At 44.0% G+C, this 288,358-nt stretch overlaps 1 protein-coding gene and 1 long non-coding RNA gene across 12 annotated transcripts; one reads left to right on the plus strand and one right to left on the minus strand.

Moving 5' to 3' along the window:
* Nucleotides 1-8,845: 8,845 nt before the first annotated feature.
* On the minus strand, nucleotides 8,846-12,695 carry LOC119976531. Its single transcript, XR_005462937.1, has 2 exons — nucleotides 11,660-12,695; nucleotides 8,846-9,493 (listed from the first exon to the last, which is right to left on the minus strand). It is a non-coding gene; the product is annotated as an uncharacterized LOC119976531 (long non-coding RNA).
* opa1 (OPA1 mitochondrial dynamin like GTPase) lies at nucleotides 11,759-141,932 on the plus strand. Of its 11 annotated transcripts, none has more exons than XR_005462936.1 (33): nucleotides 11,768-11,901; nucleotides 21,759-21,854; nucleotides 24,977-25,289; nucleotides 26,527-26,623; nucleotides 27,556-27,660; nucleotides 31,058-31,111; nucleotides 34,561-34,637; nucleotides 37,312-37,422; nucleotides 39,546-39,599; nucleotides 40,970-41,074; nucleotides 43,821-43,907; nucleotides 44,076-44,189; nucleotides 47,655-47,735; nucleotides 48,877-48,951; nucleotides 49,362-49,433; nucleotides 54,371-54,470; nucleotides 56,371-56,501; nucleotides 59,970-60,042; nucleotides 60,277-60,349; nucleotides 67,997-68,112; nucleotides 73,785-73,849; nucleotides 73,929-74,005; nucleotides 87,174-87,339; nucleotides 88,443-88,595; nucleotides 89,608-89,716; nucleotides 93,542-93,621; nucleotides 102,536-102,676; nucleotides 111,932-112,048; nucleotides 113,403-113,496; nucleotides 116,366-116,476; nucleotides 139,189-139,270; nucleotides 140,979-141,033; nucleotides 141,490-141,932. XR_005462936.1 is itself a non-coding variant. In XM_038817085.1 (33 exons), exons 4-32 carry the CDS (start codon nucleotides 25,014-25,016, stop codon nucleotides 139,251-139,253), a joined length of 2,979 nt encoding a protein of 992 aa, XP_038673013.1. In that variant the 5' UTR covers nucleotides 11,768-11,901; nucleotides 21,759-21,854; nucleotides 23,667-23,804; nucleotides 24,977-25,013; the 3' UTR covers nucleotides 139,254-139,270; nucleotides 141,064-141,932. The 11 variants fall into 11 exon arrangements, 9 of the variants coding, with proteins under 9 accessions (XP_038673011.1, XP_038673013.1, XP_038673009.1 ...); XR_005462935.1 differs by having other exon boundaries at nucleotides 139,189-139,266; XM_038817085.1 differs by lacking the exon at nucleotides 140,979-141,033 and adding an exon at nucleotides 23,667-23,804 and having other exon boundaries at nucleotides 141,064-141,932.
* The last annotated feature ends 146,426 nt before the right edge of the window (nucleotides 141,933-288,358 follow it).

A 288,358-nucleotide genomic window follows, 5' to 3' on the forward strand; every position in this document is an offset into this window, starting at 1 on the left:
TTTTCATAGTAACTTCATTGCAGTGTTAATGTAAGGCTGCTTGTGACAATAAAGCTTATTATTATAATTTTCTGCTTGAATGCCGGGAGAAGGAACACTGTGTTATAGTTTGATTTTCCGAAGTGCAGTCGGGGGATGGATCGGTAGGCACCCTTGATTTTTGTGTTGCAATGGCAAAGGATGTTGGTGCCTCTGGTGGGACAGGTGATGTGTTGGTGGAATTTTGGCATTACGCTCGAGGTTGGTCTGGTTGAAGTCCCCGGCCACGATGAACAAGGTCTCTGGGTGTTCTTCATAGCTCTGTACAATTCGTCCAGTGGCTTCTTCACTTCAGCCTAGCGTGGGATGTAGACTGCAGGGATGATGGCAGAAATGATCTCCCATGGAAGGTAATATGGGCAGCACTTCACAGTCAGGTATTCCAGGTCTGGGGAGCAGTAGTTCACCAGAGTCGCCACGTCCGACACCAGGAGGAGCTGATGAGGAGGCAAACCCCTCCACCCTTCACTTCACCTCATGATGCCGTGCAGTCCATTCGGTGTATTGAGAAGCCGTCAGGTTGTATGGCACAATCCGATGAGGCAGGAATGAGCCATGTCTGCATGAAACAGAGATGCTTGATTGGACTTGACATGCTCCCTTTTCTCTGGAGGGGTCATAATGCCTTGGGTGGTAGGATGAGGGTTTCTAGATGGTTCAGAGAAAATATTGTTATTTCATTTCAGGAATCCAGAGAGCTCTTGTCTCTGTCTTGCTGCCAGGTCTCTATCACTACAACTCCTGGACTGCCATCAACTGCATTGGACTGGTTAGGTGGATTGGCCATGCTAAATTTCCCTTACTGTCTAAAGATAGCAGGTCAGATGGGGTCACAGATGTAAAGTGGGATGTGGTCCTCGGTAGGGTTAGTGCTGATTTGATGGGCTGAATGGCCTCCTTCTGCACTGCAGGGACTCTATGGATTCTATGAACATGGATTTGTTTCACTCGAGAAGACTCCTTGCCAAAATAATGGTTTCTCTTTTGTTTTGTCCATTCCCACGTGTTCCCAGGAGATGACTGTGGGCCAAATGCATCGAAAGAGTTTGGGCACCATCAACCATTCAGTTATCACATTAGCTGTTTTCTGCATTTGAGACAGAAAACTGTTTTTCATCACAAAGTGGGGATATGCAAAGAATTACAAGGCCTCCCATCCACGACATTCACATTATTCCCAGCATGCTGAAATGTGGGGTTTTCTCGGTGTGAAATTTGAAATCTTCCTCTGTATTGGGTTCAGGCTGGTGTGAAGACACCATTCCCATCTAAATCTTCAAGTGTGTCCTCAATATTTGCTCCTCTATCCTCATTTTCCTCTGTGGTGTCCTCAACATTTGCTCTTTTCTCTTCATTGTCTTTCCCCCATGCAGATTTGCACTATGGATGTAGGTGCTGGTGCTTCTTCTGAGACCCCTGTCAATGAGCTACCTTTCACTTCCTCCTTATCTTCAGCTCTAGTTCATTTCCAGAGTTTCTGGAGGAATGAACAGTCTCACCCTCGGATAAGTCCGTTGTTTCACCAGTCCCATTGTTCCACTTTCATGGGATTGGACGTGGCTGGTTGAGCATTTATTGCCCATCTCTGAGGGCATTTAAGAATCAACGATTTAAGAATTCGCGACAAGTCACAAATAGGTAAGAATTCAGCCAAGGATGAAAGCTTTCCCTCCCTAACCAGATGAATTTTTATGACAATGGATAATGGTTTCAAATCAAATTCAAATTTCACCATCTGCTATGGTGGGATTTGAACCCGGCTCTCCAGAGCATTGCCCTAGGTCTCTGAATCATAAGCCCAATGACAATACCACTGTGCCACAACATCCCTTCCTCGAGCTGTATGTGCAAACTCCACATAGGCAGTGACCCGGGGCTGGGACTGAGCCCAGTTCCTTGATGGCGTGAGGCAGCAGTGCTAACCACTGCGCCACCATGTCGTCCTTAGAGGCCATGATGAGATCAGTCATGAACGTATTGAATGGTGCAGCAGGCTCGAGAGGTTAAATTACCTACTCCTGCTCCAGTTCTTATGTTCTAAGAAATAACTAATTTATCTAATTCCACCTTCCAGCTCTTTGTCTGTAGCCCTGTAGGTAACAACACGTCAAGCACAAATCTGGTGTCCTTGATTAATAAGGGGATTTCTTGATTAATAAGGGGATCAGGGGTTATGGGGAGAAGGCAGTAGAATGGGATCAGGAACATATCAGGCATGATTGAGTGGCGGAGTGAACTCGATGTTCCTATAGCTTATGGCATATGCAGATTTGGCTGTCTTTCTCAATCAATCCCCTTCTTGGTTCCAATGGCTTCTGGTGCCCTCTACTGGTATGGTGGGCGGCACGGTAGCACAATGGCTGGCACTGTTGCTTCACTGTGCCAGGGACCCTAGTTTGATTCCCGGCTTGGGCCACTGTCTGTGCAGAGTCTGCACGTTCTCCCCGTGTCTGCATGGGTTTCCTCCGGATGCTCCGCTTTCCTCCCCCAAGTCCCGAAAGACATGCTTTAGATGAATTGGACATTCTGAATTCTCCCTCAGTGTACCCAAACAGGCGCTGGAATGTGGCATCTAGGGGATTTTCACAGTAACTTCATTGCAGTGTTAATGTAAGCCTACTTGTGTCATTAATAAAGATTATTATTACTGAGGCCCCAAATCCTCTGGCTCCTTCTCTTCGCTCGAACTGCGGGACATGGAGGGCTGTCTTCTTTCCATTTTCCTGTTGGGCTTTCTTTTCGCTAATAGTCCTTTCAGGTCTGTCTGGATTTTTTCAGGAGCGCAGATGCAGCATAATATCTTCCTACAAGGTCGACCAGGTCTTCTGCTTTGCCTGTGTTGCTTTGGCTGATTTTTAAAAATTCATGCAAGGGATGAGTATTGAACTATGTATCAGTACGCACCATAGATGTTGTGATCTGAGAAATACATTTGATGAATTCAATAAAGCTCCGGCATCTGTGATGATGTCGACCTTCGGGGTGCACAACATAACATGGAGGCAAGGATGGCTGTGAGCAAAACGCAAATATTTGAAATGGATGTATTGCAGAAATAGATTGCGAAAAATCAACCTGAATTATTGCCAGAAAGAAAACGGAATGAATTGCACAAAAGCACAATAGCTGCCTCCTCAACAATGAAGGCACAGGTACAGCTTCCTAACATCTCTCCTGAACGGTCTAGCCCTAATTTTTATACTGTGCCCCCTCTGGACATCCAGTGGCGGCTATGAGGTGAATGGTTGCATGTAAGATAGCTCCCACCTTGGGATTTGGTTTTTGGCCCCTTTTGTCAGTTGAACAGGTGTTGTTTGGGAAGGAAAGTGTTGTATTTGAGAGTTTTGGTTCCTCCTCAGGTGTGTGATGTCCGGAGGTTATAATATGAGGAACAAGTCGAATAAAGGGTCCTCGTCTGACTTGGAAGACCCTCATGTCAGGAGGGGAGAAAATGGCGGAGGGCCCTGTGTTGTTGTTGCCCTCTCAGTGGACAACTGAGAGGCTGGTGGAATTTCTAATGGAGGAGTTTAAGAAACAGGTGGAGATGGTGGAAAACATCTCCACCCTATCCCCGTAACCCAGTAACTCCATTTAATCTTTTTTTGGACACTAAGGCAATTTATTATACCTCAATCCACATAACCTGCACAATGTTCGACTGTGGAAGGAAACCGGAACACCCGGAGGAAACCCTTGCAGACACAGGAAGAACATGCAGACTCTGCACAGACTGTGAGATGGCGTGGCACCCATTGATGTAACTATGGACAAGGTGGAACAACGGCTGGAGGTACAGGATGCGAAGACTGGGAAGTTGGAGGAAACGGCCACAAAGTATAGTGATTGGATTGTCTCTCCAGCATTGTTGCTGGGGGGACAGATGACCTGGAGAATTGCTCCAGGAGACAGAATGTGAGGATTGTTGGGCTGTTGGAAAGCATAAAAAGTTTGAGTGCCATGGATCATGTGGCAAAGATGTTTGGGAAGTTGGCAGGGGAGGGCGTCTTCGCGAACCCTCCCGAAGTGGGCCGGGCATACCGGTCGTTGAGACAGAAGCGTGGGGATCTGCCACTGCCGGTTATAGTCTGACCCCACAGATACTTGGAAAAGATCCTGAGGTGAGTGAAGGACACCCGAGGATGTAGATGGGAGGGCCTTCCGTCAGAATTTATCAGGACGTTGGGCAGAACTGGCAAAAAAGTGCGCAGGGTTTAACAAGGTCAAGACAGCTCTTTACAAGAGCAATGCATTTTGGAGTGGTGTACCCAGCTTGCTTTTGGGTCTTTTATAAGGATATGGGGAGTCCACACCGAGTAAAATAAAGAAACAGTTTTATTTACAACAGGATGTATAAACTGTCTGGTTGATCCCTACTGGGTTCCTGCTCTGGCCAGTGCCTTCTATGCAACAGTTAATAGAGATCCCCTGCCCTAGCAGGGCAGCTTGTACTCTGTGAGGACCATGGGGAAGATAATCATTCCTACCCCGTAGGTCCCATGTGGGCTATTACAGGGTCACGTTTAGAGACAGGGATGATTGGTGGTGGTGGTGGGGGGGGGGGGGGGGGGGGGGGGTCACCTTGCTAGCAGTTATGCTAGTTAACCAGAGCGAAATGGGGGAGATACGTCTGGTTACCTTGTGGGGGGAGGGGGCGGGGTGATGTTTTTTGTTCATTAAGGTACTAAGCCTAGATTGGTTTGGTTTTCAATGGTCCAGGGGTGTGGGGTTGGGAGGGATTTAGGTGTTGAGTGGGATGTTGGAAGTGACTCACCCGATGAGGTGGCAGACGGGCTCTTGGGAGATAGTCCAGGTTAAAAGCTCGGGGTGGGGGAGGGGGTTTATTGCTGCTCCAGAGAAGGTCAGTAAGGTGTTTGAGACCTTTTACCGGGGTAATACAAGTCTGAGCCTCCAGAGGAAGACTTGACTGTGGCACAGTTTCTGGATGATTGGTCTTCCCGGTTGTGGAAAGAGAAAGAAGGCAGGAACTGAGTGTACCTCTCGGGTTGGAGGAAAGTATCAAGTGTATTCGTTCAATGCAGTTGGGGAAGACACGGGCCTGAACAAATTCCCTGTGGAATTTCATAAACAGTTCACGGCTGTGTTGTGGCCACACCTGTTCCTCGGAGGGTTGGGGGGGGGGGGGGGGGGGGGGGCTGTTACCAGCCATACTGGTGCAAGCGTGATCTCCTTGATCTTGAAAAAGGACAAAGATGCCATTGAGTGTGGGCCATATAGGCCCACCTGTCTGCTAAATGCTGATGCAAAACTGTTGGCTGAGGTGCTGCCAACTGATTTGGAGGGGTGCCTGCCAGGGGTAATTTCTGCGGATCAGACAGGTTTTATAAGGGCCGACAGTATTGGCCAACATTAGGAGGCTCCTGAATGTGGTGCTGTCGCCCTCGTCAGCAGTTGATCCAGAGATAGTCATCTCCATGGACGAGGAAAAAAACATTTGACCGGGTGGAGTGTTTTGTTTTGTTGAGATATTGGGACAGTTTGGCTTTGGGACTAAATTCATTTTGTGAGTTACGCTTTTGTAGAGGGCACCCACTGCGAGTGTCCGTACCAATGGACTGAGTTCAGGGCACTTTTGGTTATATAGGGGAACAAGGCTGTTTCCGTTTGCTTTAGCGATTGAGCTATTGTCATCGCACTTAGGCCGTTGACCGGGTGGAAGGGTACAGAGAGGGAAAGTGGGGAGCATATGGCTTCCCTGTGTGTGGACAATTTGTTGCTGTAGGTCACAGACTCTCACTCTAATGTGGGGAAGATAATGGAGGTGCTTAGGAAGTTTGGCTCCTTCTCAGGATATAGATTGAATGTGTGAAAGAGCGAGGTTTTTCTGGTGAACCCTTTGGGGTAGGCAGTTGATCTGGAGAGGCTACTGTTTTGGCTGACCAGGACTAGTTTTAGGTACTTGGGAATATGGTTGGCATGACTGGGCCTTGTTACATAAGTTGAACCTGACCAGTGTTCGAGAGGTTGAAGAGTCTTGAAGAGGTGGGATGCCTTCCAGTTGTCTTTGGCGGGAAGGGTTCAGAGAATGAAGAACAATAATTTTGATGTTCTTGTTTGTATTTCAATGTCTCCCAGTCTTTCTTTCTAAATCTTTCTTTAGTAGGGTCAACAAGTTAATTTCGACTTTTGTTGGGCGGTAAATCCTCCCTGTGGATTCGAAGGACTTTCTTGCAAGGGATAGACAGTCGGGGAGGTGGTTGGCATGTCCTAATTTGACGTATTATTACTGTGGGATGGTTTAAGGATCCGGGGTCAGTATGGGGGCAGGTGGAGGCGGTTTCTTGTATAGGTTTGAGTTTGAGGGAATTTGGTACTGCTCCTCTTCCATTCTCTTTGGCTAGGTTCTCTTCAAGCCCGAGGTAATAGCTTCTCTGATAATATGGAATCAATTCTGACAGCACTTTAAATTAGGGTCTATGTCGCCACTGGTGCTAATCTGTGGGAACCACAGGTTTGTACTGGCTGGGGTGGATTCGACGTATGAGGTCTGGGAGATGGAGGAGGTTGAGGGCTTTGGAGATTTGTTCATGGAGGATAGGTTTGCCGGCCTAGAGCGACTGGCGGAGAAGTTTCAACTCCCAGGAGGGAATGTTTTTTAGGTATTTGCAGGTGCGAAACTGTGTGTAAGGAACTCCCTTTGTTTTCTTCGTTTCCAGGGTCTTCACTTATTAATAGAGTGTTATCTCTTGATGAGAATGGGGAAGGGAAGATATCAGACATTTTTGGGAAGATGATGGCAATGGAAAAGACTTCGCTGGAGAAAGTAAAGGGAGCTACAGTTGGGTTTGGTTTTCGAGGAGGGATCGAGGTTCTGGGTCATTTCAATTTCACCTCTTCGTGTACAAGGTTGAGTTTGATACAGTTTAAAGTGGTACAAAGGGCACACTTGACCAGCGTACGTATGAGGAGTGCAGAGGAGAGATGTTAGCTTTGTTCGAGGCAGCCGGCGAACCACTCGCATATGTTTTGGCGCTGTGCCCAAAGGTGACGATCTTTGGAGTTTCAGGCATGCAGGGGCTGAAGGGGGGCCTTCGCCTCTTCAATAGCTCGGGGGAGAGTCTTGCTCACATGGAGGGTATTGGTGCCACCTAAGGCTTCGGCTTGGCTGGGGGATACTGAAATTCCTATATTTAGAAAAGATCAAGTATGCCATAAGGGGATCGGACGAGGGGTTTTGCTCTACGTGGCTGCCATTTATTACCTTATTTAAAGAGCTGGTTGTCGTCAGCAAAAGGGAAGGTTGGTTAGGAGGGGAGGAATTGGGGGGGGGGAGGAGGATTCTGGGAAAATTCGGGTTAGGTGGGGCTAGCTTGTGGGAATAATTTTTGTTAAAATTGTGAAAATTTATTTCACTATTTTGTATGTTACAATTGAAATTTCTTTTTGAATAAAATTTTAAAAAGTAAATCTCCAACCAGTGGAAATAGTTTATCTTTATCTACCCTGTCTTCCTCTGTTAATATCTTAGATACTTTGATCAGATCACCCTTAACCTTCTAAAATCTAGCGAAAACAGGTCTAATTTGTGTAATCTCTCCTTGTAATTTAACCCCTGTAGTCCATTTTTGTAAATCTACGCTGCACTCCCTCAAAGGCCAAAGCACCCTTCCTAAGGTGTGGTACCAGAGTACTCCAAGTGGGGTCTAACCAGGATTTTGTATAGCTGCAGCATAATTTCTGTATATTCCAAACTTCTAGATATAAAGACTAGCTTTAAAATAGCCGCTTTGATTATTTTCTGCATTTGTTTGGGGCATTTTATGGATCTATGCACCAAAACCCCCCAAATGTCTTTGGACATCCGCAGTACCTAATCTCTTTCCATTTAGAAAGTACTCTACTCTATCCTTTTTGGTCCAAAATGGATAACCTCACACTTGCTTACATTAAATTCTGCCACAATTCTGCCCATTTACCTAGTCTGTCAATATCTCCTTACAACTTTATGCAATCATCTAGGCTGTCTACAGTAACATCTAACTTTGTATCATCAGCACATTTGGATATATGACTTTCTATGCCATTGTCCAAGTCATTAATTAATAATGTGAATAACTGAGGCCCCAACACAGATCCCTGTGGTACACCACTAGTCACCTTCTGCCCATTAGAATAATTAGTAATTATCCCTACTCTCTGTCGTTGTCACTCAACCAATTTCTTAACCATGTCAATAATTTATCTCAATTCCATAGTCTTCCACCTTCATTAACAGTTTCTTATGTGGGACTTTATCAAATGCCTTCTAGAAGTCCATATAAATAACATCCATAGACATTCTGCTGTCTACTTCCATAGTCACCTGTTCAAAAAATTCAATAAGTTTACTCAGCCGTGATCTTCTCTTCACATATCCATGCTGGCTCTCCCTGATTGACCAGAATTTTTCAAGGTGTTCAGTTACCCCATCCATGATTATGGAGTCCAGCAATTTCCCCACCACAGATGTTAAGCTAACTGGTCTGTAATTCCCTGGTATCCCCCTTTCACCCTCCTTAAAAAGTGGAGCTGCATGTGCAATTTTCTAATCCAGAGGGACTACACCTAAATCTAGGGAACTCTGAAAGATTACAGTTTGGGTACTGACATTATTATCTTCATTATTTGCCTTAAAAAATGCAACACTGCAGCCCCAAAACTTCTCTGCTTTGCTTCACTGTTCGCAGAAACACAGAAAGGTGTTTTTCATTTTTAAGTTGCCCCTTTTGTAAGTGGTGGCACATATTCCCCAACCCTTAAATTTGGATATTCCAACCCTCTATGAATAACTTGCACAGCAAACTCAAGATAAATAAAAGGGTTGGTTTATTTCACACACACACATAAAACATTGGAAAGGAGTTTCATATGAGAGATAAGGGAAAGGAAAGCGTATAGGTCCAGACAACAATAAAAATACAAGTTTGGGTTTATGTGAGCTTTTCATTTATTCATTCATGGGCTGTAGGCATCGCTGACTGGGCCAGCATTTATTGCCCATCCCAGAGGGCATTTAAAGCTCAACCACACAGCTGTGGATCTGGAGTCACATGTTGCCAGACCAGGTAAGGACGACATTCGTCAGATGGGTTTCTACGGCAATCAGCAATGGTTTCATGGTCATCATTAGACTTTTAATTCTATGGTGGGATTCGAACCCGGGTCTCCAGAGCATGACTCTGGGTCTCTGGATTACTAGTCCAGCGGCAAGACCACTATGCTACTGTCTCCCCATGTTAAGTGAGTCCAGAATCAAAAGTTTAATGGAATATTTCTTCAGGGGTAGGTTGGTTAACTGTTGCAGGATGATCATCTTTCCAGAAGGGAGGACTTCCACAAGGGCAAAGGCATGTAGAGTTGAATTAGTCTTGAAGGCACCAGTCCTAATGTTCCAGAAGTCCACAATGGAGATGAGGGCCAGGCAATTGTGCCTGGACAGAGCTCTTTCTGCTATTACCTGTTTGATGATAAGATGCTAGATAGTGACAGGCTGCTTGCTTGGAGTTAGCATTAACTTCGGAAGTCATACAGTGACTGTAGATAAGATCCACCAACCTATTAATTAAATTGAATTACTGCTCAAGTCTCGGTCAAGTCACAGTGTGGTTTTTATTTGATAAATGAGGGCCCTGGTTGAAACCAGGGTGTTTGAGAGCAGGTTAACGGTTGGGCCATTAACACCACATGTTAGGAGTCACAAACAGCTATCTTTGTCCTTAAGAGACACAGTGGGCTGGATTCTCCGTCGGCGGGATCCTCCGCTTCGCCGGCAACGCACTCACGCCCGCAGATTTCATGACGGCGGGGGGTGCCCACAATGGGAAATCCCATTGGCTGGCTGTCGGTGGGACTGCGCCACACCAGAAAACGGGAACAGCGGGACGGAGAATCCCGTCCAGTGTCTCTGGTGGCCAGAATTCTCCTTTAGAAATGCAAAGAAGCATTGTGCAGCTCAGGGAAGGGACATTAGCACCTTTAAAAAAAAAGATAATGGGACTCAGCTGTTTTGTCTGAAGGTTAGAAATTCCTCTGGTATTAGTAATGGCTAGTCGGTGGGGGGGGGGGGGGGGGGGGGGGGGGGGGGACCTTGTCCATTTAAAAAAATAAAAATAATAATTTTACGGTTGATGTAGATATGTGTTAATATTTTTCCTTCACATCAAAACCAGGGCAATTGGAACAGTTATATTGATATAAAGCTGCATTATATTTTTAAAGAAAAAGAAGTTACATTATTGTATTATTCCAATATAATTTAGGAATATGCTCATGTATATGGATACGTAAGTATCCAGAGTGCCATTACTGCACTACTACCTATGCATTGCATTAAATGCATCAGTCTGCAGCACATGCTGTGATTTGAGAAATATGTTCAATGAAGCTCCAGCAAGTGAGTGTAAAAGTGTGATTACTTTGAACTTCTGGGAACAAGCCATAACAACAGCTAAACACATGCAGAGTGAAAATACATGGGAAAGGCCAACACAAAAAGATTGAAAAGAGGAGAAAACTGACAAACTAAAATCCTGCCAAATGAGTGTCCTACCACTCCTCTGTGCCTCTGCCTCACAGCGCCAGGAACCTGGGTTCAATCCCGGCCTCAGGTGAGTGTCTTTGTGGAGTTTACATGTTCTCCCTGTGTATGCATGGGTTTCCTCCAGTTTCCTCCCACAGTCCAAAGATGTGCAGGTTAGGTGGATTGGCCATAATAAATTGTCTCTTAGTGTCCAGGGATGTGTAGGTTAGGTTAAGGGGTTGTAAGAATAGGGTGGGGAAGTGGGCTTGGGTGGAGTGCTCTTTCAGAGGGTCATTGAAAACTCGATGGGTCGAATGGCTTCCTTCTGCACTGTAAGGATTCTATGACAGTGATCTGTTTAAAAGTATGATGTGGCGATGCCAGTTGGTGTTGGACTGGGCTGGGCACACTAAGACTCACCTGGTGAAGGAGCTGTGCTCCGAAAGCTAACAATTCCAAATAAACCTGTTGGACTTTAACCTGGTGTTGTAAAACTTCTTCCTGTGTTTAAAGGTGCACAGTGGAACATTAACCCATCAATCTGCCCCTTCCTCCAGCACATTCACTGTGCATCACAAACAACATTGCTATTCCCAAGCAGTAAAAAAAAAAGAGCTTATAAATTAATATCCAAAGATACTAAAATCAATATTCAGACCCAGAGAACGGCAGAGTGCTCAGACAAGAAGACAAGATTCTTGAAGCTTCTCGTAGTGCAGGACAACAATGTCACAGGATTCATGGCACAGAGGTTACAAAACCGAAGTTACAAATATTTTTTTAATTAACTTTCACCCTCAAATAATCAATAATAAGCTACTGTGCGCCTCACTTATCTGACAAAAATAATTCACCTGAGGAAGGAGCAGTGCTCCAAAAGCCATGATTCGAAACAAAAATGTTGGACTTTAACCTGGTGTTGTAAGACTCCTTACTGTGCCCACCCCAGTCCAACGCCGGCATCTCCACATCATGAAAAAAATAAGTACCTAGATATTAAAATAGATTCCTTTAAATAAATTAAAGCATATTTCACTTTTAACATTTGCATATCATGGCAGGGAAGGAAGGATAAGGGTCACTGGGTTTCTACATTTCTCTCACATTATAGGCGATTACAAGTTCTGCTGTTTAAATCAGAAACCCAGTGAAAGGTTGCAGGAGGATTTCCTCAGCTCTGGGCAGTTTCTCCACAGCCGGCAGGGAGAAGGACTCTGAGCTCCGGGCGGACCCTTTATCCAGGAGGTGGGTTGGCAACCCGGACTTTGTCCCGGGGCCGGAAGTGTTGGGCTGGTCCTTGCGAATGAGACTCCGGGTGGATTCGGTTTCACGGGCGGCCCGTGTTGGTAAGCAGCAGCTCGGCGACAGCGTGTCCCTCGGCTGAAGGACGAGTGAGGCTCTCCCCGCTCCCTCCAAACCGGGGAGGAGTTCCCGCTCAGGAACTAGTAGGCCGAAAGCTGGGCCCTGCCAGGCCTCCCTCCCGGGGCAGAGAGCCTGCGGGGCCCAGCCACAACCCGAGCCGCCCTTCCTACTGGCGGTTGAGCCGGCGAGCCTCCGGCCTCTTCCCCTGATGCTAGCAGCCGCTGGCTACCCCTCTTCAGCCCGGGAAAAAGTCCATTTGTCCAAAGCCTCCCCTCTTCCTCCTGCTCGCCACTCGCTTCTCCCTGTGACACCGTTTCTATTCAGAGGAGGGAACTGAAACCCCAGTCTTGTCATGTCCTTGCAGAATGCCCGGACCCTGCCTTTCCAGCAAGGACATAATTTAACGTGAATTGCACTTCTCTTAACCTCTGGTTCTGCGATCATTTGTCGCCCTTTTTTGGTACTAGCCCCTCTAGTCTGAGGTCATACAAGACAGTAAAGGTTACAGCCTTGTGGTTTATGTTCGTATGGAATGGCGGTCAGGAACAAATAGCTACATTCTTCAGACTAGCCATCCAAAATATACCCATCCCTTTCATCTTCTCAAATAGATTCATCTTCTCAAATAGATCTCAAACGCTCAAGTTTTGTGCGTTCGTTCCAATAATCCTTACGTAATACCTTGTAGTACACCTGCATAATTTTGACGTCTTATCATCTTCCTTATTCGTAATATTTTGAATCTGATAACATCTTGCTCTGTTTCTGTTATATTCTGCTCGCTTTAGGTCTTGATAAGTGTGTTTAACTGGTTTTGTGACAACTCTTAATTAGAGACTACACCTTTTTTCCATTATATGTTTGTTCTTCCATGATCTGTTTTATGAGCATCTGAGGCACACAACAATCCCACAAGGTTCAGGATATGTGTGTAAATTGACAGCACTTCTCATCAGTGTTACCATGTGCCTCCAAATCAACTTGACTGTCTCTTCCACTTCTCACTCCCAATATCAATGATTGGAAGTTTTTTGCCATGAGTCAACTTGTTCAATTTGGATGGGCCATTTATTTACATTCATCCTATAAAAACAGGTTATTATCAATTAAGGTTTCTAAATCGATCAACTACTGTCTCTAAAATAGTATACATGCCATACAAGAAAAGGTTTTTTCTGTTAAATTAACTGTGATGCTTTCTGATCTGGAGGAAAGAATAAGGGTTATTAATGTTGCATTGGGCTAACCAGTAAAATAGTTTTAAAAAATAACCATAAAACCCCTACAGTGTACAGTGAGGCCATTCAGCACATCTAGTCTCCACTGACCCTCTGAATGAGCACCCTATCTGTGCTCCTGCACCCTATCCCTGTAACCCCACTTAACCTGCACATCCCTGGACACACACAGGCAATTTTATCATGGCTAATTGACCTCTAACCTGCACATCTTTGGACTGTGGGAGGAAACCAGAGCACCTGGAGGAAACCCATGAAGACATGGGGAGAAAGTCCAAACACCACACACACAGTTATCCAAGGGTGGAATTGAACCCTGGTGCTGTGAGGCAGGAGTGTTAACCATTGTGCCCCCGTACTGCCATAGAACCAGATAAATCAAGTACATTGCACTAAAAAAAAACTAAACTTGTAACATCAACTTTTTAAAAATGCTGTATATTAAATTTTACACTTCACAGTGTGAAAAATAATTGGATAATAAAAATGATACTTCGAGGATGGTTGTCAGATTGTCAAATTACTGATAGTTGTAGAATGTGAAGCCCTGTTGATACTAAGGAATCAGATATATTGTGTGGTCAAGTTGTTTATTATGTAGACAAATGTGGCTGCAGATTTATACTTAAGGCCCCATAAACAATGGAGTAAATTACATTTTAAAATTCTGTAGAGGCTTTGGAGTTCAATCCCTCCTGCAATGTTTGAAGATGTCATCAATGACATTTTCAGTATAATGTTGAGGATTCACTGTATTGTCCTTTACAATTTGTTTTCACAGCATGTCTAATTAAAAGTCTGTTATTGTTTTTGTGTTTCCCTTCTTGCATACATGATCTTTGAGAAATAGGTAGTGCTGTGGTTAAACAGTAGCCTTTCAAATCCAGTCCAGTTGATGCGATACAAGCATCTTTTGTGAAATAAGCTTAGACTGTCCCAATTTTTAATTAATTAATAATCTTTATTGTCACAAGTAGACTTACATTAACACTGCAATGAAGTTACTGTGAAAAGCACCTAGTCGCCACACTCCGGCGCCTGTTCGGCTACACAGAGGTAGAATACAGAATGTCCAAATTACCTAATAGCATGTCTTTTAGGACTTGTGGGAGGAAACCGGAGAACCCGGAGGAAACCCACACAGACATGGGGAGGACGTGCACAGAGTGACCCAAACCGGGAATCGAACCTGGGACTCTGGCGTTGTGAAGCCATAGTGCTAACCACTATGCTACCATGCTGATTAGCAGTTACACCAACAGTGGCGATGTTGGGGGCGGCGGTTGGTCTGGGGGTAGGGATCTGTGGCCGAGACATTTTGTTAAGAGAGAGAAGAGGAAGACTTTGATCTGGATTGGCTGTACCTAATTTGGGATTGCTTGATGTTGATACTGGATTCTGGGAAAGGTTCCCCAGCAAATAACATTTGATTTTTTATTAAATAGTGATCTTGACAGATTGATAATCATATAAATTTGTAGCATGACAGGTTCATCATCTGTGCTAGCTCTTGAGCAGTTATGCTTTGTCCTGTGGGGGAAATGATTTGATATATGACTTGAAACCGCATTGACAATTAATGGGCTTATTTCTCACTGCAATTAAAGGTACCATAAAATGTAACTTCATTGATCAGATCTTTCTTTATTTTTAGGCACTTTAAATATTTCTCTCAGATTGAAATTCCTTCTTAGTTGTGATTTTGGTTGCATGGATAATAACGATTTCTTTAATTGAGTGAGAGTTACTGTCAGCTTTGACTTTAGATTTGGAAATGGAGTTGCCTTTTGTGAAAATATTGTGGTTGGGGAAGTGGAATTCAACTTAGGACAAGGGATTGTTATCTGAACATTTTGTACTCCTTCAGAATTCTATGCACTTGAAAAAAATTGATAATTGTTTGCAGTAAAATATGGAATAAGCAGGGCTGTTTTTCAACATAGCTCTTTTAAAAATTGTTCATGGAACATGGGTGTCACTGGCTGGGCCAGCATTTATTGCCCATCCCTAACTCTCTTGAATTGAGTAGCTTGCCAGGCCATTTCAGAGGGCATTTAAGAGTCAACCATATAGCTTTGGGTCTGGAGTTACATGTAGGCCAGACGAGGTCAGGGCAGCAGATTTCCTTCCTTGAAGGACATTAGTGAAACAGATGTTTTTTTCCAACAATCGACAATGGTTTCATAGTTTTCATTAGACCTTCAAATACAGTGTTTTTTAATTGAATTCACATTTCACCAGGATTCAAGCCCTGGTCCCTGGAGGATTATCCTGGGTCTCTGAAATACTAGTCCAGTGACAGTACCACTATGCCACTGCCTTCCCCCTATAACTTGTGAAAACAAGTTGGTATTAGTTGTAAAACCAAGGTTAAAGTGTGAAGCTAGTTTGATAGCTCAAGGCTTTTCAATATTTTGAAACTGAAACAGCAAGGATAAAGAAACCTCCAGTCATTAAAGTAGCATTTTATATAATCTGTAAAATGAGGTGAGATTTCTGCTTACACAACTAATGAGCTAAAAAAATGAAGGAATAAGAGAGGGAAAAGAAACAAAGGAACTGATGGACCTATCAGGAGGATTAACGCAAACAATTCTCTAAATGATCTGTAAAGACAAGGAGGTGCAGTCAGAAAAATAATGAAGGTAAAGTTCATATTTGAAATGCAGAACAAAGGAGATAACCCAAGTAAAATACTATGAGGAATATAGTGAAGTGGTTCTCTATTATTTTTGCAACATCAATTAGGCCTACAATACTCCAAGATATCTACAATTTTCCAATTCTGGCCTCTTCCACTTACCTGATTTTCGTTTTGCACCATCAGTGGTCATGCATTCAACTTTTAGGTCCTAAACTCTGGAAATTCCTCCCTAAACATTTCCACCTTTTTGATCATCTGTCCTAATATTTTACGGTGGCCCAGTGTCTGATAGTCCTTCTGTGAAGCACTTCGGGCCATTTTGCTACATTAAAACTGCTACATATATGCAAGTTGCTGTGATAACACTTACTTTATAAAGTAAGATGTTGCAGACCACTTTTACGACATAAAAAAGTGGATTGTACAGAAAAGGACAGAAATTGGAGAGTTGGCTTAAAAGATCTGTAAAAGCTTTTTAGGGGGCATTTTTAAAGTTGATTTATTGTCACGTGTACTGAGGTACAGTGAAAAGCATTGTTCTACATACAATCCAGGCAGATCGTTCCCTCCATGAAAAATCATAGGGCATACGATAAATTCACAATATAAATACATAGACACTGACATTGGGTACTACTCAGTGGCGAAGATGTATGGAGAGATCAGTTCAATCCATAAGAGGGTCATTCAGGAATATGGTAACAGCGGAGAAGAAGCTGTTTTTGTAACTGTTAGTGTGTATTCTCAGACGTTTGTATCTCCTGCCTGATAGAAGAGGCTGGAAGAGAGATTAAGCCAGGTGGGAGGGTTCTTTGATTATCCTGTCACTTTCCCAAGGCAGCAGGAAGTGTAGTCAGAGTCAATGGATGGGAGGCGGTTTTGCGTGATGGATTGGCCTGTGTTCACGACTCTGTAGTTTCTTACGGTCTTGATGCGAGCAGTTGCCGTGCCAGGCTATGATGCATCGAGATGGGATGCTTTCTATGGTGCATCTGTAAAAATTGGTAAGAGTCAATATGGACATGGTGAATTTTCTTAGTTTCCTGAGGAATTAGAGGTGCTGTTGTGCTTTCTTGGTTGTAGTGTCGATGTGGGTGGACCAGGACAGTTGGTGATGTGCATATCTAGGAATTTGATACTGTCAATCATCTCCACCTCGGCACCATTGATGCAGCCAGGGTGTGTACGATACTTTGCTTTCTGAAGTCAATAACCAGCTCTTTAGTTTTGCTCACATTGAGGAAGAGATTGTTATCTTAAACCACTCCAGTACACTACTGTACTCTGACTCCTGTACTTTGACTCATCGTTTTTCGATATCTGACCCGCCACGGTCATGACGTCAGCAAACTTGTAGATGGAGTTGGAGCCACATTTTGCCAAACAGTCATGTGAGTTAGTAGGGGGCTAGGTATACAGATTTGTGGGGCCCCAGTATTGAGGACTATCGTGGAGGGGTGTTGTGATTGTGGTCTATGGGTCAGGAAGTTGAGGATCAATTTGCGGAGGGAGGAGTCAAGTCTTCGGATGTAGGTGGCGCCGGCAAGGCCAGCAATTGTTGCCCATCCCTAATTGCCCCAAGTGCAGCTTTATTAATCGAGCTAAAAATAGATATCTCAAAAAACATTTTTAATCAGTTCACCATCTGCGAGTAACCTGATTTAAATAATTGGAAATAACTTTAAAAAAATATATACAGAACCATTTCCAGGTTCCAATGGCGTACAACGTCAGTTATTGTGTAAACGTAACATTTAAAAGCTTTTAAAATTTGCCAAATAATGCCCTTGCACCTAAGAAAAATGCTTCTTTTTAAGAACCTTCATTTTAAGAAGGCTTATGAATATATGCAATTAGTGGAATCTCGCTGTGGGCATTAATTTGATTTGTGGTTCGACCAGTTTTGTGAGCAGGGCCACCTTCCAACACTGTTTTCCAAACTGGTTCAAACGGTTACATAAATTTGTGCTGAATCTAATTTTGTGTGCTTGAAATTCCTCTATCTTTTGTGTAGTTTTATTGGTTATGAGAGAATTACAGTAGAAATACTAGCACAAGCAGCAGGATCTCCATGCCTATTAGTTTCTATTTTTGTTGCCTTGGTATTGCCCTCTGATAGGCTTACACAAACCTGGGGCAGGTGGGAATTCAAGGAGGAAATTTGTATTGGACCCTATGCCAGTCCTGCATGTCAGTGCGATCGGATTTGCATAAGGAGCAAGTGCTTTATTTGTCTTCTTCCCATCTCTTTCCCTAATTCTTCCTATTTTTCCTGCTACTTAAATGACTCGATAGAGATGTTTAACTGATGTATATTTTATTTTAATATTTTTGTGATTATGTTTTCTGTGTAGTTAAAGGAAACTTTATATGCGAAAGTATGAAAGATTATTATATTTGGAGAAGTTGAGTTTAAAGAGGTGTTTAAGGGCAGTGGAACCTGAGACATAAGGGGGAAAGATATTTCAGGAAAGGAATGCTTAACTGACTTGTGTTACTGTGGGGGAAAGCCCTGAAGACTATGTGGGTTGCTGGGAAGCAGTGAAAGTTTGGAATTTAAAAAAATGTTTATTCCTTTCTCAGAGTTACAGTGCAGAGTGGAGAGGGCAAGCCTTTAATCCATCTTGCTTCCTCGAAAAGCAAATTCAAATGGAATCCAATTCATGTTCTCCATAAGAGAAACATTCTGGATCCAAGCTGACAAGAGCAGGCATGACACCTGGTCTCATGCCTGATCTTAGCCAGAAGGCCGAGAATTGGAGGCAGCCATCCAGTGTTACACCAGGAGAGTCTTTGTTTTAGGAACAGTTTATTTCTGAACCTCCTTTTGGAATTCCGTACCAGAGTGGAAGTGCCTGAAAAGTTGCGAGATGTATCTGTATTAAAATGAAGCAATTCCTTGTTTTGGGTAATATTTAAATATTTGTTTTATGGTTAAAATCTATAAGACACTGTTGCCAGAAAGATAGTTTAATTGTGAACTTTTGACTAAGCATGTTTTTTGGGAGTTGTTCTGTCATTCTGTTTTAACTGTATAACTTTTACCTTGTGTATTAAAGTATTTTTTGTTTTTAATCTTTTTTATAATTTTAATGGTGTTACTGGACTTCTATGCTTTTGAAGTCGCTCTTCACACTTTACAAAAAAAAGGTTTATGATTAATGAGACAGACTTCACTTTGGGGTTTGACTTTCTCAGCACCAACATTATCTGTGGTCATTACAATCTAGGTAGCATCAATAGAAAGAACCTGTTCCTGTTGGTGAATGGTTGAGAGCCAGAGGACACCTATTGAAAGTGAATTCCGTAAGAGCTAACAATCTGATCTGGAATTCACTGCTTGAAGGCTGGTGGAGGAAGATTCTGTGATATTTTCAAAAGGGATTTGGATAAGCACCGGAAAAGGGGGAAAAAAATTAGGACCATGATGAAAGGGCTGGGTTTGGGAACTAATCAATTTGTTCTTGCAGAGACAGGTCAATCGACCAAATGGCTCCCTGTGCTGTAACAACTTTATTATTCTTCTCTATGAAAAACTTTCATCCCTTGCATTCATGCTTAGTTTATAATTACTGTTGAAGCTGTGGTTGATAGTGATCAACCAGGGATGTTTTTGTCATAGTCACGTTACAATGTTCAAAGAGATTCAATTCAGCATATCCTGGAAAGAAAGACTTGTATTTATAGATCATGACCAACGGGCACCTCAAAGCTCTTTACAGCCAATGAAGTACTTGAATGTGTGGTCACTGTTGTGATGCAGGTCCTGAATGGCGGCAACACCTGAAGACTAGAATTGTTGACCACCACCACTGGCTCTGGTGCAAATATCAGCTCATCAGAGACAATCTCAATTCTTAGTTCACATTTGTAATTAAATAAGCTATATAAAATGGTTTAATTTTTGCTGCATTCTAACCCTGCTGTTGTTGTTTGTAAATGTTATGTTTGGTCATCACAAAGGTTTGTTTTATTTGTTGGCATGTCAGTGCCACTGGTAAGACCATCATTTATTGCTCATTCCTAATTGCCAAGCTCACTGTCATCTTCTTGAGTGCAGTTGGGAATGGGCAGAAAATGCTGTTGCCGTTCTCATACTAAAACAAATATCATGATAGACAAGCATATATTTCTGGTTTTATAGTTCTATAGGAAGTACAGTTAAAATAATGCACCTGTCTCAATTCTTTTTATTGGGGTTAGACTTTTTTTTAACCTAGTTGTCATGTAATAGAACATAGAACATAGAACAGTACAGCACAGAACAGGCCCTTCGGCCCTCAATGTTGTGCCGAGCCATGATCACCCTACTCAAACCCACGTATCCACCCTATACCCGTAACCCAACAACCCCCCCCTTAACCTTACTTTTATTAGGACACTACGGGCAATTTAGCATGGCCAATCCACCTAACCCGCACATCTTTGGACTGTGGGAGGAAACCGGAGCACCCGGAGAAAACCCACGCACACAGGGGGAGGACGTGCAGACTCCACACAGACAGTGACCCAGGGAATCGAACCTGGGACCCTGGAGCTGTGAAGCATTTATGCTAACCACCATGCTACCCTGCTGCCTGAAACTAATGTCAATCTAGTTTCTTGGATGGGTTATGATTGTATGAGGCAGGCGTGGGGTGGTAGCAGAGAGGAGTTTTCCAGATTCCTTTTCCCTTTTTGGCCTCGAGTATTTTCTGTGTGTTTTTTAGGTGATAGCTTTGTTTCTGGTGGATGTGAAGTGCCTAATAAGTATAGCCTTGACATCATGAATGTAGGGCTTGCTGGATCAGCTGGACTTTTCCATCATGTCATTTCCATGTGTTCATATGTGGTGATGGTGATAGACTCTGGCTATCGTACCCCGGGAACAGGTGTAAAACACATTCGTGTTTCAGAGAGTCGTGAATACCGCCCAGTCCATCACACAAACCTACCTCCCATCCATTGATTCCATCTACACCTCCTGCTGCCGGGGGAAAGCAGGCAGCATAATCAAGGATCCCTCCCACCCGGCTTACTCACTTTTCCAACTTCTTCCATCGGGCAGGAGATTCAGAAGTCTGAGAACACGGACGAACAGACTCAAAAACAGCTTCTTCCCCACTGTCACCAGACTCCTAAATGACCCTTTTATGGACTGTCCTCATTAACACTACACCCTTGTCTGCTTCATCCGATGCCAATGCTTATGTAGTACATTGTATATATTGTGTTGCCCTATTATGTATTCTCATGTATTTTCTTGAATTCTGTTCAATTCCCTTTTCTTCCCATGTACTGAATGATCTGTTGAGCTGCTTGCAGAAAAATACTTTTCACTGTACCTCGGTACACGTGACAATAAACAAATCCAATCCAATCGTAATTATACATCTTTTTCTCATTCAAAAAATGTGAATGTTCGATATGTTAGTCCTGACTATACATTACTTTGTCCTGACTATACATTACCTTGAGACTGAGTAAGGGAAATGGAAGACCGAAACTGTGAAAAATTATTCCAGCTATTTGCTGACTTTCTGCTACTTTTCGGTTTAGTATTGGTAGCTTAAAAAATAAATTCAGCAACTTGCACGTTCACTATTCTGTTGCTTACTTGTCCTTTTAATGCCATTCAATTGAATCAGGCTGGTTTTGATTTGTTGATCCTGCCCTCCACATTAAAGTTAAATTTCTAACTTTAATGCTGCATCTTCAAATTTCTTTGGCAAATTACTGGTTATTCAGTTATATTAGGCAGTATCTGGAGGGCAGCTTTGTGCAGCACTGATATTGTGCTTTATGATGCAATCAAATTCTTTTCTCAAAGACTTGCATCACAAAGCATGACCTCCAAATTATCAATATGGCTTTATTAATTTGGGCAACAGTGTTTTATTATCTTTGAATGTAAACCCAGTGTTCCTAATGGGTATTGTGTTGACGATGAACATTTTTTTTTATTTTTCTACTGTGGCAGTGCTCACGATACACTTTCAAATAAAAATGGAAATGTTACCTTGTTCTCTAGACCTGGATGAATTGGAATGAGATAATTTTGTTAACCATTCTCTAGGTAAGGATTTGAGACTTAATACATTAAACTGTATATGGAGTATTACTCTTATTTATTACGGTTGAAAGAAGAGATTGCATATTTTTTGTCTCAAGATGGTATAATATTTGCAAGTAAAGTAGTATACACCAAATGAGCTGTTTTCCTCTAATTTTGGCTCTACTTTTGTTTTCTTATGAACTTGATTATCTTCCTATACCAGTTAACTTAATTTAACTTTGTTTTGTAAAAGCAGAATTATTTAGGAAAGTTAAGTAATTGCGTAAGAGTCCTTCCTGTCTCTTCCATTTGTTCCTATTTATTATTTTGGTCATGAACCCATAATTATGATGTACCTCTAAGCAAAAGACTCAAAATTGAAACAGTCTGCTTGCCAGGAGACTGTGTCCCCAAGTTTTGTATTTGGAGAGGAGAAGACAGACTCCTCGGCAGTGACTGGATCTTAGGAACCAGGTTTGGAGGAAGTCAGATCGATTGGTTAACTGGCAACCGGCAGGTTGGTCCGAGACAGTATTCTGCCTGACAATGATCTGTGATTGGTTCCTGCATGTTGCTTTCTGAGACAATTGGGCAGAAGCATTTTGACCTTGGAAGTTAAAGAAACTCTCTCCCCTGCTTAGTGAAGTGAAAGAACTGCTTTATTGTTCTGAAAGCAGTGAGTACTCGGCACACCCTTTGCTCTGAACCTGAAATGATGTTGAGTCTGCAGAGAAGTTAAACAACCTTGCCAGAGAAAACCATCTCAAGCCTAGAAGGAAGAAGTATCAAAACGAAAGCTGAACTTCAGAAAGACACTAACGAGAAACCACCCAGTGCATCAATGAACCTTATTCTTGTATTTTTATTTATATTTGATTTCCCTTTCCACCACCCTTTCCCCTCTGTTGTTTCTGTGTGAGTATGCAGAGAGTGGGGGAACGGGGTGGGGTTTGGGAAAGGGATATTCAATAGTCAGTTTTCTGTCTGTTTAATTACAATAAAAGGTTGGGTGTGTTAAAAGTTACAAACCTGGTGACTGCCATTTATTCTGCATGGTAGCACAGTGGTTAGCACAGTTGCTTCACAGCCCCAGGGTCCCAGGTTTAATTCCCGGCTTGGGTCACTGTCTGTGCGGAGCCTGCACGTTCACCCCCTGTCTGCGTGGGTTTCCCCTGAGTGCCCCAGTTTCCTTCCACAGTCCAAAGATGTGCAGGTTAGGTGGATTGGCCATGATAAATTGCCCTTGGTGTCCAAAAAGATTAGGTGGGGTTACGGGTGTGGGCTTAAGTAGGGTGCTATTTCCAAGGGCCGGTGTAGACTTGATGGGCCGAATGGCCTCCGTCTGCACTGTAAATGCTATGTTTCAACCAAGAACCTTGGGTAGTTTAAATAAAATCCTATTTCACCTGTGTTGCAACTCTGGGTCAAGTGTGGATGGAATTGACTGCACGCTAGCCCGGGGCTGTGCACTAGCCCAGGGGATTGTGACAATTGATGTAATTGAGAGTTTTTGTAAAAGATTACTGATTAATTTGAAAACCTTTAGTGGATAGTACTATTAAATGAAAATCAGAACTAAATACAAGTAATCTGAGACTTAGCAAGAAGGAAGCTCATTGCAGCTATGAAATTGTTCAAAAACATAATTTTGTTTTAGTGCATTTTTGAAATATATACAAGCTGTTAATTATTTTATGTTGCTATCAATCAGTATTTGAAACAGGAGCTGAACTTTATTTTTAAGAAGTAATTTTAATTGCATGCTATTATGAAAATATAAGATATTGACCAAATGTTGCTGTTACTTGACATTTAACACCATTTGCCCTGCAGATTATACTTTTTGTTTGTCAAGTTGTTGAAGCTGTGATGTTATCTGCTCGCACAGAGGGAAGTAATATATTTCCTCAACCAGTTGGATTGGATTGAGAAATAAACAGCACAAGGACTAAGAAGGAAGTGTAGATTAGAGTGAGTGAATTTAAATTCAAATTAGGTATGGGAAGAGAGAGAGAGGAAATAAAGACTAGATAAGCGGGAGTGTAAAAAAAGTGGCAAAACTACACTTGACATTTTTAAAAATCACCAGTAATAACTGGTACCTGAAGGAATGAGACAACAACATCAGAGAGGTTGATTTAAAACAGTAGCTGCACTTCAGATGGTGGCGAGGCTTAATTTATTATTGTGAGTTTAGTTCCCATCTGCCGTATAAAGAGAGCTCCTTCATGCCATTCCCTGTTTTTAATCATTTGGCAGTTAACAAAATGGTGCTTCTGCACAGCTAACAACAGAGCAAAGCATCTTGGACAATACTTTTGGATATCTACATCTAACCACATATTTCACCTCCCCATCCCCAAAGTGGCTGTACCATTTATCCATGAATAACTGTGAGCATATTAACAAATCCTAGTTATGTTGACTTTTGAATGATTGTTGCCTCTGTGCCAATGTCCATTGCTCCAGCTGGCTGATTATTCGGATTCACAAAAGCAGACTTAAGAATAGTAAGTAAATGCAATAATTAGGGTGTTCTGTTGTGTTGCTGGTAAAATCTAAAGATGACCATTCTACCTGCAAAGCATTGTCATTACAAAAGAGGCTATACTTATTAGAAAAAGTAATTTGGGCCATCACAGTTTACTTCTCCATGAAATGCCATCACTTATCATTGCATTTTGTTTTCTGTGTTTTGACTCAAAAATGAAAGGAATTAGTAATTGAAAGCATTGCTAATATTAATATTTCGACCCATTGTCCTGCAGAATGTACATTTGTGCAGTTGAATTGGATTGTTGACAGTTATGGTAATAATGTGTCCTTAAACTTGAAAAGATTTTGCTTAAGTGCTTCAGTTTTAAAGTTATTTTGACAATATATTCCATCTACTATCTGTACCAACTTGTGTAACCTTTGCCCATTTTGGTAGCTCATCACTGCTCGTTGGTGGGCAACTGGAATGATCGATCTTGCAACAATTAATACTTACTTTCCCCTCGGTGCTTATACTTGATCACCAGCCTATGCTAACCAAAAATATTTTACTGCAGTGTGAAAATCTTTACTTCTCCTTATTGTGGTGAACCCAATATATTTACATAACACTAATACTTGTTTTTCTCTGTTTCATTCTACTGTAGCTTGCTGGCAAACACACTGAAGCAATATTGTGTTAAAATGAAGTTCCCTACACAGAGATTGTACTCGCTGTCCCGAACTGTTCACCACCTGAATACCCCACGAATTAATCCTCACAGACCGCACTGGAATTCTACAGCTCGGCCATACTCCACTTTCAAAAGATTTCCATTGAGGACAGCAAAACCACTTCCTTGGAAAGCTGAATACTATCCCCATAGAAATTTCATTCTTGCTAGGTTGGCAACGCGACTGCTAAAAATTCGTTACCTTGTACTGGGATCAGCAGTGGGAGGTGGTTACACAGCAAAGAAGGTATATCAGAAACGTACACTTGACAAGTGCTATGGTGACAAAATAAAAAATGATGAATGGAAATAATAAAATTATGGATTATTGTAGTAATCTACCGTGCGGTTTAAGTGTAGTCTCGTATACACTTCAAAACTCAGTAGAATTTAAGTTACACTTCTCGGAAGCGAAATAAAAATCTTTTACTGTGTCTATTGATTATGATTGAGAGACTAAGATCATCTTGTGGTTACAAATCAAATGTTCTCAATGAAGCCCTTGCCAACAAAATACTTTAAGAGAAATAATTGGCTTAATGGTTTACAACAGATTTAACTTTCAAATACAGTAATGGTTCTTGCTCAAAACAAAACAGCTTGCGCAAAGTTGAAGAGTTAGAGTGGAAATATGAAAATACAAAATAAGGATAGCGAGTAGTCAGGTAAAAGATATCGAGTGATCCTAGATGAAAAATGGCTGCCCGGACCGGAATGTTTAAGGAGAATGCTATCAGTCTGACTCTGTCTGTCCCTACCCCTGCAATGTGCTGATTGGCTTGGATGGGTCTCAAATGCATTTGGTTGGATGGTTAGTTGTCAATCATCAATGTGCAACATTATCTTGTTGAACTTTTAAAATTAACATAAATGGTGCATGTGGTATTCTTAAATGTGTGTTGGAATGCAAACTCTGCTCTTATCATTAAACTGGTATGTACTGAACTCTGCGATTCTGTTCATTTGAACAATGGACTATAATGTCAATTTGACATTCAGTATAATGTTGTATTTGCTTCTAGTTAGACTGTAGATGTTTCAAATCCATACTTTAGTTATTGCAAGCTGTGTTTTTGTAATCTAAGTTATGCTTGAAGTTTTTTGAGGAAATTCATTTTAAAATGGATTTTAAACGGCTTTAGTATTTACATTAAAATGGCTAAATCAATGACCCTTTTACCTATCAGAAATAACTGGTTCCCTTCAGCGTATCAGGAGGAATGTCTGTGAATATGCTTCCCAATTCAAAGGCATGATAGAATTTAAAGATTCAACTGAAAACTGAAACATCCACCAATTGATTGCATAAAAATATCTAAATTATTTGATAATTCATTATTGCAATTAAAAATGTTACTTCTCCTTAATGGTTTGTTAGTTTATGTTTTTGCCTGATCTACTCAGTATTTACACCATTTGTGTTTTTAGTTCTGATTTCGAGCATCTGCAGTATTTTGCTTTTACCATGCATCTTCTTTTGTTAGACATATGACCAATGGAAGGAAATGATGCCGGATCTAACAGCGTACAAATGGATAATTCCAGATTTTATCTGGGACCTCGATGAACGTATTAACTTTGGTAAGCTGATTTTGGTTGCAGATATATATTCAAAAGTGTTAGAGCTGTAATATTTATTCAAAATATAAACTAATTGTTCCGATTGTCGTGCTGTAGCTTTCGTTTTTAAATAAGCCAGTTCTTGTTCTGTTCCTTTGATGGATAGAAAAGTGTAATTTAACAACGATCTGCATTTTGCAGTGATGATAATGGTGCCAGTGTTTGCACGTACGCAATTGAATGAGAGCCCAGAAATTGATGTCTGGCTTCCTCAAGCATCACATTTTTGTAGTATCCCTAAAATGCAAGCAGTTAGAAGTAATTGGATTGACAATAACTTTCAATCTTGGATTTGTGACCTTGAAAACTCTTGAAAACCCTTGAAAAATTACTTTTTTGAATCAGGTGCAACTGGGGTTTAACAACGTGCTAAGTTCATAATTACTGCCATGAAAGAGCAGTTGTATAATTTTATAATTTGTTGAATGCAAATATCTCCATTTTGATAAGAAATTCCACAAATGTTTTGCAAGTTTGTTTAAAGCTTCTACCTGAGTCCCATGGTTGTGTCCCGATCATTTATTTAATTATCTATAAAATTTAAAAGTTAAACTTGAAGGGATTCAGAAGTTTTTACCTCCTGGTTTGCTGTCTGAGAATGCTTCAGTTTGATTGGCTGCTTATTGATGACATCACTTGCTGGATATTTAGCTGTGGATATTTAGTGCTCGAGTACATTCAAGTTTGAGATTGTTGGATTTTTGGACATTAAGGGAATCAAGGGATATGGTGATAGGCTGGTAAAGTGGAGTTGAATCAGAAGATCAGCCATGGTTTCGCAGGACCCATGTGACCTCCTGTTGCCCTCAATTCTTATGTTCTTACATTGCAACTGCTTCTGGCTGAAGAGAATAGTGAATACAGATCTAAAATGTGCACATTTATTTTTTTAGAAAAGATTCGGGAAATCTTCTCTGATGCAGAACTTGCTAAGTTACTACCTGATTTTGAGAAGGTTGGAGAAAGCCTGAATCATCTCAAAAGCCTACTATCGCCAGGTTGGTATCTGCTTGAGGAATGTTATGAGAGCTATATGAAGAGGTTTTGAAGGTATTTAGTCCATCGTGATGCTTCATGTAGTATTTCTTACACGTTTTACTGAGGGAACCTGCTGATTTGCTGCAAATCATAGTTGTTATTTGGAGAGTGACAAGTCAATAGTAAGCAACTATTTATGAAGCTCAAACCTTTGGAAAATGTTACACAAGCAGGTGCAAGGTACTATTGGGAAACCTAACTGATCTTTGCAGAATACAAGCAATTGTAACCAAAGTACCAACTGAGTACACATCCTCATTACAAAAACACTGCAAAGTGCAACATGTGGAGCAACAATTACAATGTGAATCATCTTTCAAAAAATAAAACCATAAGATTTTGATATCTTTCTGGATAATTATCATGAATGATCATGTAATCGAGTAGGATGTGAAACCTTCCATATCAACCTACTCATATTTATTCACAGGATAAATAGGTGACATTCCATATTGAATTGAGATAATTGCTTAAAAACTTCAAATTTAACTTTCTTTTCTGAGCAACATTATTTGAAACAACTCCTGTTCTTGCATTGATCTGATCTCTTCAGAGAACATACTGTTTGATACATAATGAGGGGGTAAAAAAGCTTCAGATTATTTCAGGTTAAAGCTCAAAACGTGACATGATTTACCTGTCCAAAATATTAAACAAAATGTTGAGTAGAGTACAGGAACGAATGAACAGTGCTCTTCTAAATACATTTGTAAACTTATTTTAAGTAGTGGATAAATAATAAATAATCTTAATTGTCACAAGTAGGCTTACATTAACACTGCATTGAAGTTACTGTGAAAAGTGCCGAGTCGCCACATTCTGGCGCCTGTTCGGGTACACAAAGGGAGAATTCAGAATTCTTGGCTTGTACGGGAATTGAACCCATGCTGCTGACCTTGTTCTGCAACACAAACCAGCTGTCTCGCCCACTGAGCTGCTCGTTTATGTAGATGACCACTGCATCTTATTTATGGCACCCGTCCTTCCTTGCTACCATTTCACTAAACTGCTGACCACGGGTTTCCTGTTTTATTTCCAATGTTCATTGACTATGTAAATGGTGTCCTTTTGTCAGATACTGCCACCCTCCCTTCAAAACCATTTCCTCACCCTGCTTCCCAGAAAGAGGGGCTTCACACACAACATTGCAACTAAATTGTCTCCAGGAATTACTTGTTTCCGCCCTGTGCTATTACCTTCAAATGGGTCCCAAGAGTCGATCCTGGCCTCTTCCTCATCTATCTGCTGCCGTGGCTATATTGTCTGACGACATGGGGTCAGGTTTCATATATAATCTCTCTCTCCTCCATTTCTCTCAACTGCTTTGTGTTGTTGGACAGTCCTACATGCAGTCTCGAATGAACTGTAGATTGCATGCATTAAACATTGGAAAAACTACAGCCAATGACTTTGCTTCGCAATAAATGCTGTGTCTTTGCCACTGATGATATTTCTTCTTCCTGTGCTCTCAGATTGAACCAGACGGTTTGCAACTTTGGCATCCAATTTCATGCCAAACTGAGCTTTCAACATCGTGGGCGGGATTCCCCCCTACCCAGCGGGGCGGGCGGTCCCGGCGCCGAGGTGTGGCGTGAACCACCCTGGCGTCGGGCCATCCGGAAGGTGTGGAATCCTCCGCACCTTCAGGGGCTAGGCCGGCGCCGGTGGGGTTTGCGCCGCGCCAACCGGCGTGGAAGGGGCTTGGCGCTGCGCCAACTGCCGCTGAAGGGCCTCCGCCGGCCGGTGCGAGTTGGCGCATGCACGGGAGCGGCAGCATGTGCTGCAGTCATCCCAGTGCATGCGCAGGGAGGTTCGTCTCCGCACCGGCCATGGCGGAGGTCCACAGCAGCCGGTGCGGAGGGAAAGAGTGCCCCCACGGCACAGGCCCGCCCGCGGATTGGCGGGGGTCAGAGAATCCCGCCCCATATCTTCTTCATTGCAAAGAATATTCCCACCTCTCTAATATTGGCCAAGCCTCATTTTCCTTGGTTCACCTGCTGCTGCAGCTCTCATCAGTGCCCTTGACACTTCGAGATGTAACTATTCCCAAACTCTCCTGGCTGCCCCCCCACCCCCCAAATGCACGATGCTTTGTAAATTTTAGCTCACCACAAGCCCTGCTGCCCTTGCCCTACCCTCCACCAAATCCTGTACCTGTATTATACTTGCTTTGTCCCCCAAATCCTCCAATATAATATTTATTTGTCAGTATTTAAATCCCTATACTGTGCTTCCCTCCTACCTCTGTAGCTTCCTCCAACCACCAAACTCCTTGCTCATGGTTCACCATTCGTCTCTGTCTTTCCTGCTATTACCCCACCATTGAAAGCCATGTCGGCCTACTCCTGCTCCTAGTTCATATGTTCTGGAGTTCTGTCCCTGACACACTCTGCCACTGCAACCACCCTCTCCTCATTAAGACTCTTCATAAATCTATGAGCAAGACCATAAAACGTCTTATGATCAAATTTCTGGTCACCGACCCTTGCTTGGCAACTATTTTTGTCTGATTGGGCTTCCATAATGTGGCATAGGGTGTTTCCTGGATTAATGCTTCCATATAAATGCAAATTGCTAATATATAATTTCATTTATTGCTGAGTCAGTTGACTCGGTGAATCAACAGATGTCAGATGTGGCAGTGCTGAGCTTAGGTTTTGCCTGTCTGGTTGATTTTCTTTTTGGAAAAAGTAAAATAGACGGAGGTTTAAAAATGGCTAAAATTAACATTTTCAAAATTTGTGCACTATAGATTAAGTTTTCACAACAGGGAATAACTCCTTTAACCATGATTAAAAGCAGTGTAACTTCATACAGGATGTGTCCTGAATTTTCTACTATTTTGTACCTGCATATCTGATTAGCTGTAGTCTTGTCCCAAAATAACTGAAGTCCAATGATGCATATGGTCAGGTGAAATAATATGGTGAAGGACTCAAAGTAATAACATTGCCTTTAAGTGTATCTTTGTTCAGAGAGATTTCCCTTAAACTTCAGTTTTGTAGTGCTACTGTGAGGGAGAATTGATATTGGACACTGGAAAGAATGAGAATCTAAAGTAAATGCTACAAAAATATTAGTTTCATAAAATCTATTAAAAGACATGCGGATATTTTTTCTTTTAAGGTGATAACATTAGAATACCAAAGAAATGGCTGATATCATTTTTAACCACACAAAAAGAAATCTGTTCTGTACCAATTGTAGAAAATGATCAAGTGCAGTATTTCAGATTTTGGGGATGAGTTGTATGGAGTGGCGTACTCATTTTCATGTGTTCTCAGTCAACTTATGCACTGGGCAGAGTAGTTAAAGATGTGACATATTTGTGTTTCTCATTTTGCTGCCTTTTCACAGGTGAAAATCTGTATAATGAAGTCAAAGGAGTCTCTGATCTGCTTCTGTTGTTAGGTGTGTGAATTACTTTTGTTGTCATTAACCCACCTACTTACAGTTTTAAAAAATCCCTAATACTTTTTTTCTTATCCACATTTATATACATATATACATCATTTGAAATTGTTTGTTTTATGCTTACATTATACCTTGAAATTGGTGACTAAATTTGAGATTACTAAAACTTTCATTTAGCCACTTAAAATGTTTTTCTTTGGGTGATTGCAAGGCACAACATTGTAAGTAACTTGCCATTTCCAAGTGAAACTCAACTACTTGAGCTGAACCTTTCATATTTTGAATACTGGAATATGGCTTGCATTTTCTACGTATAGCGGCATTAGAATTAAACCCCAGAAGAAAAAAAACTAAAGTTCTTTCAACATGAATAAACTAGGTTTTCTTACACTTAACAACAGATTATTTTTATATTTTCCAAAATGATCTGCTTTATGTAAATGTATTCCTTAGTAACTCCTTCCCATAAAATATTTTGAAGTTTCCTGAAAGGCCTGAGAGTAATTTTATGCTCATTCACCTCCTTTGACTTCAGTAGATTCTTTGGCATGTTGTATGTAAAACTAAAGTAGCAATTTATAAGAATGAAGTTCAATTATGAACTAAGTATAATAATTTTTTTAGCATTAGAATATGTTCAGCGTCATCCTGTACCACTGGGATGTAGACATGTCACCAGAGGGATAAACCAGAATGTCAGTGGCCAATAGAATATGTAGCCGAGTGAAGATGAGTGTTGCTAAGCAATAATGTTGAGGAAAATTCATCATTTTATCTTGGAGAATGAATTATGTTTCAAAAGCTTGCAGCAAAGTCTCCATATTGTCAGCTCTCTTTGCAGTTTATTATATTGAATTTACAATGCAGAACCATTATTTTAGCCGCTAGGTAATTGACCCTTTTCCCTTCCATAGATTTATGTCTTGTAATAGCCTTTGGAGAAACATTTTTCAATATTAGCGAAGTAAAAGTTTCAGCCATTTCAAATACCGTACATTTCAGTGGTAAAATTCCAACATAAACAAATGGCTTTAAGCAATTTAGGACTCTGCAGATTAGACAAACAATGTCAGGACAGTGTGTTTTGCTTGCGGTGTGTGTTTCAGAGCTTTTTTGATTCCTATTCTGTTTGTAGAATATCATGCAGTCCATATTTTGTTGCAATTGACTGCTGGACAGAAAAAATAACTTCACTTTTGTACAGCCAGACATAAAAATGTTCACTTTTACAGCCAGACATTTCTAAGAGTAAAGAGGAAGAGAAAAGTATTGTGCCAAATATAAGCTTTTCATCAGGCTTTAGTATCTGCAAATATTATCGTCACCAATTAAAATTGAAATTTACATATATTTGAAAATAACACTTGTATTCTTTGAAAATTGTTGTGAGTTATGTTGCCAACCAAAAGACTGTAGCGTGCGATTAGCTACATTCCAACTCAATTATCCCTCTTCGCAATGTTACTTATTTCCTTGACAAATAACTGACTGCAAAAAATTTCCATGAAAACTGTCATAAAAGAAAGGCAATACATCATCATATTAAAAAATATTGCAACCACTCGTACATGCATGTTAGCCAATAGGTCCATGTTCCCCATTCCACTTGATAGATGTAACCGAGTGACTTCATTGCTGCATTCTATGTAGGTAACGCATATAGGAATACAAGTAAAATAGATGCAGATACTTTAATGTGAGAGTTCTAATAAGCTAAATGTTAATTTAATTGTGGGAAATATTTCCTACTTTTTCAATGTTTGGAGCATGAATAAATAATGTATTCTTCTAACTTCCTTATGAAATAAAGCCTAGGTATCCACCACTAACAGAATTATTTTATTCTTTGCTATAGTCCGCTGGTTTCACAACACAATGTGTGTCTTATAGTATCAATAAACTTTTGGATAATATTTTATATAAGCTGCTTGATTACTCATGATATTGCTCAGGCAGAACATTTAAAAAAAAATAAAATTGAAGTCCAGCTGCTAATATCTCTGCAAGGGATTGCTCTCAAATTGTATCCAAGCAAACACGAAGAGCTTGATCAGACCCAGGATTTCTGTGTAGTTGAAATTTCAGTTACAATTTTTAAATGCTTTAAGTTGTCTCGATTTAGTGAGATTTTCAGTTTTAATATGAAATGTGCTGCTTGCTGTGTTTGTTTTGAAATGCTGTGGAGTAACCCAAGTGCCTCCTGTTGTCACATGATTGAAGTCCAAGACAAAGCAACTCCATTGATTGCCATTCCATTCATCACCTTGAACCTTCACGTCCTCCACTACTGGCATACTGCTCTCGTATGTACTACCTGACATTTATTTTAAAAGACAATTTAGCATGGCCAATCCACCTAACCTTCACATCTTTGGGTTGCAGGGGAGAGACCCACGCAGATATGGGGAGAATATGCAAATTCCACACGGGCAGTGACCCGGGATCGACCCCGCGTCCGTGACTCCGTGAGGCTAATGCGCTACCGTGCCGCCCCTGTACAATCTGACATATCCACTGCAGCAACACCCCAAGGCTTCTTCAACAGAATCCCCCGGACCTGGGACCTCTACCACTTAGTAAGACGAGGGTAGCAGATGCATGGGAACACCACCACCTGCAGGTTTCCCACCAAGTCGCACACCATCCTAGCTTGGAAATATGTCACTGTTCCTTTACTGTTGCTGGGGGTCAATATCTCAGAACTCCCATCACCACTTTCGTAGTCCCTTCACCACATGGACTCCAGCAGTACAAAAGGCAGCTCAGCGCCACCTTTTCAAAGGCAGTTAAGGACGGATGATAAATGCCGGCATTACCACTGTCACCCACATCCTGTGAATGAATTATAAAAAAGCATAATTGGTATGGAGCAATCAAAGTGATTTGGAATGTTGTCTCTGTTATTAATAATTATTGGGATAATCCTATATTATATAGAATGCTTAATTGTATAGATGTTTTCTGGTCAGTATTACAATATGTTAATGAGGCCAGAAGCTTCAGTTTTTGCAGCTATTTAACTTTAATGGCTGTGGGCACGGTTTCCCAGGACGTGGAGAACCCGACAGCTGAAGGGAGGCAAGAACAATCAGATGCAGCAGATAGGTGTGGGCTAGGTGGAGCAGGCAGACTACTTTGCCTTGGCTGTCCAAGTTAATGTACCATGATCTGCTTTGTCTCTCCCCTGTGATGTCTCACGTTCTTGCTTTCTTTTTCTCTTCCATGTTCCCCCCGCCCTCCCACCTTCCCACAATCTCTCCCATCTATCCAACATTGTGACTCCTCCATCACACTTTGGGGATCACTATTCCAATAATATTGCTGTTTGAATCTTTACTCGCTGCTGTTTTGCCTCCTTTAAACGTAATTATCTGTTTTGGTATTCAACATCCAAATTGGTTCATTGTGTCGGAAAAGTTAGTCCACTGTTATGTGGTTTATTGCAGATTCTGCAGAAAATTCAACTGCTATGAAAGCATCTGATACTCAAGGTTTTGACAACAATGGGAAACAGTATAAGAAGGCAAGTTTCTAGTTAGAAACTAGTTGATTTCTTCAATTATTCACCTAAGTATAGAATGATCAGAGTTTGCATTTTGATCACCTTAAAAATAGAGTAACTGAGAACAAGTAAAATCATCAATTGTTACAAACTTTGTGGAAGTTAAGCGTGGGATGAGGAATGTGGCCAAATTTGATTTTATTCCAGTCGAATAAATGGTTGAGCACATATTCAACTTGTGTTGCTCAAATTGTACTAATTAAACTTTTCTGCTCGACAGATGAGTTTTTTTTTACAGAATGCCAGATTTCGTAACCTGCTTAGAACACCAAATAAGGAAATTTTAAAAATTATGTTTTGTGTTTTACCACTTCTATCTTCCTAAAACGAGAACTTAAAAATGAAGTCTGTCATTTTTCAATAATAATATGATTAATCTGTATTTAAACATTAAATTGAAATGCAAATCAAATTCAGACGGTGATACATTACAACAATGATTGAAAGGTACTGATAAATGACAAATTTTCCTATGAATGTTGCACATATCAAATTTGTGACATGGCTAGTTAGAGGAAATTGATACTTTTCCCCTACTTTGCGAACAATAGCTAACCTTTATATATTTCGGAAATCTAGCCTGATGTCCCACTGTTAAGCTTATAGAGAATGTTAATAGTGGGATAACCCAAAGTGGCTGTCAGTTAGCAACAGGGCTCAACAATATTTAAAAGATTACGTGGATAGTAAAGCTCCGATGTAGCAGGTGAAGGAATCATAAGAGTAGCATTGTGAGCCACAGAATTTGTACGGTGCTGAAGGACGAGAGGAAGAATAGTAACTCGAGCTAAGTGTGAAGGGTAGAGCTGTGGAGGAAGAAACTTTTGACAAGAAGCTAAAATGCACTGGGCAATTATACTGGGAAGTGTCATTTCTTTTTAGAACTCTTTAATTATGGGTGTGTTTATTTGGAGAAGTGTATATACTAGGACAATGCAGAAAGCAATATGGTTGCTGGTATGTTTTTCTACTTATTTGTTTTTTACGAAGGACACATATGCAGTGTACTATGCATATTATATAGTTTGAGTTGCATAGGTAGGTTTAAATGTTAGTTAATATTTTTCAATTTTTATGTAATCTAAACAAAACTGAAAAAATGCAATTTTCAAGTATGTTACATTGTGCAGATATTTTATAGGGCAAATAACCTGCCAAGATATGCTGCTGATTGGACTACAACCTTTTGCAAAATTATTAATGATATTCTATCAATAACGTCCAGTTTTTCCAGTTAATAGCTGAAAGAATGACCTTACAAGATTTAATGTTTAGACCTTTTACTGTAACAAATTATTAAGAAAAATTATTCACAAAACATTATTTTTGTTTTGTAGGCAATTTTTTTGTTTTGTAGGCAATGTTTACTTTTAATTACATAAATTGACATTCTCCTTGTATACTCATCACCCAACGCACTGTTCATGGAATTAAAATCCTTTTAGCAAACCATTCATAGTTCTTCCCAGATTCCAATAAGTTCAAATATTTCCCCACTTTGAGTGACGGTCTTCATGCACTTACGTTTTCAGAGGGATCCTTGAAACCACCAATAGCTGTACTACCTGCTACAATGATTCTTCCCCTTGGCCGTGTCAGAACAAATCTCCTGAAACTTACACAAGGCTGCAAGATGCACTTCTTTGACTGGAGACTGTTTTTGTTTCTCATCTGGCTGTGGTACTCACAAAGGTCGAGCAACCTTTCTTCTCTACTAACTGCACTCAACCTCCTGTTTTCCTCCCCTGCCCAAAAACCTGGAGCCAAAGCATCTATACTGGTTTGCATTTCTGTCCCTGACCTTTTTGTCCCAGGTGTGTGTATTTAGTAAGTTCCTTATCTTGGGCCTCATTCCAACTGCAACTGAACCAGGCTTGCTATCAAGCAGCATTTGGAACACGTCACATGACCCCTCTTTATTTTACCTATGATCAAAAATGCAATGGTTAGCACTGTTGCCTCACAGCACCAGGGACCCACGTTCAATTCCAGCCTTTGTTGACTGTGTAGAGTTTGCACATTCTCCTGTGTCTGTGTGAGTCACTCCTTCCCACTCCCCCCCCCCCCCCCCCCCCCCCCCCCCCGCCCCGTCCAAGGATGTGCAGGTTAGGTGAATTTGCCATGCTAAAATTGCCCTTTGAATGTGCAAGTTAATGGGCCTATGTGGGGATGCTCATTCAAAGGGTCAGTGCAGACTCAATAGACCGAATGGGCTCCCTCTGCATTGTAGGGTTCCTATGATGCAGGTTAAGACAGACCTTCAATTTTATAATTTTAGTAATTATTATATTGTTTCCCACTGTTAGAATTGTTCAGTGTTCATTGTGGTGTTATCTAAGGTAAACAAAGTTTTTACTGTAACTGCATTACTTAAATTATGTAAGATGGAAGTATTGTAACAGTTTAGGTATAACTTTCAGGGAGCTCTTTTGTCTGAGCCTAAATATTGGTATATTATAAACTGGATTTGCTAAGCTCATTTACCCCTTACTAATGGGTACCAAATGCAGCAGTCCTTTGCTCATTAAGCACTACATGCTTTCCCATTCCTTCTAAGTGTTCATTTGTCTTTTATGTTGTGTTTTTTTTATTTTCCTCCCTAATGCTTTCCCTTACCCATTGAAAACTCATGAAGGGTGTGCTTGGGGAGCTCATTGTAATCCAGCAGCAAATCCAGGAGCATGAAGAAGCAGCACGCAGGGTTGCCGAACAGTTAAACTCTGGCTCCTCTCAACAGAAACGAAAGGTGATAGATTGAACCATCATTTGAGATAACCAAAGCTTGATTCCTTGGCAGTGATTTTCATTCAGGGATATTGTGCATATTTGAAATGCTCATTAGTTTTGCATATTAAAGGAAATACTGTTAAAAAAATTCATTGAGAAATGGCTATCTGTGAACAACAACCCAGGAGACCTTTTAATATACATTGGAAATGAGCTGTTATGAATATGTGCAAACAATTTTACTAATTATTTAGTTATTTGTGGATTGTGTGCATGAAATTTATGACCCATTTTCACAAATTACCTGCACTCAATTGCGTTATTTTGTACAGACTCCTAACATATTTTAATTAGCCTTTATACATGTTGAATTTGTGGATACAGTTCCAGCTCATCCACCAAGGTTTGAAATGGCCCAGAAGTTGCAACTCGTGTCTTTGATTGCAAAAATGATTGAGAATTTAGTTACTGTAATGTGAAACATCGTTTCACTCGGAAACTGATTCCTTTTGGAGCAAGAGTTGGAAAATGCATTATTTTGAAACGTAGTTTAAGTTTGTTCAACTATTTTGACCATTGCAGCTTAATGGTTTGACCTAATTAGTTTGCATCTATATAACGGAATAGAAAGATATTCTGACAGGGTTAGGTAAAAGAAGATTGGGAGGATCCTGGAGTGAAGTATAGACACCCACAGAGACTTGCTGGTTGCACTGAGAGGCCTGTTTCTGGCAGCAGACTCTAATTCTACCTGGTTTGATTTATTGATCCATTTTTTATAGTTATCTTTATCTCTACATATTTAGAAATGGTCTGAATGATAAAGTACTGAATTATTTGATTTGTAAAATGGAAATATATACATGCTTCACCACTCCCATGATATTTTTTGTAGGGCAATCTTTTTAATTTTATTATGAAGGACGATGGAACAAAGATGTTAAAAATCTTGTTATCCTTTTATGCAGACATGTTTCAATACAGTTTAAGTAAAGCTCATGAACTGACATCCAACTGTCGTGAGTTTGTTGATAGGTAGAAATAATTTCTAGTTCTGCATGCTGTAGAATTTTAGGCCTGGGTTGCATTGCATTGTTGTTACTTAGTACCGTACCTGACCGACAGTCCAAAAGTACAGACCAGTTTCTAACCCTCTATGCTACCTGTTAATTCAGCAAACATTAGTGTAAAAACACACGTGACAGGGATTGATATAGTGCATCTCTTAACAACTAATTTGACTTTTGCACAGTTACTGACAGGTCATCTAGAGGCTGATTGTTACTTTTGAGAAGAATTGCACTTCTGAAAATTTCAACCTCCTGTATTTTAACCAGTTTTTCATCGTTGTCAAATTCTAACCTCATGATGTATCAGATATGTATTTGTCACAAGTCTAATTCAGATTAATCAGGAAAAATGTTTATAATCTTTCTGACAAAATGCAAGCACAGATTTAATTGTGCAAAAAAACATGGGGGTAGATTTTGAAATTCCCATTTGGGCATAAAGGTGGCATGGCGAACTGGATTCCCATTTATCTTCATGACCATTGAAACAGTGGAAATAAAAATTGAGCGGTTTCTACACCAGGCAGCTAATCCACAATGCCAGTTAAATGCTAGTACCGCAAGTTATATAATTATTGCTATTCAATTAATTGTTTACTAACAGTTAAATATTCACTGAAATTTTGCAATGTATAAATAATGTATCATTATGAGCAAACTTATAACAAACTCATAGTACATATCTCTCAGTGTAAAACATTTTTCTTAGATCTAAAGTTCAGAGGGGAACCTGGGTCACAATGAAATTAACCCCTGCTACCTCTGTGGTAACATCCACAAATTTGTAATAAGGACGTTTAATTGTAGCGCCATATTTTACAGAAGTAATAAATGAGATTTAAATATGTGGTGTTTGTAATAAAGTTTGATTATAATTTTGAGATTTTGAGTGCAATTTTGGTAGATTTGTGATGTGGTATAGTTGAATTTGCTGCTAGGATATTAAATGAAACAAAAATATTGTTTGTCAGTTGAATTTTCTTTTCTGTAGTGTCGAAATTACCATGCTTAAGAACATTTTTCCAACAGTTTTCATTTGGTTGCATGTTTAATTACCCTCACTGTTTTTCAGGTATCGGACAAGGACAAAGCTGAACAGTTGCAAGAAGAGCTTCTCCGCACACAGGTAATGAATGTGAATATTTAACTCGAAATATACTTCTAGTTTTGAATAACATGCATACTCTGCTGTAATACAAATAATTTCACTCTAACTTCAAATCTTTTGTAATGCTGGTGACGACATTATCCTAGTTATACCTGCGACACCATTGACATACTTATCTAAAATGTCAGGGGTATTGCACCATTTTCAGAGTCATTATATACTCGGCTTGAGGCTGGATCCAAGAATGTTTTGAGGAAAAGGATAGAGAAAGCTTTCAATAAATATTAGCACAAGTATGTTCCAGAAGCAGTTATTTGTTTAAGACCATCTATAGCTGTTAGGCCATGAGAGTTATTAATTGATTGGTGATAAAACCTTGCCTTGCTCTTGAGGACATGCCAGATTATGTTCCAGATTTAACAAGCAAACATCAATAATTCCACAAGGTTTAATACTTCCAAACTAGTGATGTAAAAGCTGGAAGGGAGAACATGAAGCAGAGTTTATTATCATTGAGAAAGGATCATATTAGTTTCTTAGTAAAGTTGAATTTTCAAGACATCCATTGGCCTGGAAATTGCTGGAGTGTTGCGTATCATGACAAGAGGTTTGAATTGGATTTTTACGTCCTCCTTCAGATTGGATGTTTGTACTGTAAGTTGCTGAAAATGTGAATTGCTAATGGGGAGGCAATAGGGCACCTGCAATTTCATGAACATTGGGTCCAAATGGTTGATTTCCTGAACCAATGACATTTAAACATAAGGAAAGAAAAACTGTGGGACAGGATACCGGTGGATTTTTGGTGAATTATGGATGCTGCTTGCTCTGTTGTGATGTAACCTGTTGGAGCTGCTTGTTAGTGGTTGGATGTAATTTAATCTGCTGGACTAGAGTAATTATTCTGCTTGGTGAAGCTGACCATGATACAATGTAACCTCTATCTCTGATGCTTTCAAGGTGCCGATGTATGATTTTTGACCTGTGCTACACACCATTTTAGCAAATATCCAATAGCAGTAAACAAAACAGTAAACTACATACGATCAAAAACAACTCTACGTTTTGTCTTACCATGCTACCAAGAAATGGCTAAATTGCACAGGTGTGAATGATTACTAAAATCACATGATCAGTAACAGTATCTGTTACTCGTTTTTGTAATGAATTAAAAATATAATTAGCCACATACGGATTCCCGTTTTGTCTTAATGGCTAGTGGTTAATGTATTGGACAGCTCTGGTCCAGTGAAATTAAAGAAGAAACTTTAATTTCAGTTTCATCGTGCATTTACCAAAAAGGTATATTTTGGTTTTAAAGTTTAACCGGAATTTATGGTTTGCTTAACAGAACAGTATTTATCATTTTCTCTATTTCCTTTTTATAGCTGAAATATCAGCGAATTCTTGAACGTCTAGAGAAAGAAAATAAAGAGCTACGAAAGCAAGCTCTTCAGAAAGATGACAAAGGCATTCACTTACGGAAAATGAAGGTGAAGATGTGTTTTCAGTTCTGGGAATAGAAGTATTTAGAAAATAAAACATTTTACCACTATTCCAAAAGCTTGACTTGTAGTCAATATCTGAACAGTTCATTATGAGAGTGTCCCATTTGTAACAATAGTTTTGGAATCCTGCTGTCCAACACTTTTCATACGGTGTTTAGATTGCAAGTAAATACAAGTCTAGTTTACTCATTGTTCAGAGGGCGATGGTGTGTTTGAAATGCCACAATGTGAAGCCATCAGCAGGATGTTCAAGGCTGCAGCTAGATAATGGAAACTTAGTGTTAAGATCAGTCTTTTGTGGCGATAGTTGTGGAAGATTTTGGTTTGCTTGTATAGCCAAGCATGAAGCATTCTTTATCCATACATTTCTTTCCTCTTGGTCTCTGAACGTGATATTTGGGATTAGGTTAAATTTGCCAACATTTTTATATTGTTGCTCTTTCTTCATTTGTTTTCCGTCGGTGGAATATTGAGAGGGTGACTACATCGCAAAGTTTTGATACTGTATTCACTTTATTTCCTCATTCTTCAAATCACATGGGTTTCAGTGGATATTTTTATAAATGGCCAGAAAAGCAGCATGATACACTCCAGAGTGGAAGAGAATGATGTAGTGAAATGAAAGAATTGGGGAGCTCAGGCTCATTTTCATTTGGTTCCATTTGTATCCTCACTAAGCACCTTCTCTCTACCAGCTCAGCCCAAGGTGCTGCTTTTCCTATTCCATAGCCACTGTTCCTCTGGCCAATATTAAAATGTTTCCCCTTGGATGCATCCTGATTAGTACCTCCACCAGATGGATGGTGATCCAGCTTATTCCTGTTGAAATAGTCACCGCTAGTTCTTGTAGCTGATAGCAGATGCAAAGCTGCTCAGTGTAATGACAGAATCACAAGTTTATATAGATGAAAATATGACATTAAATTTTAAACATTTGTTTTAGGTCTTTTATTCCCTTTACTGTAGTGTGAACTCTGCACAGTTTATTAATTAATTTCAATTTTTTCATGTTGCGTTTGGTTATAGTGCCATCATCTTATACCTGTGTTCTCTGGTTCTCAGCCCTTCACCAAAGCAAACTATTTCTCTCCATCTACTCTGTCTAGACCCCTCGTGATTTTGAACATATTTCTCAAATCTCCTTTCAACAATCTCTAAGGAGAGCTAACCTAACGTTGCCAGTCTATTCTCATAACTTAAGTTCCTCACCCCGAAACCATTCTCATAAATCTTTTCTGCACCCTCTCCCAAATTCTTCACATCTTTCCAGAGTGGGACACACTACCCTAGTTAAAGCTGAATCAATGTTTTGTAAAGGTTCATCACAACTTCCTTGTTTTGTATTCTATGCCTCGATAATAAAGCCCAAGATCCCATATAGCTTTAAAACCACTTCCTCAAACTGCACTGCTACGGTTTACAATTTGTACGCATACACGCCTCCCCCCCCCCCCCCCCCCCCATTCCCCCAGGTGTCTCTATTCCTGCACCCCCTTTAGAATTGTAGCCTTAGTCTCTCCTTGTTCTTCCAAAATATACCACTTCACACTTGCCTATTAAATTTCATCCACCAGCCTGTCTAGGTCCTCTGCAGTCTATCGCTATCCTTCTCACAGTTTGCAATGCTTCAGACCTTTGTGTCATCTGCCAATTTTGACATTATGCCCTGTACACCCAAGTCCAAGTCATTAATATATATGAAGAACATCAATGGTCCTTGTACTGACCCTTGAGATCTTAACACTAAGTTTACCACTTCTTTCTGTTTCCTTTCAAATGGCCAAATTTGTACTCATACTGACACTGTTCCTTTTAATAACGTCTGCAACTTTACTGGCAAGGTTTGTTTTGTGGCACTTTATCACATGCCTTTTGGAAATCCATATACACAACATCCACTGCATTACCCTCGCCGGACATCTGCTACCTCATCAAAAAATTCAGTCATGTTAGTTAAACATGATTTGTCTGTAAGAGACCTATGTTGAGTTTCTTTTGTGAGGGCCACGAAGAATCCAGCACGAGTTGTAGAATAGAAAGAAATAACATTTATTTACAATAACATATATTATATAAAACAGCAGCAATAACTCCCTTGCTGCTCACTCCTCTCCAGCTGGTTCCATACTGGTCAGCTCTATTTATGCAGGGACTCTGCTAATGATTTCTCTGCCCCTCTCATTGGGGATGCGCATACTCCCCAAGGATTGTGGGATTGCCATTAGTCCCCAGCCAGTGGTAAGCAGGCAGGTTATAACCGTTTCCTTAATTAATTCACCATTGTCCAGACATCCAGTTTGGCTGAATTCTAGGATATTGCCATTGGTTATATGAGCACGTTGGCTGAAAGTTAAATAATATATTTTTGAAAGTACTGAGTTGAAAAGTTATTCAACTGTCTCAGCTAACTTTTTTTTTTCCACTTAAAAAAAAAAATTTTGTGTACCCAATTCATTTTTTTCCAATTAAGGGGCAATTTAGCGTGTTCAATCCACCTATCTTGCACATCTTTGGGTTGTGGGGGCGAAACCCACGCAAACAAGGGGAGAACGTGCAAACTCCACACGGACAGTGACCCAGAGCCGGGATCGAACCTGGGACCTCAGCGCCATGAGGCAGCAGGGCTAACCCACGGCGCTGCTTGTCTCGCTAACTTTTATGATGATTTCTAATGTGCGGTACAGTATTAGATTATTTTGTGCATTAAATGGAAGAACTCTTCTTTTTCTAGAAGTCCCTGATTGACTTGTATTCTGAAGTATTGGACATTCTATCGGACTATGATTCCAACTACAACACTCAGGACCATCTACCAAGGGTGAGCAGAAAATTGTTGTTTTTAATTATGTAACCAGTATCCTAGAACAAATGAGAGTTGGTTGTGCACAGCATGTTCGACACTGAGAAATGTAGTTTTGTTTGCAAATGATTTTCATGTCCACTTCTACATTTTTGCTTTTAATTAGTGCAAGTTACTTTCTTCTAGGTAGTTGTAGTTGGAGATCAAAGTGCTGGCAAGACCAGTGTTCTGGAAATGATTGCTCAAGCTAGAATATTTCCTCGAGGATCTGGTGAAATGATGACTCGTTCACCTGTCAAGGTAAGGAGATAGAACATATTAAGGGAGATCTATAGAATATGGGAGTAAGCATGAGAAAGTCTCTGTACTTAACCTTGAATAAGTAGCATTTGCTTTGACGTTTTTGTAAATTATTCTATTTCTCAAGCTGATTTGTACAGCTTTCATTTGAACTATTTCAGAAGCATGAATCATTGGTGGGCCACTTAAAACATAGTGACATACTTCTCCTTATTTGGTAATGCATGGTGCAATGCCTTGTATTCAGCCTAACCAAACTGCTGTCTTTTTTTAAAACAGAACCACCATTCCCTTTGAAATCTTGCTGTTGTGCTCAGACAATTTTTTTCAATCTTTCAATTTTTTTGCATGGCCACACGGTATTTATCACAGATCCACGGCTGCGTGGCACCTACTCGGCTGCAGAGTGACCATGCACGTCCATAGGGCGCAATTCTCCTTCGTTAATTTTTGGAGATTTGTTCAGGGAGTTTAACTATGCCGGCTACTTCCCCATTGCCACTCTGGCACCCAGACAGTTCTCCTGCTGGCTTGGCAGTGCCATCCGGGCACCTTGCAAAGGTGTACACATTCCAGAGGGAAGGCCAGGGAGCCTTCCTGTACTTGCCCTGACCACCCTGGGGTTTCTGATGGCCCAGGAGATCCTCTGGCTGCCGTTCCGCCTGGTCCACATGTGGACCAGCATTGATCAGCGCCCGGCTGCAGCCTCCCTGGTGAGGTTGGTGAATCAAAGGAGGCCGTTGGACCCTGCGCAGATAGGTTGTAAGTAGGTTTACCATCTTCTTCCCCGAGCGTATTTCGGTCCCGTCCATTTGGGGCGGGGCCGACCGACTCCTCACGGGACTTCGGAGAATCCCGGAAGACACTGAGCCTAGCGGGAGGCTCGCTGAAGGGCTTTCTCGGCATTCACCATCCGCGTTACGTTCAAGTGAGAGCACAATGTGGCCAGAGAATCACGCCATTGTTTAGCAGGAAAGCTGGCCAGAACTGTAAAAGTGATGTTGTTGCTCGTTTTACTGGAGTGTATTAACACGCCTCCGTTTAAAGGCCGTGTGCTTAACACTACTATGGCTCTGTGTATGTAATTATGCTCAGGAGTCGCCAGGTGCCGTATTTAGACACCTCACAAGTATATCAAGGTCAGGTTCAAAGTAATAAATCTGTACACCGATTAGTAAGTCCAAACGATTGATATTTATTATAACAAATATAATAAATACACATGCATACGCTAAAGAGACTAACTTACTTCTAATACTAAACAACTAAAATACTTATCTAGACAGGAACAGGCAAGGTCAGGGGACAAGGCCTTCGTCCCGTTCTTGGTCTGCAACTCTCAGGTACTTAAAGTTGTCAGGATCTAGCAAGGTCTGGATCACGTAGCGATCGTTGTATTGGCACTTACAGTTCGATGGCTGATGGCTCAACGGCTGGTGATGGAACTGGAGTCAGGATGCGATGTAGCAGCAAAGCAGAGCCGGAGCAACAAAACAGTCAGAGCCGGAGCAAAACAGACCGAACCATGTGCGGGGTCTACTTTTATAGGTCTTAGAAGTCCGTGCCCCCTTGGGGCGGGCCTTTTACCTGCCATGTATCGATTGGGCCTTTCCCAATCGATATCTTCTAAACCCCCCAATCTGAGGGTCGTTCCTCGATGGGTGGGGCGGTCCCTATGGTTCTTTGTGTTGGTTACTGTGGTGCCGTTCTGTCTGGACGTCTACTCAAAAGTATCCATTGATACTTAAATGTTTTTATTGTGCGGGATCTGGATCACCTCATTACTATGTAGATCTGTTGCCATTTACACCTTTGGCTGAAACTCTGCACCTGGCCAAAAACTGGTTTCTGTACGTGCAGAATGCTAATTAGTCTTCTGCAAACTGCTTGTCCTTGCTAAGACTGTTTTTCCCTGCAGCCTTAGCAGTTCTCCATTTTGTAGCCCAGTGTCCATCTTGGATGGCTACAATGTGAAGGATTCGAACCAGAAGCTATGGTTATTTGCGATGTGAACTTTAAAAAAAAATTACAGCAAACATTTGAGTTGAAGCATTTCCAGTTTTCAATACACAGTAAATATTAAGTCAGTGAATCATGCTTTTTAATTTCTGTTTTGTGCCAATTAAATGAGGGAGATGTTAGTGCTAAGAAGAGAGGCATTATATATTTAAAATAATAGAAATGAATCCTTAAATTGGGTATACTGTATACGGTTCCGTAATGAGATGGACATTGCTGAATCTCTCAAACCAAAATGTTTATATGTTTGGTTGGGCTCATCTCAGTTCAGGTAGCGGTGTGGATGCTACAGTTGTTACAGTATTCAGTAAGAGATGTGGGGGGCTGGTGGGGATTCATCAGTGCTTCTGTTATGGCCACTCTAGCAACCTCTGCTAGATATTGAATATTGGCAAGAGGCCTTCACAGTACTACAGCTATCTAGTGCACACGCAAATCACATGGGAAGAAGGAGCAGCTGACTTGGAGACCAGTGGGGTGCCTGCTGTTTATGACATTGTGCACCTGCAAGGAGTCTACATTTTCAGTAGAAATGAGTAGTGGAGAAAATTGGTAGTTTCAATAACAGATTTCTCTGGGTGTTGCTAAAGATGAGTCAGATGTTTGACTACTGAACAGGAATTTGCTCAATTGTGTTATGGCAAAGGACTTTGCACATGAGTTAAAACATTTGGAAAGAAGCTTGTATGAGAGGGCTAGGTCTGAATTACTTGTCTTAATTACTGTAAACAGATAAATCGGTTTATTTCCCTCTCCTGCTGCAGCCACTTTGATTAATAAGTCTTTGCATTAGTTGTCATGGCTTTTACTTTCCTGTGTAGTATTTGCCTTTCATAGCAAGGGTTAAGAATTTTTTAAAAAACTCGAGGTCAAACGAATTTTCATTCTTTTTTCTTTTCTATATATGTCTGTATCAGTACTTTTGTGTTATGAGATTCTCTTCAATAAGTATCCAAATTCGGAACTTTTGTTCAAAGCTTTGAATTATGTAAAAGTACAACCCCTTCATAGTTTCCACTTTTTTAATATTACTCAACTTCTGCCGTATGTTTTTGATTCTGCGATAAGCACATATAAAAGAAATTATATATACAAAATATATTATGAAATATAACTAACTGGTACCAAATTTCAGAGTATGAAGTTTTATTTGTCACATATGTAACATGCTGAACTGGTTAAATATATAGCCCTTTGAATATGGTAACTTTTTTTCGGATTCTTATAGCTCAAAGTAAAAATAGTTGAGCTAATGTTGCAGCATTGTTATTGATCAGAATTGTTTTAAAATATATTTTGATTACTACTTCAAATAAGCAAACCTTTAATAAACAAATTACATAAAATGGAAGGCATTTCTTTTGTGATTGTATACTAGTGTTGATGTATTTTTGCAAAAATTACCCCTATTCATTGAATCTTTTCTGTGGATTTGAATTCATTCAGGTGACGTTGAGTGAAGGACCTCACCATATGGCAATGTTTAAAGACAGCTCACGAGAATTTGACCTTACCAAAGATGAAGATGTAAGCTATTATGTTTATGTCACCTAATTAAGATTTGTGTGTAATCACTTCACTGCAAATAGTGCAGATGCTGGAAATACTCAGTAGGTCAGACAACATCTGTAGAAAGAGAAATAGAAGTAATGTTTAGGTCGATAACCTTTTGTCAGAACAGTGCTAACATTTTTAAATTTGTTATTTCCTAGTTTGGAGCTTACCTCCTATTATTAACTGCTTAAAACCTTTTAGACTAATTTCGGCCCCTCCTACAACACTGAAATGACAGTAATCAGCCACAAATAGTACTATTTATGCTGGGGCTGTGCTTTGTTCCCATTTTTTGTCTTCCTCAACCACTCTGCAAGCTTTTCAATTAACCGCATTATCATTACTCAATGCTCCATAAGATTGTCCTCACTTAATTCTGAACTATTCAGTCATTGCTGGCGTATCCCTAACAATTATTGCTCTTCCCACCCTTGCACACGCATCTTGGGAGTTCCTCAAAGATCCATCTTTGGCCCTTTCATCATCTTCCCCAGACAGTGCTGCACTATCTCGGTACTACACTGGAGTGTGAGCACAGAAATCTATGTTGAAATTCCAATGCAGCACTGAGGGAGCTCTTTTGGTTGAGACATTAACCATGGTCCCATCAACTTCTCACTGCTGTTGAAGCGCTGAGGCCCCAGGTTCGAACCGGGCTCGGCCTTGGGTCACTGTCCGTGTGGAGTTTACACATTCTCCCCATGTCTGCGTGGATTTCACCCCCACAACCCAAAGATGTGCAGTTTAGGTGGATTAGCCATGCTAAATTGCCCCTTAATTGGAAAAAAATAATTCAGGTACTGTAAATTTTTTAAAAATCCAATGTTGTTGGTGTTGCCTCCATAACCTTACGCAATAGAAATCTCTGATCTTGAAATCTGCCAGACAAGAGCTGCTATTTCAGGGTCTGATCCGTTGCAAATCAATGTCAGAATTCACTGCTCATCAGTTTCAGCTGTGTAATGAATTCCTGTAACAAATCCTGAACCTCTAAATTCTACTTTTCCTATGCCTGTGGGAACGCTAATGATCTAATTGTCCAAATATATTGAGTAGCTGTGGTTTTACTTGCACCTTTGATAATTTTTGTCTATTTCTGTTTCTGTTTCTGCAGCTGGCAGCATTGCGCAATGAAATAGAAATCAGAATGAGAAATAGTGTAAAGGAAGGGCAAACGGTCAGTGCTGAGGTAAGGATAATTGCTTGCAATTATTTGCACTTGTAAAAATGTTCGTTGAATACTCGGTTAAAATGGAATTATATTGCCTAGATTTTGAATGAAACAGGACAATAAATAAAACTAGCTTTCAACGTAAAGTCTCTGTAAACAGTAATTTCTTTGGATATGTACGGTATGTACGGGGCTGTTTAGCACACTGGGCTAAATCGCTGGCTTCGAAAGCAGACCAAGCAGGCCAGCAGCACGGTTCGATTCCCGTAACAGCCTCCCCGAACAGGCGCCGGAATGTGGCGACTAGGGGCTTTTCACAGTAACTTCATTGAAGTCTACTCATGACAATAAGCGATTTTCATTTCATTTCATTTCATTTCATGTTTTATCAATTTCGTAGTTGTTGATGTTGTTTTTATGATTCGCAGACCATCTCATTAAACGTGAAGGGTCCAGGTCTGCAGCGAATGGTACTGGTCGATCTTCCTGGTGTTATCAGTGTGAGTATCAGAAAACAATTCTTTGTTCTGTAAACGAGAACTGATGCATCTAAGATCAAGGGACATCCAGTAGAATTTCCTTCTTGTGAGCTAATTACATCTATCGCTGTTAGAAAAAACGATCATAATGAATAAATATTGTAACTACATTGAATGTCAAATGAAACATGAAGTATTTGGATCAAAACTTTGACGATATTTTGCACTCTTTCCCATGTGGTAGCTTGTTGATATGATCACCCTCTCCCTGTGTCTGGGTGGGTTTCCTCCCACAAGTCCCGAAATGTGCTGTTAGGTAATTTGGACATTCTGAATTCTCCCTCTGTGTACCCGAACAGGCGCCGGAATGTGGCGACTAGGGGCTTTTCCCTTCATTGCAGTGTTGATGTAAGCCTACTTGTGACAATAAAGATCATTATTATTATGTGCCCCGTGATGATTGGATTAGATTTGTTTATTTTTTTTTAATAAACAATTTTATTGAGGTAGTTTTTGGCTTTATAAACAGTTACAGACATCATCAGAAAGGAAGCAAAAAAGGCAAAAATGTGCAAACATCCACGTACTTTCAATACTTCCACCGTAACATATTGCACAAGCCCGCTCCCCTCCCACCGGTACTACCCGCCATATTTTCCCTCCTACTCTACTCTAACCCCCCCCCCCCCCCCCTGCTGACGCTCACTCTCCCGCAAAGAAGTCAATAAATGGTTGCCACCTCCGGGTGAACCCCTGCACAGAACCCCTCAAGGCGAACTTGATTTTTTCCATCCCCAGGAAACTCGACATGTCCGCAAGCCACCACTCAGTCTTCGGGGGCTTTGAGTCCCTCCACGCCAATAATATTCGTCGCCGGGCTATCAGGGAAGCAAAGGCCAGCACATCGGCCTCTTTCTTCCCCTGGATGCCCGGGTCTTCCGAAACCCCAAAAATTGCCACCCCTGGGCTCATCACCACCCTTGTTTTTAGCACCTGGGACATGACCCCCGCAAATCCCTCCCAGTACCCCCTCAGCTCAGGGCATGCCCAGAACATGTGAACATGGTTCGCTGGTCCTCCCGCGCACCTAGCGCATTTGTCCTCTATCCCGAAAAATTTGCTCATCCGAGCCACCGTCATATGGGCCCGGTGAACGACCTTAAATTGGATCAGCCCGAGCCTAGCACATGTCGCGGTCGAGTTTACCCTACTCAGGGCCTCTGCCCACAGCCCATCCTCCATTTCCCCGCCTATCTCCTTCTCCCATTTAAGTTTCAGTTCCTCTGTCTGGGACCCTTCCTCCCTCATGAGCACCTTATAAATACCCGAGACTCTACCCTCCCCTTCATCCCTCCCAGAGACTATTCTGTCTAGGATCCCCATTGGCGGGAGGCGCGGGAAAGATGGGACCTGTCTACGAACAAAGTCCCGCAACTGTAGGAATCTAAAATCATTTCCCCTTACCACCCCAAATTTCTCCTCCAAGCTCCTCAAACTCGCGAAGCTCCCTTCCAGGAACATATCACCCACCCTTCCCGCCCCTGCTCGCCGCCATACTCGGAACCCCCCATCCATACTGCCGGGGGCAAACCGATGGTTGTCGCAGATTGGCGCCCAGACAGACTCCCCCATCTCCCCCCACCACTGGCCCCATATCCGCAGGGTCGCCACCACTACCGGGCTGGTGGTGTACTTGGCCGGCGGCAGCGGTAGAGGAGCCGTGACCAGGACTTCCAAACTGGAGCCCCTGCACGAAGCCGCCTCCACCCGCTCCCAAATAGACCCCGTACCCACCATCCACTTCCTTATCATAGCGATGTTGGCCGCCCAGTAATAATTGACCAGACTCGGCAAAGCCAGCCCTCCCTCGCTGCGGTTCCTCTCCAACATCGCCTTCTTCACCCGCGGAGACTTTCCCGCCCAGACAAAGCTCATGATCAGCCCGTTAACTCTTTTGAAGAAGGACTGTGGGATAAAGATCGGGAGGCACTGAAAAATAAACAAAAATCGAGGGAGGATTGTCATCTTTACAGTCTGCACCCTCCCTGCCAGCGACAGCGGGAGTGCATCCCATCTCCGAAACTCTCCCTTCATTTGCTCCACCACCCTGGCCAAATTTAACTTATGCAGCCTGCCCCAGTCTCGTGCCACCTGGATTCCCAAATACCGGAAATTTTCCTCAACCAGCCTAAACGGTAGCCCTCTCAATCTGTTCTCCTGGCCCCTTGCCTGGACCACAAACATTTCACTCTTGACCGTATTTAATTTGTATCCTGAGAACTGGCTGAACTCCCTCAGCATTCCCAGTATAGTTCCCATCCCGGCCACTGGGTCCGACACGTACAGGAGCAGGTCGTCTGCATAAAGAGAAACCCTGTGTTCAACCCCGCCCCTCACCATCCCCTTCCAACCCTCTGCGGCTCTCAGCGCCATCGCCAGCGGCTCTATGGCCAGCGCAAACAGCAGCGGGGAGAGCGGGCAGCCCTGCCTGGTCCCTCGGTACAACCTAAAGTACTCCGACACTTCTCTGTTGGTCCTGACGCTGGCCCTCGGGGCCTGATATAATAATTTGATCCAATCCCTCCCCGAACCCAAACCGTCCGAGCACCTCCCATAGATAGTCCCACTCCACCCGGTCAAAGGCCTTCTCGGCGTCCATTGCCACCACTACCTCCACCTCTCTACCCGCCGGGGGCATCATTATCACGTTGAGCAATCTCCTCAGATTGGCCGCCAGCTGCCGACCTTTCACGAACCCCGTTTGATCCTCCCCAATCACCTCCGGTACACAGTCCTCCATTCTCCCCGCCAGTACCTTTGCCAGGAGCTTGGCGTCTACATTAATCAGGGAGATTGGCCTGTAGGACCCGCACACCTCCGGGTCTTTACCCCGCTTCAATATCAGAGATATGGTGGCTTGTGACATTGTCGGCGGCAGGGTCCCTCTGTCCCTTGCCTCATTGAAAACCCGCGCCAAGACCGGGCCCACCAGCTCGGAGAACTTCCTATAAAACTCTACTGGGTATCCATCCGGCCCCGGGGACTTCCCCGACTGCATGGCCTTTAGGCCCCCAATACCTCCTCTACTCTAATCGGGGCGCCCAGCTCTTCCACTCGCCCCCCCCCAACTGTTGGGAATGTTAACCCGTCCAGAAACCGTTTCATCCCCTCCAGTTCTTCCGGTGGCTCCGAAGTATACAGCTTACGATAGAAATCCCGGAATACCCTATTCAATTCTGCCGGATCCTCCACTTTGCGCCCCCCCTCGTCCCTCACTCTACCTATTTCCCTGGCCGCCTCCCTCCTCCTGAGTTGCTGCGCTAACAGTCTGCTAGCCTTTTCCCCATACTCGTACACCACTCCCCTCGCCTTCCTAAGCTGTTCCACGGCCCTGCTCGTGGATAGTGCCCCCAGTTCCGCCTGTAGCCTCCGCCTTTCCCTGAGTAAAACCTCCCCCGGGGACTCCGCGTGCTCTTCATCTATCCGGCCCATTTCCCTGACCAATCTATCCATCTCTGCCCGGTCTGCCTTGGCTTTGTGGGCCCCAATTGAAATCAGCTCCCCCCGCACTACTGCCTTTAGCGCCTCCCACACGGTCGCCGCTGAGACCTCCCCAGTGTCATTCACCTGCAGGTAATTTTTTATACATTTCCGAAGCCTCTCGCAGATCCCCTCCTCCGACAGCAGTCCCACATCTAGCCTCCATTGCGGGCGTTGATAACTCGCTCCCCCGAACTGCAGGTCCACCCAATGCGGGGCATGGTCTGAAATGGTAATTGCTGAGTATTCAGTGTTCTTTACCTCCCCCATACAGTCCCTGCTTATTACAAAGAAATCTATCCTGGAATATACTTTATGGACGTGCGAGTAAAACGAGTAGCCCCTTCCTGTTGGCTGTCCCTCTCTCCAGGGGTCCACTGCCCCCATTTGCCCCATAAACCCTTTCAGCTCCCTTGCCATTGCTGAGAGTCTACCCGTTCTGGGACACGACCGATCCAAAGTCGGGTCAAGGACCATGTTAAAGTCCCCTCCCATTATTAGCCTGCGAGAATCCAAGTCCGGGATCTTCCCCAGCACTCTTTTAATAAAGTCCACGTCATCCCAGTTCGGGGCATATATATTCACCAGCACCACCCTTCTCCCCTCCAGTCTGCCCCGTACCATCAGGTATCTGCCCCCCCTGTCTGCAGATATGCCCTCTGCCTCAAATTGCACGCGCTTGTTGATCATGATTGCCACCCCTCTGGACTTCGAGTCCAAGTAGATTTGTTTATTGTCACGTGTACCGAGGTACAGTGAAAAGTATTTTTCTGCAAGCAACTCAACAGATCATTAAGTACATGGGAAGAAAAGGGAATAAAAGAAAATACGTAATAGGGCAACACAAGGTATGCAATGTAACTGCATAAGCACCGGCATCGGATGAAGGATACAGGGTGTAGTTAGTGAGGTCAGTCCAGAAGAGGGTCATTTGGGAGTCTGGTAACAGCGGGGAAGAAGCTGTTTTTGAGTCTGTTCGTACATGTTCTCGGACTTCTGTATCTCCTGCCCGATGGAAGAAGTTGGAAGAATGAGTAAGCGTGGTGGGAGGGGTCTTTGATTACGCTGCCTGCTTTTCCCAGGCAGTGGGGATTTGCAATGTACAGAAGAGAAGCTACTAGCATTTGGAAGTGCTGCCTGTTGCCATTGAAAGAATTTGAAAAAGTGTTGGACCTTGTTTTTTGTGTCAACAGTTCTCCTTTGACTAATGTGCCGCATGTTGTTCGCATAAAGATTATTGTTTATCGCAAGTACTGTAAATGTATTGTTTGAATTTTCACTTGAAGATATCATTAACGATAACATTTGTTGAAAATGTTCATTGTTATGCAGAGCCTGGACCTTTTTATAGGATGATGGCAAGAATGTTTTCTGTTATGTTACTAAACTTTATGGGGTTTTATCTCTCTATGTTAAAGACTGTAACATCAGGAATGGCCTCTGACACCAAGGACATCATTTTTAGCATAAGCAGGGCTTACATGCAGAACCCTAATGCCATTATTCTTTGTATACAAGGTAAGAATTTAAAATTAATGTACTGAGAAAATTGGCTGGTGAGAAACTTAAATGCTCAGTATACTTTTGCAATAAAGATAACTTTATTATTATTATCGCGACGTAACATATTGAAGCAAAGGGGCGCTGACCGAATTTTCCATTTTAATTTTCAGTACCTATGTAAATTATGCTTTAATGATATATACACATTGCAAAATTATGGTTAACATCAAAATTGCATATTTGTATAGCGCATCCTGTGGCTATCAGATAAATTGCAGCCAACATTCTCTGCCAGCAAAAGTTAACCTTTAGTTTCTGTATTCTGATTATGATTGAGGAGAACTTATTGCTCTCTTTAAATCTGATCCACCTAAGAAGACAGGATGTGTTTGTTGTTTCATCTGACGAATGTATCCATACAGCATTTCCACATTACTGCACTGAAATATGAGCGGAAATTACATGCTCATGTCGTTGTGTTGGATTTGAACTCGCTGCGTTTCACGCATGGGTGATAGTTCTACCAGTGGAACCAAGTTGAAAATTGTTGCAATCAGAAGTTTATACCTTCATTTTGCCTTGCTAAACTAACTTAGCCCAATTCTAAAAATTAACCCTAATTTCAATATAAACAAATTACTGCAGATGCTAGAATCTGAATCAAAAACAGAAAATACTGGAGAATCTCAGCAGGTCTGTCAGCAGTTGTGAAGAGAGAAGGGAGCTAATGTTTCGAGCCTGGGTGACTCTTTGTCAAAGATTTTTCAAAGCATGATTTAGATATGTTGTTTGCTGGAATTTAGGTACGATTTCCACCATATTCCTTGAATTATATAAATTATCACATGCTGAACCAAATATATTTACAGATTTTAAAAAAAAATCATGTTATAAAGAGTAAGCACATGAGGAAATTTTAATGTAGTGCACTTAATTTCACATTTTATATGTGTAGGATCTATTATTTTTCAAATCAGAAACGAGGGTCTGTTGGTAGTGCGAGATTGAGTTTTATTGTAAAAATCAAATTAGTACACTTCAAAAAAGAAAAGAAGCAAAAGCCCAGCAGGGCATAAGGAAGAAAACAACTGGAGGAGAACAAAGACGAAGAGAGGGAAGAGATGGTCAACACTTGTGCCAGTAACCTTGTATCTATGTTTTATACTATCCCCCTATTGGTTTACAAGTTTTAAATTGTGACTTCTGAATACTGGTCTCTACCATCACTCACATTGATATCTAATTTACTGGCTGTACTCCCTTTGCAGTCTAACTGAGAGGCTGGTATAAGGTTTCATTGGCAAGCTGACCTTGACTCAGAGAACAGTACAGCTTGTATTTCAGCTGAAATTACAATATTTTTAAAACTTGAATTGTGACTATTCCCTACACTGTGTGACCACTTAGAATAAATTCTCGAGCAGACGGACATACGATTAGTAACAGAAGTCAGTCACTCAGCCCCTCAAGCCTGTTCCACCATTCAATAAGATCATGGCTGATCTGATTGTAACCAGCACCACGTCTGATAACCTTTCACCTCCTTATTAATCAAGAATCGATTGAGCTCTGCCTTAAAAATATTCAAAGACTCTGCTTCTGCCTTTTGAGGAAGAGAGTTCCAGAGACTCGCAACCCTCGGAGAACATATTCCCCTAGTCTCTGTCTTAAATGAGTGACCCCTTATTTTAAAAAAAGTAACCCCTGGTCCTAGATTCTCTTGACGAGCGGCAGCATCTGCTCCACATCCAGCCTGTCAATACCCCTCAAGATCTTAAAGGTATCAATCAAGTCGCCTCTTACTCTTCTAAACTCGAGTGCATATGATAAAGTTTAAGATATTTGAATGAGCAGCACATTTTTTACAAATTGCATATTTTCCTGACTTGCTATGGATTTTCTGTTCTGTTTTCAGATGGCTCAGTAGATGCTGAACGCAGTATTGTAACTGATTTGGTTAGCCAGATGGACCCACAAGGCAGAAGGACCATTTTTGTGTTGACTAAAGTGGATCTAGCAGAGAAAAACCTGGCTAGTCCCAGTAGGGTAAGGGCCTTGCAACTTTGAGTAGTTTCAAAGTATATTTGAAACAAGCTTCTGTGGTATTTTGTTAAACAAGCGATATGTTTTATACCTTGCGAATAGCAGATAAATTCATAATGTTCCTGAATATAATTTATTCATTGCTTTAAGCAACGTGAAATGTTCACTGTTTGGTTGCCCTTGTAGCCTATTTCATTGTTCTTATTACAATAATCCAGTTCAAAATCCAAAGCAGTGAATTACAGTCGAGTTAAAAATAACATCTGAACAAAGCAAGTGTGCTGGGATGTATGACGTCTTACGGACAGGAGGGGAGGGACGCGTTAGTTTAACCAGCCATTATTTCTCCCCTTGTCTCCCATCCAAAAACAGAAAGGTGATGCTTCCCCCTTTCTAAAGCAGTGGTGTATTTTTCAACCCCTCTGTTTTGGTGTGATTCAATTGTCTATTAATCCTGCGGCAAACTCAAGATAGGATGAACTCTTAAGTTTATTGCACATGTTCAAACACGGGAGAAGCAACATAGCCTCATGTTCACTTGTGCATTAAAAGAGTGATAGAGAAAGATCTAAAGGGCAGCAAGGTGGCACAGTGGTTAGCATTGCTGCCTCCAACGCTGAGGACCTGAGTTCAAATCCTGGCCCTGGGTCACTGTCCGTGTGGAGTTTGCAAGTTCTTCCCATGTTTGCGTGGGTTTCACCCCCACAACCCAAAGATGTGCAGGATAGGTAGATTGGCCACGTTAATTTGTCCCTTAATTGGAAAAAAAAATTGGGTACTCTAATTTGTTTTTAAAAGGAAGATTTATAGGGCAAAGACCATAGAGAAAAAGATTTCACGTGAGTCTACAATCAATGTCCAGTGAGGTATCCTTTCACAGACATCTGCAGGTTGAAAACTGATGCTGTATAATTCTCTTTTCCAGGAGAGTTGACGTCACATGAGGAGATAGGCACACAGAGGTGAATCAGTCTTGTACACGATAGTACAGAAGTTCTAGGAGAAAGGGTAGAAGGGGCTAGGTATTCAATCTGAGCAGAGTCCCTTCTCTGCTGCTGTTTGTAGATGGTAAAATGGCCATTGAGGTTTCAGTACAGAAAGGCAATGTAACTCGTTCCTGGCTTATGAAATGCAGACAGCCTTTGTATAAATCTCTTTGAATTTGGTCTCAATGGCTCAGTGGGCTGTTTGTGTCGCTCAAAGAAATGAGTCGCAAGTTTGTCTGCTACTTCCATGATAGCTCCTTTTGTTCAGGGCCACAGACAGAAATAGCTTCAGCAATTTGTCCAGTTTTTAAAATATTAGAAATTAACCAAGAGGAAGTGTATATAGATATATTATAAAAATATATAGTGAGAGACCTTGGTGCCCTGACACTAGCTTCTCATTTATTCTAAGATGCTGGGTACACTATTCACTGGACCTCTAACTCTAAACCAACTAGACATGGTGTACACCTTTATAATATGTCCCTAACTACCTGTTAAACACATTCTAGATAACTAGGTTGAAGACAACATAATTCACAATTAATATGTTCCACATACTCCTATTATAGCTATGGGTGGATGAGATTAATTGGAGATAAGGTGAGGTCTGAGTAACTGTTCTTGACACCAAGGCAGCATTTGACCAAATATGGATTAAGAAACCCTAGTTAGTGGGAATCATGTGGGGGGGGGCGGAGTCCTCACTGGTTGTTGTCATGCCTCGCGCAAAGGATGGTGGTTGTGGTTGTTAGAGGCCGAATATCACTGCAGATATTCTTCAAGGTACTATCCTCAGGTCTGGACATCATAAGGTCTGAAATGAGGATCTTTGCCGATGATTACATGGTGTTCATTTAAGTTCCATTTCCAACTCCTCAAATAAAGCAGTTTTGGTCAAGTGCAGCAGGACCTGGACAACATCCAAACTTGAGCTGCAAGTGGCAAGTAACATGCATGCCACACAATTGCAAAATAATAACCATCACAATTGAAAAGGTTTAACCACGTCCCTTGACATCCTGCGATATTGACATTGCTGAATCTCTTGCCATTGACATCTTGACTGTCACTCTTGAACAGAATCTTAAATGGATCAGTTACATAAATATGTGGCTGCAAGAATTAGTCAAGAGGCTGGTAATTCTGTTGAAAGTGACTCGTCAACTGATTTCCTGAAGCTTTTCCACAGACACAAGTCAGAATTGTGATGGAATACACTTGCCTGGAAGCGTGCAGATCTAACACTTATCAAGCTGGGCACCATCCAGGCAGGACAAATTTGTACTCTTGATCGGCATCTCATCCACCACTTTACATACTCACTGCCTGTTCTACTGGTGGTACATCATGCGTACTCTCTACAAGCTACCCTACAGCAATTCGCCAAGGCTTCTTCAACAACACCCTTAAATTAGAAGGGCAAGTGCAGTGGGTGCCTGGAAACATCTCAACCTGCAAGTTCACCTCCAAGCCACACATCAGCCGAGCTTGGAAATGTATCGCAATTGGCTCATCATCACTCGGCCAAAATCCTGGAATTCCCTCCCTAACAGCGCTGGGAGTATCTTCACCACATGGACTGCAGTGGTTCAAGGCGATAGCTCACCACTACCTCTTCAGAAGTATCAAGGGGTTGACAATAAATGTTGGCCTTGAAAGAAATTAATTTCAAATGTGAATATAATCAAAGGCAACTTAGTGAATCCTAAGGGAATGAATAAAGATTGAGGTAGTTTTTTAAAAATCAGATACTTTTAAGCAGGACATTGGAGTCAACATGGCCATTGCTCTGAAACCTTCCAGTGTTCAGTGAAAAACCAGCAGTCTTGTCTATCCATCTGAAAGTGATTTTCTCGAGGCAAACCACACTCCAGACTTGACACAACTCACAAATTTACAACTCACAAATTTAAAACCTATCACATTTTGGGCAGCACGGTAGCATGGTGGTTAGCATAAATGCTTCACAGCTCCAGGGTCCCAGGTTCGATTCCCGGCTGGGTCACTGTCTGTGCGGAGTCTGCACGTCCTCCCCGTGTGTGCGTGGGTTTCCTCCGGGTGCTCCGGTTTCCTCCCACAGTCCAAAGATGTGCAGGTTAGGTGGATTGGCCAGGCTAAATTGCCCTTAGTATCCTAAAAATAAGGTTAATGGGGGTTGTTGGGTTACTGGTATAGGGTGGATACGTGGGCTTGAGTAGGGTGATCATTGCTCGGCACAACATCGAGGGCCGAAGGGCCTGTTCTGTGCTGTACTGTTCTATGTTCTATCTCTCAAAGTTGAACTGTGCATTTGCTATCTTGGTATTAGCTGTCTTGTGACTTTTTCTTCAGACATGCACTCTTCCAATTGATATTTAAATTCCATTTTAAGTCTATCATTATGCTATATGTAATAGACTATTACATCAATGTATGTTCACTGATTATTTAATACTCAACTTGATATTCAAGTTATCTGAAATGTTTATATTGTAAACTCCAGATTCAACAGATTGTGGAAGGCAGGTTGTTCCCAATGAAGGCTTTGGGTTACTTTGCAGTTGTTACGGGAAGAGGTAAGCAAGGCACATCGCAATTCCATTGCTTAGTTTTAAAAACATCTCGAACGTTAGTCCGAATTCAGTTATGCCACTAAATGCATCTTTTGTCAGAAAAACGTGCTGCTCAAATGCTTTCAGAAATTAGAACATGAGCAAACAATTTTTTTGCACAAAGAAGTAATAACATGTAGTTGTATTAAAATATAAATTTATATTAAAATGCTTGTATATGTTTTGTACTTTAACCAGGCAACACCAATGAAGGTATTGATTCCATAAAGGATTATGAAGGAGATTTCTTTCAAAATTCAAAATTGTTGAAGTAAGTTTTTAAATTTTTAGAATTTTGATTTGACCGTTTGGATGACTTTGGCAAAAAGTACAAAGTTAAAACTTGGTGTTACACCATTGAAGGTATAACATGCACACTGCTACATGGAGGAAAATTCTTCTTCAGTTTCGGGTATCTAAACAGAATGGCTAACAATGCGATTCAGTCTTTTAACAAAGACATTCTATAACAAAAGCGATCAGGTTTGAGTGTATTTGGGTATCATATGGGTCTTCTTTGGTGTGGCTCAGAGGCTAGTCTTGCCGTCTGCATCAATGTCTCCAAAGTGGATGGTCGATAGCTTTAAGTTCCTGGGGGTCACCATCACCAACAGTCTGTCCTGGTCCAGTCACGTTGATGCATAAGTCAAGAAAGCCCAACAGCGTCTCTACTTCTTACGGAAGCTAAAGAAATTCGGCATGTCTTCATCGACTCTCTCAAACTTCTACAGATGTGCCATAGAGTGTATCCTATCCGGCTACATCACAGCTTGGTATGGCAACTGCTCAGCCCAAGATCGCAAGAAACTGCAGAGTGTGGTGAACTCAGCCCAACGCATCACACAAGCACATTGATTCTGTCTACACCTTCCGCTGCCTCAGGTTTTGCCTTCTTCCAGATCCTTCCATCAGGCAGAAGATACAGAAGTCTGAAGACCCGCACATCTAGACATAGGAACAGCTTCGTCACCACAGCTACTAGACTACTCAATGACTCTCCCTCGGATTGATCTGTTCCCAGTAAGAACACTATTCACAACGTCCTGTGCTGTTCTTGCTCATGTATTTGCTTTGTTTGGCCCCTTGTTTCGCACTAGGACCAATCGCTGTTTGTCGATGTACCATTTGTCAATGTACTCGGTTGATTTTTTTTCCTAAATAAATTTAGAGTACCCAATTCATTTTTCCAATTAAGGAACAATTTAGCATGGCCAGTCCACCTATCCTGCACATCTTTGGGTTGTGGGGGGCGAAACCTAAGCAAACACGGGGAGAATGTGCAGACTCCACACGGACAGTGACCCAGAGTCGAGATCGAACGAGGTCTACTATGTAGGTACTGTGTACGTTCCCTTGGCCGCAGAAAAATACTTTTCACTGTACTTCGGTACATGTGACAATCAATATGACTCTCAGTCTCGTATGTGCACTGCAGTGATGCTAGCTGCCACTCAAATCCAAAGTCTGAGCTCGAACTCCTCCAAAATCCTGAGCTCAAGCTGCTCCAGCCAATAGCACTTCCTGGCAATGTGATCAACCAAGAATAGGGGCACCCTGGCATTTCCACATGACACAGGATGTGCATTTCACGGGACTGTCAAGCTCTGCTATGCGTCTATTCGACTAGCATAACTTAACAGAAATAACTAAAGATTTATTAACAACTTGTTTCAAAAAATATGACTGCTGAGTTTTTACTCTTTTGCTTCCTCCCAAATCTGTTACTTTGCTCCTCTGCTTCCAAGCTCCTCCAAATCTGTTTCCTTACCTCTCCAATCTAATATTATATGTTATGTAGGCCTTAAAGAGATGGCCCTTTCTCCAACTTCTCACTTCTAAAGTGTATGGCATATTGCATTTCTAAATTTCTAAACTAGTGCCATATCATGTTTCTCTTGTGAGAATTGTCAAAAGGTACCCAATGTCTCTAAAAAGCTTTGTAGGGTGCTGAGTGCTGCAGCAACAAAAAGCAAAAAGCTCAAAACCATCCAGAACAAAGCAGCCTGCTTGATCGCCACTTTATCTACCACCTTGAACATTAGTTCCCCCAACTATCATCTACAACATGCATTGCCACAACTCACCAACTCTGCTGTGACAGAACCTCCCGACCTGCTACCTCTTATCAACCAGAATATCAAGGACAGTAGCCAAATGGGAACGCCACCTGAAAGTTCTCCAAACCACACAGATTGAAACTATATTGTGGTTCCCTCGCTGTCATTGTCAAAATCCTGGAACATTCTTCCTTATAGTGAGTATACCGACACAAGATAGATGGGCAGCAGAGTCACACAGCGGTTAGCACTGTTGCTACACAGCGCCAGGAACCCGAGTCCGATTCCCTGCTTGGGTCACTAACTGTGTGGAATTTGCATGTTCTCCCTGTGCCTGCGTGGGTTTCCTCCGGATGCTCCGGTTTCCTCCCACAAGTCCCGAAAATGTGCTGTTGGTTGATTTGGACGTTCTGAATTCTCCCTCAGTATACCTGAACAGGCGCCATGGTGTGGCGAATCGGGGATTTTTACAGTAACTTCATTGCAGTGTTACTGTAAGCCTACTTGTGACACTAATTATAAATTTCAAGAAGGTGGTTCATCACCGTGGACTGATGGTCAACTAGGATGTGCAATGCGCGCACACCCTAAGGACCAATAAATAAGTACAATGAATGTAATCTGGAATGCTATACAATAATTGGAATAAAATTTATTTTAATACAGTATTTAAAGAATTTGAGTTAGTTATTTTCAGCTTTAGTTACATTATTTGAAAAATTCAACTGACTTTTCATTATAATTTTACAGCATTAATAAAGAGACTGAAAGTCCTAATATGCCCTTATAGTCTGTCAGTTATAAAATGGTTCTTGTCCACAGTTTTAGGGGGATTTGAGTTAAATTTTGATCTTTTTCACTGACTGATATAATTATTGATAAGTATAGGTTAACAGTGCATGAATTGTAAATTGTGTTATTTATATGTCGAAAGATATAGCTGGAGTGAAAGCATGTTTCAATCATGCCAGGCTTCACTCTGGGATCTAACCAAGATCAGCTGTGATCATGACATTTGATTAATGAAGTCTTCACTGTATCTCTAATATATTGCAATTTCTTACAGACAGGTTGCTTATGACTTTGTAAATGGAGGAATTATATTGCAAGTATTGTCGTTTTGTGACCAGTGCATTTAGAGAGTTTATGAAAGCTATATGCTGGAGAAAGTACTTTTATAAATTTATTTAAACACAAGATGGAGCTATACCCTAATGTAGTGACAACAGCTTTATTCATTCCAGAGATTTGAACATTCAAGCCATGTCAAATGTTTGTAGCAGTTTGTTTGATAACTTCCTGGAAGAAAGGTCCTCTTTGAGTGAAGTAGAGGAGCATATCCAAATTATAGATGACGATATTAGCAGAAATCCTGGCAAAGTTGTTTCTTTCCAAAGACCCTTTTGGAAATTCAGGGTTTCTTCCTCTACTTACCTTTCTGCAGATCCAACGAAGCAGTCCAAAGACAGAGTGGTAGCAAGCTATGATTCAACCTCTTACTGTTTCCCTGATATGGTTATGATTTTGTAATTGAGGCCCAAGCTGATTCATGTTCAAAAGTACACAGCTGATTAGTTAAGAGTTCAGGGTCCTTCCTGCCATATGGTAGTCTATTATTGTTAAATATTAATGCTGTTGAGTTGGTGTCTCATTTTAAACTCGCCTTTCATTGTCAGCAGTAATGTGTGCCTTTATTTTGTTTCTCTTTAAGTTGGTGTTCAAAACAAAAAATAGGAGCGGAAGTACGTCATTTGACCCTGCTCTGCCATTCAATGTGATTATGGCTGATCCTCTATCCCAACACCAGACTCCCGCTTTCTCCCCGTTTCCCTTGATGCCTTTAGAAAACTATATATTTCTTTCATGACCTTCAAAATCTCCTGTGATAGAGAATTCCGCAGGTTCACTATCCCCGTGAAGATATTTCTCCCTATCTCAGTCCTAAATGGCTTTCCCTGTATTCTGAGACTCTGAACCCTTGTTCTATACCCTCCAGCCAGAGGAAACAATATCCCTGCATCGAGTCTGTCCAGTCCTATCTGAATTTGATTTGTTTTATGCATTTTGATGATTTCATAGAACATAGAGAAATACAGCACAGAACAGGCCCTTCGGCCCATGATGTTGTGCCGAACATTTGTCCTAGTTTAATCAGTGTCCAAAATTCTATGATAATCTAAGGGCAATTTATCATGGCCAATCCACCCACCCTGCACATCTTTGGACTGTGGGAGGAAACCGGAGCACCCGGAGGAAACCCACGCACGCACTGGGAGGATGTGCAGACTGCACACAGACAGTGACCCAAGCCGGAATGGAACCTGGGACCCTGGAGCTGTGAAGCAATTGTGCTATCCACAATGCTACCATGCTGCCCTTAAGAACAAATTAATCTACACTCCATTATTCTACCATAATCCATGTACCTATCCAATAGCCGCTTGAAGGTCCCTAATGTTTCCGACTCAACTACTTCCACAGGCAGTGCATCCCATGCCCCCACTACTCTCTGGGTAAAGAACCTACCTCTGACATCCCCCCTATATCTTCCACCATTCACCTTAAATTTATGTCCCCTTGTAATGGTTTGTTCCACCTGGGGAAAAAGTCTCTGACTGTCTACTCTATCTATTCCCCATATCATCTTATGAACCTTTATCAAGTCGTCCCTCATCCTTCTCCGTTCTAATGAGAAAAGGCCTAGCACCCTCAACCTTTCCTCGTAAGACCTACTCTCTATTCCAGGCAACATCCTGGTAAATCTCCTTTGCACCTTTTCCAAAGCTTCCACATCCTTCCTAAAATGAGGCGACCAGAACTGCACACAGTACTCCAAATGTGGCCGTACCAAGGTTTTGTCCAGCTGCATCATCACCTCACGGCTCTTAAACTCAATCCCTCTGCTAATGAACGCTAGTACACCATAGGCCTTCTTCACAGCTCTATCCACTTGAGTGGCAACTTTCAAAGATCTATGAACATAGACCCCAAGATCTCTCTGCTCCTCTACATTGCCAAGAACCCTACCGTTAACCCTGCATTCCGCATTCATATTTGTCCTTCCAAAATGGCCAACCTCACACTTGTCAGGGTTAAACTCCATCTGCCACTTCTCACCCCATTTCATGCCCCTTTTCAACAATGGTAATGTCACTCAGCTAGTAATCCAGAGATAAAGGCCAACACTCCTGGGACACAGGCTCAAATTTCACCATAGCAGCTCAATTAATAAAATATGAAATTTAAAGTTAGTCTCAGTAATGATGACCATGATACTTTCATTGATTGCTGTCAAAACCCATTTGGTTTACTAATGTACACTAAGGGAGAATGGCGATAAATGAAGCCCAATGGTCCCATTGAAGAAGAAGGAAAATATTTTAAAATGTGAAGAACGTCGCGCCATAGCTTTGATTACCCATGCTTCCAAAGTAATGTTAAAGATCCTAGCAAATAATTTGGAAGTCAAAGCAAGCCATTACATTGGCTGTGCTCAATTTGATTTCAAGAAAGTTTGTGAAACAAGAGAGGCTATTGCAATTATGAATATTAATCTTGGAAAGCATAGAATGCCAGCAAGAGGTGTTATACCTGCTTTGTGGATCGTGAGAAGGTTTTCAATTGGGTGAGCTGACAAGAGCTGTTCAAAGTGCTGGAGGCAATCAGTTAATTGGAGAGATAAAAGAATGATTGTAGCTCTATAATTGCAGCTCTATAAATGGAACAGATTGTTTCAACCTAGCCTGAATTTGATGAAACCGGGAACAAGGCTATCTACCATGGCTGTTTAACAGCCACATGGAATCCATGATAAAAGGAGCACTAAAGAAGTACAAAAAGGTTTCAAAGTCAGAGAACATTTGGTAAAGCTAGTGATGTTTGCAGGTGATCAGGCCATGATGGCTAGCGCTGCAAAAAGTAAAGCTGCTAATGGATCGAATGAATGAAGTAGTGAAATCTTAAAGAATGAAACTTAATGTAAAAAAGATGAAAGCTGTGAATATTAGAAGAAATATTGATGGAAAAACAGTGGGCACAATAATTGGTCAACAGTTGGAACATGTATCACAGTTTAAGTACATATGAGGTGTCTTGACAGGAGACAGTTACAGCCATAAATAACTGGAGCGTGAACAGCAATGGTAAAGAGTGCGTTCACCAAACGTAAAGATCTGAATAAATAAATTACCAAGACAGTGATTTGGAGCGTCTTTGTGCGCAGGGCTGAAAGGTGGACCTTGAGAGATTCAAAAGTTTTCAAATGTGGTTCTGCAGAAAGATAGAATGTGCCAGCGGAAAGAACACAAGAGCAGTGAAGACGTTCTCATGATTGTGGAGGAGGACAGATCATTCGGAAATATCACCAAGAAAATACATCAAGGTTGAATTGGCCATAGTCTAAGGAATGCAGACTTGTTGAAAAATGTGATTGAAGGAAGTTTAGAGGGCTATGCGCCAAGAGAAAGAAAGAGAATGACGATGACGGACAACCTGAAGTTGAAAATGGGAGGCTAAAGAGGAAAGCCGCAAGACCATGAGGCTTGGAGATATGCACAGAGGACCTGCCCTTGGGCAGACCATTACTAATGTATCAGATTTTTAAATGGCATAGAATATTTTTGTACTTTTTAATAAGCTGGATGATTGAACACAGAAAGCTTTGTCTCCCAATTAAGTTTCTGAGTAGTAATCTCCGAGTAGAAATTATTTTGCCCACTGTGGAGTACAACCTCTCTCTCCATAGTGTCAGATTCCACTTGTCTAATTCCGGAGAGCTTAGGCAGGGTTGGCGTGGAGCTCCAAATATGTGCATGGCTATCAATGGATATAGCCAGCTGAAACTTTGCAGTGTGGCATTACCAGGCACTGGTCAGCTTCTAGTCACTTGGTACCCTGTCCATCGGGCTATTGACTTGCTGGATTTCTGAAGCAGTGGGAAGAATCTGTGCGACTAAGTGGCAGGTTGCATCAGTCGGGCAAACTAATCAATCGTCAATAGCGCTCTGGAGTAATGTGGACCGGTCCCACTTAAGTACTCAATCAACAGATTCGCGAGAGGTCCTGAACATTTGTCATTGAGTGTGACATCTTTATCTACCTTATTCCTAAAGAGACCTTATTTATCTCCCTCAAGTAGGATAGTTTATTCTTACCCTGAAAGATTTTGCTCTATATATCTGCAAATATGAATGGCAACAGAACAATTTGAAAGATGTAGTGTTACACCAAATACTTTAGTGTACTTCAGTGGATTTATGGCTCCCATTCAGTGTCAGCTGTAAAAACATGTTTACTCAGTGCTTTCATGGTTAAAATGCTTATGGCTTCCTTGGAAACCTTGGTAAAGGCATTGTCTTGTGGTTTTTTAGGTAAATGAAGGCAGTACTGTACAACCTTTTATATGTTTTATATAAATATCAGCAATTCTCTGTCGCGCTCAATACAAGTTCTTTTCCTTTTCCTCCCAGTTGAGGGTGTTCATTGTAATGTATAGACATTGTCCTCACCCATTGTGGAGCGAGAGTGGGTTGACTTGTCTAAACGCTTCTCATGATGGCTATCAATACTCTTTCGCAGTTGGCTTGTCTTTCCTGAAGCATTCTGCTGATTTATTTTACTCCCCTCGCTGACCTGGTTGGGAGCTGACAGAACTCCGCCATGATGAATGGGGAATTTGTCTTTGAGATGAGGATTTAAACTGACCTCTCATATAAAGTGAACACTGGACAATGGCAGCTACCATGCTACTTAACGATGAGCAATAAAAATGTTTTTGGTAAATCATTTGGGATCTATTTATCATGCCTTTTACATACATGCTATGGTGTATGAGAGTAATTTTGAGTTTCTTTACATTAAAGGACAGGGATGCTGAAAGCACATCAAGTGACAACTAAAAACCTGAGCCTAGCAGTTTCGGACTGTTTCTGGAAAATGGTGCGTGAGTCTGTGGAACAACAGGCCGATGCGTTTAAAGGTAATTGTAAATTATTATAACATTCTGGTTTTTAACCAAATTCACGTGAAAACTGAATCTCAATTTGAGTTAATATTTGAAACACAAATCATACTTCTATATAATTATGTGAAAAGTTGACTTTTTAGGTGTATTATCAAAGGGAAGCTAAAACGTTCTTTTGGCATTTAAACTATATCTTGGAAGGCATAGGTACAATTCCAGTGAAAATGTTTATAAATAACCAGAAAATGAAGAGTTGCTTTAATTTATTTGCATTGTAATTTTGGGAGATAGAAATAGAAGTCTGAAAAATCAGATTATGTTTTTGATTTATGGGCAGCACTAGTTTCTGCACAATGAGAGTTCGAATTTATTAATGATCACCTTTCTTCATTACGTTATTTTGCATGATCCCAGTAGTAAAAAGCTGGAGGAGTTGTTGATACCTGTTTGCTTTTTATTTTGATCTGCCTGTTGTGTCTGCGTTGGCTCTCTGCAAGAACAATTCACTCCCATGCCTTCTCCTCAAAACCACACATTTTTTCTCTGTTCAGATCTTATCCAATTCTGTTTTGAAAACCATAGTTCAATCTGCCTCCACCACACTCTCGCATGTATGGGCTGGATTAATCGAGTCTTCAGCCAACAAAGTTGACCATAGCAGTTAGATTTATTTTTCGAACTGAAAATCAAGTAAATGAGAAACTTGTAAAAATTCATGTTAAAATAAACATGTTTGTAATATGTCATGTTCCTGTACCTTGCTTGAACTTTAATTAGTCAGGGTGACAACGTGCATGGCCAGGATCAATTATTAATATAATTGTTGACCTATTATGTCCATGCTAGCTCTCCTAAGGAGCAATTCACATCCTGACACTTCCCTGCCCTTTCCCCATATCCCTGCAGATATTCAGAAAACTTACAGCACAACATAGAACATACAGTGCAGAAGGAGGCCATTTGGCCCATCAGGTCTGCACCGACCCACTTAAGCTCTCACTTCCACCCTATCCCCGTAACCCAATAAGCCCGCCTAACGTTTAGGACACTGAGGGCAATTTAGCATGGCCAATCCACCTAACCTGCACATCATTGGACTGTGGGAGGAAACTGGAGCACCAGGAGGAAACCCACGCAGACACGGGGAGAACGTGCAGACTCCGCACTCAGTGATCCAGCGGGGAATGGAATCTGGGATCCTGGCGCTGTGAAGCCACAGTGCTAGTCACTTGTGCTGCCCGCAAAAGGAGATTATCCTGCCCATTGAGTTATGTGCTGGCTGAAAAACAAGCCACCCAGCCGGATCCCATTTTTCAGTATTTGGCCTGCAGTCCTGGAAGTTAGGGGACCTTGGGTGCTTATCCAGACACCTTTTACATGAGGTGAGGTTTTCTGTCTCTACTACCTTTTCAGGCAGTGAGTTCCAGACCATTTTGTCTAAGCGTCTAAGCTGACACTCCACTGTTGGGTTCCTGCCTTGCTGAAGGTGCTGTCTATTTGTCAGATTGAACTCTCAGATTCCCTGTTCTATTGTTTCGGCAATCCAGAGATTTGAGTTCCGAGGCAGAGTGCTCTTTCGGTGGGCCGATGCAGACTTGCAGGGCCTCCTCCTGTGCTGTTGGAATTTTATGGAAAGGCAGATGTGTGGTTAAATCTGGAATCTGGTGGAGTTGTGGTCGCGAGTTCTGGAATTTGAGGCAACAGTGGAGAGAGCAGTCAGATTTGGAAATGTGCCACGGATTTTGGAGATCCTATGTAGGAAAAATGGGTCTTTGTAATATATGGAGTGAAATGTCGGGGAAGCGAATTGAGTTATTAATGCCCTTTTAGGTTTATAATTGTGTGGGACTCAGTGAAGAGTTGTTGTCGCTCCTCTTAGTCAAATATTTCTATAGTATGGTGCAGATTGCTTGATATCCATAAAAGATTTGCTTTCCTCCTGTGCTCGTGAAGAGAGAATGTATGGGCCTACCATTTAAAATAAGGTGGAGAAAAACAGTGCACTAAATGTATATAATGAACTTCAAATAGATGACTGGAATGTGTGCGTTGATATAATAACATAAGTGTATGCACATAATATGGAGATGATGTTTGAGAGATGTGGAGACCAGTTTTGCAGTTTGGACAAATTAGGATCAGCCATTCATTTTAGCTGCTTAACATTTTAGAAGTTTGAAGGTTGTTGGGAAAAGTAATTGAGACATGGTCTGATGAAACTAACGTATGATACAGCAAAATCAGCCTTCTATAATATAGAGAAAGTTAATGAAAAATGTACAAAAGGACTTGTATTTTTAACTGTGGGTCCATGTATTTGTCCATCATATCCGTGCATAGGATTTTAATTTCATAATTGAGTCATGGTCAAAAATGAGAAGGGTATGTAAGAAGCAATTACACTTTGTGAAAAATGAAACATTCTCCAAATTCAATAACTTCTGATCTAACAGATCCCAAGGAGAGTTGCTTTTCAGTGGTCAATAGTGTTTGTGGTAAGCTAAGCGTTGTTATGCGTCTGTTCCTGTAATGCTGCCTCTACAAAAAGCTTACAATCTAACAAGCTCACTTGAGTGGTGGACTAGCTGTGAGGATAAGGTCATGATTTACCCCATTGGCTTTGGTAAATAATCTGGTCTGTGAAAAAGAAAAATTAGAATGTTAAGTGCTGAATAAAGAGCTTAAAATTGAGCACATTGAAAGGATCTAAAATAATATTTCTAAAATGCAAATGTTATACAGCCATTTTCCCCGAAGCATAGTAAATGTGGAGCAGACTAAATATGGCAGAGCATATTCCAGATTATGTTGATCAATTTTCCTACCATAAATTTGATATCTAGCAGTGCATAGGCGTGCATGATTAGATACATCTATTGTCAACAGAACAGGCGTCACAAGCTATGCCAAGTCACTGAGATGCACTTTAAGGATAAATATATTATACAGGCCTCCCAGACACTTGTTTCTTGGCAGTGGGAGGCAGCACACCGTTCGCTCACAGCGGGATTCTCTATTCCCGTCTCTGTCAATGGAAAACCCACGGGCGGGGGTGCACTGCTGCAGGGACCAGAGAATCTTGCCACCAGCGAGCGGTCGGACAATTCAGGCCACATTCCTTACTGGTAACTTTATTGTGCATCAAATTGTATTATTAGCTTTATATAAAATAATTGTGTTTTTTAGGCCTTGTGTTTCAATGTGCTTCATATTTCATGAATTATTTTCAAATGAAGTAACTGAATATGATATCCACTTAAATGCCAAATCAATCCATTTGTGATGATATCGATTGAGGAAGACGTATTAACTTCGATTAAGAAAGAGCATCCTAATATTCTGTGAAGAGCACCATGAGATCTGTAATGTTTACTTGGCCACAGATTTAACCTCTGACTTTGCTACTCAATTCCTATCTGCAGTGAAATAACAACCTAGTTTATGTGGTCAAGTCTTGGACGAGCTCTGACCCTGAGGCCGGGAGTGCTGCTTACTTTGTCTTTTATTCATTCATGGGATGTGTGCGTCACCAGGTCAGGACCACATATTTCCTTCCCTAAAGGACATTAGTGAGCCAGACATTTAATTCCAGATTTTTATTGGATTCAAATTTCATCATCTACCATGGTGGGATTCGAACCCGGGTTCCCAGAGCATGACTCTGGGTCTCTGGATTACTAGTTAAGCAACAATACCACTACGCCGCTGCCTCCTCTACTGAGCCAAACTGAAATGCTAATAATGGCCGGATATGTAGTAATCCAGATTTGTTTATTAGTTTTCTGAAGGGCCCCACTCAGCAAAGAAAATTCATGGTTGACAATACTCTTTTGATCAGAAAGCTGATACCATGTTATCGTATTTTTATAGTCACATGGAAATACAGAAGTTGAATGTTTCTTTTTTTTTTAAAAAGACATGCTGTTGAAGAATTTTGTCTTGCACTCATCAGGACAGAATTGCAAGAATATTATATCTCAAAGGGAAAATCAATTTATACTGCACGAGAAGAGGCTTTGGTTGATTGGTTGGCAAAAAGACCCTGATTGGTAGAGGCATTGCCATGGAGAATGCACCAGGCAACAGTTAACTACAAAGCAATTGTTATCCAATTGCAGAACCACATCTAATGTTGGACACTATGTTCCGGGTTTTACAAGCGTAGGCTAGTTGAGTGCAGTCAGTACTTTGTCTGTTGTAAGCAGCTGAGGCATGATGGACTGAAAATCCTTTTGGCTTGACACTAGTTTCACCTGTTGCTCAAAGTTTTGAGGCACCTTATTCCTCCAGGGTAGTCTGAAGTAGACTGGGTACTTTTCAGGATCAAAAGTGGTGGCCTTAGGCTTATTTGTTAGTTTGCGCAAACAGATTGGGATAGCCATTATACTGCAGGATAGCTTTAATGTGCACTATTTTGGCATCACGTTTGCATGGTGGGCAAATGGTTTGGCCCATATTTTCAAGGATGCCGGTAAGGCCAATCTTTTATGGAATCCGAATGAATATGTTAATGAATGAAAGTGGGCTTGCAGTAGACTAGTAGAGAACATTATGGCAAATTTCTCAACCAGCACATTGAAGAAATTGAGCTTGTTTGCTCCATTCAAAGCTGAATTTGAGCACAAGATGGAGCCCAGTAAGGTGTATAAGGAAATTATTACATACAGCTACAGATTCTAATATGGCAAACCTATCATCTATGTATTGGAAATATGCAAGATGTAGCTGTTTCAGGATCATTCCATCAAATACACTTTTTCTCATGGAAATCGATGTTAACAAGAATTAAGCCTTGGGAATCCAATGGCAACATCATCTATTTGGGAATATATGAAGCATTAAAACTGAGCTCAACTCTGCGAGAAGGTGAGTTTGGATACAGGTTTGGATAATGATGATACATCTAGATTGCATAGTATAGTCATATAGTGCATATATCTATGGTCTCCTTGAGTGTTACATGACAACACTCACATGACACTGGTTCATTCCCCATGGCAATGGCAGGTGACTAATCAGAGTCAACTAGCCTTTGAATTTAAACAAAAGATTGGTAGTTAACTGTTCCCTGGTGCATTCTCCATGGCAATGCTTCCACCAATCAGAGTTCACTTGTTAACCAATCAGCACCCTCTTCTCATGCAGTGTAAATTGTTGTTCCCTTTGAGATTTGATAATGTGATCCTTCACCATCATGTATGTCTCTTTTTCAGCAATGTTTCCTTTTAGAGTTGTATGACAGCAGCGGCAATTATGATTACATCAGGAGGGCAACCAAAAAAATTAAACAAGTTGGAATGCAGCTATGCTTTCCATTGACTCTTTGAATAACAGTAGTTTCCAAATTTTGGAAGGCTATCAGATGAAAGTCAGAAAATGTAATCGATTGCAGATAATTGTTCTCGCACTCATATAATTTTAAAATATTTCCAGTACCACAACAAATTCTAAGAATCATGCAGTTCAGCAAGAGTGAGGATCCTATCAGCCTTTTCAGGACTTTACACAGCAATCCCAGAGTGGAAAATAACCTTATTTCTTGCACGAGTTAGTTTTGGCTCCTGCTTTAACATGTTAAAGTAACCACTGTTTACAGTGGGGCACTTCGCAGTTCAGATAATTTTATCACCTTTGACTTCGAATTTTTATTATGTATTACAACTAAGTCATTAATTTTCTTATTTCAGCCACTCGATTCAACCTTGAGACCGAATGGAAGAACAACTATCCTCGGCTGAGAGAACTGGACAGGGTAACTTTCAATTCTCTGTGAATTACTATGGTATGTATAATTAAGTAATTCTTTCTAAAACATGATTTTTTTTTAATAGAATGAACTGTATGAAAAAGCGAAGAATGAGATTCTGGACGAAGTGATCAGCTTAAGCCAGGTTACTCCAAAACACTGGTAATGTTTTATTTCAGAACGATAAAGTGTATGTTTTTTTTAAAGAAGTGCAATCCAATTGGAATGTTAATTCTTACTATGAATTTAAGTAATCTTAGCCTGCAACTATCAGTATTAGACGGTTACCTGTAGAACGGCGCTCAATGCTGTCTCCATTGATGCAGGTTGCAGTAAAGTCAGCAACAAAGTGTCACTCTTGTAACCAATTTTTAATTTTAGGAGAGCGTAAGCAGGAGCTTCTACTTTCTTCAAGCCTTAAAATATTTAAAAAACAGGTTAATCGTGTTCCTAAAGTGGAGATCTCAACACCACCATGTTGAAGTGCATTCAAGAATCAGATTGGGAAATGGGGCAGAATTTTATGGTTCCCCTACTGCCCTGGTGCCTTGGGTGGACTTCCCATTGCTCTCTTGCATACCCCTCCATGCCCGCAATATTATTTGACTCAGGCAAGGTTGAGGACAGCCTACCAATTATTGGCCACTTAAGGGTCACTTCCCATTCAATTTCAGAGGCGAGGCGGGAAGACAGCCAGGTCATTCTGCTCGGGTTGCAGGCAGGAAGTGGTGCGGAAGGTTTCTCTCAAAGTTCCCCTTTCTACATTGGGCTACTCGCATCAAGACTCTCCTTTGCGCATTAAATGGCTGTGGGGTTGCTGTGATCCCAACTTCAGTTGGCAGGGCCATTAGAAAATCCTGCCCATGAATTCTGAATTACCGTGCATCACGGCTTCTACACCAGTGCATGCCTGGAGCTACTCTGAAACAATGCAAAGTTTGGAGCATAACTGCATTCTCAGTATGACAAAGCACAGAGGAGGAAATTGCATTCTCAAAGGCTTTTACATCTTGAAGAAATCAAAACTATAATTTAAAACTAATATTACAGAATTATTTATATTTAAGCCAAAATCTTGTGAAAATTATTTGCTGTAAACTTAAATTATTTTAGGTGAGACATGTGAGAAGTGGCGAATGAGGTCATTGATTTCCTCTTTTGATCCAGTAGTACGCTCAAATACTCCTACACCTTACAAAATACAAGGGAAAAGATTCCCCCTCACCCTACAATCTGTGTTAACCCTAAATGTTAAAGACCACCTATGATACAAAAGGTCCATTCATAATATTCAGTCGACCTTCAACTGAAACAATTTTTGTGTCAAACACATGCTATCCTTCATATTTTCGACCAGCTCAATGTTCAAATTGTCGCTTGGTATTCAGAACTTGATTATTGCTGAAAAAAAATTGGTATCCTTGCATCTGTGCTGCTGAGTGCAAGGCAAAAATCTTTGACACATGTGTCTTTTTCAGCAATGTTCAAATACTGAAAAAAAGCAAAATTATTTGCCCACCAAGTTAGCCCAGAATACTTTCCTTGAACATGTACTTTTTGTGAGTGATATTGTCACTTTACACATGGAATGAAAAATCACAAAATACCTCTCCTGTTTCTCTTAAAATCTAAAAGATAATGCTTACATTTATAATGATACCGTATCATGTTTTTAAAAAATTAAATCTCTCTAAGTACGTCATACACTGACTATTTTTAGCATCCTTAATGTATCAATGATTACTTGCTGTTATTGTTTGAGGGATGATTGGTGACCAGTACCTGGGAGAACATCCTGTTCTTTGTTTATATCTAAATATCCACGTCAGTGGAGAAATTTAGTGTCCCACAAGAAGATCAGTATTATATCTCTGATAATCCAACTTTCCCCCAGTGGTGCAGCAGTGTCTTAGGTTAGCTCAGTACTGGTGTAGTGTTTATAGAGAAAGAACATCCAATTAGTCCAAAATTATGTTTTGTTTTCTAAATTTGATTGCATTTATTTTTCCAATTAAGGGGCAATCTAGTGTGGCCAATCCACCTGCCCTGCACATCTTTGGGTTGTGGGGGTGAGATCCACGCAGACATGGGATATTGTGCAAACTCCACATGGACAATGACCTGAAGGTCCCTGACGCCGTGAGGCAGCAGTGCTAACCACTGTGCTGCCCCTAGAATCATGGTTGGTACATTGATGTCCATTAGAATTCTGTACTAATTTGATTTGAAATGCTAAACTGAACACAGGATCTCGAGGTAAAATAATTTTGTTCCAGCCAAAACTATTTTCCAACCAAAACCAATCACATTAGCATGAACATGGAATTCAACAAATGAATTGGTACAGCAAGTTTGAGCTCTAAAAATCAATGTAGTTTATATAATTGCAGTTTACTCCTGAAAATATATATTTTTAAAATTTAAATTAAATGCCCAGCAATTTTTTTTAAGCAGCATAAATAATGCAACAAAATGAGAAGTTGGAACTTGAAAGTTAAATTATTTTGATTTAAGCAACTTTAAATTAAGAGCAGATAGTATTTGGATGTAATTGTACTTTAACACAAGTAAGGATGTTAACCCATACTAGTTAGACTACGCAAAAATATTTTCCAAAATATTTGCGCAGTTGAGTACCACAAGATATCAGGAGAGGATGGCGCAGTGGTTAGCACTGCTGCATCACGGCGCCGAGGACCTGCGTTCAATCCCGGCCCTGGGTCACTGTCCGTGTGGAGTTTGCGCATTCGCCCCGTGTCTGCGTGGGTCTCATCACCACAAGAAAACAAAGATGTTCAGGGTAGGTGAATTAGCCACGCTAAATTGCCCCTTAATTGGAAAAAAATTGGATACTTTAAATTTTTTTTAAAAGATGATATCAGGAGACATGCTCCATGTTCAGCTGTGATAGTTTCCTCATTTTGTGACAGGTGGCTTCACTTTACTGTTTCTTACATAAGAACTAGGAGCAGGAGTAGGCCACCTGGCCCCTTGAGCCTGCTCCGCCATTCAATGAGATCATGGCTGATCTTTTGTGGACTCAGCTTTACTTTCCGGCCCGAACACCATAACCCTTAATCCCTTTATTCTTCAAAAAACTATCTATCTTTACCTTAAAAACATTTAATGAAGGAGCCTCAACTGCTTCACTGGGCAAGGAATTCCATAGATTCACAACCCTTTGGGTGAAGAAGTTCCTCCTAAACGCAGTCCTAAATCTACTTCCCCTTATTTTGAGGCTATGCCTCCTAGTTCTGCTTTCACCCACCAGTGGAAACAACCTGCCCGCATCTATCCTATCTATTCCCTTCATAATTTTATATGTTTCTATAAAATCCCCCCCCCCCCGCATCCTTCTAAATTCCAACGAGTACAGTCTCAGTCTACTCAACCTCTCCTCGTAATCCAACCCCTTCAGCTCTGAGATTAATCTAGTGAATCTCCTCTGCACACCCTCCAGTGCCAGTATGTCCTTTCTCAAGTAAGGAGACCAAACTGAACACAATACTCCAGGTGTGGCCTCACTAACACCGTATACAATTGCAGCATAACCTCCCTAGTCTTAAACTCCATCCCTCTAGCAATGAAGGACACAATTCAATTTGCCTTCTTAATCACCTGTTGTACCTGTAAACCAACTTTCTGTGACTCATGCACTAGCACACCCTGGTCTCTCTGCACAGCAGCATGCTTTAATATTTTATCATTTAAATAATCCTGTTTGCTGTTATTCCTACCAAAATGGATAACCTCACATTTGTCAACATTGTAATCCATCTGCCAGACCCTAGCCCATTGACTTAACCTATCCAAATCCCTCTGCAGACTTCCAGTATCCTCTGCACTTTTCGCTTTACCACTTATCTTAGTGTCATCTGCAAACTTGGATACATTGCCCTTGGTCCCCAACTCCAAATCATCTATGTAAACTGTGAACAATTGTGGGCCCAACACTGATTCCCTGAGGGACACCACTAGCTACTGATTGCCAACCAGAGAAACACCCATTAATCCCCACTCTTTGCTTTCTATTAATTAACCAATCCTCTATCCATGCTACTACTTTACCCTTAATGCCATACATCTTTATCTTATGCAGCAACCTTTTGTGTGGCACCTTGTCAAAAGCTTTCTGGAAATCCAGATATACCACATCCATTGGCTCCCCGTTATCTACTGCACTGGTAATGTCCTCAAAAAATTCCACTAAATTAGTTAGGCACGACTTGCCCTTTATGAACCCATGCTGCATCTGCTCAGTGGGTCAATTTCTATCCAGATGCCTCGCTATTTCTTCCTTGATGATAGATTCCAGCATCTTCCCTACTACTGAAGTTAAGCTCACTGGCCTATAATTTTCTGCTCTCTGCCTACCTCCTTTTTTAAACAGTGGTGTCACGTTTGCTAATTTCCAATCCACCGGGACCACCCCAGAGTCTAGTGAATTTTGGTAAATTATCACTAGTGCATTTGCAATTTCCCTAGCCATCTCTTTTAGCATTCTGGGATGCATTCCATCAGGGCCAGGAGACTTGTCCACCTTTAGCCCCATTAGCTTGTCCATCACTACCTCCTTAGTGATAACAATTCTCTCAAGGTCCTCACCTGTCATAGCCTCATTTCTATCAGTCACTGACATGTTATTTGTGTCTTCCACTGTGAAGACTGACCCAAAAAACCTGTTCAGTTCCTCAGCCATTTCCTCATCTCCCATTATTAAAACTCCCTTCTCATCCTCTAAAGGACCAATATTTACCGTAGCCACTCTTTTTTTGTTTTATATATTTGTAGAAACATTTACTGTCTGTTTTTATATTGTGAGCAAGTTTACTCTCATAATCTATCTTACTCTTCTTTATAGCTTTTTTAGTAGCTTTCTGTTGCCCCCTAAAGATTTCCCAGTCCTCTAGTCTCCCACTAATCTTTGCCACTTTGCATGCTTTTTCCTTCAATTTGATACTCTCCCTTATTTCCTTAGATATCCACGGTAGATTTTCCCTCTTTCTACCGTGCTTCCTTTTTGTTGGTATAAATCTTTGCTGAGCACTGTGAAAAATCGCTTGGAAGGTTCTCTACTGTTCCTCAACTGTTCCACCATAAAGTCTTTGCTCCCAGTCTACCTTAGCTAGTTCTTCTCTCGTCCCATTGTAATCTCATTTGTTTAAGCACAAAACACTAATATTTGATTTTACTTTCTCACCCTCCATCTGTATTTTAAGTTCCACCATATTGTGATCACTCCTTCCGAGAGGATCCCTAACTATGAGATCATGAATCAATCCTGTCTCATTACACAGGACAAGATCTAGGACCGCTTGTTCCCTCGTAGGTTCCATTACATACTGTTCTAGGAAACTATCGCGGATACATTCTATAAACTCCTCCTCAAGGTTGCCTTGACCGACCTGGTTAAACCAATCGACATGTAGATTAAAATCCCCCATGATAACTGCTGTACCATTTCTACATGCATCAGTTATTTCTTTGTTTATTGCCTGCCCCACCAATATTTGCTATTTGTATTCTCTTTTGTACTTTTGAAATGTCGGGACAAAAGGTTATGTAATCCAGCATGTTTTTTCCGCTACTGTTAGAACCAGCATACAGTTTCCCCAGAAAACTACTTCAAAGTAGTTCATCTTTAGTTCTGTAAATCTAGTCCATAAAATAAGTAATGCATCACATTAAAAGTTGAAGGGTTAAACACCAGCTTAATTCCTAATGGTCCTATTGATTAGTAGTATGGAATGAAACATTTTGAGCAGCTTGTAAAGGATTTATATTTGTCCCTTAAGTAAGTGCTTGGTTGCTCTGGGAATCTATGATAGATTAATAACTTTCAAGAAATGAGAAGGAAATAAATCAGTGTTACTGAATCAATTTGATGATGAATTGTGCAGTGCTTGCTATTGTGTTTGGCATCTTGTTAGTATATTCACTAACTGGCCAGTGTTTATGTTGGTATGAATTGAATGCAATGGTATTTTACCCATGGGTCTAAAAATGTAAAAAAGAAAATCAATATTGGCCTGTCAACGCAGTTGAATTTTTGATGGTGGCAGACATCGGTTTTTAGCATTTGTCAGTAGCTGAGACAATTGCCGAATCACTAATGACGATAATATGCTATGGTCAAAGAAATGCATCGAAAGGTGAGTCATAAAGATATTTTAATGTGGGATAAAGCAAAATTTTAATAAACAAATGACTTGAGTTTTTCTAAATGGAAATGTTTTAAAGTATTTCACTCAACACTTGCACAGATAATCCTTTCTTGTTTGGACCAAATGTGAGCAGTGAACCCGGCTTTTCCTGCTACTGTATTCAGTGATCGGCATTGTTCCATATGTGAGAGATGATGGGAATGCAGTCTCGGCACTTTGATGCACTCAAGTGAACACTTTGTTTGACGGCTGAACGGAACAGGCGGAACAGCACAAGCAAAGTCTGTCACACTAAGTTCTTCTTTAGTGGTGCTGTGGGATGATTACGCCCATCTTGTGACCGGATTGGCATCAGGTTTGGAGATTCTGAAACCACATGTCATGTTGGTGACCTCCTGCCCACAGCTGGTATCGCCATTTAGATTGATCATCAGCTTGTTTCTCACTTGTGATTTCCATTGAGGGCTTTCATGTCTCTTTTGAAAACATCCTTCAATCAGAGAATTGGGCATCCTGCTTTTCTCTTGGCAGGGGCTGTTTTCCTGTATAGCATATCATGAGGATATGCTCAATTTTCATAATATGCAACGTCCAACCCAGCAAAACGTCCTTTGCTTAATTAGCATTAGGATGCTTGGGTGGTGAGCGTATGGAATTCTTTACCACAGAAAGCAGTTGAGGCCAAAACATTGCATGTTTTCAAGAAGGAGTTAGATACAGCTCTTGGGACTAAAGTTACAAAGGATATTGGGGGAAAGTGGGAGCAGTTGGTTGACCAGCTGTAACCATACCGAAGAGCGGAGCAGGCTCGATGGGCCACCTGGCCTGCTCCGGTTTCTATTTTCTATGTTAGTACTATAAAAGGTTTGGATAACTTAGATGTAGCAAAAAGGGTGCTGGGGGGCGACATCAATCCGCTATTACTTGCTGATGAGAGACCCCTGCTAGAAACTGCAAGCATTGTTTGAGGACTTTTGTGAAGGCCACGAAGAATCCAGCACGAGTTGTAGGATAGAAAGAAATAACATTTTATTTACAATAACAGACACACACACACACACACACACACACACACACACACAAGGGGCTGGTTTAGCTCACTGGGCTAAATCGCTGGCTTTTAAAAGCAGGCCAGCAGCACGGTTCGATTCCCGTGCCAGCCTCCTCGGACAGGCGCCAGAATGTGGCGACTAGGGGCTTTTCACAGTAACTTTATTGAAGCCTACTCGTGACAATAAGCGATTTTTATTTCATTTCATTTCACACACAACAGCAGCAGTAACTCCCTTGCTGCTCACTCCGCTCTAGCTGGTTCCATACTGGCCAGCTCTATTTATGCAGGGAATCTGCTAATGATTTCTCCGCCCCACCTCATTGGGGAAGCTCATACTCCTTAAGGATTGTGGGATTGCCATTAATCCCTAGCCAGTGGTAAGTAGGCAGATTATAACAACCCCCCCCACCCCCCCCCCCCAAAGTCGAAGGAATCTACCGAAGACCATGGCGAAGGAGGGCGTCGGACTCGTTTTGCTGCGGGCCGGACACCATTTGCACGAGGCGCTGGATCGGGTGGTGTATAATGAGACTGAGAACATCGCTTCTGTGATGAAAGGTGTAACGGTTGTACATCCACGGCCCGTGGGCCCCCCACCTAAGGCATCCTCTGTCTCCATCTCGGAGTTGGAGTCCGCTGCCTCCGTCATCTCGGCGTCTCGATCTCCACGCGGTTCTGCAACGACCTGCGCAGGCTTTGAGTGTGGCATCAGAGGAAGATTGTGAGGAATACTCTCCACTGTGTCTGGTCTCTGTGGCTGTAGAAATGAGCTCCAGGGGCAGGGAATCTTTGGAAGAAATGGTCTTCTGGACCGAACGTGGTCTACATGCTTGTGCTGGAGACGACCCTGGACTTGCACCTGGTAAGAAATAGGACCCGTTCGGCGAAAGATAACGGCAGGGACCCACTGGGCACCACCAGCAAAATTTCGAACTAACACTGGGTCACCTAGCACAAACTGCCAAATCGACCGATGCCGAGAAAGGCCTTGTCCCTGCCGTTCTTGAGTGCGGCGTACTTTTGTGCCACTGTCCGGGAATACCATGCTAAGGCGGGTGCGAAGTCTCCGGCCCATTAGGAGTTCTGCGGAAGATACCCCAGTCACCGCATGTGGAGTGGCCCTGTATGAAAACAAAAAAACGAGCCAGTCTCGTGTCCATAGACCCGGAAGACTGCTTCTTTAGGACCCGTTTAAATAGCTGCACTGCACGCTCCGCCAACCCATTAGAAGCTGGGTGATATGGAGTGGTGCGAATATGGCGTATGCCGTTCATCTTCATGAACCTCGCAAACTCCTCACTTGTGAACGGAGTGCCGTTGTCTGTGACCAGCACCTCGGGGAGGCGATGCGTGCTGAAAGACAAACGCATCTACTCGATTGTTGCGCAGGATGTTGTGCCTATCATCTTAAGCACCTCTAACCATTTAGACTGGCATCGATTAATAGAAGGAATGTGGATCCTTGAAATCCGCATGCAATGCGCCCAAGGCTGCCCTGGCAATTCCCAGTGACGTAGGGGTGCGGCCGGCGGAAGCTTCTGATACTCCTGGCAAATAGAGCAGTTTTGGACCACCTTCCCAATGTCGGTGTCGAGGCCTGGCCACCAGACATAACTCCGGGCCAACGTTTTCATTTTGGTCACACCCGCATGCCCATTGTGTAAGTCTCTCAGTATCAGCTCCTGCCCTTTTTCCGGGACAATCATACGCGTCCCCCACAAGAGGATACTGTCTTCCATGCTAAATTCTGACAGGTTGGAGGAAAAAGCCTGCAACTCGCCTGGGAGCTCTCTATGCTGCCCACCACACAGGACTATGTGCCGAACCTTTGACGGGGCTGGCTCCATCTGGGTCCACTCACGGATCTGTGATGCCGTGACAGGCAAGGAGTCCATAAAATTTAGTGTTACAACCACCTCACCTGTTGTGGGGGTCGACATGGGGCCGGTCGATTAAAGGCAATCGGCTCAGTGTGTCGGCATTCGCTATTTGGGTTCCTGGTTCATGCTCCAGAGATTACCCGTAGGCAGTGAGTAACAAAGCCCAGCGCTGGATCCCTGCGGGAGCAATGGCCGGTATTGGCTTACCTTCTCAGAAAAATCCCAGCAGAGGCTCATGATCAGTCACGACAGTGAAATGGCAGTCATACACATACTGGTAGAAGTGTTTCACCGCAAAGACCACCGCCTGGTCCTCCTTCTGGATCTGCGCGTACTTGTTCGCTGCAGTCAATGTGCGGGAGGCGGAAGCTATCAGCCGCTCGGCCCCGTTCTCCATCATGTGGGACACGACATCCCCAGTACTATACAGGGATCCATCACGCATGATAAGCAGACTTTCTAGGATCATAGTGGGTTAGTAACCCAGACAACGACAATTGTTATTTTACCCGCCGGAAAGCGGTTTCTTACGGCTGACCCCAAACCTAGGTGTGATTCTTCTTTAGCAGAAGGTGCAACGGGGCCAGCGTGGTTGCCAGATTGGGGAGGAACTTCCCTTAATAGTTTACGAGGCCGAGAAAAGAACGAAGATGCGAAGTGGCAGTCGGGGCAGGGGCCTGTTGAATTGTGCACACCTTCTCTGCCACGGGGTGCAAACCTTCGCGGGCCACCGATAACCCAGGTAGACAACTTCCTTCACCTGAAAGACGCACTTTGTATGACGTAAATGGGCTCCAGCCTCTGAAAAGCGTCTACGGACAGTCTCCAAATTTTCTAAATGTTCCTGCTCCGACCTCCCTATAATCAAAACGTCATCACAGTAGACAGCAACACGCAGTAAACCTATCAAGATGCCCTCCATGACGCGGTGAAAAATAGTGCAGGCAGGGGATACCCCAAAGGCCAACCGTGTATATTCATACAGGCCCCGGTGTGTATTAATAATTATGTGTGGCCGGGAGGCAGGGTCCAGCTCCAACTGTAGGTAGGCGTGTCTCATATCTAATTGCGTGAATGAGAGTCCGCCTGCAAGCTTGGCGTAGAGATCTTTTATGCGAGGCATTGGATATCGGTCGAGCCGGGAAGCCATATTCACTAAGTTTATAGTCGCCGCACAAGCGAACTGTGGCATTCTGGCTTCATTAGAGGTACAATTAGCACTGCCCAGTCAGCGAAACGGACGGGCCTGATAATACCCAAGGGCTCCAAACGAGTGAGCTCCCCTTCTACTTTCTTGAGCAAGGCGTAAGGCACCGGGCGTGCACGGAAATAGCGCGGCGTGGCTCCTGGTTCGACTTGGATACATGCTACGGCCCCTTTTTATTTTCCCCAAACCAGGCAGAATACATCTGGGTACTGTCCTTGTACCTTCGTCTATCCTTCAGAACCTGTTTGGAGGATGTGCTGCCACTGCAGCTGCAAATGGTGCAACGAGTCCCGACCCAACAGGCTAAGCCCGCACCACGATAAGTGGGAAACGCCCCTCCTGTCGTCCATAAACAACAGGGGTCATCGTAGTTTTTGCAATGTCCAATGGTTCTCCCGTGTAAGTGGCCAACCTGGCCTGTGTGCTGGTTAATGTAAGGGTCTCTATATACCCTATTTGATGCGGTCGAATGTCATCTGGGCGATCATGGAGACTGCTGCGTCAGTGTCCAACTCCATCTCAAGCGGGTGACCATTGACCAGTACTGTCACCTTAATGGGGGCCACACGGGGAGCTGCCACACAATGCAGCTGCAGGCAGTCATCCTCCGTCTCCACGTCCTCGGGAGTAGTTGCCGCAGGTTAATCCAAATGGAAGGTACGGCCACTGGGCTGGCCCCAGTTTCTGTCGGAACGACGGTGCCTCTGGCGCCCCCAGGACCAGCGACGGCGTTTGCGCCCACAAGTCTGACACGGACATGGCTCCTCATCCATTGGTTCTGGAGAAGGGTCCCTTCGGGGAGGAACGTCCGGCAGCCACTGGCGTCGATCTGGATGCCGCCCCGCCCAAGGTATCGTAGGGGTGCGGGGAGACGCTTTTGGACGGAAGGGGTTGCGCCCCAAGATGTGCACCTCCATTCCCGGAGCTCCTGTACTCCCCGTTCTGCGCTCTCTCGGGACAATACTATTTCAATGGCCTGTTGAAAAGTCAATGTTGGCTAAGCTAGCTACTTTTTCTGGGTGGCCGCATTGTTAATACGGCAAATCAAACGATCGCGTAACATTCCTGACAAGGTCTCGCCATAGTCACAGTACTCCGCAATCCTGCGTAGCCGGGATAGAAACTCTACAAGGGATTCTCCTGGGGTCCTCTCAGCAGTATTGAACTGGTAACGCTGGACTATGGTGGACGGGGTTGGATTAAAATGGTGCCCCACTAAGGTCACAAGTTCATCAAACGTCTTGGTGTCCGGCGCAGCTGGGTACGTAAGGCTCCTAATCACCCCAAACGTATGCGGGCCACAGGCAGGGAGCAAAATGACCACCTGGCGCTAGTTTTCAGTGATGTGGTTTGCCCGGAAATAGTAACGCATCCGTTGTGCATACTGGTTCCAGCTTTCCAGCGCAGCATTAATGACATCCAAACGTCCAACAGAGGCATGGTGTAACAGAAAAAAAACTTCCAACCTGTATCCAACAAAAATCCAGGGAGGTGGCTTCAGCAGCGTAGACAGCTATCCACTTTATCCCATTCTCGTCAGTTTTGTGAGGGCCACGAATAATCCAGCGCGTGTTGTAGGATAGAATTAAATAACATTTATTTACAATAACATATACAACAGCAGCAGTAACTCCCTTGCTGCTCACTCCTCTCTAGCTGCTTCCATACTGGCCAGCTCTATTTATGCAGGGAATCTGCTAATGATTTCTCCACCCGCCTCCTTGGGGAAGCTCGCACTCCCTAAGGATTGTGGGATTGCTATTAGTCCCCAGCTAGTGGTAAGCAGGCAGGTTATAACAAGAACCAAAGCTGATTTGGCTGTGAACTACCAAATGTTGGTTAGCCTGCCAATACTCATTGTCAGCACTCAAATGGATATGATGGTTGTTTACGCAGTCAAAAAGAAGCAGCTTTGTGCTTTTAAATCCATATTCAAGCAAGAATTGAACCAGACTGTTGGCATATTTCACTTCGAGACAAGCTCCTGTTGATATAGCCACACCATATTGTTTTATGAATATATAATATATCCATAATAAAATTGGCATTTCTATCTCTTTAACATTTCAAGCCAGCCCTGTCTCAGTTCATCAGTTTCTGAAATCATCATCCATGCCTTTGTTATGTCCAACGCATTTCAGGCAGGCCTTCCACATTCTACCCTCTAAACTTGAGTCCATCTGAAACTCTGCTGCTGTGCCCTTACTCACGCAAAGTCCTTTTCATGCATCACCCCTGTGCTCACTTACCTATATGGAATTCCAATTGAACAACACCTTGGTTTTGTAATTCTTGCAAATTTTCAAATTCCTCCATAGCCTCGTTCTTCCCTATTTCTGTAATCTCCTGCAACCCCGGTACATCTTTGTTTATTGATGCATGTTTAAAGCTTTATCCATCTTTTTTGTACTGTTTTCTGAAATTTGTGCCTGGTAATTTTGAGAGAACATGACACCTCTATGCAAATCGGTCTGTGATAATCTTGCAGTTATCCCTTGCACCAAAATATTATCTTGCCACTTGCTTTAAAAGTCCACAGCTAAAATCAGGAAACACTTGCCTGTTATATGCCATTTTAAGTTTTTAATAACTGCTTTCTTTCGAGGTTTTCTTGCAATATGGGTACTGTTAAGTTTTGGTCTTGTGTGAAATCCATGTGAATTAATAGTAAATTGCCCGTGACAATTGCCATAGCCTGTTGATTTTTCTTTATTCCAGCCAGAGTTAGAAGAAAGACCTTAGAGATTTGCTCCACTCAGCCACCTTACCGACGGTCAATGCCTACATTATATTTTGACAGTCGACAAAGTAAAACGAAATGAGAAATGTTGATGTTTAAAATTGCACAAGTTAACAAAAGTGTGACCAAATATTGTGACACCAGGAAGTAAGGTTTCTGTACAGTAAATGCAACATGTTTTGATGTCTAGATGTATTCCGTTGATCTACCCATGTCTTACCGTTAATCTGTTGTACTGTAAAGAACGTATTGACTTATTTGAATTCTTTGTAAATTTTCTTTTAGGGAAGAGATTCTACAACGAAAACTGTGGGAAAGAGTCTCTACACATGTGATCGAGAACATTTACCTTCCTGCTGCACAGTCTGTGAATTCAGGCACATTCAATACCACAGTGGACATCAAGCTCAAACAATGGACTGATAAACAACTGCCTCACAAAGCAGTAGAGGTTTGAATCAGCTTGCAAGTGTGCACTCATTCTTGTGTTGTTTACCTCCATTTTAAGTTGAACTAGTGACTGTTTTGGGGGATGATACTGAAGCTTAACGACTAATAATATAAGAAAGCTGAAGGAAATCCAGTTCGCTTCTGCGCAATTTGGCCTCAAGCTAGAATTTTTCATCACCTCAATCTAAAATCGCAGAGCATGTCATGTACAGTGAATTATTTTTCACTAACGTAGTCTTAGCTATTTGCCATTTCTCTCTTACTTCCTATTATTTCAACCTGTAACTGTGCTTTTCGTCTTTGTTCCTGAGCCCTATTTCTGTGCCAGTCCTGGTAACATTGATGACAAACTTAAAAGAGAAATTGGCTTTCCTGTGAATCTGTACAGTGTGTATTGTCCTTCTCAGTGAAACACTCCTGCCTACTCTCAGTGCCTAGCCATTTCCTCTTAACAAGAATTATTGATAGAAATAGCTTTTACTGGAGCTAAAACCAGTTTTGTACCATTGGTGTTCTTGTTAAGACTGCTCACTTAGAATGGAGCACATTTCTGTTTTTATAGCTCAGCATCACCATGCAGTATGCCTAGCAATTGAACAATCGGTACCCTAAATAGCCCATGTTTGGAAAGGTTGAAGGAAACATGTTTGTCAATTGAGAAATCTTTTCGTTTCCCAGCAGAACAGCTGTTGGCTTCCCCAGGCCAATGCATGAGACCAGCGATTGGCAGCCTGAAAATTGGGAGTTATAAGTTTAATAATTGAATTCAATAAAGCTCAAAAGATTGGGGCTTAATTTTAAGCATCCAGTGGAGAGTTTTACAAAATGAGCAGAGTGTTTTTTTTAATGTTTATTAACTGCAGTTTAAATGCTTATTCCAATATCTCCCACATTTTTCTTAATTTTGAGAATTTTGTTTAAAATATGTACAAAATAGAAATGTTTACTCTGCTTGGGGATCTAGCATGTTATGTGCAATTAATGTTAGTGGCATTAAATCAAGTGTGGGATGTATAAATGCAAGTTTATGAATAACCAACCCAAATTCAATGATTTTGCTAAGATTTTGTTCTTAGTATTTTCCTTGTACATTCTTGTGGGCAGGTTGCTTGGGAAACCTTGGAGGATGAATTTGCTCGATTTATGTCAGAGCACAAAGGGAAGGACCATGATGATATCTTTGATAAACTAAAACACGCTGTTAAAGACGAAAGTATAAAACGTCACAGATGGAATGAGCAAGCTGAAGACAGCCTGGTACAATATCACCTGATTTTGTAATAATTATTATGATTTCGGAAAAGATTCTGAATTAAGTTGTTGTAGTTAAGGAATTTCTAACTATTATGGCACTGCAAGTATAATTTAGCAGTTTATGTACTTTTTTCAACTTGTAATCCATACTTGTATCAAAAATATTCCTATATATTCTAACAGCAATATAAGACTAAGAAACTGCTGCTCTTTCAAAACTTGCTGCTTTGCCTCCTTTCATACGGAGACACTTTGGATCATAAGGCTTTAAAGCTCTTTTAATATCAACATTAAGTGTGCTGCGTAATCTCATTTGTTATTTTGTGTCATTGAGAATGTAAGTGTCCCAAAATATATTTTTAGTTAAGGCAAAAGCACTATGAGGCAGTTTCTTAAGCAGGAAAGTTGCACTGCCAAACACCAATTTGAGTACCGTTTAAGTATCACCGTCTGCAATTGTTGAGTTTTGTTGATGCTTAGTTGTGCTGCTGGAGTTTACACCTCATGGTACCTGAATACTATACCCTGGCAATCAGTACGAATCAGATCCTTACCAGGAAACCTTTTTTTCACTTTATAAGGAACAATATCACTAAGCGGGGATAATCCAAGGATTGCAGTCCCCTGGCTGGAGGAAAGTAGAAAATTAAGTTAAAGAAGAAGTTTGCAAAACTTTCAGCTGTTAAAGTGGTTCAATTTGCCATGCGTTTAAAAATTCAATAGCAATCCTTTTCTATATATCAGATGCAATATTTAAAATTTTCAGCAGTGGGATGTGTTCTAGGTTTAATTTGGAGAGACGGCATCAGATTTTCGCAACCACAGAATGTGTTTGTGTAGGTACATTTTATAGACACAATTTATAAATTGTACATATTTTTACACTTGAAAGAATGGGCTTTGGACTCCATGAGATATCTGCCAAATATTGAAAGTGTAAGCATGCTTAAAAGGAATATGATTTGATTTGCTTTCTGTTCCCTATTATTTAATTACTAACTTTGTGGTTCTGTAGCGAGTCATCCAGCACAATGCATTAGAAGATCGTTCCATATCTGACAAACAGCAATGGGATGCAGCTATCTATTTCCTGGAAGAAACGTTGCAAACACGTCTTCGAGATAGTATGTTTCCAGAATTTCCTGTGATTTTAGTTTCTTACATTAGTAATTGCCTCATGGTTTTAAAAGCCAGGATATATTTTTCTTGATTGTCTTTATGATCTATGGCAGGCCTCTCTAATTAAAGTTAAGCTACATCTCTTTTATAGCTGCAATTAGTAACCTCTGTAATGCTTCTAACTTTGTAATTTTGTTTTGAACGCTTTGTTCACATTTCACGCAGACCTGACGCTATTTTATTGACTTGTTGATCATTATCTTTTTTTCCTGGTTTTCTTCTTTAATGCTTTAATACTCGTATATCATAACCTGTTTCTTTCCATTTCCCTTCTATTTATTTCAGCAAAGCATGTTGCTTTTATTCCAATAGGCTCATTAATTCTTCTGCCTATAATCAAATCTGAACCATCCCTTTGGCATGTTGATTTAAATTCTCTCTCACTGCATTGTTTACCCTATTTTTTTAAAAAATAATTTTATTGAAAAATTTTGAATTTGTACAACAATAACGCACTTTAGTAAAATGCCAAAAATAACAATAATATTAACAATCATAAACATTCGCCCCACCCCCATGCACAACACAGCATTTTAACAACGACGCAAATTAACACAATATAAAGTTACAGAATAGAAACTACAATAAGGAACACACACACCCCCCCCCCCCCCCCCCCCCCCCCCCCCCCCCCCAACTCCCGGGTTGCTGCTGCTATTGACCAAGATACCTATCTTTGCACCAGGAAGTCCAGAAAAGGCTGCCATCGTTTATAGAACCCTTGTATTGATCCTCTCAGGGCAAATTTGACCCTTTCCAGTTTTATAAATCCCGCCATGTCACTGATCCAGGTCTCCACACTTGGGGGCCTTGCATCCTTCCACTGTAGCAGAATCCTTCGACGGGCTACTAGGGACGCAAAGGCCAGGACACCGGCCTCTTTCGCCTCCTGCACTCCCGGCTCTACTGCAACTCCAAAAATCGCGAGTCCCCACCCTGGTTTGACCCTGGAACCAACCACCCTCGACACCGTCCCCGCCACCCCCTTCCAGAATTCTTCCAGTGCTGGGCATGCCCAGAACATATGGGCGTGGTTCGCTGGACTCCCCGAATATCTGGTGCACCTATCCTCACACCCAAAGAACCTACTCATCCTAGTCCCGGACATGTGGGCCCGGTGCAGCACCTTAAATTGGATGAGACTAAGCCTCGCACATGAGGAGGAAGAGTTGACTCTCTCCAAGGCATCCGCCGAAGTCCCGTCCTCTATCTGCTCCCCGAGTTCCTCCTCCCATTTAGCCTTCAGCTCCTCCACTGACGACTCCTCCACCTCCTGCATTACCTTATAGATGTCAGACACCTTCCCCTCTCCGACCCACACCCCCGAAAGCACTCTGTCCATCGTCCCCTGCGAGGGCAGCAAAGGGAATCCCTCTACCTGTCGCCTAGCAAACGCCTTTACCTGCAAGTATCTGAACATGTTCCCATGGGGAAGGCCAAATTTATCTTCCAGTTCCCCCAGGCCCGCAAACCTCCCGCCAATAAACAGGTCCCTCAATTTGCTGATGCCCGTCCTTTGCCACCCACTAAATCCCCCATCCTTGTTCCCCGGGATGAACCGATGGTTGCCACCCAGTGGAGCCTCCACTGTCCCCAGATTCTTAGGGTCGCCGCCACCACCGGGCTCGTGGTAAATCTCTTAGGGGAGAGCGGCAACGGCGCCGTTACCATGGCACCCAGGCTCGTACCTCTACATGACGCCATCTCCATTCTTTTTCACGCCGCCCCTCCACCCTCCATCACCCATTTACACACCATTGACACATTGGCCGCCCAATAGTACCCCAGAAGGTTGGGCAGCGCCAACCCGCCTCTATCCCTCCCTCGCTCCAGGAACACCCTCTTCACTCTCGGAGTCCCATGTGCCACACAAAGCTCAGAATACTCTAGTCACTCTCCTAAAGAAGGCCCTGGGGATAAAGATGGGCAGGCACTGAAAGAGGAACAAGAACCTCAGAAGCACCGTCATTTTGACGGACTGTACCCTCCCCGCCAACGATAATGGCAGCATGTCCCACCTCTTGAACTCCTCCTCCATCTGATCTACAAGTCTGGTGAAATTATGCTGGTGAAGAGTCCCCCAATCCCTGGCCACCTGCACCCCCAGGTACCTAAAGCTCTCCCCTGTCCGCCTAAGCGGGAGCCTACCAATTCCTTCCTCCTGGTCTCCAGGGTGCACCACAAACACCTCACTCTTGCCTAAATTTAATTTAAAAACTGAAAAGGTCCCAAACTCAGCTAGCAACTCCATCACCCCCAGCATCCCTCCCACCGGGTCCGCCACATACAGTAACAGGTCATCAGCATACAACGACACCCTATGTTCCTCTCCACCTCGCACCAAGCCTCTCCACCTCTCTGAATCCCACAACGCCATCGCCAGCGGCTCGATTGCCAGTGCAAACAACAAGGGGGACAGGGGGCAACCCTGCCTGGTCCCTCGGTAAAGCCGGAAGTACTCCGACCTCCTCCTATTCGTGGCCACGCACGCCATCGGGGCCTCATGTAGCAGCCTTACCCATCTAATGAACCCTTCACCAAATCCAAACCTCCCCAACACCTCCCATAAGTACCCTCACTCCACTCTATCGAAGGCCTTCTCTGCATCCAGCGCCACCACTATCTCTGCCTCTCCCTCAATCGCTGGCATCATGATGACATTCAACAATCTCTGCACATTCGTGTTCAGCTGCCTTCCCTTCACAAAACCTGTCTGGTCCTCGTGCACAACCCCTGGCACACAGTCCTCTATCCTGGTGGCCAGGATTTTTGCCAGCACCTTAGCATCCACTTTGAGGAGAGATATGGGCCTGTATGAACCACACTGCTGGGGGTCCTTGTCCCTCTTTAAAATTAACGAGATCAGCGCCCACGACATCGTCGGGGGCAAAGTCCCCCCTTCCCATTGTTTACCCTATTGACAAGAACTTTGGACTTTGTGTTCAGCTAATGACCATTTCTTCGGTATAGCCTCTTGTTCCAAAGATTGCTCCAATGACGAAAGAATGTGAATGTTTTCCTCCTTCACCAATCCTGATTTTCTGTTTTCATGTGAGCTTGGAGGAGATCCGAACCAGTAAACAGAAACAACATCATTCCCATTGTTCTGTGGCAGTAAAAGACCAATGCAAAACCCACTACACCCATTTAGAACCTATTGGTGCATCTTTCAAATGCAGGAAGCTATTACAATGACAGTAACTTCAGTACTGAAAATTTTATTTATATTTTAAAATAAATTTTAGAGTACCCAATTCAGTTTTCCAATTAAGGGGCGATTTAGTGTGGCCAATTCACTTACCGTGCACATCTTTGGGTCGTGGGTGCGAAACCCATGCAAACACGGGGGGAATGTGCAAACTCCACACGCATTGTGACCAAGTGTCGGGTTCGAACCTGGGACCTGGGCGCCACTGTGCTGCCCCATCAATACTAAAAATTAAAGAAAATTGATTTTTCTGAATGATTCATAAAATCTGCCCAATTTATTGTGTTCAGTCAATTCTTGAGAAGGGGAACTGAAGAGATAAATATTAATTAAGGAAAGTTCTTCCGGGGTCATGCACCAGCTATGCTCGAAAAGGAAGAGGAACAATTTGGTTTCTGCTCGTGCAGCTTAAATTTAAGAAAGGACAGAGGAGAATGACTTCATGTTTTTTTGTTATGTTAAAAAACACAATTTAGGCTATGCACAAGAAAACATCTGACCACAATGAGAATAGTTAAGCACGAGAGAGATTCTAATCAAGTATTTCTCATTATGTTAATAGCTGAGTCTGTCATTCATGATATGGTGGGACCAAATTGGCAAGAAAGGTGGTTCTCCTGGAAATCACGATCTCCAGATCAGGTGAGATGGAAAGACATTTGATATGTATAGTATATGTGAATTCCCCATTCTCCTGAAAGATGAAATAATTTACATAAGGGCTAACTGAGCAGAAAGCGAGGAAAGACTTGTCACCGGATTTAGTTAAAAAGGATTTGGAAGTAAATAAATATTTAGAAGTCATCTCAATATTGCCTTACAATTACGAACTTTGTAAAAGTTACTGAGCTTGAAGAGTGACGACAAGTATTTTTTCTTTGCCCAAGCCCCAAAAATCCAAAATTGTTGAACTTACCTACTTGGTATATTTTTGGAAAAAGAGAAAGGTGAAATTAATTTGACGGGCAGAGTTTTGGAAAATTCTAAATTTGGTGGTGAAAAGGCCTTTGTTAAGATCCCGACTAATGTTAATACCGGATCAGTCAGATTGCAATGTGAAACCTGGTGTGATAGATCCTACATTTTATTTAGAAACCAACATGGAAATTAGTGTAAAAAATCACAGGTGTCTGCTGCTGAACTTTAACACACAGAATAAAGTAATTATTAGAAGAAGAAAAATTAACAATATTACACCAGATACAAATATTGGAAAGATCACAATCCAATCCACATATCCTGGACATCTTTGGGTTGTGGGGGCGAAACCCACGCAAACACGGAGAGCATGTGCAAACTCCACATGGACAATGACCCAGAGGCGGGACCGAACCTGGGACCTCGGCGCCGTGAGGCAGCAGTGCTATCCACTGCGCCACGTGCTGCCCTCGCAAAAGTGTAGTTTTCATAACACTATAATAACTTAAGGTGTTATTAAGTTATTCGGGGGCCAGTTTAGCTCAGTTGACTAGACAGCTGGTTTATAATGCAGAGTGAGACCAACAGCTTGAGTGCAATTTCTGTACCGGCTGAGATTATTCCATGAAGGCCCGCCTTCTCAACCTTGCCCCTTGCCTGAGGTGTGGTGATCGTCAGGTCAAATCATCACCAGTAGGCTCTCCCCTTCAAAGGGAAAAGCAGCCTATGGCCATCTGGGACTTTGGCGCCTTTACTACTTCATGTTAATAACTTAAGTTAAAATTTGAAAGTATAAAAAATTTGTGATTTGTGCAAATCTCACTGACCTAGAGTTCCTTGAGCATTCAAAGCAAACTCTCTTGCAGGATTGAATAAAGCTGAAATTATTCAAGCTTAAAGTTTACAAACCATGTGGAATTGCAGATGATGTTGTGCGGCATATGAAGGTGAAAGGGTGTTTGGAACAGGCATTCTAAGTGTTATCACACAAACAAACATTGAGAAAGAGGGTTGGAAGCAAATTGCCATGCCGATGGACAAAGGCGTCGGAAGGAAGGGCAGGGTCCATTGATGACATTGCTAAATAAATACTTGTTCTGAGCATACTCGGATTGGTGGGGTGACAGTTACCAAGAATATCACAGCACCTTTTTTTAAAAAATGTTGCTTTGCAGAAACAAGAGATGAATGGTGCAGTGCAGTGTTAGTGAGAGTTGTGGGCAGCAGCTTCTGTAACTAAATGTGAGTACCAAATAGTGTGTTGCCTTGAAGCTGCCAGTGCAGATGCTTTTTGGAAAAGGAGTGGCATGAGCAAAGAAGTAATAATTCATGCCAGAACAAATGGCTGGGAAAGAATAAGGTTTGGATGCTGCCGAAAGTGTTTCAGAAATTACGATGTGAAATAAGGAGGGAGGATGTCAAAGGTGGTGCATCTCGGGATTGCTACCAATGCCATCTGCTGGACAATTAAGGAACAAGCAAGTAAATCCAATGCTGGAGTTGTGAACTGGATTTTGAAGTCACTGGCAAAGTTTGTGCTGATCTTCACACCTACATTTACCTACAGAATATCTGTGGGCTTTTGCACTGCCATTTGCCATTATCAGACAATTACAGCAACGCCACACCCTCGACAGGTATCTGGGACCTGTGTGAAAAGGGGAAGCAACAGTGTGTCCCCTCAGTCGGTTGGATTGAAGAATCCTTACTGGGGCATGGAGAGTCTAAAAAGGAATTGTAGTTTTGATCATTTAATTAAATGCAAACCAGATGCAGAAAGCAAAATAGAGAGGAAAAGAAAAGTGACTGCACAGCACAGTGGTTAGCACAGTTGCTTCACAGTTCCAGGGTCCCAGGTTCGATTCCCGGCTTGGGTCACTGTCTGTGCGGAGTCTGCACGTTCTCCCCGTGCGGCGTGGGTTTCCTCCGGGTGCTCCGGTTTCCTCCCACAGTCCAAAGATGTGCGAGTTAGGTGGATTGGGCTACTGCGTTACAGGGATAGGGTGGAGGTGTGGGCTTGTGGAGGGTGCTCTTTCCAAGGGCTAGTGCAGACTCGATGGGCCGAATGGCATCCTTCTGCACTGTAAGTGCTATGTGAGAGAAAAAACTAAAAGTAAAATAAAATAATTATAATTTATACTTTTGAAATTTCTCAGCAATAATTAAAAGTTGGAAAAATAAATTTGCAGTGCAGTATTAAGGTAATCTCATCACTTACACTTGAATGGACAAGCCCTAATTTTTGTGACCTGCTTAAAGGATATCTTGGATAAGTACTACAAATTTACTCACTTTAACTCTTTGAATGCTACATCTCTCAGTAAGGCACTTTTTTTCACTCATTCACAAGATAGGGGTGTCACTTGTAGGGCCACATTCAGTGCCCATCCCTAATTGCTCTAGCGGAGGTGCTGGTGAGATCTTGTTGAACCACTACATACCGCATGATGAAGATACTACTACCATAGGGCTGTTAGGTAGGGAATTCCAGGATTTTGACACGGTAAAGATGAAGAGACCGTGATATATTTCCAGGTCAGAATGGTGTGTGACTCAGCAAACTTACAGCAATTGGTATTCACATGCATCTATTACCCTTGCTGTTTGAGATGGCACAGGTCGTGGGTTTGTGAGGTGCTGTTGGAGGATGCTTGGTGAGTTGCTATAGCACATCTTATGAACTGTGCACACAGCAGAAACTGTGCTTCGGTAGGAGAGGCAGAGAATGTTCATGGCGGTGGCTGGAATGCCAATCAAGTGGATGCTTTCTCCTGAATATTGTTAAACGTCTCAGTGTTGTTGTAGCTGCACTAATTCAGGCAAGTGAAGAGCATTCCATTTGTAAATGGTTGAAAGACTTTGGGAGTCAGGAAGCGTGTCACTTGCTGCAGAATTCCCAGTCTCTGACCTGCTTTTGTAGCCACCATATTTATATGGCTGGTCCAGTTACATTTCTCGTCAGCGGCAACACCCAGAGTGCTGATGGTGGGGGATTCAGTGTTGGCAATGCTGTTGAATATCAAGGTTGGGGGTTAGACAATTATTTGTTGCAAGTGATCACTGCCTGGCACTTTTGTGACATGAATGTTACTTGCTACTTATTAGTCCAAGCCTGAATGATGTCCAGGTCTTGTTGCAGGTGGTCACTGACTGTTTCATTCGCTGAGGAGTTAGGAATGGAACAGAATACTGTGCAGTCATCAAACATCAACACTTCTGATATTATGATACATGGAGGGGGGTTTGCTTTCATTTTCCTTGATGCCATGCTTGGCCAATTCCTGCCCAGATGTTGTGAACAATCAGCGTTCAAACTCAGTTCTTTTGTTCATATTTGAATCAAAGTTGTAAAGAGATCAAGAGTCAACTGAGCATTGGTGAACAAGTTATTGGCACGGATGTGCTGCTTGACAACACTGCCATTGACAGCTTCCATTGCTTTACATGATTAAAGTAGCCTGATGGAATAATAGTTGGATTTGTCTTGCTTTTTGTTGAGAGGGCAATATTCCAATTTATGAGGCAGATATCTGTATTACAGCTGTACTGGAGCAGCTTGAATAAACAGAGCTAGTTTTAGAGATCAGGTCTTTAGCACAACAGCTGGGATACTGTTAGGGCCCCTAGCCTTTGCCATATTTAGTAGGCTCAGCTGTTTCTTGATATCACATGGAGTAACTCAAATTGGCCTCTGTGATGATGCAGCCCTTGGGAGGAGGCTAAGATGGATCATCCACTTAGCACATCTGGCTGAAGATAGTTGTATACGCTTTAACCTTGTCTTTTTTGTTGAGCGATGAGGACGTCATCATTGAGGACGTTCATCGCAGTTCATCATGTTATTTAATTGTCCACCACTACTTACAACAATGTGGATATGGCAAGACTGCAGAGCTTTGATCAGATCTGTTCATTGTGGAATTGGCTGTCTATCGCATGTGCTTCTGTTCAGCTTGTGTGTAGTCCTGTGTAGCTTCAGGTTGGCACCTGGCACTGTTCCTGGCTTTGGTCTCCTCACTCTTCATTGAACCAGAGTTGGTCCTTGGGAATAATGGTAGAGTGAGGGATATGCCAAGTCATGAGAGTACAGTCAAATGTGAATCTGCTGCTGCACAGCGCATCTTGAATGCTCAGTTTTAAGCTGATGTGTATTCTGAATTTGATGCATTTAGCATATTATCAGTGTCACACAACATGATGGAAGATGTCCCTGTAGTGTGAAGATTGGACTTTTCTTCACGAGGACTATGCAGTTGTCATTCTTTAACAGGTGCATCTGTGACAGGTGAGGATGAAGCCAAGTAGGTTTTACCCTTGTATTCCCTTGCCCCAATACAGGCCCAGTGTGGCAGCTATGTTATCCAACTCTGTCACTGTCAGTGCTACCGAGCCATTCTTGGTGATGATATGGTGAAATCCCCATGCAGATGATATTCTTCCAGTTGGTGGTCATCAGCTGAGGGAGAGCGATAGGTGATGGTCAGATTTCATTGCCTATGTTTGACCCAATGTTTGATTGTTTTGACTTCAATGTTTAAGACTTAGGATGATAGAATCTCTCAGTGCCGAAGGAGACCATTTGGCCCATCAAGCCCGCACCGACCCTTCGCATGAACGCTCTTTGTCCACTCCTCTATTTCTGTAACCTGTACCTCCTGAGACGAAAAGGGGCAATTTATCATGGGGAAACTTTGGACTGTGGGAGGAAGCCAGAGCACACCAAAGAAGCCATGCAGACTTGGGGAGAACATACAAACTCCTCACTGAGAGTGACCCAAGGCCAGAATTGAACCCGGGTCCCTGGCGCTGAGGTAGTGGTGCTAACCACTATGCCACCCATGGACATCTAGGTCCGTTCTCTTCCAACGATATACCATTGTGACACCACTTCTGGTGACTGTCTTGCTGATGGGACCGTACATACCAGATTTGGGCGTGTGCACAAATTGGATACAGTTCAGCTCCGGTGGGAGAACATTGTCTCCCAAAAGGAGAATCCTGTCCATTGTGTTTAAACTTAAATAGGCCAAGGGATTTGACTGGGATAAGGATGATGTAGTAATGAGAGGAGCCAGATCTGTAGCAGTCAGTTTCAAATTAGTTTCTGTGAGCTGAACAGCAGCTGTTGCAAGGCTGTCCGATTCAGCATACGCTGACAGACCAGGATCTGCAGGTTGTTTACTGAAAGGATCTCTCTCTTCAAGCAGTCTTTTAAAATAACTCTTTATCCAGAGGCCAGCAAGTAATCCTGTGTTTGCTAACTTTATTTAATAATGGTTTTTGACCTGTGGTGGGTTTTACTTGATTGGAGGTAAAGGAGGTGTCAGTTGGGAGTTAGTGTTTCATTTTATTGTTAAGCATTCTTTAAATGGTAATTGTAAGCTATATTTCTGTGGTGTTGGGGTAGCTTAATACTGTGTTAATAATACAGTTTGTTTTAATATCACATATCCCTATTTGTGAGTGGAATCACTCCTGGAGTAAAGTATCATTTCCTCACAGTTTTACAAATAAAATAAAAAGTGATTGGGTTCCTGACGGTATCCTAGCAAATGTTGGGGGTCTGGTCTGAGAGTGCTGGCAGCCTCACTATTATTGTGATTGCAAAATTCAAGCTATGGTATAGGTCACAGGGTTTTGATCCTTTAGTGTTTGACCAGATGCTGTATTGACAGGATGATTTGACACCTAAACAGGACTAGAACCAATATCTTCATCGGGAGGTTAATGACAATGGTGGGAGGAGATTCAAACCAATATGACAGAAGTATGGCAAAGCAAACAGCAGAAGAAGAAGGAATCCATGCTTTTATGTAATGCCTTTAACAAACACAGGATGTCCCAAAATGCTTTACAGCCAATGATGTACTTTTGAACTGTGGTCGCTGCTGTAAGTGTAGGAAATGTGACAGCCAATTTGTGCACAGCAAACACCCACACAACAGCCGGATAATCCATATTTATGGTGTTTAATGAGGGGTAAATATTGGCCTGTTGAGGATGCTGCTGTTAATTGTCTTACTCTTCTTTGAAGTAGTGCTATTGGGTCTATTATGTCTACTAAGAGGACAGGTGGGAACTCTCTTTAATGTCTATTCCAAAAGGCTGCAATTAAGTCATAGAGGTTTACAGGACGTGTGTTCTACTTGATTTGTTTTGTGCTTAAATCCTCGAATTGAACCCACAATCTTCCAATTCAGGTGAGATTACTACCAATTGAGTCACAGCTAGCATACTGGTGGAAGGAACTAGTGCACCAAAATTTGGTGAATGGGGGAATTAAATCAACTTTGGAAATTTTTCAAGAGAACCGCACAGCATTTCCAGGCCAAGTAATTACAATCTAACCAAAAGCAATATAGACATGGATTTTTCTTTTTAGAGACTAAGTTTTCCCACTGCTACTGGTCCTGCTCAGAGCGTCAGCAGACTTTTGGTTCCTTGTAAGGTAAATTGATACATGGCAGGGAGCCAACTTGATTCTGATGAAGCACCGCTATCAGGCTCTCTGCAGCTATCTGCCGGCCCCCCCGCCACAAAACTAATCCTGTTCCCCCCATGACAACCCCCACTGATGCCCCCATCACCAGAGCACATCCGTTAAGCTCTGACCCTCTTAACTCCTGCGTGGTCCACCACGCCAGGGCCACACTTAGGCAACCTTACACCAAAGCACGCCTGGTGGATTTCCCGCTGTGGAGTTTGGAGTTTTGGGCGTCAACCCATTAATCTTATGTGTGCTAATGAGGAATTACCATTTCCCCATCAGTCCGGGGTGGGAGGATCACTGAGGCTGGCAACGGAGCATGGCAACGGGTTCAAACAATTTTTACGCCCATGCGCCATTTTTTGCTCACTGGGGTGCCTGATTCGGTGTCAGGCAACAGAGAATTCTCGCCATAAACTACATAAGAAAGCAATGAGGCTTTTTATAAGTGAGAATAGCTCCACCAGATGAACAGAAATTGTTCAAGAAGGTGGCTCACCACTACCTTCTCGAGGACAATTGGGAATGGACACCAAATGCTGGCCTTGCCAGAGACACCCAGCTCCCATGAAATTAAAAAAAGATTAATAAAATGATAGTTAAGGCAAGTCGAGCTTCAGAAAAATCTGTAGCTAGCAAGTGGTTAGAGTGTGTCATTTTCTATGAAGCAGAATGTAGAATCTTAATAAATTAGTTGTTTGAAAAAGTGGACTAGAAAAGGATATGGAGAGAAAGCATGAGGATGTATCAGGCCAAGCGGCTAGTGGCAAAAATAACAACAGATTTGATAGGCCAAATGACTTGGTTCTGAAAAAGTCCTGAGTTGCCTTATTGAGGGGATGGAACATGGAGCAAAATGACTTGCATTGCACCATAAAACGTTGGGCATCCCATGAAGTACTTTATACAGTTTTGGTCATTTGAAAAGACAGCTGCTACTTTCATTAAGTACAGAATGGAAAAAAGAAGATGATTTCAGATATCAAGAACAGTTATGCTCCGCAAAATATTACGTAATTAATAAGAAACTTTGCTACATTTAGTCACAGGAATCTGCTAAATAGTTGCTAATTTGGGTCCAAGTGGCTCTGAAGAAGAGTCACAGACTCAAAACATAACTATTCCTCGATCCACAAATGCCGCTGGGCCGGCTGAACTTTTCCAGCATTTTGCGTTTATATTTGGACCCTGGGCAGCACGATGGCGCAGTGGGTAAGCCCTGTTGCCTCATGGCGCCGAGGTCCCAGGTTCGATCCCGGCTCTGGATCACTGTCCGTGTGGAGTTTGCACATTCTCCCCGTGTTTACGTGGGTTTCGCCCCGACAACCCAAAGATGTGCAGGCTAGGTGGATTGGCCACAATAAATTGCCCCTTAATTGGAAAAATGAATTGGGTACTCTAAATTAAAAATGTATATATTTGGATCCAAGTAGATGGCTTTCTTGGTGACGTGCTCAAGCCCATGAATCAATCTAATCTCTTCCTGACTAGGGCAAAGTAACTAGCAGCTGCTTTATATTTCTAGAATTTGCAGCAGTCTGTGTGTCTTTGGACTTCTTTGAGTTACTCTCTTCTTCTGGCATATACAGGGAGCTGTTAAATTGGATTTGTGACATTTAAAAAACAAAAAGGTTGGATCATAATATGGATCATTTTATTGTAGTACTGAGTTTCTAAAGAGAATGTGTCGGCCCATTCTCCTCCTTGATACTCACTTGTGAATTTATGAAAAACAGCAGTGATCAACTTGCTAACACCACACTCTACTAAGTGCCTGATTCCCTTATTTAAAGAAGGCCAGCACTCACTGAATGTATTACAGTTGACTAAATTTGCAAAGTGTTATTCCAAAACCTACAGGGTCAAATTCACGAGGCGGTTGACTTTACTTTAGAGTTACAGAATGTAACTGTTATTTTATTTCACCTTTATTTAGCCAGGTAAGTCAATTGAGAACCAATTCTCATTCACATTAATGACTCAAGAGGTTAACAGTCGATGACCTAGCAGTTGGATTATGTAGTATTAAATAAACTGCAATCAATGCTACACTGTAATGTAAGTTGTCGACTAAGTCAGAGATGCAAGTTCTTAATTGATATATATTTCTATACTTCAGTGACAAATAATAGCATGCCTCTTTTCCTCTAGCATGTTCGAAATGAAACCAAAAGCGAACTGGAAAGGCTGTTAAAAATCAATGAAGAACATACAGCTTATCTTGCTAACGATGAAGTTACAACAGTCCGTAAAAACCTGGAGGCTAAAAGTGTAGATGTGGACACCATTCTGGTATGTGAGAGTCGCCAAGTTAACTTCTTAAAATATTGCACATAATTTTTGAATCAAAGAAAATACGAATGAATTGTTTTGTTACTTGTTGCATGACATGCCAATTGTTATTTAGATAATTGAGTTATTATGAGGTTGTATCCTTTTTTGAATTGATGGTGATAATTTGAAAGAGCATGCGTTCATGAAACATGGAAAATCGGAGCGGGTGGAGGCTATTCGGCCCTTCGAGCTTGCTTTGCCATTTATTATGATCATGGCTGATCATCCAACTTAATATCCTGATCCCAGGTATGTCCCATATCCTTTGATTTCCCCCTTGCCCAAAGTGCTGTATCTAATTGCTTCTTAAAATAATACAATGTTTTGGCTTCAACTACTTCCTACGGTAATTAATTACACAGGCTGACCACTCTGGGTGAAGAAATCTCTCCTCCTGTCTGTCCTAAATGGTCTACCTATATCCTTAGATTGTCATCCCTGGTTCTGGACACCCCCAGCTTCAGGAACATCCATCTTGCATCTACCCTGTCTAATCCTATTAGAATTTTATAGGTTTCTATGAGATCCCCCCTCATTCTTCTGAGCTCCAGCGAATCCTAACTAACTCAATCTCTCCTCATACATCAGTCTCGTAATCCCAGGAATCAGTCTGGTAAATCTTTGTTGCACTCCCACTAGAGCAAGAACATCCTTCCTCGGATAAGGAGACCAAAACTGCACACACTATTCCAGGTATGGTCTCACCAAGGCCCAATATAATTGCAGCAAGACACCCCTGTTCCTGTACTCGGATCCTCTCGCTATGAAGGCCAATATACCATTCACTTTCTTTACCGCCTGCTGCATCTGCATGCTCACCTTCAGCGACTGGTATACAAGGACACCCAAGTCTCATTGCACATTCCCCACTCCTAATTTATGGGCATTCGAATAATAGTCTGCCTTCCTGTTTTTGCTACCACAAGTGGATAACCTCGCATTTATCCAAATTATGCCGCATCTATCATTTACTTGCCCACTCACTCAACTTGTACAAATCAAACTGAAGGATTTCTGCATCCTGACAACTCACCCTCCCACCCAACTGTGTGTCATCTGCAAATGTGGAGATATTGCAGTCTGTTCCCTCATCTAAATCATTCATTTATATTGGGAATAGCTGGGGTCACAGCACTGATCCCCGGCAGTATCCCACTCGTCACTCTCTGCCATTTGGAAAAAGACCCTTTAATTCCTATTCTGTGTTTCCTGTCTGCCAACCAGTTTTCTATCCGTCTCAATACACTACCCTCAATCCCATGTGCTTTAAGTTTACCCGTTAATCTCTTATGTGGGACTTTGTCAAAAACTTCTGAAAGTCCACATAAACCACAACCCTTTTCTTCCCCACACCAACCCTACGAGTTACATCCTCGAAGAATTCCAGTAGATTTGTCAAGCATGATTTGCCCATCATAAATCCATGCTGACTCAGTCTGATCCTGTCACTGTTTTCGAAGTGATCTGCTATAAAATCTTTGATAATGGATTCTAGAATTTTCCCCACCACCGATGTCAGGCTTACTTCTCTATAATTTTCTGTTTCCTCTCAACCCCCCTTTTTAAACAGTGGAATCACATTAGCTACCGTCCAATCTACAGGAGCTGTTTTCCAGAATCTATAGAATCTTGGAAGGCAACCACCAATGCATCAACTATTTCTAGAGCCACTTAAGTACTCAAGGATGTAACTTATCAAGCCTGGGGATTTATCAGCCTTCAATCCCATTAATTTCCCCAACATTTCTTCATCAATATTGATTTCCTTCAGTTCCTCCTTCTCATCATTAATATGCATTCTCTGATATTTCTGGTATTTTATTTGTGTCCTCATTTGTGAAGACAGAACCAAAAAGTATGTATTTAGTTGCTCAGCCTTTCTTTGTCCCCCATTATATATTCCCCTGTTTCTGACAGTAAGGAACGTATGTTTGTCTTCAATCTTTTTCTCTTCATGAATCTATAGAAACTTTTACAGTCAGTTTTATGTTCCCTGCAAGCTTATTCTCGTACACTATTTTCCCCTCAATCAATCGCTTGGTCCTCCTTTTCTTAATTCTAAACTGCTCCCAATCCTCAGACCGTTGTTTTTCTTGGCCAATTTATATGTCTCCTTGGATTGAATTTCTCTTGTAAACCATGGATCAGCCACCTTTCCCGCTTTAGTTTTGTTCCAGACAGAAATAACCAATTGTTTCAGTTCCCCCATGCGTTTCTTGAATGTTTGCCATTATCTATCCACAGTAATCCCTTCAACTAACATTTCCCAATCGATTATAGTCAACTCGCGCCTCATATCATCTTAGTTTCCTTTATGGGCGGCACGGTGGCGCAGTGGTTAGCATTTCTGCTTACGGCCCTGAGGACCCGGGTTCGATCCCGGCCCCGGGTCACTGTCTTTGTGAGTTTGCACATTCTGGGTTTCACCCCCACAACCCAAAGATGTGTAGGATTGGCCAACTACATTGCCCCTTAATTGGGGAGGGGGGGAAGACTCTAAATTTATGAAAACAATTGTCATATTCCTTTATTAAGATTGAAGACCCTAGTCTCAGAATCAACCACGTCACTCTCTATCTTGATGAAAATTCGGTCATATTATGGTCGTTCAACCCCAAAGGGTCTCGCACAACAAGATTGCCAATGATTCCGTTCTCATTACACAGTACCCAGTCTAGGATGACCTGTTCTCTCGTTGGTTCCTCAACGTATTGATCCTGAAAACCATTCCGTATACACTCCAGGAATTCCTCCTCTATTGTATTGTGATTAATTTGATTTGCCCAATGTATATGCAGATTAAAATCATCCATAATTACAGATGTTCCTTCATCCAAAGCATCTGTAATTTCCTGTTTAATGTCATTCCCAATATCACCACAACAGTTTGATGGTCTATCTACAATGCCCATTAACGTTATTTGCTCCTTGGTGTTTCTCAGCTCGGCCCATACAGATTCCACATTGTTGGAGCTAAAATCTTTCCTCACTGTTGCATTAATCTCCTCTTTAACCAGCAATGCAACTCCACCACCTTTTCCTTTTTCTCTGTCCTTCCAAAATACTGAATACCCGTGGATGTTCAGTTCCTATCCGTGACCGCCCTGCAGCCATGTCTCCGTAATCCCAATTAAATCATACCCGTTTTCATCTATTTGCACGTCATCTATTTTATTGCGAGTGCTCTACGCGTTAAAGCACAAAGCCTTTAGGCTTGTCTTTTTAAACATTACTTAGCCCACTCCCAATATTTTTCATTGTGGCCCTGTTTGAATCTGGCTCTTGGTTTTTCTGCCTATCACTTTCTTTTTCCCCTTTCTGTCTTTTGTTTTTGTCCTTGTTCCCTCCTCTTCTGACTCCTTGCATAGGTTCCCATCTCCCTGCCCTTTTATTTTAAACCCTCCCCAGCCACTCTAGTCAATACTCCCCCTAGGGCATCAGTCCTGATCCTGTCCAGGTGAAACCCGTCCAGTTTGTACTGGTCCCACCTCCCCAGAACTGGTCCCAATGCCCCAGGATCTGAAATCCTCCTCCTCACACTATCTCTTTAGCCACGTATTTCTCCGATATATCCTGCTATTTCTACTGTGACCAGCACGTGACACTGGTGGTAATCCTGAGATCACTATCTTTGAGACCCGACTTCTCAATTTTCTTCCTAACTTTAGATATTTTACTTTTAGGACCCCATCCTTTTTTTTAACCTATGGTGTTTGTACCACGACCATTAGATGTTTGCCCTCCCACTCCAGAAGGTGCTGTAACTTTCCGAGACGTACCTGACCTTAGCACCAGGGAGGCAACATAACATCCTGGAGTCTCATTTGCGGCCACAGAAATACCCATCTATTCACCTTACAGTTGAATCCCCTAAAACTATTGCATTTCCACACTTTTTACTCCTCCCCTCTGCAGCAGAACCAACCCCGATGCAACAAATTTGGCTGTTGCTGTTTTCCCCTGAGATGTCATTCCCCTCAACAGTATCCAAAGCGGTATATCTGTTTTGCAGGTGAATAACAACAGGAGATTCCTTCTCTGCCTGCCTATCTGTCTTGTTTCGCCTGGTGGTCACCCATTCTTTCCCTGCCTGTGGAGTCTGAGCCCATGGTGTGACCACCTCTATATACGCCCATCCACAACACAAACTGCCTTGCGGATGCTCCACAGTGTCGCCAGTTACCACTGCAGCTCAAAGTCTTGTTTCTGAAGATAAAATAAGGGTCAGTGTTGGTATCTGGCAGGTTAACCTTTGTAAGTTAGAGAATCCACACTTGGAAGAAAAGAAGGACCCCAGTTTAATGGTCCAATCATTAGAAATAAGGCGCTTGAATTATCCCAGGGCATAAGTAATAAAGAGGGGTGGTGCTGATGCTACTGGTGATAATAGTGGTGATGAAGGTGGTGCAGAAGGAGCCACTCCTTTGCATTCCAGAGAATTTCCAGCCAGTACAGGATTGTTTCATCGCTTGAAAAAGAGTTTTGGTCTGCATAATATGAAGTTGGCTGGGTAGATATGCAAACCAATACTTTGACCACCGTCTGTGATTGCTGGAGGGAATTCAACATTCTTAGAACAGTAGGGCTAATTAAGGACTCATGGGATGAGGTTAGAGAATCAACTATAAATGTCTGCTTGGCGAAATGTTTGGCCTGAGGCTGTGAATGCTTTCATAGGGTCCCTTAGTGTGGATGCTGAAGTAACCAAGCTATTTGAGTTGGCAAAACAAGTTGGAGGGGAGACTTAAGATCTGACCACAGATGAAGAAGAGGAGTTGCTTCCATCTCATCAAGAGGAACTTTCTACAGAAGACTTGGTGGAGCTGATGAAATTAAGTTAATTTAAACAGTAGCAGGGAGCAGAACCTCAAAGCAAATTTTATGCCAAGGTGATGTCAGACATGATGAGATCAACTGGAAGAAAACAGATGACAGACAATGATGCAAACGTGGAAAGAAGCATTCCTTTTGTAGAATGATTGATAATGTTATTGCTCCTATGGAGAAAATTGACGAGCAAAAAACTAAGCAGTCAAAATACAGTATTTTTTAATCCATGTCTTCATCAACCACTTCACTCACTCCCCCCCCCCCCCCCCCCCCCCCCCCCCCACCTCCACTCGGAAGTAACCTTCTGTAAGTGTGACAAATTTTACATGGTTCTTGTTTTATTTGTATGTTAATTTTTTCCAGTAAATTTATTAAAAACATAGTTTTTATTTTCTTTGATCCATACCAAATTTTAAAATGAATGGAATTTATCCAACTCCCATTTTAAAGCATATTCATAATGTTGCCATTTGTGAGGTTCCGAGGAAGTGTAACTCCTGTGAGCAGTGAAACTTTATTGTACGGAATAAATGCAAGTTATGTCTACTGAGAGAAAGAACTGTGTGGAAATCTTTTTCGTAAGCTGGATATGATGGGATGTTCTTAAACTTAGAAATTTATGGATGGTGAGGAGTTTGTTAAGTGTGTCCAAGAAGGTTTTTTGGAATAATATGCGGTTAGTCCGATTAGTAAGGGGGCTATATTGGACCTAGTACTAGGGAACGAGCCCAGCTAGGTCATCAAATTTGCAGTGGGAGAATATGTGGTGAACAGTGACCACAATTCCCTGAGCTTTTGGATACTCATGGAAAAGGATGAGTGTTGTCCTAGGGTTAAGGTGCTAAATTGGGGGAAGGCTAACTACAACTAGATTAGGCAGGATTTGGATGCTTTTGTTTCGGAGATGCTGTTTGAGGGTAAATCCACATTTGGCATGTGAGAGTCTTTTAAGGAGCAGTTGATGGAAGTGCAGGACAGGCATGTGTCGATAAAAAGGAAGGACAGGAAAGGCACGATTCAGGAACCATGGATGACCAGGGAAATTGAGAATCTTGTCAAAAAGAAAAAAGATGCATACTTGTGGTACAGGCAACTAAAATCAGATGAAGCACTTGAGGAATACAAAAAAAATAGAAAAGTGTTCAAGCATTGAGTTAGGAGGGCAAAAAGAGGTCACAAAATGTCCTTGGCACAAATCCCCAGGGCCAGGTGGCATCTATCCCAGATTACTGAGGGAGACAAGAGATGAAATTGCTGGGCCTCTAACAGAAATCTTTGTAAGAAGTCTTACAACAACAGGTTAAAGTCCAACAGGTTTGTTTTGGAATCACCAGCTTTCGGAGCACTACTCCTTCCTCAGTTGAATGAAGAGGTGGGTTCCAGAAACATATATATATATATATATATATATATATAAATAGGTAAAGTCAAAGATGCAAGGCGATACTTTGAATGCAAGTCAGAGTCTTTGCAGGTAAATAAGTCCACAGGTCCTGACAGCAATTGGAGAGACTCTTTGGACCCACAGTGAAGAATCACTGAAACGACTACACGATGACATCAATAAGTTCCATCTCACCATGGACTACGCTCCAGAATCGGTTGCATTCTTGAACACACTCATCCCAATCAAGGACGATCACCTCAGCACTTTGCTTTACCGCAAGCCCACGGATAACCTCACGATGCTCCAGCTTCCACCTTAAACACATTAAAGAAGCCATCCCTTCTGGACAAGCCCTCCATATTCACAGGATCTGCTCGGACGAGGAGGAGCGTAATAGACATCTGCAGATGCAGAAAGGTGTCCCCGTATGAACGGGATATGGCGCTCGACTCATCGATCGACAGTTCCAACGCGCCACAGCAAAAACCACGCCAACCTCCTCAGAAGACAAATATGGGACACAACCGACAGAGTACCCTTCGTCGCTCAGCACTTCCCCGGAGTGGAGAAACCACGACATCTTCTTTGCAGCCTTCAACATGTCATCAATGAAGACGAACATCTTGCCATGGTCATCCCCACACCCCACTACTTGCCTTCAAACAACCGCGCAACCTCAAACAAACCATTGTTTACAGCAAACTACCCAGCCTTCAGAACAGCGACCACGACACTACACAACCCTGCCATGGCAATCTCTACAAGACTTGCCAGATCATCGACATGGGTACCACCAGTACACATGAGAACACCACCCACCAGGTATGTGGTACATACTCGTGCGACTCAGCCAACGTTGTCTACCTCATACACTGCAGGAAAGGATGTCCTGAAGCGTGGTACATTGGCAAGACTATGCAGGCGCTGCCGCAATGGATGAACGGACATCACGCAACAATCGCCAGGCAGGAATGTTCCTTTTCAGTTTGGGAACGCTTCAGCAGTCAAGGGCATTCAGCCTCTGGTCTTCGGGTAAGCGTTATCCAAGGCGGCCTTCAGGACGCGTGACAACGCAGAATCGCCGTGCAGAAACTTATCGCCAAGTTCCGCACACATGAGTACGGCCTCAACCGGGACCTTGAATGCATGTCGCATTACATTCACTCCCTACCATCTGGCCTGAGCTTGCGAAATCCTACCAACTGTCCTGGCTTGAGACAATTCACACCTCTTTAACCTGTGATTATCCCTCTCTCCAGTTGCTCCGTCTGGACCTGTAGATTTAATTACCTGCAAAGAATCACATTCAAAGTATCGTCTTACATCTTTGACTTTGTATATATGTTTCTGGAACCCATTTCTTCATTCACCTGAGGAAGGAGCAGTGCTCCAAAAGCTATTGATTCGAAACAAACCTGTTGGACTTTAACCTGGTGCAAGACTTCTTGCTGTGCTCACCCCAGTCCAATGCCGGCATCTCCACATAGTTGGCCGCAGGTGAGATCCCAGAGGATTGGAAGATAGCCAATATTGTACGATTATTTAAGAAGGATTGAAAGGATAATCTGGGTAATTATAGGCCAGTGAGCTTGACATCAGTGATAGTGAAATTGTTGGAGAAGATTCTCAGAGATAGGATCCATGCACATTTGGAAGTGAATGGTCTTATTAGCGACAGACAGCATGGTTTTGTACGAGGGAGCTCATGTCGCACTAATTTATTTGAATTTTTTGAGGAGGTGACAAAAATGATTGATGAGGGAAGGGCTGTGGATGTTGTCTACATGGACGTTAGTAAAGCATTTGATAAGGTCCCTCATGGCAGGCTGGTGCAAAAGATTAAATCACATGAAATCAGGGGTGAACTAGTTGGATGGATTCAGAACTGGCTTGGCCATAGAAGATAGAGGGTAGCAGTGGAAGGGTGTTTTTCTGAATGGAGGTCTGTAACTAGTGGTGTTCCACAGGGATCAGTACTGGGACCTCTGCTCTTCGTAATATATTTAAATGACGCAGCGGGTCTGATTAGCCAGTTTGCGGATGATATTAAGATTGCAGGAGTTGCGGATAGTGATGAAGATTGTCAGAGAATATAACCGGATATAGATAGGCTGAAAAATTGGGCAGAGAAATGGCAGATGGAATTTAACCTGGACAAATGCAAAGTGATACCTTTTGGTAGATCCAATTCAGGTGGGAGGTATAAAATAAATGGCTGAACCATCAGGAGCATAGAGACACAGAGATCTGGGCATGTAGGTCCACAGATTCTTAAAAGTGGCAGCACAGGTGGAAATGGTGGTAAAGAAAGCATATGGCATGTTGCCTTCATAGGACGGGGTATTGTGTATAAAAGCTCGAAAATTGTTAGTTATATAGAACGTTGGTTAGACAACATTTGGAATATTGTGTCCAATTCTGGTCACTGCCCTACCAGAAGGACGTGGAGACTTTTGAGAGAGTACAGAAAAGGTTTTTTAGGATGTTGCCTGGTATGGAGGGTATTAGCTATGAGGAGAGATTCAGTGAACTGGGATTGTTCTTCTTAGAGCGACTTGAGGCTGAGGGGCGACCTGAAAGAAGTTTACAAAATTATTAGGGGTATAGATAGGTTGAACTGTTGGAGGCTTTTTCCCAGGGCAGAAATTACAATTACAAGGGGACACAAGTTCAAGTTGAGGGGGGGGGGGAAGGTTCAGTGGAGATGGCCACCGAGGGTGGTGATGGCCTGGAATGCACTGCCAAGTGAGGTGATTGAGGCAGATACGTTAGCGACCTTTAAGCCTTATCTGGATAGGCACATGAACAGACGGGGTATAGAAAGATACAGGTGATTGGTCTAGATTGGACACGTGATTGGCGCAGGCTTGGAGGGCCGAAGGGCCTGTTCCTGTGCTGTATTGTTCTTATTACAGTCCCTGAAGAACCATGTTGTCTTGTTAGAATATGTTACTGACTTCAATAAATACCTTGACTTAAATTGTCCTTTTCTCTAGATTAAAGACACTTGGCACCAAGTTTACCGAAAACACTTCTTAAAGAAATCACTGAACCATTGTAATCTTTGCAGAAGAGGTTTCCACTATTACCAAAGGCATTTTGTAGATTCTGAGGTATGAAAAGATACGATATAAAAGAAGTACCTAATGTCCTTAAAACAGTCATTTTTATCTTTCTGTAAATTCTCACTATCTCTATTATATATTGCTTCTCATATGCTGTTTTTTAAAATAGCCGCAATGACAGTGGATCCATCTTTAGTACCAAACGTAACAAAATAAAAGATTCAATAGAAAACGAAAACTTCGCAACACTAACTTATATGGTTTAAAATATATATATTTTTTAAAAATATATGATATATAGCCATATAATACTGTGTTTTGCAGGACATTCCCATACTTACATTCAAAATCTTCAGAAAATATTTAATTATGATACTCTCAGGACAGATTGTTCTAATTTCAACTGCAGCATAGTCCTCAATGCGAATAGAAGGCAGAACTGTTTGAAATGTTCATAAAATCCATTGAATACTGAGATGTCCACTATAATGTGGCAGAAATATATTCGTGTTTCAAAAGGTGACAAAATACTCCAGTATATGCAATGATGTAAGCAGTTCAAAACAAACACAGATCTAAATTCAAAGGTCTGCTTTTTAGAACAAATCTTGCTTTGTGCATAAAATTTGCTGGAAAGCAGGGCATGTAGCAGAGTTTAATTTACTCTCATGTCCCTGCAGTTATCTCAATTCTTCAGTAATTTCTTAATTAATATTGGGCTGTAACTTCCAGGCTCCACACCGTCGGATTTGGGGTAACCCCCAAAGATGGCCTGGGGAATCCCACTTGGAAGTTCTCAGGGAAGGGTTTGCATGGCAGTTGCCCAGATGTGCTAATTTCCTCTGGGCAATTGTGCTGTGCTGTGAACCATCTGAAAAAGCGACTGAAATTGCTAACTTTGGATTTTTCCGCCAGGGTTACGCTAATAGTTATTCAGAAAATGTTTGAAGAAATAAAACCTCAAAACTTCTTGGTAACTATTTTAAAGACCCAAACCAATCCCCACACACATACTGCGAGGAGGTTAAATTTTTTTAACTCTTGCCGCCTACATTTAAATTTGCCATCTACTTACCTAGATGCAGCAAACAAGTATAACTTACTCACAAATAGAGACTGAAAAAACAACCATAATTTAAGAAGCCGGTGTGGGAAATGGATGTTTACACTGGTGCAAATAGGTATTCTGTTATGAATTTGGGGCAGAGTTATAAGACCGTTGCTCTACATTAGCAACATTGTACCTAATCTGCTTGATATTTGACTGACTGTGAATGGTAGGAATGTTGTTTCATTCTTCAGTATTAAGATCCCTAACTGTAATCACAATTGAAATAAAAGCACGTGATTAAAGGATTGTCAAAATATTGTCTCCTTTCTCATCCTCTCCCCTGCTCCACAGCTGGAATGCAATAATGTTATCCTGTTCTGGCGCATTCAACGAATGCTAGCTATTACAGCAAACACACTCCGACAACAGCTAATAAATACTGAAGGTGAGTTAAGATCCTGTTTCTGATGAAACCTGCATCGGTAACAGCAATAACCTATTTTTATGTCAAACCTTTACTATATGGCTTTTCTCACTGGAGCGAAGAAGGCAGAGAGGTGACTTGATAGAGGTGTACAAGGTGATGAGCGGCATGGATAGAGTGGATAGCCAGAGACTTTTCCCCAGGGTGGAAATGGCTGTCACGAGGGGACATAATTTTAAGGTGATTGGAGGAAAGTATAGGGGAGATGTCAGAGGTAGGTTCTTTACACAGAGAGTGTGGAATGCACTGCCAGCAGAGATGGTGGAATCAGAGTCATTAGGGACATTTAAGCGACTCTTAGACAGGCACATGGACAGCAGTAAATTGAAGGGGTGTCGATTAGGTTGATCTTAGATTCGGATAAATGGTCGGCGCAACATCATGTGCTGAAGGGCCTGTACTATGCTGTACTGTTGTATCTATGTTCTATAATAAAATGGTCCAAGGCACTTAATGGCAAGCCATGTAAAATTTGAGGTCAGATGAATAAAAGCTTTGTCAAAGAAGCATGTTTTAAGGAACATCTTGAGGAGAAAAAGAGAGGCATAGATGATTAGGAAGGAAATTCTGGAGCTTAGGACATGACAACTGAAGGAATGTCCCCCAGTGGTAGAGCAATTGAAATCTGGGATTCTAAAGAGACCAGAATAGAAAAGCCTAAATATTTCAGAGGGTTGTGGGCCTGATGGACATTATAGAGATAGGGAGGGCCAAAGCCATGGAGGAATTAAAAAATCAGGGTGAGAATTTCAAAATCGAGATGATGTGTAGCTGGGATCTAATATAGACCAACAAACGGAGGTGCAGGGTGCATAGGACTTGGTGCAGTGGGTGGAGTTTTGGGTGACCTTAGCTTTACGGGGGGGGGGGCAAAACTTGGGCGATTGGCCAGGACTGTAGCACTGAAATAGCTGAGTCTGGAGGTAACAACGGCATGAATGAGGAATTAAACAGTAGGTAAGCCATGGTGGGCAACATTATGGAGATGGAAATTGGCAGTTTTCATGATGGTGTGAATATGTGGTAGGAAGCTCATCTGGTGGTGCATTTCACGGCATTGTTACAAACAGTCTGATTCAGCCGCAGACATTTGCATGGAGAGAGATCGAGTCTGCAGCTAGGGAATGGAGTTGTATTGAGAGTGAAGACAATGGCTTTGGTCTTTCCAATATGTAATTGGAGGACATTTCTGCTCAACTTGTAATCAATGTCACTGCTTGTCCTATTTTATTTGAAAATTTAATCGAAAAGGATTTAAGTTTCAAGTTGGACACCAATTATTCTTCATCTGAGTAACGTCGATTTACTATCATGATTGGACTTGTTGCTCTATAATAATGTTGGTGAACCACAAGCCTTTCCTAATATCGATCAAATGACCACACAACAGTTAGTTAGTTCAAGATGGTTTATTTACATACACAAGAGTTATCTCGACATGCAAGCACAATATCTACCACCAGTTAAACTACACCTATCAGCTCAATAATGTATACTTAACTTCAGGGCGAACGGCATTGTGCAAATGGATAAGGCCTTTATCTGGATTTCACTTGGCTGGTTTGAAGAAAGTGGCTCTGTCTCTGCTGGGCTCATCCGTCAGGTAGCGATCGTTGGTCGTGAACTTGGCTGGCTGTTCCTGCTACGATTGGGTTGGTACAGGCCGGATCCAAAAGAGACAGAACACGTGGCTGTGCTCTCTTTTATCCCTCTGGGATTTTGCGCTCTTTGGGGCAGTCCTTAACCTTGGACCCAATAGTTCGACAGGGCTCTGATCATTGTCTTCGATTTCGGCCAATAAAGGGGTGGCTGCCTTGGTAGCTGGGCGGGTCCTTAACGGTCATTGACCTTGGCAGTTGGGCTTTCTGATAAAGGGAGTGGCGCCGATCAGTCTGTGGCTGTACTGGTTGCTTGATTGGAGTTCTATTGTCCTGGGAAAATGGGCCATTAAAATGCAAACGAGCGGGGGTTTCGATCAGGTCTGGTTACCTGTGTTTCAGATACACCTAGGCTCTGTATCTGTCTGAGTCCTGGGTTGGCTATAATTCCCATGGTCCTTTGCAGGTGGCCATCTTAGATGGCTACAGACTCCACAAGTTTTTATTTGTGTTCTATCCTCTGAAGAGTAGTAGTGGAAATTAATTGGAGTTGTGTTCCATGCAACCTTAGAAATGTGATCACACAAGTGAATAGATACTTTGATAAGTGTTGATAGATTAATTTTTATCTCAAGATTTGTGGTTTGGCACAGACTCTTTGTTGCTACCATGTGAATTGGGTGTTTAAAAAAATGAACTGCCAACAAAAGCTCAATCTGGTATGAGTACTTTGAGTGGCTCTGATAGGTTTTCATCCTCTTGCCATAGTTTTATTATAGGTTCTAACTGAGTATGAAAACAAAGTAACCGGGAAAAGGGGCTATTGATTTCGACAACTTTTGCTCTTAATTTTAATCATGGAATTTTGTGCATATAGAATGTACTGCTTTTAAAGAAATTTAAAGCATCATGTGGAGTGTGAAAGATTTTTTTTCTGAAAAGCCTGTTGTGAAGTGTGAAGATTGCATGACAAGCTACTACTAGTCATGCAATGTTAGATAATAGTTTATCTCTCCAATACATGACAACTATTTATAGTAAGATGAGCACCTTGCACATCTGGCATTAGTGAGCAGCAAGCCTAAAACCACTCAAAGTAATCCATTGGTAGCATCAACAGTAACTATTTAATGGCTACAAAAGTTGCACATTTTAATTCTTAAGTAAGTGACAAAAATTACCATTCATCAAGAGCTTAAAACCTTAACTGTTCTGTTTTCCATCAATACCAGTGAGACGTCTTGAAAAGAATGTTAAAGAAGTGTTGGAGGACTTTGCTGAAGACAATGCTAAAAAAGTTCAGCTGTTGACAGGAAGGAGAGTTCAACTAGCAGAGGACCTCAGTGAGTAATGCTTTACATTTGTGTGCTGTCTGCCTATAGTGTGGCATTAATTCAAGATGATCTCAAACTGATTGAAATATTTTCACGAACCTGACTCAAGTCTAACTAATGTGGTAAATGAAACATTTTACAAATAAACTTCTGATTTGCCTGTAAGCGCATGATAAGGATGCGAGACTTGCAACTGGCAGTTCACAATTTACATTACATGGAGTTCACAATTTGGAGTGGAGTTCACAATTTACATTACATATTTTACTGAGATCAACTGTGGATCCCATGAAGATATTGCATTTGCATCTTAAATGTAAGCAGTAATCAAGTCAGGCATGTTTGTCAAAAAGGAGTTTCAAATAGATAATGATATGAACTTACATTTTGATTTGTTTTTCTTATAAATAAATTATGGCTATTAACCATTTTGTTATAAATTTACATATTAGTTGAAATAATTTGTTTGTCTTTAAATATCTTTTTTATTGATTTAAGTTAACATATGTGTTTCTAAAAGTCGTACCTGTCCTTGTGTTCACTCATCACTGTCTGCTTTCCCATGATTCAATGGCATATAGAATCCCTATAGTGCTGAAGGAGCCCATTCAGCCCATCGAGCCTTACTGACCCTCTCCAAAGTAGCACCCCACCCAGGCCCATGCTCTCTCTCCCTAACCTAACCATTTTGGACACCAAGAGACAATTTAACTTGGCCAATCCACAATCTTTTGGGTTGTGGGAGGAAACAGGGGCAGCATGGTGGTTAGCATAAATGCTTCACAGCTCCAGGGTCCCAGGTTCGATTCCCGGCTGGGTCACTGTCTGTGCGGAGTCTGCACGTCCTCCCCGTGTGTGCGTGGGTTTCCTCCGGGTGCCTCCCACAATCCAAAGATGTGCGGGTTAGGTGGATTGGCCATGCTAAATTGCCCGTAGTGTCCTAATAAAGTAAGGTTAAGGGGGGGTTATTGGGTTACGGGTATAGGGTGGATACGTGGGTTTGAGTAGGGCGATCATGGCTCGGCACAACATCGAGGGCCGAAGGGCCTGTTCTGTGCTGTACTGTTCTATGTTCTATGTACTCGGAGGAAACCCACACAGACACGCGGAGAATATGCAAACTCCACACAGACAGTCACCCAAGGCTGGAATTGAGCCCAGGTCCCTGACGTTGTGAGGCTGCAGTGCTAGCCACTGCCACTCTGCCGCCCGTATGATCTGCTGTGGAAGGGCAGTGACTGATGCTCTGCTGTACCCATTTCATCTCGATGGTATTTTGCATTGCATTCTGAAAGCTAATACAGTAGTAGCACTTGGTAAAGGTGCGGAAAGAGATTAAGTGAGAGGAAAAAGAGACAAAGGAAAACGTTCAAAGAAAATGTTTCATTTTACCTTTTTAATATGTCCAAGAATAATTGAAGCCATAAAGAATGTCCCTATACATTAATAAAACTTAATTTTCAGTGCCAGACAGGCAAATTGGCATTATTGAACACTTATCACAATCCTAGAATGATTTCTTGACAATTAATCCAGGCTTAATTAAAAATTTGCAAACATTAAATAGCTGCAAAACAGACTCCCCTCATTACTTCAGACCACTTCTAATTTTGTGGCGAGCTTAGTCCATATGTCCTTGCCTGAAGTTACTGTAACATTTGAGCGTAAATAACGACAAATGCCAATAGTTGTGTTATAATATTGACATCATGTTATGGACCAACACTCAAATATGGGTTTCTTCTGGAAGGCTTGGCTGGTTTATTAATCAAATAATATTTTATAATGTTTTGGCTTATCGTAAGCAGCATTAGTGCATAACACTATAGCTGCAGTGTTTGATATTTAGTATCTTCACAACTAGCTTTAATGTCATAGATGAGGAAAGCAATCTGTAGTTCTGTCTCTGGTCAATAAGTGGCAGCATTTATTACATTTAAAATGATTCAGTCTGTCATCATATAATTGTATTGAACATGCATTTTCCTGGAATGAAATTAATAATGTTTAGCTCTGTTGCTAAGGGATGTTCTAATTCCTGGGTAACTCTAATTGGTACATACGAAAATCCAATTATAGCTTTGTTGTATACTTTAGCATGTTTGGTTGCCACCAATGAAATGACTGAACTGGGCAATTAATAGAACAATTCTTAAGGCATCTGTTAATTGCTACTTTTGACCATTCTCTGTGCTTGGTGATCTATATTAGCTCCCAGTGAAGCAACACCACATTTTTTAAATTTGCATCCTTGTTTGCAAGTTCCGCCATTGCCTTGCCCTTCCTTATCTCAGTTTTTCTCCAGCTTTCAGGGACATCTGTCCTTCTCTGATTCTGGCATTGTGAGCATCCCCAATTTTAATTGCTCCATCATTGGTTGTCTTGGTGCCAAGGCCCCAAACTCTAAAATTCCTGCCTTATACCTTGCCTCCTTCATACCTCTTTCCGCCTTTTGAGATGCTTCTTAAAATCAAGCTTTTGGTCGTCTGCACTTGTGTCACATATGTGCCTTGCTGTCAAATTGTGTTTGATAGTGCTCCGGTGAAGTGCCTTGGAATGTTTTGCTGAGTTATTAAGGGTACTGTGTAAATACAATTTTTTTCCTCTATTACTGTGGCCAGTTTCTGCTACTTAGGGCATCAGTGATATTTACTCAGGGCATCTTCTTTGGACATGATGATAAACTGCCAAGCTTTGCCATACTATTTGGTCCAGTGCTTCACTAAGTAGCCAGAATATCTTAACACCAAACTGTCAAACACCTACCTACCAACCAACCGACTCGAGAACAGCTCTTCCCTACTGCCATCAGACTTTTGAATGGACCTACCTCTTATTAAGTTGATCCTTTCTCTACACCCTGCTATAACTAGTATTATATTCTGCAGTCTCCCCTTCCTTATGTACGGTATACGTTGTCTGTACAGCATGCAAGAAACAATACTTTTCACTGTATACTAATACATGTGACAATAAATCAAATCAAAAAATGGACTAACTGGGATTTTACTATTAAAGTGGATCATTAAATAAGAGACACTGATAAATCTCTTGTGTGCTATGTCACTGTTCTGTAGATTTAAAGAGAAACCATTTTATGACATGGGGAACACAATGGATTAAAAGTCTGATAGACTTTACTGTTGATTATGTTGACACTGAATATAATGGCCTGTGTAATATAATACAACATGTTTTCTTGGCTTTACTGATTTCAGGTACCATTGTTAATTTGTTAGCTGTAATTGTTCCTGTTGATAATGGCATTATATCGGGTGGGTTTGTTCAGACATTTTTACATACCATGTAAGGGAGTACAGCTGTTTGTGTTTTTTACTATTCAATGTGCTATTGCCTTTAGGGAAGCTGTAATTTTCTTTTAAAAAGCACCAATAGTAGTTCTCGTGAATTGAGTCTTGAAGCCTGTGAGGTAAATCCTTTTTGTGTTTAGAAATTCATTCATATAATTAGGAACCTTTGGACAGCACGGTGGCGAAGTGGTTAGCACTGCTGCCTCAGCAACAAGGAACGTGACTGTTTAAGTTTTCATTTCTCTTACATCAGACCGAATGTTATCCTTCAGGGGAATGTTGTCAATTTGGTATTTTCATCACATTTTGCAGCAAGGTGCCAATGTAACTTCCACTAAAATATAATGAAGATTTTGTGTTTACCCGTCCCCAGGTTGGTGTCAACAAAGATTTATTTATCTTTTTTACGAGGACATGTCTTTTTCCAAATCAGAATGTATTTGCCTATTAAAGCTGTGAGCAATAAGGAGGCAATCAAACAAAGTTTTCATGAGTCAAAGAAAGAGCATATTTATTAACCGCTAAACCCAAGAAAGATAATTTAAAAACACAAATTTTAAAACACAATGTCGAGTATTCGGCCCTCAAACGGTCACTCACATTCACACAAACACACACACACACACACACACACAAACACTTATCAGAAATAAGGGAAGTTAGAATCCAACTTTTTAGAAACTGGTCAAATAAGATACGATTAAGTGTCCTCTAATTGTCTTTGTGCCGTAAATTTTAAACATTGTGGCAGATATATGTTAGCTGTTTTCTTGGATGTGGATGATGTTGCAATTATTCCAAGATATTTGTTTGGAGGTAGGTTTCTAGTAGAGTTGGCTTTTCGAACTGGGCGACATGCTTTTTCCAAAAGAGAGAGGGGGAGAGAACGAACAGCCCTCAGTTTATTTCATTGCTGCACACTTTCTTGACATCACCTGTGTCACTTTCTCTTGTGGTTGGCAGCTTTGCCTTGGAATATTTCACCCGTTTTCTGGATTAATAAGAAGTTTTGGATGGATCTGTCTGTGGCAGCCATTGTTCCAACATCCATTATCTTACATTTTTATTGTCTCTTCGTTAGGCAGTTACTAGTTTTGATGGGTGTCTTATAAGAAATGTCTCTCTCTTCACACTCCTCTGAGGGTAATTTGTTTGTTTCTCACCTACACATTGGAATGTGGCCTTGCATTTTTAAGCAGTTTGCTCTGTTCCAGTTCAAACTGCAAAATTTCTAGTCAGTTAAAAGCTGAAAAATTATATTTTCAAAACTAAGGGACATAGCTTGTAACTAATAAAGTGCTCTAACCTGTCAGCCCATTTACTCCAGTACTCGAGCTCAACAACGAGGACCACAGAGAAATTTTGATCAAACTTCATCCTGGATAGGGCAGCACGGTGGTGCAGTGGGTTAGCCCTGCAGTGGGTTAGCCCTGCAGCATCACGGCGCCGAGGTCCCAGGTTCGATCCCAGCTCTGGGTCACTGTCCGTGTGGAGTTCGCACATTCTCCCTGTGTTTGCGTGGATTTCGCCCCCACAAACCAAAAATGTGCAGAGTAGGTGGATTGGCCACGCTAAATTGCCCCTTAATTGGAAAACATGAATTGGGTACTCTAAATTTAAAATAAAACAAGCTTCATCCTGAATGCTGCTATTCATTGATTAGACTAGTAGCTTGTGTGGAATAGTGTAGATACACAGAATAGCATCTCTGCATTGAGGGGAAATGTAAAGACAGTAGCTTCCCCAATTGCCTTCAGAATTGTTTGATTTTAGTTTTCGCAGGAGCTTGACTATCTCTGAAGTCCATTCAGAATTAGAAAAACAATGTACTTCATATTTATGTCTTCCTGGCGGAGGATCGGAGAATCCTGCCCATGGAGTCTACCTGATATTGTAGCCAAAATTATTTTCCCTCAGGCAACATCACCTACCATTAACTGACATTTTATTTCATGGAGACCTGTGGGAACCTCTGTGCAAATTGACCGTTGAATTTGGTTACCTAACAATAATAATAATAATAATATTGTCACTCTGGTTCAAGTAATTCATTATAGTTGGAACACTTGGGAATGTTTCTGTGAGATGCACTTAATCACTGTATCTACTTCAGAGTGAATTTTATTAGAAAGACACCTTTTAGTGCACTGATTCACTGTACTAAAGGGTTTGAGAACAGGAGAGTTCTGAAAATGGCCTCCATCTCTCAAAATGTTATTTGGCACTGAAGAGTCCTTATGGATGGACGAAGTGCAAGGTATGAGTGAGGAAATGCTCGAGGGGGAAAATCAGAAAATAGCCCTCTCTTTTTCAGAACATTAGCACATTTTAAAGCACACAGCTTGTAGGAGTTTTTCTATTTTAAGGAAGTTTAGCCATTTTTCTGCATGTTCAGGCTTGTTTCTTTTTGCATCTGTGGTTCTTGTGCTGATAATGTTACTGCATCTTGGCAACTTTGCTGCAGCAACTCTCATTCAAGTTGTAAAGAAACCACAAAGAAAAGTCACGGCCTCCATCTTGCTGAGGATTTGGAAATAATTCTGAAAGGAGAAATTAAACCACTCTTTCTTTAATGTCAGCTGTGTTGTTGGTTTTCTAATCTTATCAATAAATAGGAAATCATTGTTTCTGCACTGCTGTATGTGGTGCTGGGCTTACAATGACAGTCTTTTTAGGTTGGTGATAATGTTGGCATGTCTGGACTTGGTGATGGTTGGAGTCTCATAGCTAGGCAGTGGTTGCTACCCACAGAAAATACACAAGACATTCAACTGCACATCATAAAAGGAACAGTTAGCTTGAACAAAGGATTATTTTTGTTTGCATGCTCATGATAAACTAGCCTAGCCCAGCCACTTAGTACTGCTTGATTTTAAAGGAGACACAAACATTGCAGCCTGAGAGTCATCAAAATAAGACTTGAAATATAGACTTAAAACAGTTCATTATTGTTATTTCAAAACTGTACTGCAAAACGTATAACGTTTGCTTATGTTCAATTAAACCTTCTTGTCCTGCACATTCTCCCTGTGTCTGCGTGGGTTTCACCCCCACAACCCAAAAATGTGCAGAGTAGGTGGATTGGCCACGCTAAATTGCCCCTTAATTGGAAAAAATAATTGGCTAATCTAAATTTAAAAAAAACAAAAAAAACCTTCTTGTCCTGAGTTCATGACTTAATATTATTTGATTCAAGATTCCTCGGTTTGCGCTAAATTAAAACTATAGTTTCTTTTAATTGAAGAAATGATTGTCAATAGCAGTATGATTAAATAAGCTTTTCTTACAACCTGGCTTCAAATGATCTGCCAGTGTGGATTTCTTGCACGCGGTGGCAACCGAGTTACCCTTTGATATAGGATCGGGGAGGTGGAGAGCAGCACGTCAGGCCTCCTGCCTCTGTTTACTGCTTGTTGCATCACATCACACAGGCAGCAATTGTTTTCCTGTCGCTTTTATGTCCCTCACTGTGTGCTCCCTAACGTGGTAGTTTAAGGAACATGCCCAGGCTTGTTCATTCTCTTTCTGTTTAGGTTGCATTTCCATTAAAACTATTAGAAGTGTTTAGATTTTAAAGACTCTTGGCAACAGCCATTGTTGATAATTTTAAGGAAACGGTTATTAATAAAAGACTGCTCATGTAGGAAACCCAGAATGAGGTGTAGCGGCAGTTATCTTTCAGAGTGCTTAATATTCTTTGTATCCTTCAGCACGCAAACCTCCCACAGGAAGCAGGTTGCAAAGGGCTGTTGTGCCAAATATTAAGACAAAGAAATGAAGCATACAGCCTAAATAAGTCTTTATTAATTCCACCTGCACTCTTTAAAGCCAGAAATGTCAGCAAGGAACCAGGATAGCAAGTCAAATATTCAAAGATTTGTGATATTGACTAAAAAGCAGCAACAACTGTCTGTGAAACTTGCTTAGTTTACAGAAATTGCCATCAGTTTATTATTAGCGTTAACAGCATTCTGTTTCCACTTCTCTGCTTGCAAGTCTGACTTTTCACCCATTCATTTTAACATCAGAAATTTGCAGACTAATGAGTACAAATTTGGAAAAGTCTGAATAATAGGAATGTTATATTGGGCAATATTTAATTGACCTGATATGTGATTCAGTTTGATTATAGAAGTTAAATGGAAATACCAGTTTCCTCCATAAACAATGACCGTAGAAAAAGCTTGCCTCATGAAAAGATTATTCTTATATTAAAGACCTTCATTCTAGTTTTGTCAAAAGTAAGTGATTTTTGTTTAGGACGGAACCTATACAACATTTCCTGAAAGAATTTAGCTTAAAAATAGTTACAGATTTTGTAAATTTTCCATCTTTTCCTGACGTTGCTGTTCCCAGGTGTAATACGATACTACTTTTAAACGTTCGCTCATTATGCTTGACTGTAGGCAGTGAGTGCTGGCAGGCCATTCAACAGTGAAGAAGACAGTCAGATGTGATCCTGTCCTCGCATCATGCAGTGTCCATGTGCATGCACTTTCCAACAGAGTTGGGCATTAAGAAGGGGAGCCGTGACATTTCTTTTCTCCGCTGCAATTTTTTTACCCAGCAGCGATTATTAGCTGAGATCAATTAAAATAACATGCCAGCTCATTTTCTAACAGCCACAGGTCAATGGAAAAACTACTGATAATTTAGAACAAATTTGCGTGAAGTTGGCAGTCTTGTTTTCTTCACAGGAAATGGCAATATCCACACTCATATTTGCAGGCACTACTATTCTGAGATGGACGTTGAAAGACAACTGGGATAGAAAAAATGTAACTATTTCCCATGTCTGATCTATACTGTAACTTCCTTAAATACTAAATACTTCCTAATACTGAGTACCAAATGTATTCCATAGGTGTAGAATTGGATCCTAGATTAATTCCATGTATGTATCTTAATTATCTTGAGCACTGCTTCATAAAGCTTGCAATGAGGCGGCGCAGTGGATAGTGCTGCTGCCTCAGCGCTGAGGTCCCAGTTTTGATCCCGGCTTTGGGTCACTGTTCGTGTGGAGTTTGGACATTCTCCCCGCGTTTGCTTGTGTTTCGCCCCCACAACCAAAAGATGTGCAGGGTAGGTGAATTGGCCATGCTAAATTGTCCCTTCAGTGGAAAAAATTAATTGGGTATTCTAAATTTGTTTTTTTTTTAAATAATAAAACTTACAATGTTCAGCATTTAATGGGATGGGGAGGGGAAGAGGGGGCAGGTTCCATGGCGTGGGGTAGGCTCCATTTTTATTTTTTTACATCAAGGCTACCTTTTTCTTATAAAAGTCGAATTTGCTGGTAGGTCGGGGTGCGGGGCAGACAGCCAGTAGGCTACTCTCCGCTTTCCCGTCCAAGTTGACAATTCTGCATAATTTGCTGATATTTTGTTGATGCATTTACAAGGTTATCAAAAGTTAAGCAATGAGAATTTCCATTTCAGTAGTTGACGCCTAAAGATTTTTTCTGACATGCAAATGGATTAACTTCAGCTGCTAAATAATCAGTGAATTACAAACTCAGAACGCTGAATTTTGAATTGAGTAACGGATACTTTGGAGCAAGTTACAAGACCAATTTAATCTAGTGGATCTGAATTTCCACCTTTACTTCTCATTAAACATATACTCTTGTGTTTTGCACAACAATGGAGACTCCTAAATGTGGTAGTTAATTGATCCAAATAACACAAAGCTGAGTTACCTGAACAGCAGGAGCTGGGCCTATTAAAACCTGATTTCATCCCTTTCCTTGGATCGTAGAAAATCACATTAAAAGTGGGAGCAGATGTATCATTTGATCGCTCCTTTCACCGAAAATGGCAGGTGATATCATTTCTTGGAATGCATACCTGTTCTGCCTAGTACCCCAATGCTATGTTTGTGCTAGAGCCTGACCCTGGCAGAAATTGTACAGGCAGTTTGTTGCAATTGGAAAAGAACTGAGATTTTCTTTTAAAGAATTTTTGGAGATGAGATATTTGGCTGCCTTAATTGTACCACTTCAGAGTGACTGTTGCTCTTAGTCCCCCACAGCCTAACCATCATTATAGACCTAAATCAAGTGGCAATAGATTAGAATGTTCAAAACAAAGAATGAAATGAAAATCTGCAACATCCCAGATTTTCCTGAGGAATTCTTAGCCTGTTTTACAACTGTACTACTGAAGAGTAATACTGAGAATGATAAATTAATTTGGAATCAGCAGGGTGATGATCAGTGCAAAATAGTATCTTGATTCGAGACAGTGCATCATTTTTTTCATATTATTGAGGAAATGCAGTCAACTCGTGGGATCCAAGTGCTACTACTGCAGTAGAGGCAAGTTATTTATTGTTTAAAAATGTGGAAGCCCACGTTAATTCTGAACAAGTGCATCACACAGTAACTAACAATAATTTGGATGGAGATCTGAATCGTGCTTGAAGAGCAACTGGAAATAGCAGAAATGAAAACAGTTGCCATGACTAGAATTGAGGCCTGGTGTATGATTGTTATCCGCAAAAGAATACTGTTTTATCACATAAAAATTTTAATAAAAGATGAAAATCCGTTTTATCCACTAGTTAATCCAGCAGAGAAACAGAAATGAAGTACTTGGAGTTGTAATAGCCTGTGTTTTAACTTGGGGAAAAATATGTCTCATTTGTATTGCAGCCTGAGAAGACACTTTTTGTAAATAAGGACAAAATAATTTTCTAAAATTTTTCATGGCAGCTGATGTCTTAGAAACACTCGCCTTCCCTAGCGGGTAGTGGTTTACTCATCTTGGGTTGCTGAAGATGAAGGATTTTATGTCAAAACCTTGAAGTAATTGATGAGGAGCCTGCCTTGGAATTGCAGGCCAGAAACAGAACATCACAGAGCCAGGCTCACTCTTTAGAACCCAGTCACATCATTTAAAGTCATGGTTGGAGAGAAATGATGAATTGTTACATGACTAAAAGCCTATTTACTAGCCATTAATCTGAAACTGGACTGCTGGTTTCCAAAGCTTTGATGCCTTTGGCCCCATGCAGAACTTGTAACTTTTTAGAAGATGCGGAGGATACCAGTGCAGAGATCAAGTGACCTGACTTGATGTAAACTTTTAAAAAGTCACAGTTTGCGATAGTACAGGATCTTTGAACTGAATGTTAACTGATGAATGAGTTCAGTTTAGCTTAGCAACAGAATGGGAAATAACCAATGGAAAATGGAATCTGACCAGTAAATAAAACAAATTACCCACTAATATTTACCCAGTAAATCACATGCAAGCATTCCAAAATGCATCAGGAAATTAATTCATTTTTTAGATTACAGAAACTGTTAATTTTACAGGCAACCATTTGGCAGCAGCAGTTTTCTGCCCAAAAAAAGTAGAATGGATGAGTAATTTATTGATTTGTTTGTGTCAGTTTAAGCAGCATCAAAACTAAGAGATGGTTCACAATGCCATCATGTTAGTGTATTTACCAATAGGCACCCAAAGTGTTTGGACAAGCAAACTTTTCAGTTTGATCAGTAACTGCTTTGTTTCAAATTGTATTTGATGTGAGTCGTTGTACAAAATTTGCAGTATTCTTGAACCGATCTGTGATTTACCATTTGCATGAATGCTCCATTTAATAAAAGAAGTTAAAGGCTTAATTTCTTCCCTATATTTGTCTAAATTTTGCAACGCATCTTTGAGCACTGAAAAGACTAAACTTCTTACTTATTTTTCTTGTTCATTATTTTAAATGCTGGATTATGGAACAGTGGACCTCTTTGCCCTGATATGCTCCCCTTTTTTGTTAGCCAATCTGGGCTGTCATTCGAAACTCCAGTTCTAAGCAATATATCGTCTCCCTTTGGCATGTGCATACGCATCTGGGTTTTTAAAAATTCTATCTTTAATTTAGTTACTCCCAAGTAATTGCTGCCCGAAGATTGGAGATCATTATTTTTTATTTTGATGCAGCTGAGATGTTATTTTGCTCTCATTTTAACCACTCAGTTTTGGTTTGTTGAAATATTTTTTGCTTCATAGCACCTTTTTCCAATCAGATATCCCATGTTCATTTACTCTTCCATCTCTCCTCCTGCAAATGAGCTGTGTGGTACGGCCATTCAGCGTAAACATTAAAACAGTGAAACGGTCCAGGATATTAAAGTTCAATCTGATAAACAATGCCACAGTTTGTGTTTGGTTCCCTCCAAACAGTGATTGTTACCTTTTGATTTATTACAGTTGCACCAACGCATTTCTTTGAGTTGCACTTCCAGTCAAAGATTTGACAAATGGAGATTTATGCTATTTGACAGCAGGATGGGAACCACGTTCCCTTTTGTAACAGCCAAGAGGAAAAAAAGGGCTTTTCCAGCTTCCAGCAATGTGTTTGTAGTCTTGACCCCTTTCATATGCTGGGAATGTACAGCCAGGAGATAAATAGCACCTCCCTTGTGTTTTCTTGACCTGCTGACTGTCCATTCACTTCCCATCTGTTTTTCAGCCCACAAGGAATGGGTTGATATAAATCTTTCCTCTCGGGAGATAAATGATGTTCTGGATCTTAAAGGGCAGCACATTGGGTGGTTTCTCTTTTAAAAGCTCACTCGTTTTCTTCTGGGCCACATCTACTTGAAAGCTCTGCCTTATGAAGTAAGGTGTTAGAAGCAAAGAGAAAACAGTGGGTATCTCTGAGGTTGTACATAAGCTTTTACTTCTGTAAAGGACTCTTTGTCAACACCAGTAAATCATAACCTTGTTCACTTTGCAATGCAACTATTAGATAAATTGAAGAGGAAGAAACTGAAGTAAGAACTGAACATATTTTCAGCATTGAAAGATGTGTTTGCAGTCAACATTGCACCTCATAGGGCAAGTGTATTAGTTTGCTTAAATGTTTTGAAAGCATCTTTGATTTTGATGGATTCTGAATAAAAACAGTATATAAAATTGAAATATTGTATTGATTTTGACCTCTTTATAAACATTTACGAAACAAATGACTATTACCACTGTAGCTTTAAAAAAAATCACCTTGCATAGAAAAAATATTACCTGGACAAAATAGACTCCAAAATAAAAGGAAAAATTAATTTTGTCAGAATTCAAAATTCCCAATACAGAAGTGGCATGGTGTGCTGTAGTTTTGCATTAACTCAGCAGATAAATTGCTCTAATTGCTTGTTGTTTTTTTAAAATGCTGTATTTTGGGAATTAATTTGTTCGTTTTACTCAGAAATTAGTTCATACTAATTTAGAGTACATGATTGGTGTACTTTCTGAGGCTGTCTGTTTTGTTATTATTTGTTGCACGCTGGAACTCAAATATAATTTTCAGGTTACATGGGATTAGATCCCTTGTATAACGGATGTAATTCGGGCGTTATTTTTAATTTCTGTTCCATCTTTGGGCGGGATTTTCCACAGCCCCCCATGGCGTGTCTTGTGGCGGCTGAGGCCATTGGCCAGTGAGGGATCTTCCGGTCCTGCTGCCGTCAATGGGGTTTCCCGTTGTTTGCACCGGCCACAGCAGGGAAGATCCCGCCTTTAATTTTTATAGCATACTTTGATTTTGCATTAAGAGCCAAATAGCAAGATTAATTGCAGTTTACTGAGGAAGGAAGTAGATTGAATGAAGCAGGGAGACACAAAACGTAGCACTGCAATGTCACCATTGGTGGGGTTTCTCTCTGTCCTCTCTCCCTCCCTCCCTTTTCTGTTTGAACTTTCAGCTGAAAGGTGATTGGCCTGCAGCAAAAGAAACCATTAACCACTGTAGACTATGTTTGGGATAGAGTTTGTGATAAACTACAGCCCTCAGTGGCCCCCTCTCATCCCCTCTCCTAATCGTGTGTTTATCTGCCCTCTGTCACTTCCCTATCTCTTCCTCTCTGTTTCTTCACCTGCCTACCACTCATCCTTTCAATTGCCAACTAAACACACCTATCTTCCCTCCCCTTTAACTGGCTTTTACTCACTCATCCTTAAATCTTCCATCCACACTCTGAACTTAAATTTAAAAATGTTTATTCAGTTTATTTTATAGCTTTTTCCAAACGATTTTGAGAAACATCTTAGCAGTAACTACTGAAAAGCTAAATAAATGTATTTATTTTATTCATAAAGTTTGTAAAAACGCATTTTAAATCAGACTTTACAGAAAGTGCAATAAAGTGCGACCATAGAGCCTGTGCCTCAATACAATTACAGTACATGTAATACTTACTATATACATTCCATGTTAAGCATACAACCCTAGGGATTCCATGCAATTTTGAACCTCTCGTATACTATGGCTGGAAGGCTTTAGTGGCCTTTTCCCTTTGTCCTTGTGTGACACCTGCTCCCAGCTTGCACCCCTCGGCATACAGTCCTGGACCGTGGGATGTGTGAGTCTGCAAAACTCGGTCATGGGCAATTATTTTCACTGGAAGACCAACAAACCTTTACACACCAAAGAGCATCTTTCAGCAAGTTGATGATCCTCCAGTAGCAGTTGCTGTTTGTCTCGATGTGCGTCCTTGTGAACAAGTCATAGAGCAGAGTCCTGCATCATGGAACTGCTTAGGATGCACCTCAACAAAACCTTACTGCATCTCTTTGCAGACTTTTTTTGCAAAGATATATTCCAGAAGGAGGTGAGCAATGGCCTCTCTCTCTCTCTCTCTCTCTCTACCCAGCTGCTTCGACGGCAATGTGCGGTGACTCTAAGACTTTGGATGTGCACGAAAGATCTGAAGGGGAGTGTCCTTCTCGTCACTAGCCAGGCTACATCTTGGTGTTTGTTTGGAAGTCCTGGAATAGAAAAAGAATACCCTATCATGGATCTCACTGGGAAATGATGCATCCTGGAAGTTAGTATACTATACCAGCTCAGGCCTCAAGAGGTCACATTCAACTCAAAGGCATCAATCTAGGAAAAAAAATGAAGACCTGGCTTTTGAGGGAAGCTCATGTCCTCAAGTAAATTTTTATTGGGACGCAAGTCAAATAAATAGAATACTTATTGTGAAATATCTTGTTTCTATTTTGTTCAAGTCCTTTTGGGCATTGGAAATTATTTTTTCAGAAATGCGGTTGTTCACAGATGACTGCACTATGTTCAGTACCATTCACGACTCCTCAGATAATGAAGCACTCCAAATAAAGTAAGACCTGGACAATATCCAGGCTTGGGCTGACAAATGCCTAGTTACGTTCGCGCCACACAAGTGCCAGGCAATGACCATCTCCTACATGAGAGGATCTAACCCTTGACATTCAATGGCATTTCCATCGCTGAATCTCCCACAATCAACATCCTGGAGTTTACCATTGATCAGAAACTGAACTGGACTAGCCGTATTAATACTGTGGCTACCAGAGCAGGTAAAGGGCAAGGAATCCTACGGCGAGTAACTCACCTCCTGCCTGCCCCGCCCCCAACCCACAAGCCTGTCCACCATCTACGAGGCTCAAGTCAGGAGTATAATGGAATACTCCCACTTGTCTGGATGAGTGTAGCTCCAAGATACTCAACATCTTCCAGGGCAAAGCAGCCCACTTGATTGCTACCCCTTCCACAAATATTCAATCTGTCCTCCACTGGCACACAGCAGCAGCCATGCGCACCATCTACAATATGCGCTACAGTAACTCATCAATGTTCCTTAGGCAACACCTTCCAAACCCATGACCGCAACCATTTAAAAGGACAAAAGCAGCAGATACTTGCAAACCCTACCAACTGCAGGTTCACCATAAGTCACTCACCACCCTGACTTGGAAATATATTGTTCCTTCACTGACACTGGGTCAAAATCATGGAACTCTCTCCCTAACAGCACAGTGGGTGTTCCTGCACCTCGGTGACTGTAGCGGTCAAGAAGGCAACTCACCACCACCTTCTGAAGGGCAACTCGGGATGGGTAATAAATGTTGACCTAACCAGCAAGGTCCACATCCCGTAACTGAAGTTAAAAAATAAACAATTTTTATAAGCTCACAGATTAGAAAAACGTCTATTTCTAGTTTGGCTCTAAAATAACTAGCAACAGCACTAGTAATTTCCTAATAGGTAAAGCCCATCATGAAAGATAGCAGATTTGTCTAAAATTTAGATAAAACTTTACTCTAAGAAGCCCACCTCAGGGTGGACAGAGTTTGGGTGTCTAATGCCCCATTCGCCCCGTTTCTGTGTGGGTTTGTCCAGGTGCTCCCGTTTCCTCCCACAGTCCAAAGATGTGCAGGTTAAATGGATTAGCCATGCTAAATTGACCCTTGGTGTCCAAAAGGTTAGATGGGGGAGTGGGCTAGGTAGGGTGCTCTTTTGGAAGGGTCGGTGCAGAATCGATGGGCCAAATGTCCTCTTTCTGCACTATGGGCATCCTCCTGATGGCGTGGGGCATGAATCCCGATGCCACTGCCAGCAGGAGACCGCAGCTTTGGAAGGGCGCCTGTCTGTTTTTTTTTCCCCCGATGCTAGATTCTCTGCCATATCGGGAACTCCGCTACTGATGGCTCGCAGCAGATAATCCAGCCAAGGTCTTTTTTTCTTTAAAGTGAAGTCTTCAACTTTCCATTTTAAGCATTTTTATGTGCCTTTCACTATGTAGTGGGTTTGAGACATTGAAAATGAAATATTAGGCTTGAAGACTAATCTCTGATCAATTCTGACAGGGAACAAGGTGCCAGCTGAGCATTTCACACTTTGTACCAGGTAAACCTTAGAGAAGGAAGGAACTGACCCCTAACATGAGGTGATACTTTTTAGCTCAGCAGCTCAAGCCATATCTGTCATGGCCATTTCTAGGCAAAATTAATTGCAAAAATCCTTCAGAAAAATAAGAGGATATTTTCATAGAATGGTTACAACACAGAGGCCATTTAGTTAATTATCTCTTGTGAGTCATGGAGCTCAATTCAATCAATTGGGAACAAAGTCCCATAGCAAGCATGTTTAGTGTTGAACGGCGTTCACCCGAGGTCTCCGAGGCAAAAGGGATGAATCCCAAAGCCTCGGGTGCTTCGGGAGACTAACTGTCTCGCCCTAATATGTAGATTTGCCAAAAAGTGATCTCACCCACAATGGGTGGGATTCACATCGCAACATCTCGCGAGATCGCACTGGATTTTGTGAGACATTGCGAGCAGGGTCTCCCGTCTTTTATCGGCCACACTGCGCCGCGCAAGCTGCTTTTCAGGTGCAGTGTGGTCATTGGATCGTGCCCATAAGAGTTCTTACAGCATGGAAAGAGGCCTTTTGGCCCATTGTGCCTGCACTGGCCATCAAACACCTATCTAATCCCATTTTCCAGCTTGGCCTGTAGTCTTGTATGCTGTAGCATTTCAAGTGCTCATCTAAATATTTCTAAATATTGTGCAGGTTCCCGCCTATACCACCCATTCAGACAGTGAGTTCCAGATTCCTACCACCCTCTGGATGAAAAAGCTTTTCCTCTCATCCCCACTAAACCTCCTGCTCCTTAACTTAAATCTATATCCTCTGATTATTGACCCCTCCACGAAGGGGAAAAGTACCTTCCTATCCACTATGTAGGAGCAATTCACTTAGTGCCACTCCTCTGCCTAGTTCCCAAAACCCAGCAATTGTTTCCTTTTTTCTGAAAATGATCCACGTTCCTTTTAAAATCCACGATTGAAATTGCCTCCACCACAGTCTCTGGCCGTGCATTCCAGATCCTAACCATTGGCTGCATGAAAAGTTTTATTCCTCATGTCACCATTGCTTTTGCCAATTGGAATAAATGTGTGCCCTCTGATTTTGCATCCTTCCACTAATGGAAGCAGTTTTACTATGCATAGGACACTTGCCAAATATCAGATATATCTAGAATTTTTGATAGGATTTCAGTTTGTCAGGGCTATTTTTTTGTATAGGTAGAGATGTGTCACACGATTCTTTCTGAAAAGCCTAGGAATGTTATCATTTGTTGTGAAGGGAGTTGATTGCAGAAGTAGGGAAGTTATGCTTCAGTCGTGCCGAACAATGTTGAGGCCACATCTGTGTTGTGTACAGTATTGTTCTCTTTATTTAAGGGAAGATGTAAATGCGTTAGAAGCTGGTCAGAGAAGTTTTACTAGACTAATACCAGGAATGGGTGGGTTGTCTTATGAGGGAAGGTTGGAGAGGTTTGGTTTGTATTCGTTGCAGTTCAGAGAATAAGAAGTGATTGATTAAAACCTTTTAAGATCCGAAAGGGCATTGAGAGGCAGTTTCCTCATGTTCGAAAATCTAGAACTAGGGGTCACTGTTTAAAAATAAGGAGTCACTCATTTAAGACAATTTTTTTCTGAGGTTCGAGTCCCTGGAACTCTCAAACCTCAAAAGGCAATGGGAGCAGAGTCTGAATATATGTAAAGCAGAACTAGATAGATTCTTGGTTAACAAGGGGGTGAAAGGTTATGAGTTGGCATGAATATGGAGTTGAAGTTACAATCAGATCAGCCATGGTGTTATGAATTACAGAGCAGGCTCGAGGGGCCGAGTGGCTCCTTCTAATTCATATGTTTATATGGATGGCTGCCTGCAAAATTGACTGTCTCATTCATCCAGCTTCTCATTCAACCCTTCTTCAGCAGCACAAGCACCAATGACCATTGCTGTCTCTGAGCCTATACTGAGTTCACAAAACTGCATTTGGAAATACTGGAATATCATTAATATCTGCAATTTCCTTAAAATAAATCGGGGAACAGTAATCCCGTACCAGCCTCCCCGGACAGGCGATGTGGCGACTAGAGGCTTTTCACAGTAACTTCATTGAAGCCTACTCGTGACAATAAGCGATTTTCATTTTTTCATTTTCTACCAGCAAAAATAAAGATCAACACTTGAGAATTAGGCTACTCCCAAAGCTAGTGGTTTTGAGACCATTTAAAATTATTTTTGATACTCCACCTACACAGGAGAACCTTAACATTGACTACTCCATCTACGTAGCAAAACCTTAACATTAACTAAATTTTCGCTCAAAATGTTTCTAAAATCACATTATTTCAGAGAAAATCATGATCCTGTCAACAGTTTGTAAAAAAAAACCACTATTAAATATTGACAGATTACTTGCCTTTATTAATAAACTTGAAGGCTGCCCAATATTTTGTCGTCCTCCTCGAGTTCTCTAAGGCAGGTCCTCGGCGATTATTAGCCTAAACACAGCAAAGTGTGTAAACGATAGATCAAGGAGGTAAGCTCCCAGTCTGTCTCAGATGGAATGAGGATCGAATCCTGTGAATTCGATCCACACACCAGCCATCTTGCCAACTGAACTAGCTCTGCCCCCCCCCCCCCCCCCCCCCCCCCCCCCACCACCACCACCACCACCACCACTCTGGTTTAGAAATTGGTTGTTGCTTTCTTTGGGCGGCACAGTAGCACAGTGGTTAGCACTGATGCTTCACAGCGCCAGGGTCCTGGGTTCGATTCCCGGCTGGGTCAGTCACTGTCTGTGCGGAGTCTACGCGTTCTCCCTGTGTCTGCGTGGGTTCCCACCGGCTGCTCCGGATTCCTACCACAAGTCCAGAAAGACGTGCTGTTAGGTAATTTGGTCATTCTGAATTCTCCCTCTGTGTCCCTGAACAGGCGTCGTCGGACTGTGGCGACTTGGGGCTTTTCACGGTAACTTCATTGCAGTGTTAATGTAAGCCTACTTGTGACAATAAAGATTATTATTATGAAATAGTTGGGAAAATGTTGAATTTAAAATATTGGTGGAGTATTGCAATCAGAATCGCTTGTGCCTTAAATGCATAAAACAAAGTATGCGATTTCTCCCCATCACTTCCTTCTGTACGATTTACATCCACAACAAAATCTATTTGGGGGCCCTCTTTAACTAAAATTTATTTTGTTCTTCAACTGCTTTTTGTGAAAATGTAGTGTAAAAATATAAACATTTTGATGTTAATGGTTCAAAGGCAATTGAAGACTACTTCAGGCTGTTAAAGATAACTTGCAGTTTAGGTCTCGTTCACCTGTAAGATCCCAGTGGACACATAACTTTCAGGAAAGAATCTCACTTTGTGCTGGAATAATATTGTATCTGTAACATTTCATCCCTGATAGACAAATTTCAAAGCGAATAAGATTCTTGTATATGAACTGAATATCATGAACGGGAGTGAAAATGCTAAATGTTTAATAAATGTAACAATTTGTTTTGGTGTACTTTACAAAGGTTTTGTAAAATAGCAAGTTCTAATTCAAGGGAGTAGACACAGCACAAAGTCTCCTGAAAAATGCTATTACTTGGTTTCAGATAACCTCAGTTTAACAATTATAGACTGAATCAAATGTAAGACTGAAAACAAGTATATTCTCCAGGTACAAAAATGTTAGCTATTATTGAAGCGGCATCTAATGGATTTGAAAGCCTTGAAAAGCATCAAAATGCTGGATGAGGTATAAAGATCTTCACTCAAAATTTGGGAAAGCATTGGAAAGACCAAAGATTAACACTGGCAACAAAATGGAAGAGAACATGTGAATAAGAGAACTTTCAGGCAGTTACAGAGTCAGCTACAATGAATGTTGAGACTAGAGGACTGGAGTGTACCCAGGATGAAGACAAGATAATCTATCACTGGGAACTTCTTAATTATACCAGGCATGGTACTGCCCAAATTTCTGATTCACTCGCCTGGCAAACAATGCTTATTGTGGACATAAAGTTGGAAAGTTGCCCCTTCTGTTCATGAAATTTGCATTGGACTCATTTGGAGAAGTGTAGAAAGCTAGCAACAAAAACATTGACATGAGAATAGGAGAGGAATTTGAAGTAGGTAACTGTCGAGCAGTCAGAACTATACTGGCAGACAATGGAATGGGATAGGAGCTAGCTTGGTAAATATATGCTGCAATATTAATTGTCGATGTTTCATCATTTCGATATTAGCCTTCACTGTTTAGTATCATATTTATGTGGCTGCAAACCGCACTGTTTTAAAGTATGATTAATTTCTGAACATTTGTGCAGAATATGAGAGTGCAGTTTCCCTTTTCTCACTCAATTGCTTTGGAGGGTAGTCAGGGGCTCTTTCATCTGTTGAGTTTCATTGCTGCCCAAAGTATTTACAAACTCTGATTACAGTCCAATTAGATACCTTACAATTACCCCGAGCCATGCACCAGAAGATTAGAGATGAGAAAATTAAGTGTGGAGATGAGGAGAATAGCACTGAATCAGATTCTCACAATATTTGAAAGCAGTCATGTCCACATAATGTGCATGAAGGAGATTCTGCTGTATGGGTTAGGGGATTATGAGAATATTCATGGTCAGATCAGAAAAATAATGAATTAAGGCATGGGATAGCTCATCTCTTAAGCAAATACACTTCAAAAGACTGCCGGAATAGTATTAAGGAAAGATGGGTCAAAGGTTAGTTAGAGGCTTGTATGGATCATAGTTTAATGTTTGGGCATGTGAAGGTTGTTCTGAACTTTGTTGCCTTTATTCTAAGGGATTCAAAGTTTTCTCAAACATTATATCTGTAAAGTTTTTACAGTTCACCTTGCCTCATTCCCAAAGGTTGCATTTCCGATCAGACTTTTGGATTTAAATTCATTATGAGTGATTTTTGCGAATAACAGATCAAAAAGACTAGAATAGCTTTAGAGGCAAAAGTTTGTGTTTTATTGTTAGAAAAGTTTAATTTTAAGCAATTATCCATGGTTCCATATGTAGGCCACAGATCAATCTGATATCAGATTAACAACATATAGTTGTTATTAACATATATTAACATACATATAGTTAAAGCATAAAGAATGGTAGTCATTTTTGGAACTATCCATGCTGTGGATATTCCGTTATTCTCCAGCAGATAAGTCTGAAAGTTGAATATGGAAATAGCATTCTTGTCATATGCAGACTAAAGCAAAATTCATCGCTTGTGAAATTTGTTTTATTGCATAAATGTTCAAATTTAGAAAATCGGTCTAGTTTAATTCACTGAAATAATTGGAATCGAAGCATTTTTTTGATTTTAAACTGGTTAGAAACAATTTGATCAGTTATTTTGTATACTTCTGCAAACAACAATTGATATAATCTCTATTTTACTTGTGATTCTGTAAAGATGCCAGATGGCACTGTTATTACAGCTGTGCAGAATGGATGTGGGCTACAGCAAGTGGCAACAATGGCACATACAATGAATGAGTTAATGCTTAGAGTGTAGAAGATACATTTCAGGATCTGACCAAAGAACCATGTAGCTTGTCAAAGGATTTCAGGTGGAATGTAAATAACCTTTTCAGCCCACACAGGCTAAAATCTTCACATGTTCTAACTATATAATGTACACAAAGGAATTCCTATTATTTGTCTGAACTATGCCGTAAAATAATATTAAGTAGCAGTAAATATCTGTGATCAATTAAACTTAATCATGATTTGACTTTTTCCACTTAATGTATTTTAAATAATTATGCAAAAAATAACCAAAACCAACTTTCTACTTGACACATACTTGACAGCATCAAACCATTTGGCTTGATAAATTACTAATTCCAGATCAGTGTTTAAATTGCCTGTTTGTATGTTATTTTTAAGAAACTTAAACATATTAGACTCGGGTTACAAGATGGTGCTGTTAAAGTGTCCCAGGAAGATGCAGTTCTGTCACAACAGAATTTTTGTATTGGTTTAGTTGACAATTGCTCCACACTTAGTGCCTCAATTCATAAAGGTGCTCTGATCAGAAAGCTAGATTGTTGATGAAAATTTCACATATATTAGTTATCAACACTGAATAATCTAAATCTTAGTTTCAAACTTTCCACACAAGTTATGAAGATGCACTCCAGGTAGCCTTGGGCTTTCAAGAGATTTGTTACATTTCTCAAAAAATCACTCAATTGGATGCTGCTCTCGTGTTTCTGAGCACCATCTAAAAACGATTCCCTCCTTCAAAACTTCAGAATCTGAAAAAAGATCTTGTGCTTGCTTCAGGGATGGTCAATCTTATGAAATTTAGGTTTTTGAAGATGACTAATTGTCTTTTGTGGTTTATGAGATGTTTTTCCCTCAACCAGCTTCAATGGCAAAATCCTGAATCAGCGTGATAGCCGTGATGAGGTGTTTACTTTGATGATGCAATATGCATTTGAAAGAAAGGTAATTGGGAAAACATTTGATGCTTACTTGGATCAGGACAGTATATTTGGAATAAATTGAAAGTTGGAAAGTGTTTCTTGAATCGAGAAAGCTTTGACCCGAAGTCAACTGTAGCAAACGTTAAATTTAAAATAAAGTTCAGAGCATCTTAAGTGATCTAAGTGAAAATATATGTATCTCAAAAGTGAACTGCAGGTCTGTAATTAGGCATACGTCTTCTATGGTTGATTTCTTATGGTACTTTGATTTTAATTGGATATTTATTATGAATTAATGTGTGTTGAGAGTGCAGGTAATGTCAAACTTCTTTTATATTTCAGAAAGAGTTCGTGAGATTCAAGAGAAGCTAGAAGTATTCATTGAAGCTCTTCATCAAGAAAAATAACAATGTCTCTGGTGTATGTATGTGTTCTTATCATCTAAAATGGATTTAGCTTAAATTTATTGAACATTTACACAAACTTTTAGAAATATTTTAGGAGCTCTCCTGGTCGCTAAAATATTTATTTAATGAGTAGCTGAAGCATACTGACCAAAAAAGCCCTAGGTTGAATCGCAACAGGAGAGATGATGCACTAAAATTAGGATCAGCGCCCTTCTGTCAAGACAAAATACTAATTGGAGTTTCCACTCCAAATCACTATCTGCCTGCTGATCATTGATAGAAGTAAACAGACCTATTCACTGGGTGAACATCCAGTTGGTTGGGATGCCTCTAACCCTCCAACCCTGGGGACATCTTCCTGTTGCTATCAAAATTCTCATGTGAGTAATTGCCACCTTTCTAAGGCATGGAAAGGCATTTGCGTAACTCCACCCAGCAAAGAGTCAACACAAGTCATGTGCCAGGAAAGGGCGATCATGAGAAAAACTGACAGACAAAATTAACAAGGAAAAAAAATTGTTGTGGAAACTTTGGGCTAAATGTGCCCTATTTATACTCAAACTCACCGCATTGGACCTAATCCAGCTATGTTTAAATGATTTGCAATGTATTAACTCCTTACTAGTTTAGGTAAGAGTGCAGCATTAAAAGTTATTTATGAAAATTACTTCGTATGTAAATGCATATTCCGAATCAGCATTTTGCAATTTACAGTGTTAGCTACAAAGTTTGGTACAATTTAATTATAGTTACTTACGAGTTGAGGTTTCTCCCTCCCTCCTCCACTCTTCCTTCAGTTTTAATCAACTGTTTCCTCTTTTTCCTAAAAATACATTATTGGCTTGTTGATGTATGGTTGCATGGGTGCCATACACCCTCTGGCACTTTGAGCAAGTGATAATTCTTCTTGTGAGAGGCTAAATGGTGAATGCTGGCAGACTTAAATTACAAGGAGAACAACAGAGTTTGTTCCTACACTTTCTCAGCATCTACACTTTTAGACTAGGTCACTAAATAGTGATTCAGAGTACAAATCTAGTTGATTTTTCTGCTACCAGAAACCGGATTTCGAAGATTAATGATTAATCGGAGATGGAATTGTGGTGTCCCTATCACCACTCCTGGTCTAACATAAGCTCATTCAGAACGAATTGGGATCAAACCTGGGCCCCTCTCACTGCTATAAACAGCTAAGCCACCTGGGGGAAGCTGAAGATATTTTTATACTTATTCATGGCATGCGATTCCTGGGTGATAAACTATTGCTGACAAATTTCTGATTATTATCACCACATTTCACCTACACTCATATTACCGATTAGCATAGTCATGGAATAGTACATAATATTCCAGAGCACACAATGTGGACATTATCAGGGAGTTATAAGCTGTGCATTGTAAGGTAAGAATATTATATGATGAAAAGAAAATCTTCTACAATAGTTCATTGTGGAAATAGAAACTCCGATTGAATCTTATTGGCATATGAGTTGTTTTTATTGATCAGATTTTGTCTATTTGATTTGGAAAATATATCTTTTGCTACTCTGTAGTTAATGATTCTGTTATAAACATGATTGTGAATTTTATGAACAGTTATTTCCAATTGCTTTTTCATATTGGATGAATGAATAAATGTCAAATAATGTCAGAAAAGTTTATTTTACAGCCAGTCTGTATTTGCTATTTTTTTTAACATTACAAGAAATATTTAACTTTTTCCAGAACTGTTGGAACCATTTTAACTATTATCGAGTTTTCAAGTAAAACTTGACTTGAGGTAATTAAAGCTAATGTTTTTTTTCCTTAGTACGAATTAGTTCACCACACATCCCTAGACATGAAGCTTTATGTCACGCGAGATGTTGCTTGAATCAGGAACCATTGTCTGAAGTGCTGCAGAGACTCAAAAAATACCGATTAAACACACCTCAGAAGACACCACACCACAAATTGTGTGCATTGATTGAAAGAGCATTTAAATTCTCCATACATTCTACTCTTCGAGTTGGCAATTCATGAGCAATGTTTCCTTGCATTTTTTAACAATTTCATTGCAAACGCTTCAGCTAATCACGTTTTCTATTGTAATGTGCAATGTCCTGAAACACATTAAAATGTTGATTTATTTTTGAAGTGTCCAAAGCAAGACTAAACACTGCTGTGTAAGTGATAGCTGATGAATTGTCTGTCAACCGTGTAACACTTTCCAATTCAAATATTTTAAATGTTTTAGCTCCTATCCAGCTCAATGAGAAGTAAAGAACTGCTGTCTGAAACTACATTCATCGGGAATTATACCGACTACTTCTCTCACCCACTTCATAAGTGCAGTCGGTTCCACATATTGTTTCACAAGAAAAGACTGAACCTCTCTGATGCCTGGGAGAAAAATATAATGCAAAATTAAAGTTCTTGGAGGACAAATTTCTTTCTGGGGTAAAATAGCAGTCATATCCAGTATGTTTTCCATTTGGATCTTTTGATATTGGGTCTGTACTTCTGCAGCAGAATCCTTGGAGTTTGTGCATATGCTTATATAAATGGAAAAAATATTATCATAGTTTGTGATTCTTTCTTTGCAAGTGTCCAGGCCGTGCTTAATGTAATTAGTGAGGTGTCATGTATTTATTGAATGCCGTTATATTTAAATAAAACGGAGTGCAATTTTGGAAACAAGAGTCCTTAATTCTGAAATAGTTGGTGTATGACGCAACTGAAACTGGTTCAAAAATGTTAGTTTTTCAATTTTGGGCTTTTGCAAGTTCTGAGGTTTGTTGATGGCCACTCAATTGTACCAAACCATTATGAAAATCTATAATGGGAATAAAAATGGATGACTATTGGCATGGGTATTGGGCACAACAAAGGCACAACCAGCCGAGTGAACCCTGCAACGTCCTCCGCATTAACATCTGGGAATTTTAAAATCAGAATTGGGAGAGCTGTAGGCCAGTCAAATAGCAGCCTGATACAGTCATGTTCATAGAATCGTACCTCAAGTCAAGACACTTTTATCACCATCTCTAGTAGTGCCCTGTCTCATTGGCAGGACAGGCCCAGGAGAGGAGACAGCACAGCAATAGATAATCAGGAGGGTGACCCTGGAAGTCCTCATTATTCACTCCAATCCCATGTAATCTGATAACATCGAATCAAAGGGCAGCACGGTGGCACAGTGATTAACACTGCCCATTCAAGTCCCTGGTTCGATCCCGGCTCTGGGTCACTGTCCGTGTGGAGTTTGCACATTCTCCCTGTGTTTGCGTGGGTTTCGCCCCCACAACCCAAAAGATGTGCAAGGTTGGTGAATTGACCACACAAATTGCCCCTTAATTGGAAAAAACAAATTGGGTACTCTAAATTTAAAAAAAAATAGAATCAAACAAAAATATTCTGTTGATTACAACTTAATACATCCCTCAGTTTATGAATCAGCACTGTTCCATATTGAATATCACTTGGAAGAAACACTGTGTGGAAAGGCCACAGAGTGTACAACAGGTGAAGAGATTGAATGTCTGTTACCAAGAGTGACACGGTAGCACTGGTACTGCCCAAGAGGTGATTTTTTTTTCTCCCTATCACATTCGCTGCCAGAATGTGATAGGGAGAAAAAGTAGTTAACCTCATCATCACCAACCGATCTGTCCATGAAAGTATCGGCTGAAGTGACCACTGCATAGTCCTTGTCGAGACAAAATCCTATCTTCACACATGCATTGTCTTATAGACCTCAATTCTAATGTCAACCAATATTTCCATTTCTCTGGTTCCTTTAGTATCCCAATCAAAGTCTTGAATGTACTCAATGACTGAGCATCCACAGCTCTGAAAAATTCTAAAGATTCCCAATCCTTTTGAGAGAAGAAATTTCTCATAGTCTTTGTCCTAAACGGCAGGTGCCTTATTCAGAGATGGTGGTCCCGTGTTTTGAATTCTTCATCCTCATTGACAGGGTGCACCAAACTCTCAAACATTGCATTCAGGTTCCAACTATTTTTGACTTCATTTCACCTTTGGTTCTTTTGCTAACTACCAGCTGTGTTCTGTCGTTCTCTATCCTTCTGCCAATTAGAACAAATTCTCTCTGTCTAGATACCTTTAAACACCTCTATAAAACCTGTCAACTTTCTCTTCTATAAGGGAAACAACCTCACATTCTCAAATCTACCCTGTGATCATTCTTGTAATTTAATTCGGGACCATCTCTAAAGCTTTTGCATCCTCACGAAAGTTAGGTGCATAGAATTTGACATAGTACTCATGTTAAGGCCAGGATTCTCCATTCCAGATTCCAACTGCTCCCGCCAGGGGAGAATCAGGACTGTGTCTCACTGGCGCTACCCCTCCCCCCCATAAATAATGGGTGTCACCCCCCACATCATGCACATGTGAAGGTGGCCCGATCCAACAGCCCCTCACTTCAGTCACCCCACCGCCCAGGCCGCCCTTCACACACTCCCCATCCCCTGGCATTGCTAATGATACACTTGCCCAGCATCATGGCACTTCCTAGCCTGGCATAATGGGCTCAGAGTAGGTGAAGTGGTCAGCCATTGCTCATTTCCCCCTCTGCCGCTGCCAGGCTGCAGAGGCAGGCCCCTCCAAGGGTCCTGGGGGTTGGGTAGGCTCGGGACCCTCATCGGTTTGGGAGTCCCTTGTGTGAACTGCTGCTTCCAGCCCTGGGCAACCTGAAGATCACTCTTGACAGGGTGATCACAGACAGTTTAAAGATCATCATCCTGGTCTGACCTGTTTAAACTCTCAAGTGGCCTTCTCACTTGGAACTACTTTGCCTGAGCTGATGAACAGCCCACACATTTTAGTGAAGAATCAAGCCAGGAATGCTTTCCCTTTCCTCAGATCTGCTCCTACAGCCCTATGCTTTTGAAACAGCTTGAGTCTTCCAAAGAAAGTCCGCAATATATGAAAAGGCTTTAATTCCCCTGAGATCCTTTGAAATGCATTCATTCAATTTCATAGTGCAGCAACTTTAACTTGCCTTTGATTGACAGCTTAATGGTTTAACCACAGCTGCCAGGATATTAGTTTATTTATCTTTCCTTTCACTCTTTAATGCAGCTGAAGTATCTGTCTATGTGGAGACTGCACGTTCTCCTGTGTGTGTGGGTTTCCTCCAGGTGCTCCGGTTTCCTCCCACAAGTCCCGAAAGACGTGCTGTTGGGTGAATTGGACATTCTGAATTCTCCTCAGTGTACCCGAACAGTGCCGTAGTGTGGCAACTAGGGGTTTTTCACAGTAACTTCATTGTAGTGTTAATGAAAGCCTACTTGTGACAATAATAAAAAAGATAAAGTACCACAATGTTTATAAACATTCTTGTTATGATTGATAGATGCTGACAACTTCCACAATGCTAAGTGCTTTCTGTGGTCAGAAAAGAGGAAGTGAAACACTTAGCTGCTTTGAAATGGTCAGCAGCTGTCAATCAATTTTTCTAATTGCCCTGATACCACCACCAATGATTCATTACAGCATTTTCCTTACTACAGATGTTAGGGGAACTGGCCTGTAAATCCCTGTTTTCTTTCTCCCTCCCTTCAAAGATGGTATGTTTGCTACCTATTAATCCATGGGGATGCAGAGTATTATATTCAACATCTCATTATCCATGCTAGGAACTCTTCCCCATAGGGTTGTTAATTCCTTAAGGTGCATATTATGAATTAATTCTTTAAATATTTGCTATTGCTTATCTACTGTCATATCTTTTAATCTTATTTTCCAATTTACTGTAGCCAACTCGCCCCTCATACTTATTTTTATTTTGCTTTGTTCAGATATTTTTAGACTTAACGAAACCAAGTTCAATCTCATTATAAAATTCTATCATTTAATGAGCACTTTCCCATAGGGCAGCACGGTAGCACAAGTGGATAGCACTGTGGCTTCACAGCGCCAGGGTCCCAGGTTCAATTCCCCGCTGGGTCATTGGCTGTGCGGAGTCTGCATATTCTCCCTGTGTCTCGGTGGGTTTCCTCTGGGTGCTCCGGTTTCCTCCCACAATTCAAACACTTGCAGGTTAGGTAGATTGGCCATGATAAATTGCCCTTAGTGACCAAAAAGGTTAGGAGGGGTTATTGGGTTACAGGGATGGGATGGAATTGAGGGCTTAAGTGGGTCGGTGCAGACTCGATGGGCCGAATGGCCTCCTTCTGCACTGTATGTTCTATGTTCTGTTCTATGTTTACTTCAAGCTTGTTAATTAACTAGAAGATAGGAGCAGGAGGAGGCCATTCAGCCCTTCGAGCCTGCTCCGCCACTCATTATGATCATGGCTGATAATCAAATTCAATATCCTGATGATCCCACCTCCACCCCCCACATCCCTTGATCCCTTTAGCCCAAAGAGCAATATCTAATTCATTCTTGAAATTACACACCATTTTGGCCTCAACTACTTTTCGTGGTAGTAAATTCCACAAATTCACCACTTTTTGATGAAGAAATTTCTCCTCACCTCAGTCCTAAAAGGTTTATCCCTTGTCCTCAAACTATGACCCCTACTTCTAGACTCCCCCCACCATCAGGAACATTCTTTTTGAATCTACCCAGTCTAATCCCATTAGAGTTTTGTAGGTTTCTCTGAGATCCCCTCTCATTCTTCTAAACTCCAATGAATATAATCCTAACTGACTTAATCTCTCCTCATATGACAGTCCTGCCATCCCAAGAATCAGCCTGGTAAACCTTTGCTGCACTCCCTCTATAGCAAGAACACCCTTCTTCAGAAACGGACACCAAAACTGCACACAATACTTCAGGTGTGGCCTTACCAGTGCCCTCTACAACTGCAGTAAATCATCCCTATTCCCATACTCAAATCTTCTTGATATGAAGGCCAATCTACTATTTGCCTTCTTTACTGCCTGCTGTACCTGCCCACTTTCAGCGACTGATGCACGATGACTCCAAGGTCTCACTGAGTATCCACCTCTCTCAATTTACACCTATTTAAATAATAATGGGCCTTCCTATTTTTGCTACTGAAGCGAATAACCTCACATTTATCCGTATTAGACTGCATCTGTCATACACATGCCCAGTCACTCAGCCTGTCCAAATCCCACTGAACATCTCTGCATCCTCCTCACAGTTCAGCCTCCCACCCTACTGTGTATCATCTGCAAATTTAGAGATACTACATTTAGTTCCCCCATCCAAATCATTAATATGTAATGTGAACAGTTGGAGGTCCTAGCACAGATCCATGTGGTACCCCACTGCCAATCAGAAAAAGACTCCTGTACCCCAACCTTTTGTTTCCTGTCTGCTAGCCAGCTTTCCATCCACCTCAGGACTCTACCCGCAATCCCGTGTGCTTTAAATCTGCATGGTAATCTACTATGTGAGACCTTATCGGAAGCCTTCTGAAAGTCTAAATAAACCACATCCACCGGTTCTCTCTGGTCAACTCTACAAGTTACATCTTCAAAGAATTGAGGTCGATTTGTCAGGCATGATTTCCCTTTTGTAAATCCATGCCGACTTTATCTCATTATGCCATGCTTTCCAAATGCTGTGCTATGAAATCCTTGATAAAGGACTTCCCTAGTAGTGATGTCACTGGTCTACAGTTCCCTGTTTTCTCTATCTCACTTTTTGAATAACGAGGTTATATTAGCGACCATTCAATCTGTAGGAACCATTCCAGAGTCAAAAGAATTTTGGAAAATGACCGCCAATGGGTCTACCATTTCTACGGCCACTTCCTTACTACTCTGGGGTGATGATTATCAGGCCCTGGAGATTTATCCGCATTCAATCACATTAATTTCCCCAAACCATTTCTTTACTAATACTAATTTCCTCCAGCTCCTCACTAAAACTTGTGTTTCTCAGAGCTACCGGTACATTATTCGTGCCTTCCTTTGTGAAGATGGAAGCAAAGTAGGAATTTAGTTCCTCGGCCATTTCTTTGTTCCCCAATATGAATTCCCCCATTTCTGACTGTAATTTAGTACATTAGTTCTTAGCAATATATTTCTCTTTACATATCTATGGAAATGTTTAGTCAGTTTTTATGTTCCCCACTAGCTTATTTTCATATTGTATTTTCCCCTTCATAATCAATCCCTTGGTTCACCTTTGCTGAATTTTAAACTGTTCCCTATACTCAGATCTGTTGCTTTTTCTTGTTAATTTGTATGTCTATTCTTTGAATCTAATACTATCTCTAATTTCCCTTGCAAGCCATGGTTTGGCCACGGTTCTCTTTCTACTCTTGCGCCAAATAGGAATAAACAACATTTGGTGTTCACCTAGGTTCTTTGAATGCCTACGATTGCCTGTCCACTATCCTTCTTGTCAGTAATGTTCCCCGGTGCATATTAGCCAACTCATGCCTCATACCATCACAATTGCCTTTATTGAGATTCAGGACCCGAGTCTCAGAATCAAACACCTCACTGTCTACCTTGATAAAGAATTATATCATATTATGGCCACGCATCCTCAAATGGTTCTCTCACAACCAGATTGCCAACTAATCCTTTCTCATTGCACAATACCCAGTCTAAGGAATCCCGTATACACTCCAGAAATTCCTCCTCGATTGTACTGTGACTAATTTGAATCACCCAATCTATATGCAGGTTAAAGTCACCCGTAATCTCAGATGTTCCTTTATCACATGCATCTCTGATTTCCTGTCTAATGTTATTCCCATCATTACTGCTGCAGTTTGGTGGTCTGTACACCACCTCTACAAATATTTTCTGCCCCATGTGTTTATTAACTCAACCCATACAGATTCCATATTGTCTGTGCTAATATCTTGCCTCAATATTGTATCAATATTTTCGTTAATCAATAATGCAACTCCACCATCTTTTCCTTTCAGCCTGTCCTTTCTAAAAACTGAATAGCCCTCAATGTTTAGTTTCCATCTTTGGTTACTTTGGAGCCATGTCTCCATAATCTCAACAAGGATGGCACAGTGGTTAGCACTGCAGCCTCACAGCGCCAGGAATCCGGGTTCAATTCCGGCCTCGGGTGACTGCAGAATTTGCACTTCCTCCCCGTATCTGCATGGGTTTCCTCCGGGTGCTCTGGTTATCTCCCACAGTCCAAAGATGTGCAGGTTAGGTGGATCGGCCATGCTAAGGTGCCCCTTAGTGTCCAAAAGTTAGGAGGTGTCACGGGGGAGGTTGGAGCGTTCTTTCAGAGGATCGATGCAGACTTGATGGGCCGAATGGCCTCCTTCTGCACTGTAGGGATTCTATATCATACCCCTGTACATCTATCTGCGCAACTAAGTAATCCATTTTATTTCAAATGCTCTGAGCATTCGGGTACAAAACCTTAAAGCTAGTCGTTTTAACATTCCTTGACCTATCCCTCCTATTTTGTAATGTCATTATCTGATACAGACCTTTTGATTTCTCTGCCTATCACTTTTCCTTTTAATCCTTGCTGTCTTTTTCTCTTGTTCTTGATTCCCCCCGCTCTGAACCTTTACATAGGTTTCCACCCCCATGCCATATTAGTTCTTTTCCAATACCAAATCTAAAATAGCCCAGCCCAGATGGTTCCTTAACAGACTAATATAGAAAGCTATCTTGAATTTATTTCATGACCTCTTCCAAGACATTGTTACTGCAAATTTGGTTTGCTCACCTATCTGATGGTTGAAGCTTCAGCGCACCTATAGCCTGCTGTGTGGCCAGGCACCCCTCCAACTTAACATGGACATTGATCCCAGGATATCATGGCAGGAGTGCCCCAGAGGAGTGCCCTAATCCTAATCATCTTCAAAGCCCCCCATCACCGGCCTTTCCTGTATCACAAGATCTGTGTTCTCCTCAGATATTGAAGCAGTCCTTGTCTGTATGCAATGAGACCTGGACAACATTCAGGCTTAGTTGCGTCACACAAGTGCCAGGCTATGGCCATCTTCAACATAAGAATGTCTGACATTCAACATTACCATAGCTGATTTCCCTTTATTTAACACCCTGGAGTCACCGTTAATTGGACCAGTCACACAAATGCTGCGGTTACACGAGCAGGTCAGAGGCTGGAAACATTGCAACAAATGGCTCACCCCCTGAAGCCCAAAGGCTTTCTGCCAATTAAAAGTCACAAGTCTGGAGTGTAATGGAGTAATCTCCCCTTGCCTGGATGAATATAGCTCTGCCAACACTAAAGAAGCTCAGCACCATCTAGGACAATGCAACCCATTTTACCATACCAACTTTAAAGTTCAGTCCCTCCACCACTGGCATACAGTGGTTGCAGCAATTTTCAAAGTTTCTTCAACAACACATACCACCTAGGACAAGAGCAGCCACTGTCATCAATTTCCCCTCAAAGGTGTTGGTCACAGATCTGTATGTATTTAGAGTCTGGTTTAGCACAGTGGGCTAAACAACTGGCTTGTAATGCAGAACAGGGCCAGCAGCGTGGGTTCAATTCCCATACCGGCCTCCCCAAACAGGTGGCGGAATGTGGCGACTAGGGGCTTTTCACAGTAACGTCATTGAAGCCTGCTTGTGACAATAAGTATTTATTATTATTTAAAATGTCTCCATAGTCTGCTGAAGTTTAACTGTACATCTTCATTTCTAAAGTGTACAGTAAAGGGTACGAGCTAGGAGATGTCCCAGTGCTTAGGTCTATGTGAGTCTCCGCTCAATGCTATACTGACCTTGGGTCTGGGTCGTGTGCCTTCTTCTATCACTGTGTGGATGGTACTGTGCTCAGTCCCTGTGCCACCATCCTGACTTGGAAATACATTGCCATTCTTTCTCTTTACTGGAACAAAATCCTGGACCTCCTTCATCCGACACCACAGGAAGGCAGCAGTTCAAGAGGGTGTTTGACACCACCTTCTCAAGGATAATTAGAGATAGACAACAAATACTGACCTTGCCAACAATGCCCAGATCCCTTGAATGAATTAACAAAACAGATTTACAGAGAACTTTCACATAATGAACCACTCGGTTTGATCATTAAATTAATTGTTATTCATCGTATGCTGTACAAGAGTTATTCATGTGAGTTATTATCTTGCAGATCTACTTTCTTGCCTATTGACATTTACATGATACAACACATCATCAATGGTACTCTCCCAAAGGTATCACAATCTGCCTTAATGCAGGCAATTTGCAAAACCTAAAATAAAATGCTGTGGATGTTGAAAATCTGAAATAAAAGCACAAAGTGTTGGAAATACTCAACAGGTCTGGCAGCATCTGTAGAGGTAGAAATTGAATGTCACAGGTTTGCAATTTTCAAAATCTCACAGAACTTAAAAAAAAAAGTTATTTTCGTTAATTTTTCCAATTACGGGGCAATTTTGCGTAGCCAATCCACCTATACTGCACATTTTTAGGTTGTGGGTGTGATGCCCACGCAGACACGGGAAGAATGTGTAAGTTCCTCACAGACAGTGACCCGGGGCTGGGATTGAACCTGGGTCCTCGGTGCCGTGAGGCAGCAGTGCTAATCACTACTCCACTGTGCCGCCCGAGAACGTTTCATTCACTTCTTAAATGATTTTATTTTGGATGTGGGAAAAGATAACAAGGCTGTCCATTCTGAGTAAACATGAGGGAATGGTGGTGAGCCTTTCTCTTGAATATCCTCGCCCTTGGTATAGAAATACATGTTCATGTCAGGATTGGTGAGTGACTTGAGAGTAATGACACTCCTGTAGCATTGTTGCTCTCGGTCTCAGCAATTAAGCTGACAGGGGAGGGAGATGGTGTTGAGGTAACCTTAATAGGTTTCTGCACTTCATTCTGTAATGCTTACATAAAGAGCTACAGGTTTTACCAGTGATGGTTGGGGTGGGCAGTGGATATTGAGTCCAGTAGCAGGAGTAGCAATGAATCAAACTTCTGTCTTGGATGGTATTGAGCTTTGTAAGTACTGTGGCTGCACTTACACAGGCAAGTCCTGAGTACCACATCACATACCATTCAACAACAAGGACTACTTTTTATGTTGAACAACACTGTTGCTAAATCAAGAAAGGCAGTTTGTAAGTTACCTTCATAAGCCAAGGGAAAGTAAGGAAGAATTGAACAATATTTTAAATATTCTTTCTGTGGCAGGTTGTCACCTGAATATGCATTAACATTGCTAGTTAGGCTTAAATGCAATCCGTTAATCAAATTATTACAGAGGTTGGGTTCAACTTCAGGTGCAGATTGTATTATTAGTGAAATACAAGAAGCCAACAGTAATTTTATTCCCTCAATGTGACCCTTTATATTCCTTCATTAATTTCACTAGATTCCTTTATATCCTTGGAAGTTTAATTGTTTTAACATCTGGAGATTTAGTTATCCAGCAATATACTGGACCTATTCAGAAGTCCAATCAGTTGAAAATTTTAAGAAGGATCGTGTTATCTATGGGAATATGTGGTGCTGATTTGCGTAGATACATACAATATTTTGTTTTCTCAAAATTATGTGGAAAATCAATAAACCATAATGAAAGAGGGCAACCACATGCAGCATGTTACCGGTGTAATTAAAACGAATAACTCTTATTGTCCTTGTTTATTCCACCAGAATTAGTCGGCAGATACATTTCTGGAGACGAGTCCAACAGATTTGAGACAAATTAGAGATGATTTGGTAAAGATTGGCCTTTTTAAACGAAACTTTTGCCCATGTGACTCTATGGGAAGTGAAGTGCCCATTCTTTGTATCTTGTCAGCTGACAGCATTCAGAAGCTGCGGAGGATGTGATAGAATATTAGCATTTCCAAAGCCCTGCAGTGACTAACAGAATACTGAACTGTTGCTCACTTGTGTACTCCTATTATGTTGAAGACACAAAGAAGCTGAGGGCTGGTAAAGACCTGTCACATCTTGCAGGCTAGTAGACAGGCCTGAAGCTTCATTGCTTTTTTGGAAGGCCTGTTCCTTATCCCTCCCCATCCCTCAAAGGCAGTGAATGATCTCTGAGGGAGGTAAATTTATTCAGTGATACAGAGCGGATGATTCTATTCTGACTTCATGCCTGTACCATTTGTTTCGTTGCTTGTTGCGGGGATGTGGCAGTTTTCAGGGTTTTGTTTCTAATGATTTCCTCACAGGTTTGGAGTTAATGGTGTCCTTGTCTGAACTCAGCAGAGCAGAAATTCCTCTGGTACAAGTTATGACATGCCCGACCACCTCGGAAGTTTAAACAAGTTGTTGGGAGTTGAGGGTGGGGGCAGTGGAGAAGTGTGAAAATATATAATCTCCACAACAGTGGAAATATTTACATTTGTGTCAGTGGATGGTCGTATGTAAATATTGTTCGGTTCAGCAATATCTACCCATCAAATAATTATTCCATTAATTTGCATTATTTTAAGTAACTGGTACTTAATTTAATGTAAAGTGAGTTCACAACATCCTTGATATTTCCTTGAATTGAAAGTTATACTTTTTTAAGATAAATTTTAGAGTACCCAATTCATTTTTTCCAATTAGGGGCAATATAGCATGGCCAATCCAGCTACCCTGCATATCTTTGGGTTGTGGGGGCAAATCCCACGCAAATACGGGAAGAATGTGCACGGACACGGACAGTGACCCAGAGCCGGGATCGAACCTGGGACCACGGCGCAGTGAGGCAGCAATGTTAACCAGTGCGCCACCGTGCTGCCCCGAGTTGAAAGTTATACTTTAGCCATGTCTAATACAGGTCATTATATCTGTACAGTAAATCCAACATTGAGCAGACCAGTGGGGGCCATACAGGAAGCACATACTCACACAAGCTGTTTTAGTGAACATATTTTTATTGGTTATATACCTCGATCCACCACAATGATCCCTGACAGAGAATGCTGCTTCTCTGCAATTTCTCAGATGTTTGTCGAATTCCATGGATTATGAAAAATCTTACTGCTGAAGAATGTAAATCTAAAACTGGTTTCATAAGACTATCTGAAAGCAGACATTCTTTGTCAATTGAGTATCGGCCAACTTTACAGGTAAGATTTTCAGCGGAACCAGAAATTCCTGCCTAAAGTTACCTGTCATTTATACACTCTCCAAATCTGTTGGGCCTGCCCTCGATGATGCCCACCTGCTGTAGCTGGGAAATTATTCAACCCACAGGGCAAAAATACTTTAACATGAACTCCATCGACTCAAGTTGGAAAAAAAATGGACAACCACAAAATAAAGTACATTTTTATTTAGGGTAGTTGTTACGATCCCCTGGGTCAATTCCAGTCCCCCTTGACCCAGAGTCGCAATATAAGTGAAGTAACTAATGATTATTTGAAAAATACCCAAAGTCTTTGGTCCTCGCCTGCCCTAAACCTATAGTCACCAGATTTGTAAATTTAAACACAATTACTTTTTATTTATAACAAAAATTAGAATGAAATATGCAGAAAATACAACTGGTTAACTATTACCTCATTTATAATTCCTCTAATTTTAACTTGCCCCACCCTCTATATATACACACACACATATACACACATGACAAATACACACAGAGGGGAAGAGAGGGGTAAAATAATAAGGATGAAAGTAAAAAGAGTCTTTGTTTCAGATGGTTGTTTCTAGCAACTTTCTTTTCTTAAATCTTTGCTTTCAGGTCAGAGGGCCAGTTTAGCTCAGTTGGCTAAACAACTGGTTCGTGCTGCAGAGTAAAGCCAGCAGTGTGGGTTCAATTCTTGTACCATCTGAGGTTATTCATGAAGGCCCACCTTTTCAACCTTGCCCTTCACCTGTGGTGTGGTGATCCTCAGGTTAAATCACCACCAGTCAGCTCTCCCCCTCAAAGCCTATGGCCATATGGGACTAAGGTGACTTTACACTTAATCTAAGGAGCAAAAGGAGAAATTCGACGACACATATAGTCCCCAAAAGCCTGTGAGGTTGAGACCAAAATGCTGGAACTTTCCCAAAGAAGGCAAAGTTGCAAATTATTATAACACTCTAACTCCAGATACCATTTCCTAAGAGGGCTTTGACAACCACAGACTCCCATTTTATTGGCCCATGATTATGCTTGGCAAAGTACTGCAGTGGTCTGCTGTTGCCTTCTGCTGTTTGGCTGACCACGAAACTCTCCAGTTTTAACTCCCATATTGGAAGGGTTTACAGACTGATAACAAACCTGTTTGTACACATTATGGAACACCTTCCATGGCCATCAAGTCCTGAACTGGGACTTGAACCCAGAATTTCTCGCCTAGAGGTAGGGATGCTACCACTGCACCACAACACCTCTCTGATCATAATGTTGGATGTTCTAATAATGTGATCACTAAAGTTTTAAAACATGTTTATTAACAGATTAATACAACAGTGGAAAATATTGTCAAACAAAATGCCCAGAGGCTACATCCAATTACCAGAGTCATAATGCAGTTGAGATAAATGTTGTATTGTGAGTAAAAATTCAATATTCCCTTTGGCCAGAATAATGGTTCACCTAAACCCTTATACAATAAACTTGAGTGATAGGAATTCAACACATCCAGCATTACTCCAAAAGCTACAATTTATTTTATCAGATTTCAGCTGAAGCCGAACTTCATAATGGTGGATCAAAGAATCAGATTTCTGCTTAGCCTTTCCACCACTGAACTGTTACCACATAAATTTAGCCCCTATCCAACAGCACTGTGCAGGAACAGTTAATGAGTTAAAATTTAAACCTGATAATAGCTTTGCAGCACCACAAAGCTATTTTTACTAGAACTCACAGCGAGGTCTGCCTGGTTGCAAACTCACCAGAGAAACCTGGCAGGAAGTAGGATAGTGACAAGGATAATTTAAGATTTTTAATTCTTGGAATTATTCATTTGGTCTCCCCAGCCACAAACTTTCCTCTTTCTCCTCAGATCCATCAGCTCTGCAACCCAACCCCAGAACCCCCCCTCCCCTCTGCCCCCCAAACTCCACCCACCCCACCCCCAAACCCTCATGCTTACAGTGGAATATAAATCTGGTATTGAGCAATGAAATAGGATTAATCACTAACTTCACAGTGAACACATCCTTAGGTAGGTGGCAATGATAATCTGATTGAATTTTACATTCAGGGGGACAGCACGGCGGCGCAGTGGGTTAGCCCTGCAGCTTCACGGCGCTAGGGTCCCAGGTTCGATCCCGGCTCTGGGTCACTGTCCGTGTGGAGTTTGCACATTCTCCCCGTGTTTGCGTGGGTTTCGCCCCTACAACTCAAAGATTTGCAGGCTAGGTGGATTGGTCACGTTAAATTACCCCTTAATTGGAAAAAATTAATTGGGTACTCTAAACTTATTAAAAAAAAGAATTTTACATTCAGTTTGAGGGAGAGAAGAGTGCATCCAAGACTAGTATTTTAAACCTAAATAATGACAACTATGAGGATCTGACATCCGTGGTTAACTAAAAAAGTTAAAGAACGAATTAAACTTAAAGTAAAAGCATATGTTTGCACAAAGATGAGTGGAGAGTCAGAAGATTGGAAAGAATATAAAGAACATCAAAGAATGACAAAAAGATTGATAAGGAGGGAAGAAAATAGAGTACAAGCGAAAGCTAGCGAGCAATATAAAGAAGAGTAAGAGTTTCTTTAGATATTTAAATAAGAAGAGTGAACAAAGTGAACGTTGGTTTGAAAAAAGGAGAGTTATAATGGAAAGTAGGGATGTGGCGGATTAATTAAACAGATAGTTTTCATTAGTCTTCACCATAGAGGACACTAGTAATATCCCAGGAATAGCTGTAAATCAGGAAATTGAAGGGAGGGAGGAACTCAGGAAAATTAAAATCACCAGGGAAGGTTTATTGAACAAATTGTTGAGCCGTCCTCAACACTGGCCTGGAGGTCGAGAGTCACCCCATTGCCCCCCTTGGCAGTCCTTGCCCAGTGCCTCTTCCTTGTCTCACTGAAGGCTTCACAGGCTTGCACCCTACAAGGGAGAATCTAGCCCTCACCCCTTGACATTCAATGGCATTACCATCACTGAATCCCCCACAATCAACAGTCTGGAGGTTACCATTGATCAGAAATTGAAGTGGACTAGCCACATTAATACTGTGGCTACCAGAGCAGGTCAAAGGCTAAGGACCCTACGACGGATAATGCACCTCCTGACCACCCTGTCACCCCCCCCCCCCCCCCCCCCCCCCACCTCAGGGACAACTCAACACCACCTTCTGAAAGGCAACTAGGGCTGTGTAATAAATGCTGGCCTAACCAGCAAATTAGCAAATTCCACATCCCTTAAAATGAATTTTAAAAAAACATGTGAGGTCAGCCCGCCCAATGCCAGAAACCTTTGTACCTTTACTCAGTGGAAGTTCATATACTTCACAACAATTTAGGAGATCATGTGTGAACAGCTCCAAGTCTCCACCACTTCTCAATGTCTGGCAAACTGTTTTCCTGCTTTAAAGGGGAGTCCACCAATCTGAGCCCGATATTGTTATGTATTGCCTTGATTGGAAGAGATTGAAGAGGACTGAACCAAGGTGATCGAGGGAGCAGGAGCCCCTCTTTGTGGGACTTTGGAATGGGTGGAGAAATGTTTGGAGTCGCAAGTGAAGACAATCCGTGAGGTGAAAAGGACGGTATCTGACTACAGTGACCGAATCGTGTCATTGCAGGCAGAGGTGGCGATGCTGGGAGAGGCCTGTAAAGTGTTCAAGGTGAAAATAGATGATCAGGAGAATCAGTCCAGGCAGCAAAACTTGAGAATCATGGGATTGCCAGAGGGGAGTGGAGGGACCGAGTGCCATGGACTACGTGTTGAGGATGTTCTTGAAGCTGGTCGAGGAGGGGGGATCTTCGAGAAGTTTAGGAGGTGAATCAGGAACACCAGTCGCTGTGACAGAGGTCAAGACCTGGGGAGCCGCTGCGAGTGGTGATCGGCCGGATGCGTAGATTGCAAGAAAAGGAGATCACTCTGGAGTGGGTGAAATGGACACGAGACTGTACCTCAGAAAGTCAGCGGATACGGATTGGTCAGGACGTTTGGGCCAACCTGGCCAAGAGGCTGTCGGTTTTTAACAGGTGGAGCAAGGTCCGATCCGGGATGGTGTACCCAGCCAAACTCTGGGTGACCTTCAAGGGCAAAGAACATGATTATTTCACAATGTCGGAGGAGATGAGTGACATTGTCAAGTAGCATGGTTTGGGAGAGGGTTCATGGTGGGAACTTTTGGTTTTGATATGTATGTACAATGTTTGTAATTGTTTTGTTTTTGCACATGTTGGTCTTTCTTTTGTTATGGTCAATGGGGAGATGGTTCCAAGTCCTGGGTTTCTTTTTCCTGCTAGAGATGGGATGGGGGTTGAGCCTGCGTGGGGGATTTCTGAAGGGTAAAGGTGGGGAAGACAGAGTGGGGGAGGAGTGGTTTGGGCATTTTGGTTGGGGTTCTTAGTGTAGATCTCCAGGTGGGAGTTGCCATGCCAGCAGGGGATGACAGTAAATGGAAGCACTGTGGGAGAGAGGGCTGCAGTGGGTAGCCAGAGAGGGGGAATCAATTAGGCAGGAGTGGGGGAGGTCGAAGGGGGATTGGTTGGCAAGGCAGTGCGAAGGGGAGAGGAAGGAGGGGATTGGGGTGCGGCAGGGTTGGTTGGGAGGGAGCTGGGAAAGGAATGTGCTGGTGACACAGGTGACTTAGTGGCTGGGTGCAGATGACAATGGAGTGGGTGGCCATTTTAGCAGGGCCTCGATGAGGTTCTTGTTAGGTTGGGATGGTGGACCTTAATAATGGGGGGATTCAGAAACTCCCGTGGGGATAACGACATGGAGCGTGCAGGGGCTGAATGGCTGGTTAAACGGTATCAGGTGTTCGCACACTTGAAAAGCTTGAAGGCGGATGCGGTTTTCCTGCAGGAGACACATCTGCAGATGAAGGACCAGACAAGGTTAAGGTTAAGAAAAGGATAGGTGGGGCAGATGTTCCACTCGGGGTTCGATTCCAAGTTGAGGGAGATCAAAATTCTGTTTAGTAAATGGGTGGTATTTGCGGTGTTCAGTGTGGTGTGGGACCCACGAGGGGGGAGTACTCAATGATGAGCGGGCTCTTGGCTGAGGCGCCGGTTGTTCTAGAGAACATCTTTGGGCCCGACTGGAATGATACGGAATTTGTTAGGGAGATATTGACATCCATCCTGTCCCTAGATTCGTAACAACTGATAATGGAGGGGGGGGGGGGCAACTTCAACTGCGTGTTTGATCCCAGGATGGATAGATCGAGCCTCAAGTCATTGGCCAAGTTGCGAATGGCAAAAGAGCTGGGGGCATTCATGGATCAGATTGGGGGAGGGGGAGTGTCATAATATACACCAGTATATCATGGTGCAGACACACACTGATAGACACACACAGGGACAATCAACATGCACAAACACTGCAGCCAATCACCAGTTAGAATACACACACTATAAAGGCAGAGGGCACCATGGTTCCCGCTCATTCTGGGTGCTGCCTTTCAGTGGAACAAGAACTCATCCAGCCCAGCTAATACTCACACCACGTGCTGAGAGAATCAATTGGTTCGGACAAGGCTTAGGTCTCTAGTTTAAATTAGCATTATTTAGACCCGCAGTTCTCTTGTGTTAGTTAGTTAGAAGTTAGTTAATAAAATTGAGTTGAAACTTCCTCAGTGTTGGTAGTATATGTCCATCTCTCAAGTCTACACTAGCCAACACTTCAGGGAGCACCCGTGGAGTTTTATGCATCCGGGGTAGAGGGTATTTTCCTTCTTCTCCCACGTGCATCGTGTATACTCCTGAATAGATATTCTTGTGGTGACAACATCAATACTCCCGGGATTGTGGAGGCGGAATATGCAGCAGTTGTGATTTCAGATCACGGGCCATAATATGTGGGTGTGCAGTTCGAAATGGGCCAAGCCCAAAGATCCTCGTGGAGGTTCGAATCAGCGCTCTTGGTGGACAAGACGTTCTGCGAGAAGATGGCCTTGCTGATATAGGACTATGTGGAGTTCAACTAAAACGGGGAGGTCTCACCCTCCATGTTTTGGGAGAAATTGAAGGTCGTGGTCCAGGAGGTAATATCCTATAAGGACCACAGGAGCAAGGTTGAGAGGCGGAGAGACAGACGTTGGTGGAAACCATTGTGGAAGTGGACCAGCTGTACGCCGTAGCTCTGACTAGAAAGTTGTTAGCAGAGAGGAAGAAGCTACAGGGGGAGTTTGATTTAATGGTGACAGGGAAGGCAGTGGGTCAGCTTCGTCGTTCGAGAGGGTGCTTTATGAGTATGGGGAGAAGGCCAGTTGCCTGCTAACCCATCAGTTGAGGTGACAGGCAGCCACACAGGAGATTGTGCAGGTGAGGGATGGGGGAGGTAGGTTGGTGATGACGTCAGAGAAAACTAACAAGGCATTCGAGGCCTTTTACCGGGGCTGTTTAGGTCTGATTCCCGTGGTGAGTACGGGAGATGGGGCAGTTTTTAAATGGACTGGTATTCCCTGAGGTGGAGAGGAGGAAGGGTTGAATGGCGGAGCAGACTCGATGGGCCGAGTGGCCTAATTCTGCACCTATGTTTTATGTCTTATGGAGACAGGGATGCCCATCGCCCCCGCCGCTGTTTGCACTGTCTATTAAGCCTTTGGCTATTGCGCTCCGGGCATCAAGAGAGTGAAGGTCATTGAAAGGGGAGGTGGGACCATAAGGTATCATTATAGGCAGACAATCTTTGTTATATGTCTAGGTCCAGCTGGAGTGTATGGATAAAATAATGGACATATTAGGGAAGTTTGGCACCTTTTCTGAGTGTAAATTGAATGTGGCAAAGAGTGAAGTATTCCCTCAGGGGAGGACACTCAGGGGAGGAATGATAATTTGGAAGCCCTGCCATTCAAGCTGGCCATGACAAGGTTTCGGTATTTGTGAATTCAGGTGGCTTGCGACTGGGCCACGATGCATAAGTAGAACTTGGTCAGTTTGGTAAAGGGGGTAAAAGGGGATCTGAAGAGGGAGGATACCTTACAGCTGTCCTTAGCAGGGAGGGTGCAGATCATAAAGCTGAACATTCTCCCAAGGTTTTTATTTGTTTTGCAGTCTCACTTGATATTCCTTCCAAAGGCATTCTTTCTGAGGGTAGAGAAGTTAATCTCAATCTTTGTATGGGCAGGTAAGCAACCCAAGATTCAGAGTTTTTTTTTGCAGAGCGGCTTGTGGGTGGGAGGGCTGGCACTCCCAAACCTGCCATGTTATTACCCGGCGGCAAATGTGGAAAAGGTACAACGGTGGTGGAGGTTCGGGGTTCGGACTGGGTGCGGTGGAAGAGGCCTCCTGAGTGGGGGCGAGCTCACAGGTCCTGGCAACGATCCTCTTCCCATTCTCTCCAGCTCAGTATACCTTAGCCTGGTCGTAATGTTGTACCTCAAAGTATGGAAGTAGTTGAGGCGGCACTTTGGAGTGGGGAGTATGTCTGTACTGGTCCTAATATGCGGGAATCATAGGTTTGTACCAGCAGGAATAGACTCCACATATAGGAGTTGCCGTAGAGAAGGGGTAGAGTGGGTCAGGGAGCTGTCTGTGGAAGGGAGGTCCGTAAGACTGGAAGAGTTACTCATATTAGACCACCTGCCGAGGGGGAGCGAATTCAGGTACGTACAGGTGCAGGACTTTGTGCGCAAGGAGTTTCCCTCGTTTCCTCAGCTGCCGAGGCACACCCTACTGGATAGATTGTTAACTCAGGATGAACTGGGGAAAGGGAAAATTGCGGGTATTTATGGGTGGATGTTGGAAATGGAGAAAGTGCCAATGGAGGAGATAAGATGGAAATAAGAGGAGGAGCTGGGTATAGAATTTGGGCAGGGGGGGAGGGGGTGAAATTATGCACCGGGTGAATTTAACATCATCCTGTGCCGGGATGAACCTGGCACAGTTTAAAGTGGTGCATTGGGCCCATATAGGAACACAGAAACAGGAGCAGGCCATTCAGCCCATCGACCCTCAATGAGATCATGGCTGATCGGTGACCTAACTCCACATACGGAGAACGATGAGGGGCGACTTGATAGAGGTTTATAAGATGATCAGGGGAATAGATAGAGTAGACAGTCAGAGACTTTTTTCCCGGGTGGAACAAACCATTACAAGGGGACATAAATTTAAGGTGAATGGTGGAAGATATAGGGGGGAATGTCAGAGGTAGGTTCTTTACTCAGAGAGTAGTGGGGGCATGGAATGCACTGCCTGTGGAAGTAGCTGAGTCGGAAACATTAGGGACCTTCAAGAAGCTATTGGATAGGTACATGGATTACGGTAGAATGATGGGGTGTAGATTAATTTGTTCTTAATCTACGACAAAAGTTCGGCACAACATCGTGGGCCGAAGGGCCTGTTCTGTGCTGTATTTTCCTATGTTCTATTTTCTATGTTCTATACCTGCCTTTGGCCCATATCCATCAATATTTTCAGCAAATTTAGAGCTACTGATTGGTGTTCCCATGGTATTCCACCACAACAGTCACCTCTCCGAACGCGCACCCCCTCCCTCCCACATTGGCCGGACCCCATGCGATAGCGCCGTGTGTTTCAGTGAAAGTCCACCTCTGTCCAAAACTTTTCTGAAGAGCTGATGATTCACAACAAAGTCAACCCTGAGGCGATTGTAGAAACAGATTCTCACGATATAGAAAAGCATCAGGTTTACATAAGAAGAAACAAAAGGATCAGGTTAGTACTTTATGCAGTAGAGCTACTGCAGACAATGTAACAGTGAGACAGGGAGTCAATGAAGCTTTGCGCTCATATGATGAAGTCCTCCGGCATTCGATGGATCCTTCCAAAAAATTGATTATTGATCCATTGAAATTTACCATCGGGAAACAAAAAATTGGTAAATACACGGATTCATTAATAAATGACTATACAGAAGGGAGGGAAGAATTGGGGATATAGACAAGTGGCTGGGGGAGTGGGGAGACGAGCAGGTGATGAAGAGTTGGGAGGAGAGATCAATTCGGGAGTATGGAGTTTGGCACTGCGTAGGGTAAATGGGACCTCCTCTTGGGCAAGGATAAGCCTGATACAGTTTAAGGTGATGCACAGGATGCATATGAGAATGAGTGGGTTCTTTCAAGCAGTTGAGTGTGAGCGGTGTGGGCGTGGGCCAGTGAATCACGCGTACATGTTTTGGGTTGCGAAAAATTGGGAAGGTTTTGGGCGAGAGTGTTCGCGGTCTTAGCCAAGATAGTGGAGGAGGAGGTGGACCATGACACTTTGGTGGGCGATATTTGGGGTTTCAAAGAAGCCAGAGCTCATGGAGAGGAGGAAGGCCGATGTCGTGGCCTTTGCCTCTCTGATTGAACTGCGGCAGATTTTACTGGAGTGGCGGTCGGCATCGGCTTGGTTGGGAGACCTGTACGACTTCCTGTGGTTAGAGAAGATAAAGTATGAGTTAAGGGGCTCTGCTGGGGGGCTTGAAAAAAGGTGGGGGATGTTTGTGATCGTGCTTGAGGAGCTGTTCGTTGCCGAGATGGAGGGAGGGAAAGGTAAAAATGGGGGAAAATCTGTATAGTTAATTGCTGGGAAGTATGTTTCCCAGGGAGTTTATTTCCTGTAACCTGTTTTGATACATGATTGTAATAAAATATATTAAAAGAAAAATAAATGACTATAGAGGCTGACAGAAGGTTGTGTCTACGGGATCCTCAGACATGAATTATGTGATTTCATAGTAGTTGAGGTCTTAGATCACATCCTCTCAGACCTTAGAAATAAAATATAATTTAGATGGATTTAATTTACTTTTTCTGTGGCTGAAAAGGTAAAAACCGAGAGCTAGATTCATATTGGACAAAGGTGTTTGGGTGTGTGGAGATTGGTTTCAATTCCAACTGGGATTCTATTGTGCTTAGAGAGAGCTATGTGACAATCAGCTGGGGAGGATTCTGAGAAGGCATCCACAGACATTCACTTGGGGTTTCAGAAAGGAGTGTGTATTTGACCACAGTCATCTTGTGTGCATCAAAGGGACTTTATGTGTAAATGAGACCATTGTAGCTAAAAGGTACTTTGCAATTCATGTTCATCTCAAAATCTGTTTGTAATTATTAAACTGAAGGGGAGAGTAAAGGAGTATTGTATTATAATCAATTTTGTTCAATAAGTGTATTTTTTTGTTAAAATTAATTAGCGGTCTTGTGACTCTGTTCCTCCGCATTTTATAAAAATAGTAAAAGTTACGGTCTTTTGAGCCAGAGTTCCATCCTGGGATCTTCCCATCCAGTTATAACATCAACTGGGATCATAACACATGTGACTAGTTCACCTAGATATCCTCAGTGAAACTGAGAAGCAGAAAGAGGAGTTCAAACAATTAACAAATTGATGAAAAAGAACAAAGGTGTTTGCTTTGCTCTTTTTAACTGTCGTCCCTTACCACTAAAAATGTATTCTTGCCATCAGAGCTATTGATGGGAGGAAGGCAGTGAACACAACTCTAAGCTCCACAATGAACACTACAACCTAACATTGCCTCAGATGATCAGGAGAACATTAGGAAGTGGTGTGAGGAACAACAAGGAGACAGTCATACTCAGAAGTTCAACTTAAGGCACAGAGCACGATATTTGAAATTGCTGCAGCTCGGGGAGAGAGTGTGGATACAAGATCAACAGAAAAAAGGCATTCAACAGAAAGGCCTCCACAGCTGAGATCTCATAGACGTGAGATGGGCCAGGGAAACATCAGCAGGAACCGAAGAGCCTGGATACCATTGGAAAGGAAATCACTGGAATTTAGATCCATACATGTCAATAGAAAAAAGTTGAAGCTCTACAACTACTCAAATTTAAGACACCCCGATCGAATGATGAAAGAGTGCAGTTTGTCATCAACCTGAAACTGAAAACAGCAAAGTTGCTCGAGGCACCACAGAAGCCTAAGACATTGTGGGGAGATTTCGGAGGATGTATATAGTAGTGATAAAGACTTGGGGGGATTGGAGTACTGGATTAATATCAGAAGCATCTGTGCTGATGTAACTCCTGATGTAACTATGATGCAATGTTATCTGATTGAGTAACTAAGATCTGGAGAGAAGCAGAAGTCCAATCTCCAGTGGATTTACTGAGATGTATATAGATCTGTAAATAAACAAGATTTTTGTTTTACCAGAAACGGACAAAAGTAGCTTTCTTGGAGGAGGCAAATGGCACATCCTGCAAAAGACCCATCCAGAACCTGAACTCAAACCACAACAGGAAGGTGGAGGAAATCTCCTCAACAGGATTACCTCGGGCAGGAGGATCTTTTGGTTGACTGGGGCATTGGTTCCCCGTTCGTAATGCCTCCAGGGCATTACACAATTCCCCAAAGCCTCAGAGGAATTTTCATTCTTTATTCTTTGACAGGAGCTGAAAGTTGTTGACAAGGCCAGCATTTTATTGCCCATCCGTAATTGCCATTCGACTGAGTGGCTTGCTGGGCCATTTCAGAGGACAGTTAAGGTTGAATCACATTGCTGTGGGCTTGGACTCACATGTAGGCCAGGCTGGGTAAGGAGGGCAGATTTCTCTCTGCTCAAGTACATTAGTGAACCAGATGGGTTTTTTCAACAATTGATGATTAGTTCCATGGTCACCGTGACTGAGACTAGCTTTATGTTCCAGATTTATTAATTGACGTTACATTATATCAGCTGCCAAGGTGGGATTTGAACCCATGTCTTCAAGGCATTAACCTGGGCCTTTTGCATTTCTGGACAAGTGATATTATCACCTCCCCAATACGCCCATAACAGATGATTAACTAGTTGAATGGGTATGACAAGTCAGCTGGAAACACAAAATTCTGACCCAGCTACCACCATGCCCACTCCTGTTGGAGCCTAAAAGTTCATTTCCACATCACAGCAGCTGAGAAGTAACATGGGACTCGTGAGATGCTAATTGGTTAAACACTGAAATACCCGATTCCTTTGGGGGAAGGGGGTGGGGGGGTTGCAATGCTTCATATATCCTGGAAAATATAATGCTATGGCAGAGGGTAGTGTATTCGTTGTTTAGTCATCGGGTTTAGGAAATGTTTTGACGTTTGTGACATATTTTGACAATTAAATTATAAAATAATCATAGGAATTAGTTAAAAATGGAGGGAAAAAAAACTTCGCTGTTTGCATTGAGCCAACAAGTTATAGAAACCTGTCATGGAAATAATGATCAGATGTATTTTTTGTTCCTTTTGGTTTCTTATACTTGCCAGATGTTGTACACTCTGTAACTAGCTTTGTTTCATGTTTTGTCCAGTGAAGTTATTGTTCATACAAAGATAGAATAAGCGATTGATCAACTGGATTCAAATGGGTCAATGGGCTTCACTTTTACAACTTACTACTATCTGTTACAGATGTTAGAACTTGCACAAAGAAGAGTTTGCTGCTTCACAGACTATGACTTAAGGCTACTTACAAATAGCTCACTCTAAAATAGATTAACCTGCATTTAATATTACTGATCGACGAAAAATCTATACATCACGTGTGTTTTACTTTAAAGTATAAATATACAGATAATGCTCAGGTACGACAGTAGTAATATAGTGTAGTACAAATTATTTTTAGTTTAAGCAAGATTGAAGAAAAATTTTGTCAACTTCCCGCTGAGGCTGGCAGCTTGCATCTTACAATTCCATGATTTATTTTTTAATATACAACCAAGACGAAACAAAGTAAAGAAAACATCATTATAACTTAAGCTGCTTTCTTCTCAGCATCAGACCCTTTTTTTTGTGTAATTCTTTACATACAAGCCTGCAGCCTTAATTTACACAGGAGTCCAGAAAGACATAATGAGAGTTTTACTGGACACGTAATCCACAGTTAAAGAAAAAAAATGTCAATAGATTAGAGGTGAGGAAGAAGCATTAAGGGGATGCTTGTGGTAGAGGCTTCTCTTCATGTGGAGATGAGGAGTACTAAGGATGAATGGGACTCACAACTCCTCAATGAATCAGCTTCCTGATGAAAGAGTTTATGGGATACAAACAAGAGGATTATAAGAATATTCATGACCCTTTTGGGTTAGCAGGTGAGTTTGGCCTCAACAGATCATCCTTTGGGTAAACAGTGCACAAAGAGTTTGGTTACCAGGATGAAAGTGTAGCAACAGAGTTCCTGATCTACTTAAACAGGACATATGACAGATTCCTAATCATTCTAAGCTCAAACGCAGACTAAAACTTTGATGTTTGAAGTGATGTACGTAACAAAATCACATGAAGTCATGTGATATTACTCAAAGGAGAGACTTGCTTCTTTGCTGGTTCAGATGCAGTGGCCAATATCCTTTGGGAAAATATTTCAACTAAAATAACTTCCTGAAATGATGTGATTGCACTTTATTTATTTATAAAAGTAACCAGTGCTCTGAATATCTCTATAGTGGTAAACTGAATGAAATTTAGTGATCAACTTATTTTCGAGCATCGTTTGAACATTTTTGGCAGTGAAGAATGTAAATAATTTGATGCAATTGTTTAATTTTGGTTTGATTTCATTTGAGTTAGGAAATGCTGCACAAACATATCGCAGTCTGTGAATTAGTGGAACAGTTCTATAGGACAGTCTACTTTGATCACTAAAAAGGTATCTTGTGAGAGATTGCAGCACCACCGAAGTAGCAATGTGTCATACATTTTCACACAACTGATTTTGATTTTAAAGATGAGGAATCTTTGTGGCTTTGGACCAGTTGCTTCTGCTGAGTTTCACTATCATGAACGCAAATGTGGTGACACAATTAGTTCAGTTTCTATTATGGAACAGTAATAGTCTATATATATTTTCCGTAAGTACTAACCCTCCAAAGATCATTGCATTATCTTGGCATCAAAATAAAAAAAAAGGCAGGAAGACATTTTTAGATTATTCAGCGATCTTAGAATTGTCCCAGCAGCAGCAATTTGTACATCCCAGGAGAGCTTGAGACCACCCAGAAATCAATCATCTAGGATCTTATATCTCTTAAATTGTTGTCTTAAATTTAAACTATTGATGTTAAACATGTTTTAAATCTGATGCAAGATCTAAAAAAAGACATTGTCGCAAAACCTGCTGACTCTTGCCCAAAGGATCCAGGCTGCAATGGTTTTTAATTGTGCAGATATGAGTACTACAGAAAATTCCATTGCTCCTGTTTTAAAAATGTACATAGATAATATATTTTAAATATTTGTGTAATTTGGAAATCCAAAATGGGCAGTTTTTTTTTCTTCATTGTTAATTGTTTATGCTTTTATAATATGCACAAAATGTCAGTTTACTTTGTCTGAGAGGTAATGTTATAGTTTTATCGTTGGATTTGTTTCCAAGAGCCTCCCAAGGAACATTTAGCAGGTGTTGATGCCGTTGGGTAAGTGTCAGTGTTTCACTCGAGATTGGCAAATATTGAACTAGCGTCCCCAGCTGCACAACAGTGTTAAGGCTGTTGACAGCAAGCAGAAACTGCCGTTGCCTTCTTTGTCCTGGTGGAGTGCATCACGGTCTGGGTTGTGGTAAGGACAGCAAATTCGGTGTCAGTAAACATGGGATTTGTTGTTATCCGTGTAGAAAGTAGAACTTGGAATGTTTGCTCAGGCAATTTGAATCTATACCTCCCTCTCCTGACAACTATTATGTGAGTGTCATTTTACTTCAGCATACTTGAAATGTAAGATTGATTAAACTATTAATGGATCTTCATTTCAGTCAGTTATTACTGATCACTTTTTTAAAATCTTCTATCTCTTTATATTAACAGTAGGTTTTTTTCTACTTAGTTGGAGACTTTGATACACTTTTTTAGTAAGGGGAATTAGCTTATGAAGGGGATGTGTCATTTGAATCAATAAAATGATGACACTAATATAAAGATGGTGGAAAACTGTGAGGTGCACACTGCCTCGAGGTCATTAACCAGATTATTAATCAATTACTTGTGAATGACAAGAATAACTTTTAAAACACCAATCATTGGGCCATGATTTTTTTAAGGAGCTTCCCTCAGTATGTTTAAGTTAAAACACAAATTATTAAAGGCTATAGTGGCCCAACAGATGAACATGGGAAGCCAGAATGTCTCATAATTTCTGGTCTGTGATAAATTAGGTGAGGTTGCAGTTTGGGGTTTTACGACTGAGCTCAGAGGGGTGAAATTGGTTTAGCCCACTACGGTGGCATAGAAAATTGGGTGAGGTGTGAAATGGGCTGCCGATTTGCTATCGGCCATTTTGTGGCACTTCTAACGACAGTCTGTAGTTTGGTGGCTTGCTGGCTTCTGCCTGAATTCGGTGGTCCAATATTTCAGATTAAAGAAGTAGATGACTGAGCTTATTGTTCTGGGGACAGGTTGAATTCTTTTAAGAAATCTGTCTGTAGCAGGGGCATTCCTGGATGATCCCAGTCGGAAAACTGGGCTTGATGCTTATCCAGTGGGTTGAAGAGAAGGAGGGAGGCAGCAGGGACCCCCCACTTGGATCTTCTCTCTGAGTTGCATGAGCACAATTCTGCTGAGGAAACATGTGTTTAAAACATGTGACCTTCCCTCTCCAACTGCCAGTGAGATTCAAATAATGACGCTGACCATGACTTGATTAGCTCATGTCTGAAAAGCTGTCTCAGCCAGAGACACATTATCCAAGAGATGAATCTTAATGTCCCATCTCCAACAGTTGGCTACCTCAGGTGATTGCCTTGTTAATAGGACATGAGATGGGAAATCTTTACACTTCCTATTATCTTTTATGAGTTTTGCAGATAGATTGTCTCCAATCTAATGAATTGGAATGTGGAATGTATATTAATGAAAATTGGGGTAGCCATCTTCACTGAACTCTCAAGTCCTGTGTCACTGTGCTTTTAAAAATTCAATTCAGGTTTTCGGACGATGGATTAGAAATCATTATTTGTCATAAAGCACACACCTTCATGACAATTTCAACAATACCAACTCATCTTTCACCAGTGATGGCTATCATATTCCATAGGTATGACAATAAATAAAGAAATACAATAAAGCCCTTTTAAACATATTTAGAATTCTTCTTGTTATCTATAATTGTTTTTGTTTGGTTCATTCTTTAATATCTATTTGATTTTAATAGGCTTAAAAGATACTCTTCAAGTATGTAATCTTAGAAGCTGCAAATATTATTTCATCTTATTTTGTAAATTCAGCAAATGACCATAAATGATTTTTCCATCTCGTAATATGTGTGCTAAATTGAATTGCCTATTGCCATTTCCAGAGGCCCAGGGAAGGCCAAGCTTGTGCAATTCCAACTAACGCCGGCGTCAGATTCGCTGGGGTCAGGATTGACACTGGAGAGCCTGACAAGTTGGAGCTGCATATAAGCACTCCACTCTCCAGTCACTCTCATTCCAGTCAAAAAGGTGGCACCATGAAGGGTGGCATGGTGGTGCAGTGGTTAGCATCACTGCCTCATGGCATCAGGGATTCGGATTCGATCCTGGGAGGTTCCGGAACACCGCAGCACCTCTGAATCCGCCCCCCACTCCTAGCTGTCCCTTGCGCATCCGATGGGCAGCAGGCAGAGCAGGGTGGCACCATGCCCCCTGTGACACTCGGAAGACTGCCGCGTCCATCCGGACCCAGTTGCTCTAGAGGACAGCCGTCACAGGGGACCCAGGTTATAGGGGCAGAAATACAGCAGATCGCCTACACTTCTGATGTTGCATTTCGGGAGCCACCTAGAAGGAGCTTTATGACATGTAAGGTTAGAAAGATAGACACGTTGGCATGGGTGCAGCACATTGGATAGCGTTACGGGCTAAGACACAGTTATCGTATCTTTCTATCTGCAGGGTGTGGGGATGGGCAGGGCTGGTGTAGAGAGTGCGCCAGGTGGAGTGGGGGTATGTGGGAGGTACGGTGTGTGGGAGGCATGCGCTGGACGATGGCATGGGCCTGTGTGATGGACAGTTGGGAGTACCCCCAGAGGCGATCCTCGGAGGCAGTAAGGGCCTGGGCCAGAGATGCGGGGGCGCCGTATGGCAGAGTCTACCTGGTGAGTGACCCAGTACCACTCACCAATACCACTCTCCCCTGCCCCAGACCCTCACCCCCCCCTCAGAAGGACTGTGGGCCTGTGTGATGGAATGGCTAGCACGCATGCAGGGATCACCCAGGCAGACAGTGGTATATGACACCGGGCCAGGAGTCAGATGTTGTCAGACGATGCGGAGCACTAGAGCTCATCGTGGAGCAGGCCGTCATCATCCTCCACCCCATGGAACAGACCCGCTGATGTTACCGACCCAGGAACAATATTCTGTTGTGAGGCTGGTGGGAAGCTCGGAGTAGGGTGCGGTGAGGGTTTGGGTGGATGGAGTGCAAGAAGAGGCGGGGTGTCGGAGAGAGTCGGGTTGCGGTGGTGGGGCAGGATGGTTGAGTTGCCGATAGCCAGGCCCCCTAGTCACCAAAAATGGAGGCGATCAAGTAGACCCATACGCGGTTGCCCTGGGGCACCCATTCTGAGGACGCCTGTGCCAGCCCGAGCCCCTGTCCTGACCATCCTGGCCCTCCTCCGCATCCTCCTCATTGAATGAGGCATGGCATTCCTCTATCTCCTCCTCCAGTGTGTCCACTCTGCAGTGCAATGTTGTGGAGGAAGCAGCAGGCCATCATGATGCAGGAGACCTTCCAGGGCTGTGCCAGAGGGCCCCTCCAGAGCGGCCCAGGCACCTGAACCGTGCCTTCAGTACGCTGATGCACTGCACTGTATGTGTGTCATTTCAGCAGTTCTCCATATTGGTCTTAGGCCTTCAGATAGACTTCATCAGCGACGACCGGAGTGGATGACCCCCACCTCATTGGTGTCGTGCACTGACGAATGTGGCATGACAAAGGTGCCATGTCCGCTGCCTGAATAGTGGGTGCCGAAGTCCATGTTGTGCAGCCAGTAGACGCACACCAACTGCACATTCAGGGAGTAGAATCCCTTCTGACTGATGGAGGGCATCTCCTCGGGCACTGGTGTCTGCAGGGGACATGCACCCATCAATCACCCCGTGGACCTGGGGCATGCTGGCGACGGCGTCGAATCCTGCAACGCGGACAATCTGTGGCCTCGATCCACATTGAAGGTGATATATTATATAGCCTGGGCATATAGGGCATCCGTTACGATGTGGATGCACCTGTGCACAGAGGCCTGGGAGATTCCGGACAGGTCAGGGCTATGTGCCTGGAATAACCCCGTGGCATAAAGGTTCAGGGCGACAGTCACATCGATGGCCACCAGAAGCGGGTGTCCTCCCCCATTCCCCCATGGTCCCAGGAGTACCATGATTCAGCAGATTGTCACATGGTCTCGCGCAGCCGCAGTCATCGGCAACATGCCTAGTCTGACAGATCCTCGTACGACAGGCAAGCTGGTATATATGAGGCCTGATGCGATGTCCTCTTCTCACCTCCTCCTCGGCCTGTTGGTGGCTGGCTCCTGCTCTTCTGGGGCAAATACCAGTGCTGCAGGATCCTTCCCGAGCAGCTCCTGCTCGTGCAGCCTGATTTCATCCATTAGCGCTCCTAAGGCCTGGTGGATGCCAACCACTCCTAGCTGTACTCCATTTTCTGCAGGGGGTAAAGGGCACAGATGCTAGCATGATGCATACTCCCATGCCCAACCAGGTCCAAAGGGCTACATGGGGGCCCTGACGTGCATTGTAGCCCCTGCCCTGATTGTCTTCTCCCAACCCCCCCCCCCCCCCCCGAATCCTAGCCCAACCCTTCAGCCATACCCAACCCCCCCGACACCCTGCCTTCCGCATCTCTGGCCCTACCAGTGCCCATCACCGGGGAGGGGGGGTGGACTTCCAGACCTACTATCAGTTCCAGCCAGCGCTACGCCCTGCGGCCCTTGTCAGCCACCCTCCAGAGGGGTCTATTTGAGTAGTTAGTGCCCTCCTTGGGTGGTCCATGTGATATCCCGCCAGCAGGGTGGATCCTGGTTGCGGAGGGGGCACCGTGCACCACCAACCGGGACTATACCTGGTGGCAATTAAAAGCAACTTCGGGCCCAGTGGGTGTTGTAACCGCTGGGATCAGAATTAACTCCAGAGAGACTGACAGTTGGAGCTAATTTTTAAAAATAAATTTAGAGTACCCAATTATTATTTTTTTTCCAATTAAGGGGCAATTTAGCGTGGCCAATCCACCAACCTGCACATCTTTGGGTTTTGTGAGGTGAATCCCATGCAGACATGGGGAGAATGTTTAATCTCCACACGGACAGTGACCCAGGGCCGGGACTCGGACCCGGGTCAAATCCTCAGCGCCACAGTCCCAGTGCTGACCACTGCGCCACATGCCGCCCCAGATGGAGTTATATTTATGCGCTCCACTTCCCATACACTCACTGCAGCCATGTAAATGGCTCACAAAAGACCTGCCCTCCCGATTTCAGGAGTCCGAGATAGACCTACTGTTCGATGCCAGTGGGGAGATGCGGGACACCCTCTTCCCCAGGGTGGGCCACAGGCTCCAGGCCACCTTCCTGAATAGTGCCTGGAAGGTGGTGGCAGAGGCAGTCAGTGCTGCCAGCCTCACCAGGAGGAGACGGCTGGTGATCCTGAGGGTTGAGTGGTCATTGGTGAGGCCTCTGCCCTGAGAGGGGCAGAGAACCAGAAAGGTTCCAAAGGCCACGGTGCAGGTCTCCTTTGGTTCAGTTGAGCTCTGATAATCCCCTGCTTCCTCTGCAGTGGGGCAGAGCCTCTGAGGAGTGCCAAAAACTGGTGAGCTGCTGATTAGCCTGGTTACGCCCATCCCATTGATGATACTGATTGAGTCTGAGGGTTTCCAGAGGGGCGGCCTGGGTGGGCTCCCAGATGACCAGAGGCGCTCTGTGCATTCAGAGGACACAGTGAGCAGACAGCAATGTGAGCAGCTACCTTGCCCTGCAATAGATTGTGTAGCACTTGCTTGGGTGACGTAAAGCATATTCCAGGGTGTACCGATGGGAGTTTGGTAGGGGATTGGTGCATTGAGAAGCACAAGAGAAAGGTGGTGTAGTAGGTAGGAGATGTCATGTAAAGATGCATTCATTGGCGTTGTCCACCCACATGAGGTCACTTGACCTCTTGTGACACTGTTGCCACGTCCCCAGATCAAGACGTTGGAAGTTGACCTTCTTGGTCACCTGCTTCCACTCTCTCCTGGGGGTTGTCCTTGATGCCCAGCAGAATCATGATTCCTCTCCTCCTAACCACCTGCCCCATAATGATTCCATGCCACATCTGCCAGTCTGGATTTCTCTGTTAGCCCTGATGTTCAGATGACAGGAATTTCAATTGCATCCCCCAGCTCCTCTTTATGAAGCAATCTGCCTTTAAAAGAAAGAGCAGATTGCCTGTGCCATATGGTCAACAACAATACTGCCTGTGCCATATGGTCAACAACAATGCTGCCTGGCCCTCTCACTGCCGTTTAGTGCTCACCAGCAGCATTGAGAAGGAGAGTGCAATCTTAGAAGAACAGGAAGTTGTGCTGAAATCATTGTATCTCATCCACCTTGACCTGAATTGGTGTGGGCACACTGTGAATCACTGTCTCTGTGCTCAAAAATAAGGGCAGGTTAATTCATATCTTCTGTTTCTCAAGCTCCAGAGCATCAGGCATTCTCCCTTGTCGTTTTCAATTATTCAACTGTTCTGTGTTTGATTATGTGAGTCTCTTTATTATTGATGCTCATTCTGCTTGATTAGTTAAGCCTGGGGGCAGACTCAGAGAAAAGTAAGCAAAGCTGGGAATAGAGCTTGAAGCCTGAGCTAGATGTATGGAGTAGCCATTTTAAAGCACCATGAATAAAACCTGTTACACAGATGGAAACTAGTGTCGGCTCTTCGTAGCTCTGAGAGATATAAAATATAATAACCACAGCTGATAATACTAACCATTAGGAGATTCTAGAATCCAACAAACTTAAGCGGCATCACTTCAATTACCATGATATGTCTGAGTTGGTCAGTGTTGTGTATGCCTATGTCATCGGCGTTGTATATTCGGGAGGATCTAATTGATCATAAGATTCATTGGATGGTTTCCCTGTGAGAGAGGGACAACAATATATCCTTCCAGACTTTTGGGGAAGATCTTGCAGGCTGAGCTGGAACCATTCTGTTACACAAAAGGCTCCTCTAGTCAAATAAGCACCACAGGTCCCACTTAATTGAGAATTATGGCCACACCACTCGTTGGTACAATAGGTTCCCAGGCAACATGAACTAATTCACTGAGTGGTACACGAGATGTCAGACACTGCTTTTTCTTCATGGCAGTCATTTCTTAGTTATTGCTGACCCTATCCCAATAGGTGCTCCACGTTCTATTTGACACTATTTTTACTTGTAGTATTTGGCCTTGGCTCTGAATAACACTGATTTTCCACTCTTGTCTGTACTTAAGTTGCCACTTTTTTCCAGAATTATTTCAGTATCGTCTTATTAATCTTTTAAAAAAATAAATGTAATCTTTAAAAAAAATAAATTTAGAGTACCCAATTCATTTTTTTTCCAATTAAGGGGGAATTTAGCGTGGCCAATCCACCTAGCCTGCACATCTTTTGGGGTTGTGGGGGCGAAACCCACGCAAACATGGGGTGAATGTGCAAACTCCACACTGACAGTGACCCAGAGCCAGTTCATCTTATTAATCTTAATGGTCAAGCTGCGTCAGTATTTGCAATAAAACCATATATAGCAACAATTGCTTGAGATTTCCTATTTTGAAATTCTGAAATGTTCACCAATTAGCAACCACAAGAGGTCAGTGAAGAACATTAGTTTATGTAGCACACCATTATGGCTAAAAATGGTTGGCAGCATTATGAATGCAGCTGTCAATGAGAAAGGCTATATTAGAAGATAAAAGCATATTACTGGGGGTACTGGACAATGCCAGCAGGTCTGACAGGATCTGTGGAGAGAGAAGGGAGCTAACGTTTCGAGTCTGGATGACTCTTTGTGAGAGCTGACAAAGCTTCTATATTAGAAGCTTGAGGAATCGGTGTCCAAAAAATTTATGTTTATTAACTATGGCAGTTATTTTGGAGGCAATGTTTATAAAAATGCATAGAAGATTGTGTGTCAGGCAGGTTCGATTGGCGGCACTCTCACCAGGAATAACAATGTTATGGGTTCACGTTCCACCCCAGGATCCGAGCACAAAAATCAAGACTGACATTGCAGTGCAGTACTGAGGGAGTGCTGCACTGTCAGAGGGTCAGTACTGAGGGAGTGCTGCACTGTCAGAGGTTCAGTACTGAGGAGTGCTGCATTGTCAGAGGGCCAATACTGAGAGAGTGCTGCACTGTCAGAGGTTCAGTACTGAGGAGTGCTGTACTGTCAGAGGGTCAGTACTGAGGGAGCGTTGCACTGTCAGATTGTCAGTACTGAGGGAGTGCTGCCCTGTCAGAGGGCCAGTACTAAGGGAGTGTTGCACTGTCAGAGGGCCAGTACTGACGGAGTGCTGCACTGTCAGAGGGCCAGTACTGAGGGAGTGCTGCACTGTCAGAGATGCATTCTTTCAGGTGAGATGTTAAATTAAAGCCTCCATTGACTGTCCGTCTGGATGCAAAGGTTCCTATGGGACTATTTTGAAGTCGAGAAACTGAGTTATCCCTGCATCTTGGCCAATATTTATCTAGCAGTCACGTTTCCTGGTCCAAAAGTGCAATATAAATGCAAACCTTTCTTACTACAGCTCATGCCTAGTATTATAAGCTACACACAATACTTTGTTAAGCATCAACTTGCTTTTAATTCTCATTAGTGCCCGACCTTTGCAGTTCAAATTGTATTTTTAAAATGTTGTATCATTTGCAAAAGTACTTTGTTTTTCCCCCACACTCAATATCCTATGCACACTCCAGTTAATCCAAAAAATAGCAGCAACAAAAAATTTCTATCCAAAATAAAAGACGTATCTTGTACTTTATAAGAGAACAAGGAATAGAGGATAAATGATAAGGGAACAAGGAAGAGGAGAGGAAGAAGGGTGTTATAAGTACATGAAACATAAGCAAGTCACCTGTAGGAGCTTTCAATGGAAAAGAGGACGGAGTCAAGTTGAATGTGTGGTTTAGCTCAGTTGACGGCACAGCTGGTTCGTGATGCAGAGCGAGGACAACAGCACGGGTTCAACAGTACAGGCTGAGGTTATTCATGAAGGCCACGCCTTCTCAACCTTCCTCCTCGCCTGAGGTGTGGTGACCCTCAGGTTAAATCACCACCAGTCAGCTCTTCCTCTCATAGGGGAAAGCAGCCTATGGTCATCTGGAACTATGGTGACTTTACTTACTTACTGCTGTGAGAGGAATTCAGAGGATGTGGGCATAATGAATGAAAGAACAGTTGCTGATGGTGGAATTTATTCTGAAGTAAAAACATATAGTGCTGGAAAAAAACAGCTAGCCTGGCAGCATCTGTGGAGAGAGAAACATAATTAATGCTTCAAGTTCAATATGACTTATCTGCAGGACTGATGAGGGATGGAAATGCAATGAACTTTATAGTTGGGATGGAGGTAGGGCAGAATAGAAATTCAGGGGCAAGACAAATGGGGTGTTAATGGTGGCATTCAGGACAGAAGAAGTGCTAATAGTGGTATAGAGGTAAGAGAACAGAATGTGTGAATAAGAGAACAAGAAGTGAAAGCAACACTGAAAAACAAGGCCCTGTGGGAGTGGGGGGAAAGAGACGATAAAATGAACTCGAAACGTTAACCCTGTTTCTCTCTCCACAGATGCTGCCAGACCTGCTGAGTTTATCCAGCATTTTCGGCAAATGTAATACGTTGAGAATAAAGACTTAGTGAATATAACTAAGCATCAGTTATGCCACTTGGGTTTATTTACACACGGTTCTTTTCTGAGTACATTAAAGGATTTAATTTTTATTGTTATATATGTTACTTTTCAAAAAGAAATGTATGAAAGTACACAACAACAAAAAGCTGATAAGATTGTTGTCTGCATTGGATTACAAAACTCTTGAAATGGTTTAGAACATAGAACATGCAGTGCAGAAAAAGGCCATTCGGCCCATCGAGTGTACACCGACCCACTTAAGCCCTCACTTCCACCCTATCCCCGTAACCCAAAACCCCTCCTAACCTTTTTGGTCACTAAGGGCAATTTATCATGGCCAATCCACCTAACCTGCACGTCTTTGGACTGTGGGAGGAAACCGGAGCACCCGGAGGAAACCCATGCAGAAACGGGGAGAACGTGCAGACTCCGCATAGTGACCCAGAGGGGAATCGAACCTAGGACCCTGGCGCTGTGAAGCCACAGTGCTAACCACTATGCTACCATGCTGCCCTTGAATCTTAATTAAATAATTATAATTTATTTCAGCTCTGACATTGCCTCTGGTACAACAAACCAAAGGCACTGCTGCCTCACACGGATCCGGGTTCAATTCCAGCTTTGGGTGACTATCTGTGTGGAGTTTGCACGTTTTCCCAGTGTCTGCATGGATTTCCTCCGGATGCTCCACTTTCCTCCCACTGTCCAACGATGTGCAGGTTAGGTAGATTGACCATGCTAAATTGCCCCTTAGTGTCCAAAAGGTTAGGTGGGGTCACTGGGTTACAGGGATAAGGTGGAGGCGTGGGCTTAAGTAGGGTGCTCTTTACAGGGGCTTGTGCAAAATCGATGGGCCGAATGGCCTCCTTCTGCACTGTAAATTTTATGATCCCCATAAAGTAAATTTGGATTGCTGATCAATTATACCTACCCCCCCCCCCCCCCCCCCCCACCCCCCGCTGCATTATCTCTTGTTTTGTTCCATAACCATGAATCTCTTTTTAAGGCCTGGAATTGAATTGTGTCTGCCATTAATTAATTGCAGTGAGAAGTCTTACAACACCAGGTTAAAGTCCAACAGATTTGTTTCAAACACGAGCTTTCGGAGCACTGCTCCTTCCTCAGGTGAAGGAAGGAGCAGTGCTCCGAAAGCTCGTGTTTGAAACAAACCTGTTGGACTTTAACCTGGTGTTGTAAGACTTCTTACTGTGCTCACCCCAGTCCAACGCCGGCATCTCCACATCATTAATTAATTGATCAGCTGTGAATTCAGCTTCCTATTTCTCCCCATGACCTGAATGTAGAATATCATTAGCACAGTGAGATTAACATACACAGGGGTTCTCTCAATGTGGGTAAACTCAATGGGAGGCATGTGGAACTCCTTGTAAATGGTTCCATCCAGGATGGCTATATCTCTTCCACCAATTAAGGTACAGCAGACAAGCAGAAGAATCTGTGTGCAAATTCACCCCCCCCCCCCCCCCCCCCCCCCCTCCCCCCTAATCAAATGTGAATCAAGTGGCCCTACCTTAGTGCCTGAAATGCCTGCTGATGATACCTTACGGGCCCATGGACCGCAAACGTCCTGATACCCCAGCGCTACATTTAGGGGGTACCCCAGTGTCTCTGGGGAATCCTTGTAGCAGGTTCCCACATCAGGGTTCACCCGGCAATTGCCCAGAAGTGCTAACTTCCTCTGGACAATTATGCTGGGCTGGTAATCATCCGACCGAATCAATTTAAGTCGCTAACTTTGGATGGTTCTGCTGGTTTTACCCTGACAGTTATTCTGAAAGGGTTCGAGGAAAAAAAATACTTTTTACCAAAAGACCCGACCCAGCCTCCAAACACACACTCCCACCGACCTCTCAGTGTGACCCTTGTTCCCGGGGCAACCTGGTCTGACGGCTCCTCCTGGTGCGACCCAGCCCGAACCCCCCCCCCCACTCCCCCATCGGTCTGACCCTCTCCCTTCCGGTCCAATGCTGCCTCACCCCCCCGGTCTAACCTCACACCTCACCCAGAGTGACTCACCCTCTCAGGCCTGGCTTCCCCCTCCTGGATTGACTTCTCCTTTGGTCCAACTCTACCCCCTCCCCTCGACTGACATCCATCCTCCGACCCCCCTTTATCTTTTCAATCCTATCCACCCTGGTTCATGCCCACTTTGTTATGACTCCCCCACCCCGGTCCAATCCTCCCCCTCTTTTTTTTCCAGACTGCCCCCCCCTCCCACCAGACCATCGTTCCCCACTCTCCTGCACCCCCTCCACTGGTCTGCCCCAATCCCACCAGGTCAGACCCCGCCACCAGCGTCCCACCCCCCTCCACCCTCTGCTGGGGTCTGACCCCCCCCCCTTCCCGGTCCAATCTCCCCTGCCTCTCTCTGGTCCTGCCTTTGCACTTGACATATCACCAAGAAAATGAATTAGTGGAGATGCACCATTCCTTTGTCTAGCATTGCAACTGCTGCATGAGGAAACCTCAGCCTGTGTCCGTGCTCTATTCTCACATTTGTAACATGCCGGTTGGAGCACTGGTTTATTCTGTTCTTGAGCGGCGAGCTTCCAATCACTGACAGATTACACACTGAGATCACTTATTCTGGGCCTGACCCAGAATGAGTCATCACGGATGATGTACAAAACTGTGCATGATTCCAGCACTCCAATGCTTCACTGCCTCTGAGCTCTCGCGGAAAATCACCTTGTAATGAACTCCAATTGGCTTTATTGGTTGGCCAATTGGAGTATGAGCTCCCTCAATGATAGCTCATTGAGGAGGCCCATATAAGCACCTGTGTAGGCTTTGTGAGCCAGTCTTAAGTTGACTGGACTGCTAGCAGCACTGTTTGTAGCTGCTCCTGTAATATCGTTATTGTAAATAAATATTGGTGTGGTGACGGAACTCCTGCCTCCCGTGGATTACTACACACCTCTTAAATGTACTGCATTCTGATATATTCAGTTCTGTGGTGTTATTGCTTAAACGCAAGGCATTAGACTGAAATCTAGATTAATGGTGTGGTGCTATGATGTGTTTAAATTTAAAAAGGTTAAAAAGATCATGGAGTCAATTCCAGCATGAGATTCTGCAGCACAGTTGCACAGGAAACCATTTGTGCTTGCATTTGAACAAGTTACCATTACATTGGAAGTGCAAATTTATTTTAAAAGATCCATTGCTGTTCTTACTTGAACCTGTTCCGTTTTGTCTGCTGGATGCAAGATCATTTGCTCATGAATCAGTCAAGCTGACGGGCTTTCAAGTTGTGTCTGAGCTTAAAGATAAATTTCAGTCTCTATTTTGAACACAGTTATTTGGTCCTGATGTGTCGTAACGGTAACTAAATCTTTTGAAAAATGGCCTGCTTTTATTCGGAGGAACAAGTGTGGGCAAAAATGCGAATGACACTTTGCTTGGAATGTGCAGTTGCAATGACAGCAAAACTGTCACCGCTCACCATCATTAGTATGTCAACACTGTCTGGTATCTGCACATACATAGTTAAAGATGGAAATTCAGAAGTTGCTGTCAACGATGCCCTGCTACTCGATGTGAGCTGCTGCAGTCTTTGCAGGTGCTGTCCACGCAGAGTCCCTGACGTCAGCTTCTATTTTTTTCCTTTCTATTTTCAATATCAAAACCATTGAATAGGTTAAAGGTTAATAGGACTGAAAATAAAACACAGTTGTAAATATTTTATATGCACATAGTAAAGTCACTGTAGTCCCAGATGACCATAAGTTGCTTTCCCCTTTGAGGGGGGGAGAGCTGACTGGTGGTGATTTAACCTGAGGATCACCACACCTCAGGCAAGGGGTAAGGTTGAGAAGGCGGGGCCTCCATGAAAATCCTCAGCCTGTACAGGAATTGAACCCACGTTGTTGACCTCGCTCTGCATCACAAACCAGCCATCCAGCCAACTGAGCTAAACCAATTTACATTAGGAAACTGGACGAGACCCAAACAATTTTTGATTTGTAAACTGAGGAAAGGATGCTCCAGGAGTGATTTGGCTGACAAATAGGGATCTTTTATATTAAATAAACGTTATTATTGAGACAATATTAACCCCATTAATATCCAGGAAGAAAACAGCTTTTTAATTAATGGTTAAACAGTTACATAGAACATAGAACAGTACAGCACAGAACAGGCCCTTCGGCCCTTGATGTTGTGCCGAGCTTTGTCTGAAACCAAGGTCAAGCTATCCCACTCCCTGTCATTGTGGTGTGCTCCATGTGCCTATCCAATAACCGCTTGAAAGTTCCTAAAGTTTCCGACTCCACAATCACAGCAGGCAGTCCATTCCACACCCTAACCACTCTGAATAAAGAACCTATCTCGGACATCCCTCCTATATCTCCCACCCCAAACCTTATAGTTATGCCCCCTTGTAACAGCTACATCCACCGAGGAAATAGTCTCTGAACGTGCACTCTATCTATCCCCCTCATCATCTTATAAATCTCTATTAAGTTGCCTCTCATCCTCCTCCGCTCCAAAGAGAAAAGCCCTAGCTCCCTCAACTTTTCCTCATAAGATTAATCTTGCAAACCAGGCAGCATCCTGGTAAATCTCCTTTGCACCCTTTCCAATGCTTCCGCATCCTTCCTGCAGTGAGGTGACCAGAACTGCACACAATATTCCAAATGAGGGTCATGTATAGTTGCAGCATAACCCCGCGGCTCTTAAACTCAAGCCCCCTGTTAATAAACACTAACACACTATCGGCCTTCTTCACGGCTCTATCCACTTGAGTGGCAACCTTCAGAGATCTGCAGACATGAACCCCAAGACCTCTCTGTTCCTCCACATTCCTCTGAACCCTGCCATTGACCTTGTAATCCACATTCAAATTTTTCCTTCCAAAATGAATAACCTCGCACTTATCAGGATTAAACTCCATCTGCCATTTTTCAGCCCAGCTCTGCATCCAATCAATGTCTCTTTGCAGCCTACAACAGTCCTCCACCTCATCCACTACTCCACCAATCTTGGTGTCATCAGCAAATTTACTGACCCATCCTTCAGCCCCCCTCCTCCAAGTTATTGATAAAAATCACAATAGCAGAGGACCCAGCACTGATCCCTGTAGTACGCCGCTGGTAACTGGTCTCCAGTCTGAACATTTTCCATCCACAAGCACCCTCTGTCTTCTATGTGATAGCCAGTTACTTATCCAATTGGCCAAATTTCCCTCTATCCCACACCTCCTTACTTTCTTCATGAGCCGACTGTGGGGACCCTTATCAAACGCCTTACTAAAATTCATGTATACAACATTAACAGCTCTACCTTCATCTACACACTTAGTTACCTCCTCAAAGAACTCAATCAAATTTGTGAGGCAAGACTTACCCTTCACGAATCCGTGTTGACTATCCCGGATTAAGCTGCATCTTTCCAAATGGAAATGGGTTTAATTCACGTACCGACCTCAATGAACAGGCACCGGAATGTAACGACGAGGAGTTTTGACAGTACCTTCATTGAAGCCTACTTGTGACAATAAGCGATTATTATTATTATTATTATTAGACAGAAAATGGAATATCCACAAAGCCAAAGTCATGGGGCTGGATTCTGCGTTTTGCCAACGCTAAAATCATGGAACGCGATTGGGCGGACATAGATTCCAACGCCAAAACCACGGTTGGTGCTGGTTTGATGTGCCAACCCCGGCACCCCCAAAATGGCAGCGCGGGCTGAAAGTACAGTAGGCATATCATTAGCGGGCCTGGCACCCTATGCTCTGGGGCCTCTGCGATTCACCACCTCCAATGGGTCAATTTCTCAACGCCGCCATTCACTTGTGCTCTCACAAATCGTCCTGCCTGCTGAGCGAGAGAGTGGAGGTATTAAATGGCGTGGAGTGACTGTGGGCTGCTGGCCCGGACACCGGCCGTGCTGGCTGCGGCGCGGGGGGGGGGGGGGGGGGGGGGGGAATACTGCTAGGGCTGGGGAAAGGTTAGGGGGAGAGGGGGAGGGGGCAGGGCGGGCCATGCAGCCGGGGTGCCCGACCCCCCCCCCCACGGGACTGGGGCAGTGCCCAGGTAACAACCACAATCTTGTTGCACACCCGCTGACCACCCACCCTAGCCCCTGGTTCTACACAGTGGCACCAGCTGTATGGGTGCTACCTTGCACCCCCCTCCCCCTCTACAACGCTCCCCCCCACTCAGCACCGAACACCCCACCCAACCGGCAGCCACTCACCCGGGCCCACCCAGGGCCATACCCAAGGCAGCCCCCAGTGAGGGCAGTACCAGCCAACAGAGCCCCTGGCAGCAGCGACGAACATCAGGACCGGGGCACTGGTTGATAACAGGCTTGGGGTGAGGGGGATGAGGTGGATAAGGGCGAGGGGGGGTGAGGGGTGAGGATGAGACATGTGGGCATCCAAAATGGCCGCCCGCACAGATCGATGGGAAATTGGTCAATACAGACAGGTTGCAGCTTGCAATATACAAGGGCTGCAGCCCAGACCTTGTAGAAACTGAAACAGGGAAAGGCTGTTGAAAGGCCGTCCCGGGACAATGGACTCCAGGTAGAAAGTAACAATATGTGCCAAACTTAGTGGCGCAGTTTCCTTATTTGGGAAAGTCTACGTGCTTCAGACTACGTGCTGACTGGGACCCGCCCTGCCATCGAAGTGTCCACCACCAATTGGTTGTGATCGATCAGGGTGACCGAGCCCTAATCGATCTATTGGACATCCAGGGTCCGCCCAAAAGCGGGTTAAACCTGCAAGGGATAAAAGGTGCTGCGCAGCCCAACACCCACTCACTTGGCCACTGACGCCAACAATGGTCAACCAACCAAGAAGGGGACCATCCATGGCATCCACAGAGGGACCAGAGCCGGGGACACCGATGACCAGCAACAGACATCCAGCACTGCCAGACGACAGATTCCAGATGAGGCCATATCTGCTCTGCACATGCCAGTCACCTGGAAGTTAAGTTGGTCTTTCATGTGTGTCAGTTTAGAGTCCAACCTGAATGTGTGTGTGATTGACTAATATTATCTGTGTATGTATTGAACTGGTATTCTTGCGTCCAGCTTGTGTGGTCATTTATCCATCGTATACGGGTTGGAGACACACTGTGGTTCAGAAGGTACAACAAATATGGCGACCCTGGTGGGATTCAGCTGGGAGTTACAATTGTCCCACAGGACGGTAGTGGAGATTCCGCCTGAGTCCGACTTAGGTAGGCAATCGACTCACGTAATGGCCAGTATCCCAAGTTCATCGAAGGGAATATAAATGTTCCTACTCTTGAGGATTATTCACAGATCAAGCATAAACCACAGGTGTGAGCTCCATATTGGACAAATCACTGGATTTTGGAAGTGTGTACTAACTGCATGCATACCTAATAAGGGAGTATAGGGTCAACCCGGCAGATTTGCATGCAGCTTCTGAGGGATTAGGGCCGGAACACAACCACAAGCCCTACCCTCTGTCCAATCGGCCCTCGACCCCCTTGTTCCCTAATGTCAATGTGTCAGCTCGGACAACAGGTAGAGATGTAGAGGCGCGGAAGACAGGAGCAGAGAGGTGTCCCAAATGGGAGAGGGTAGTACGGGGATACATCAAAGGGAGTGATTGGTACATGTGGTCAGACTGTCAGGCACCAAGACAGGCCCTGGGACGGGAGGGCACACTTGGTGGGAGGACGTGAGCGAAGCGGACGGGAAACATCCACTGAATTATAAGTAGCCACTGGCCACACCTATGGCATCATTGAGGTGAAGAGCCATCCCCGCAGCCCCCCCCCCCCCCCCCCCCCACCCGGCAACTGCATGGCCCTAGCCAGAGCCAGTGCCCGTAATGGACATCTCTGGTAGCCACACGGAGGTGACCTGATGAATGCGATTGACGTCTCCCAGACTAACGTAGTCGACCTAGCTCAGTCCCAACGCACATACGATTCCCTAGGACAGATCCTGATTGGCGATTCCCGGCCGCCTATGAGGCGGGACAGAGGAGGACATGCTGACCATACAGGATGGATTTGTTTAAAGGGTAAGAATGATGCAGTCTCTACCCGGGACTGAAACCAGCTCATATACCAATCCCATGACAGACACGGACACCAGGGCATGGAGACCAGTATGGACCACCATTATGTTAGCCCAGAACTAAAGGAGGATGTCACTCACTACATTGAGGACTGGCTCATTTGCTCCTAGAATATTCTCTTTTAAAAAAAATAAGTTTTATTAAGATTTTCACAAAATATAAACAACAAAACAATATTAACAAAACAACCATAGTAAAAGCCAAAGAACAAAAACCAACCCCACCCCCCAGCAACTACAAAAACAAAAAAGAAAACAACAAAAAGAAAAGAGATAACACCCGCCACATCCAACAAACCCATGTACACAATTCTCCCTCCCACCGAACCAAATGCTCCCCCCCGGGTTGCTGCTGCTGCCGGCCTATTTCCCGACCGTTCCGCCAGGAAGTCCAGGAAAGGCTGCCACCGCCTAAAGACCCCTTGCACCTCTCAGGGTGAATTGCACCCTCTCCAACTTGATGAACCCCGCCATGTCATTGATCCAGGCCTCCACACTTGGGGACCTCGCATCCTTCCACTGAAGCAAAATCCTACGCCGGGCTACTAGGGACGCATAGGCCAGAACACCGGGCTCTTTCGCCTCCTGCACTCCCGGCTCCACTGCTACCCCAAATATCGTGAGTCCCCAGCCTAGCTCAACCCTAGATCCTACCACCCTTGACACCGTGCTTGCTACCCCCTTCCAAAAGTCCCCCAACGCTGGGCATGCCCAGAACATATGGGCATGGTTCGCTGGGCTCCCAGAGCACCTAGTACACTTATCTTCGCCCCGAAAGATCCTGCTCATCCTCGTCCCGGTCATATGAGCCCTATGCAGCACTTTGAACTGTATGAGGCTAAGCCTCGCACAAGAAGAGGAGTTCCAGGGCATCCGCCCACGTCCCCTCCTCAATCTCCTCACCCAGCTCCTCTTCCCATTTACCCTTCAGCTCCTCCACCAAGGCCTCATCCACCTCCTGCATAACATGGTACATGTCCGAAATCTTCCCTCCTCCAACCCACACCCCTGAGAGCACCTTGTCCCGAACCCCCGCGGGGGCAACATAGGGATCCCCGCCACTTGCCGCCTGGCAAACACCCTAACCTGCATGTACCTAAACATGTTCCCCGGGGGGAGCCCAAACTTCCCCTCTAACTCCCCCAAGCTCGCAAACCTCCCATCTACAAACAGGTCCCTCAACCTCCTAATACCTGCCCTGTGCCAGATAAGAAACCCCCCACCGATGCTCCCCGGGACAAACCGGTGGTTCTCCCGTATCGGGGACTCCATCGAGCCCCCCGCCTCCCCCCTATGCCGTCTCCATTGCCCCCAAAATTTCAGGGTAGCCACCACCACCGGGCTCGTAGTATACCTCGTTGGAGGGAGCGGCAACGGCGCCGTTACCAGCGCCTCCAGGCTCGTATTCACACAGGACGCCATCTCCATCCTCTTCCATGCTGCCCCCTCCCTGTCCATTATCCACTTACGCACCATTGCTGTGTTGGCAGCCCAGTAATACCCATACAGATTGGGCAGCGCCAGCCCCCCCTATCCCTGCCCCGCTCCAAAAACACCCTTCTCACCCTCGGGGTCCCGTGTCCCCATACAAACCCCGTGATGCTCCTGTTGACCCTCCTAAAAAAGGCCTTCGGGATAAGGATGGGGAGGCACTGGAACAGGAACAAAAACCTCGGGGGGCACCGTCATCTTGACGGACTGCACCCTACCTGCTAGCGACAGCGGTAACATATCCCACCTTTTAAACTCCTCCTCCATTTGCTCCGCCAACCTTGTGAGGTTAAGCTTGTGCAGGGCCCCCCCGCTCCTAGCCACCTAGACTCCCAGGTACCTAAAGCTCCTCCCTGCCTGCTTCAGTGGGAGCCTACCAATCCCCTCCTCCTGATCCCCCGGGTGCACAACGAACAGCTCGCTCTTACCCAGGTTGAGCTTATACCCAGAAAAGCCCCCAAATTCGCTGAGAATCCTCATCACCTCCGGCATTCCCCCCACCGGGTCCGCCACATACAGCAACAGGTCGTCCGCATAAAACGACACTCTATGCTCCTCCCCACCCCGCACCAAGCCCCTCCAGTTCCCCGACTCCCTCAGCGCCATGGCCAGGGGCTCAATTGCCAACGCAAAGAGCAAGGGGGACAGGGGACACCCCTGTCTCGTCCCCCGGTGCAGCCGAAAGTACTCCTACCTCCTCCTATTCGTGGCTACACTCGCCATCGGGGCCTCATAGAGCAGCCTCACCCAACGGACAAACCCCTCCCCAAACCCAAACCTTTCCAACACCTCCCACAGATACCCCCACTCAACCCTATCAAAGGCCTTCTCCGCATCTAATGCCACCACTATCTCCGCCTCCCCTTCCACAGCCGGCATCATAATGACATTCAGAAGCCTTCGTATGTTGGTATTCAATTGCCTTCCCTTTACAAACCCCGTCTGGTCCCCGTGAATGACCCCCGGCACAGAATCCTCCATCCTTGTAGCTAAGATCTTCGCCAACAGCTTGGTATCTACATTTAGCAGCGAGATCGTCCTATATGACCCACACTGCAGGGGGTCCTTGTCCCGCTTAAGGATCAAGGAAATTAGCGCCCGTGACATAGTTGGTGGCAAAGCCCCCCCCTCCCTTGCCTCGTTAAAGGTCCGAACCAACAGAGGGCCCAACAGGTCCGCGTACATTTTATAAAATTCGGCCGGAAACCCATCTGGCCCCGGCGTCTTCCCCGACTGCATGCTACCTATCCCTTTGACCAGCTCCTCCAGCTCAATCGGCACCCCCAGTCCCTCCACCTGCCCCGCCTCCACCTTCGGAAATCGCAGCTTGTCCAAAAAGCGCCCCATTCCCCCCCCCCCCCCTCCACCGGGGGTTCAGACCGGTACAATTCCCCATAAAAGTCCCTAAAGACCCCATTAACGTCTACCCCCCTCCGCACCACCTTCCCATCTCTATCCTTCACTCCCCCAATCTCCCTGTCCGTGTCTCACTTTCGGAGCTGGTGTGCCAGCATCCTACTCGCCTTCTCCCCGTATTCATACACCGCTCCCTGTGCTTTCCTCCACTGAGCTTCCGCCTTTCTGGTGGTCAATAGATCGAACCTGGCCTGAAGGCTACGCCGCTCCCCCAGCAATCCCTCCTCCGGAGCCTCCGCATATCTCCTGTCCACCCTCACCATCTCCCCCACCAATCTCTCCCTCTCTCTCTGCTCTCCCCTCTCCCTATGGGTTCGGATGGATATCAACTCCCCTCTAATCACCGCCTTCAATGCCTCCCAGACCGTCCCCACTCGGACCTCCCCGTTATGGTTGGCCTCAAGGTACCTCTTGATACACCCCCGAACCCTCTCGGCCACCTCCTCGTCTGCCAGCAGCCCCACCTCCAATCGCCAGAGCGGACGTTGGTCCCTCTCCTCCCCCAGCCCGAGGTCCACCCAGTGCGGGGCATGATCCGAAATGGCTATGGCAGAGTATTCGGTATCCTCCATCCTCAAAACCAGCCCCCTGCTCAGGACAAAAAAATCGATCCTGGAATAGGCCATATGCACGTGGGAGAAAAATGAGTACTCCCTGGCCCTCGGCCTCGCAAACCTCCAGGGATCTACCCCTCCCATCTGATCCATAAATCCCCTCAACACCTTAGCCGCTACCGGCCTCCTACCCGTCCGGGACTTGGATCAATCCAATGGGGGATCCAGCACCGTGTTGAAGTCCCCCCCCCCATGATCAGGCCTCCAGATCCGGAATGCGGCCCAACATACGCCGCATAAACCCCGCATCGTCCCAGTTCGGGGCACAGACATTCATCAGCACCACCCGTTCCCCCTGCAGCTTACCACTCACCATCACATACCTCCCGCCACTGTCAGCCACCACATTTGACACCTCAAACGACACCCTCTTTCCCACCAGGATCGCCACCCCCCGATTCTTCGCATCCAGCCCTGAATGAAATACTTGGCCCACCCATCCCTTCCTCAGTCGAACCTGGTTCGCCACCTTCAGGTGCGTCTCCTGGAGCATGGCCACATCCGCCTTCAGCACCTTCAAGTGCGTAAACACCTGGGCCCGTTCAGCCCCCTCACATTCCAAGTTATCAACCGGATCAGAGTGCTCCCTGCCCCCCTCCCCGCCGACTAGCCATAACCCATCCCCTGCCCGCCACTGGCCAGCGTCCCCCGCTCGGCCTGTTCCCCACGGCGGCAGCTCTCCCCCCCAAGCACCCCCCTGCATACTCCAGCTCCTTCCTGGCCATTTCAGCAGCAACCCGGTACCCCCGCCCCCCCCCCCCCCCCCAGGCTAGGACCCCTAGCCGCGCCCACCCCTCCATAGCACTCCCGTGAGCCAGCTAACTTCTGCTGACCCCGGCAACTCCCGCCACACCTCCGACCCCTCCCCACGTGGGGCTACTCATCCTCCTCCGTGCTCATCAGCAGGCCCTCCTCCCCCCCCCCCCCCCCCCCCCCCCCCCCCCCCCCGCTCTTGTGCGGGAAAATAAAAACAAGCAAAGGCCCGCACTTCTCAGCCCCGCCCCCATCACCCCACAGCGCGGGAAACAAGAGGAAAGCCCGTGCTTTCGCCATGCCCAACCCCGCCTCCTCTAGTGCAGCTCTCATTGCCGGTCCCCACCACCAGCTCCCCGCACTCCCAGTTTACCTCCCTGCCCGAACCCGTCCACCAGCCCCATACAAAAATACATCACCCCACCCACCCCGAAGCCAACACACATCCAGCATGAAACAGAGAACCCCCCCCTCCAAAAATAGACAGTTACAGTTACATACAAAATCCCCATCCCTGACACTCAGTTTGAGTCCAATTTCTCGGCCTGCACAAAGGCTCACACCTCCTCCGGGGACTCAAAATAATGGTGACGGTCCTTGTAGGTGACCCACAGATGCGCCGGCTGCAACATGCCAAACTTCACACTCTTTCTGTGGAGCACTGCCTTTGTCTGGTTGTACCCGGCCCTCCGCTTAGCCACCTCCGCACTCCAGTCCTGGTAGATCCGCACCTCCGTGTTCTCCCACTTGCTGCTCCGCTCCTTCTTGGCCCACCGAAGCACGCACTTCCGGTCAACGAACCGGTGGAACCGCACCAGCACCGCCCGTGGCGGCTCACTCGGCATGGGCCTCCTGGCAGGTATTCTGTGGGCCCCCTCCAGCTCCAGGGGCCCCTGGAAGGACCCAGCTCTCATCAGCGAGTTCAACAAAACAACCACATAGGCCGCCAGGTCCGTCCCCTCCGTGAGGCCCAGGATCCGTAAATTTTTCCGCCTCAACCGGTTCTCCATCTCCTCGAAACGCTCCTGCCACTTTTTATGGAGCGCCTCGTGCATCTCCATCTTCCCCGCGAGGGCCGAGACCTCATCCTCTCTTTCGGAGGCTTGCTGCTGAAGCCCCCGGATTGCGGCCCCCTGGGCTGTCTGAGTCTCCAGCAGCTTACCGGTGGTAGCCTTCAGCAACTCCAGCAGCTCCACCTTAAGCTCCTGAAAGCAGCGCAACAGACTCTCCTGCTGCTCCTCCGCCCACTGCCTCCACTCCTCGAGGGCTCCACCGGCCGCCATTTTGTTTTCCTTCCCCCGCTTTTCTCCTGGGACCCTGGAGCTGTGAAGCAACTGCGCTAACCACTGTGCTACCGTGCTGCCCAGTCACCTGAGCGTGATGTTAGGGTCGTTCTTGTGTGTTAGTTTAGACTGTAACTTGTGTGTGTGTGTTCACTGTGTTTGCGTGTAATAAACTATGACTGTATTAAACAACTTGTGTGGTCCACCGTTACCGGACTACAAAACACACTGTGGTTTAGAAGGTACAACAGGGGTCAATGGGGGTGTAGGCTGCGAGGAGTGTGGGGAGTTGGTGGTGAGGGGGGGGGGGGGGGGGGGGGTGAGTCGAGGGGGATGGGTGGGGTGTCCACACATGTGTCATGGGGATCCGCAACTAAGTGGGGTCCCACTTGCCCCGGGCCGCCGACCAGTGCCCTCTGCTCGGGCACGGTGAGGGGCTGCAGGTCTGGTGGTTCCCCTCCGGCCATCTCCCACTCCCGGCGGTTGTGTGCGGCCTTCTCATGGGGGGGGCCGAAACACAAACAATGACACGGTTAGAGGGTCCGACGCATGCAGCCCAGGAGCTGAGCAGAAGCAAGCATGGAGACAGCTCCGAGACTCTACTTTTTACTGTACATGTGTAAATTGTTCGAGCAGTTAATAAAGTTGTAGTAATCCACGGGAGGCAGGAGTTCCGTCACCACACCAATATTTATTTACAATAACGATAGTATAGGAGCAGCTACAAACAGTGCTGCTAGCAGTCCAGTCAACTTAAGACTGGCTCACAAAGCCTACACAGGTGTTTATATGGGCCCCCTCAATGAGCTATCATTGAGGGAGCTCATACGCCAATTGGCCAACCAATAAAACCAATTGGAGTTCATTACACCCCTCCCCCCCCAAGGTCCGAGGAATTCCTGCCAGCTGGCATTCCTCTGAGCTTCTTCCTGCTCCTCATGTCTGGGTCTGTCATCTCTGTGTCGTCCGCCGGGTCGTTCTCCGAAGTGGGCGGGGTGTACCTTATAGGTGCTCGTCTTTTCCTTGACAACCTCCTTGAAAGTTGTTCTTCCTCCTCCTTGGGGAGAGGTGTCGCGGCGGCCTCGTCGAATGTGTCCATCTCCGACTGGATGACGGGGTCTGGAGAAATTGCTCGGGGCTGGGGTGTGGGTATCCTTTCCGTCTGGGCTATCCCAGCTCGAGGCGGTCCTGCTTCGCCTGCCTCCAGGTGTGGTTCCGCTGCCCTTATTTGGTCTAGGTGCTTCTTCAGCACCTTACCTCCTATTGAAACCTCATAGGATATGGGCCCTGTTTGGGACTCTGCCGTGCCTTTGACCCACGTTGGTCCATTCCCATAATTCTTGACCCAAACCGGTGCCCCCACCTGGAAATGTCTCTGCTGCCGGTTATTATGATGCCCTCTGCGTTGGGCCTCCTGTTGTTTCTCCACTTTCCCCGTTAAATTTGGTAATAGGTGACTCAGCCTCATTCGCAGCCACCTTCCCATTAAGAGTTCAGCTGGCGGTATGCCCTTTGTGGAATGCGGTGTGGTCCTGTAATCAAACAGCCAGCGGGAGAGCTTTGTGTCTATTGACGCTGCCAGCTGCTTCTTGAGTCCCACTTTAAGTGTCTGGACCGCTCTCTCTGCCAGGCCGTTGGTCGCTGGATGGTAAGGGGCCGTTTTGATGTGACGGACTCCGTTTTCCTTCAGGAATTTTCCAAATTCCCCACTTGTGAATGCCGTTCCGTTGTCCGACACCAATACCTCCGGAAGTCCATGTGTTGCAAATGAGGCCCTGAGCTTTTCAATTGTCAATGCTGTGCTTGCCACGTTTACCTGGTGGACGTCCAACCATTTGGAGTGGGCGTCCACTATCACCAAAAACATTGAGCCCATGAAAGGGCCGGCGTGGTCAATATGCAGGCGGGTCCACGTTCTGCCTGGCCATTCCCACGGGTGCAATGGCGCTGCTGGTGGCACTCTTTGCCCCTGTTGGCACCCCTGGCACCGACGTACCAAGGCTGCTATGTCTGTGTCCAAACCTGGCCACCAAACGTAGCTTCGAGCTAGCATCTTCATTTTAGACACCCCTGGGTGTCCGTGATGTAACTCGGTTAAGATTGCCTGACGGCCCTGAGTTGGACTATTACCCGGGCTCCCCATAATAGGATACCGCCTTCTACGGTAATTTGGTCCCTTCTGCTCCAGCGGGTGCATCTGGGGCTCCACTGGTCTTTCCAGTTCCCCTGTTAGCAGTAAATGCTTCATCTTGGCTAAAACTGGGTCTTTTTGCGTCCACAACCGAATATGTTGTGCGTCTACTGGTAGGGTGTTCAAAAAATTTAGAGTCATTACTGTCTCCTCTACTTTTGGTATTTGCGGCGGAGTGTCCGGGAGGGGAAGTCTGCTCAAACCATCTGTATTTGCTACTCGCGTTCCCGGTCTGCGCTCCAGAACGTATCTATACGCCGCCAGTTGCAACGCCCAGCGTTGGATTCTAGCTGATGCAATCGGGGGTATTGACTTGTCTTCTTTTAATAACCCTAATAACGGCTTATGGTCCGTCACTAAGGTGAATTTCCGCCCGTACAGATACTGGTTAAATTTTTTTTACTGTGAATATCACTGCCAGTCCTTCCTACGATTTGGGCGTACTTCCTCTCAGCCATCGCCAAGGTCCTCGAAGCATAGGCTATTGGCCGTTCTTCCCCATTCCTTCCTCTATGGGCTAAGACGGCTCCTACCCCGTAGGGGGATGCATCACAAGTGACCACCTCCTTCCTTGGGTCATAATGCTCTAGGACATTTTCGGATGACAGCTGTTCCTTAATGTCCCTAAATGCTCGGTTTTGGTGGGCGGACCATTTCCATTCTTGCCCCTTTTTTAGTAGCTGGTGGAGGGGTTCTAGGATGGACGCCCTATTTTCCATAATAGGTTACCAATCCTATGATCGTAACTCCTGGACCGTGGTGGGAGCTGGGGCTTCTTTTATTGCCCTTACTCTGTCTTCTAATGGGTGTAAGCCTGAATCGTCTACTTTATTTCCCAGGTACGTCACTTGTGGGGCCAGAAATACACATTTTTCCCTTTTTAGCCGTACGCCTGCCTTTGCGAAACGCCTGAGCACTTCCTCCAGGTTCCTTAAGTGTTCCCTGTTTGTCCTACCCGTGATTAAGACATCGTCCAACTAAATCTCCACCTGCGGTAGTCCCTGCAGAATATTTTCCATCGTACGCTGGAATATAGCGCAGGCTGATGACACTCCGAATGGTAGCCTCGTATAACGAAAAAGGCCCTTCAGGGTGTTGATCGTAGCAAACTTCTGGGAATCTTTGTCCAGTTTTAACTGCAGGTAGGCGTGGCTCATGTCCAGTTTCGTGAACAAAAGCCCACCTGCCAATTTGGCATATAGGTCGTCTATTTTCGGGATTGGGTATTTGTCCAGCAGTGCGTATTTGTTTACCGTCTGTTTGAAATCTCCATAGAGACGTATCGAGCCGTCTGGCTTCAAAATTGGTACCACCGGCGCTGCCCATTCCGAGAACTGTACTGGTCTGATAATGCCATCGCGCCGTAACCTTTCCATTTCGTCATCTACTTTCTTCCTTAATGCAAAAGGTACCGGCCTGGCCTTACAAAATTTCGGAAGGGCTTCTGGGTCCACGTGCAAAGTTGCTTTGGTGCCTATGATTTCCCCCAAACCTTCCTGGAAGACCTCCGGGTATTTTTGGAGTACTCCACTCAACTGCCCGCTTCCACTCTGGAAAATTTTCATCCAATCTAATTTCAGGTCTTTCAGCCAGTTTCGTCAAATTAAGCTCGGTCCGGAGCCTTCTACTATCGCCAACGGTTATCTGAGCAATTGTTTCTCATATTCCACGGGTACATGAGTCGTGCCTAGAACTTCCAGGTGTTCCCCCGTGTAGGTTTTAAGTTTCGTCGATGTTTTTGTTAGGGTTAGTGGCTGGAGTCCATCTTTGATTTTTCTAAATGCTGCCACTCCCATTACTGATACGGCCGCACCCGTGTCTATTTCCATTATTGTCGGCCGCCCGTTCACCCGTGGGGTAATCTTAATGGGTTCTGCTTTCTTCGTTGCAATATTATATAATTGTTCCCCTTCGGAGGAGGATGGGGCGTCTAGGTTGTGTACTTCCCTGAGTCCCCACCTGCTATTCCTCTTTTGCCACCTCCTTCTAGGGTTTCTGTCGCTGTTATCCCACTCTGTCTGGTGCCAGAAACGGTCCTTCTCTGTTGGGGGAGCCTCAGCCGGTACTTCCCTCTGTCTCCAGTTAGTCCTGCAGATGTGGGGCAGTTCTGTGGTTTTCCTTTTTCCCTCTATTCCTCAGGTTTTTCCTGAGAGCGGCTATCTGGTAGCCGGACCCGTTGTGTTAGTCCCTCTCACAGGTATCTACCTCCATTGGCGTGCCCTGTAGTTCCTGCGCCACACTTGCTGCCTTTTCTAGGGACAGTGCGAGCTGTAACACCTGCCTGCAGTCTAGCTCCGTTTCCGCCAACAGGCGTTTCTGTAATGTGAGGTCGTTTATACCACACACCACTAACCGGTCCCGAAGCATTTCATTTAGCGTTGGGCCGAACTCACATTTTTCCGCCAGCCTTCTCAGGTGGGTCAAGAAATTTGTGACTGACTCCCTGTCTTCCCGCTTCGCTGTGTAGAATCTGTACCTACGAAAATGAGGGGTGGTTTTTGGTCGTAGTGCTCTTTCACCAATTCCGTTAATTCTTGGAAAGTTTTCGTGTCCGGCGCATCGGGATAAGTCAGACTACGTATAATGGCAAAAGCTGAGGGTCCGCACGCCAACAGCAGGATAAGCCGTCTCCTTTCGTCCGTCAGTATATCATTTGCCCGGAAGAAGTAACACATTCTCTCCACATACTGGGACCAGTCCTCAATAGTCGGGTCGAATGCCTCTAACCTCCCAAAAAACAGCATTTTTAAAATGGCAAGGCTTACCCTCCGAGTGCGGCAGCTGGTCTCCGCAAAATTCTTAGTTTACCTCGTCGCCACTGTAGTAATCCACGGGAGGCAGGAGTCCCGTCACCACACCAATATTTATTTCCAATAACGATAGTACAGGAGCAGCTACAAACAGTGCTGCTAGTAGTCCAGTCAACTTAATACTGCTCACAAAGCCTACACAGGTGCTTATATGGGCCCCCTCAATGAGCTATCATTGAGGGAGCTCATACTCCAATTGGCCAACCAATAAAGCCAATTGGAGTTCATTACAAAAGTCATGCAGTTAATCTATAGATAACAATGGGGCCTACTTTAAGACATATCAATCTGAACTAACATCCATCCAACCTGGTGTCAGCAATAGGATAGAAACCCGGACCCTCGCTAAAATGCAGAGGCAAAACATAATGCTCGAAGACTGAGAAAAATTCTACAAAGCATTTTGACATGAAAAGAAGCTCCTAAAGAAGTAGAAGTGCAGATGGAAAATTGTGGGAAAAAAATGCTCCAGAGAAAATCCTGGAAGCTGAAGGTAGCGATTTAAAATTCTTTACTACAGAAAAACACTCCGTTGAATCTCTTTTTCTCAGAATGCAGAGATGACAGCACCTGCAAGGGTGAACAAAACCTTTTAAAATTCCATGCTGCAGCAAGTCCTGAGAACTATTTTCAGTAATTTAAGGTCAGAAATGCCATTTGAAAGAAACCCATTGCTAAAACCCAATACCCGAGTCGGAGCCTGACATGTCCAAGCTTACCCAAAAATGAAGAAAAATAATTCATTTTCAATTGAGAATGTTGCGGCTATCCTTCTCAGTAAAAGTAGAAGCAAGCATGAGCTACGATTCAACCAATTCAAGAGTCTAAAAATTAGAATGCTGAACCAAGGGAGTCCACAAACAGTCAATCCAAGTAGCCATTGTGCAGAGCTTTCCAAAACCAGCAAGCATGCAAATCTCTTTGACTCCGAGTGACCGGCCCGCCATCTTGAAATCCAGAAAAAGTTCCAGAGAAAATTTTAAAACTGGAGGTGGAACAGAAACCCAATCGAGTTCAAAAGCTTAGAGGAACAAATTGCTGGCCAAAACTGTTAGTTTTGACGTTCAGCAGGGATAATAAGTTTTTTTAAAAGGCCCTGTCAACACAATGAGAGTGTCCCGAAACCCACAATCATGCCATGAAGAGCAGAAAAAGGCAGTAACTACACAGTCATTCTGTGAGCAACAACGTTTAAAGCAGTTGCTGCAAAATATATGAAATGACCATGGATCAAAAATTCAATTTACCAAATCAGATTGAATTTATCCAAACGACAAACCCAATGGGAAATGTGGCATGCTTGAAAAGAGAATTCTTAAATTACTGAAGTATAAAAGGTCTGAGTAAAGAAATTCAGAAAAAGTTCAAATTAATAATCCTGATGAATCTGTAACCAGCCTCAATGAATTCTTAACATAATTTGATAAATATTTTAACCTTCAAATTGTGGACCTGTGGAGAGCTAGAAAAGAGGGATATAAAATCCCCAGTAAAATGACAAAGGTCAAAGGACAGTACCTAAACTAACCACATGAGGGGGGCAGAGAGGCAGGGAACTTTCCAAAAGTCCCAAAGGTACACCTTTTTGGAGACCCCGTCATATTTCCAGAACTCTACCTGCAGTTGTCAGTGAATGACAAGGACAAAGGCCTGCGTCAGGCTGAGCAACAAAAGCAGAAGAAAAACCAGAAAATGTTTGTATCAAAGCTGACGTGGAAGATTTGAAGTGCAAGCTTGAAACCGCACAATAAACAGTCTTCAATGAACCAAACTGTTTGAGATCTGAACAAACTAATTTCTGAGATGTTATTAAAGTACGAGGACGAGATAATACACCTCAATTGAAGTGGGAGTTGAGAAAACTCAACTGATGTAGAGCCAGGCACCACAGCAGGCAAGAAAGGTACTTAAAGAAGTTGCAGTCTTGAAAGGTTCTTTGAGGAACCAATACATGCTCCTGGAAAAAGACAAGCATTGAAAAAAATAAGTTGAATGCCCCTTCAGGAAAAGCTGTTGGAACTGTCAGTAGTGACAAAGCAATGCACTGAAACACAGAGCTGAGCAAGAAAACAAACAGTTGGAAGAACAACTAATTGTCCTTCAAGATTAAGTTCAAACTGGTACATAACACTTCGGTAATATGATGGGAAGACTACCTTCAGCAACAGAATGGTGGAACAGCAGAATAAACTCAATGACACTCTGTTAAATTACAAGAAAACTCAAGATGAAGTAACTATGCTTTGCAACACAGCAGAAAACCGGATGAAGGACCTTCACATGCTACAGATTTCCCTCAGGTCAGAGATTGTTCCTCTGGAAAATTATGAAATTAGATAAAATTAATTTATTGCATTCTATCAACTGGTTCTTTAGCTCTTTCAGAGAAGGCTAAGGAATGATTTTTATTCCTGGAGAAAGACAATAAGTAAAGAAAAAAGAGACTACATCACTGAAGAAAACGGTTACATCTTGGATAAACTTTACATTTTCAAAGAGATACAAAGAGATGAAAATCAAGAGCTGAGAATATCAAACAGCTAGAAGATTTCACTAAAGATGTTTGAGGTGACTCAAAGAAAATTACAGTTTATGAGTTTGAAGGAAGGCACAGAGGAATTATACTTTCCCAAGGAAAAACTGTCCAGTGTCATAAGACCATAAGACATAGAAGCAGAATTAGGCCACTCAGCCCATCGAGTCTGCTCCGCCATTCAATCATGGCTGATAGTTTTCTCAACCGCATTCTCCTGCCTTCTCCCCATAACGCCTGATCCCTTTATTAATCAAGAACCTATCTATCTCTGTCTTAAAGACACTCAGTGATTTGGCCTCCACAGCCTTCTGCGGCAAAGAGTTCCACAGATTCAACACCCTCTGGCTGAAGAAATTCCTCCTCATCTCCGTTTTAAAGGATCGTCCCTTTAGTCTGAGACTGTGTCCTCTGCTTCTAGGTTACCTTACAAATGGAAACATCCTCTCCACGTCCACTCTATCCAGGCCTCGCAGTATCCTGTAAGTAGCAATAAGATCCCCCCTCATCCTTCTAAACTCCAATGAGTACAGACCCAGAGCCCTCAACTGTTCCTCATACAACAAGCTGCTTATTCCAGGGATCATTCTTGTGAACCTCCTATGGACCCTTTCCAAGGCCAGCATATCTTTCCTTAGATACAAGGCCCGGAACTGCTCACAATACTCCAAATGGGGTCTGACAAGAGCCTTATACAGCATCAGAAGTACATTTTTGGTTTTGTATTCCAACCGTCTTGACATAAATACTAACATTGCATTTGTCTTCCTAACTGCCGACTGAACCTGCATGTTAACGTGAAGAGAATCGTGAACAAGGACTCCCAAGTCCCTTTGTGCTTCTGATTTCCTAAGCATTTTCCCATTTAGAAAATAGTCTATGCCTAAATTCCTCCTTCCAAAGTGCATAACCTCACACTTTTCCACATTGTATTTCATCTGCCACTTCATTGCCCACTCTGCTAGCTTGTCGAAATCCTTCTGCAGCCCCCTTGTTTCCACAATACTACCTGTCCTTCTACAGATCTTTGTATCATTTGCAAACTTAGCAACAGTGCCTTCAGTTCCTTTTTCCAGATCATTAATGTATATTGTAAAAAGTTGTGGTCCCAGCACAGACCCCTGAGGCACACCACTAGTCACCGGCTTCCATCCTGAAAAAGACCCCTTTATCCCCACTCTCTGCCTTCTGCCAGTCAGCCAATCCTCTATCCATGCCAGGATTGTACCCTTAACACCATGGGCTCTTAACGTATTTAACAATCTCTAATGCGGCACCTTGTCAAAGGCTTCCAGGAAATCTAAATAAATCACATCCACTGGTTCTCCTTCCTTGTTACCTCCTCAAAGAACTCAAACAGATTTGTCAGACATGACCTCCCTTTTACAAAGCTGTGCTATTATAGGCCGGTTTTTAAAATATCCTATTTTACCATGCACTTCCAAGTACTCCATGATCTCGGGGTGGCATGCGGCGCAGTGGTTAGCACTGGGACAGCGGCGCTGAGGACTCAGTTTCGAATCCCGGCGCTGGATCATTGTCCGTGTGGAGTTTGCACATTCTACCCATGTCTGCGTGAGTTTCATCCCCCACAACCCAAAGATGTGCACGTTAGGTGGATTGGCCACGCTAAATTGCTCCTTAATTCGAAAAAAATAACAATAATCGGGTACTCTAAATTTATTTTTAAAAAAAGAAAAAAAAAACGTACTCTGCAATCTCATCTTTAATAACGGACTTTAAAATCTTACCAATGACTGAAGTCAGGCTAACCGGACTATAATTTCCCATCTTCAGCCTCCCTCTCTTCTTAACCAGTGGTGTTACATTAGCCACTTTCCAATCCTTTGGGGCCCTTCCTGCCTCCAGTGATTTCTGAAAGGTCACCACCAATGTCTCCACAATCTCCTCAGCTATCTCTTTTAGAACCCTGGGGTGTAGACCATCCGATCCAAGTGACTTATCCACCTTCAGACCTTTCAGTTTCCCCAGAACCTTTTCCTTAGTGATGGCCACTGCACTCAACTCTGGCCCCCTGATTCTCCTGGAGCTCAAGCATCCCACTGATGTCTTCCACCGTGAAGACCGATGCAAAGTAACTATTGAGTTCAGCTGCCATTGCTTTTATTACTTCTCCAGCCATGTTTCACAGTGGTCCAGTGTCTATTTGTGCCTCTCTCTTACCTTTTATTTAGAACAGTACAGCACAGAACAGGCCCTTCGGCCCTCGATGTTGTGTCGAGCAATGATCACCCCACTCAAACCCACATATTCACCCCATACCCTTAACCCAACAACCCACGCACACACGGGGAGGACGTGCAGACTCCACACAGACAGTGACCCAGCCGGGAATCGAACCTGGGACCCTGGAGCTGTGAAGCATTTATGCTAACCACCATGCTACCGTGCTGCCCAGCTCTTGAAAACAGCTCTTCCTGCCTTCTTTTATGTTACTAGCTAGCTTGCACTCATATTTCATCTTCTCTCCCCTTATTGCTTTTTTAGTTGTCCTCTGCTCGCTTTTAAAGACTTCCTAATCCTCTGGCTTCTCACTATTCCTTGCCACTTTGTATCCTTTTTCTTTTGCTTTTATGTGTCCTTGACTTCCCTCGTCAACCATCGATGTTTTGTCCTCCCCTGAGCATGTTTCCTCCTCCTTGGGATGAATTTCTGCTGTTCCTCCCGAATAACCCCCAAAGACTCCTGCCATTTCTGTTCCACTGTCTTCCCTGCTGGGCTCCTTTTCCAATCAACTCTGGCCAGCTCCTCCCTCATGTCTTTGTAGTTACCCTTATTTAATTGTAAAACCGTTACATCTGATTCCAGCTTCTCCCTCTCAAACTGCAGGGTGAATTTTATCATATTGTGGTCACTGCTCCCTAAGGGTTCCTTCACCTTAAGATCTCGAATCAAGTCTGCCTCATTACACATCGTGAAATCCAAAATTGCTGGTTCCCTGGTGGGCTCTACACAAGCAGCTCCAAAAAACATCTCTTAAACATTCCACAAATTCCTTTTCTTGGGATCCACTACCAACCTGATTTTCCCAGTCCATCTGCATGTTGAAGTCCCCCATGATTTTTGTGATATTGCCTTTTTTACATGCTGTCTCTATCTCCTGATTTACTTTCTGCCCCACATCCTGACTACTGCTAGGGGGCCTCTACGTAACTCCCATCAGGGTCTTTTTACCTTTGCGATTCATCAACTCTACCCACAGAGATTCTATGCCTTCTGATCCTATATCGCTCCTTGCTATCGATTTAACTTCATTCCTTGCTAACAATGCAACCCCACCCCCTTTGCCCACCGCATGTCCTTTCGATAGGACACATATCCTTGAATGTTTAGATCCCACCCCTGATCCCCTTGCAGCCACATGTCGAGAATCAACTTTCATATATGAAAGAAGAGTTTGGTCAGGAAAAAATGAGAACAGATGAGAATACTGGAGCACCACTCACAGGAAAAGGAACACTTGAAAGAAGACCTGAAATACTTAAACGATGAACTGATACAAGTTAATTCATAATGTTATGGGCCAGGGTTTAGAGAACCCCAAAGTGTATCATGGAGTTCACCTGACCCACAACCTTTAATAGACTGTGGTATGGGGAGCACACGGCTCACTCTACAGGTGTGGTACAGCAGAAATGGAAAAGTTTTTTTTAAAGCAAAACAATGTTTATTCTATGAACTCAAGTTAACCTTTTTAAAACATACAGGGAACATCTTAGCAACCATTAATTAAAATACAACCCCTAAAGAGTACAACACTATGTAATCCTTAAGCTGTCCTTTTAACATCCATAAGACTTAAAAAAAGAACTTTTAACAGAAGCACATCAGGTTAAAGTCACTACTGAGAGCAGTTAGTTTTAAATCACCAAAGGATCGATTTACAGTTTTTAGATTACAGAGAGGGAGACTAATACCCCTTCTGGCTGTGACTGCAGCTATCCAGCTCTGAAAACGAAACTAAAACACACCCTGCAGCAAACAGCCTAAAACAAAAGTAAAAAGCTGACAGACAGCCCAGCTGCATCCACTCTGACATTACTGAAATACACCCATTTCTTAAAGGTACATTTCTTAAACACCCATTTCTTAAAGGTACTCTCACATGACAATAAAGGCAGATCTTAATTAAAACTTGGTGAACATAGATGTCTCTGGTAAATTTTGTGAAAAATGCCTGGAAAAGGAGGAGGGATTGCCACAGCAGCACGGTAGCACAGTGGGTTGCACTGCTGCTTCACAGCTCCAGGGTCCCAGGTTCGATTCCTGGCTTGGGTCACTGTCTGTGTGGAGTCTACACATTCTCCCCATGTCTGCGTGGGTTTCCTCCGGGTGCTCCAGTTTCCTCCCACAAGTCCCGAAAGACGTGAGGGTAGGTAATTTGGACATTCTGAATTCTCCCTCTATGTGCCTGACAGGCGCTGTAATGTGGCGACCAGGGGCTTTTCACAGTACCTTCATTGCAGTGTTAATGTAAGCCTACCCCAAGACTTTATCCAATAGAGTTAGACCTATTTACTTCATGTCATACATTGCTGTCAGTCTCATACATTTACATTGTTGTTCTACATCAGCCCTATTACTACATTTGTGCTATTACTAGGGGTCAGGTCCTTTAATTTTAAGGTTCAGATGGTCTGGAGGCCCTATAACCTTTTTATATCTCGTTCAAAGTCCTGGTGGAAGGGTAATAGTCTCTGAAACTGTTGATTCTTCCTGTTGGTTTGGAGGTTGAGCTGGGTCAGTTTTTATTATTTTTTTCCATTCCTTCATGTTGAACCATACTTTATCAATCCGGCTGTTGTCTTGATCATTGGTTGCTGCTACCTTAACTCGTTCCTTGCAGGGTGCACGGACATTGTGCTCATCTCTCTGTCATTTCTCTTAACTGTGTTGAAATAAAACTGAAGTCCCAACGGTGGAAGGAAAGCAGTCATATGGAGCTCGCGTGAGACCCCAGTGTGTTGTCTTTTCAGTGCTTTGCAACATTAAAAATATTAAAAGTTAAAATGTACATGAATCAAAGTAACAACATTTTAAAAAAAGAACTATTATGCAGCCAACTTTGAATGTGTTATTTTTGAATGAAACAAACTTTGTGTGATTTTTTTTGGATAATGAGAAGAGCCAAATTTGCTGTCTACATCTAAGTAACTTAATTCTAAGAACTCCAACTCTTGCTGTTATTCAGTGCAAGCTTTCTCTTTGGGAGTTATTTTCTGAATATGACTGCTTTGAAGAAGTTCACTTTACATTCATGGGAAAATGCTGCCTGTTTGAGATAGGCTCTGGAAGAACAATTGCAGGGGTTCTACCTGTTTCATGTCTACTGTCTCCTGACACCTGGCACAGGCCAAGTGCTGAGTGACAGCAGTCAAGTGCATCCAGCTGAAACCACAGCCCATATACAAGAGCAGGGGGTGAAAGGCTCCCACTGAGTAACATAGCTCAACTTGCCAAACAAACCTGCAGAGAAGGAAGAAATAAATATATGCTACAATGAGCAAGTACATACGGGTATACGGGAAAAGGAGAACTCTGGATATGGATTTGAAAGAATCTATTCAAGTTAAATTATACCAGTCCACGTGGCCCAAGACAATAAAGCAAGTGTTTTATAAAACTTGCTTTAGACCATCACTGTTGACTAGTATTGATAAACTTCTTAAAAATAAATTTAGAGTACCCAATTATTTTTTCCAATTAAGTGGCAATTTAGCCCCTTAATTCACCTAACTTGCACAATAAGACCATAAGACCATAAGACATAGGAGTGGAAGTAAGGCCATTCGGCCCATCGAGTCCACTCCGCCATTCAATCATGGCTGATGGGCATTTCAACTCCACCTCCCAGCATTCTCCCCATAGCCCTTAATTCCTCGCGACATCAAGAATTTATCTATCTCTGCCTTGAAGCCATTTAGCGTCCCGGCCTCCACTGCACTCTGCGGCAATGAATTCCACAGGCCCACCACTCTCTGGCTGAAGAAATGTCTCCGCATTTCTGTTTTGAATTTACCCCCTCTAATTCTAAGGCTGTGCCCACGGGTCCTCGACTCCTCGCCTAACGGAAACAGTTTCTTTGCGTCCATCCTTTCTAAGCCATGTATTATCTTGTAAGTTTCTATTAGATCTCCCCTTAACCTTCTGAACTCCAATGAATACAATCCCAGTCTTTGAGTTGTGGGTGTGAAACCCACGCAGATACGCGGAGAACATGCAAACTCCACATGGACAGTGACCCAGGGCCGGGATTTGAACCCGGGTCCTCAGCGCTGTAGGCAGCAATGCTAACCACTGTGCCACCGTGCTGCCCTGCAGTATTGAGTAAACTTGATGGATATGTTTGGACTTAATTATGTTACAACTCATCTTTTTTTTTGTAGAATTCACTTCTCCATTCTTTTTTTTATAAATTTAGATTACCCAATTATTTTTTCTATTAAGGGGCAATTTAGCGTGGCCAATCCACCTACTCTGCACATTTTTGGGTTGTGGGGGCGAAACCCACGCAGACACGGGGAGAATGTGCAAACTCCACACGGACAGTGACCCAGAGCCGGGATCGAACCTGGGACCTCAGCGCCGTGAGGCGGTTATGCTAACCACTAGGCCACCGTGCTGCCCTTCTTCTCCATTCTTAATAGGTTAACAACTATCACAAGGAATTCAAGCGTGGAAGTGTTAGGAACTGCCAAAAAAGTATTAGATTAGAAAAGAAGGCTTGATAAACTAACATGCTTCTGAATGGCGTTTTGAACAACTTCTCTGGGAGATCCGGACCTCAGTCAATTGTCGGGTCGAAGACTCCAGTGGACAGGAAGAAATTTACCTGGCTTAATTCAGGAGCACAATTGAGATAACATGTGAAGAAAAATGTAGCTGCACCTAAATCATTGGCTGGATTCTCGGTGATGAGTCCGCCCTGCCTCACAGCTTCAGGGACTCGGGTTCAATTCCGGCGTCGGGTGACCGTCGGGATAGAGTTTGCACTTTCTCTCTGTGTCTGCATGGGTTTCCACCAGGTGCTCCGGTTTCCTCCCACAGTCCAAAGATGTGCAGGTTCGGTGGATTGGCCATGTTGAATTGCCCCTCAGGCCGGGATTCTCCAAAAATGGGGCTATGTCCACACGCCTACCGGAAAACGGGCACGAATCACTGCAGACTTTTTTCAAAAAGTCCGGAGTGATTCTCCAATTTGAAGAGGGATAGCAGGGCCCCGGCGTGCATACCACAGCTCCTGCTGCTGATACAGGGCCTTGCACTTCTGGACGCGGGTTTGCGCATGTGCGCAGCGGGTGTTTTTGCGCCTGGCCACGCACAACATGACGGAGCCACTCAGCGGGCCGAAGCGGAAGAAGATAGGCCAACCCCGGATCGCGTGCGCCCGCCGATCGGTAGCCCCCGATCGTGGGCCTGACCATCGTGGAGGCCTCTCCAGAGTCTGGTCCCCCCCCCCCCCACCCCCCCCACCAGGACGGCCAGTGCAGCCGCGGGTCCGAACTCCCGCCGGGTGGAACCATACGGGAGCCACGCTGGCGGAACACGGCCGGTCGATCGCGGAGAATCGCCGCAGGGGCCTATTTCAATGGCACCCGACCAGCGCTGCGTTGACCCCGCGCGCGCGGCTGGTTGTGATTCTCCGGTCAGTTGAGAATTTAGTCCCGGCCTCGGAGTCGATAGCGGGTCTGAATCCCCATTCTCCGCCCCCGTGTTGAGTGCGATTTCAGTGCGGAGGCTCGGAGAATCCCAGCCTTAGTGTCCAAAAGGTTAGGTGGGGTTACTGGATTACGGGGATACGGGTGGAGTTATAGTAGGGTGCTCTTTCCAAGGGCTGGTGCAGACTCGATGGGCCAAATGCCCTCCTTCAGCACTGTAGGGATTCCAGCTCCTTATATCTATCTCACCAGCACTGCCAGCAAGGACAGAGAATTTGGCGCTCCGCAGTAATGGAGAATCCCACCGGCATGAAGGGATGGAGAATCCCGCCAGTGTAAAGGAACGGAGAATCCCACCAGTGTGAAGGGAAGGAGAATCCCGCCGGCATGAAGGAATGGATAATCCCACTGGTGTGAAGGAATGGAGAATCCCGCCGGTGTGAAGGAATGGAGAATCCCACCAGTGTGAAGGGACGGAGAATCCCGCTGGCATGAAGGAATGGATAATCCCGCCGGTGTGAAGGAACAGAGAATCCCACCAGTGTGAAGGGACGGAGAATCCCGCCGGTGTGAAGGAATGGAGAATCCCGCCGGTGTGAAGGAATGGAGAATCCCGCCAGTGTGAAGGGACGGAGAATCCCGCCAGTGTGAAGGAACGGAGAATCCCACAGGTGTGAAGGAACGGAGAATCCCACCAGTTTAGTGTGAAGGGACGGAGAATCCCGCCGGTGTGAAGGAATGGAGAATCCCGCCGGTGTGAAGGAATGGAGAATCCCGCCAGTGTGAAGGGACGGAGAATCCCGCCAGTGTGAAGGAACGGAGAATCCCACAGGTGTGAAGGAACGGAGAATCCCACCAGTGTGAAGGGACGGAGAATCCCGCCGGCATGAAGGAATGGATAATCCCGCCGGTGTGAAGGAACAGAGAATCCCGCCGGCATGAAGGGACGGAGAATCCCACCAGCATAAAGGGACGGAGAATCCCACCAGCATGAAGGGACGGAGAGTCCCGCCGGCGTGAAGGAACGGAGAATCCCACCGGCATGAAGGAACGGAGAATCCCGCCTGCATGAAGGAATGGAGAATCCCGCCGGTGTGAAGGAATGGATAATCCCGCCGGCATGAAGGAATGGAGAATCCCGCTGACAAGAATGAACCGAGAATCAAAGTACACAAATTCACATTGCCTGCTTTAGGTGATATGCGACAACTTTTCCACCCAGCTGTGTTTGGAAGAAGGCATTAGGTGCCCCATATGTTGAAATTCTCTAAAGTGTCGACACTATAATTGGTAAAACCTATGAATGCAGTCAATCAATTCCTTGTAGCCATCTAAATGGCCACCTGCAAAGGACCATGGGAATTATGGCCAACCCCGGACTCAGACAGATACAGAGCCTATGTGTATTTGACACGCAGGTAACTAGACCTGATCGAAACCCCCCGCTCGTTTGCATTCTAATGGCCCATTTCCCAGGACAATAGGACTCCAATCAAGAAACCGATACAGCCACAGACTGATCGGCGCCACTCCCTTTACTCAGAAAGCCCAACTGCCAAGGTTAATGACCGCTAAGGACCCGCTCAGCTACCAAGGCACCCGCCCCTTTATTGCCCGAAATTGAAGACAGTGATCAGAGCCCTGTTGAACTATTGGGTCCAAGGTTAAAGACCGCACCAAAGAGCGCGAAATCCCAGAGGGATATAAGAGAGCACAGCCATGTGTTCTGTCTTTTTTGGATCCGGCCTGTGCCACCCAACTGTAGCAGGAACAGCCAGCCATGTTCAAGACCAACGATCGCTACCTGATGATGAGCCCAGCAGAGACAGAGCCACTTTCTTCGAATCAGCCAAGTGAAATCCAGATAAAGGCCCTTATCCATTTGCACAATGCCGTTCGCCCTGAAGTTCAGTATAGGTTATTGTAGCTGATAGGTGTAGTTTAACGCGTAGTAGATATTGTGTTTGCATGTTGAGGTAACTCTTGTATATGTAAATGAACCATCTTTTGAACTAACTAACTGATTGTGTGGTCAATTGATCGATATAAAGGAAGGCCTGTGGTTCACCAACATTATCATTAATATTAGCAACAGTATTGGTGACGCTGTTGGGATCGAAAACGAACAACATCCTTCAGTGAAGTTCACCTTTTCAAGGCCCGGAATTCCTTCTTTTGTATATGAAGTAGAATTTGGCTGCATTACTGGTTGTTCTCTTGTGCCAATATGCTGTTGGAACTGGAAGGGCGGGATTCTCCGTCAGCCGACGCCGGAATCGGGAAAGGCGATTGAGAAGAGAATCAGTTTTGATGCAAAATCGTGGCAGGCACCGGGTTCACGCCAAATCGCAATTCTCTGGTGCTTCAACAGTAGCGTCAATGCGTTCTAGAATGCACGCATGTTAGCGAGCCTGACCTGGTATTCTCCGGGGCCTCTGCGATCCTCCGCCTTCACGGGGGGGGGGGGGGGGGAATTCTCAATGGCAAGACTTACTTGTCCTTTGAAAAATTGGGAAACAGGCTCTGTGACTGCTGAAGGGGAGAGAGGGGGTACAGAAAGTATCCAACATCGCCATAGTGTGCTGACAGATGTGCCACTGGCTGGGGGTCTTCGGCCAGGGACGGGAGGAGTAGCGGGGGTGGTCAGGAGGTGGGCTGTGGGGTTGGGGTGGACGGGGATGGAACACCATTGACACAGCCTGCCAGGCAGCCATGCGGCTGTGCATGCCACTGTCTGCCCACTCTGAATTTAGTGCCACGGATCGTATGGGTGTCCCCCCAGGCCACCTCTCCTAGGTACCCTTTGGCCCCAGCAAACCAATCAATGGGTTGGTGTGCTGCAGTGCAACCAGTGCATCTTGTTGGCTGGGATGAGTGTGTGTGGGGAGTGAAGTATGTATATGCGGCTGCAGCTTGTCAGCCTCCTGAGTGCCAATCACGGACCCAACGAATCCAACACCGTTTTCCTTTGGAATCGGTCATATTCCACATGGCACCAGTGCTAGCCCCTCACCGGTCGGTGAATTGGTCCAGGTGAGGTGCCAGTTTTGCTGTCATGGAAGTCCACTAATCCTGCCCCGGCGTTATCACTTAGGGCTGGATTCGGAGATTGCCGAAATCGTGTTCGTCGATGGGCCGGAGAATCCGCTTTTACACTGAAATCGGGGGCGGCGCTGTTTTTCAGATGCTCTGCCACCTCAAAATCTGCACACAATCACTGAGTACGCCGCACACCATTGGGACGGCGGCAGGATATCACCTGAGGCCCTTCCCCGATGCTCGGTCCCCGACGGGCCCACTTCCCGGCGTGGGACACGTGTGCTCACAGTGTTCGGGGACCTCATGTGGCGGCTGTGGTCTGTGTCCCGTGCCGCCTCAGTCAAAGGGGGGCGGGTTTGGGGGGGGGCTTCATCAGGGACTCAGGGACTGGTGGGGGGGTGGTCCAGGCTGGCAAGGGGGTGTTACAGGGGGGCACAATCTGGCAGGCCGGGTTCGAGCCCAGCCGGTGTCATGTTGTACGGCGCCATGTGCATGCACGGCCAAGGACCTGGAAATTCTCCATCCGTATCTGCAGGTGACGCCGGGGGGGCTTTACGTGGCACGGCTGCTAGCCCCCACTGGCCGGAGCATCGGTGCGGGGGCAGCACCGACGCTTTGGTCGTAAGACTAGAAACATAGCCTCAAAATTGGAGAATCCAGCCCTGAGTCTCAGGAACGGAGAATCCGTTCAGAAACATTTTGAATTTTCCTGTGACTTGGAAGAGGTCACCATGTTAGGCAATGAGGTGATGTATTGTGAAGGTATTTAGTACCTTGTCTGCGGTTGAATCAAATTAATTATGTTGCACATTAATAGTCATAATGCTTAGGAGGGTTTGTGGTGCTGTGATAACATCACTCCTCTGAGTCAGAAGCTCAGAGATTAAGTCTCACCCCAGGGCCTCTTGGCGAAGGAAAGTACATTCATAACAGGTTGTGTGTCAACCTTCAGATCCTTCCAGCAGGAGAGATTCCTGGTCAGCTATGTCATGGAAACAACATCAGAGCCTCTACCATCACTATCCATTACTATCCATAGCTCCAAGCAACATGCATGTAAAAGTGCATATAGTCACAGCAACCCAGACTCCATGAGTGAGCTGTAACATGCCATCACCATGTCCTGTTGAATATAAAACTTGATCAATGAACCAAACCCCATTGGGAAAGAACATTTGCCAATGTTAAGGAAAAAGGTAGTTCTAATGCTTTCTGCAAACTCAATATGGACCCAATGTCTCTTTGCACTAGTAAGAAGTCTTGCAACACCAGGCAACCAGGCAACACCAGGAAGCAGCTGCAGTCCGAAAGCTAGTGATTCAAAACAAACCTGTTGGACTTTAACCTGGTGTTGAAAGATTTATTGCTGTGCCCACCCCAGCCCAACACCGGCATCTCCACACCTTTCCATTTGAGGAGAGGTTAGTTGTGTGAGTTTATTTTTTCATTTAACTTTTTCATAATGCATTTGGACAGGTAATATACTTGACAGCATACATTTAACAAATAGAGGAGCATGGAGGTTTAAAGGGTAAGATACATAAATCTTTAAAAGTGAGGTAAATGTTGATAGTGCTGTTAAAAAAAAGTTGAATCTTTATAAATAGGGACATAGGTTATGGAGCAACAAGGTAACATAAAACCAATAAAATATTATGACCCACTTTTGTCACTCTAATTTAAGAAGAATGCCAAGTCCATAGAAAAAGTGCAAAAGACAGTCTCAAGATGGTGTTGACTCTCTGACACAGAAGGCTGAGGAGGCCAAGTTACTGAGTGCCTTTAGGACAGAGATAGGTTCTTCATTAATAAGGGGGTCAGGGGTTATGGGGAGACGGCAGGAAAATGGCGAGAGAGACATATCAGCCATGATTGAATGGCAGAGCAGACCCGATAGGCTGAATGGCCGAATTCTGCTCCTATGACTTCTGGTCCTATGGTCTTACTAAGAAGATAGTAGGGAAGAAAGACTTAAGGTATGAGATGAGGGGCGGGATTCTGTGGTTCCCCAGCCCCGTGTTTCTCTGCTGCTTGCCGTTTGCTGGCAGAGGAATTCTGTCTTGCCGCTGCTTTAAGTATTTAAAAACTTACCTTGCAGGAGAAGCGGCCTTCAGATATTCGGCGGGAGCAGCGGCCAGGGGTCTGCCGGGAAGATAAGTTTCCTTATTTAAAAACCTACCTTGCAGGAGAAGCAGCCTTCAGATTTTCGGCGGGAGCAGCGGCCAGGGGTCTGTCGGGAAGGTAAGTTTCCCTATTTAAAAACTTACCTTGCAGGAGAAGCGGCCTTGTTATTACCTGTATATAAGTTGGGCGGTTGCTAAACCTGAGACACTACACTTGCAGTGTCCCCCACCCTTCCACCTCCTCTAACCTAAGGGGTTGAGTGAATATCAGATGAGCTCTTCCTTTCTTTTTCTTGTTTTATCTAGAGGGAATGGCAGGGAAGGCAGTGTAATGTTCCTCCTGCAGAATGTTTGAGGTGAGGGACGCCGTCAGTGTCCCTGCTGATTTCACCTGTGGGAAGTGCATCCATCTCCAGCTCCTCAGAAACCGTGTTAGGGAACTGGAGCTGGAGTTGGATGAACTTCAGATCATTCGGGAGGCAGAGGTGGTCATAGATAGAAGCTTCAGGGATGTAGTTACTCCTGGGAATGAAGCGAGATGGGTGACGGAGAGGGGCTGGGAGGAAGCAGTCAGTACAGGGATCCCCTGTGTTCGTTCCCCTTAGTAACAAGTATACCGCTTTGGATACTGGTGGGGGGGGACTTACCAGGGGTAAGCCATGGGTTACAGGTCCCTGGCACAGAGTCTGTCCCTGTTGCTCAGAAGGGAAGGGGGGAGAGGAGGAGAGCATTAGTCATTGGATACTCCAAAGTTAGGGGGATAGATAGGGGATTCTGTGGGAATGAGAGAGACTCATGGTTAGTGTGTTGCCTCCCAGGTGCCAGGGTCCGCGATGTCTCGGATCGTGTTTACGGGATCCTTAAGGGGGAGCAGCCCCAAGTCGTGGTCCACATAGGCACCAACGACATAGATAGTAAAAGGGATAGGAATGTTAGGCAGGAATTCAGGGAGCTAGGGTGGAAACTTCGATCTAGAACAAACAGAGTTATCTCTGGGTTGTTACCCATTCCACGTGTTAGCGAGACGAGGAATAGGGAGAGAGAGCAGTTGAACACGTGGCTACAGGGATGGTGCAGGAGGGAGGGTTTCAGATACCTGGGTAATTGGGGCTCATTCTGGGGTAGGTGGGACCTCTACAAATGGGATGGTCTGCACCTGGACCAGAGGGGTATAAATATCGTGGGGGAGAAAGTTGCTAACGCTCTTCGGGATGGTTTAAACTAATTCAGGAGGAGGTTGGGTACCTGAATTGTAGCTCCAGTATACAGGAGGTTGAAAGTAGTGAGGTCATGAATAAGGTTTCAAAGTTGCAGGAGTGTTCCGGCAGGCAGGAAGGTGGTTTAAAGTGTGTCTACTTCAACGGCAGGAGCATCCGGAATAAGGTTGTTGAACTTGCAGCATGGGTTGGTACCTGGGACTTCGATGTTGTGGCCATTTCGGAGATATGGATAGAGCAGGGACAGGAATGGTTGTTGCAGGTTCCGGGGTTTAGATATTTCGGTAAGCTCAGGGAAGGTGGTAAAAGAGGGGAAGGGGTGGCATTGTTATTCAAGGACAGTACTACGGTGGCAGAAAGGCCGTTTGATGAGGACTCGTCTACTCAGGTAGTATGGGCTGAGGTTAGAAACAGGAACGGAGAGGTCACCATGTTGGGAGTTTTCTATCGGCCTCAGAAAAGTTCCAGAGATGTAGAGGAAAGGATTGCAAAGATGATTCTGGATCGGAGCGAATGTAACAGGGTAGTTGTTATGGGGGACTTTAACTTTCCAAGTATTAACTTCGAGTACTTTAGATGGGTCCGTTTTTGTCCAATGTGTGCAGAGGGTTTCCTGACACAGTATGTAGATAGGCCAACGAGAGGCAAGGCCACATTGGATTTGGTACTGGGTAATGAACCAGGAGAGGTGTTAGATTTGGAGGTAGGTGAGCACTTTGGTGATAGTGACCACAATTCAGTTACGCTTACTTTAGCGATGGAAAGGGATAGGTATATACCGCAGGGCAAGAGTTATAGCTGGGGGAAAGGCAATTATGATGCGATGAGGCGAGACTTAGGATGCATCGGCTGGAGAGGAAAACTGCAGGGGATGGGCACAATTGAAATGTGGAGCTTGTTCAAGGAACAGCTACTGCGTGTCCTTGATAAATATGTACCTGTCAGGCAGGGAGGAAGTGGTTGAGCGAGGGAACTTTGGTTTACTAAAGTAGTTGAATCACTTGTCAAGAGGAAGAAGGAGGCTTATGTAAAGACGTGAAGTTTCAGTTAGGGTGCTCGAGAGTTACAAGTTAGCTAGGAAGGACCTAAAGAGAGAGCGAAGAAGAGCCAGGAGGGGACATGGGAAGTCTTTGGCAGGTAGGATCAAGGATAACCCAAAAGCTTTCTATAGGTATGTCAGGAATTAAAGAATGACTAGGGTAATAGTAGGGCCAGTCAAGGATAGTAGTGGGAAGTTGTGCGTGGAGTCCAAGGAGATAGGAGAGGTGCTAAATGAATATTTTTCGTCAGTATTCACACAGGAAAAAGACAATGTAGTTGAGGAGAATACTGAGATACAGGCTACTAGACTAGAAGGGCTTGAGTTTCATAAGGAGGAGGTGTTAGCAATTCTGGAAAGTGTGAAAATAGATAAGTCCCCTGGGCCGGATGGGACTTATCCTAGGATTCTCTGGGAAGTTAGGGAAGAAATTGCTGAGCCTTTGGCTTTGATCTTTATGTCAAAATTGTCTACAGGAATAGTGCCAGAAGACTGAAGGATAGAAAATGTTGTCGGCTTGTTAAAGAAGGGGAGTAGAGACAACCCCGGTAACTATAGACCAGTGAGCCTTACTTCTGTTGTGGGCAAAGTCTTGGAAAGGTTTATAAGAGATAGGATTTATAATAATCTGGAAAGTAATAATTTGATTAACGATAGTCAACACGGTTTTGTGAAGGGTAGGTTGGCCCTCACAAACCTTGAGTTCTTTGAGAAGGTGACCAAACAGGTGGACGAGGGTAAAGCAGTTGATGTGGTGTATATGGATTTCAGTAAAGCATTTGATAAGGTTCCCTATGGTAGGCTATTGCAGAAAATACGGAGGCATGGGATTCAGGGTGATTTAGCAGTTTGGATCAAAAATTGGCTAGCTGGAAGAAGACAAAGTGTGGAGGTTGATGGGAAATGTTCAGCCTGGAGTTCAGTTACTAGTGGTGTACTACAAGGATCTGTTTTGGGGCCACTGCTGTTTGTCATTTTTATAAATGACCTGGAGGAGGGCGTAGAAGGATGTGTGAGTAAATTTGCAGATGACACTAAATTCGGTGGAGTTGTGGACAGTGCGGAAGGATGTTGCAAGTTACAGATGGACATACATAAGCTGCAGAGCTGGGCTGAGAGGTGGCAAATTGAGTTTAATGCAGAAAAGTGTGAGGTGATTCATTTTGGAAGGAATAACAGGAAGACAGAGTACTGGGGTAATGGTAAGATTCTTGGTAGTGTGGATGAGCGGAGAGATCTAGGTGTCCATGTACATAGATCCCTGAACGTTGCCACCCAGGTTGAGAGGGTTGTTAAGAAGGCGTACGGTGTGTTAGCTTTTATTGGTAGAGGGATTGAGTTTCGGAGCCATGAAGTCATGTTGCAGTTGTACAAAACTCTGGTGCGGCCGCATTTGGAGTATTGCGTGCAGTCCTGGTCGCCGCATTATAGGAAGGATGTGGAAGCATTGGGAAGGGTGCAGACGAGATTTACCAGGATGTTGCCTGGTATGGAGGGAAGATCTTATTAGGGAAGGCTGAGGGACTTGAGTCTGTTTTCGTTAGAGAGAAGAAGGTTAAGAGGTGACTTAATTGAGGCATACAAGATGATCAGAGGATTAGATATGGTGGAGTGAGAGCCTTTTTCCTCGGATGGTGATGTCTAGCACAAGGGGGCATAGCTTTAAATTGAGGGGAGATAGATATAGGACAGATGTCACAGGCAGGTTCTTTAGTCAGAGAGTAGTAAGGGTGTGGAATGCCCTGCCTGCAACAGTTGTGGACTCGCCAACATTAAGGGCATTTAAATGGTCATTGGATAAACATATGAATGATAAGGGAATAGTGTAGATGGGCTTTAGAGTGGTTTCACGGGTCGCGCAACATTGAGGGCCGAAGGGCCTGTACTGCGCTGTAATGTTCTAACGTTCTATGTTCTATGCTTGTCAATGGGATTTCCCATTTAACCCACCCCGTGCTGTCAGGAAACCAGCAGGCATCCAGCGGGAATGAGAATCCCAACAGCCGGAGAATTCCAGCCCACGTTCTATGGTTTACGACAGAAAGGTAAGGTGAAATCTAGCAGAGGTGTTCAACGGAGGATGTGTTTTGCTAAATAGGGAAAATTGCCCACAGGTACACCAATTGGACAAAGATCTGAGTATTAGAGAAGCTCAGATTTGTAAAAAGAAAATGAGTAAAACAAATCTAAATGTGATAGGAAAATGGACTGCCGTCTGTACCATTACTTATGTGGGCAGGGCTAATGCCAACCATGTGAATCTCACGCAGCATTTCTAATTCAGCAGTAAGGAGATCAAAGTGTTATAATGTCAAACAGGGTTAGATGTCAGGGTGTTTTACTTACGGCAAAGTTATATCAACCTTTGTTATAAAATGCTGATGCAATAAGGGTGGATTTCACAAATGTTCAGAAATGACTCTTTGGTGCATTGCTGATACCATAGCATGAGGAAGGTGATGTATTGAGCGGATGGCCACCTTGGTATCCTGGGACTCATTGGGCCACCTTGGTATCCTGGGACTCATTGTTCAACTGCTCTTTTCCTGTCCGTCGTTTGAGTGCAGGCAATTGGGAGGTAGCTTTAGCTCATTGGAACCAGCCAAATGAAGGCAATATGAAAGCTAATTAAATTTTAGAATGTATACCCAGAAGGTAGGGCACACAGTCCAGAACCGAGTCCATGATCTGAACTTGTCAGTACCGGAAATAACTAAAGTAAGACCTCAACGGGACAAAGTGCCTTTGAATAGCAGGATATTCCTCGGCATAACAGGTACTGAGAAACATCCTGCTAAACCCGCCCGAATCTGGGCCCTGAAATGTTTTTGTTAAAGCACCCCCCAAGTGCTTTGAAAGATTATGGACAGCATTTTCCATTTTTGTGACTAAGTGTTATGGTGAGCTGTTCTGTCAGTGCCCTTGCTGCTTGCCAGATTGGCAGGAACCTATGCCCAGTCCTTCACTTGGAAGCTCATCAATTATGTACAAGTGAATATTGGGCCAAATCACCTGGCGGGTCAGGAGCTGATTCATCCGCCTGCTGTCAGCCAACTAAATGCCAATCCAACACAGACATCTCACGCTCTCCAGTCCACCTGCCTTCATCAGACAATCAAAGATGGCATCAAGCCAGAGGGAAGAGGCTATTTGCAATGGCCCATATGCATCCATTTAGCGGACCCAGCGCCCTACATTCCGGCCCTCTGTGATTCTCGGTCACTGTGGCCGACAATCACGTGAGTGCAGATCACTTCTGGTCGCTACCAGCGTGGCCTTGGCATGGAAGACCTCATGGTGGATCAAGGGGATAATGGTTATCCAAGCCCACCCAAGGGTCAGCTCCCCCCAACAATGCACTGCCTGCCCATGCCTCCTTGACTAGAATACTCCCATCACACCCCTCCCTCCCACAGGGACCCCTATAATTGGAGGAACCCCCTCCAGGGACCTCTGTACTAGGGGCACCCCTCCAGGGATCTCTGTAATAGGGCGACCCCCCCCCCCCCCCACTGGGACATCTGCAATTGGGGGAGCCCCCTTCAGTCAACCATGCCAGAGATCCCTGCAATAGGAAGTGACCCCCCCCCCCCGCCCCAGGGACCCCTGTAATAGGGAGACCCCTCAGCAATTCTGTAAAAGGGAAACCCTATATGGATCCCAGTAATAGAGAGACCCCCCCCCCCCCCACCCACATAGGGCCCTGTGGGAGACACTCCCGATAATAAGGGGGCACTCTCTGTACCCCTGTAATAGAGGGACCACCCACAAGCTCCCCTGCCTAAGGGGACCCTCCCCCACAGACCCCCGTCCTCCACCCTGAAAATGGACCCTGTCTGGAAACTAGTGAGCAGTTCAGACAGGGGTAGTGAGGGGAATTGCAGCTATAACACTTACCTTGCAGCTCCATGTGTCCATTCCTGGAAGGAGAGCAGCTATGTTCTGGCTCTTTTCCTACATTGTAACAGTGATTACACTTCACAAGGAAATTGTGGCTGTAAAACTATTTGGGTGGCCCTGAAATAGTCAAAGGCACTGTGTACCTCTTTCTTTTCTCGTAGGAGTGCGTCTTACTCTTTTAATGCACTAAATGTTTATTTGAATACTTTCCAATGTTTTTCTGCAGATTTACCTGTGAATAACACTCCAGCTTAATGGGCTCGTCTTACATCTTATTTCTTTTGAAATCAACCTTTAATTAAACTTAAAACCTTTTTCAAATGACATCCCTCCTTCTAAAATGAATGTCAAACTCTGACAGTATTATCGTTGTTTTCAAGGTGCTCCCACACTGTCAGATATTCACTCTCACTGGCCACCATAACTAAATCTAAGTATGGTTGAGACCTGTGGACTGCGAGGAGAGGTTGGTGATTTTAGAATTATTTATTCTGATGGAGGTAAGGACGAGAGGGGATTTTTTTCAATATTCAAGATCATTATAAGGATTGAACTCTGATAATGTGGTTCAATTTGTTACAAACTCTTAAGCCGAGAACTGGGGCAGAAGTTTGGAGGGAAAGAATACTGATAGAACTGCTGTCCATGTGCCTGATACACCATAGATAGTTTAGATTTAATTTTTTTTTAAATTTAGAGTACCCAATTCTTTTTTTTTCTAATTAAGGGGCAATGTACATGGCCAATCTACCTACCCTGCAGATTTTGGGTTGATCGGGGTATAGTTTAAATTTAATGACCATTATGTTGGGACCATCCAACACTGACTGCAACAGAGTTTGCAGGATTGGTGAGAGGGTTACACGGGCCGCTTGAAGCACAAATCTGCTGCTTGCCTCTCCATGAGTGTTAGAAATTCTACCATCCACCTGTCCCTGTCAGGGTGTCATCCAGGCTTCTCCCACCTTGGCCATGATAGTTTTCAGCCTCCTATATAAGGGGCAGATGTGTGAGAAGAAGAAAAAACATTGAATAATTATCTGCTTTTGGAGTGGTGGGTGGAAGCCAAGACAGTGGCCCACATTTACTGTTCGATGTGGAGAATTTAAGATGCAGTCTGGTTTCTACTGTCACTTTTTGATTTGGAATGACAGCATTTGGCAGAATGGTTTTGTTTGCCACGTTATCTCTGAAGTCGCAAGCCGAGGAAGCAGGCATGGTCAGGCAGGGTCCTGGATCCAGGAGATGGGCATGACAGGGTTGCAGGCCTAGGAAGTGAATGCAGCAGAAATTCAGAACATACAACCCTTTGAAGGACATCACAGCCAATCATGATCCTGTTTTCAATCACTGTACACAAGTACATTCAAACAGCGGTCAGGGTATAGCAATTATGAGTGTTAGGCCTTAACTAATTTAACCATCATCAACCCACAGCTGCCTGGCGGACAGCAGCTAACTCAGTACCTGTCCGTCTTGATCTGCATGGTTCAGAGCTGGAAGCAGGATGGCCGGATACTTTTATACCCTGAGATTTAAAATTGTACATTAGATTTGACAGGCAAAAGTAAATCCTATTCTTTTTTTTTTAAATTTAGAGTACCCAATTATTATTTTTTCCACTTAAGGGGCAATTTAGCATGGCCAATTCACCTACTCTGCACATTTTTGGGTTGTGGGGGCGAAACCCACGCAGACACGGGGAGAATGTGCAAACTCCACACGGACAGTGACCCAGAGCCGGGATCGAACCTGGGACCTCAGCGCCGTGAGGCAGCTGTGCTAACCACTAGGCCACCGTGCTGCCCCTGTAAATCCTATTCTTGAACGAAATCATCAAATAAAATGGAGCATCACCTGATGACCTCCAAAATCTCCGATCTGTGGAGAAATGCAGAGGGGACATTTAAACAAACTGTGAGTTGTGCTCATTCATATATTGAAATTTGGATTGAATATTCCAATAATAACAGTTAGTTGTTACTTATAATTATTCCGAATGTAATTATTGAGGAGATTTTGACATTTTGCCTTCTTAGACCTTTGTATAGTATTTTTTAATTGAAAGGCAACTCTCCCGGAGAGTTTGAGTGCATTCAGTTTGATAGCCACTCATATCGAGCAGCCTTTAATTGAGAAGGAGCTTTCCCACATGATTTGTAACTTTCCCTGGCATGTTGTTAATTATAGCAGAGTGTGGTATGTGTGATAAAGTGCAGATAGTTTTCCTGTCATTGTAGTTGATCCCAGATGAATAGGCATTCTGTAACTCTGACCCGAACTGATCTTTTAACATTAGGAATTGATAATATTATTTATCTGAAAATTTATCATGCTAAATAAACTAGAAGTAGAATAATGCACAAAGTTATGGAACCGCTGCAGCGTAACTTAGGTTTTTAAAACATTTTAGAGTACCCAATTCTTTTTTTCCCAATTAAGGGACAATTTAGCGTGGCCAATCTACCTACCTTGCATATTTTAGGTTGTGGGGGTGAGATCCACACAGAATGTGCAAACTCCACATGGACAGTAACCCGGAGCCGGGATCGAACCCAGGCCCTCGGCTCCATGAGGCAGCAGTGCTATCTGTTTGTGCCACCGTGCCGTCCTTACAGCGTAAATTAGTTATAGGAGTATTTGTTTTGGAGGAAGGAGCTGTGGTCAGGTAGAGAAATACTAGAGCAGTTCTCAAGAGGACAGCTTTTAGGAGGGATTTTGACGAGACAAATTTTGGAATGCTAATGTTACCATTGCTTCAGACTTCCATTTAAAGCAGATAGAGATCGATTATAAAAGCGGGTAGTGGAAATCGCAGCTGTCTTCTTCCCTTATGTTCAGATTCGGTATATTTTGCTTTATTCTTCGGATTGTGCAAACAAAGACTGTGAATTTAAATCAACCTTTAGGTCTTGGTGGTCCGTGACCTTGCCTTTATTAGTTCATGGTCTTCCCCATTCTTCATAGGGAAGCCAAAGAGATCTAAGGAACCTGAATGGTTCGAGTCTAATCTTGCAGCACAGTGCAAGTCTCCTGATAAAGGTATTCATTTCAGCTCCTTTATTTTGAAGTCCTGAGGGATTTGGTTGACGCTGTTTAGAAACAAGTCATCATTCTTGCATGTGCTTGTCCAACCTTGCTGAGTAAACTGATGGCTTGACTTTGGGCTCTGGACTGGCTGGAATAAACAATCCCTTCAGGGAAGTGCCAAAGCTTCAATGGGATTAAACAGGATCAGGTAGGTTCTGCTTCACTTAATTTTGTATCTGCAAACAAATAAGCACTTCATGTTTGCCTTACTGATGAATGACAAGTGCAGTAGTGCTGGCAAATATTTTCTTTGTAGCTTAAGATGTTGTAAATCTACAGATTTTAAACTGCAGTTTGTTTTCCGGCAAAGAATCCTGTCATTACTCTGAGGTAATAGGTTTCAGTCATTTATTAAAACCAAGATGTGTGACAGTCATAGAATCATAGAACAGTACAGCACAGAACAGGCCCTTCGGCCCTCGATGTTGTGCCGAGCAATGATCACCCTACTTAAACCCACGTAACCCAACAATCCCCCCATTAACCTTACACTACGGGCAATTTAGCATGGCCAATCCACCTAACCCGCACATCTTTGGACTGTGGGAGGAAACCGGAGCACCCGGAGGAAACCCACGCACACACGGGGAGGACGTGCAGACTCCACACAGACAGTGACCCAGCCGGGAATCGAACCTGGGACCCTGGAGCTGTGAAGCATTGATGCTAACCACCATGCTACCGTGAGGCCCCAGACAGTGTTGCCTCTGCTCAACAATAGATATGAAATCAAATATTTTGTACAATAAAATCTGCATTTTATTCAGCATATTCCCTTGTGTAAAATACGATACATATTTTCCAATTGACAATTGGAATGCCAATTTATTTTGACAGAAAATAAATAACTGGCAGCATTTACAACAGGTTTGACAAAGGCCAGCCCATGGGCCGCAAGTGGCCTGCAGGGTAGTTTTGTCCAGCCTGCTTTGCCATTGGACTCACCTGATGAAGGAACTACGCTCTGAAAGCTCGTAATTCCAAATATACCTGTTGGACTTTAACCTGCTGTTGACTTCTTACTGAAGATTTGATTGACATTATGCTGCAAGCCTGCTCATCCAATGACAGGTGGCTCCATCCTGCATTGGCTGTTGATAGGTTCAATCAACAGCCAATTCATGGAGAGACAGCTTGTGATTAGATGAGCGGCATGCAGTGCACCTGTCAGATAAGTCTGAAATCTCTATTTGCGCCGGCAGATCTCAGAGCAACTTCCGGTGAGTCAGGGGTTGGAGCATCTACCGCAGGAGGGGGTTGAGTTGGGCCTTGGGTGGTGGAGCAACTTTGAGGAGGTGGGAGGTGAGTTGGGCCTTGGCCCATGAAGCAACTTTGAGAGGAAAGGAGGGGGGCTAGGCTTTGGGCAGGGCCTTGATACAGTACTCGGGAAAACAACAGAGAAAGGGTTGCAAAGAGGTGGGGCACATTGTTCCAATCAGGTGCTGTCAAGGATAAATGATAGACTATGTACTGGCAACTTGAGTCATTTACAGTGTTGTAGTTTTACTCACAATTATTCATAATACTGTATTTTTAACTACTGCTGTTTATAACGCGGTACTTTTACCGGCCGCTGTTTATAGCACTGTACGTTTATTCACCATTGTTGATAATGCTTGACTTTTACCAACCATTGTTTATGTCACTGTACTTTGCCCAACCGTAGTTTACAATGCTGTACTCTTAATTACCATGTGTATTATATTGTACTTCTACCTACTGTTGTTTAAAATGGTGCATTTTTACCTATTGTTGTTTGAAGTTGTTTTCACCTATTGTTGTTTTCCTACCCTTTACTTGCAGAGCTCGAGTATTGGAAGAGTGATTTAGCAAAGCAACATTTATACTCCAGGACTGGAGATTATTCCCATTAATCACACACAATATTATCAATTAATGATGACAAGCCCCTCAGAATAACCATGCAAGAAAAGGAGAATTGACTTGGAATTCCAGATCTTCAAAGGCTCAGGGGTCGGTGCTGTGACCACAACTTTCACAATATACATTAACAATCTGGAAGAAGGAACTGAAGGGACTGTTGCTAAGTTTGCAGATAATACAAAGATATGCAGAGGGACAGGTAGTATTGAGGACAGGCGAGGAGAGTGGGAAAAGAAGTGGCAGATAGAATACAATGTGGAACAGTGTGAGGTTATGCACTTTGGAAAGAGGAATAGAGGCACAGACAATTTCTAAATGGGGGAATGTTTAGGAAATCAGAAGCACAAAGGAACTTAGAAGTCCTTGTTCAAGATTCTCTTAAGGTTAACATGCAGGTTCAGTCAGCAGTTAGGAAGGCAAATGAAATATTAGCATTCATCTGAAGAGAGCTACAATACAAGACCAGGGATGTACTTCTGAGGCTGTATAAGGCTCTGGTCAGACCCAATTTGGAGTATTGTGAGCAGTTTTGGGCCCCGTATCTAAGGAAGGATGTGCTGGCCTTGGAAATGGTCCAGACGAGGTTCACAAGAATGATCCCTGGAATGCTCAGCTTGTCGTATAAGGAACGGTTGAGGATTCTGTGTCTGTACTCGGAGTTTAGGAGGATGAGGGGGGATCTTATTGAAACTTACAGGATACTGCGAGGCCTGGATAGATGGAGAGGATGTTTCCAATTGTAGGAAAAACTAGAATCGGCGGGCACAACCTCAAACTAAAGGGACGATCGTTTAAAACAGAGATGAGGAGGAATTTCTTCAGCCAGAGGGTGGTGAATCTGTGGAACTCCGATGCCAAATCACTGAGTGTCTTCAAAACAGAGATAGATTGGATTTTGTCATGTGTACCGAGATGCAGTGAAAAATATTTGTCTGCGAGCAGCTCGACAGATCATTAAGTACATGAAAAGAAAAGGAAGTAAAAGAAAATACATAATAGGGCAACACAAGGTACACAATGTTACTACATAACACCGGCATCAGGTGAGGCATACAGGGGTGTAGTCAGTGAGGTCAGTCCATAAGAGGGCCGTTTAGGAGTCTGGTAGCAGTGGGACAGAAGCTGTTTTTGAAGAAAGATGGATAGATGGATAGATGGATAGATGGATAGATGGAATGATAGAATGATTGATCACGGGTTATGGGGATGAGAAATATATCAACCATGACGGAGCAGACTCGATGGGCTGAGTGGCCTAATTCGGCTCCTATGTCGTATGGTCTCCTGGACTGATAATGCTTGCGTTATTGAGCGCAATGGGTCCATACTGTGCCTAATGCTTCAGAAGAAAGCTTTTGTCACGCCATAAAATATTAAACCCATTATTGTACAAACACGCAGGCAGATTTGACAGCCTCCGAGGTCACGTCAGAAGTGGCTGATTGAACTCGCTGAAGTAAAACATTTTCGGGCAGTAATCTCTCTTCAAGTGTAAAACCAGAGTTCTGAGTCGGCGATCAAGGTCAGTTTCTTGATAGTTTGTATCTGTAGGATGCCCTGATAAACAGCCGATGGTAGAGAGAACCAACCTTTCACACCAGACCATTGCTAGAAGAGCGGATGGCTTAGTAGCCAACATTCAGAGAGCCCTCATCAAAAAACTCCATGCCTGTCCATTTTCCAGTTTAGGACTTGATGACAGCACGGATGTGAGTGATATAGCTCAACTCGCAATCTTTGCTAAGAGGAGTCACAAAAATGTTCAGAGTTGTTGAGGAACTGCCGCCTCTGCCCAATGAAAGGTACAACAATGGGGCACTTTTAATGAAGTGGGACGTGTCTTGGTGAAATTCAATCTTCCCAAAGACAACCTTTGTGCCTGACAACTGATGGAGCACCTCCGATGATAGGGAAGCACAGTGGCTTCATCCGTTTGATGCTCAAACTAGTGCCTCAGGAGGTTATCACACATCACTGCCTCCACCAAGAGCAGCTGTGTACAAAGGCCCTGGAGATCAGATATGCGATGGAGAAGATTCTCTCAACAGTCAACATCATAAAGTCCAAGAGGCTTAATTACAGACAGCTCTGAGCCTTTCCCGCAGCGGTAGGCTTACAGCGCGAGGATGTCATTTACTTCAGCCAGGTTCGCTGGCTCATCAAGGAGAATGCACCAGCCAGATTCTGGGCAGTATGTGAAGAGATTTAAAAAAACCTCTTGGCAGACAAAGGAAAAGATGTGAGGTTCATGGACAATAATGAGTGGCTGAATGGCTTGGCATTCCTAGTTAACATCACTTAACTTCTTGCAGACTTGAAGGTGAAACTGCAAGGAAAGGATCAGTCCATGAACAGAATGTATGAGCATATCCATGCATCCATTCAGAAGTTGGAATTGCTTCAGAAACAGTAGATCTCAAAGAAAATTAACCATTTCACAACACTCTCATCAAAGCATGATGAGGTAGTGGACCATGAGAAGTATGCTGCACTGAACCCTGGCTTGAGAGATGAATTTGGACTTGGGTTTTTCAGATTTCAAAGGGCACTGTGATGAAATGAAGCTGGTTGAAGATCCATTTGGAACCGATGCCCCAATGCATTCCAGGCGGAGCTGATTGAGATGCAGGTTGCCAGTGTGCTGAAGAGGGTTTTTCTAGACAATGACCTTCTACAAGCACCATGTTCCCTCTGATTCATACCCAAACCTGTCAAGACATGCCCATTGCTACTTTGCATTGTTTCCCATCAGCTATTTTCATGAATGAAGAGCAGTAAGTCAAAATCTGGATCATTGCTGACAAATGTACTTCTATCCGGAATGCTCTGCATTGCTAAGTGTGTGGGACGACATTAACTTCATATGCAAGTAAAAGCAATGCCAGACATCTCACTGAGTCTGTGCTAATTTTGCTGTGGAGAACGCAAGGTAATAAATTGATCTTCACATGTACACCTTACTCATAAAGATGCAGATTTCTGTTGCTCCAGATAAATTTCAAATCATCTGCTTGTCTCCCTTTCCTCCTTCCTCCTAGATCTTGTGCATGGGACCTGCTGGAAGTGAGGGAAGAATGGAAATGCGATTCCTCACGTGAAGAGGGTGGATAAGAACAGAGAATTGGGATCACTCCTTGACAGTTGGGCATCCAGTCAGGACATGGTCAAGTAAATGGGCAGGCATTGACTTCTTGTGGCAAGCAAAAACAAGGGACGATGTCTCGCTGAATCAGTGTTCAATAGGTGGAGATGGTAAGGCGACAAATTAATCTTCTCATGCGCAGGTTGTTCATAGAGATGCAGATTGGTGCTGTTTGGCAAAAGAGAGCGATAAATTTTCATTCCTCTGAACTTGTTTCGTTTTCTTCTCAGAAATGGCACATCGGACCACTGAGGAAGAGAACATTAGAGATGTGACCCCGTGCCCCCTTGCCCCCCACCCCACCCCAAGTGAAAAAGGTTGGATAAGCCTGATTTAGAAGGAGTCTTGACTTTCTTCAAAATGCATCAGCCTCTCTAGTGATGAATGAATATACCGATGATACATTCAAAAGTAGCCCTTATTTTTCATCTAACTAGAACTGGAGGAGAATCAATGACTATGAAGGTGAAAGTTTCAGCTGATCTAATGCTCAGGTTTCAGTCTAATCTCAACTACTTGTTTTATACCCCACCTGATGATCATTTTCATTCACCTAAAAATATAAATAGAAATACTTAATTAATAAAATTGAATATCAGGCAGAATGCATATGGGCAGCCAATCCACTACCACCAATTCTCTGCTCTGTGGTAAAAGTGGAAGTTCATCACAACATTTCCACCTTCTTTCTAATAATTTAAATTGACTGGAAGATTATTTTTAAACCCTAGTCAAAAAATAGTCTTAGTGAGGCATTTGCTAAATTGTTGGGGGAATTTCGCTCCACAATTCTGTCAGTTTACTAAAAAAGCATTGTCGGTAAACATGCCTACGAAATATTCAGCAAGAAATTGGTTTGGATTAAATGTACCTATTATTATTATAAGTGACATGAAACAGTAACAAAGCAAGTATAATCTGTCGGTTAGAGGGAAATACCTCAGGTAAAGGACAGCAGAGGCAGATTGGTAGCCGAACCAAAAAAGGTCAATGAAGCTTTCGAGGCCTTCTACCGGGGACTGTACACCTCCGAACCCCCTGACGGGGACTCGTGGATAAAACAGTTCCTCAATGTCCTGGATATGCTAGTCGGGAGGGATGACAGATGGGGGGAGCTGGAAGCTCCACTAGGACTGGGAGAGGTCATGGAGAACATCAACTCCATGCAGGTGGGGAAGACATCGGGATACGATGGTTTCCCGGCGGACTTCTACAAAAAATTTGTAGCACCTGCAGGAGATGTTCGTAGACTCATCAGCGAGGGGCACCCAGCCTCCAACTCTAATTCAGGCGACCGTATCGCTAACACCCAAAAAAGACGAAGACCCAATGGAGTGTGGATCATACACATGTGAAAATACTCGCAAAAGTCTTGCCTAAGTGACTGGAAAACTACGCACCAGAGGTGGTCGCAGAGGACCAGATAAGCTTTGTTAAGGGTAGACAGATGACTGCTGAACATGATAATGATCCCACCAGCGGTGGACGCAGAAAAGGCCTTCGATAGAGACAAGTGGAAGTATCTCATTGAGGTACTGTAGTGGTTTGGGCTAGGGACAGGGTCCACCTTATGGGTGAAACTCCTGTACAATTCCCAAGGTGAGTGCATGGACCAACACCACTATCATAGAGGCACAAGGCGGAGATGCCTGCTGTCCCAGCTCTTGCTTGCCCTGGAAACTGAGCCACTGGCTATCACCCTGAGAGCGGTAAGAAGCTGGAAGGGAATCTGAAGAGGAGGTAGAGAGCACAGTCTGGCTCCATGCAGATGACTGAAGAGGAGGCAAAGAGCACAGTCTCGCCCATGCGGGTGTCCTGCTCCTCTACACTTCAGACCTGCAAAGCGGCATGAAAGGAATCACAAGCTCCTGAGAGAGTTTGGGGCCTTCTCGGGCGACAGACCCAACCTGTACAAAAGCAGAGCATTCTCTGTGAACCCTAGCGGGGTAGTGGCAGAGCTGGAGGGACGACTGTTTAAACTAGCTGAAAACAAATTCCACTGCCTGGGGATCCAGAAAGCCCACGACTGGACACGGATCCACAAGTGGAACTTAACCAGTCTGGCAGAGGAAGTAAAAAAGAACCTACAGAGATGGGATACACTCCCGCTCTCCCTGGCAGGAGAGTGCAGAAGATCAAGATGAACGCCGTGCCCAGGTTCTTCTTCCTGTTCAGGTCCATACCGATCTACATCGCCAAGGTCTTTTTCAACTCGATAGACAAGATGAATATGGGGGGGGGGGGAAGAATCCCCCAAAAATTCTTACAAGGAAGAAGAAACATGCCGGTGGGGGGAGGGGGGGGGGGGGAGCTGGCCTGGTACAGAGGAAAATGACTCGTATATTATAACCAATGCATACATCCTTCCCAAAGGGTTAAAAAAGGAAAAGATTTATTCAACACTGAGAAACCGCGACTACATAAAACAGAAAAAGATTGTTTTTGGTATTTCAAAACCAATGGCTTCCCTAGCTCAGTTACAAGGAATCCTTCAAAGTATTCCCTTTTGCAATCACAGCCTGAATGGTGATGGGCTTTAAGACTTTTTTATGCTGAGGGCGGCATGTGGCCCCCTGGGATGGGACTGCGGTGCTGAGGACCCGGGTTTGAATCCCGGCCCTGGGTCACTGTCCATGTGGAATTTGAACATTCTCCCCATATCTGCGTAGGTTTCACCCCCACAACCCAAAGATGTGCAGGTTAGGTGGATTGGCTATGCTAAATTGCCGCTTAATTGAAAAAAAAATAATAACTGGGTGTTTTAAATTTTTTTAAAAAGAGACTTTTTAATGCTATTTCATTTTGCTCTTACCAAGATAGGGGAGCATGGGAAGTGCTTAAAACTGTGTTACAGATTATGGTGGGAACGTAGCTTTTGCTTTACGGAAGCACAGAAGCTTGATGAGAGAAAGGGATTGCTAGTGAGTTGGGTGGAGTTAGGTTAGAACCGGGTGTGGTGAATTATAAACACTAATAATCCACACTGTATTGTACAACATGTGTTGAGCCTGTACCTTGTACTAGATCATGTGTAGTTGCGTGGCTCTACCCATAGGGGGAGATGAGGAGCTTGTACTTGGCTCCACCCTTGGCTCCGCCCATGGCTCCGCCCATGGCTCCTCCCCTAACCGGAAGTATAAAGGTTGCTGTTGTGAGCCTGCCTGCCAGTTCATCTAGAGTTCATCTCGTCACAGGCAGGCTCTGTTGTAAGACGATTAAAACCACTGTTCGCTTCTAACCACGTGTCGCGTGAACTGATGGTCTCATCACCGGGTCATCAGTATGTTTTGACAAGAGGTTGGGGGGGGTGGGGGGTGGGAGTGGGTGGTGGAATCCATTTTGCAGGAAAAAATGGCAGCCGAAGATGTATGGAGAGACAGTGGGGGAGGACCCATTGGGTGACAGGCCAGACTTTAGATGGGCTGATAGAAAGGACACTGTAGATAAAAGGACCACACAACCATTTACCTTGGATTTGTGAGAATTGTTTGTGAGGGAAATAGAATGCATAGGTAAGTTTAAGAAGTATGGCACAAGAAGTGTGCACTATGCTTAAGATTTTTAATGAAACTAAAACTCCATTCTAACTCAGCGATTTACTGATGAAATGTATCATTTGGGGTTGGAATGACATGACATAATACAGCTACTAGCTAGGATAACATGATTGAGTCAGCAGACTGACCAAAGCAGAGCAAAACACTTTAGGGGAGTGACAGAGGAAGTAATAAATTTGACATCTTACATGTGTAAAGTAATCAAGATTTGCCAAAACACTATAAATATAAATAAAATTGCATGTTTAGCAGAATTGGATATGTGCACAGCCACTGATGACTTGAGGATGAAGAATGTTTAATGTTAAAAATTACAACAGAGACAGCTATATGTACCTTGGAAACCAATTGAGTTCAAACAAATTGTCAGCAGCACATTGCATAAACCATGCAGTCACATTTAAGCGTGCCCAAGACTTCTTTGTTATTTGAATTCCAAAATCCACACTTATTCATCAACAATAATATATCTTGGTTTAAAGGCTAGGGGCAGGATTTAATGGGCCCGTTCGCCACAGCCACAAATTCTGTTAAGGCCACAAAATCCCATGAGAGGTCCATAATGGGATTTTGTGCAGCGATCTCAGTTTGAGATCTTCTTCAGCCCTCCTGCCAGTGACGTGATCAGGTTCATGCTCAGAAAGGACGTGAACCTGATTTTCAATGCTTTGACCATTTAAAAAAAAATTTAGAGTACCCAATTCATTTTTTCCAATTAAGGGGCAATTTAGTGTGGCCAATCCACCTAGCCAGCACATCTTTGGGTTGTGGGGGCGAAACCCACGCAAACACAGGGAGAATGTGCAAACTCCACACGGACAGAGTTTTTAACCATATTAACATATACTTATTGGGCTTGACGCTGGAACGCCCTCCCACTCTTTATCCCCCCACCCTGTCAGCCTCAGGCCACTCCGACGCAAATCACTACTGGTTTTCAAAAATGACAACCAGTCATGGCGGCCACGTGAGGTGTGCAGAGGTGAGTGTAGCCCCCAAGTGGAGATGGACATGGCCGTGCAGTGCCCTGGCACTGCTTCCGGGCAACCTGGCAATCCCCCAGGGGAGGGAGTCAGGTCACCCAATCTTGGTGGTGAGAGGGGGGTGTCCCAATCTTTGCATGGTGTGGGGTAGGGCGTTCCCTGATGTTTGCGTAGTGGGGGTTAGGGCGCCCCAATCTTTACATGGTGTGTGGGAGTTGTGGAGAGTTCATCTTGTCTGCCTGGGGTCCCGATCTGCTTCGTTGGGGGGGGGGGGGGGGGGGGGGGGGGGGGGGGGGGATCTACTTGGGGGGTCCCAATCTCCATTCAAAATTCCTGGGGGGAGGGGGAAGTCCTTTGAAATTGAACCAGACCCCAACAGTGGCTAGAATATTGGGCAGGAACCCCAATAGGGGTTACTAGGGGCTGGTTTAGCACACTGGGCTAAATCACTGGCTTTTAAAGCAGACCAAGGCAGGCCAGCAACATGGTTCAATTCCCGTACCAGCCTCCTCGAACAGGCATCGGAATGTGGCAACTAGGGGCTTTTCACAGTAACTTCATTGAAGCCTACTCGTGACAATAAGCGATTTTCATTTTCATTTCATTTTTCATATTTTATTTTAATTTTGTAAAACTGTGAGGAAAGGATACCCCTCTCCAGGAATGATTTTACACAAAGAAAGGATACGGTATATTTTTTTAAACTTTGTTATTAACACTGTTAAAACATCACACAAGAAAATAGCTCCTTAACTATGCTAATCAATTGTGACACAATAACCCTTAATTGCTTCCTTTACTTCTACCCAAACAACAAAGCCATTTCCAATCTCAATCCACTTTTATAAAGAATTAGCAGATCCAGGTTACTTGCTTAAGAGATATTCTCTGAGACTGTTTTAAGAGACAGACCTGAATCCTGTCAGAGCAATGCAGGATCACTAGCTGAAGTCTTCAGAAACTGTCTTCATGGTTTGACTTGCGGAAAACAAGAGAACAATTTCTAATTCTCTGCTAAAATGCCTGGTATTCTAGCTCCTCTCATTAGTTATGTCATCTTACCAACTGAAATACTACACAGGGTACCCTCTTAATCTAAACAAAAATCCATTAGCCCAAGCTTTTACGAGGCCTTAATTGCACCTGCGACTCCCAAAAATCTTCAAAGCATGATTCATTTAAAACATGCCTGCCGCAGTCAAATACTAACTCAGGCTTTTAACCCTTACTGCACCAAATACCCATAATGCAATATAACTGCAATTCCTACATTCATCACAGGGGCGTACTTTAAAAAGGCCCCACCCCTCCAGCTGACTGAGCGATCCTCACCAGCACTTTGAAATTACACAGAGTTCTGTTTAATCAGGGGAGAGAAGGCATCTGGGAAGCCAACGGGTTCCACACAGCTCCTGTGAAATTTTGGGAAAGTTTCCCCCCTCCTCGAATTGTCTCACTGTTAAATAGGTATGCAAATAAAATGTATAACCGAGAGGAAATCAATTCCTTTTGTCTGGCGGATGATGAATGGAAAAACCAATGGAATAATGACCTGACATAATGTAAATTTAAAACAGATCTACATCATAAGCGTTTATTTACTATATTTAGAAAATTAGTTTCTTGTCCTTAAACAAGGAAATATACATTCCAAAGGAACCACATCTATTACCACAATAAATCCCACATCCTGAATACTTGGAGCTGTGGTTTTTCCACTCAAAATAGCTGAAGCTTGAGTAATGCGTTATCCTAATAGAAAGCAATGTGACACATACTGAATGGTATCGAAAAGAACAATCTTCTACTTACAACGAATACAACTTCCAGACTTAAATTTCTTAGGCTTTAAATTTTTTTCTGCCAGTAAGCTAGTTGAACAGTGATCTTGAACATCGGTTAACAACATGCAGATTATTATTCCAATCAATATTCTAAATTCTCAATAACATCTTTCCTGTGAACAATTGGTTATAGAACCACGTAGATTCATAGCGGAGGTGGGGGTGGGGTGGGCAGGTTACCCACCCCCTGAGCAATTCTGCCAACCAGAAAAGGAACGGCCCTGCAACAATAATACACTGTGGGCGGCCTTGATTGGCTCAGAATGGAAATTCTGCCCCCATCTGGAGTAAGTCCCTCCCTAGAAAGCAGCCAGCCAATCTGATCTGTGGTTCCAGAAGCATCAGAAATGAATCGCGGCTACTGTTGGGATTACAAGCAGACCAGACAGACAAAGTGCAATGGATACTTCACTTCAGAGAAGTCAGCGATTTTTGGTTGGCGTCAAGGTGGACGGCTGGATGATACCTTACCCGCCCATGTAATATGTGAGGCAGGTTGGGATTGGGCATGAAGGCGGTCAGCAGGCCACCTGTTTTATTTTACGAGCCACAGCCCCCTACCTTCCCCTCCCGTCCCCCACCAGGGGGTAGCTGTAAACTTACAGCAAAGGAGGATCCATTTGACCCGTGAGTCAGTGCAGTCTCTCTTTAAATGCCACTCAGCTAGTCCCACATCCCTTCGTTTTCCCTACAACCCTACAAATTATTCTCTTAACGTGCCTTTTAGAGCCGATGCAAGCCACGCATAAGCTATAGGCTAGGGCACAAAGAGGTTTATTACTAATTACAGTCAAACACCATCCCTCCCCAGAGGCATTCCTTCCCTGACCTGTACCCAGGTTCAGGGTTTTTAATCCTGGAGGGGCTACACTTGTTCAGGTGAAGCTCCCCCCATCATTTCCAGGGAAATTCATATTCCCCGGAGGGCACGGGAAACCTGGTGGTTTCTATGCTGTGACCTCCGCTGGATCTACACCCCTCCCCTGGCGGCATGTCCATGTCTGTCGAAACCTGTCCTGAACCTCTGGTCCGTTTAGCCCAGGGTTGACACTCTGGCATGGTCTGTGTCAGTTTGTGGGGGACGAGAATGGTGCTTACGTAACAACTGCCGAGGCGCGGCGGCCGGTGCTGGTGAAGGTGCCTCGGGTGGGTGCAGTGTGTCCATCTCACTCTCTGACTCAGAATTGAGTGGATCCTTATCCAACATATGACTATCCTCAGTTGGGGGCTTTTGTCTACAACCATAACTGTGACCGGGGCCGATGGTGATGACTATAGGGGTGGTAGGGGCAGCAGCAAGTCTGGTGTAGCTGGGACTCTGGCGAGGGGGCTGTTCGGCGTGGACGTGATCCACATGGCGATTGGATTCCCGCCCTTGTGCCCTGACCATGGAAACCAACTCGGTAGCTGCCAGGATGACAACTGGGACCCAAACAGCCCCTTTGCCAGCATTGCCGGGGACAAACGTGCAGGCAAGCGGAAGGCAACTGGCATCAATCTCAGACTGGTCCTGGTTCCGGCGGACTCTCCTGCCTTGATCAGGGGTGACCAAGCTCAGGGGAGGTGCGGAGTCGACGGACCATCAAGAGCTCTGCTGGCGCAATGCCTGTCGTGGCATGCAGTGTCGCGCGATAAAATAAAAACAAAACGTGCCGGGCTAGTGCCCCAGGATCCAGCCACCAGCTTCTTCATGCTCAGCTTAAATGTTTGGACCACTCTCTCGGCAGTCTGTTTTAAGCCAGCTGGTAGAGTGTTGTCCTCAAGTGTTTGAATCCCATTGGCGGAGTCAAACGCCGCAAACTTCATGCTTGTAAACAGCGTGCCTTTATTGAGCACCAGTTCCTCGGGAATTCGGTGTGTACTGAACATCTACCGTAAGTTTTCCATGGTTGCAGCCTGCATCCGCACTACTTCCAGCCAGTTAGAGTGAATGTCTACTAGGAGGAGGAACATTGACCCCTGGAAAGGTCTCACAAAGTTGACATGAACCCGGGCCCAAGGCTTTCCAGGCTATTTACAAGGGCTGCCGGGAGTAATCGTTGGTGGGTCTGACATTGGAGGCATTGCTGGGCTGGGTGTCCCATAAAAACATGCAGTCTTCGATGCTCAGCTTTTGCATCATCCCCGTGTCTGCCTTCAAGTCCTCAGGCAGAGCCTGGTGCTGGGCCCCATATTGCACCATCAGCCTGATGCAGAAGAACTGTGGGCTGGATACGAGATGCTGTGATCTGTAGTGAGTCCATGAAATGGAAGGCAGCTATTACCTCATCAGCAGTGGTGGGAGTTTTCTTTTATTATTCATTCACGGGATGTGGGTGTCGCTGGGTGGTCCAGTATTTATTGTCCACCCTCGAGGGCATTTAAGAGTCAACCACATTTCTGTGGCTCTGGAGTCACATATAGGCCAGACCAGTGGGCGTGGTAGGTGGCTCAAAGCGTCCGCGTTGGGTACGTGGGCCCCGGAGTGGTGGTCGAATACATAGCCATACGCTGCCATTAATAGCACCCAGCATTGTAGCACTTCTGCCAAATACCACGGCCCATCCTTCTTTATCCCCTTGTGGGTACTGTTTCTCCACGTTGGTCAATTTCCTATCAAGCAAACGTGTTAGGTCGCTCGGAATCACCTTCCATTAAGTGGGCTAGCAAGGCCCCACCACCATAAGGGGATGCACGCAGGTCAGTAAGAGTGGCCTAGAGGGGTCAAAATGAGTAAGCAGTCTTGAAGAGGAAAACTGCTGTTTTACTCTGGCAAAAGCTGCTTGTTGCTTGGAGCCCCATGCCCAGAGCAGTCGAATCTTTAGTAGTCAATAGAGGGAAGACAGTGTCATGGCTAAACACGAGAGGAACATTCCATAATAATTCACCAGCCCCAGGAAAGCCTTAAAATCCGTTGGCCCTACTGGCTCAGGGGCTTGGCAAATGGCCTGGACCTTCTGGCGATCCATGCGGTACTCGAGGTACACCACCTCGGCTGCTCTGAAGACACACTTCTCTCAGCGGAGGCAGATGCCAGCCGCCTCAAATCATTGCAGCACTTCTGCCAAGTTGTGGAGTTGCTCCTGGTCGCTATGCATGGTAACCCCCGCAATATATTCTCCATGATCCTCTGAAATATTGTGCACGCGGAGGAGATCCCAACTGGTAGCCGGGTATATTCATAGAGCCCCTAGTGCATGTTGATGGTGATGAGTCTTCTTGACACAGAGGCCAAGACCAGCTGGAGATGCACATGGCCCATATCTAGCTTGGTGAATATAAGACCACTGCTGAGCTTGGCACACAGATCCTTGATCCTGAGGGCTGGATAATGGTCTAAGTGTGATAACCAGTTTACTATCATTTTATAATCCCTGCAGAGACACACCGACCTGTCGGGCCTCATTACCGGTACGACTGGTGCTGTCCAGTCAGAAATTGTACTGGTCTTACGATCACCAGGTTCACCATACAGTCCAACTCCTAATCTATCTTTGGACGCAAGACGTACAGAACGGGATGTGCTCGGAAATAGTTTAGAAGTCGCCGCAGATTAATCTCCCCCTCTGGAATGTATGATGGCTATGGAGAGGTGGTGATGGAAGATGATGGTGGCTATTATTACAGTCCACAGGGATCAAATGAAGACGCAGAGGTAGTTATATACAGAAGATTTGTTTTTCATTTAGAATTTTATATATTGCTATGGGGCCATGGGGTCCATGGTCATTCGGGCAACGACCCTCGATAGTCACCAAATACGATTGGAAATCTGGCGAATATGGTTTGGGAGCCATGTGGAGCATTTGACAAACCCTCTGCCAGTCTAAGCAGAGGTACCAGAGCCAATCGTTCCCCAACAGGCTCGGATCGCTCCCATGTATGACGACCAGTGGTAAATCTGCTGACTGTCGGCTGTATTCAACAGGGATGGTGGTCATTACCGCAATCGCGAGAGACTCCCACATGTACGTCGCTAGTCTTGCGTTGGTATCCTGGAGAGTCAGCGGACGAATCTGAGAGAGTATGCGGTTGAAGATGCGTCGACTAATGACAGACATGGCAGGCTCCGTATGGAGTTCCATGCGGGTCGTGTGGCCGTTCACCTCGAGTGAGATTGGGATGGGCGCTATTCTTCGTGCCGCCACAAAATGTAGTTGTTGGTGCTGGTCATCATCATCCTCCACTTAGTGGGCCCCGTCACTGGCGGGGTGGACACGCCTGGCGGTGCGGTGGGTGGATGGCTCCTCGCAGGATCTTCTTTCCCCCGGGTTCCTGTGTCCTGGTGCTACTACGGAAGACGGTAATTATACTCTTGGTCCTCCTGGTCAGGGGAAACATTTTGGCAGTGTTCCCGGGGCCTATTCCGGCATCTCGTCACTTGCCTGTAGGTGTCCCAAAGCTGGGGAATGGATTCTTTGGTCTTAGTGGGTTTAGAGTGCTGTGTACAGGGTTGGTTGTGGCGCCCTAAATTGAAGACCGCCATGCCCTGGAGTTCTTGGACTCCCTATCTCGGCACTTTCCAAGGATACTGCAATTTCCACGGCTCTTTGGATGTCTAAACAAGCTTTGGCTAGTAATTTTCTTTGCATGGCCACATCATGGATCTAACCGGTCGTGTAATGCTTCACCCAGGGTTGGACTGAACTCACGGATCTCAGTTAGTTTCCTGAAGCGAGCCAGAAATTCACTGATACCTTTACCTTGGGCCTTGGCAGCCATGTGGAACAAGAAACAGCGAACTATCAGAGGCTGTTTCTGGTAGAAATGTTACCAGGGAGGAGAATTAGTAGGTGTCCGGAGGATCCGGGTGGGTTAAGCTTTTATAATGCTGTACATGGGCATCCCCACAGGCTGTCAGCAAGGCAACGGTTTGGCGTTTGTCACCAATAATCGAGTTGGTGCGGAAGATGAACTGCATCCTCTCTATATACTGTCCCCAGTCATCCGTATCTCAATTGAATAGCTCCAACTTCCCGATATGCGGCATGATTATGCCTTCCAGTGGGGCCTGACGAGGCCTAGGCTAGGTAGACCGGGCACATAGCAACCGGTTTCAGCGGCAACTCCACTGAATCCTCGTCATCAGCATTTAGATCAGAGGTAAGCAGCCAAGCTTAAGCAGTAGTTTCTGGCATAAAGAGGTTTATTGCTAGTTACAGCAAACACCACCACTCCCCGGAGTGTCTCCTTCCCCAATCTGCACCCAGGCCGGGGTTTTTATACTGGTGGGGTGACACTTGTTAAGGGAAAGCCCTGCCCCATTACTGGGGAGTGCATATTCCTGGAGGGCATGGGAAACCTGATGATCCAATCCCATGATGTCTGTTGGGGTTATAACAGTGCCTATCCAGTTCCTTTTCAAAGTCATGATTGAATCTGACTGTACCACTCTCAGGCAGTGCTTTCCAGATCCTAACTACTCACAGACGGCTTTTTGATCTCAGAGTACCAAGAGATATGGGGAACAAACAGGGAAGTAGAATTCAGGGATAGGAACAGCTATGACCCTATTGAACGGTGGAGCAGACTCGAGGAGATGCATGTTCTTATATTCGCTGGTAAAAGTGTGGTGCCCAGAATTGGATACAATTTTCCAATGATGCTGAACCAGTGCTTTAAGAATATTCGAAACCGTTGAAGGGTGGGAAGTAAAGAAAGGTGTAATCATAGGCTGCCCTTTGCAGATTGGGTGGTTGGGGGGGTGGGGGTGCCAGGGACAACCAGCCCTCAGGTGGAATCCCCCCTTCTACTTAGCTTCCCACGGCCTTAAACTCTCCACCACCATCATCCCCTACTGTCCCGCACTCCCTTCCTTCACCTGACCAAACTCTCCCTGCCAAAAACCTTGGATTTATCTGGTTCAAAGAGTCTGTGCGACATTCAACGAGTTAAAGAGTCCGTGTGACATTTATCAATTTTAAAATCTGAGTGACATATTCGGACAAATAAAGAGTCTTTAAGCGAACCCTCAAGGAGAAGAGGAGGCAACAAATCACATTGACTTTTAGAAAAGATGGATATGCAGTTTAAAACAGACTGTCTCCACAAATTGTAGTTGATATCAGCCTCAAATCCATTAGCTCCTCAAGACTACCGTGAAAAAATTCTGCCTCAGCCACAGATAACAGCGAATAATTCAAATTGTGAATTCGCTATTTTTTGCCTTTTAGCATTGAATTTTACTTTGGTCAAAGAGTAACTCCTACTGTAGAACTTGTAAGTTTGCATGCCTATAGTGAGAGTGTGTTGCAAAGGTCGTGGCGTGGGTTTAGCTTTTAGATATCTTCATATCTTTACCTGGGTGGGTATTTCCTGATATATATTAATGATCTTGATCTTGGTGTGCAGGGGACACCCTCAATATAAAACTTAATAATAATAAAAATAATAATCTTTATTGTCACAAGTAGGCTTACAATAACACTGCAATTAAGTCACTGTGAAAATCCCGGCGCCTGTTCAATTACACAGAGGGAGAATTCAGAATGTCCAATTCACCTAACAGCATGTCTTTCGGACTTGTGGGAGGAAACTGGGGCACCCAGAGGAGACCCACTCAGACACATTGAGAATGTGCTGACTCTGCGCAGACAGTGACCCAAGCGGGAATCCAACCTGAGAACCTGGCGCTGTGAAGCAACAGTGCTAATCACTGTGCTACCGTGCTGTCTGAAAAGGACACTTCAAAAGGACACAGACATATTGGTGAGTGCACAGATAGGGGGCAGATGAAGTTCAAGGGAGAAGTGTGAGGTAATGCATTTTGGTAGGAAGAACATGGAGAGACAAAGGAGTGCACGAGTAGAGAGACCTGGGTTTATATGTGCTAAAGTCATTAAAGGTGGCGGGTCAGGTGAAAGGAGCAGTTAAGAAAGCATGTAGCTTTATTCTGGCTTTAGTAATAGGGGCATAGAGTACAGGAACAAGGAGGCTATTTTTAAAAATAAATTTAGAGTAGCTAATTCTTTATTCCAATTGAGGGGCAATTTAGCATGGTCAATTCACCTACCCTGCACATCTTTGTGGGTTGCAGGGGTGAAAACCCACACAGACACGGGGAGAATATGCAAACTCCATATGGACAGTGACCTGGGGTTGAGTACGAACTCGGGTCCTCGGCGCTGTGAGGCAGCAGTGCTAACCACTGAATCATCGTGCTGCCCAACAAGCAGCTTATATTGACACAAGACACTAGTTGCACCTCAGCTGAAAATATTGGCCCGTACCATCTTGCATCATTTGCGACTTAAGTGGGGGTTCAGGAATGCGCGCTGGAAATGCTCGGCGTTTAAACTCCTGGCCGTTTTCTGTGTCTGCTTGAAGCCCTGGGCTGCTGAATGAAAAGTCCAACTGCAGGGTTAACTTGGGCCACTTACCCAGTTATCTGGTGAATTTCTTTACACCTTTTTATTTACATGGAAATTTTTCAGTCTAGCAGAGACACAGTGGCACAGTGGTTAATACTGCTACTTCACAGCTCCAGGGACCGGGTTCAATTCCAGCCTCAGGTGACTGCGTGGAGTTTGCACTTTTTCCCCGTGTCTGGGTGGGTTTCCTCGGGTTTTCTCCCACAGTTCATGCTAAATTGCCCCGAAGTATCCAAAAGGTTAGGTGGGTTTTCTGGGATAGGGTGGGCTTAAGTAGGGTGCTCCTTCCAAGGGGCAGTGCAGACTTCATGGGCCAAATGTACTGTACTGCACTGTAAATTCTATTATTCTGTGATCCTATGACATTGGGAAACATTTTTTGGGAGGCTAACGTTTTATATAATTAGTGCTTAGCATTTATAAATATGTTTAAAATGCACATAAAATTAAAGGAAGATGTTTTTGTATTTTGTAGAAATATGGTTTGTCATAGAACATAGAACAGTACAGCACAGAACAGGCCCTTCGGCCCTCGATGTTGTGCCGAGCAATGCTCACCCTACTCAAACCCACGTAGCCACCCTATACCCGTAACCCAACAACCCCCCTTTAACCTTACTTTTAGGACACTACGGGCAATTTAGCATGGCCAATCCACCTAACCCGCACATCTTTGGACTGTGGGAGGAAACCGGAGCACCCGGAGGAAACCCACGCACACACGGGGAGGATGTGCAGACTCCGCACAGACAGTGACCCAGCCGGGAACCGAACCTGGGACCCTGGAGCTGTGAAGCATTTATGCTAACCACCATGCTCCAGGCTGTTGGCTGGACAGTCATGAGGCTGTTAATTCCATTAAAATAGTACTTTACTGTATTAAATGTTTGAAATCACAGAAGGTGAAAGAATGATTTTTTAAAAACTTTGGTTTGTCATGAGGATGTTGAAAAACGAAAAATGAAAATCGCTTATTGTCACGAGTAGGCTTCAATGAAGTTACTGTGAAAAGCCCCTAGTCGCCACATTCCGGCGCCTGTCCAGGGAGGCTGGTACGGGAATTGAACCCGCGCTGCTGGCCTGCTTGGTCTGCTTTAAAAGCCAGCGATTTAGCCCAGTGAGCTAAAGCAGGCCCATTAATTCCATTAAAGGAACTATAAATGATAGAATGCAGTGATCACTCGCTAACGAGTCTGATTATCCACCGAAGATACTCGATGTTACTGATTACAGGTTCTGTGGGACCTTGCGTGGCTGATGAGCTCGATCCAAGAGCCTCATCTTCAATCACTCACTTGGCAAGAGTTTCCAAAAGGTGGATCGGTTCATGGATGCGAAGTGACGGTTATTCCTTTCTCGGGGAGAACAAACCAACTCCACACAGAGTGACCCAAGGTCGGAATTGAACCCGGGTCCCAGGTGCTGTGAGGCAGCAGTGTGAACCACAGTGCCACCGTACCGCTGCCATTTCTTCAGGGCGCTTCGTTTTCCCCCCACAGTCCAAAGATGTGCAGGTTAGGTGAATTAGGAGCTTGTAGAAACTTGTAAAGTTTAATGCTAAATTGCCGCTTAGTGTCCAAAGATTACATGGGTTTAAGGGGATAGGGCGGGGGCGTGAGCCTGGGTACGGTGCTGTTTCAGAGTATCAGTACAGAGTTGATGGGCTGAGTGTAATGCTAGAATCTATATTGAAAGGGCTAGAATACAAGAGCAGGGATGCACTGTTGAGACTGTATAAGGATCTGGACAGACCCTATTTGGGATATTGTGAGCAGTTCTGGGCCCCATATCTAAGGAACAATGTGCTGGCCTTAGAGAGGGTCCAGAGGAGGTTAACAAACATGATCCCTGTAATAAAGGACTTGTCATATGAGGAGCGGTCAAGGACTCTGGGTCTGTACTTTATGGACTTTTGAAGGATGGGGGGTGGGTCTTATTGAAACTTACAGAATACTGAGAAGCCGAGATAGAGTTAATGTGGAAAGGGTGACTCCACTAGTAGAGATGAGTACTCAAGGACACTGCCTCAGACTGAAGGGGTGATCCTTTAAAACATAGATGAGGAGGAATTTCTTCAACCAGATGGTGGTGAATCTGTGAAACACATTGCCAGAGAAGGCTGTGGAGGCCAAATCATTCAGTACTTTACGACAGATACATAGGTTTTAATTAATAAGGGGATCAGTGGTTATGGGGAGAAGGCAGGAGAATGGGGATGAGAAACGTATCAGCCATGATTGAATGGCAGAGTAGACTTGATGGGCCGAATGGCCTAATTCTGCTCTTCTGTCTTATGGTTTTATGGAATGGCTTTCTTCTGCACTGCAGTGATTCTATAAACACTAATCAAAAAAATCAGATGTGACAAGGACAGTGACTGCAAAAAGCCCTGGGGCACTTTTAAAATCTTGTGACCATAATTTAAATGAAAGCATGCAAACATTTTTAGGCATCCCACATGTAAAGTTATATAATAATATAGTGCAGATTTAAATAGTTTTACAGATTTAAAACAAACAACCAAAACCTATGTGAACTTAGAAATAATCACCTTTAATCATAAAATCTTAAAAATTACTTTAAAAGAATAAACAACAATAGTAACAACGACTTGAAAGAAAGTGGAAATAAATCTCTTTAAAAACACATGTTAAAATAGTTGCCTGGTGTTTTCTATCTGTTTAAATGCCTGTCCTCAATGGCCGTTCCCAAGCTGGCCACATCATAAGGGCGTGTGGCTGCAGACATCCTGCACCGCGTTGGTGCCTATGCAGACTGAGGCGTTGGAGGCCCCAGGTTGCCGAGAAGAAAGGAAGGTTCCTCGCAACATCGGAGTGCAGGTAAGTAAGCACATTTCCCTTTCAAAATCGGCGGTTTTTGGCTTCCCCCTGCTAGGCAGAGGTTATGGGTCATTGTGTACACTTCTGGGTGCCACACTTTTGGAAAGATGTGAACATATTGGTGAGAGTGAAGAAGAGGTTAACAAGAATGGTTCAGTTATGAGAATAGCTTGAGAGGTTGGGACTGTTCTCCTTGGAGAGAAGAAGGCTAAGAGGAGATTTGATAGCGGTGTTCAAAATGATAGAGGGGCTAGACACAGCAAAACGGGAGAAATTGTTCCTGCTTGTAAAAGGATCCAGAATGAGCGGGCACAGATTTAAAGAAGTTTGCAAAAGAAGCAAATGTGATGTGCGAAAATCATTTTCACACAGCGAATGGTTTGGGTCTGGAATGCATTGCCTGGAAGTGTGGTGGAGGCAGGTTAATTTGCAGCATTCACGAGGGCAATAGATGATTATTTGAATTGAAACAATATGCAGGGGTACGGGGAAAAGGCAGGAGAATGGCACGAAGTCATGATGCTCATTTGGAAAGCTGGTGTAGACATGATGGGCCAAATGGCTTCCTTCTGTGTGGTATGAATTCCGTGATTCTGCAATGATTGGAGAGGATTACAGAAATAGAGAGGGGTCAAGCTGTGAAGGGATTTGAAACCAGAATGAAATGATTAAATTGAAGGCGCTGCTTGATTTGGAGCACACTCTATCACCCACCTCCTGTTGTATGAATGTCGTGTCAGAGGGTCTGTATACTGTGCCTCCTGGGGGTGCAATGTATAAATTGTACCCTATGGAACTGTGAAAGATGAAGGGAATTATGTATACAAGTAAAGGTTTACTACAAATGTCTTCATTATTTGATTCTATGGGCACCTGAAGACTGTATTGACTTGGTTTTTGGCTTTCATCCAGGCTGCTTACACCTTTGATTTAAAAGGTGGATGACCTTCAATTCCAAAATGGCTCACACTTCTTTGGTGCATCGCCTGTAACAAAACCGGCAGTTTATCAGGATTAGATGTTGGAGTCTTGTGGTGAGATTTTCCAGTGCTCATGCTGGTGTAATACTCCAGTCCCGCTGACAGTGCACCCCCACCGGGGGTTTCCCAGTGACATGGGGGGGATTCAAAGGGAAATCCCATTGACAGCAGTGGGACCAGAAGATCCTGCTGCTGCCCAATGGGGGGCTTCCTGCACCTCCAGGAAACACGCTGCAGGAAGGCCTTGTACATAGACATTTAATAATAATAATAATCTTTTACTGTTACAAGTATGAAGTTACTGTGAAAAGCCCCTTATATTATACATATTTACAAACTCCAGTCGCATATTTCTTCCTGAAATTAATTTTATATTTAAATTGTAGCATTTTCTTTTAAATAATAATATTTTGTTAAGGTATTTGAACATTTTTATAATAGTAACATAAACAATGACATCAACATGGCAAAACAAACATTTCCCCCCCCCCCCCCCCTCTCCCCCCAGTCCAATCTTCACAGACCCCAGCCATACAACAACAATCCGCCTGCACGCACCCCCCCTTGGAATACAGCATCTGCTGACATTTTAATTTTCCCCGAGAAAGTCGACTAACGGCTGCCACCTCTGGGAGAACCCTAAAATTGACCCTCTTCAGGCAAACTTTATTTTCTCGAGAATGAGAAACCCAGCCATGTCACTAACCCAGGTCTCTACATTCGGGGGCTTCAAGTCCCTCCACATTAACAAGATCCGTCTCCGGGCTACCAGGGAGGCAAAGGCCAAGACGTCGGCCTCTTTCACCTCCTGAACTCCTGGATCTTCTGACAGTCGAAAGATCGCTACCTCCGGGCTCGGCACCACTCGTGTTTTTAGTACCGTGGACATTGCCTTAGCAAAATCCTGTCAAAACCCTCAAAGCTTCAGGCATGCCCAAAACATGTGGACATGATTTGCTGGGCTTCCCACGCAACTCGCACACCTATCCTCAACCCCGAAAATCTTACTCATCCCAGCCGCTGCCATGTGTGCCCGTGGACGACCTTAAATTGGATCAGGCTAAGCCTGGCGCATGATGACACTGCTTAGGGCATTCGCCCATAGCCCCGCCTCTATCTCTCCTCCTAGCCTGTCCTCCCACTTGCCCTTGAGCTCCTCCACCGGAGTTTCCTCAGCCTCCGAAAGCTCCTGGTAAATATCCGATACCTTCCCCTCTCCCACCCAGGTACTGGAAACTACTCTATCCTGTATCCCCCGTGGCGGTAACAGCGGAAAGGCAGCACCTGTTTTCTCAGGAAGTCTCGCACCTGCAAATACCTAAAACCATTCCCTGCTGGCAATTTACATTTATCCTCCAAAGCTTTCAGCTGGGAAAGCTCCCATCTATAAATAGATGCCCCATCCTTCTAATTCCTGCCCTCTGCCAACTCCGGAACCCATCATCTAGCCTGCCCGATACAAACATGTGGTTATTATAAATCGTGGTCCAAATCGATGCTCCCTCCACTCTCTTATATCTCCTCCATTGCCCCCAGATCCTCAGAGACGCTACCACTGGACGTGTGGAGTATCGGGCCAGCGATAACGGTAGAGGTGCTGTTACCAATGCTCCCAGACTGGTGTCTTTACATAATGCCACCTCCATCCGCTCCCATGCCTCCCCCTCCCCCATTACTCACTTCCTAATCATGGCTATATTAGCCGCCCAGTAGGAATTGCAGAAGTTTGGCAGCGCCAACCCACTCTCCCCCCGACTGCGCTCCAGCAACACTTCCTTCCATCGCGGGGTTTTACTCACCCACACAAAGCCCAAAATAATCTTATTCACCCGCTTGAAAAAGGCCTTCGGGATGGAGATGGGGAGGCACTGAAAGACAAACAGAAATCTAGGGAGGGTCGTCATTTTCATGGTCTGTACCCTCCCCGCCAGTGATAGCGGGAGCATGTCCCATCTTTTAAAGTCCCCTTCCATTTGTTCTACCAACCAGGATAGGTTTAACTTGTGCAGTGCCTCCCATTTCCGGGTCACCTGGATTCCCAGATATTAAAAGCTCTTCCCTACTATTCTAAGCGGCAGCTCTCCTAGTCTCTTCACCTGTCCTCTTGCCTGGATCGCAAACAACTCGTTTTTCCCAATGTTCAATTTATACCCCGAAAAACTGCCAAATTCCCCCAAGATTTGCATTACTTCCCCCATCCCCTCCAACGGGTCCGAAATGTACAAGAGCAGGTAATCTGCGTAGAGTGAGACCCTGTGCTCCCTCCACCCCTCCCCCCTCACCTCCGAACCAGCCCTTTCCAGTTCCCAGAGGCTCTTAACGCCATGGCCAATGGCTCAATGGCCAGAGCAAACAGTAACGGGAAGAGGGGGCACCCTTGCCTCGTCCGTCCCTCGGTGTAGTTCAAAGACCCCGACCTCAGCCGGTTTGTACGCACACTTGCTACTGGTGCCTGATAGAGCAACAGCACCCAGTCAATAAAGCCCTCACCAAACCCAAACCTTCCCAGCGCCTCCCACAGGGAAGACCAGACGGGATTTTTTAAGGGCAGGCAACTCAGGGCCAATGTTCGAAGGCTTCTAAATGTTATTATGATGCCTTCAGAAGGAGAGGAGGCGGAGGTGGTGGCAGCGATGGATGCGGAGAAGGCTTTTGATCGGGTGGAGTGGTGGAGTGGTATTACCTGTATTAACTGTATGACCCGCATTGCTCCAGATCCTTCTCCCGTTTCAGGATCAATGAAATTGAGGCCTGCGACATTGTTGGGGGGAGGACTCCCTTCTCTCTTGCTTCATTGAATGTCCTCACCAGCAGTGGGCTCAATATCTCTGACACCTTCTTGTAGAATTCCACCGAGTAGCCGTCAGGCCCCGGGGCCTTGCCTGACTGTTTGCCCTCCAGCCCCTTAATTATTTCCTCAATCTAAATTGGGGCTCCCAGCCCCTCCACCAGGTCCTCCTCCACCCTCAGGAACCTCAACTGATCTAGAAATTGCCTCGTCCCCTCCACCCCAGCCGGGGGTTCCAACTCTTATAATTTACTGTGAAAGTCCTTAAACACCTCGTTCACCAATGCTGGGTCCAGGACAGTATTACGATCTCTACTCTTTACTTTACCTATCTCCCTTGCCGCCTCTCTTTTCCTGAGCTGGTGCACCAACATTCTGCTTGCCTTTTCCCCGTACTCATAGATCGCCCCCCTTGCCTTCCACAACTGTTCCACTGCTTTCCCTGTGGTCAACAGCCCAAACTCCACCTGTAACCTCTGCCGCTCCCTCAGTAGCCCCGCGTCCGGGGCCTCCGAGTACCTCCTGTCCACCTGGAGTATCTCCTCCACTAATCTATCCCTCTCAGCCCATTCCACCTTTTCTCTGTGGGCCCGTATCGAGATTAATTCCCCTCTGACTACTGCCTTCAAAGCTTCCCAGACCGTCGCAGCAGAGACCTCCCCCGTATCATTTATTTTGAGTTAACCCGCTTGTTAACCCGCCCACAGACCACCTCGTTCACTAGCAACCCCATATCCAGTCTCCACAGCGGGCGTTGCCCTCTCTCCACACTAACCCGTAGATCCACCTAGTGCGGGGCATGATCCGATACTGCAATTGCCGAATATTCAATATCCACCACCTTTGGTATTAGAGCCCTGCTCAGAACAAAAAAGTCGATGCGAGAGTATACCTTGTGGACATGAGAAAAAAAGGAAAACTCCTTCGTCCTTTGCCTTGCAAACCTCATCTGTTCCATAAAACCCTTCAATTCCTTTGCCGCAGCTGGCCTCCTCCCAATTCCAGATCAATGACTGTGTTGAAGTCCCCTCCCATGATCAGGTTATGTGACTCTAAGTTTGGTACCTCACCTAACACCCGCCTCATAAATTCCACGTTGTCCCAATTTGGAGCATATATGTTCACAAGTACTACTCGCACCCCCTCCAGCTTTCCACTCACCATTATGTACCTACCCCCCTTGTCTGACACGATTCTCCCTGCCTCGAATGCCACTCGTTTGCTGATCAAGATCGCTACCCCCCTGGTCTTTGAGTCCAGTCCTGAGTGGAACACTTGGCTAACCCACCCCTTCCTCAATCTCGTCTGGTCTGTAACCTTTCGGTGTGTCTCTTGTAACATTGCCATGTCCGCCTTCAGTACTCTCAAATGCATGAACACGCGAACCCTCTTGACCTGCCCATTCAGTTCTCTCACGTTCCATGTGGTCAGCCTGGACAGGGGGCATCAAAACCACCGCCAGCCCCCCCCCCCCCCCCCCCCCCCCCCCCCCCCGCCGCCGACTAGCCATCACTCTTTTTTGGCCAGCCTTGAGATTGCGCCCTCCGCTTCCTCGAGTCCCCACTTGGGACATTGCCACGTCCGCCTTCAGTACCCTCAAATGTGCGAACATGCAAGCCCTCTTGACCGGCCCATTCAGTTCTCTCACGTTCCATGTGATCAGCCTGGACAGGGGGCTTCCAAACCACCACCCCCCCCGGCCCGCTGACTAGCCAGCACCCTTTTTTGGCCAGCCTCCGCTTCTTCGAGTGCCCACTGTCATCGTTCCCGACCTCCCCTTTGTCCCCTCGTAACAGTTCCTCCCCTGTCAGCAAAGCAGCTTCCCCCCCCCCCCCCCGGCCCCCCTAGCAACAATATTAGAAACCCAATCCCCAAAGTCAAGTTCCAGCTTAACGCCTGCTTACCCCCCACTGTGCTTCCGAGAGTCAGCTGACCCATGCTGACTCGCTAGCTCCTGCCCCTGTCACCAAGTAGTCTGTCTCCCTATTGTACTCTCATCTCTCCCCCCCACATGAATAAACATTTTAAAAGCATCACATTCCCCAGTAAACAAAAAACAGTGAAGAAACAGTCACTTTAGAAAAATTGTCACCCAAAAAGCAGAACTAAATTCAAAGCCCAGCCCCCTTCTAACAAGGTCCTTGCAAGACAGATCAACCTTTAACCATCCACACAGCCCATTATTTCACATAGAGCTACTTATAATTTATACAATCCAGCACCACAAATCGCTACTAAGGCTTAAGTGTCTTTTATTTCGCCTCCAGCTTCATTTCTTTAATAAAGGTCCATACTTCATCTGGCGTTTCAAAGTAGAAGTCCTCATGTGTGACCCATAAACGGGCTGGGTACGGCATCCCGAACTTCACCCCCTTCTTAAAGAGGGTCGTTTTTGCCCGATTGAACCCAACTCGCCTCTTGGCCAAATCCGCTCCCAGGTCCTGATAGATGTGCAACTCTTAGTTCTCCCACTTGCTGCTCCGTTCTTTCTTAGCCCACCGCAAAATGTGTTCCTTGTCCATGAAACTATGAAAATGTACCACCATGGCCCTCGGCGGCTCGTTCGCTCTGGGCTTCCTCGGGAGAGCTCGGTGCGCTCTGTCCAATTCCAGGGGCCGAGGGAACGCCCCAGCCCCCATCAACTTCTCCAACATGTCCGTCACATAGGCCTTCGCATCCGATCCCTCTCTGCCTTCAGGGAGGCCAACAATTCTGAGATTCCGCCTCCTGGACCTATTCTCCGGGTCCTCCAGCTTCTCCTGCATTCTTTTCTGGCGGTCGTCCATCATCACCACCTTGCTTACCAGCACGGTTATATACTCCTCGTGCTCGGACAACTTTTGTTCGACCTCCTGGATCGCTCTCCCTTGGGTTTCCTGATTCTGAACCACTTGATCAATCGAAGTGTGTCCTTCTTCAGCTGGGCGAAGAAATCCTCGAAAAACTTCACCAGCTGCTCCATCGACCACTGTGCCGTCTCCCTGCGGCCCTTGCTCTCCGCGATGCTGTCCCGTGTTACCAGATCTGCTTGCATCTCCCTTATAGGACTTTGTCATCTCACACAGCCACTTTTGGTCCAATTCTCCATGCACCATGGAACTTATTCAGATAAAAGGCAGGAATTTCCTGGTGAAATTCAGTAAAGGCAGCACTCTCTGTAGCTGGTGCTTCTGTTCAATGGATGAGCACAACCCGGATTTTGTTGACATTGTCAAACTGATGTTTCAGGTGGACCTGGACTTCCGGTGGTGGCATTGTGCTGAGGGTCACACTAAATGTGGCTCTCCCTTAGGATCTTCAACTTAGGCCCTTTTAACCCAAAAATTGGACACCAAATTAACAAAAAAAAACAGCCTCATCCTAAACTAACAACAATCCGAGGAAATGCCTATTAACCAGCCATGGACCCAGAAAAACAGCAATAATAACAGACTGAGAACTGAGACACAGGGAGCGAGGCAGAGCAGAGCATGGCGGACCGAGCGGGTTCACCAACACGAACGGTGGTCCACCCACCGACGGAGCAGTGGATGGAGCTTCTATCAACAGAACTGCAAAAGCACTGGGACTCCATTAAGGAGGACCTCATGGTGGCCTTGAGGGCCACCGTAGAGATCACTTTGGTCCCCATCAAAGAGGCACGAGGAAGGGCAAAGCGGAGACTGTCGACTCAGGAGGCAACGATGCGGGACCTGGAGAGAGTCTACTGACCAGAGCGCCTCACCATATGAGGCAGATGTGGAAAGGTTGGTAACAAGCCAGGGAGCACTCATGGGGAAGATGGAGGATCAGGAGAACTGGTCCCACCGCCAGAACTTAAGGGTTGTTGGGCTACCTGAGGCACAGAGGGCAGAAACCCAACGTAGTACTTCACATGGATGCTCTGAAAGCTGGTTGGAGAGAAAAGTTTCCCCAAGCCCTTAGAGGTAGGCCGGGCCCACAGGTTGCTCAAGCAGGATGACCACAGCAGGCGATCATAGCAAAGCTTCATAAATTAAAGGATAAAGAGCAGATCCTGAACTGGGCGAGAAGTACGTGATCCTGTAGATGGGAGAGACCGGGAGGGGACTCGAAGATGGACCAGTTTCTTGATGTGCTGGACATATCAGCTATGGAAATGAGACAGATGCATGTTGCTTCCTTGTATTCAAACATACCAGGGTCGTGTTTGGTGCCAACCGGATGTGCCTTGGTATTATTGTTGTTGTCATACCATGCTTTCCTTGTCCCTTGTCCCCTCTGGCTCCTCTGCCTTGCTTATCCTGTGTTCTAATTGGTGTCCTCTTTTTAAAAAAAATTTAGCGTACTCAATTATTTTTTCCAAATTAAATGTAGCGTGGCCAATCCAACTAGCCTGCACACCTTTGGGTTGTGGGGCTGAGACCCATGCAAACACAGGGACAATATGCAAACTCCACATGGACAGTGACCCGGGGCCAGGATCGTACCCGGGTCGTCAACGCCGTGAGGCAGCAGTGCTAACCACGGCACCACCATGCTGCCCCTGGTGTCCCCCTACTCCCCTGCTTCTATGGGGTTACATTAGCTACCCTCCAATTGTAGGAACCATGAGCCTGACACAGGAGTTGGATGCGAGATGCCGCGACTGTAGTGAGTCTATGAAATGGAAGGCAGCTATTATCTCATCGGCCGTGGCGGGAGTTTTCTTTCATTATTCATTCCCGGGATGTGGGTGTCGCTGGTTGGGACATCATTTATTGCCCATCTCTGAGGGCATTAAGAGTCAACAACATTGCTCGGCCTGGAGTCACCTGTAGGCCAGACCAGGTAAGGATGACGTATTTCCTTCATAGAATCATAGAATCTACGGCATGGAGACAGGCCCTTCAGCCCAAACTGCTCCATGCCAACCAAAGGCCCATCTAAGCTAACCACTTGACAATGTTGTCAATGTCGCTGCCTCAACCACTCCCTTGACAACTTGTCACTTGACTACAGCTCCTCCACAAACCACTTTCTGGACGCCCGATGCAAATATTTGCCACAACAGCCAATCAGTGCCGCGGCTCTGCTGAATACTTGCCTTCATTCGAACACAGAGGGTGTCTTGCTGAAATCTACTTTCTGGAAGCACTGACCACCTGATGCTAATCTTCCTGCAACAGCCAATCAGCATCGCCGCTCTGCTAACAATTGACAATGGTGCCATGGTCATCATTAGTCTTTTAATTCAAGATTTTTTTATTGAATTCAAATTCCGCCAATTGCCTTGGTGGGATTCAAACTCAAGTCCCCGGAGCATTCCCCCAGAACTCTAGATTACTAGTCCAGTTACAATACCACTACTCTCCTGCCTCGCCATCTTCAAAGGTGACCATTATTTCTCGGGCCACTTCCTTAAATACTTTAGGATGTAGATTATCAGGCTTTCAATCCCATCAATTTCGCCAATGTGATTTCTCAACTAATACTGATTTTCAGTTCCTCCCTCTCACTAAACCCTGTGTTCCTCAAGATTTCTGGTAGGTTATTTGTGGCCTCCCTTGTGAAGACAAAACCAAAGTATGTATTTGGTTGGACAGACATTTCTTTGCTCTCCATTATAAATTGCCATATTTCTGACTGTGTGGGACCTACATTTGTCTTCACCATTCCTTTTCCCTTCACATACCTAGAGAAATTTTTTGAGTCAGTTTTATGTTCCCTGCACTTTTACTCTCATACCCTATTTTTCCCTTTTTAATCAACCCCTTGATACTCATTTGCTGAATTCAAAACTGCTCCCAATCCTCATGTCTGTTGTTTTTCTTGGCCAATTTATATGCTTCTTCCTTGGATCTAGTACTAGCTTTAATTTCCCTTGCAAGCCACGGTTTAGCCAGCTTTCCCATATTACTTTTGCACCAGGCAGGAATACACAATTGTTACAGTTCACCCACGGGCTCCTTGAATGTTTGCGATTGCCTATCCACCATCATCCCTTTAAGTAACATTTCCCAATCCATAGCCAACTCGCACCTCATATCATCGTAGTTTCCTTTATTTAGATTTAGGACCCTAGTCTTGGAACCAACTACATCACTCTCCTTCTTGATGAAAAATTCTATTAATATTTTGGTCAGTCATCCCCAAGGGGTCTCACACAACTGTTCTCCAGTTAGTTCCTCAACATATTGATCCAGAAAACCATCCCGTATCCACTCAAAAACATCCCGTATACACACAAAACAATATTGTGACGAATTTGATTTGCCCGATCTATATGCAGATTAACGTCACCCATAATGACAGACTTTCCTTTATTGCATGCATCTCTAATTTTCTGTTTATTGCCATTCTCAACAGTATAGTTTTGGGATCTATATACAACCCCCATGAGCTTTTTTACCTCCTTGATTTTCTCAACTCTACCCATTTCCTGATTACCTTTTCCCTGGTGATTGGAATAGTTTTAAATTCCTCCCCTCCCAAATCACCTCCTGATTCACAATTATTTCTGGGAAGTTATTTGTATCCTCCGTAGGGAAGGCAGATGCAAATATCTGTTCAATTCATCCACCATTTCCTTAATTTCCATTATTAATTCATCATTCTCACTTTCTAAAGTTCAAGCACCCATTTACTTTCTCTTTTCCTTTTTAAATACCTGTAGAAACTCTTATTATCTGTTTTGATATTTCTAGCTAGCGTTCTCTCATACTATAATTTCTCCTCAATTATCGTTTAGTCCTTCTATGCTATTTTTTGTATTCTGCCCAATCTTCTGACCTGCCACTCCTCGTTATGGAATGATGTACCGTATATACTCGCGTATCATGCGACTTTTGAAGACCTAAATTGTAACCTAAATTTGGGGGGTCGCATGATACGCGAGATACAAAATTCACGGGTGTTTTACTTGCTGTTTTTATGAATGGATACGTCAAGTGGCTGAACATCTTCCCATTAGAATGCTGTGGGTAGTTTATTCAATACATGGCCGTCTTTTTCCGATACAAAATTCGCGGGTGTTTTACTTGCTGTTTTTATGAATGGATACGTCAAGTGGCTGAACGACGCTAGTCAAGCCAGCTGGAAAGCTGTTCGATTCGCGAACAGCTTTCACAACAGAATCCACTCTGCAGAATCCACAGATAATGATACCATTTGGAAGTTTTAGTTTGGGCATTAATTTCCAAAAAAGTGACTCGCATGATACATGAGATATAGCATAAAATCATGTTTTGGGGACGAAAATTTAGGGTTCGCATGATACGCGAGATCGCATGATACGCGAGTATATACGGTACTTTTTTTTTCAATTTAATGTTAACCTTAACTTCTTTATTTAGCCAAGGATGGCGTGTCCTTCACTTATGGTCTTTATTTCTCAATGGAATTAGTTTTCTTCTGAGTGTGCTGAAATATCACCCAAAATGTCTGCCACTGCATCTCTACTGAGCCATCCCCTAACCTAATTTCCTGGTTCACTTCGGCCAGCTGTGTCTTCATGTCCCCATTATTTCTCTTATTTAAGTTTAAAACACTAGTCTTAGATGCATTCTTCTGTCCCTCAAAGTGAATGTGAAATTCAATCATATTATGATTAATTCTACCTCGGGGTATCTTCACTATGAAGTTATTAATTAATCATGTCTTATTGCACATACCAGATCTAGCATAGCCTGTTCTTCGGTTGGAGCTAAAATGTGCTGCTCCAAGAAACTATCCTGAAAACACAATGAACTCATCATCCAGGCTACCTTTGTCAATCTGATTTGTCCAATCTATATGTAGATTAAAATCACCAATGATTATCAACATACCTGTCTCAAAACCGGCCATTATTTCTTTTCACACTTCATTGAAGCCTACTTGTGACAATAAGCGATGATTATTATTATTATTATTCATGTATACCGTATCCTCCCGTGCGGTTTCTCCCACAGGTGACTTCTTACCTTTATTAATTTGCATCTCTATCAAAACTGGTTCTCCATCTTGATCTCCAGAACAAAGACCATATCTCTCTTTTGTACCAATGCCATCCTCAAATTATAGAACTACCCCTCCACCTTTTTCTGTTATACAAAGAATGTTCAGATCCCAATCATCCTGCAGCCTTGGCTCTGTAATGACCATCAGATCATCCATATTTATTTTTATTTGTGCTATCAATTCCTCTGTTTTGTTATGAATTCAGATACAGAGCCTTTAATTCCATCATTTTAATCTTTTTGTAACCTCGGGACTTATCTTAGGTGCACACTTAGGATCTTTCCCCATAGCGGCAAAGGCTGAGTGTCAGGCGGGAAAAGCGGTGTTGAAGCCACTGACAGCAATGACGACTTTATCTGCCCTATAGGGATGTACAGGTTAGGTGGGGTTACAGGGATAGGGCAGGGGAGTGAGCCAGAGTAGGGGGCCTCTTTCAGAGGGTGGGTGCAGACTTGATGGGGCGAATGGCCTCCTTCTGCACTGTAGAGATTCTGTGATTCCATGATTCTATTGTGCGGCACTTTGAAAAAAAACTTAAATCCTGGGTTTGACGACATATTGCTGATGGACAGCCTCTGATTCGTCCGCCCGTCATCAAATCTGATACTCAATGATCTAGGCGCCAGGGGCTGGTTTAGCTCACAAGGCTAAATCGCTGGCTTATAAAGCAGACCAAGCAGGCCAGCAGCACGGTTCGATTCCCGTACCAGCCTCCCCGGACAGGCGCCGGAATGTGGCGACTAGGGGCTTTTCACAGTAACTTCATTGAAGCCTACTCGTGACAATAAGCGATTTTCATTTCATTTCATTTTGATAGGTCATCCGAGCGCACAGTTAGCAAAACAGGAAACGATCTTCACCCAGGCACCCCTGGCACCCCATTACATCACTGGCACCCGCATGGCATTATCCTGGCATTACCATGGCATCATCTGGCACTACCTAGGTGCTATGAGGGAACTAGCAGCACACAACCCTCTCCCCTCTGCATGCTGTACTCAACCTTAGGAGTACTGCTGTTCAGGTGCTCGCCTTCGGAGATCAGACGTGCTTCACACCGTTCTGACATCATGCCACCTTATAAGAATTATTTGACTTGGGGGGGATGATTCTGCCATAGGGTCTGATAATTATATGTTAATTATTTTAATGACCTTTCCGACATTAAACATTGGGAACGCAGCCATAAGTTCATAAATTCATAAGATATAGGAGCAGAATTAGGCCATTCGGCCCATCAGATATGGTCCACCGTTCAATCAAGGCTGATATGTTCCTCATCTGCTACCTTCAATGTTACACACAAAGAGCTGGATTGCAAAATCAGCCAGAGCATCTCCTCCCTAGAACACATGACCTAGAAGCGGGAGTCGGCTATTTAGCCTCCCGAGCCTAACATCCTCAATGTGATCATGGCTGATCCCATCCTGGTCTCCGGTGTTGGGACATCTTGTTGAAGACATTGGTAAGACCACACATGGAATACAGTGTTCAGTTCTGGTCACCCTATTATAGGAAGGATATTGTTAAACTAGAAAGAGTGCAGAAGAGATTTATGAGGATGCTACCAGGACTGATAGTCTGAGCTATAGGGAGAGGATGGATAGGCTGGGACATTTTTCCCTGGAGCGTAGGAGACCTAGGGATGATCTTATAGAGGTCTATAAAATAATGAGGGGCATAGATAAGGTAGATTGTCAGCATCTTTTCCCAAAGGTAGAGGAGTCTAGAAATAGAGGGCATAGGTTTAAGGTGAGAGGAACGATATACAAAAGAGACCAGAGGGGAAATTTCTTCACACAGAGGGTGGTGAGCATCTGGAACGAGGCAGTGGTAGAGGCAGGTACAATTTTTTCCTTTAAAAAACAGTTAGACAGTTACATGGGCAGGGTGGGTATAGAGGGGTATGGGCCAAATGAAGGCAAGTGGGACTAGCTTAGTGATAGAAACTGGCCGGCATGGACAAGTTGGGCCAAAGGGCCTGTTTCTATGCTGTAAACATCTATGACTCAACTCCACCGTCCTGCCCATTCTCCAGAATACTTCAACCCATTATCAATCAAAGATCTGTCCAACTCTCCTTAAATTTACTCACTGTCCCAGCATCCACCGCACTCAGGGGTAGCGAATTCCATAGATTCACAACCCTTTAGGAAAAGTAGTTTTTCCTCAAATCTGTTTTAAGTTTGCTACCTCTTATTCTAAAATTATGACCTCGCATTTTAGAATGACCCACAAGAGGAAGCATCTGGTCCACGTCTACTTTACAATACCTTTTAGCATCTTGTATACCACAATTAGGTCTCTCCTCATTTTTCTAAACTCGACAGAGTTTAGGCCTAAAATGTTCAATCTCTCCTCATACAACAAACTCCTCGGCCGCGATTCACCGCAACCACGATGGGTGGGAGAATAGCGGGAGGTCCGCTCCCGCACCTCCCGCTATTCTCCCACCCCCACCAAAATGGCGTGTCCGGTTTTCCGACACGCCGCTCGGAGAAATGTGGGCCGCCGTTTTGCACGGCGACCTGCGATTCTCCGACCCAAATGGGCTGAGCGGCCTGCCGTTCCCGACCTGTTCACGACGGTGGCAACCACACCTGGTCGCTGCCGTCGTGAACATGGCGTGCCAGGTAAGTGTGGGGCATTGGGGGGGCGGATCGGGGATCGAGCACCACGACTGTGCTCGGGAGGGGACTGGCCCGCGATCGGTGTCCACCGATCGTCGGGCCGGCGTCTCAAGGGGACGCACTCTTTCCCCTCTGCCACCCCGCAAGCTCAAGCCCTCATGTCTTGCGGGGCGGCTGAGGGGAAAGACGGCAACCGCCCATGCACGGGTTTGAGCTGTCCAACCCGCGCATGTGCGGCTGACGTCATTAGGCTCCGCCGCGGCGTCATTCTTGGCGCGCCGGGCCTTGAAGCCAGGGACAAGGCCCGGCCGCCGTGTTTCCCGGTATGGCCCACCTATCCCCCCCCGGGTAGGGGAGAATAGGGGGCCGGGAGAGGCTTCCGACACCGTCGTAAACTTCTCCAGGTTTCACGACGGCTTCGGGTCTTGCAGAGAATTCCGCCCCTCATCTCTGGAATCAATCTAGTGAACTTCCTCTGAACTGGCTCCAATGCCACTGCATCTTTCCTCAAATAAGGGGGCCAAAACTGTGCACAATACCCCAGATGCGGTCTTACCAATGCCCTGTCCAGTTGCAACAACACTTCTTTACCTTTATACTCAATTCCTTTTGCTACAAATGCCAACATTCAATTTCCTTTCCTCATTATCAGAAGCACCTGCATGCTCATTTTCTGTCACTCATGCACGAGGACACCCAGATCCCTCTGCATCGGAGCTCACCAAAGTGTCTCCCCATTTAGATAATAAGTTGCCATTCCACTTTTTCGACCAAAATGCATGACCTCACACTTATCCACGTTAAACTCCATCTGCTACATTTTGGCCCACTCTCCTAACCTATCTATATCCATTTGTAAGGCTCTGGGGCAAGATTCTCAGCCGGCGGGATTCTGTGTTTTGCCGGCGCCCGGGGTGTTTCCTGACGGCGTGGGGCTGCCCCACAATGGGAAACCCCATTGACCGGCCGGCGTAATGGAGAATCCCGCCAGCGGGTTAAAGCTGAAAAGTGGCGTGGCGGGGCAGAGAATCCAGACCCTTATTTCTTCATTGCAACCTGCTTTCCCACCTACTTTGTGTCATCTGAAGATTTGGCAATAGAACTTCTTTCCCTGTATCCAAGTCGTTAATATAGATTGTAAATAGCTGGGGCCCAAGAACCGAACCCTGTGGTGCCCCAGTAGTTACATCTTGCCATCCAGAAAAATACACATTTTTCCCGACTCTCTGTCTCCTGTCCGTCAGCCAGTCTTCTATTCAAGCTAATAAATTAACCCTAATCCCATGTGATCTCACCTTGTGAATCAACCTGCTGTGCAGCACCTTATCAAATGCCTTCTGGAAGTCCAGATATACACATCTACAGGATACCCATTAGCCACTTTGCTTGTTACATCTTCGAAGAACTCAAGCAAATTAGTCAAACATGATTTGCCCTGATAAAACCATGCTGACTCTGATGGATAGCGCTTTGGTTTTCCAAATGTCCTGCTATTACGCCCTTGAAAATTGATTCCGACAATTTCCCAACAACAGATGTTAAACTAACTGGGTCTGTAATTTCCCATATTCTGCCTCCCTCCCTTTTTGAATAAAGGCATTGCGTTATAATTTTTCCAATCCACTGGAACCTTTCCCGTATCCATGGAATTTTGGAATATCATAACCAATTGATCCACTATTTCTGCTGCCACTTCCTTTAACAACCTAGAATGCAGGCCATCAGGCCATGGGGACTTGTTTGCCCTCAATCACAAGCGTTTGCTGAGTACCGTTTCCCTATTGATGCTGATTGTTCCAAGTTCCACCCTTTCTATAACCTCTGAATTGCCCTTCCTACATGAATGGTACTAGTGTCCTCTATGTGAAAACTGAGGCAAAGTATTGATTTAGCATCTCTGCCATTTCTGTGTTCCCCACTATTAACTTCATCTTCCAAGATTGAGTTAGCGACTCTCTTCCTTTTTATGCATCTGCAGAAGCTTTTGTTATCCTTTTTGATATTCTGTGCTAACTTTTTTTTCGTAACTTACCTTTGTTTTATTACTTTTTTAGTATCCCTTTGTTTGGGGCCTCACGGTAGCATGGTGGTTAGCATCAATGCTTCACAGCTCCAGGGTCCCAGGTTCGATTCCCGGCTGGGTCACTGTCTGTGTGGAATCTGCACGTCCTCCCTGTGTGTGCATGGGTTTCCTCCGGGTGCTCCGGTTTCCTCCCACAGTCCAAAGATGTGCGGGTTAGGTGGATTGGCCATGCTAAATTGCCCGTAGTGTAAGGTTAATGGGGGGATTGTTGGGTTACGGGTATACGGGTTACGTGGGTTTAAATAGGGTGATCATTGCTCGGCACAACATCGAGGGCCGAAGGGCCTGTTCTGTGCTGTACTATTCTATTCTATTCTATTATGTTTAAAAGTTTCACAATCTTCCAGCCTGCCATTGGCCTTTGCAATATGATATAACTTAGTTTTGTCTTTATAATGTCCTTGACCTCCTTGTTTAGCCGAGCATGTTTTTTTTACCCCTCTTCCCATCTTCTTCCTCACTAGGATATATTTTAGTTGTGAAGAATTGAGTATCTCCTTAAACAACTGCCACTACTCACCAGCTGTCCTACCTTTTAGCCTTCCTTCCCAGTCTGGGCAGCACGGTAGCATTGTGGATAGCACAATTGCTTCACAGCTCCAGGGTCCCTGGTTCGATTCTGGCTTGGGTCACTGTCTGTGCGGAGTCTGCACATCCTCCCCGTGTGTGCGTGGGTTTCCTCCGGGTGCTCCGGTTTCCTCACACAGTCCAAAGATGTGCGGGTTAGGTGGATTGACCATGATAAGTTGCCCTTAGTGTCCAAAATTGCCCTTAGTGTTGGGTGGGGTTACTGGGTTATGGGGATAGGGTGGAGGTGTTGACCTTGGGTAGGGTGCTCTTTCCAAGAGCCGGTGCAGACTCAATGTGCCGAATGGCCTCCTTCTGCACTGTAAATTCTATGATAATCAAATTCTATGATGTACGGTCCAAATCTGACCTCAAGCCTATGTAATTTCCATCACTGACAGGGAAATGGGACAATTGCTTCCCGGTTTGATGTTGTTGTGAAATGTGACTTTGGCCTTCTCACAATATTTTCCGCTTTGTTGATGAACCCACCCACCACAAATGGGAGCTGAAAATCCAGGCGTTGGTATTGTACATTCTGAGCCTTCTTTCCATGCTTTGATCATCATTCCTTTATTCATACCTTGCTCATTTGCCTTGTGTTCTCTTTTTAACTTATCACATCTTTCCAATGTTAATGACCAATTGACCAGACTATTTAGTTTAAAGCCCTCTCTACTGCCCTAGTTATAGGACTCACTAGAACACTGGTCCCAGCAGGACTCGGGTGAAGATTGGCCCAACGTTACAGCTCCCACTTTCCCCAGTACTGGTTCCACAGTGCCCCATGAATCAAAACCTATTTCTCCGACATCAACCTTTGAGCCATGCATTTAACTCCTTAGTCTGATTTATTTTACACGGATTTGCCCGTGGCTCAGGCAGTTATCCAGACATTATTACCTTTGAGGTTCTGCATTTTAATTTTAGCTCGCTCAGCAGAACCTCTGCCCTAGATCGTAGTATAGCATAGAATACCTACTGTGCAGAAAGAGGCCATTTGGCCCATCGTGTCTGCACCGGCCATCTGCATCTGAAAGAGCACCTTACCCAGGACCACACCCCCGCCCAATTCCTGCAACCCCACTTAGCCTTTGGACACTAAGGGCAACTTAGCATTGCAAATCCACCTAATCGGCACATTTTTGGACTATGGGGCTCCTCCCCTGCCAGCTCCATGGCCCTGTACTCGTATGGAGTCAGGACCCTCAGCTCAGCCCATTTGCTCTCTCTCTCACGGCGGTTGTGGGCGAGATACACAAATGGTGATAATCTGAGCCTGGCAGGTCAGAGTTCGATGACACCTGGCATGTGTGGGAGAGGTTGTGATGAGGAATTTCGAAGGGGTTTGACGATGCTTGTAGGAGGTTGGATGATGGTGCCCTGTGAGGTGGCAGCATGTGGGACTGAGGTGACATTCGGGAGGTTGATGGTAGAGTGGAGTGCAGGGAGAAGACGGGGAGGAGCACCTTGGCTGATCGAAGTAGGTCATTCATCTTTTGTCTGCATTGCACACCCGTCCTCTTGGTCAGGGTGCTGGCACTGACCAATGCTGCCACCATCTCCCAAGTAGGATTTGTCACCTTGCTGGAGGGCTGCCTGCCACCCCAAGGATATATTGTTGGCCACCTCTCTTCCACAGCCTCCACCATACTGGAGGACCCCCTCCGTAAATCTAAGTGCGGTGTTCCTCTTTGCCATCCTCCTGCCTTGAATGAGGACAAGTGCTGTGGAGCTGTTTAAATGCACCGCCTCTTCACTGAAGTGCTCAGAAGACCCCAGGCAGGAGAAGCAGACACTTTGTACCTCAGGAACGGAGTTTTCCACATGGGGAAAAATAATATACTGTGTCTGAAAATTGCGGTTCGGATCACAGCGCCGGGCCGATGGGAATCACATCGATTTTCGTGCCGTAAATGACAATCCGCCCATTGTGTCCAGGAATGGACCAACATTTTTTTTTTTTTTTTTTTTTTTTTTTTAATTTTTTTTTTTAAATTTAGAATACCCAATTCATTTTTCCAATTAAGGGGCAATTTAGAGTGGCCAATCCACCTACTCTGCACATCTTTGGGTTGTGGGGGTGAAACCCACGCAAACACGGGGAGAATGTGCAAACTCCACACAGACAGTGACCCAGAGCCGGGATTCGAACCTGGGACCTCGGCGCCGTGAGGCAACAGGGCTAACCCACTGCGCCACCGTGCTGCCCCGGAATGGACCAACATAATCAACATGGAATCGTACCCATGGCCAGCCAGGCCATTTCCAAGAGTGCAGTGGAGCTTAAGCAGGCAACCTTTGTTGCCATTGGCACTGTTGACATTGGTTGACCAGCTTCTCAATATCACATCAATACCAAGCCACCATACAACTCCTGGCAAACATTTTTATCTTAGAGATGCCAGGATGAGTGCTGTCTAATTCAATTAGCAGCAGCGGTCTGCCATCTACAGGAAGGACTACTGTTGCTCCCCAAAGTATGATGCCAACTCAATTCAATCTTGCAGGTAAAGGGTGATATAATTTCCTCAGAATCTGGCTCATTTACCCATCCGAAAAGTATTTTGTCTCTCACGTGGATCTCTCTGAGTCCAATTCCTGTTCTGCTATGCTGAAACTGGTAATGCGTCTAAAAAGGTTAATACCATGGTAATTTCCTGTGGAACTAGAGTACATGTAATACTTCTATGCCAGGTTGGGAAGCTAAGAACATCCACATTCACTATGTGTTTTCTAGGTCGGTGCTTGAAATTATATTCACAGGCGGACAGGATTTATGCCCATCATTGAATTCTTGCTGAAGCGATCGGCCTCTTTGAAGAGACCCAAGAGCGGTTTGTGATCTGAAACGATGGTAAAATTTTTACCATGCAAGTACTGGTGAAATTTCTTGATGCCAAAGAATATTGATCGTCCTTCCTTCTCGATTTGTTTGGCCTCCGAGAGGGTTCTTGATACATATTTTATCAGCCATTCAGAGCTATCGTCCATCTGCAACATCATGTGGAAAGGGATCACAGATCAACATCAATTTTTTTAGATAGGTTGACGTATTTAAGGAATGTAGCAATTGATTAACTCTGTTGAAATAGTCTTCCTGGGGAGCCCGCCAAGACCAATCGCTGCAAATGTGTCCAGTTTCAAATTGGGAACTATAGGTGCTGCCCATTCTGAGAACTGAACTGGCTGGAGGATGCCTAGATTTTCCAATCTATTTAACTCAGTATCCACTTTCATTCGTAAGGCATATAGTACCGCTCCTGCCCCAAAGAATTGGGGAGTCACCTCAGGAGAAACATAAATCTTAGCTGGTAACCCTTTGGTTTTGCCTGATTCATCACAGAAGACACTCTCGTATTTTCTTGAGGCCACACCTGGAGAATTGTGTTCAGTTTTGGTCTCCTTACTTGAGAAAGGACGTACTGGCACTGGAGGGTGTGCAGAGGAGATTCACTAGGTTAATCCCAGAGCTGAAGGGGTTGGAGTATGAGGAGAGGTTGAGTAGACTGGGACTGTACTCATTGGAATTTAGAAGGATGAGGGGAGATCTTATAGAAACATTTAAAATTATGAAGGGAATAGATAGGATAGATGCGGGCAGGTTGTTTCCACTGGCGGGTGAAAGCAGAACTAGGGGACATAGCCTCAAAATAAGGGGAAGTAGATTTAGGACTGCGTTTAGGAGGAACTTCTTCACCCAAAGGGTTGTGAATCTATGGAATTCCTTGCCCAGTGAAGCAGTTGAGGCTCCTTCATTACATGTTTTTAAGGTAAAGATAGATAGTTTTTTGAAGAATAAAGGGATTAAGGGTTGTGGTGTTCGGGACGGAAAGTGGAGCTGAGTCCACAAAAGAAAAGATCAGCCATGATCTCATTGAATGGCGGAGCAGGCTCGAGGGGCCAGATGGCCTACTCCTGCTCCTAGTTCTTATGTTCTTATGTTCTTATTCAGGCAATCCCCCTTCCTGCACTTGAAAAAGTTAGGCCCAATTCAACTTGATTTCTTTAAGCCAATTGCAGCCGAGAATCCTTCACCCATTACTTCTATCACTACTATCAATTTCATTACTACTATAGCTTACAGGTGCCATTGTGGTGCCTTTTATTTCTATTGCTTCTCCCATGTAAATCTTCAACTTGGCAGAAGTGCTCTTCAAGATCAATGGTTGGATTCCCTCTCTTAGGTAATTAAAGATATGCTCGCCCATCACTGTGCCTGATCCCCCGTATCCACTTCCATCTTACGAGGCTTCTCATTTACCCAGACATAACAGTAATCGGGTCAATCTTGCCTGTTTTTAGATTAAGTAGAGTATGAATACCAAAATCATTGAGATTGAATTTAGAATCACTACACTGTAGAAGAAAGCCATTCAGCCCAATGAGTCTGCACCGACTCTCCGAAAGAGCACCCTACCTGGCCCAATGCCCCCACCCTATCCCCGTAACTCAGTAACCCCATCTAACCTTTTGGACACGAAGGGGAAATTTAGCATGGCCATGCCACCTAACCTATGGGAGGAAACCGGAACACCCGGAGGAAACCCACGCAGACACGGAGAGAATGTGCAAACTCCACACAAACAGCCGCCCAAGGTCTGAATCGAACCCTGGTCCCTGGCACTGTGAGGCAACAATGCTTTGTTTTTTAAAATAAATTTAGAATATGCAACTATTTTTCTTCCAATTAAGAGGCAATTTAGTGAGGACAATCCACCTACCCTGCACATCTTTGAGTTGTAGGGGTAAAACCCACCCAGACACTGGGAGAATGTGCAAACTCCACACAGACAGTGACCCAAGGCCGGGATCGAATCCGGGTCCTCAGCGTCGTAGAAAGCGGTGCTAACCACTGTGTCACCATGATGCCCCATTGGTGCAAGGCTCATCCACATTGTAAACTTGTAACATTTTGGCTGATTGATTACTTGCCGATCTTGACTTAGTTCGATGCTGTTTTATCAAATGCCCTCTTATGTGACAATAAAAACACTCAGCCTCCTTAAACTGACATGATTCAACATGGTTACCTCCCAATTAGTAACATTCCCCTTTACGCATTACTGACTGATTGCCTATTCTGTATCTTGGCTGAAATTGTTTCCTGCTTTGAGGCTGTTTTGGTGGCTTTGGTGCCTGGCTGACGACAGGTTTCTGCCCTAACTGGTGAATGCCACCATTTTATGTGCTCTGCAGCACATGTACACCTTTTTTTTTAAATTTAGAGTACCGCATTTGTTTTTTCCAATTAAGGGACAATTTAGCGTGGCCAATCCACCTAGCCTGCACATCTTTGGGTTGTGGGGGCGAAACCCACGCAAACACGGGGAGAATGTGCAAACTCCATACGGACAGTGACCCAGAGCCGGGATCAAACCTGGGACCTCGGCGCCGTGAGGCTCAGGGCTAACCCACTGCGCTACCGTGCTGCCCTATGTACACCTTTTTCAGCACTTTCCATGGCCAGTGCCAGCTCCATTGCTTATTTAAAATTTATGTCGACATCTGCAAGCAGTCGACATTAAACAGAGTCATTGATCACACCACAAACTAATCTATCCCGTAACATGTAATTTAGGGTGGCTCCTAAAACACATTACTTCATAAGTACATCAGTTTAGCAATGTAAATTGCAATCAATTTGCTTGGGGCTCTCAGCCTCGATCTTTGGATCTCTCGACTGATGGTTGAGGTTGCAATTGTATCTTCACTAAATCCACTAGCTAACTAAATAATTTGGAGTCAGGCAGCTTGGGACTGGAAGACTGTGAATAAGGTTATAGGTCAGAGTTCCATGAACACTTAAGAGAACTGCTTTGCATTTTGCCTCCTCTCCTGTTTTGTTTGCTTGGAAATAATACCCAGGCTCTCATTGTATTGTATCCAGTCCCCATGGATGAGTCAAATGGCACTATTTGCCCAAAGAGAGACATTCTGGTGAGTACGTTTTTTTTCAGACTTTGATTAAAACAGGATAATCACAGGTGTCAGGCCAGAGATGGTGTCAGATTAATTCATCCTCATCGCCAGATGTAAGGAAGCTTTCACAGACATCATTAATGAATGCGAATAGGTATTTATTAATAAGAATTCTACAGCAGCCGCATGGCTGTAGCTAGTTCCCTAAATGTCAGGAGCCTTTCTCACCAAGGGGTGATTCCATATTCTGAGTCCCGATTGGTTACCCAGGCCTGATGACCCTTACTCTGGTGTTTGCCCTTAAAGGGACATTTACCTCAATCCCCCAGTTATACTGCCCCAATGACAACTGCATTCTTATTAACTTCCCTCACTTGAATGGTTTCTTGTACAATGGCCAGTTTGCTCACCCATCACTTTCATACATGCTGCAAGAACCTTGATTCTGTTGGACAATTGTAAAAGTTGAGGCTCCTGCACTTCTACCTTCTGGGTCACCATAACTGCCTCACTTGCAGTCACTGACCACGGACCAAATCAGAAGACCCTATTCTCAGGGATGTGGCTGCCTCCTCGTCAAAAGTTTCCAGGTAACCTATCCCTACCCTGATGCATTACAATGTCTGCAGCTCAACCTCCAGCTCAATGACTCTGAGACAAAGATCCTCAAGCCCCAGGCACTTAGCACAGATGTGTTCACCCTGGATCACCCCAATGTCCAGGAACTTTCACATTCTGCAGTTGCAACACATCATCACCCTGCCTTCTTTCTTATGTTAGAATTAATTTATTCTTAATTAACTTATAGTTAATAACACTGCTACTCCCAATATCCTTTACTACTGCTAGTAAGCATTATTACAACTAATTGTAAACCTTACAATTATGAATAAATTAATCAGTTTATAAGATAAACAAGCAAAGTACTGGTGCCAGCATTGGTACCAGATTCTGAAAGAAAGTAAGATTCCCCATTTATTGTCCTTACAAATGGCTTAGCCTTTCCCTGCGACACGCTTTTAAGCAAGGCATAGCAGTAGATTTATACTTACTGCTTCATGTGTTTTCTCGCAGTATATGCCAGTGCAAACCAAGTGTCATTTTTCAGCAAACGCTTATAATAGAAAAGGAATGAATAGCTCTCAGGAGGTTCCAGCTGTTCAACATTATTATCTGCAGCCAGGCAGTTCTATAGGCTTACACTAGACCATGTATCATTTTTGGGGATAACCAGTTAATTACCAAATAGAAGCTTCTGAAACAATGTGCCTTTCATCCTGAATTGCTGCAGATTAATGACCAGCAGCATGTTTCACTCTTACCAGCAATTCATCATTGAACACAACTAGAGCTTTAATGATTAAGCTGTCGAGGTTGTAGAGCCCCTCTCTTTTAATTGCTCTTCTCAGTATGTGACCTGAAAAACATAAGTGACAGGTTCCATCAGGGAACCCAGCTTGCGAATGGCTTCACTTTACTTTTCACTCTTGCAGGGTTCGTTGAAATTGCTGCTCTGTTAACTTCATTAAGAAGATATATAGAGGTCAGGTGACACTGCTGCATGCACAGGAACCATGTGGTTAATCAGCGCAAACAGGTTGAAGCAATCTTTTTATTTTACTAATCTGTTGGACGACTCAGTAGAGCACGAGATAGGTTCCTGTGCCAAACTTAATTCTCTGTTTTAACTAACTAAAGCCCAGTCTCCTTGGGCTAGATTTTCACCAAGACTGCAGAAAAAATATGGCGGAATCATCATCTTCATTTCCGACGCAGCCGATTCTCGCCAGCACAGGAAAAGGGGTGGGATGTGACTCGAGAAACTGAACCAAGTAAAAATAAGAACAAACTTTTATTTACACACAGTATATTTACACTCCCCGGTAGACCCCTAACTGGTACTTCTCTGGTCAGTGATTGAGCCACCCCGCCCCTAGTGGGGGAGTTTGCACTCCTCAAGGAGCATGGGGGAGATAAGCATTCCCTACGCGTAAGCCCCATGTGGGATATTACCGTGACCTTGGCTGTAAAGTCTGAGAAATTGAGAGTTTCACCACAAATCAAGTTTTATTGCCAAAAACTTAAACTTGAAAAGAATAAAGAGTGATTTAAAACATAATATTAGCCTCTAGTCAGTCAAAGCAAGTTGCCTGCAGACCCACTGGATCCAGTCTGACCAGGACTGATCTTCTTCCAGTGGGAGTTTCCTGTAGATGGTGCCTTAGTGAAGGAATTCTATTTGCAGATGATTTTTAAGTGTCCTTGTATCACCAACAGAGGAGTAGATAGGTAGGCAATTTACCGAAGTGTGTAACAATAATAATCGGGTAATTATATCAGGGGATTTCAACTTCCCCAACATAAATTGGGATAGTCATAATATAAAAGGTTGAGGGAGGGGGGAATTTCTTGAAATGTATTCAGGGGAGTTTTTTGTATCAATACGTAGAAGGCCCAACAAGAGATAGAGCAGTGCTGGACCTAGTTCTGGGGAATGAAGCTGGACACATGTTCAACGTGACAATGGGGGAGCATTTTAGTGATAGCGACCACAACACGGTAAGGTTCAAGTTTGTTATGGACAAAGAAAAAGATGACCGGCCAAGGTGATTTTGGATTGGGGCAAGGCAGATTTTTACTAAAATAAGGCAGGAACTGGCCAAAGTTGACTGGGAACAGCTTCTTGTGGGATAATCCATAGCAGTGAAGTAGAGGGCGTTCGGAAAGGAAATGAGGAGAGTATAGGCCAACATGTTCCCTATAGGCAGAAGTGTAGCAGCAATGCATTCAGGGAACCCTGGATGTCTAGGACAATCCAGGACTGGATAAGGAGGAAAAAAAGGCTTTTAGCAAGTCCAAAGGGTGAAATTCAATTGGGGTCTTAGAGGAATATAGGAAGTGCAAGTGGGAACTTAAGAAAGCAATTAGAAGAGCAAAAATGGGGAAAGAAAAAGGTAAGGGAGAATCCTAAAATATTCTATAAATACATTAAGGGGAAGGTGTTAACCAGGGAAAGAGTAGGGCCCATTAGAGACCAAGGGGGCAATCTGTGTGTGAAACCATAGACCATTACTAGGGTGTTAAATGAATACTCCTCATTGGTCTTCATTCAGGAGAAGGAGGACATAGGTACAGAATTCAGAAAATGGGACTGTGAGGACCTTGATCAGTTTGACATCAGAAATAAGGAGGTACTGGAGGCTTTCATGGGCTTAAAAATAGACAAGTTTCTAGGTCCAGATGAATTGCATCCGAGGCAGAAATTATAGGAGCTCTGACCCAAGTTTTTAATTCATCTCTGGCCATGGGGAGAGGACTGGAGAACAGCTAATGTTGTTCCACCTTTCAAAAAGGGTGGCAGAGGTAAACCAGGGAATTACAGACCAGTGAGTTTCATGTCAGTGGTAAGGAAACTATTGGAGAAAATTCTGAAGGAGATCATTAATTTACACTTGGATAAGCATGGGTTAATTAGAGATAGTCAGCAAGGCTTTGTCAGAGGGAGATCATGACTAACAAATTTGATAAGAATTTTTTGATTAAATGATCAAGTGTGTGGATGAAGGAAGTGCAGTTGATGTTGTTTATATTAGCAAAGCCTTTGACAAGGTTCCACACTGGGAGACTGATTGAGAAGGTTGAAGCACATGGACTGCAAGGAAACTTGTCAAGATGGATCTGAAAGTGGCTTAGTAACAGGACATAAAGGGTGGTGGTAGAAGGCTGTTTGAGTAACTGGAGGCCGATGTCCAGCAATGCACCACAGGGATCAATCCCTTGTTGCTTACATAGATTTTTTAAAAATTTAAAGTCCCCAATTATTTTTTTCCAATTAAGGGCCAATTTAGCATGGCCAATTCACACAGACAAGGGCAGAATGTGCAAACTCCACAAGGACAGTGAACCGGGTCCAGGATCGAACCCAGGTCCTCAGCGCCGTGAGACAGCAGTACTAACCACTGCGCCACCGTGCCGCCCATTATTGCTTACATAGATTACATAGAAAATAGAGACAGGAGAAGAACAGCTGCCCTTTGAGCCGGCTCTGCCATTCATTACGATCATGGCTGATCATCAAGTTCAATACTCTGATCCAACCGTCCCCCCATATCCCTCGATCCTTTCAGCCCCAAGAGCTATATTTAATTCCTTGAAACTACAAAACATTTTGGCCTCAACTACTTTCTGTGGTAGTGAATTCACACTCTCCGGGTGAATAAATTTCTACTCACCTCAGTTCTGAAAGGTTTACCCCTGGTCCTCAAACTATGACCCTGAGTTCCCCTGGCTCCTCCACCATCGGGAACATACTTTCTGAATCTCCCTTGTCTAATCCTGTTAGAATTTTACAACTTTCTATGAGATCCACTTTCAGTCTTCTAAACTCCAATGAATATAATCCTAACCGACTTCGTCTTTCCTCATATTACCGTTCCACCATCCCAGGAACTAGCCTGGTAAATCTTCCTCAGCTAAGGACACTAAAACTGCACACAATACTCCAGGTGTGGCCTCACCAATGCCCTACACAAATGCAGTAAAACATCCCAATTCCAATACTTAAGTTCTCTCGCTGCGAAGACCAACATACAATTTTCCTTCTTTACTGCCTTCTGCGACTGATGCACGACAACACCAATGTCTACTGAGTATCCATCTCTCTCAATTTATACCCATTAAAATAGTAATCTGCTGTTTACCCTCTTGGTCTCTGTACTCTTACAAGAGGTTGAACAATTTTCATATCAAACAAACAGTCTACACTGTAACTTGTGATTCAACAAGATTTTACGACATAAACTTCCAACAAATGCACTATGCATGTAATTGTTATTCTTTACAAATGGTTACAATTGTCCGAAGACTCTCAACTTTGGATACTTAAATAGATATTACTCGGAACAATAACTGGCCCCTTTCTTCTCTGGAAGTCTTCAGCCACTGAGTCCCAACTCGGGGTGTGACATCTGCATGCTTCTTTCCACGGATTACGTCAAAGAAATTCAGAGCTCAATATTTATTCCCCCTCTGCATGCGTATTCCATGGAAGAGGTCAAGCCCTGTGTCCTTCATTAACAGTTCTGCTCCGAGAGAATAACATGCCGAAAGACCCAATTTTCCCAAGCGCATCGGTTTCGTTATACAGGTATTGTTTTGTATGCTTAAAGCTTGTGGTTTCTAGTGTTGCGTTCTGTTTGGTCCAAGTCAGGCTTTAATGAGGTTTGTGGTCTAGGTGTCGTGTTCTATTTGGGTCAACATGCTTTGGATGAGACTCAGTGCCATAGAACATAGAACATAGAACATTACAGCGCAGTACAGGCTCTTTGGCCCTCGATATTGCGCCGACCTGTGAAACCACTCTAAAGACCATCTACACTATTCCCTTATCATCCATATGTCTATCCAATGACCATTTGAATGCCCTTAGTGTTGGCGAGTCCACTACTGTTGGAGGCAGGGCATTCCACGCCCGTACTATTCTCTAAGTGCTATCTATGGTTTGTATGTGTCGATTTGCACATTTAAGCTATTTCCTCTATGTCTCTGTGTTTTTTGCAATTTGCAAGCAAGTTTAAATATCTAATTTCAAAGTTGACCTGACCATATTTCCCATCATGCTTGTAGTTAGTTATTTTGCAGCGGGGCCTCACTGCTACACTGCCTTCCTATTTTTGCTACCAAAGTAGATAACCTCACATTCATCCATATTATACTGCATCTGCCATGAATATGCCCACTCACTCAGCCTGCCTAAATCCCACTGAAGCATGTCTGCACCCTGCTCACAGCTCACCTTCCCACAACTTTGTGTCATCTGCAGATTTGGAGATAATACATTTATTATCCTCATCTAAACCATTAATATATAACGTGAAGAGTTGGGCTCCTAGCACAAATTCCTGTGGTACCCCACTAGTCATTGCCTGCCAATCAAAAAAAAGGTCCATTTGGGCGGCATGTGGCGCAGTAGTTAACATTGGGATTGCGGCGCTGAGGACCTGGGTTCGAATCTGGGCCCTGGGTTACTGTCCGTGTGGAGTTTCCACATTCTCCCCCTGACTGCATGGGTTTTACCTCCAAACCCAAAGATGTGCTGGTTAGGTGGATTGGCCACACTAAATTGCCCCTTAATTGGAAAAGAAACATAATTTGCTACTCCAAATTTAAATTTAAATAAAGGCCCATTTATTCCAACTTTTGCTTCCTGTCTTCTAACCAGCTTTCTATCCATCTCAAGACACTACCCGCAATGTCATGCGCTTTAACTTTACAAGTAACCGGCTGTGAGACGTTGTCAAAAGCCTTCTGAAAGACTAAATAAACTGCATCCACCAATGGATCTACTATTTCTAGGACCACTTCCTTAGTACTCTGGGATGACGATTATCAGGCCCTGAAGACTTATCCGCCTTCAATCCCATTAATTTCCCCCAAACTATTTCTCTACTAATACTAATTTCCTTCAGCTCCTCACTAAAACTTGTGCTTCTCAGAACTTCCAGTGCCTTCCTTTGTGAAGACAAACGAAAAGTGTGAAATTTGTTCCTCAACCATTTCTTTGTACCCTGTCATGAATTCCCCCATTTCTGACCGTAAGTGGCCTACTTTGTTTTTTATCAATCTTTTTCCTCTTTACATTCCTATAGAAACTTTTACAGTCAGTTTTGTGTTCCCCGTTGGCTTACTTTCATATTGTATTTTCGCCTCTTAATCAATCCCTTGATCCCCCTTTGCTGATTTTTAAACTATTCCCAATCCTCATGACTAATGCCTTTTCTTGTTAATTTATATGCCTCTTCTTTGAATCTAATATCATCTCTAATTTCCTTGTAAGCCCACGGTTTGGCTACAGTTCCCTTTCTACTCTAGCGCCAAATAGGATATATATTTGTTATATATAAATAATACAGATGAGATCATGGGGTGGAATAATAAGTATGTTTGCAGATTAAACCAAGATTGGTAGGATGGTTAACAGTGAAGAAGAGGGTTGTAGGTTACAGGAAGGTATAGCTGGGTTGGTCAGATGTGCAGAGCAGTGGTTGATGGTATTCAACCCTGATAAGTGCAAGGTGATACACTTTGGAAGAAGAAAAAGTCAAGGGAGTATGTAATGAATGACAGGACACTAAGAAGCTCAGAGGAACAGGTGGATCCTTGTGAACTTGTTCACAGATCCCTGAAGGTGGCAGAGCAGTTGAATAGGATAGTTGAGAAGGCATATGGGATACTTATATTATATGCCATGACAAATGAAAAAACAAGAAGGTTATGTTGGAGCTGTACAGAACATTGGCTAGGCCACATCTGGACTATAGGAAGGAGGTGATTGCACCGGAGAGGGTTACAGAGGAGATTCACCTGGATGTTTCCTGGGATGGAGCACCTGAGCTAGAAGGAGAGACTAGTGTGATGAATATCACACTGACCACACAGTCAGATAAAGCTTTTGTAATAATCAAACTCATGGTCAGAAGTTGAAACTGGCATGCAGCATGTGTAATGCAAGTAAAGTAAAATCAACTAATACAAGTCTCTTTCAGAATCCCTAATACCTATTGGGATAGAAACATAACAACTAAAATTATGAATAAGACTTAAGTAGATCAAACTACCCCAAACAACAAATGTAACAAATGAAATAAATTGCACTCCAGCATCTTGAATTGATAAACATCAAATTCTTCCGAACAGATCGGGGGAAGGTGGCCGGTGGGGGGGGGGGGGGCTACGGGTTCGTTAGGGGGGTTTGATGGCTAGCTAAGGCCCAAAACCAAACTGTAAATAAATGCCTATAAACATGTGCCTCGGCCATATTGGGGAATGTAAAATATGTATGCCGGCTAAAGGGGGGGGCGGCCACAGTTGTTATTACGAAGATGCTTACCTGTAAATATATATGTTAATTTTTGCGTGTTTTTTTTTCTCTCTCTAATAATTTGTAATTTGTTCAATATAAAACATGAAAACTCAATAAAAAACATTTATAAAAAAAAAATTCTTCCGAACATCATTAGTAATTAAGCGAGAGGCCCATTTAGATAACATGGTGCTCGAACCCATTAGTCTGGCCATATTTCAAGATGTATTGACATAAACAGCACAATTAAACAGAGATAACATGTCCTATAAACAACCTCCTTAAAAAATGGTGGAGATCCTATACCTGTGAATAGCCATCTTTTAAAATGGCTACTATCGACTAGTTCCTTTAAGGTTAAAAAGATATCAGGCTGTCACCATACTTAAGAGAAAGAATGCATAAATCTACAGATAAGTATAGCTACCTCTAAGGCAGGCTGCTTAATAAAAATATATACAAGAGACAGCTTTGACAGAACCAGGACTCAGTCTTCTGTCCTGCAAAGAGAGTGCAGTCAAACTGTTCTGTTCCTGCCTGTTTCATCAAACAAGTCTTTCGAGGCTTTTGTGAGTATGTTTTTCTTAATCTGTTAAAAGTCGTATATTTCTCTCTTAATAATGACAAACTCAGACTTCCGGTGGTGGCTATGAAGGAGTAAGTCGCACATTTGGTGGCTCTTGCTCGGGTCGAACTTCTGATTTTCGACCAGACTTGAATTGTAAAACTGATGACAGAGGCAATTGTGTACTGAATTCCCACATCGGTGCATGGAGAGTAGGGCTAGAAGTGCTCGAAAAGGCAGAAACAGAAAGACAGAGAAGGCTTGGGATGAAGCTGCAGCAGGAGACAGCATGGCGGAGGACCGGGCCTCTGGTTTGTCGACCCAGTGGTCAACGGAGCAGCTGATGCAAGTTATTCAGGAAGGCTTTGCTAAGCAGAAACGGGACTGCTTGGACCCGATAAAAGAGTCAATTGAGCGGCTGGAGCTTAGATTGGACGCCCAAGATCGGGTGATTAAGAAGGTAGAGAAGGTGCTGGCTGAGCAGGAGGAACATCAAACTGCGGTGAGGTTGGAGGTGGGGCTGCTGAGAGACCAGCAGAAGAAGCTCCTGGAGAAGGTGGAGGACCTAGAAAATAGGTCCCGGCAGCAGAACCTGAGAACCGTTGGCCTCCCGGAGGGGTCCGAAGGAGTGGACGCTGGGGCACACATCGCAGACATGTTTGAGAAGCTGCTGGGGAATGGGGCATTCTTCCGATGCTTGTAGGTGGACAGGGATCACAGAGCACTCGTGAGGAAGCCGGGAATGGGAGACCCCCTGAGGGCAATGGTGGTGAGGTTCCACAGGTACTTGGATAAGGAGCGCATTCTACAGTGGGCCAAGCAGACACAGAGCTGTAAATGGGATAACAGTATCCTGTGGGTCTACCAAGACCTGAGTGCGGAGGTGGCCAGGAGAAGAGCAGGCTTCAACCAGAATAGGTCGATCCTTTTTAAGAAAAAGATGAAGTTCGGACTGTTGTCTCCGGCCCGTCTCTGGGTCACGTACGAGGAACAGCACTTTTATTTCGAGTCGCCTGAGGAGACGCTGGACTTCGTGAAAAAGAAAGGACTGGTGGTGGACTGAGAACTTTTGAACTTTGATGCAATGTTTATTTTTTTTTGTTTTTCTGTTCTTTAAAAAAACACATGCAATGGCGTTGAGGGATTCAGGGAGGTGGAGAGGTTTGTTGCGAGGTGGGGAGGAACATAGGGTGTCGTTGTATGCCGATGACCTGTTACTGTATGTGGCGGATCCGGTGGGAGGGATGCCGGGGGTGATGGAGCTGCTAGCTGAGTTTGGGACCTTTTCAGGCTATAACCTAAATATAGGCAAGAGTGAGGTGTTTGTGGTGCACCCTGGAGACCAGGAGGAAGGAATTGGTAGGCTCCCGCTTAGGAGGGCAGGGGAGAGTTTTAGGTACTTGGGGATGCAGGTGGCCGGGGACTGGGGGACTCTTCACAAGCATAATTTCACCAGGCTTGTGGATCAGATGGAGGAGGAGTTCAAGAGGTGGGACATGCTGCCATTGTCGTTGGCGGGGAGGGTGCAGTCCGTCAAAATGACGGTGCTTCCGAGTTTATTGTTCCTCTTTCAGTGCCTGCCCATCTTCATCCCCAGTGCCTTCTTTAGGAGGGTGACTAGCAGTATTTTGAGCTTTGTGTGGGCACATGGGACTCCGAGAGTGAAGAGGGTTTTCCTGGAGTGAGGGAGGGATAGAGGCGGGCTGGCGCTGCCCAACCTTTTGGGGTACTATTTGGCGGCCAATGTGTCAATGATGCGTAAATGGGTGATGGGGGGGGGGGGGGGGGGGGGCGTGGAAAAGAATGGAGATGGCGTCATGTAGAGGTACGAGCCTGGGTGCCTTGGCAACGGCGCCGTTGCCACTCTCTCCTAAGAGGTATACCACGAGCCCGGTGGTGGCGGCGACCCTAAGAATCTGGGGACAGTGGAGACGGCATAGGGGGGAAACAGGGGGCTCGATGGAGGCTCCATTAGGTGGAAATCATCGGTTCATCCCAGGGAACACTGATGGGGGATTTAGGGGGTGGCAAAGGGTGGGCATTAGTAAACTGAGGGACCTGTTTATTGGCGGGAGGTTTGCAGGCCTGGGGGAACTGGATGATAAATTTGGGTTCCCCCAAGGGAACATGTTCGAGATACTTGCAGGTAAAGGCGTTTGCTAGGCGACAGGTAGAGGAGTTCCCTTTGCTGCCCTCGCGGGGGGCGATGGACAGAGTGCTTTCGGGGGTGTGGGTCGGAGAGGGGAGGGTGTCTGACATTTATAAGGTAATGCAGGAGGTGGAGGAGTCGTCAGTGGAGGAGCTGAAGGCTAAATGGGAGGGGGAACTTGGGGAGCAGATAGAGGACGGGACTTGGGCGGATGCCTTGGAGAGAGTCAACTCTTCCTCTTCATGTGCGAGGCTTAGTCTCATCCAATTCAAGGTGCTGCACCGGGCCCACATGTCCGGGACTAGGATGAGTAGGTTCTTTGGGGGTGAGGACAGGTGCACCAGGTGTTCGGGGAGTCCGGCGAATCATGCCCATATGTTCTGGGCATGCCCGGCACTGGAAGGATTCTGGAAGGGGGTGGCGGAGACGGTGTCGAGGGTGGTTGGATTCAGGGTCAAACCAGGGTGGGGACTCGTGATTTTTGGAGTTGCGGTGGAGCCGGGAGTGCAGGAGGTGAAAGAGGCCGGTGTCCTGGCCTTTGCGTCCCTAGTAGCCCGGCGGAGGATCTTGCTGCAGTGGAAGGATGCGAGGCCCCCAAGTGTGGAGACCTGGATCAGTGACATGGCGGGATTTATAAAATTGGAGAGGGTCAAATTTGCCCTGAGAGGATCAATACAATGGTTCTATAAACGGTGGCAGCCTTTTCTGGACTTTCTGGCTCAAAGATAGGTATTTTGGTCGATAGCAGCAGCAACCCCGGGGGGGGGGGGTTATGTAAGTTAACATTGTGTTAATTTAAGTTGTTAATATGTTGTGTTGTTCATTGAGGAGGGGCGAATGTTTATGATTGCTATTATTATTGTTATTGTTGGTATTTTATTATGGTTCGATGTTGTTGTATAAATACAACATTTTTCAATAAAAAAATTTTTTTTTTTTAAAAACACACGCAAACAGGCATAATAATAAAGTCCATTTTTCTTTGTTCTTCTTCCTCCAGCCGAAAACCTTCTCAATTGACAGTCTCTTTGAACAAGAAGTCTCTGCACGCTCCATCCATTCTTCTACTACTCAGCATTTCTCTTTAGAATCAGATACTTTAGTTCATTCTGACCACAGAGCCCCTTGCAATTCTCCAATACAGGAGTATTGGTGATCGCAGCTTTCAGGCAGTCACATGCCAGTTGAAAGTCCGCTGTCCAATGAAACTTTTAACGTTTCTTTCGCAACTCCATCAGTGGAGTAATCACGCCACAAAACCTTTGCACAAAGGTTCGATGAAATCCACTCATGCTAAGAAATCGCATTATTTCCCTTCGTCTTGAGGGTATCAGAAACTCCTCAAGGAAAGTGATTTGGGTTTCTCCAAATTCACTTTCGGCTCGGTTCATCACCAAATCCGCCTCCTGAAGTCAATCGAAGAACGTCATACGATGTTTTAAATGTTCTTTCCATGTCTGGAAGTTGGAAATAAAAGTAGATTGTCCCACTTTCTCAATGCAATCCTTCAAACATGGGATAGGGTAAGAGTCCGTTCTTGTAACTGCATTCACCTTTCAATAGTCCACACACAACCATTGGGTACCGTCTGGTTTAGGTACCATCACTATGGGTGAGCTCCATTGGCTGCAACCCACTTCAATTATGCCATTTTTCAGCATACTCTCAATCTCTCTGTTAACCTGTGCCAATTTTAAAGGATTAAGTCTATATGGATGTTGTTTGATAGGAACAGCATTTCCCACATCTACATCATGTATAGCCATTTTAGTACTTCCCAATTTATCTCTACAAACTTGCCCATGTGATATCAATAACTCTTTCAGGTCAGTTTGTTTTTCCTCTGGAAGGTAACTTAACAATTCATTCCAATTTTTAAGAACATCCTCATTTTCCAATTTAATTTGAGGTATGTCAAATTCACAGTCATCTGGATTTGGTTCGTCACTTTGAGTTAGAATCATTAAAACTTCCTTTTTCTCTCCTTCCCTTTCAAAGTACCTTTTAAGCATATTCACATGCCACACTCGGTGAGTCTTCCTTCTATCTGGTGTTTTTACCACATAATTCACCTCACTTAATTTCCTTTCAATCTGATACGGTCCACAAAATCTAGCTTTTAAAGGCAAAACTACGAACTTTGGATTTCTTGTCCGCTACCCGTTTCATCACATTTTGTGCAACTTTCAAATGTTGTCCAGCCAATTCACCTGCTCTATTTAATTGTTCCCTAAAATTTGACACGTAATCCAATAGTGTAATTTCCAATTTCTCACCCACCAATTTTTCCTTAATCAATTTAAGTGGTCCTCTTACCTCATGACCAAAAATTAGTTCAAAAGGACTAAATTTGGTAGACTCATTAGGTGCATCCCTAATTGCAAACAATATGAATGGAATTCCTTTATCCCAATCCTCTGGATAATCTTGACAATATGCCCTCAACATTGTCTTTAATGTCTGATGCCACCTTTCTAACACTCCCTGCGATTCTGGATGATACGCAGTTGATTTAAATTGTTTTATTCGTAAGCTATCCATAACTTCTTTGAATAACTTTGAGGTAAAAATTGATCGTTGATCCGATTGAATTTCTGTGGTAGTCCATATCTAGTAAAGAATTTAAGTAGCTCCTCCACAATCCTTTTAGCTGTAATATTACGTACTGGAATGGCCTCTGGAAACCTAGTAGACACATCCATTATAGTCAAAAGATATTGATTCCCACTTTTTGTTTTAGGAAGCGGTCCTACACAATCAATTAGGACCCTCGTAAAAGGTTCCTCAAATGCTGGAATTGGTATTAAGGGTACTGGTTTTATCACTGCTTGAGGTTTCCCTATCACTTGACATGTGTGACATGATTGACAAAATTTAACTACATCTTTATGTAGTCCAGGCCAATGAAAATGTTTCTGGATTTTAGCTTGAGTTTTCCTTATTCCCAAATGACCTCCTACTGGTACCTCATGTGCAACTCGCAACACCTCCTTTCTATACCCTACCAGCAATACTACTTGATGAACTTCTGCCCACTTTTCATCCACCTGCATATGTACAGGTCTCCATTTTCTCATCAAGACATCACTTTTACGGTAATAACATTCTGGTATACTCTCAGATTCCTCTTCCGTATATGCTTTCTGATATATCCGTTTTATTTCTACATCTTTCTGTTGTAACTCCGCCAATCTTCCTGAACTAAAAATATCCACCACATCCTCCACCTATTCTTGTTCTTTTTCAACCATCTGATCAAAAATCATTTCTGATAATTGCACTTCAACTACATCTTCACTCTTTGATTTCTCCTCTTGTCGTAACCTGTGACTTTGCTACCGGGTATCTACACAATCTGAAAAATCCCTGGATATTCGTCCTTCAACACTTCAGTTGTCTGCTTTTCCACTGGCTTATCAACCACAGTAGGCAGCACTCCCTGCAATCCAGCTATATCATTACCCAAGATAAACTGTATTCCTGAACAGATAGTTTCTCTACTTCTCCGAATACCACTTCACCACTCTTCACTGGACTTTCAAACCTTATCTTATATAATGGAACGCTACTCCTCTCACCTTGAATTCCACATATCACCCCCTTTTCTGGCAATATTCTTCCCAAACTACATAATTCCTCATCTCTTACCATTAAAGATTGACCTGCCCCTGTAACTCTTAAAATTGTGACTTCTTTACCTGCTCCTCCTGATACACATGAGTAAACTTTACCCACACAAGTAAATTCTTTAAAGGCATGTGACACCTTATCCGGGTCAGAAATCCGAAATCAGCCACAATGGATAGGCTTGGATTGGAACAAAAGAACAAAGAACAATACAGCACAGGAACAGGCTCTTCGGCCCTCCAAGCCTGTGCCGACCATGGTACCTGCCTAAACTAAAACCGTCTGCACTTACGGAGTCCGTCTCCTTCCATTCCCACCCTATTCATGTAATTGTTTAGATGTCCCTTAAATGCAACTATTGTAACTGCTCCCACCACCTTCCCAGGCAGCGCGTTACGTTTATTTACCACCCTCAGTGTAAAAAGCTTGCCTCGTACATCTGTTCTAAACTTTTCCCCACGCATTTTAAACCTATGTCCCCTAGTACTTGACTCTCCTACCCTAGGAAAGAGCATCTGACTATCCACTCTGTCCATGCCACTCATAATCTTGTAGACCTCTATCAGGTCGCCTCTGTAGTTCCAGTGAGAACAGACTGAGTTTATCTAACCTGTTTTCTTTAGAGCAGAGAAGGCTGAGAGGGGATACGATTGCGGTGTATAACATTATGAGGGGTTTGGACAGTGTAAATAGGAAGCAGCTGTTCCCCTTGGTTGAGGGGTCAATCACAAGGAGCATAGTTTTGGGCAGCACGTTAGCACAGTGGTTATCACTGTTGCTTCACAGTGGCAGGGTCCCAGGTTCGATTCCCGGCTTGTGTCACTGTCTGTGCGGACTCATTATCCCTGTGTCTGCACATTATCCCTGTGTCTGCGTGGATTTCCTACAGGTGCTCCGGTTTCTTTCCCCAAGTCCCGAAAGGCATCCTTGTTAGGTAAATTGGACACTCTGAATTCTCCCTCGGTATACAGGTGCCGGAGTGTTGGGGACTAGGGGATTTTTGCAGTAACTTGACAACAAGCTTCCATTTTTGTGAACACAGATACTGCCCTGTGAGGAGAGACAAAATGATTTCCCACCACTCTCAAGTCTGACCGTAATGGTCTTTTTTTAGTGACTTTAGTGAGGATATGCTTTGCTATTACTGTGGAAGTCCTAGTATGTACACTTTTAAGTTATGAAGAATTAACCAGTCAGATTTCTGAACTTAAACAAACAACAAGATAACTGATGGGCCTCACGGTAGCATGGTGGTTAGCATCAATGCTTCACAGCTCCAGGGTCCCAGGTTCGATTCCCGGCTGGGTCACTGTCTGTGTGGAGTCTGCACGTCCTCCCCGTGTGTGCGTGGGTTTCCTCCGGGTGCTCCGGTTTCCTCCCACAGTCCAAAGATGTGCGGGTTAGGTGGATTGGCCATGCTAAATTGCCCGTAGTGTAAGGTTAATTGTTAGGTTATGGGTATACGGGTTACGTGGGTTTAAGTAGGGTGATCATTGTTCGGCACAACATCGAGGGCCGAAGGGCCTGTTCTGTGCTGTACTGTTCTATGTAACTTCCTGAATTTAAAAAAAAACTAGGTAAATCACAACCACTGAATCGGCGGGGTCACAACCACTGAATCGGCGGGGTCACAACCACTGAATCGGCGGGGTCACAACCACTGAATCGGTGGGGTCACAACCACTGAATCGGCGGGGTCACAACCACTGAATCGGCGGGGTCACAACCACTGAATCGGCGGGGGAAATCTTTTTTTTTTAATTTTAAGTTTGGGACACCCTTTAAAACAGGTACCATGATCCCTGGAGAGCCATTGTTGCCGGTTCCATCAGGCCCTGCTCTGCCAGTGTGATCGCGTGATACATGCCTCCAGCACTTTTCTTTTACTCAGTGCTAGCAAATATGGATTACATTTACTCATTTTAAGAGTTAATGCAATCCAAGATAAAGCCATGTGTTAAGTGAACCTGCACAGCCTTCGTAACAGTCCCATTGGAAACTTTTGGCTGAGCACAACAATCAAAAAGAGTCTTTGTGTCATTGTTGTTCTGAACAAGTCTCAGGAAATCTGGAAATCTGCTTGCAGTTCTTCATCATTATTGGAACAGATGAACGTTACATTTTCAAACAGGTTTATTAAAGTTCAACATATCTCAGCTGGCACAATAGTTGGAACATTTTTTCAATGTCTGAGAGTTAGTATGCAAATAATCAGCCTAGGCTACTACTTATGATTCCTGCCCACAAAGCCCCTCCTGAAGAAAATGTGTATATACTTCAGATGGGGTCAAGACTTGACTCTCTTGTGTTGTATATCCTCCCCGGACAACCCATCTCCATTCCAAACCTACTCTGCCGACGCTCGTGTCTAAGCTCACCCAGGAAGCTGTGTGAGTGAGGTAGACTCCACCCATGAAATCACACTTCAACACGAGTTTATAATCTCTCAGAAAAGGAGGGCAAAAAGTGGGAAAATAAAAGTTTAAAAGACATCTGCTCCTTTGAGTAATTGGAAACAAAAAGTCTTTTGGAAATGATCCCTTTACCAGCTTTATTCAAAGCTGTTCATTAACTTTGCTAGTCTCCACTAATGAAAGTCCCTGGTGAGAAGCCCCGTCTCGTAAATGGCCTGTCAGAGAGCAAGGACTGGTCTAAGTATTGTAGCAGGAGACATAATGAGAGGATTACAATGGTATGCATCTTCTGCAGTGACAAGGTATCACCAAAGCTGCTGCTGGGTAATTAGCAGCAGACAGTAATAAACTGACTCACTGAACTGCTGTGTCAGCTAACGCATTGCATGGGAATTTTTTTTACAATAGAAGCTGCACAAAAATAGAGCAGGGTAGTACTCAGAGAGCTGTAGAACAAGACAATGACGTACAGCACCTTGACATATACATGTGGTGCTTTTGTTTTCTTTAAGAACTCTGGCAACTTTATTCATTCAAACTGCAGTAGCTACAAATGAAAAGAGGCCAGATACAAGACATTCAGTGCATCTCACTGCTCCAGGGAACGTAACAGTGTGTGCAGTGTACCGTTTGAATTGTATTTGTGTTACTGTCAGTTTTGCTCTTCAAAATTGCCACAAGTATTCCCACAGAATCTTTCATTAGTTAAGCATCGATCAAAACTTTACAATTAATCTGTAGGTTGTTCATGTACTTTTCCTATTAAAGGAAAATTAATGAAGAGAAACGGCTCCCATGGGGAAGTGGAGAAAAGAAATGGTAAACCCACACGTTAAAAGTTAGCTCTTGGAAAAATGCCGATAGGTTTTCAGCTTCACCCACTGGATGTCAATCTGGTTCATTTGGAACCCCCCCTAATGCTGATTGAAGGTGTGGGAATTATTCTGTGCCAGCTAAATGTGCAGCTGGAGAAAAGAAAGTCTGTGATCGAACATTTAACTACATTAAACGCACTCGATGAAAACAAATTGCTGTTCGTATTTTCTTCTGTATATTTGAACTCTTGCCCTCCATTAAGAGGACTAACTCAGCTCTGACCTGGAATCAGAATTGACTTCCAGTTTATCTTTAGCAATAACAACAGAATACCCAGGCATCTTCTGCGGAAAGAGAAACATGGTAAACTGTTCAGATCGATGAACTGTCATCACAGCTAGTAAAAGTTAGAAATGTCATAGGTTTTAAGCAGGCAAAGGGGAGGTGAAGATGTGAGCAAGATCATAAGGGAAGGTCTGAGGCGGGGTAGAGGGCAGAAGAGAGTTAATGATAAAAGGGCTCATGGTGCAAGGCCAAGGGGACTGACAGTGGGATCAGTAAAGAAAAAAAAGATGTATCCAGACGGGCTGTGAATGGCAAAGTGGTTAGAGCTTCTGTCCAAAAGAAAACCAAACAGAAAAGCAAGGGGAAAAGGGAAATAATATGGGCAGAGGAGCCCTTGAAGCCCCTCTCTGCGGCCCCCAGAGCCAGTATTCAAAATGCCGGTCAAACAGCTAGGTTTGAATGAACTAATTTTGCATGAGCTGCTCTTTCAATCATAAGGAATTTCTTTCCTATGTTGTGGGAAAGAAACACTCTGTGATTCGAGGAGCAGCGAAGACTGGCGGTAAGTTTGGGGCCTTGAGAACCAAAGTTCAGGGGAGCTTAGGGGGTTTGAGCAGGAGGTGAGTATCGGGTGGAGAGAGAGGGCTGGGGCAGGGAGAAGAAGGGGAGAGGGCCGGGGAAGGGAAGGGGAGTCCGGGGGAAGTGGAGGCCGGGGAAATAAAATGGGTGCCTCTGCTGTACAAGAGAGGAGGAAGAAGAATGGCAAGGCTTCAGAGATTGAGGATTCAATAGTAAATGAAACAGACAGGTGCTTCTATGGCTGCAAAAGAGACTCCTGAATGGTGTGTTGCCTCCCTGGTACCAGGGTCAAAGATGTCTTGGAGCAGCTGTAGGGCATTCAGAAGGGGGAAGGTGAACAGCCAGCGGTTATGGTACATACCGGCAGCAATGACATAGGTTAAATAAAGGGATAAGGTCCTACAAGGAGAATATAGGGAGTTAGGATGTAAACTAAAAAGTAAGACCTCAAAGGTAGTAATTTCATGATTACTACCAGTGCCACGTGCTTGGGAAAGTAAAAATAACAGGATATATCGGATGAAGATGTGGCTGAAGAAATGGGCCGCGATTCTCCGCAACCACGATGGGTGGGAGAATAGCGGGAGGTCCGTTCCCGCACCTCCCGCTATTCTCCCACCCCCCCAAAATGGCGTGTCCGGTTTTCCGACACACCGCTCGGAGAAATGCGGGCCACCTTTTTTCACGGTGACCTGCAATTCTCCGACTCGGATGGGCCGAGCGGCCTGCCGTTCCCAACCTGTTCACGATGACGGCAAGCACACCTGGTCACTGGCATCGTGAACATGGCGCGCCAGGTACATGTGGGGCCTAGGGGGGGCAGATCGGGGATCGAGCACCACGACCGTGCTCGGGAGGGGACTGGCCCGCGATCGGTGCTCATCGATCGTTGGGCCGGCGTCTCAAGGGGACTCACTCTTTCCCCTCCGCCGCCCCGCAAGATCAAGCCGCCACGTCTTGCGGGGCGGCTGAGGGAAAGACAGCAACCGCGCATGCGCGGGTTTGAGCTGTCCAAACCGCGCATGCGCGGCTGACGTCATTAGGCTCCCGCGGCATCATTCTTGGCGTGCCGGGCCTTGAAGCCAGGGGCAAGGTCCGGCCGCCGAGTTTCCCGGTACGGCCCGCCTATCCCCCGGGGGGTAGGGGAGAATAGGGGGCCGGGAGAGGCTTCCGACATCGTCGTGAACCTCTCCAGGTTTCACGATGGCGTCGGGCCTTGCGGAGAATTCCGCTCATGGTGTAGGAGGGAGGGATTCAGTCTACTGGATATTGGGATCCGTTCTGGAGAAGGTGGTACCGGTACAAGCAGGATGGGTTGCAACTGGACAGGGCCAAAACCAATATCCTTTGGTGGGGGGGGGGGGGGGTGTCAGGGAGGGTTTAAACTAGAATGGCAGGGGAATGGAAACCGGAGCAGGGAGGCAGAAGAGGGAGAAACAAGGATTGAAACAAAAGACTGAAATGTAAGAAGTAAAAGTGGAAGGCAGAAAAAAGCAAGGGCAGAAACGAATGGAGCCATAAGGCAAAATAAAGCTAAGATAACTAACCAAATTAAAAAGGAGAAAGGAGGGGGTGAGAGCAGGAGGACACAGAAGGCAGGGAGGAGGGGGAGATGGGCGGAAGGGCAATGCAACAGCCGGAGCGAGATGTGGATCAATCCTGGGGGGTGGGGGGGTGGCGGCGGGGGGGGGGGGGGGGGGGGGGGGGGCACCGCAATAGCGGGTGAGCTAGCACAGGAATGTATCAGGTGGGGAGGGCCTCGGCACAACTCCCGATGAGGAGTGTGTGCTTCGCACCGGTTGGGGGGGGGGGGGGGGGGGGGCATAACAACATGTATATTGTATGGGAGATTAACAGTTAACAATTTAATGTTTATACCTCATGGGCAGGATTCTTCGGAAACCGGTGGGGAGGGCAACTCAGGCGCGAAGGAGTGGCGTGAACCACTCTGGTATCGGGCTGCCCCGAAGATGCGGAATCCTCCGCAACTTCAGGGGCTAGGCCAGCGCCGGAGTGGTTTGCGCCGGCTGGCGTGGAAGGAGCTCGGTGCCATGTCAACCGGCGCCGAAGGACCTATGCCGGTCGTCGCGAGTTGGTTCATGCGCGGGAGCGCCAGCGTATGCTGGCGTCATCCCAGCGCATGAGCTGGGGGTGTTCATCACTGCGCCGGCCATCGCAGACTATTACAGCGGCCGGCACAGAGGAATAGAGTACCCCCCGGGGCCAGATCCCCCCGCGCCCCCCCGAGGACCCCAGAGGCCGCCCATGGAGTAAGGTCCCGCCAGTAAGTACCTGTTGTAACATACGCCAGCGGGACCGGCTGAAAGTCACAATCGCTGATACTAAAACAAAACCTAACGGATTGCGAGTCCTACTGGCCCATCTAAAAAGTGGGCATGGCCACAGAGGGAGGGAAGACAATTGCTTATAAATATATGTGCTTGTGGTAGTCGGTATTAGGGGTATTACGGTATCCAGATTGATGCTGTAAGACCATTGGTGTGGGAGGTACCTGAGACTGTTATCTCATTGGTGAAACCTGCCTGCTGGTTCCGCCCAGTAAGGCGGAGTATAACAGCCTGTGTCTCCCTCGCAGCTGCATTCTTTACCTGCGCTGCTGGGGGAAACAGTTAGTCCAATAAAGCCTTCAATTGCCATCCAATCTCGCTTCTGGAGTCATTGATCGAGCATCAGTGCTAATTTCTGTTTGTCATTTTAGTTCCCTTTTTTGGCGTGCTTTTGTAATATGCAACTTATAAATTGTGAAATATTAGGGGCTGGATTCTCCGCCTCGCCGTGCCACATTTCTGTTTCAACCCGCCGGCGGGATGCTCCGTTACGCCGGCTGGTCAATGGGGTTTCCCATTGTGGGGCAGCCCCACTCCGTCGGGAAACCCCCAGGCTGCCAGCAAAATGGAGCATCCTGCCAGGGGAGAATCCAGCCCAAGATGTGAAAACCCAATTAAAAGACTTTAAAAAAAAAGCCAAGTCTAAAGGCTTTGGGTGGGACTCTTTGTTAGCTGACGCCGAAATCGGGAAAGACAATTGGGGTCTCACTTCCGAACCCAATTTCCGAATACCTCCTTCGCATCACAAGGACAAAAATTGTGATCAAGAGGGGAAAAATAGAATGAGAGTAAAATTGCAGGGAACATTGAAACTGATGCTAAAAGTCAGATTTTAGCAAAGATTTAACAGGCAAGATTAAGAATGGTGGTACAAATTAATTAAACACCAATTAAAACATTCTACCAGGTTTATTCTAATTAGCTATACACAAATATGTGAATTAGGAGCAGTAGTAATCCACTTAGCAACCTGAGCCTACTCTTGTCATTCAACTAAATCATGGTTGATTTGATTATTAACTCACCCATGTTAATCAGGAATCTATCTAGTTCTGCCCTAAAAATAGTCAAACTAATGTCTACATTTTGTTAAATTTAAAATAGAGATTACATTATCTTCCATAATGTTTAATTTAAAGTAAGTTAACCAATACTTGCATAAAATCGTGTTCTCAAAAAGCTATACATTAATGATCTGGAAGAAGGAATTGAGGTCACTGTTGCTAAGTTTACAGATGATACAATGATATGTGGATGGACAAGCAGTGTTGCAGAAGGACTCGGGCAGGCTGGGGGGAGTGGGCAAAGAAGTGGCAGATGGAATCCAGTGTAGAAAAGTGTGAGGTTATGCACTTGGTAAGAAGAATAGAGGCATAGACTGTTTTCTAAATGGGAAAAGGCTTCGGAAATCTGAAGCACAAAGGGACTTTGAAGTCTCAGTTTAGGATTCTCTTAACATTAATGTGTGGGTTCAGTAAGCAGTTAGGAAGGCAAATGCAATGTTAGCATTCACTTTGAGATGGCGAGAATACAACAGCAGGGGTGTACTGCTGAGGCTGTATAAGGCTCTGGTCAGACCCCATTTGAGATATTTTGAGCAGTTCTGAGTCCCATCTCTAAGGAAGAATGTACTGGTCTTGGAGAGGGTTTAGACAAGGTTCACAAGAATAGTCAGTGGAATGAAGGGCTTGTCATATGAGGAGGGGTTGAGGACTCTGAGTCTGTACTCGATGGAGTTTAGAAGGATGAGGAGTGGTCTTATTGAAACTTACAGAATAATGAGAGGCCTATATAGAATGGACAAGGAGATGATGTTTCCACTAATAGGAGAAACTAGATCAATAGGGCACAGGCTCAGACTGAAGGGATGATCCCTTAAAACTGAGATAAGAAGGAATTTCTTCAGCCAGAGGGTGGTGAATCTGTGGAACACATTGCCGCAGAAAGCTGTGGAGGCCAAGTCACTGAGTGCTTTAAGACTGAAATAGATATTTTGTTTATTAATAATGGGATCAGGGGTTACGGGGACAAGATAGGAGAATGGGGATGAGAAACATATCAGCAATGATAGAATGCTGGAGCAAACGCAATCGGCCGAATGGCTTAATTCTGCTCCTATATCCTATGGTCTTATGGTGTTTAAACCATGGCCTATGCATTTAAACAGTCATGTGATGCATTTTTATGCAACAATAGTTTTGGATCTTTTTCGTTCCTATGTAAAAGTGCTTTATTAACTGAATTGTTTCATGTAACAACCACTTACAAAGTTTGCAAGCCCAATAAAAATCAGGTCCAAGCAGTTCGGTGCTTGTGTATTTTAGTAATTACCCTTTCCATTCGTACTGGGAAAGTCACAGAAAATCACTTTACAGATGTTTTCTGATTGAAAACATATCTTCTTTCAAGTTGAAAAGGATATTCAATTGATATATGATTGAACAAACATTTTCAAATGTTTGATGGCAAAATTAACTCTGCAGACATTGTATTTTGGCTTACTCACAAGTAAAATAATTTACTCCTCTTGAATTGTATTATCGTGAGAGCAATAAAAGAACATTGCTGTATTAGCATAATGCACCCAATATGTCTGCCCTCGCTGCCCCATTCTTTCTCCTCCGCCCCCAATTCATGAATTCAAAGTCCTTGTCCTTGTCCACAGATTCATACAGAAATGGAAACAGAGAAGTCAATGAAGTGAAGAGGTGAGAGATGGAGATGGGCCACGTGAATGTGAAAGAAAAGAGAACTGAAAGCAAAGTTTGTGACGTTTTCAAGTGTTAGGAGAGCACAAAATGACAATGATAAAGAGCGCGATTCTCTGGCCTCGGTGCCCTATATCCATACAATTAACCAGAGCCACCCCATATCCAATGGGCTCCCATGATTCAGCAGCCTTCCCA

Source organism: Scyliorhinus canicula, chromosome 13 (genome assembly GCF_902713615.1).
Source record: "Scyliorhinus canicula chromosome 13, sScyCan1.1, whole genome shotgun sequence".
Classification (NCBI taxonomy): domain Eukaryota; kingdom Metazoa; phylum Chordata; class Chondrichthyes; order Carcharhiniformes; family Scyliorhinidae; genus Scyliorhinus; species Scyliorhinus canicula.

Excerpts from the sequence above, each read along its gene's own strand:
- opa1 (XM_038817083.1), top strand. The coding sequence starts at position 25,014 with ATGAAGTTCCCTACACAGAGATTGTACTCGCTGTCCCGAACTGTTCAC. Across the intron at positions 49,434-54,370 it reads ATCTTCCTGGTGTTATCAGT|ACTGTAACATCAGGAATGGC; the intron begins GTGAGTATCAGA and ends TCTATGTTAAAG. Across the intron at positions 102,677-111,931 it reads TAGATGTGGACACCATTCTG|ATTAAAGACACTTGGCACCA; the intron begins GTATGTGAGAGT and ends CCTTTTCTCTAG.